The 288,358-nt window shown below is 39.6% G+C and overlaps 2 protein-coding genes across 10 annotated transcripts; both read left to right on the top strand.

The window, feature by feature from the left end:
* The first annotated feature begins 75,628 nt into the window (after positions 1-75,628).
* Positions 75,629-77,099, top strand: LOC132155504 (uncharacterized). The gene is made up of 2 exons (XM_059564299.1): positions 75,629-75,739; positions 76,259-77,099. The coding sequence occupies exon 2, from the start codon at positions 76,467-76,469 to the stop codon at positions 77,097-77,099; it is 633 nt and encodes a 210-aa protein (XP_059420282.1). The 5' UTR covers positions 75,629-75,739; positions 76,259-76,466.
* Positions 77,100-126,281: 49,182 nt separating this feature from the next.
* On the top strand, positions 126,282-275,243 carry LOC132155928 (semaphorin-6D-like). Of its 9 annotated transcripts, none has more exons than XM_059564708.1 (19): positions 126,282-126,302; positions 264,610-264,775; positions 265,836-265,947; positions 266,085-266,145; positions 266,383-266,445; positions 266,548-266,649; positions 266,779-266,869; positions 267,528-267,647; positions 267,919-268,007; positions 268,528-268,745; positions 268,832-268,963; positions 269,145-269,300; positions 269,792-269,965; positions 270,321-270,461; positions 270,650-270,727; positions 271,021-271,079; positions 271,411-271,467; positions 271,952-272,122; positions 273,060-275,243. In XM_059564708.1, exons 2-19 carry the CDS (start codon positions 264,661-264,663, stop codon positions 274,349-274,351), a joined length of 3,231 nt encoding a protein of 1,076 aa, XP_059420691.1. In that variant the 5' UTR covers positions 126,282-126,302; positions 264,610-264,660; the 3' UTR covers positions 274,352-275,243. The 9 variants fall into 9 exon arrangements, with proteins under 9 accessions (XP_059420691.1, XP_059420690.1, XP_059420692.1 ...); XM_059564707.1 differs by lacking the exon at positions 126,282-126,302 and adding an exon at positions 180,997-181,065; XM_059564709.1 differs by lacking the exon at positions 126,282-126,302 and adding an exon at positions 257,181-257,314 and having other exon boundaries at positions 271,952-272,110.
* Positions 275,244-288,358: the final 13,115 nt, after the last annotated feature.

Here is a 288,358-nt window from a genome sequence, read left to right as displayed (position 1 = left end):
AGAGGTGCGAAAACATGTGGAGGACAAAGTTCGATTCTTCCTCAACCAAAACTCCCACACTTCACAGGAAGACTGTGGAAAAGACATACAAATTATTATTATTATTTTTTTTTTAATGAAACAGATTTTATAACATTTGTTCAATGCATAAAACATCAACAGTGGAATCTTTACATTTTCTTTCTTACACAATTCAAACAGTCATAACTTTTCAGGAGTGAATACTGTCGCATGTGCATTTATGGATGCTGCATTATAATTTACTAAGTCTGATCTATATGACTCTCTTCTATAGAACACACACAGTAATAATTTATAGGATATTGTATTAATTCAATACAAATGCAGTACATTGTGATTCACATTAATGTTAAATAAAACAACCACTCGTTTACCATTTTTAAAGTGCTTTACTTAATTATTTTTGGGAAAAGTAATGTAACATGAAAGTAATGTTTCTATTAGAATTTAGCAGATTACTTATAAAATAATTCAAATACACACACACACACACACACGTATGTTTCTAATTAATGTGCATCTGAATGTGTGCTGTGAACACTCCTGTTAGAATCACTAAAACTTTAAGCTTAGTCTTTGAATACAATTTATGAGACAAAAGCTTAACAATAAATAAATGAATAAAAATGAACAAACTTCAGTTAGGATAAAAATATGAACTAGGATATGATAAAAATATTTAATCACTGAATGTGTCTGTTTATCAGATCTCATTCAGAATAAATGAAATCATATCACACAGGTCAGATTATATGATCTATAAATAAATTTGAATGCATTCTAATTATTATAGAAGTTGATGCTTTTTTGATGAAATTGCATTCCAAAACATGGTTCATCAATAAAAGGGCAAATGAAAAATACATGGGAAAGCGCAGACTTGACGAGTTTTGTTGACAGCCACTGAGGGTGTCTAAACGGCTGCATCTGGATCGGGCCTTTCACTCTACAATAGAGCATATGGACAGGCTCTGCAATTTTCCTGTCACTTTAAGAGCAGGTAAGTAATAGGTAATTGGGCACCCATTCATACTGCCTGCTCCCTCCTCAACTGAACTGTGGGCTTGTAAAGACCAGTGGAAAATAAAGTCAGGTTAAATATAGTAAGCTAAAATGCTTAAAGTGGCTCATGGATAATCAGCCAATGCTAACCTGCAGTAATTGCTTTCTGGGAGAGTCATTTTGCAGGGTAAAATCTATTTGAGAACCAGATATGTCTTTTTTTACAGGAAACGAGGAAAACACAGCACAGACATTAGCTGACTGCCTCTATAGAGGTGGCTGGATGATAAGAGCCTTTATCTAATTGTGCTGCTTTAACACACACATTAATCTAGTGTGTCAGATGGGGTGCGCTTGTACTGCACTAATAGAAAAGGGAATAACCACATTTATTTCAGTAATAAACCATTAGCATCCTGTGTCCAGGCCAGGGAAGGGAGTTAGCTAATGGGTTTGTCCACTTGCTGACTGTCATGTTCTTAATCTGAGTGGGGTCACTACTACAACTTTATGTAATACATAATACACTGGCATTTGGAGTATAATCTGTGGAATTCAGCATAATAGATATGAACATGGCTAAATATGTAAACATGTTAAATGGAGCTGAGATGACTACAATGCAATTGGTTAAATTAACTTAAATATAAAATTATATTAAATATATACAGTCAACATTAAATACATTTTTATTTCTTTTTTTTACTAATGTATATTCCAATGTATATATTCACATTGTCATAGATCGCACCTCTGTGGCTCTCTCCGATCACCAGAGGGGCACCATCACCCGAGTACTGAATCCTATGAACTTCATTTCCCATCGCCCCCTTACTTAGGTCTAATTACCTGCTCAGGTGTTTCCGCTTAGCTCCCCTATATAACTGCTTCGTTAACCTCACAAAGGAATTAGTTATAAATCAGATTTTTTTATAGGGTGGGATTCACTAACTATATGTTGTTTTAATGTACACACTGGAAACATTTATTACCAATCTTAACAAATCTGTCATGTGCAGAAAACAATAATTAAATACTTTTTATTCATTGCATCTTTTATCTTTCAAAACCCTTACATTGACACACAAAAGATCTTACATGTTTTTCCACTCAGAAACCAGCAACCTATAAATGAAAGTCTTATCTGTTTTTTTTTTATTGATGATAATGACGAAGATGACGATGACGATAATGATGATGATGACCAGGATTATGATGTTAAAAGCTCAATGTCCATGAAAGCTCAGGTCCAAGAATACAAATCCCAAATCTTCCCAGTGCCAACCTTAGTGTTAATACAAAATCACATTTGTGGTATAATTCAGCTTCAGGATCCACAGCAGTATGGGTGTAATCCAGTTTCAGGATCTGCAGCAGTAAGCCACATGGCCTCTAAACTCACTTCATATCGTTTCAGAAAAGGGTTCAAACAGGCATGTGTGACAGAAAGACAAAACCCACAAAATGTGAAGGCCTTCTACAAAAAATAAATAAATAATAATAATAATAATAATCACATTAAGAAAATAACTATTCATACATCCACCAGTCAACATAAGAAAAATAAACAATACTTACTTCCGATTGAGCATCAAACTCTCAGTTTCCCAATCAGGACTACTGATTGTTTGGATCCATAAGGCATGCTTACTCCTCCATAACAAATCTACTACTTCTACTCTCTACACCCATTTTATACCTGAGAGTATTACTTTGTTGCCCCCTCAAGGTGTGTAGTATAATTAAAATACCCAAAAAAAAACGTTAACAGGTTTGACTGTTACAGTACATATGCACACCCTAGCTTAAAGACTTGACATATCCATGACATGGTTTTAGATTTTGCACATGATAAGTATCTTTCATTTCAAGGCCAGTAAGCAAAGAAACAGAGTAAATGACGGGGCCTAAATATTTAATCATTCTGGCTGGTCCCTTCCACCTACCAGACAACTTAGCCATGAAACCCTCCTCTGCTCTGTACAACGGATGAGCGCATAACCAAACTACATCAACAACCTGATACTGATTTTGTTTGCAGATTCGCAGATTGTAATATCGCTGTTGTTTGTTTTGTGCTTTTTCTACATTCTCTTTTACCAGAAGGAGGAGGTGATGATGTCTGTCAAGCAGTGGCGTAGCCAGGGGAGGGGCCATGGGGGCACTGGCCCCTCCTGAAAACTGATTGGCCCCCCAGTGTGCCCCCACCCTTCTACTTGTCTGTCACTGACAAATTCAAATCATAATCTTTCAGTTTAGTAAATAACTCATGATTGCATCGCTATGCTTCTCAACGAGGACCAAGAATAGCGAGCTGCTGTTTTCAAACGAAAAAAAGCACACGGTAAGTTGATCTATTTTATGTAGCTTATGTTTTTCGATTAGCGAGTTGTTGCAGTGCAAGAAGTGTTTGGTACTAACGTTAACGTCTTTCGGTGTTAGACAGAACAGGTCCGAAGACGATGTTATCTCCTAGAGCAGACCAAGATGGGTCCGTGTATATTTTGGTCATTTGCACCACTAGCAAAGAATTCGCATGATTAATAAACTCTGCTGTCTGCCGCTTCTCTCCTGGTGAAAATGAACTGAGCTGCTTGTCGGTGCAGTACAGAAGGGATGAAAGGAGCGTTTCAGCGCCGCCCACACATTCAGACAAATATTAAAGCATTATCTAATTTTTTACCCACAAACAAAAATACGAAAAATCCAGCTAAATTTTCGTTTTCCGTTTCTTAAACAAAACGAAAAAACGAAAATCAATCCGTTTCTCATTTATCTTTATTTATTCTCATTTATTTTTAAATAGAAAATCACATGACCAAAATATACACGGACCAAGATGCTAATCATTATATTTACTATGTTCCTCTGATGCTGAATGTAAAAGGGGTTTACTGAGTTACGATTTTCTTATTTCTTGGCCGAACGCGCCGATATAGGCAACAACGCAATTTAAAGCAATGGTTGAAAAAAAGTATAATTGCAATTCTAATAAAGTCATTACTGAATCATGCAGTCGATTAGCGACTTTTTTCACTTAAGTGAACACATGCACATGCAAAAACATAGTTTTTTTTTACTGGTCAATTTTGAGATTTGGGGCTGTTTGACTTCTTTCAGACTTGTGGTGAGAAAAAAGTCCAAAATACACATATAGGTCTTCATTTTACTACACCTTTAGTCTATTTGCGTCTGTAGATTTCTCATAAATTCAGTTGGCGTTCTTAAATCACCATGGTGCTCCGCGATTGCTGTCTGCACCCTGGAAAGCTCTCTCTCTAGCTCTCTCTCCCGTATGTTCATCATATGTCCGCAAATATATGCAAAATTGTGCATATTTAATGAGATAATGCCTAATTTGCATAATTAGACAAACAAAATTGGCCCCTCTGTATTAATCGTGGCCCCTCTTGTGCCCCCCAGTTGCAAAAATCCTAGAATCGCCCCTGCTGTCAAGCACTGGATGATGGGACTATTTGGATCGGGCATCTTGTGGAGTTGAATTGTTCTTTCAACTGGACCATTTATGTTTCGACCTAAGGCAATCTGTGCTGGGGAACGGCCAGTACTCTCCTGCAAAGCAGTATTTACTGCAAACCGGAAGTCAGGCAACCTTTGGTCCCACTGTCGATGCTGTTCTTCTACATAAGACGCCATCATTGTCTTTTAGGTTTGGTTGATGTGTTCAGTGAGGTTGTCTTTTAGGTTTGGTTGATGTGTTCAGTGAGATTGGTTTGTGGATGGTAGGTGGCTGTGAGCTTTTGGACAACTCCCCATTTCTTGCATACTTGGCTAAGTAAATTAGAAGTAAACTGAGCCCCTCTGTCAGAAACAAGATAGGCAGGAGTGCCCCATCTTGTAAAAATCTCCTCTATCAAGATCTGGGCAATTTGTGGTGCCTTGGCCTGCCTCAATAGCGACAACTCCACCCATTTAGAGCAATAGTCGACCACGACCAAAAGGTGTTCATTCTGCCTCTTTGGAAATGGTTCCATGAGGTCGACTCCAATCATACGACCTGGTTCGACAAAGGTTGTGGATTGGAGGTAACCAGATAATTTGCTCGAAGATGGTTTGTATTGTTGGCAAGTGATACATTCTTTGCAATGCTTCTATACGTCAGATCTTACACTTGGCCAGTATACCATGTCTAGTAGTCTGAGTAGTGGTTTAAGTCTGCCCAAGTGTCCACTCAAAGGACTGTCATGAGCATAATGCAGAAATTATTTGCGTAAATCTGAGGGAATGAAGAGTTGTAGTTTCTGACGTATTTGTCTGTCTGGTGTGCTTCGGAACAAAAGACCATTTTCAATCATGTAATGTACACAAGTAATGTCTTGGGCCGTCTGTGATTTTACCTTTAAGACAAGCTCTTGAATTTCTGGGTTCTTTTGCTGTGCTGCTGAGATATTAGATATGTCCACTGGTAGGTTGGTTGGTAGGTTGCTGGACTTTGAAACTCTTACTACTGCAATAATGTCTGAGGGTAGTTGTTCTGGTGACCTGGATAATACTTCAGGCACTATGTTGCAATGGCCTTTACAATATTTGACTGTAAAGTCATAATCCTGCAACCGTATTGTCCAACAAGTTAATCACAATGAAGGCTTAGGATGTTGAAATACCCAAGTGAGTGTAGTGTGATCGGTAATGACCTCAAATGTCCTCCCTTCTAGATATGGTCTCCATTTTTCAACTGCCCAGATGACGGCTAATCACTCCTTTTCAGATACTGAATATGACTTCTCCGCTCCTCTCAGGAGCATCTTAAGATTATGTGACCCAGGTAAGTGATGCTGTGTCGCATGAAGTTACATTTTCCTAGGTTAAGTGTAATGAAATACCTGAGTGAGGTAGTTGATGTGTTCCTCTTCGTTTTTGGAGTACACGACTACATCATCTGTATATACCAGACAACACTTGCCTTTTAGGGCTCTCAACACTGTATCCATAAGTCTCTGAAATTAGGCTGCTGAGTTTTTGAGGCCAAAAGCTAAATGCAAGAATTCAAATAAGCCTGCTGATGTCACAAATGCTGTTTTCTGTACACTATCCTCTTCCATCTCAAGCCTCTTTTGAGATCCAGTGTACTGTACTGAAGATAGTTGCTCCATGGAAAGACTCCAATATTTCCTGGATTTGTTGCATGGGGTACGCATCAAGATGTTTTGGCATTTAAGCCTCTATAATCAATGCACAACCTGCAACTTCCATCCTTTTTGGGTACCACCATGACAGGAGATGCCCATGGTGAAACAGATGGTTGTATGATATTTTTATTCAACGGTTCCTGAATTTCATCATCAACAAATATCTGTTTCTCCATAGAAAGTCTGTTTGCCCTTTTTCTGACTGGCAGTTCATCAGTGGTTATAATTCGATGTTTGGCAATGCTAGAATGTCCAATCTCTTTTGAGTTTACAGTAGGCCATTCAATCAACAGATGTTCCAATTTTTCCTTGTATGGGGTGTGGTTTCTGCTTTACCTATTAGTCTTTGTATAGATTCAAACACTGTGTCATCAATGGGAAGTGTGGGTATGGCCAAGTAAAAATAGACTGATGAGGAAAAATCTTGCATCGCAAATGGGAAAAACTGGTTTGCTTCCCGGCTGTTTCCAGATGGTAAGCCATATTGGGCTTTACTGAAATCCAGCACAATCCCAGAATGCAACAAGAAATCCATTCCTAAAATGACTTGTACTGTTAAATCTCTGTCTTTCAATATAAACAGTGTCAAAATAAATGCTTACACCTGCATTTTACACTGCCATGTCACCTTTCCAATAGCTGCTTGCTTTTGCCCATTGGCCAACATATATGTTTGGCCCTTGCTTGGCTGACTTGGTTCACCCTGATTCAGTTGTTTCCAGACTGATTCTTGAATTAGAGACTACCTGAATTATGAACTACCTGTGTCTACCATGGCTGAAAAAAACCTATCATGTAAGATCATAGGTATATTGACCGTCTTAGTTACAGTTTGATGTTGCATTTCGATGGACCGCACCACTCGAGTGCTTGCAGGCATTTTTCTTTTTTGCTCTTCAGAATTTACTTGGTTCCAATATTTTTTGGCTTTATCAAAATCACATTCTATTTGTGTTCCAATTCTAACCAGCTTGCCAACCTTTGTCACAGTACCTCTTAACAAACTAGCCAGACGGGGATTGCAGTTACGTAATATGGCCAGTACAATGTCTTTTTCTGACATATTCTTACTCCATTTTAAACAAAGACCACAATATTGAAATGTGAAATCTCTTATGCTCTCCTCGGGCCCTTGCTTTCTCTCCACTAGCCATCTTGACGCCACATCTTCATAATCTTCGCTAAGAAAAGATTGTAGGAAGATATCCTTGAATTTCCCCCAACTCTTTACTTTCCTTCTCTCAGCTTGCCACCAGTCTTTAGCAGTTTCCTTAAGCACTGTATTAAAAGAAGCCAAGATTTCCTGATCACTCAGTGGTCTAACTGCAAAGTACTCCTCACAACATTCAATGAACAGAATAGGATCCTAATCTTGCTTATTACTGAAACAGGGAAATTCTAATTTGACTGGTGAATGGTAGGGCATTAACATAGTTTTCTCTTGACTTGTTAAAGAGCATTGCTGAACTTTATAGGTGTGACTTTGACTTTGCCCAGAATCATGAGCACCACAACAGATTTTAGATGTTACAGGCGTGGATATTGGAATTCGTGATTTGAACTTGGCTTCAAGCTGCACAACCCTTCTTTTCAGACAATTATTTATTTTATTATTATTTATTTTTTTGATTGATGATAACAACGAAGATGACGATGACCAGGATAATGATGTTAAAAATTCATTGACCACACTATAGAAATCAATGTCCATGAAAGCTCAGGTCCAAGAATACAAATCCCAAAGCTTCCCAGTGCCAACCTTAGTGTTGATACAATATCACATATGTGGTATAATTCAGCTTCAGGATCCACAGCAGTATGGGTGTAATCGAGTTCAAGACAAAACACACAAAATGTGAAGGCCTTCTACAAAAAAAATAAATAAAAAATAATAATAATCACATTAAGAAAATAGCTATTCATACATCCACCAGTCAACATAAGAAAAATAAACAATGCTTACTTCTGTTTGAGCATCAAACTCAGTTTCACAATCAGGACTATTGATTGTTTGGATCCGTAAGGCATGCTTACTCCTCCATTACAAATCTACTACTTCTACTCTCTACACCCATTTTATACCTGAGAGTATTACTCCTTGTTGTCCCCTCAAGGTGTGTAGTATAATTACAATCCCCCCCCCCCCCCAAAAAAAAAACATGTTAACAAATTTGACTGTTATAAACTGCTTCCGGACTCTTACATATTGCAAAGTCTTGTTTTGTGGGGAATCTTGTTTTTTTGGTATCTGACCTTGGACTGTTTATTGACTCCTGTTTTCTCATCTGCCACCTGCCCTAACCTCCACCTGGTAACCGTTTATGATTCTGTATATTCTGTGATATACCTGACGCTGGTGTTTGATATCTGCCTGTTTGACCGTCCACTAATAAATATACTGCAAATGGATCCGAACATCTCTGACTCTGCATCACAGAAGACTTTGCTGACACAAGATCCAGCAGCCCTGTATCGTCTCACCACCTAGATATCATCCCAAGCCTCAATGCTGGCCGCTCACCAGCAACAATTAATAAAGCTAACCACATTGACAGAGGAGTTGGTGATCTATGCAGGCACTCACCACACAGGCAGCTGCTTCAGCTCCTCTTGCTGCACCGCGATTATGAGCCCGCCCACTAGCAATTCCGCCCAATTCCAAAAAGTGTTTGAACAACCTGGCGAGGAGCCTTGCGAGCTTCTTCTTTCCCTACACCAAGGAGAATCCTCTGCTGCGGATTACACTTTTTCCTTCCGCACTCTTGCAGCACAAATGGTTTGGGAGGCGGATTTACAGGTGGAACTGGCATGTCGGGATGAGGGGAAGTCCTTAGATCAATTAATGGACCTTACCATTCGCATTGATAACCTAATGCGATCCCGGTGAGTTTCTCACATGGGCCGTACTGCCAAAACCCTTTGTTCATGTCAAGAATCTGAACCCATTAGGGGGTCAACTGGCAGGTTCTATACTCAGTGAAGACCAATACTTAACTGTCTAGATAAGCTGCCAGCTCAGGAAGTCTCTTTGTAGAGTCCTACTGTATGGTTATATAGGTGTCACAGTGTCTGGGTTGTGTTCCCTGGGTTTCCACTAGGTGTCCTCAGTTCCCACGGTGTTTATCATATTATCACTTCCTGTCTCCTTATTTGGTCACCTTCCTCCTTGTTTAGTTAATTGATTGTTCCCCACCTGTCTCCTGTTTCCCCATTATCCTTTTGTGTATTTATACCTGGGGTCTCATTTATAAAACTATGCGTAGGATCTTTACTAAAAGTTTACGTGCGCCCAAAAGCCAAAAATGGCGTACGCCAAAAAATATTCCGATTTATAAAACCGTGCGTACGCACACCTGTAAGCAATGTTCCCTTTATAAATCACAGATCACCCGCAGATGTGCGTACGTGAACCAGCCTCATATCCCGCCCTGTACACGCCCATTTTTAACCATAAATAGTCAATGCAAATCACCTCATGATTGCTGATCAGCATGTAAATGAGAGTGGAATCCCATATATACCTGGAAAACTGGCATGCGACCCGCCAATTAATTAATCCAAGAAAGTGAAAACGTGCATTTCTGTTAGCCTAATTTTAATAATGGCGACAGGTGAGAAAAGAGGAAAAAAACGTAATTTCTCAGATACTGAGATTGAAACACTTGTAGGGGAGGTGGAGGCTCGGAAAACTGTGTTATTTGGTGGCCACAGCAGTGGGGTCACTAATAAAAAGAAGCAGTGCGAGTGGCAAAGTATTGCTTCTGCCGTCAATTGTGTCAGTGGGACAGAACGGACAGTTGCAGAATTAAAGAAAAAATGGTCCGACCTGAAGGTATACAAATTTTTTTTTACCAACATATTACATTTGTGTTTTATTAGGCTATATACCTATATAAATAGCAATATTGATTTTCAAAAAGTTTTATTTACATGTGCTTACAGTATGCAAAATATGTGAAATAAAGATTCTCATTCATTCAAGGTGGAGGCAAAGAGAAAACTGTCCTCCCACCGCCAGAGCGTGGCTGCAACTGGTGGGGGCCCATGTACAGCTGATCTCACATCAGTGGACAGCAAAATCGCGGCTATAATTGGGGAGGTCAGCGTGTGTGGTATTGTGTCGGAAAAGGAGGGAGACACTGACGTGACTGAAACCACAGAGGAGCAAGGTTAAACCGATTTTTAATCATTAACGCTGTACATTTGAGTGTGTGGGGTGATAAATGGATAAATGTTGCCAATTGTTTGTCCTCCAGTCCTTCCGGAGTCTGAAGCTGTAAATGAACAGGAGGTTCAGGGTGAGGGGTTCTCAGATGCAGATGCACCGCGTTCGGCTCAAAGCAGTGCCCCTTCTGCGTCTGGCACGTCCAAAAGTGGTCGGGTACTCACTGACGCAGTCCTGCAGTTACAGCGAGAGACAATAAACGCTGTCAACAGGGTTGCAGATGAGCTACGGCAGATGAGAGAAGTGATGCAAGAAATTGCACAATCATTAAAAGATGCAGTTAAAACATGAACCTTGAGTTTTGTCTTTCTTTACAAACGCCGCATGACATCCTCACGGATTCTTGCACCTCGTTGATATCCCTCTTGTCGGCCAGGGGGCTGTGGCTCGGGGTCGTAATGCTGGGGTAGAGGGAGATCAGGAGGGAGAGGAATACCGTTTCTCAGTGCTATATTGTGCAAAACACCACACGCCCTGACAATCTTGCACACTTTTGCTGGATGGTATAAAAGTCTGCCACCCGAGGCATCCAGAGCACGCCATCTGCATTTCAGGATGCCGATGGCACGCTCCACAACTGCGCGGGCACGAGAGTGGACCTCGTTATAATGAGTTTCCTCTGCGCTCTGCGGGTTTAAAAATGGGGTGAAGAGCCAGCGTCTCAGGGGGTAGCCACTGTCGCCTGCAGGTTATAATTATATTAAAAACAAAATTGTTACAGTTTCTACTTTTTAATATTGTTAAACTCACCAAGAAGCCAGCCATCACGTACTGCGCCTGCATTTAGTCTGTTCCCTACACTGCTATGTGTCAAGATAAAGGAATCATGTGTTGAACCAGGCCAGCGTGCCACAATGTTTGTGAGGGTCATGTTGGAGTCACATATGATTTGCACATTAATAGAATGCACATGCTTTCTATTAACATAAGCAAATTCATTTTCAGATGGTGCCCTTATAGCAACATGAGTGCAGTCAATTGCGCCGATTACATTTGGGAAACCAGACATTGCTGCAAATTGCGTTTTAATTTCGGCCTGTTCTCGCACAGTGTAGGGGAACCTGATGTATCGACTAACCATATTAAGTATACCATTTAAAACGACAGATATTATGGCACTCAGGGACGGCTGTGATATACCAGACCTATAGGGTGAGATGATAGATTCCAATAGAATTATTTCATATACAAAAAGGTCTTAGAGACAAATTTGAGGATTACTTATAGTTTTTTTATATTATTAATTTACCTGTCTGCCAATTCCCGCTGGAAACAGCCGGTTGCCAAGAACCCCAGAGTGGTGAGGACTTGTATTTGGACTGGGATGGCATGGTTCCGGCGTGTTGCCCTCTCTAATACTGGACCCAATTCAGCACATAGATCCAAGAGCACAGCTCTAGGGAATCTAAATCGGCTTATTAGCCAGTCATCATCATGGGCCAGGAAATCATCATGGTCCCTGAAAACTCGTTCTCTCCTTATTCTGCCATTAGCGTAATCCTCCAACAGTGCCAGGAGTGCCATCATGAAGCATTACATACCCGGGTCACCGGAGAATTTATATGTTTCTAGCAAATAGACTGATCGTTAACACCTTGACAAAATCACTTAATTAATTTGTGGGCGAAAATTTAAGACGAAAATGTTATAGTGAACACATGCTTCTTGACGGTTTTGTAATGAACACCGTAATAGTTAGGACCGATGATGAGTAGCGATTGTGCTTCATGACTGTATTTGCAGACTTTGACATTTTATGATATAGGCTATGTACATTAAGGAAAATATTTCCTTTTTACACTGTGTTCTGCAGTTCTCTAATAAAAGGGTATTTCATGCTATTCTGTAGGCTATCACATGTATCGCGCCATGTCCTCCTGTGCTCCCGTTGTGGACAATGTGACTGTAAGGCAGCGCTGATTATTATTTTATTTTACTTTTAATACATTTTGAATTACGTTTGGATTTTACTAGATGTATATAGCCTAAAACAATCGGCACAAATAACACTGTTGGATTTAATCTTCATGATAATGTGGATATAACGTATGAAATGGAGTGAAAATTAAATGTCATTCATTCTTATAATCGTTCTTCTCACATTTATTTTCTACAATCTAACTTCAGTTCACGACCTCACCATCGGTGTCGCCAATTCCCTTTGTCTCCAGAATGTGCGTACGCACGGCTCAAAGTTTGCTTAAAGGTGCGCACATTCTCCCGTCAAGTTTGTTTTTTATAGATCACAACCTTTGCGTGGGAACTGGCGTACGTACGTTTCCAGCCCCGTTTTGTGCGTACGCACGCTTTATAAATGAGGCCCCAGGTCTGTCTGAGTCTTAGTCACGGAGTCCTTGTTTAATGTGATGTTAATTCATGTCCGTCATCTAGTCGTGCCCTTGCCTTGTCTTCTTGTCTTGTTTTTATGTTTTGGATTCTCTGGTTTTGACCCTGCCTGGACTGTTTACCCTTTGGATTTGCCCTTTAATAAAGTCACATACCTGCACTTGGATCTCTCCCGTGGTTCTTTGTAACACCGAACGTGACAATAGGTAATATTCCTTCTGTTGCGGTCCACCAGCGGCAGATAGCCCCCCGCTTTTGATCTGTTCACCCTGAGACACTCCAACATAACAGATAACAGCAGATAACTCGCTTTGATGTCTGCGGAGTAGGCAGCAATTGTTTGATATTTACTTTGTACAGTTATAGTACTAGCAACTTACATTGATATCTTTAATTATTACTGTATAGGTATAGGTGTATATAAATGTATGTATGAGTACATATAAAGGTTTTTATATATTTCTTGTATTTTATTTTATTATTATAATTTTTTTTTAATGTATAAGTGGATTATGGGTTTGGGGAAGGGGGGAGGTTGTTCAGTTAAGATCATAAAAAGAAAAGAATCTGAACAAAGGCACTTAATGTTTGTCTTTTGCAACTGATAAATAAAAGTTATAAAAAAAAATTAAAAAAAATAATCTGAACCCATGCAGATCGGCTACACTCGGCTCACACCCGAGGAGAGAGAAAGGAAATTACATAACTGCTTGTGCCTATACTGCGGACAATCAAGCCATGTGTGGTCGACCTGTCCTAACAGACCGACATCCCGAGACTCAGCTGCTGTGAGTTCCAATCCTTCAAGAAATCACCTTCAGCACAAGCACTCTGCACACCCATATCATTCAATTGTTCGCCACTGAATCACCACGACATCTCATAATCCTAGGTCTGCCCTGGCTCGCGAAGCACAAACCCACGATTTCATGGACTGATAAACAGATAATTCAATGGTCCAAAACCTGTCCACAGGAATGCCTGCATCCTCTCACTAGAATCACTAAGATCTCCACCTGCACGAGAATCCAGACCTCCTGTACGTACCTGCAGAATACCACGATCTTGCGCTAGCCTTCAGTGAAAGTAAGGCCACTCAGCTTCCTCCTCACAGACCCAGTGACTGTGTGATCTATCTCATAATGGGAGCTGTTCCCACAAGGGGAAGAATTTTTCCCCTCTCCCAACCTGAATCCGAAGCTATGAAATCATACATCGAGGAACAACTCTCAAAGGGATTTGTTACACCATCATCCTCCCCAGCTTCCGCAGGATTCTTCTTGGTGAAGAAGAAAGACGGTGGTCTGCATCCCTGTATCGATTATTGCAATCTTAACGATATCATGGTGAAGTTTTGCTATCCCTTGACATTAGTTCCAGACACTCTAGTACAGCTCTGCACAGCAAGATACTTCACCAAGTTGGACCTTCGCAATTCTTTTAACCTGATTCAGATAAAGGAGGGGGATGAGTGGAAAACAGCCTTCTCAACCACCACCGGGCATTATGAATATCTTGTGATGCCATTCAGGCTTGCCAACAGATCCTCAGTATTCCAGCCAGGCATTTGTGAATAAGGTATTCTGAGACATGCTAAACCAGAATCTCATTGTCTGCATTGATGATATTTTAATCTATTCTGAGACCTTCAAAGCCCACGTGTGGGATGTAAGAGAAGTACTTCAATGCCTTATTGACAACCAGTTATAATCAAAGATTCAGAAGTGTGAGTTACATCAAACACAAATTGCCTTCTTGGGCTACATTATCAGTGCAGAGGGGGTAACCATGGATAATGGCAAGGTGCAAGCAGTAAAGTACTGGCCACAGCCCACCAACATAAAGGAATTACAACGTTTCCTGGGTTTCGCTAACTTCTACAGACATTTATCCGAAACTTCAGCATCACGGCAGCGCCACTCACATCTCTACTGCACTCACATTTCACTGCTGGTTATATATGCAATATATAAATTTGTATGTGACAAATAAAAATCTTGAATTTTGAATCTTGAAAAGAGGAGACAGTGTCTAAACTGGTCATCCGAAAGTGTTACCGCATTCAAACAACTCAAGGAAAAATTCAATACATTGAAGTCCGGCCAAACTTTTCCTCTGTGACTACCATTCATGTAAACTCACCTCAGACGAATGAAAATCTGGTAGACAGAAAACTTTTGGCCAACTTTTGGTTGGAAGGAGCTTGATTGGTCTCCATGGTCCTGACAGATCACAGCCATTTAGAATACTTTAAAGCCGGCAAACGACTAAACCCCAGACAGGCTCAGTGGTCCCTCTTCTCTACCTGTTTCAACTTCAAAGTCACATATCGCCCAGGCTCAAAGAACTGCAAGGCCGACAATCTGTCTCATCAGTTAGATCATTCTTCTAATTCCCCCACGTCAGACATAGTACTTTCTGCTACTCTCATTCTAGCCCCGGTGCAGTGGGATATCATGACAAAGATTTCGGCAGCACAGAGGAGAGAACCATCACCGCCTGAATGCCCCCCAGGTCGCACATACGTGCCACAGTGCCTTCGCACACGGGTTTTACAATGGGTGCATAATACTCCCAGTGCAGGACATCCCGGGACCACTGCCACCACTCACCTCATGACGAATCATTTCTGGTGATCCACACTTCAGGCGGATGTGATCACCTTCGTTCACCAATGCACCACTTGCAATATTTCCAAATCAATCCCATCAAAAACCAGCCAGATTGCTTAAGCTGTTGATTCTCTCAAAACGTCCATGGTCCCATATTGCAATTGACTTTGTCACAGACCTGCCTTCCTCCCAGAACTACACTACCATTCTGTAATCGATCGATTTTCTAAAGTTTTCAAATTAAATCCCTTGGCCAAACTACCCACAGCTTTGCTTTTTAATACAACAGGTCTTCCAATTTTATGGTTTGCTTGAAGATATTGTCTTGGATCGGGGTCCTCAATTCACCTCCCGGGTTTGGCAGGCATTCTGTGGCCAGCTCAACATCAACATCAGTTTAACCTCCGTATATCACCCACAGGCTAACTGACAGGTTGAGAGACTCAGTCACTACCTCGCATGCTTTCGCATGACATCTGAACCAACATGACTGGAGTTATTTTCTCATGTGGGCATAATATGCCCAGAATTCCTTATGCCATCCCTCTACTGTCCTTACTCCATTCCAGTGTGTACTAGGATATCAACCCCCTCTGTTTCCCTGGTCTGGGGAGCCTACAGATGTCCCGGCCGTGAATGCCTGGTTACAAAGGAGTGAGGTGACATGGAACACTACTCATGTACACCTACAACGAGCAGTTTAAAGAGTCAGAGAACAGACTGATCATCATAGAAGAAGGGGACCTGAGTACACTTCTGGACAGTGGGTGTGGCTATCTTCCAGAGATCTTCATCTTCGACTTCCCAGCAAGAAGTTAAGTTCTAGGTCCGTGGGTACTTTTAAGATTATCAGAAAAATAACCCCGGTATCATATCATCTAGCATTGCCATCTACTTATCACATTTCTCCTACCTTTCATGTTTCTCTGCTCAAACCCGCCGGTCGTTCGAGAGGAGAGAGGGACCAGGATGAGGTCCCAGAGGAGAGCTCCCCTTCCATCATCATCAATGGCGAAGAAGCCTATCGAGTTCGGGAGATTCCCAACTCAAGACATTGAGGCAGGGAATTACAGTAATCAATCGACTGAGAGGGGTATGGTCCAGAGGAAAGATCCTGGGTGAGATCACAGGACATCCTGGATCCCTGAAAGGCCTGCCCCCAGACCCCGTGGAAGACCTCTGTGTCGTGCTGGTCCTTGCTTCATGAGCCGCTCACAGGGAGGGGGCTCTATCACAGATCAAGCCTCTGTGGCTCTCGCCGATCACAGGAGGGCACCATCAGCCTGATGGAGTACTGAATCCTATGAACTTCGTTTCCCATCGGCCCCGTACCTAGGTCTAATTACCTGCTCAGGTGTTTCCCCTTAGCTCCCCTATATAAACAGATTTCGGACTCATAACGCCAAGATATGTCTTTATATTGAGTTTATCTCACAGCCTGCATGGAAAACAAATATACGATGCAACCAGTCAGATTCACAGACAGAATTTTTTTTAGTGAATCAAAAACTTTGTGACCACTGTAACTCAAATCATGAACAAATGATTCTTATGAGCCAGTTATTTTTAGTGAACAAAAGCCATATTGTATGATCAGTGTAGCCCAAATCATGGACAAATGACACTCACGTTTCTTTTTAGTGAATCAAAACAATACAAGATAACCAGAGCAGCTTGATTCATGAACAAATTACTCTTATGATCCATTTGTTTTTAGTGAAGCAAAAAGATAACACACAACCAGTTTAGATTAATTAGTTGAACAAACATGATCTGGTTCTTTTTACTAAATCAAAATCATACAGCTTAATTTATGAACTAATGACTCTTTAGTTTCCTCAATAAAATAATATCTTATCCTTCATTTCTTTTGTCTCAGTGAATATTGTTTCACTTGAGAATACTGTTTGTCAGATTACAGTAGTGAAAGAGGTTGCAACCTGACCCATGCTGACTTTACCAATCAAATGCACAAGAGGAAGGAGAACTTGAACTACAAATGTTCTAATTCTGAGAGAATCTGAATGATTAACTGACACCTGTTCCTGATGCTCAGTGGTAGAGCATTGTGTTAACAGTGCAATACGTTGTGGGTTCAATCCCCAGGGAGCACACATACTGGTAAAAAAAAAATTAGCACTGTAGTTTTTTTTTAAAGTAGCTTTGGATAATAGAGTCTGCTAAATGCATACATGTAAATATAACACACACACCACCTCTTTCTCTCTCTCTCTCCCTCTCTCTCTCTCTCTATCTCTCTCTCTCTCTCTCTCTATATATATATATATATATATATATATACACATGACGACTCCCAGCCTAGAGAAATGAGCACACCTGGCAACGTGATGGTAGTAAATGGAGTGGAATATGGTATACTACCCGATGTCTGGCTTTCGGATAGTAGAGTGTTAGGTGTCAGAAAGGGAAAAGCTGATAAAAGATAAAGGACAAACTCATTGGTGCCAGAGGCGAGCGGACACTGTCGCACAGTGTTCACAGTTACCGGAGGGCTACAAATCACCAGCAACTAACAGTGGTGAATAGGGCAATTGGTGAACATTCTCATTAGTCTAAAAAAAAGCTTAAATTGAAGCCAAGCTGCTAAAACAACTTGTTTTGGAATATGTCACATGACATCATAGTGCAGTGAAAGCCCACCTCTGCAAAAGATCAAAGCCTACTATTACATCACTGCCTCTTTGGTTTGCCTTTCTTCTAATCCTAGCATTAGGAAAGAGTGGATGATCTTTCATACAGATTCAGATTGCATCAGTAAGAACCTTACAATTTCATTTGTTCACTTCATTTTACAGCGCATTTGTTTTTAAACAAGACACAGTTTGAAACAAGATTTTCAGAGAGATTGAAAATAAAATATTTTGCTGTGCCAACTATATAGGATATTGGAACAGTAATGTCACAACACGTGTGAATAACCGTGTTTTTATCTGGTCACTATTGCTTATTTTACAGATTAAGTACGAGTTGAAGTACAAGTGAAAGTGATGTGATGTGGACGAGAATGGTGACCCATACTCGGAATTAGGGCTCTATATTTATCCAATCCAAAGTGCACACAGAGCAGTGAACACACACATGGAGCAATGGACAACATTTATTTTTATTTTTTTGCTGTGGTTCCCGGGGAGCAGTTGGGGGTTCGGTGCCTTGCCATATATGCAGTCTGTCAAACAGACATGTACAATTTGAAACAGCATAATTTAACCTTTGTCAACTAAACAGCATAATTTAACCTGTCAACTATAACTGTAACTCCAAGTATCTGAACTTTATTTGCTACAACTAGGGTTGCCACCCGTCCCTTAAAATATGGAATCGTCCCGTATTTGAGAATAAAATAGCGCGTCCCGTTTTGAATCAATACGGGACGAGGTTTGTCCCGTATTTTCAGAGTTGTCTTCAATACAATGAGATCAATGCAATGCAGGATCTCATCATCCCACTGGCATTCTGTGAAGACTCGTCATATTCTGCCCCTGACTGGGTATTACTCGCTGCCATCGTTGGATTGATTGGTTTGTTTCAGGTTCACGGCCAATCAGAGTCAGAGGAGGGCGCCCCTCCCCCGCCTCCAGCGCTGAAACGAAAGCGGATGTGAACAAAGATGATGTGCAAATGATGATGAGTACAAAGTGTTAGCGATTTTTTTTATTACAGTTAAGGTGTACAGTCAGACACAAAAGGATTATTTTAATAAGAGGTAAGCGAGATATATTTAATAATACAAATAGAGTGCCTATGTGAAGCAAATAAACAACTTAACTAATTTAAATGATTGCATTCTTCAATAGGCTACTGTAGAATTAACAAAAGACTATATCAAATAGATTAACTTACCAATAATAATAAAAAAAATTGTGTGTTTTACATGAATTTAGAAATGTTTGTAGATCGGTTATTTATTATGTGGTTTCACTGTTTGGATGGTGTTATTGTCTGCAAACAATGACAAATATTTTATCCAAAATCTGTGTTCACGCCACCTTATATAATTACTAAAGTTCATTAGCAATTAATATTTTTATGAAAACATGTTTTAAGTTGTGATTTACCACCACTGGCACGTCATCGGACCTGTGGTCATCATGGGCCTCGAGGGGTGTCCCTCACAGGCATCCCTTATTTTTCTGTATTGAAGGTGGCAACCCTAGCTACAACCAATGAAATATTAAACATGTAAATGTTAACAACATAACAGCATAAACAGCTTTCTGTAGCATGTTCAGTCAAACACTAATATAATGTAATAAGCTAACTACCTCACAAATATGAAAAAAATAATGCAGATAATTAATTACCACACCGACTGTAGCATCTTTGGGATTTAAGGAGCAGGTTCGTAGAAACCGAGCATTCAGAAAAGGGGAATCAAAAACAAATTAAAAAATCTTAGTTTGTGTTCTACTGAAGAAACAAAGTCACCTACATCTTCGATGCCCTGGGGGTAAGCAGATAAACATAAAATTTTCATTTTTGGGTGTACTATCCCTTTAAGGCTTTATGATAGTTTGGCTCACTATACTAAAGGGGCCAAAACACAATAAAGTTCTGTAATACAAAACTCAACAGATTGTGCCCTGGAAATTGCGGAAATAAACAGGTTAAAAGTCAACCTCTCTGAAAGTCATTGAATAATTCACACACCGTTTGGAACAACATGAAGTTGACTAAATCATGACAGAATTTTCATATTTGGGTGAACAATTCCTTAAAGCATTTAACAGAGTCCGCCAAGAGGGACCACACTAACTTCTCTATTTACACAGGGTGGAAAGAAACTTCAGCAAGAAAAACACACACAAAAACAGACAAGTCTGAAAGAAAGCAGAAGAAAAGGGGAACAGTGCAAACTGAAAAACTCGCCCCCACCCCAGTGCCAAGGGATAGTGAACTCCATGAACAGAGAGAGTGCCTGTAGGGTCTGTTCGGCACAGTGCCAGATCTCACTCTGCTAATGGAGATCTGTCAGAGCCCAGAGGAGAAGCCCGAGAAGATGCTGATGAATAAGGGGGGCATGGATCACGGCGAGGGCTGGAGTCTTTGAGAATGGGGGCATTTGTGAGATACTGTAAAAAATGAAAAGAAGATAAAAGTATATGATAGATGATGCTCCCAGCCACCCTGCCAGTGTTCCCAGAGGCAGCAGGAGCTGCAGGCACCGTTAGTGCCAGGAGAAGACCCCACTGCAAGCACACATTATCATGAATCACTCTTCCTCATCGATGCCATCTGCTTCCCTCCTCCTCTTCCTCTTCACCATATCAATTTTCAACACAAATCATTCTCCGCAATCTGTCTGTTCCTCTGCAAGAGCCAAGGAAACATCTGAAAGGGTGAAAAATATGGAAACCTCAGCTGACAGAACCATGTCTGTTTGATGAAACACTGAGACAAAGAGGAAGCTCGTAGATCGGCACCGTCTCCGAGAAAAGCAAAGCTGGTGTGTCTCTGAGGCATCTGACGTGAGATGGAAAGAAAAGTGGCGTTAGCATATGCTGTGAGAGAACTTCCTCATCCATAACTCCCAGTGTGGTGAACAACAAAATGAGCAACCACCACAGAGCCATTCCCAACAGAAAGTGCTTCTAAAAACAGCTGAATAAAAGCATACTGTACAGCTCTGTATCCTCGGTGAAGAATTATATATATATATATATATATATATATGTGGCGGTTCGTGGCTCAATGTAAAATTCTGAATATTTGTGAAAATGGATCTCAATGGTTGCTTCCCCTTGGCCTTCTGAAAATGCCATAGGTCTCTATGCTACTAAAAACAATGCTATACCAATAGTGGTCCATCGGAAAAATGTATGTGGGGGAGGAGGAGTCATTATTATTATAAGGTAATGTTCAGTAGTCCTAAATAATTAGCTAAAAGCCAGGTATGTAGGCACTAGCCATAGAAAGGTATAGCATTCTCAGATTATGACCAATGAACTTCAGTCACATTTTCATGGACTGCTTGTTAGATAAGGATTTTTAAAATCTTCACATTTGCTCATGAATTATTGTGACTGGATTGTGTACATTTAAAGTAACCAATTTAAAAGAAAAAATTGCTCACAAATAAGGATAATCTAAAATGTACATAGAGTTTACTAAAAGTTGGGCAATACAATACATTTTCTGCAAAACAACTTAATATTCCTTATTTCATAGGGGTTCATTAATGTTTAATGCCAGAAGTGTCATGTTTTGGCAAAGACTGTCTACAGTATGGGAGGTGAATACTGCATGATAGCATTAGTATGCACACCTGACATACATAAAAAAGGTTCTAAATATATAAGGTTTTGTCCAAGTCAGAATCTCAAATATCTTTCACAGAGTGAGCAAGCCAATAATGCATTGTGGCAAACTCAAAGTAAAACAATCCAAGTCAAGAGAAATATAGAATACAAATTATATTTCACACATTTCATATAGGCCTACTACTATAGAAAGAATTGGTGTCAAAACCCAAAACACTTCCTTTTAACCTTAATTAAAGCTTATTTGCAGGTCTTTGCTAATATGGTAAATGGAGAAAATTAATTACTTTACCTCAGGGTGTGAGAGAGATAGAAATGGAGGAGCATGGGTGAAAGTGACAGGAGAACTGAGTGAGGGTGCAGATTGAGGAAGTGTTTCAAAAATCTGTTCTCACTGGGACAGCAGTTGTCATGAAATCTCTCAACCCTCCCTCTGTTAGAGCGCACACTTTAATTAGAGAATGCAGCAGGTTAATTAGCAGAAATGAATATGCCAGTGTGTGTGGATAAAGACTTACCTCATAAATCTTCTGTGGCATTGGCCAATGCCAGTGCTGTGCTCTGTGTGGCTCTGCCGGTATGTGCCACAACTGTGTGCCCAGAGGCCATATGGCCCGCCTTCACCCAGGTGACAGTCATGAAGTTGAGTCCTCCCCATAGGTCACAATTAATAGTTCAATATTGAGCTGCCTGCCTTTACACAGCTGAAAGAACCTCAAAGATGTAACGGATAATAAGCCTCATTTATTTATGTAATTAAAGGGTTAGTTCACACACACACAAAAAAAGAAAATTATTTACTCATTAATTACAAACCTGTAAGACCTTTGTTCATCTTTGGAGTACAAATTAGACAGCAAACCAACTACCATGTTCAAAGCCCAGAAGGACAGTAAGGACATTGTTAAATTAGTCTATGTGACATTGGTGGTTCAACATTACCTAATTACTACTTTATATCCGGAAAGAAAACAAACAGATTCATTCATAAAACTTCTCTTCTGTTTCAGTCAACCCACATTCACAAGAGTACCACAACGTATGTGTTTGGTGCTACTGATGCAGGAGCCAGCGTTGTGAAGTACAACCCAGATGCGCTGTGCCTTGTTTGCAATCAGAGGAATATACAAGCATGTGTCATGAATGAACATCAAAGACTGACATTAAAGAGAATAAATTGTTGAATCAAGTCTTTAATATTCTCGTAGCTTCATAAAATTAAGGTTGAACCACCAATGTCACATGAACTATTTTAAAGATGTCCTTACTACCTTTATGGGCCTTAAATGTAGTAGTTGCATTGTTGTCTCTGCAGGGCCAGAAAGGTCTCTGATTTAATCAAAAATATCTTAATTTGTGCTCCAAAGATGAACAAAAGTCTAACGTGTTTGTAACGGCATGAGGGTGAGTAATTAATGACATCATTTTCATTTTTTTGTGAACTAGTATTCCTTTAATTTGTTTAATTTCAATTCAACAGCATATAAACTGTCTATCAAAAAAAAAAAAGATCAAAGATTGTTGCAATCTAATGATGTCTGTACTGGCATCTTTATGAATCGTCAGAAGCTTCTTCTCTTTATTGCACAAGTTGTCCAATGCTTTTTAAGTAGTATGTTTGAAGTATGTTTAATTTATATTATAAAGTTTATGAGTTAAAATTTTAAATAATTTAAATAGGATTGTTTTAAAATAAAATCACATGCCTAAGATTTCTTTCTTTCTATCTATCTTTCTTGAATGAATGAAATGAAATTAAAAAGTTGCTATTGTACCCAAATTGTACATATTATAAATGTCCAAAACCCATAGTATTACCATGATAAATTTTGGTTAGTGTACAGAAAGATGGAATTTGGAGTAATGGCAGCCAAATCTTTCTCTCTACATCAGTAGATTTGGCGAGAAGCAAGTGGCCATAAAGGGCTTTGATAAAGTAGATTCATTACCCAATCTGAAGGGCAATCTGACAGTTATCTGCCAGAGAGAGAGAGATAACAGGATCGGACTGAGAGAGAGCAAGACAGAGAAACATCTTTGATGTGCTGGGGGCTTTATTCTCTCTCCCACAGTTGCTGAATCACACAACCAACGAAGCAATAGAAGGACAATATAGAGAAACTCTTATAAAACCTCTGAGCAGTATGCCCACAGTCATACAGTATCACACACACTGCCGGTTTGTCTGCCTGCCTCCTGCTTCTCTCCTTCTGCCTGCCTACCTTTTTTGCTTTGATCGATGTAACTCTCCACATGCTAATACTTTGATGCACTGGATAACTTTATTTCACAAAAAAAGGTAAAATAAATCAGTTTGGAAAACACATAGATGAGGGCAGAGTTATCACTGGAATCTAGGGTGATGTAGTGTAGTGTCTAGAAATCCTGTAGTGTCTGGACCATTAAAATATATGTTGAATCTATGTAAGGGCTAATTCATAATCCATAACAACTCTGTGCTCGTTCATGACACATCAGGTTGCTCCAGGGGTTAGTTACTTTTGTAATGAAAGTCATTTTTAATGAACCAAATAAATAAACTAGTTAACTAGATCTTTGTATAGGAAGATGTAAAGTGTGGGTTAGATGTTTATTGTCAGTTCTGTTTGATGTTGAGCAGTTTTAAAGCTCTCTCTTATTAAGACAGTCCTGAAGGCAATCTCTCTGGCAGTTCATTAAATCCAGTGTACAATAATTCCCTGGCCTATGCTAAAATGATTTACTGTGAAAACTGTACTTCATTAACATAACTACAGAAAGTAAAGGAGTAAGATGCAATCAGTTTTTCTTTTGTCTTTTCCTTTGACCTTTAAATCATTTTTCAAAATCAGAACTGCATTAAGCACATGATGGGCCTGTACAAATGAGCCTACATGTACAACCAAAAAGTCGAAACAGATAAAAATGCTAATGCAATTTCCACTTTACAAATGTTCGGCATATCTAAAAATATTTCACATTCATCCAGTATAATTGTCACATTTTCCATCTCTTCTATTGTTCCTGGAAGCAGCATTATAATGTGATTAGTGATTGTACGCAGAGCTCTACACTTCCGTAATCAATCAGCCACAGCTGCACATTGCAGTAATGTTCCCTGCATTCATTCATTATTCTTCTGCTCTAACAGACAGCAAAGAAATAACTTTGTAAAGAAATATAAAGAGCAAAATCGGACATCTGCTCTGAGCCCTTACAGCACAAATATTAACTTTGCATGGAGACACAATTTGCTTGCTCTGGACATTTGAGAGACATTTGAGATGCACCTGGCAAGACAGACTCCAAACATTAATCTGCACAATAAGTATTTTGTGTGTAAAACATTTGAAGATTTTGGATAGATTGCTTTTGGATAGAGTTTGTAGATGAATTTCAACTAATGGGCATCAAGAACATTACAATTATTTTCTATTGAACTGTCATCGTGTTGATGCAGAGAAAACAGATGTGCACAGTACCATTACAGAACAAATCGTAAATTAAGCTGATCACAAGTTCACACAGAGAAAACTGAGCTTGTGATGTAAAAGACAATGAGATAATGAGTTAATTCAGACAAACGGTTTAATCATGAGTTAATATAGACAAAAGGTTCAATCATAATTTGAAACGATTATGAACTAATACATACAGTCTGATCAAACTGTATGTACAGGACTTGATAGGACAGTCAAATCAACAGTTTAGTCAGGTCATTACTTGACAGAATAGTTTGCTCGTGAGTTTAAGATTTGAAAGATCAGTCTAATATTGAGTTCATACAGACAAAACAGTTTACTTAAGAGTTCATAGCATTACAGAATAGTCTGATCGTGACTTTATTTGGACAGACTAGTCCTGATCAAGAACTTGTGGAAACACAACAGAACTTTTAATGAGGTCAGGGCAGATGTATTCAGCTTGTCTCGTTTAATATCAGACAAACCACATACAGGGCCAGCTTCTGTCATTTGGCTCTAGCACAAGACTGTCTTCTGCTCCTTCCCCTTTTCATGCCACTTGCTTGTTCTAATATTTGCAGATGATTTTCCTCATGTTGTGTTGCAGCGGTAATATATGGCCTGTCTGTGGGTTTTATTATCATATTCTTCTGCTTTACAATCACTAAACTCCATCTGTTGAGCCTGCTGCAAGCATACCAAGCGTGAATGCCCATGTGTGTGCAGAATGCTGATAGAAGAGGCCAGTGGTGGACGAAGTACACAAATCAAGTACTTGAGTAAAAGTACAGATACATATAATAAAATATTACTCCAGTAAGAGTAAAAGTACTCCTTTTTCAATTTTACTCAAGTGAAAGTACAAAAGTACTCGATTTTTTATGTACTTAAGTAAAAAAGTACTGAAATTTTATATAGGCTACTTAATTAAATTTTATATTCGCACATATTTTTAATAATCCTACTGCTCAAAATACCTGGGATTTTTTCCAAAATAACTATATGGAGTCAAGATATATTTTTGTTGTTGATATGGACTACGCTGATGATAGTGATGTTAACTGTGAAAGCTTACACTGTGATGTACATGAGAGAAAACAGAGATGACCATCTGATTTTCACCAGTAAGAACGAAGTATTTTAAAGTTTGTTGTTTTACAGAAAATCACAGTTAGGACTATATATGACATGATAATAAGGCCTGAAGTTAGGAAGAACATTTTAAAGGAAAATATAATTATATTTTCATAATCAGCACCCCCCAGAAAAAAGGCCAGAAACTTTTGGAAACACGAAGACATTAAACATACGATTGCAATAATATATGGTTTTTCAAGTCATCTTCAGCAGGTGATAAATAAAGTATGAACAATGCAGTGCTAATTGACAAAAACATTTTGTAGTATATAAACAAATCATTATTATTTGTTATTGTCCAGCAGTTTTTAAGTTTAAAATTTAAGTTGCCTATTGTATCCACTACCATCAACAGTTTTTGAACAGTAAGCTTGTTATTATTTTTTAGTCTCTTCTGTTCACCAAGTCTGCATTTATTTGATCCAAAGTACAGCAAAACAGAAAAATTTTGAAATATTTTTACTAACCTATTTATATTAACTTTTTTATTTGGATATATTTCAAAATGTAATTTGTTGAAATTTCAAAGCTGAATTTTAAGCATCAATACTCCAGTCAGACAATCCTTCAGAAATAATAATAATAAAAAAGGATTCTTTGATGAATAGAAAGTTCAGAATAACAGCATTTATTTTGAAATAGAAATCTGGAATAATCTGAAATAGAAAATTATGTCTTTATCATCACTTTTGATCAATTTAAAGTGAAGTGACGTGACATACAGCCAAGTATGGTGACCTATACTCAGAATTCGTGCACTGTATTTAACCCATCCAAAGTTAACCCATCCAAAGCACACACACACACACCGAGAACACACACCCGGAGCAGTGGACACACACACACCGTGAACACACACCCGGAGCAGTGGGCATCATTTATGCTGCGGCGCCTGGGGAGCAGTTGGGGGTTCGGTGTCTTGCTCAAGAGAACCTTAGTCATGGTGTTGCCGGCCTGAGACTCGAAACCACAAAAAGAGTCCTTGCTAAGTAGAAGTGTTCATTTCTATAATTTATTTTCCAAAAAACAAAAATTATATTGACTGTAAGCTTTTGAATGATATATAGTGTACAATGTTGCAAAAGCTTTTTATTTCACATAAATGCTAATTTTTGGATCCTTATATTCATCAAAGAATACTGAAAAAAATACTCATGTTTTAAATATTGATAATCAGCAAATCAGAATGATTTCTGAAGGATGTGACACTAAAGACTGGAGTAATGATGCTGAAAATACAGCTTTGATCACAGGAATAAATTACAATTTAAAATACATTCAAATAGGGAAAAAAATTATTTTAAATATAAAAATATTTCACAATATTACTGTTTTTTGCTGTACTTTGGATCAAATAAATGCAGGCTTGGTGAGCAGAAGATACTTCTTTAAAAACATAAAAATATTACTGTTCAAAAACTGTTGATTGGTAAGCTATATAGATTAAAGAAATGTTATATAGGCTACACCCTCCCTTCTGAAAAGATGGCTACGCCCCTGGATTTTTTCCTTCTCAAACCTTGTCTGTGGTGTAAAAACACCCCTGGCCAAACAGGGTGCATCTCTTCCCACTTTGATAATTACTGTAGTTACCATGTAATCTATATATATATATATATATATATATATATATATATATATATATATAGGTGGTTGAATAAAAATATTTGGACATTATTTATAAAAATTACCTCAACTTAGCACCAGCAAGCTTGTTAGCTAGACAGTTAGCATCAGCTAACAATATTTACTTATTTTCAGTACGGTTATGAATAAACATTCATGTCTGTCTTCTCGTCTAGTTAATCCAAACAATATAACATTACTGTTGATAAACAATATAAAATCAGACGTCACATAGGGATGGTAGCATTTTAATAAAACTGTTAACATTACGGCAGCGGGGAATTTGAACGTGCATGAGTTATTGTATTTAATCTGTGTAATTTTAATGTTTGTTTTTTTATTTATTTATTTTATTTTATTTATTTTTCCTAAAATTGATGTGTCTGCATCGTCTGCACCTGGTCTGCACTCGAGTATTTCAGTGGGCTTAAATAGATCACTCTTTACAACGGATTTAGTTCCCAAACAACTGACAATTTTGACCTTAATATGATTTTCAGTTACAATAATTAATCCAAAATTTCGACATTAGTAACTTACTTTTAGCAACATCAGACGCACGCGCGCTCACAAGATCTCCCGGTTCTTACTTCTGTAGACTCGCACTAAACGGTTCATTTGAATCAGTGAGTGGTCGACTCCAGAACAGCTGCAATCCATAGACAGTAGGCTGCAATCGGATCATCCTAATTCGTAAACAAATCGTTTGGTGCGATTTGCGATCCGATTTAAGTTTATTTTGAAAAGACTCAGTTCGTTCATGATGAATCAAACACCGCTTCTGCGTGTCGGAGCATGTGATATATTATAGGGAGTAACGATATGTTTTATGAAATGTAGTGAAGCTAAAAGTACGATTTTATGCTTTGGAATGTAGTGAAGTAAAAAAAAAAGTTACTCAAAATAAAACTACTCCAGTAAAGTACAGATACTTGAAAAATTTACTTAAGTACAGTAACGAAGTAAAGCTACTTCGTTACTGTCCACCACTGGAAGAGGCCAGTGTCCTCCTGGATTGCTGGGAAGCCCTGTACAGTCATAAGGATACTTTAATTAATATTCGAACTGAGGTTTTGTAAGATGTGCATATGAGGATTGGCCTGCAGTATGTGGTCCAGGAAGTTGGAGTTTCCAGAACTGTACCTGTACAATCTGGGGCTGAATCTAAAAGCAGGTGGTTGCATGAAAATAAATAAATAAATTTTCACAGAGCCAACTCTACAGGGACAACATAATTTACTGTGGCAAATAAACTCAAATAAGTCAACACAACAGTAAGGGCAACATGATCTCTGAATGAAATTTCACCCCATTTTTGTTGTAGGAAAATTTTAGCTTTTATGTACAAATGCCTTTTATTATTTTACTCTTGACTCAGACTTTCAATCTATGAAAAGCCATCATTCATTTATGATTTACTACATTTAAATCTATGCCAATGTACAGCAAACAAAGTTTCAAATATACAAAAATTAAATATTTCAGTATTTTACTGTATGAAAGTGACATCAGTGTTTAAAAAGTTATGACTATCTCACAGTTGTGCCATCATTGGGGAGCATGTCTGATATGACAATATAAGATATGATGATAAATGAAGGTAAATATCACTTGTGAAGATACTATTTTTATTGTGCATCAATTCGCATCAAGTGGCAATGTCATAGTTAAATTAGATAGAAATATCTGAAAATGTTATTTAATTAATGTATAGACTGCAGAAAATGCTACCTGTTAAATTAGCCTTAGCAAGAATTTATATCTATCTATCTATATATATATATATATATATATATATATATATATATATATATATATATATATATATATATATATATATATATATATATATATATATATATACACTAGTGGTGTAACGGTACGTGTATTCGTACCCCACTAAACATTGGACGTCGGATAGACGTGCAGATCATGTCTATATTGGGTCCGTCGGTCCATGACCAATTCTGGACATCTATTCGACGTCCAAACTAGGTCCACTATTTGGACGTCCAACCATGACTCAACTTGGACGTCATATAGACGTTCAACATTGGACTTTTGAATTTTTTCGACGTCCAAACTAGGTCCACTATTTGGACGTCCAACCATGACCCAACTTGGACGTCATATTGACGTTCAACATTGGACCTTTGAACTGGGTAATTTTTTTCGACGTCCAAACTAGGTCCACTATTTGGACGTCCAACCATGACCCAACTTGGACAACATTGGACCTGAACTGGGTAATTTTTTGGACGTCAATGACAGGTGCAGGAAATTTACATGATTATTATAATCATTTTAATTTACAAATGAAGAGCTCTTTTCCAAAACGCGAGTTTGTCATGTCATTTTGCTGTGTAATGAACCTATTCACTGCTCCATCCACGTTTGTAAATCGCTATATTTAAAATGTAATATATTTTTGAAATATTTAAAATATTATATTTAAAATATTTTAAATGTACTGCAAGATGCTCGTGATCTTATGTTCCAAGCGCCGAACCTATTTTTAGCCTAAACGCGATAATCAGAAATTATCTCACTCTCTCACCCTCAAATCACTCGATCGATTGTTTGATTTAATAATTATTGTTCAACATTTAGACTGATAACTGGAAACGCATACAAGTCTGATGCTGTAGCTCAAACAGTAGAGCGTTGGCACGTGGAGCAGATGATCACGAGTTCGAGTCCCAGGTAAAGCAAGGTGTGTGTGTGTGTGTGTGTGTGTGTGTGTGTGTGTGCGCCGCTGTTTTCCGCGAGAGCACGGAGCGCGATTTATTGTAAACAAACTTTTGTGGATGGACGTCGAAAAATGACGTGCGGAAGACGTCGAAAAATGACGTGTGCCGCTGTTTTCCGCGAGAGCACTGAGCGCGATTTATTGTAAACAAACTTTTGTGGATGGACGTCGAAAAATGACGTGCGCCGCTGTTTTGTTTGAGAGCCCTGAGCGCGATTTATTGTAAACAAACTTTTGTGGATGGACGTCGAAAAATGACGTGCGGATGACGTCGAAAAAAGACGTCGCCTGGCGTTACAAAACAACCCCTTCAATGGACCAAATTTGGACATCCAAAAATTACATGAAAATGACGTCACTACGACGTCACATTGCGCAGTGGGACCGGACCGTTTCTGTACAGGGCTTTCGGTACGGTGCACGTGTGTACCGAATGACCGAATGCAATATTTTGTGCGCGATGGCGCAAGCGTCTCAGCTGCGTGGCATGTCCGTTTTGAATTAGGCTCCCATGTTAACAGGTTAGAGCTTGCAGACTGCCTGCGTGAGACGCGCTTCTCATGCGAGAAATAGAACCGACGCCCATTTTTCGCGCGACAGGCAAGCGTGTTGGAAGTGTTTCCAGGCAAAATAAAATAGGAAAATATGTTTATATGTCATTTTGTACACAAATACATACTAATTAATGACACTTTGATGTTTGAAAGTCTATAGGTTGACATAAATTCAGATATAAATGTAATTTAAAAAATAAATTAATAATTATCAATTTTCAAATATTGCACCTGTCAAACAGTCTATTTTGTCGTCAATACTGTTGACGGTGTCCTTTATCAGTAGGCTTTATATTTATGCTCAACATGAAGTATAGATATTGTTGTCATGAAGACAAGAGCCTGGTCTGTCGGCGGTCTCCCTGTCACCTACAGCAGCAGGCACGGCACGGTTCTGGTGAAGCAGGCCTACAAGCTGGGATTGGTAATGCTGCACTGTATTCATAGTTATTTATTTATATTTTTCATTATATTTTATTATATGATATTGGTTTGAGACTGAGAGTATTTTATTTAGTGGAGAACTTTGCAGCAGTATTTTATTTCTTATTCTTTTTTTCATTTTATATATATTAAAAAGTATAAAAAAAAGTGTATAGTAATAAACAACCTGCAGTTTAATGTTTGCATTTCTTTCCCTTACTGTACCGAAAATTAACCGAACCGTGACTTTAAAACCAAGGTACGTACCGAACCATGATTTTTGCGTACCGTTACACCCCTAATATATACTATCATTCACTTTTGTTTAACAAGGCCAAACGTGTCTAATATGTTTATAACATATGCTTTCTACATTTGTCCCCTCTCAAAGTTGCATGTTTGTAGTGTATACACAAGATAAGTATACACAAGATAAGTGTTTTATTTTTGTTACATAATATCATACTGTATGTCCATTAGAAGAGTGATGCATCCCATTGGCCCCTTAAGATCTTGTGAATTCCATGACATCACACACTTGCACTGTACACAGCTTTATAAATTGAGCTTATAAGTTATGTTGCACCAAAATTGCATGATCATCTGGAAAGTTTTGATGATTATAATGGAAGCATGCTAATTTTGTTGAATCACTTGCTTGCAGCATGAGAATGAGTGAAGGAAGATCATGTGTACATGTGTGGATGCTCCAGGTCTCCAACATCCCCTCTACAACATGGCTCTGATCAATGCAGTACTCCTCAGAGAGAGACAGATACAATAAAAAGTCAGCAGGCTATGCTAAATTGCTGCTGTTTGGATAGAGGGAGGAATAATCCTTATCTGTATGAATGCAAACGCAGACAGGTAAGCTGCTCGTTAGAAAGGGTGAGGAGCCAGGCAGCTAATTGATCTGATTTAATCTCATCACCATTTGATTGACCGGCTGTCGGGCATGTTTGTGCCTGCTGAATGCACAAAAGCGCAACAGATTTATCTTAGTCAACCTTCAAGTGTCTGTGAGTATGTATGTAGAGAGCAGGACCGTTTGTCTTAGTCAAGCAGAAAAGCACAAAGGCCGCTATCATGGGCCAGGATCACCACACCTTCATTGCAAAGAAAGAAAGAAAGAAAGAGAATAGGAAAGAATCAAAGTGAGAAAGGGTTTGACAAATGAATGTTTGAGAGTGGAAGGATGGACAGATAATGACCATGGGGTCTTGTCAGCTTTAACACTTCCTGAGTGGCAGGAACATCACTCCTAGTTTAAGCATAAAGGCTTTACACAGAGCACACATTTCCACTGTCAAGCCATATTAAAATCAGACTTTTTATTTTAATAATAACTTGCTTTGAAAATACTTAACATTTCAGCTTACATTATCATAATGTCATTAATGTTAGCCAAAAATGTTTCAACCATTCCTCTGCAACTGTCTGCTGCTAGCTACAACCACCATATGAAAATAGTACAGCAAACTTTGGGTTGATGTGAGTTTCAGCTGTTTACCTTCAAAACTCCCAAGACTAATCTAGTCGCAGCCATACTGGATTGGCATTTTGAACTTTAAAAAAGGAGGAATATCACAGTTGCTTCACTCCTGAATTCTTTAAAAATATTAGGAAACACAAAGTTGGGTTTGCTGATATTCTGCTTTTAGGCTGTGTGTCCACAAAAGTGTTTTAGCCAGCTTAAAAACGCAAGGCGCTCTGCTGAAAACACCTAGCTGTGAGCGCTTAAGAACTCTTCTGAGTTTTCAGTTGAGATGTTTTGGCTCCTACGATATGGAATATCTGCTAAAGTAATATGGCAGACACATCGCGAATGAAAGGCACATTGTGTGAAGGCACATTATTTTTCATAACAATATTGTGTTATTCCAGGAATTTCATCCAGTCTTTCAACAATATTAACTATTCAGTTGTTGGGTCATGGTACAAGCAGGATGTGACAGTTGGTCTGTGTGGTGTTAGTCCCACCCATCCTCCACTGTGATTAGCTAGCGGACTAAAAAAGTGACAGTGATGAGTGCTGTGTTTTCCCCAAAGTTAAATATTCCTTAACTTTCAGCGCTGAGAAACAAATGCCGGGCACGTAGCTATTAGTCCCTCATCACGCTTCTTCTGTTTTATAAAATGCGGTGGTCCCATTTAAATCAATAAAAAAAAAAAAAAAAACATGCTAACCTCTGGAAAAAAACTCTTTGGTGGACACTTGGCCTTATGGTTTAAATTGATGTAGAAACTTGCTCTGACCTTAAACTGTCCTTGACTGTCTTTGTAGCTAATATTACTACACTCTTACTTTTAAAGTAAGCACCATGTAGAAATGTAACCCTTTACGTTACCATATATTTCTCAAGTCTGTTGAAACATAAGTTCGGTTCTTTTGATCAAGCCCTGGCCAAGAATCTTTCATTTTTAAAGTATATTATCAGGAAAAGAATATGTATCATCCAGTGATGCAGAGATGTTTTTAGGTGAGACACATTTAACAAATTGTGTTACAACGTATACAGTGGATGTACACATCCCATGGATACTCTTCTTGCATCCAAACTTTTGTGCCATTATGGAACTGTCTTCTAAAGTTTCTAGTCAGGTTTGAGAATCTCATTAAAAGTACATCTGCAGTTGTGTTGGATGTTCCTCTGTTCCTCTGGTTTCTGATCTTTATGCGTATAGCCACCTGCTTCTAGAATTTATTGTCAGCCAACTCAGCCATCATTTCAGTAATCTTTTTTAAAACGTCACAAAAAGGCCGCTTCCTCTCAATAACTTCAGCTATGGGACAATTTGAGTTTAGCTGAGTTCTCATCTGTGTGTCTTTGAATTGCTAACCCCTGTCATGCAAGATATTGGACAGAAGATAGAACACCCACTAAAGCAATTCTTGCCACTGCCATATACTTTTGCTTACCTAAAGTAAGAGTGATATTAAAAGGATAGTTCACCGAAAATTTTTAATTCTGGCATCATTTACTTACCCTCATGTCTTTCTCAACCTGTATGAGTTGCTTTCTTATGTTGAACATAAGAGAAGATATTTTGAAGATGGCTGGGAATCAAACAGTTGGTGGTTGCCATTGACTTCCATAGTATTTTTTTTTTCCTACTACGGAAGTCAATGGCAAAAAACGATCGCTGTTTGATTACCAGCAATCATTAAAATATATTATTTTATGTTCAACATAAGAAAGCAACTCATACAGTTTGAGTAAATGACAGAATTTTAATTTTTGGGTGAAATATCCCTTTAATACCAGTTCTGCCAGCACTAAAAGCACTAATTGCAGCTTGGAGTAGATTCCATTTTTCATGATTATTGAGTCTTTTTAGTGTTTTTTTTTTAAATGACTAAAGTCATCTGCACAAAAGCATTACAGGATCCTTGGTTGTGTATAGCAGCTGGCCTTATATGTTTTCCTCCATTTGCCTTTCAACTGTACTGCCACTGTTGTTGCTATAAATTTAATGATTATCTATAACAGAAGATACACTTCTGTCAAAATTGCTACTTTTCATGACTTATAACTGTAAAGTGAACGGCTAGGCTGAATTATCAAAATAATTTTCTTAAATTTCCCTTTTACATTTGGTTCAATTTGAGTTTTCAGTTAAGTTTTGATTAACAGTCTCAAAGCATAACTAATACAAATTGACATTTGCATTACTTAACCAGTTCCATATGTATGACCTTACTGACATAGTAAACTTGCTTGGTACTCACCTGGTACAACATTACACTCATGATGTGGAGTGTTCAGGTATGAATCCCTTGTAACACGAGTCTTGATAAATTGTCACAGTTCGTAGGTCTGTGGATTCTTCCTTGTCTTTATGTGTGTGTGTGTGGCGGGGGCTGGGGTGTGTGTGGGTGTGAACACCAGCGTAGCTGGGCAACTCATTATTGCTGATTAGCGATTGGCCTCAGCTGGGCTTTATATTGAGTGTGTGTTTGTTCATTCACTGTCGGATTTTTGTTATTGTTACTCACTCTTGTTCCATGTCCCCTATCTCCTGTTTCTCCCACGTGCTGTGCTCCAGTGTTGCAGCTGTGTTTTGGACTACCTGTCATTGTGGATGAACTGCCTGTCGTTTGTGGATTTCCCCACTGTTGTGGATTAACTGCCTGTCATTTGTGGATCACTTTCTCACTGGACTTCTGTCTTGGATTTCATTCATCCACCCATTGTAGTCCCTGCACTTCCGAGTACACCATCAGCACCCACGACCTCCCTTGTTTCACTGCTGTTGTTCACGTTATCTTCCTTAATAAATATTGGTACACTTGCAACTGAATCACGAGTCATTTAGCCTGACATAAATAGCTCATAAATATATAAAAGCAAAGTTAAAATGGCATGGTTGCTTCAGCAAATGTGTTTTTATCCCAGATAAGCTTATGTTAACTCTAACTGTTAGGTTAAAGGTATTAGTGTTTAGGTTTAGGTTTAGTGTAGGTGGTTCAAACACGGTAGAACATTAACCTTTTAGCACCACTTATCAGACATTCCATTTCTGAACTGTCACAATACATGCAACAACCAAAGTAATTAAGTGTTGGCAAATTCACTTTCTTTTGTTTCAAATAATACTGAATGCCAATTAGCTCCACTTTTAGTGTTATGAAATGTGTGCAACAACCAAAATAATAACATTTTACATAATTGTCACCACCAGCATTTTTCTCAACTGAGCCTTAATTGGATATATCTGTAAATGCAAGTGTTTCTGAACATCATTTCATACCAGTTCCACTGAAAGTATGTCAACCTGAATAGATAGTATGTGCTGGAGTGTAAACCAAAATCTGAAATTATCTGCTGTGCCTGTTATTTTAGGATGAAAGTAACTGACCATATCAGGAGTGTTTGGAGAGGATTCTAATATCAAAAATCTTGGCAGGGTTTAGAGGGAATGAGAATAACCCACAGGCTCTGTGTGTGTGTGTGTGTGTGTGTGTGTGTGTGTGTGTGTGTGTGAGAGAGAGAGAGAGAGAGAGAGAGAGAGAGGGAGAGAGAAAGAGAGATTGTTTTTCTTCTTATTATACATGAAATCCATGAAGGGGCAGAAGTGTTTCTGCATGTGCTGTGTATTCCAGAAATCTCCAGAGCATTCTCCTCATCAACAAACATATGTGCACTGCTGTAAATAAACAACAAACAGTCCATAAACAACAGCACCAAACTACCCTTACTCCTGGATTTGCCAAAGGCTTGTGAGAGAAAAAACACAGATTTAATTATTTTCTTTTCATCTTAGAATGAATTTGAGTTTAATAAATAAGCTATTTGGTCTGTTAGATTTTTATGAAAGTGCTGCGCTTCTTTCTAGACAGCAGACTTTTCAGCATATACTACAGGAAACACACACATACACAAGTTCTTAGATCTCCCGGATATATGATCAACAAACACTGTGAGATCCTGACATGACAAATTTAGCTGCTTAACTTTAATAAAAACTCAAAAACTATCAGACAGAAAAGGACTCATCAGCACTGAGCATACATCAATTATTTTGAAACATTTCAGATAAGAAGATTAAAGCGATATGCCACAAAATTATTTATTACAGTGATTTTACAGTTCAATGCAAAATACATGTTCCTTATCTTGATTTCGAGTAAAAACATCTAAACCAGATCAACTCATTTGAGAAACAAAAATAATATAGATAATAAGGCTTGTTTTCAGAGAATATATTGTGAGATGCGTTTCGTTTCTTACCCAATAGGCAAACAGTGTTTTTTTTTTTTTTTTTTGTAATAAGCATAAACCTTAAGCAGAGATATGCTTAAAACAAAAATTATCTATTTGCATGACAGGAGGTGGACCCCCTTAAACATGGTAAATTCAGTACAATGCATGTCTTTTAGTTGATCATTGCTTTACTAAAACATTTCCAATGGAATTATTATAAAAGACAGCAATGTTCAATAAACATTTAATGACGTTTACTAACACAAGCATAACTGTTACGATTGCTCATACATAGGGATTTGAACAGTCATCTTAAGTATTACATTTCGTGCATAGGTCATCCCACAATTTTTTTTGTGCTACAGGCTTTAATGATAACCCAGTGAAACCTACTGAGGAAAGTTGTGCTATTACTCTTCTAAGCAAATAAATTGTACGGTGTATGATAATACAGGTAAAAAAATATGAAGTCTCTAGAAACCAGATTATCGAAGGCACTGTTTACACCTGATATTAACATCTGTTAATCCTCTTATTTCATCGTACTATACATAATTTGCAGGAGTGCTGAGTCCATTGCATGAACACTATTGAACTGAACTATTGAACTAAACAAACCAGCGCTACGCATATTGAAATGCAAATGAAGTCAACGCTCATCAGTCTTGATGCTTCCGTGAGCTACTCACCGTTAAAGCCCATTGTCATGGCTCGTAAGAACAGTCAAGGATTCAATAGCAAGTGAATACTGTTGTTTAGTTAATGACACAAAATAGAAATAGAGGTAGTGTAGGTCCAATAACAGCAGGCAGATGAATACCAGGCTCGGCAACGCAGAAGTCAGGGGGCAGAGGGCGAGCTGGAGACCAGAAACACGATCCTCAGGACAAGGCAGAAATCCATACGGAAACCAAGAACTGGAGCGAGGAGAAATGACAGTGAGTATCATGACCAGAGAACCTCCACAACCATCTGACAAAGACAAGATGAGGTGACAAACAATATATAGGACATTCTCATTAAAAAAAGCTGGCGCTGATAAGCTCATCAGCGGGAAAAACGAGCCACGCTGATGAGCCGCACCCATTCAACCCAAGCACACCCACATAGCGAAGGAGAGTCAATGAATCCATGAACCGTGACAGTACCCCCCCTCCTAGGAACGCCGCCTGGCGTTCCCAGACACTCTTACCTGTCGATTGTAATCATCGATAAGGGAGTGATCAAGGATGTCCCTAGCAGGAACCCAACTCCTTTTCCCCTGGGCCGTAACCTTCCCAGTCCACGAGGTACTGGAATCCACGTCCCCTCCGTCTCGAGTCCAGTATGCGACTAACTGAATATGTAACGTATGCGGGAGGCTTAGACCGATGGCGATCGGCTTTAGCCTTGGTGCGAGCCCCCACTTGGAATAGAGTCTCACGGGCTCCAGTCCATGTGCGGTGACACCTCTGGACGAAGGCGTGGGCGGAGGGGACCGCGACCAGATTCCAGACTTGGAAAAATTGGTGGCTGGTAACCTAAACTACATTCAAATGGAGATAGGCCCGTGGACGACACTGGTAATGTATTGTGAGTGTACTCCACCATTGAAAGTTGCTGACTCCCTGAGGAAGGATTCTTGGAGACCAAACATCGCAAAACACCCTCTCCAAATCTTGGTTGGCTTTCTTGGTTTGGGCATTACTCTGGGGGTGAAACCCTGGGGACAGACGGACAGTTGCTCCCAGTAATTTATGAAACTCTCGCCAAAATTTGGACACAAACTAGGGTTCTCTGTCAGAAACCACGTCCATCGGGATTCCATATAAGCGAAAAACGTGGTCTACAATGGTCAACACTGTCTCTTTGGCTGAGGGTAATTTGGGCAAGGGTATAAAATGAGGCGCCATCGAGAACCGGTCCACCATGGTCAAAACGACAGTGTTGCCCTGGGAGGGCGGGAGGGCGGAGATAAAATCTAGCGCTATGTGGGACCAGGGTCTCGAAGGGACAGGCAGCGGTTTAAGTAACCCATCTGGGGGTCGATTGGAAGTCTTACCAGTGGCACAAACCGAGCAAGCCAAAACAAAACTGTGAATGTCGCTGTGGCAGGGGGGGCGTGGTTTAGCGAAGTCTGCAGCGGGAGAGAGAATCAGGAGATGAGCGGTAAGTGAGTGGTTTGGGCGAAAATTATCATCACCTGTTTCTGGTTCTAGTAATTGGCGTGGAGAGAGTATAAAACGCCAGGAGAGTCGGAAGCAAGGGAGAGAGAGACGGACTGCTGACGCGAAGCCGGAAACGAAACCGGAAAGAGTAAATCGGAAGTGCCGGGACAACGTGCCAGAATAGAAGTCACCATTTGGTGTTTGCAAAGTTTAAGTTATTTTTCTGTTTAATAAATACGTCAGCAGTCCTGCCGACCCCTTTGTCCTCTTCCTTGCCCACACGAACTTACAACACTGGTGCCGAAACCCGGGAAGGAAGTAGGACCGCCGCCGCCGCCGCCATGCAAAGCCCGTCCTCCACGCCACTTGCGGACGTTATTGCTTCCCTCGCGGTCCTCCACCGCGAACAACACCAGGCCCTGCTGGACCTGAGGACTGATCAGGAAAGACGATTCCAGGCCATCGTTCAGGCCCAGCAGGAGGACCGCGAGAGGTTCCGGAGCTGGATAGGTCCCATCCACCCGGCCCTCCTCGTGTCCCGCCCAAGGGCACTTCGTGAGTCCCAGGGCCCCGCCCAGGGGGGCGGGGCTTGTGCCTGCCGGAGGGGACAGTGCTTCCGTTTCTCCGCTCTCTCCGCGCCAATTCTCCAATCCACTCCCTGCCACTGGGGCGGCGGGTAAGTCTGGGCTGGCCTGTTGGCGTTGCGGGGACCCGGAGCATTTCGTGGACAGGTGTCCATTGATGGAGGTGGGGACGATGATCCGGGTCCCGGACGTCCCACAGGTCACCCCCGGTCAGGCTGGCGAGTACCAAATACCTGTGAGTATCAAGGGGGGTACATATCCGGCCTTGGTGGATTCAGGATGTAACCAAACCTCAATCCATCAAAGCCTGATTCAACCGGGGGCATTGGATACAAGCCATGTGGTTAAGGTGCGGTGCGTACACGGGGATGTGGTGGAGTATCCGGTTGTCCCAATTATAATTCAATTCCGGGTACAAAAGCATAGTGTGGAGGTGGCGGTTAGTCCCCACCTCCGGCATCCGATAATCTTGGTAACGAATTGGCCCGCGTTTACGGTTTTATTGGGGTTCTATATGTGCGGATGCCTCTTGGGGAAATAAGGCGCGGAAGGAGACCGCGCGGGTAAAGGTGGGGGAAACTGAGCCAGGACCGCTGGGTTCTGCTTCAGGGGAACCGAACGAAATCGGGAGACTGATTCTCTCTGAGCGTGATGACTTTCCTCTGGAGCAGTCTCAGGATGAGACCCTAAAACATGCGTTTCAACAGGTCCGCGTTATCGATGGCCAGTCTCTCCAACCTGCCCTCCCGCTCTCCTATCCATATTTTGCCATTTTAAAAGACCGGTTGTATCGAGTGACCCAAGACGCTCGGACAAAATTTAATACAACCCAATTGTTAATTCCAAAGGGCCGCAGGGAAATGCTTTGCCACGCGGCTCATTCTAATCCTATGGCGGGCCATTTGGGACAGGCAGCAACACTAAATCGCCTCATGGCCCGTTTCTTTTGGCCGGGCATTCATGACAACGTGCGCAGGTGGTGCGCGTCTTGTTCGGAATGTCAGTTGGTAAACCCACCGGCCGCCCCAAAAGCGCCTTTGCGCCCTCTTCCCTTAATGCAGGTCCCCTTCGAGAGAATTGGTATGGACCTCATCGGGCCATTAGAGCGATCGGCACGAGGACATCGCTTTGCACTAGTCATAGTTGATTATGCAACACGATATCCTGAAGCGGTGGCCCTCCGCAACATTTCCGCTAAAAGTGTTGCGGATGCCCTTTTTCGTCTTATCTCCCGGGTGGGGATTCCAAAAGAAATCCTCACCGATCAGGGCACGGCGTTTATGTCACGTACGCTACGCGAACTGTACGGATTATTGGGCATTAAGTCGATTCGAACTAGCGTCTATCACCCACAAACCGACGGCCTGGTCGAACGATTTAATCGCACGCTTAAATCCATGATCTGGAAATTCGTTCAAGAAGACGCCAAGAATTGGGATAAGTGGCTAGAGCCCTTGTTATTCACTGTGCGAGAGGTCCCACAAGCCTCCACAGGGTTTTCCCCCTTCGAGCTTCTCTATGGACGCCAGCCTCGAGGGGTGCTGGATGTACTGAGAGAAACTTGGGAGGAGGGGCCATCTCAGGGCAAAAACGAAATTCAGTATGTGCTGGACTTGAGAACAAAACTCCACACATTGGGGCGGCTATCAATGGAGAATTTGTTACAAGCCCAGGACCGCCAGAGCCTGCTGTATAACAGGGGAACTAGGTTACGCAAATTTGCACCGGGAGAGAAAGTACTTGTATTACTCCCAACGTCGTGCTCCAAATTAATGGCTAAGTGGCAGGGACCGTTCGAGGTCGCACGACAGGTCTGAGATCTCGATTATGAGGTAATACGGTCCGATAGGAACGGGTCCCGTCAGATCTACCACCTCAATCTCCTTAAAAAATGGAATGAGGCGGAATCAGTGATGTTGGCAACGGTGATTGGCGGAGAGGATGATCTCGGGCCAGAGGAGAATATCAAACCACAATCCCTCGCCCTGGCTCCAGGTGGAGATCACCTCTCGCCGTCCCAACTCACTGATTTAACGAAATTGCAGGCAGAGTTTGCCGACGTCTTCTCGCCCCTACCGGGCCGTACTAACCTGATTCAGCACCATATCGAGACCGAGCCGGCGTGGTAGTTCGCAGCCGGCCGTATCGTTTACCTGAGCACAAGAAAAAAGTAGTTCAGGCTGAATTAGGCGCTATGCCTGACATTGGGGTAATAGAAGAATCTAATAGTAACTGGGCGAGCCCGATAGTTTTAGTTCCGAAAACGGACGGCTCAGTCCGTTTCTGTGTAGATTACCGCAAGGTGAATGCTGTGTCGAGGTGCTTGATCGGCTAGGCACGGCTCGCTTTTATTCGACATTGGACTTAACAAAGGGCTATTGGCAGATCCCCTTGTCTCCATTGTCCAGAGAAAAGACAGCTTTCACAATGCCGTTTGGATTACACCAATTTGTTACCCTTCCGTTTGGCTTGTTCGGGGCTCCAGCTACCTTTCAGCGCCTCATGGACAGGATCCTACGGCCCCATGCTGCGTATGCAGCTGCCTACCTAGATGATATCATTATATTTAATAATGATTGGCAGCGGCATATGCAGCATCTGAGGGCGGTCCTGAGGTCGCTGAGGGGAGCGGGGCTCACGGCCAACCCAAAGAAGTGTGCGATTGGGCGGGTGGAAGTACGGTATCTGGGCTTCCACTTGGGGCATGGGCAGGTGCGTCCCCAAATTGATAAGACAGCCGCTATTGCGACCTGCCCACGCCCCAAGACCAAAAAGGAGGTGAGGCAGTTCTTGGGGCTGGCGGGATATTATAGACGGTTTATTCCTAATTATTCAGACCTCACCAGCTCCCCGGCCTGAGTCGGGCGGTGGGGGTATGTGGCAGGGGGGGGGCGTGGTTTAGCGAAGTCTGCAGCGGAAGAGAGAATCAGGAGACGAGCGGTAAGTGTGTGGTTTGGCGAAAATTATCATCACCTGTTTCTGGTTCTAGTAATTGGCGTGGAGAGAGTATAAAACGCCAGGAGACCCCTTTGTCCTCTTCCTTGCCCACACAAACTTACAACAGTCGCGACCCATGCGTGGCCACCAGAATCATTGCTTGACCAAAAAACTAGTGCGATTAACTCCTGGATGACAAGACACGTTGGAACAATGCCCCCACTGAATGACTTCTGACCGTAATCTCTCCAGCACAAATTAGCGATTCGGTGGGCACCCGGGCGGAGGCATTACCCCTTTTAAGGCCGTCTTGATCTTTGATTCAACCTCCCATGTGAGTGTGGAGACAATTAGGGTCTCGGGTAAAATGGGCTCGGGAGTAGACAGACGCTTGGAATGGTTAAAAATACACAATAAAGAGTCAGGTTTGATGTTTTTGGAACCCGGGCGGTACAAGAGAGAAAAATAAAAATGACCGAAAAAAAGTGCCCACCGAGCCTGCCTGGAGTTCAATCTTTTGGCGGTTCTGATATATTCCAGGTTCTTGTGATCGGTCCAGACAATAAAAGGTACCCCCAAGCCCTCTAAACAGTGATGCCACTCCTCCAATGCTAACTTGACTGCCAAGAACTCTCTGTTACCAATGTCGTAGTTACATTCAGCAGGCGATAAACGACGGGACAAAAATGCGCAGGGATGAATCTTGTCGTCTGGGGGAGAACGCTGGGACAGCACTGCTCCTACCCTCACCTCTGATGCATCAACCTCCACCACGAACTGACGTAATGGATCAGGGGCTATAAGGATGGGGGCTGAAACGAAACGGCCTTTCAGTTTGGCAAACACAGCCTCAGCTGTGTCTGACCACCTGAATGCCATTCTGGGGGAGGTCAAGGCAGTCAGAGGTGCGGCTGAAGTTGAGAATAAAACACCGGTAGAAGTTGGCTAATCCCAGAAACCTTTGTAGGGCCTTACGAGAATCTGGGCTTGGCCACTCCACCACAGCCTTAATCTTCTCAGGGTCCATCCGTATTCCCTCAGATGAAATGATGTACCCTAGGAAAGGAACAGACTGTGCATGAAAAGCGCATTTCTCCGCCTTGACAAAAAAGCCCATTCTCTAGCAACCTCTGAAGCACTTGTCTGATGTGTTGAACGTGCTCCTGGAGAGACAAAAAAAATCAATATGTCACCCAGGTAAAAATATATGAACTGATCTACCATGTCTCTCAACACATCATTGACGAGTGCCTGGAAGACCGCTGGGGAGTTGGAAAGACCGAACGGGATAATCAAATATTCAAAGTGCCCCCTGGGGGTGTTGAACGCGGTCTTCCATTCATCCCCCTTCCTGATGCGAAACAAATGATATGCATTATGCACCTCTCGAAAGCTGAAGACATCAACGGCAAAGGATAAGAATTCTTTACCGTGATGCTATTCAACCCCAGGTAATCAATACAAGGTTGCAGAGAACCATCCTTCTTACCAACAAAAAAGAATCCCGCCCCCGCTGGAGAAGAGGAAGGGCGGATGAACTCCGTTGCTAGAGAATCAGAAATATATTTCTCCATAGCCTCCCTTTCTGAAGCAGAAAGTGAATACAACTTAAAGGGTTTAATCATGGAAAGCCTGCCCCACAGTATCCTCCATCCTTCCACCCGGCTTGGTCTTTTAAAGGAAAGGTAGAAATTAAATGGCCGGCTTCCCCACAGTAGAGACACAGACTTCTCGAGCGGCAATGTTCTCTCTCCTCCCGGGAGAGTCGAGCTCGACCTACCTGCATGGGTTCAGGATTGTTAGAGGGGCTGACGGGGTCAAACACGCGCCCCATCTCCTGCTCGAGTGCTTGGATTTGATTCTGCCACACCGCTGTTCCCCAAAGAGCCACGCGTCCAGACAGCAGCGTCATAACTAGTGCCACCTTACTTTCCTCGGAAGAAAATGTCATGGGCTGAAGAGAGAAGTAAATCGAACACTTGGTTAAAAAGGCTCTGCATAAATTCGGTTCACCCGAATACCTCTCAGGCGTGGGGATGTTGGGATGAAGTTGGGATTCTCCGGGGAAACAGGCTGGGGCAGTGCTGGCGCAGTGGGACCTCTCAGACGTTGTAATTGAGAGGTGAGCTCTTTCACCTGCGTTACCAGAGCCTGCATCGCCCGACCCGAGGCTCCGATCTGTTCATCCTGACGATCCATGCGGGCGTGGTTACCGGCAAACATCTGTTCGAAACTGGCTGCACTCGCTGAATCCATGGTCTGGTCAGATGGTTCTGTCATGGCTCGAAAGAACAGGATTCAATAGCATATAAAAACTGGTGTTTAATGACACAAAAAAGAAATAGAGGTAGTGTAGGTCCAATAACAGCAGGCAGATGAATACCAGGCTCGGCAACAAAGGACTCAGGGGGCAGACGGCGAGCTGGAGACCAGAAACACGATCCACAGAACGGAAACCAGGAACTGGAGCGAGGAGAAATGACGGTGAGTATCTTGACCAGAAAACCTCCACAACCATCTGACAAAGACAAGACGAGGTGACAAACAATATATAGGACATTCTCATTCAAAGCAGCTGGCGCTGATCAGCTCATCAGCGGGAAAATACAAGCCACGCTGATGAGCCACCCATTCAACCCATGCACACCCACATAGTGAGGGCGAGTCAATGAATCCATGAACCATGACACCCATCATATAAAGCAAACATATCTATTTAAAAGATTTGGATTAAACTTCTTGACTCATATGGATTCATTTTACAATGCCTGTATGACCTTTTTGGTCAACTCGACTTTACCTGGACTTTCAGTGGACATCTCACAGTTTTCATAAAAAATATATTAATCTGTTCAAAAATTTAAGTTATATGGGTTTTAAACACATGGGTAAATGTAAATGATGAAAGAGTTGGATTTTTTTTAAGTGCACTAGGTGCTGTAATTGATTTGAAATGTTTTGCTAATTTTACAACATTTTGCTAACCTCAACATGAACTCTCTGAGTGTATATTTGAATGGCCAACACACACAGGCTGTGTTCAGATACTTTTTTATTAGTATCTTTACAGAGCCTTTTGGGTTGCCATACAGGTGGGTATGCTTATTGGTCAGATAGAAGGAATATTTAAATAAATAAATTAATTAATTAATTAAATAAAATACTTACAGCAGCTTTAATTCTCCTTTTCCATTCAATCACATTGTTCACTGTTGGTCCACAATCTTAGTCTAAATCTTTGGACAGAACTCATAATAATCGTCATGGATGACCAAGTAGGAAAGCAGTGTGACCCCAACCTCATCTTTAATTGAGGCAAGACACTGGTAAGTGGCATGAAATTAACACATGAACGCAATTAAAGGCACACAGTGGAGAATTATACTAGAAATAGAATTACACCCACCACATTTATTACTAGAGGGGGCTGGGGGGACAACATCATTGTCCTCCACAGGAAACAAATGCTTTGCACATCCTGAGAGGCTCTGCAGAAAGATCATTATCCTCCTTCACTCATTTGTTAGCTCTTTCTTTCTTTCTGTCTCATATAGGGTGGTCGTGTGTTCATTAGTAGATGCTGTCAGTGTCCTAAGGAGTGAGAAATGAACTGAAAATGAGATCATGCACAGACAGTGCATTGCGCACACTCTCTCCCTTTCTCTGTTTCTGAGTGTGACATCCTCTTTTCTTAGCAATCACTGGAACAATACCAATCAGAAGGCAGAGCTGTCGGCTCTGACAGTCTCCCACTTAATTGTCTGTAATTAGCTGCTGAAGGAAGTTAGCAGCAGAACTCAAATTAGCATGCCTTATTGTTTAGCATGATCTGCAGAGGAGCGACCTTGCAAACGGAGGTGGACAAACATAGATGCGATAAGGTAAATTATGTGAATGTGTGTGTGGTGGCCTCTTCACACTAAGACAATTACTGGTGCGATAAATATTTTAATATGAATAAACGCCTGCTAATGCATCTTTTCAGACTGACACGAACATTCACATGTTGTCAACATGATTTTTCATTTACAGAGAAGGGTTTTAAACTCTTTTCTATTGCACTGCAAAGAAAAACAGCCAACCGGTTAGATTCTTGCTTTTGATGACATGCCCAGACCTTCTGCTTTTCCATAAATCCAAGACTTGGTGTCAGTCTGAAAACATATTTTGCCAAATCTAAACAGCTGTTTGGAAGCATTTAAATACTTCCTTTCTTCTCTGTGGCAAGCAAATGTCAGGAATGAAAAATTGTTTGCGCCACCTATTGTCAGATAGTAAGTTTCTGTTTTTATGCAGCACATCTGCCACTTTTACACATTGATCTGAGCATACAAAAGTGAAAATCAGACTGAATTTTAATGCTGAAGATTTTTGTTGGTGCAAACAAACATTTAGGTGAAGACTAGAAGGTAATTTAGGGCAATTTCATTAATTTATTGTTCTTGGATTATGAACATTTGCATTGTCTTATAAAGATTCACCATTGTGATGGTGGAGACTTTCCATTTGAAGTGGACTTCTTTGGTTATTTTTTATTCTATTTTAACTGAGCTAATCAAATTCAATGTTCTTTTTGCAGTTTTACATTTCATATCATTAATATATTATGTTTATGCTCTATTATTATGTTTTCATGAGGGCTGGTTGAATGTTCTATTTCCAATTTCAGGTTTTACTGTCCTTTTCTAAAATGTCAATTTGAGTATTTCACTGACAATATTGTACAAATTGTGTACAAGTTGCCAAACCATCATTGCACACACATAAAAGAGCAATAAAAGCATGCATGCCTGCATACATATAGTACATACTTACATAAAAGACGGTAATGTTAATTCAGTTCACTTTTTAAAGTGCATTAACAAAGTAAATGGGAGTTTTGAAATTAAGACACATTAAGACATAATATTGTTCTGAAATAAAATAGTGTCAGTGGCTGGTTTCTGAGGGAGTGTAATTCAAATATGAATTTGGCTGCTACAGATTCCTGACTACCCTCCCTGGAAACATTTTCATTTGATCTTTCTTTCTCTGTCTCATATAAAGATACTTCCCTAGGCAACTCATGTGCGTGGCTCTGGGCTACAGCATGAAATCACAAGTACATCTTTAATATCTTTTTTTGATTACTCAGAAGAGTCCTGTAGAAAATCCTCCATCTTCCTCTTTCCATTTTAAACAAATACATATTACTTTCTGTCTCAGTTTCTGCAGATTAATGTATTATGTGAGCTCTGTCCACATCAGAAGACCCGATACATCCTGTGAAACTCTATTACTGAATTCATCAAAAATTAAGCACAACATTAAGGAAGATTACTGCTGGACACTTGCCGTGTTTACCTCGAAGCAATAGAGTTTGTTTATAGAAGTCCGTCTCGCACCAAAACATTGACACAGTCCACCTCCTAAACCCAGTGATAGGTACAGTACAGACCAAAAGTTTGGACACACCTTCTCATTCAAAGAGTTTTCTTTATTCTATGACTATGAAAATTGTAGATTCGCACTGAAGGCATCAAAACTATGAATTAACACATGGAATTATATATGGAATTATATACATAACAAAAAAGTGTGAAACAACTGAAAATATGTCATATTCTAGGTTCTTCAAAAAAGACACCTTTTGCTTTGATTACTGCTTTGCATACTCTTGGCATTCTCTTGATGAGCTTCAAGAGGTAGTCACCTGAAATGGTCTTCCAACAGTCTTGAAGGAGTTCCCCGAGAGATGCTTAGCACTTGTTGGCCCTTTTGCCTTCTGTCTGCGGTCCAGCTCACCCCTAAACCATCTCGATTGGGTTCAGGTCCGGTGACTGTGGAGGCCAGGTCATCTGGTGCAGCACCCCATCACTCTCCTTCTTGGTCAAATAGCCCTTGATGCCTTCAGTGTGACTACAATTTTCATAGTCATGAAAATAAAGAAAACTCTTTGAATGAGAATGTGTGTCCAAACTTTTGGTCTGTACTGTATATGCAATAAAGTGTTCTCTTCTCTGCGATTTGTGCTCTGACAGAGATAGATACCGATGCTGAATTCTCATAAACCATTTGTGTGCTGAGGCAATCTGTCTCCCCACTGTAGTGAACACAGCTAATGCAGCTTTCACTGGGGAAAAGACATTTCCATATGCATGATGACAGTCCACAAGCTGAAATTAATAAAATGAATAATATTTTACATAATGAGGTGAAGGTCAAAAAACAGACCTTATCTTGTATTGGCCCCAAGGAGGCTTCGTTTCTTTTCTTTTTTTGCAGTGTGCAATATACAGTACTTGGCAAAATATGCAATTATTATGCATTATTAGTGTAAAGAATGATCTGTTAGTAATATTAGGCCATCCTTAAAAATATTTTGGTTTGCAGTAACAGTAATTAAAAAAAAAAAAATGGTCGGTAGGTCGGTCTATATTTTTTTTTCAAGTTTCAATGTAAAAAAAAAAGTAAATTTTTGTGATGGTGATGACGTCGGTATGAATTTAAACAAATTAGCATATTGTGACGTCACTGACTGGGTCTTCAACCCGTGCCTTCAGGGGCATCATTGCAAACCTCATTTTGATGCAGGCTCTATAGACCACAAACAAATGTAAATCTTTGTCAAAAACATGTTCATTGCATGAATTTCAGGTGAGAAAAAAAATAAGGTACTGTTTTACTTGCATCCACCGCTACGTATCAATGCAACCTACAAATGAGAGAACGTTTACTTTGCTTTCTTGGGTTGTCACTTTTGTGAAAAAAATCCTGTTTGATTTGAATGACGAGTGTTCGTTGAATCGATTGTAAAATCGATTTTGCATGTCTAAAGTTTTATACGGCAAATAATACCAAAAATAGGTAAATCCACAGACAACATGCAGGAGGAATGTAAAGATTCAATATATTGGTAAAGACCAATATTTCTGATGATTTATTGGCGTGAAGTTACGTGCAAAATGACAAACAGGAGTGCAACATTTTCGAAAAACAATAAGCAGAGTGGACTGCCATAATGCAAAACATTTACTGCAGGCTTCAACATGGCTGTGTTTACGATTAAATTTCAACAACAACAAAAAAATCGTATAGGCGATTTTCTTAGGCTATCAAAAAAAATATTTTTTCGAATATTCTTCAAAATGTAAAATAAAAATCCACATTCGAATGCGCATATGAATTGTAGGTGTGTGTTACGTTCCACATGTATTTGTGTGTTTCTTTGCTCTTTGTGTCTCCATTCAATCATTTTAGGTGGCGATTGTTTATTGGCTATGTGTCGTTATTGTGGACACGCGTCAGCAGTTGTTCCACCAATCCACTGCTGCGCTGCTGGAATTAAAAAAGCCCATTCATGAAAAGGAATACAGATTCTCGTCAGATCTCATCCGACTTGCACGCAAGGTGTTATGTTGAAACGACCACTGTTTAGGAATGTCTGTGAGCTTTTATTTAGTTCACGCGATTCGAGTAACACTCTTTTGAGGTATGAATTATTGTTAATGTTTTGAGATGCCTAGTTACATGATTTGAGAAACACTCCTGTAAGATCGTTAAAAAGGACGCTGCATTTGTTGTTAGTGTAACGTTAGCTGAGTTTTAAACAAGCGAGCAGTTGTTTATTACACTTTGAGCATTGAGTATTGTGTATTGAGTTAACTCTACCGATCGCGGAAGCGTACACCCAACACCAACGGGAGGTAGGATTCTCTTTGTTAATAAGGCGTGGAGTGTTCGCCATTAGTGTATGTTTGTTTTTAGTTAGTGCAGTTTGGTTAAGGCGGCGTATCCGTCGAAGAATTCGCTTTTGTTTCAACATTCTTTTTTTCTTTGTTAGTTAGTTTAGAGGGACGACTAAAATTAAGATATAACACTTATGTTTTGATTATTTCATTGCTTTGGCGACACTCGTTTTTTTTCTTTTACACTACTTTTTATTTTTGATTTTGTTGCTGATATTATCTTTCATTCCTTTGAGGAAGTTTATAAATAAACGTCTTAACGTTTTCAAAGTTTAAGTGATGTTTCTTGGTTGTTTTTCTTGCCTTAACTCATAGCAACAGTGTCTCACACCAATGTTGCGTAATCATCCCTTTTTTACAACTTTAAATACGTAACATTTTGGTGGCAGCGGTGGGATATTCCTTTAATGGGATATCTTTTTTTTTTTTGGGATGAGTTTTGTGAGCGCTGTTGCTTGTGTGCGGGTTGGAGCACCCTGGAAAGAGGTATTGCTGGAATTAAAGATTTTAGGAGGTTACTGTGGAGTCTAGCGTTTGTGGTGGTATGTTTAATCGGAATGGCTGATTTTGATCTGGATAGTTTTAAGAGCGCACCCACCGTTGAACAATTGGATAAGTGTAGGAAGGATGATTTATTGAGCATTGCTGAACATTTCCAAATTAGAGTTTCCAAACAGCAGCTTAAGCGTGAAATTAAAAACGTTGCGGTGCAGGAGTTGAAGAACTTAGGTGTGTTGAAATTGGCTGATAAATGGGAGGAGTCTCTGAGCTCTAAAGTTTGCCATTTGGGTGAGGAAGATGCGAAGGAGATCGATGAGGTGGAGGGTATTGAAGCCAAAGCAGCCTTGCCGCCCTCCGAACCTTTTTCTCCGGCTCTGACTGGGTCGGGAGATCAGTCGTGTTTCCGAGTACGTTTGGCAAAGGTCCAACGGGAAGAGCGTGAGAGGGCAGAGGATCGTAGAGCTCCGTTAGATCTGCAACTGCAACTACGCCGTTTGGAAATAGAGGTGTGGCCGTTGCTGCTGCAATGTAAGTTAACAGGAAAAGCTCAGGAGGTATGTGCTGCACTATCTTTGGAAGATAGTTTAGATTATGACATTATTAAAACTGCAATCTTGAGGGCTTATGAGCTCGTACCGGAGGCTTACAGGCAGCGATTTAGGAATCATAAGAAAGGTTCAAATCAGACGTTCGTTGAATTCGCTAGAGAAAAGAGTTTGTTGTTTGACAGGTGGTGCGCATCAAATAAAGTATCAGATTTTCAAGCTCTCCGTGAGTTGGTTCTGCTAGAGGAATTCAAAAGTTGTATTCCTGATCGTATTGTTGTCTATCTAAACGAGCAGAAGGTGACATCATTGTCACAGGCGTCTGTTTGTGCGGATGAGTTTGCGCTGACACACAAAAGTGTTTTTACTCCAGTTCGGACTGAGAAAGTTTTGTCGGTTCCTATTGTATTGAAAGATCAGTGGCGTTCGAAAAATGTTTCAAAAGCTAAGGAAGATAGAGTATGCTTTTAATGCCGTAAGCCAGGACACCTTATTGCAGACTGTTTAGCTTTAAAGCGCAAAGAGCAAGGTGTCAGTACTAAAAGGGGCGCGTTTGTGAAGACTGTCGATCGTACAGGCTATGAGAATTGTGATGTCTTGGATGTTAGTTATCAACCTTTCCTGATGGAAGGATTTGTGTCTGTTAATGAACAAGCTCTGGATCCAGTCAGAGTTACTATGTTACGTGATACAGGAGCGATGCAGTCTTTTATAGTAGCTGATACATTACTGTTCTCAGAACGAACATATTGTGGAAGTCATGTGTTAGTACGTGGTCTCGAAATGAGTACTATGAAGGTTCCTTTGCATCAAATTCATCTGAAGTCCGATTTGTTTTCAGGACTTGTGAAAGTTGGAGTGCGTGACAGTTTACCAGTGCATGGAGTGAATTTTATTCTCGGTAATGATATTGCAGGTGGTAAAATTTTGCCACTATTAGAGGTTTGTGATAAACCTGTTTTGTCTGATACTGCTGAAATGTCAGAGAAATTCCCTGAGGTTTTTCCTGTTTGTGCTGTGACGCGGGCACAGGCTCGTAAGTTTGCGGATGCCGATGATTTGTCCTCCACTTTCATGGTACCTATGTTGGTAGACAATGTTCTGTTGCCTGAGGCAGGTAAAGCCGATGACACTGTCATTGTTTTGAAATCAGATGATTTTAATTTAGAAGTCACCAATGTGAAAATTATCGCGGCCCAAAAAGATGATTTTTCTTTACGTAAATGTTTTTCTTCTGTCATTTCTTTGGAAGAGGCACGAAAGAGGAAAAACGCTTACTATATGCAGAATGGGTTGCTGATGCGTTGGTGGTGTGCTGACGTTGTGAATAACTTGGAGTGGGGTTTTGTGACCCAAATTGTCATTCCGACGTGTTATAGACACATAGTACTTTCGCTCGCTCATGATCATGATTTGTCTGGTCACTTAGGCATTAAGAAAACGTACCATCGAATCCTGAGACACTTCTTTTGGCCCAGAATGAAGGCTGATGTGGCCAAATTTTGTAGAACCTGTGAGACATGTCAATTCTCGGGTAAGCCAAACCAGGTGATTCCGCGCGCACCACTGGTCCCTATACCAGTGCTGGGAGAGCCTTTTGAGCATGTCATTGTAGATTGTGTTGGACCTTTACCCAAGTCAATATCTGGTAATCAATATTTGCTTACAATACTGTGTACAGCGACGCGTTTTCCCGAGGCAATCCCCCTGAGGAAGATTACGGCGCCGGTGATCAGCAGCGTGCTTGTAAAATTCTTTTCAATGTTTGGATTACCGAAGATTGTGCAGTCTGATCAAGGTACAAATTTTTTGTCAAAGATTTTTACACAAGTGTTAAAGACTTTGAATATTTCTCACAGAATTTCAAGTGCCTATCATCCTGAGTCTCAGTGATCTTTGGAATGGTTTCATCAGACCATGAAAGCGATGTTGCGTCGGTACTGTATGGATACAGGTAAAGACTGGGATGAGGGGGTACCGTTAATTTTGTTTGCTGCTAGAGAAGCAGTACAAGACAGTTTAGGATTTAGTCCTGCTGACCTTGTTTTTGGGCATACTGTGAGAGGTCCGTTGAAGATGCTCAAAGAAGATATTTTAGATCACCAATCCAGTGTTAAAACCATGGTGTTGGATTATGTGAGTAAATTTCGTGAGCGATTGCACAAGGCTTGTTCTATGGCACGACAGTCATTACTGGACGCTCAAGTGACTATGAAGAGTAAATATGACTGTAAAACTGTTCAACGTCATTTTAAGGAAGGAGATCAGGTGCTTGTTTTATTACCTGTCGTTGGTTCTGCTTTGTCTGCACGCTTTTCAGGTCCATATGAAGTGAGTAGAAAAATGAGCGACACCGATTATCTCATTCGCACTCCGGATCGCCGAAAGAAATCTCACGTATGGCATGTAAATATGCTGAAGGCATATCATGTTAGAATATCATTACCAGATGTTCTGAAAGTTAATGAGTCGAGTACATCCTGTGTTGCTGCGATTGCGTGCGACGCGTTTGATTCCACTGCTATGCAGGACAAGGAAGATGATGGAGTTTTAGTACGACACACATATCAGCAGTGCGCCAGCTTGAAGAATTCTGAGGTGCTGGCTGATTTAAATTCGCATTTGTCTCATCTGTCCGAGTCTCATAGAAATGATGTGAAAAAAATAATCAGTGACATTCCTTCGTTATTTCATGACGTTCCTTCTCGTACTACGGTTTTACAACATGACATTGACGTCAGAAATGCAGTTCCTATCAAGCAACATGCGTATCGAACAAATGTTTTTAAACGTTCTGTGATCAAGACCGAAGTTGAGTATTTATGTGAGCATGGTTTAGCGAAACAGAGTTTTAGTCCATGGAGCATACCGTGTTTGCTTGTGTCTAAGAGTGATGGATCCACTAGATTTTGCACGGATTATCGAAAGGTAAATTCCGTAACTGTTCCTGACTGTTTTCCACTACCTCGTATGGAGGACTGTGTGGACAACCTGGGGTCTGCTAAATTTGTCAGTAAATTAGATTTACTGAGAGGTTACTGGCAAGTGCCTTTAACATGACGTGCGTCCGATATTTCTGCCTTTGTGACCCAAGATGATTTTCTACAATATTGCGTAATGGCGTTCGGAATGCGTAACGCTCCAGCTACATTCCAAAGGCTTATTAACATCGTGCTTGCGGGTGTCCGAAACTGTAATGCATATTTAGATGATCTTGTGATTTATTCCCTTACTCGGTCTGCACATGTGTCAATGATAAGAGAGGTGTTTGAGCGCCTTGAGAGAGCTTCACTGACGTTAAACTTGGCGAAGTGTGAGTTTGGTCAAGCTACAGTTATGTACTTGGGCAAACAAGTGAGTCAAGGTCAAGTTAGACCGATAGAGGCAAAAGTGACTGCGATTATAGATTTTCCTGCTACGCGCAAGGAACTTCGTAGATTCTTAGGAATGGCCTGTTATTACCGGAGCTTCTGTAAGAATTTTTCGACTGTGGCCAATCCTTTGACGTCACTCCTTAGTCCTTCAAGCAATTTCCTGTGGAATGACGAATGTCAGAATGCTTTTGATAATGTAAAAGCTTTGTTGTGCAGTACGCCTGTTTTATCAGCTCCTGATGTTGAATGAACTTTCAAGCTCGAGATTGATGCTAGTTCTGTTGGTGCAGGGGCAGTGCTGGTGCAAGAAGACGTTTATGGTGTTGATCACCCAGTATGTTACTTCTCACGTAAATTCAATAAACATCAATTGAATTACTCTACGATAGAGAAAGAAACGTTAGCCTTATTATTGGCTTTGCAGTACTTTGATGTTTATGTGAGCTCAACCAATTTGCCAGTTATTGTGTTCACGGATCATAATCCTCTAGTGTTTTTAGGTCGTATGTACAACCAGAATCAAAGGCTGATGCATTGGTCTTTGATGGTACAAGGCTATAATTTAGTGATCAAACACAAAAAAGAAAAAGTGATCAAAGAAAAAGAATGTAATTGCAGATGCTTTGTCCAGAGTTTAAGCTGTGTTGCTCCTAAACATTCTGGAAGGATGAAAGAAAAAAAAAAAAAACATGTTCTTTTGTTCATGTTTGATTTTTTATTTTTATTTTTTGGAGGGAAGTGTTACGTTCCACGTGTATTTGTGTGTTTCTTTGCTCTTTGTGTCTTTTTAGGTGGCGATTGTTTATTGGCTATGTGTCGTTATTGTGGACACGCGTCAGCAGTTGTTCCACCAATCCACTGCTGCACTGCTGGAATTAAAAAGCCCATTCATGAGAAGGAAGACAGATTCTTGTCAGATCTCATCCGACTTGCACGCACAAAGATGTTATGTTGAAACGACCACTGTTTAGGAATGTCTGTGAGCTTATATTTAGTTCACGCGATTCGAGTAACACTATATTGAGGTATGGATTATTGTTAATGTTTTGAGATGCCTAGTTACGTGATTTGAGAAACACTCCTGTAAGATCGTTAAAAAGGACGCTGCATTTCTTGTTAGTGTAACGTTAGCTGATTTTTAAACAAGCGAGCAGTTGTTCATTACACTTAGAGCATTGAGTATTGTGTATTGAGTTAACTCTACCGATCGCGGAAGCGTACACCCAACACCAACGGGAGGTAGGATTCTCTCTGTTAATAAGGCGTGGAGTGTTCGCCATTAGTGTATGTTTGTTTTTAGTTAGTGCAGTTTGGTTAAGGCGGCGTATCCGTCGAAGAATTCGGTTTTGTTTCAACATTCTTTTTTTCTTTTGTTAGTTAGTTTAGTGGGACGACTAAAATTAAGATATAACACTTATGTTTTGATTATTTCATTGCTTTGGCGACACTCTTGTTTTTTTTTTTTTTTACACTACTTTTTATTTTTGATTTTGTTGCTGATATTATCTTTCATTCCTTTGAGGAAGTTTATAAATAAACGTCTTAACGTTTTCAACGTTTAAGTGATGTTTCTTGGTTGTTTTTCTTGCCTTAACTCATAGCAACAGTGTCTCACACCAATGTTGCATAATCATCTTTTAACTTTAAATAAGTAACAGTGTGCATTAAGGAAGCTGCCTTATGAGCCCCGGTACGTGTTCCATTCCATCTCGCCGCACGCACAGCTGTGTCTACACAACTTTCAAAGGCGGACGAGCTCGACACACAGGATCTGCTTTCTCATCTTTCACCTCGTGTACGCGCACGAGATGCGATGACAATGTATGTGTCATTGCATTATAAGGTAGAACATCAAAACTGAAACCAAGCCGTTCACACAGAACGCATATTTCGCGCATCTAATGTTTTTAAATGAAAAATTGTATCCTGTGTGACTGGTTTTCCGCCCTTTTTATTTATTTAACAATGCATGCATACATGATGCTGTTTTGTTTATAGTTCTTTAAGCAACTTAATTAATAATAATTGGTTCATAAACATTATTTTAAATATTATGTTTTTTTCACAGTCATGTATTCTAATGCTTTGAATAAACATGCAGTAATATTTTGCTCGATGCGCTATCTTGAGCCTCAGAAGAGAAGCAAAAAGCTTTTCTTCACCCTAACTGAAATTATGCATTTAAAATTCGAATACAATATTTAAGTAAAAAATTCGAATTTAGTTTTTTCAGCTATTTTGACAGACCTAGGCGATTCAAGCCCGAAACTGTATGAGACTGAATACCGGCTGAATTCACATTTCTGTTGTAAAAAGAGAAACATTGTGCAGAAGTATAATTTGCTGTTATGCGTGTTTGTCCGAAGCTGCAGTTGATGTCTGACGCCTGTTCAAAAAAAAAAAAAAAAACCTGGACGCACTCCGAGAAAAGGTCGTTAAAATAATTTTCGTTTTAGAAACTTGTGTTGGTTGATTCGTGCTTGATACGTGCAATAGATTTTCGAACATAAAGTGACAGTCACGGTTTTAGACTAGAGAGGAGAAGGGATGGGAAAAGATCTGGGCACAGTTTTTCCAGAACTTTGTGCCAAGTTAAAGCGGTGTCGAGCTGTTTTAATGAATTTTTTTAGATGTATTATGGTGCCCGAACCCTAATGACTTTGAACAGTGACCGCGAACATTTAGTTTACTGCAGCCGCAGCCATCATTACCAAGCGCGAACCGTTGATTCTGACAGTGAGTGAGAGTATGAGACGAAGCGAACGCACAGGCCACAGTGTGACATCCGTGTAAACACAGATGACATCGAGGGTTTTTTTTTTAATTAAAGAAGATAGCCTTCATTTGTATGTAGGCCAAGGCAATTTATATATTTACAATACTTACTTAAATATAATTAATATATTTATAATTTTAACTGCATTATAATTTTATTGCGTTTGTATTAGTTGTTTGAAGAGTAAAAAAATAATTGGCCGGTCTTAATGCAAATTTACAATCGGCAAGTCGGTCAGACTAAAAGCAAAAAAATAAATAAAATTGAGTCGGTGCTAAATTGACAGGGTCGGTCGGGTTACGGCAAACAAGAATATTTTTAAGGATGGCCTTATGTTTTTTTTATTATATATATATATATATATATATATATATATATATATATATATATATATATATATATATATATATATATATATATATATATATATATATTATACTGTGTACTTGACATACATTTCAATTGTGCTGTTTTCCCCAGTTTTCTCCCGTGTTTTACCATTCTTTCCCACTATCATCCCGGTTAAATATTTTTCCTGTATTTTTTAAACATTCTATAAAAATAAAAATAAAACATCCCTCTGGGCATATTTTATATGTTTGCTACATACGTTTCCGGTAAAACTCCCTTAATTTGTATGGGCCAAACCTCATTATATGAATAATCAAGACAACAAATTCCAAGGTTGTCCAACTGCCATATCTTGTATAAAACACATCTTTCTCATTTGATTGACACATACAAATTTCCACACATTTGTCGCCTCAACTTGGCAACCTACAGCCCAGTTATGGGTTGCACTTTATTTTTACAGTACGTGTACTTACATGTACTTATAGTGTACTTGCAGTGTATTTATCTAAGAAAGTTCTGGTAGTACAAGGTAACTACATGGGGTAGGGTTAGGTTTAGGGGTAGGTTCAGGGTTAGTACCTAGTTACTACATAAGGAACAGGACTGTAAAATAAAGTGCTACCCAGTTATGATATTGATTTGTGCTTAGGTAGTACTGTGGGAAGGAAACAATGATCACTGGTAGATGAAAGTTAAATATGAGTGCTGCGAGTTTCAAAGTCAGGTGTTGTGCTGCTTTGTTTACTGCGGTTACGGGGGAAATGGCTATATTCCTGGTGAAAAGCTCCACCTGCTGGCAGAGATTGAGTTTGCATTTTTCAATAAGCCCTTCTGCTCGACCCTTATTTTTTACACCGAAAACACGCAGTTGTAAATGTGATCTGGTGTATCGACAAGAAGATATATATATAATTGTTTGAAAATAATTGTTTAAGTTTTCCACCCACCAAAATGTTGACAGGTATGGTACTTGACTCGTTATTTGAACAAATGGTCAGAAGTTTCAAAATTTTGTGTCAAATTTGGATTTTATTGCTAAAATACATGCAGTTAGTAAAAATGTAGCGTAGCATTGTTTGAAATGTTTATTGTTAAATTCTACTGTGCATAATATTTTGCATACTAAAGTATATTTAAAAGAAAAAGCAAGATGTGAAAGAAAGATATTACATGCTTGTGTAGAGCAGTATGCTTGTATAATAAGCCGCATGCTAGTATTCCATTCCTAACATAAAGTTCAAAAAGGTCAACCTAAAAGGTTTTTATAACTAGTCAACTAAACACATCTTCTTCAAATCTTCAAGACACAAAGCTAAGCACATGCAGGGACAATCTTAAAAACATTTGCAGTTCAGTATTTAGTGACTATCATATACTGATTACGAAGGCACTGGCATCTAAAACTCACTGCCATGTCCAAACAGACTTGTCCATTTGTTTACCGTGGCAGTGAACATATGCAGTCTGACAGCTAATCCCAATGCTGAATGAACCCTGTCAAACACGCCACTAACATCAGCCAAGCAGGACACAGTCTCCAGAAGAGGGAGGGGGAGTAGAGGGGATAAAAAAGAATAAACAGACTCAAGACATCAGGACAGGTGTGGTCACAAGAAAAAAATGGAACAAAATTAATTAAAAAGAAATTAAGATATAGCTATGTTTGAAAAGGAATACCAGAATACGATGTACTGTATATCATACACCATACCATGAACTGCACTCTGTAGTTATGTTCTTATTCTATATTATTCTTCTATATTATTATATTATTATTCTTCTATATTATTAATATAAAAGAAGAAGAAGATGAAGAAACCCGTCTTTGGAAACACCACAATTACAAATAATTATACTTAATAAAATCTCTGGATGTTAAATCATCTCTGCATACAAAAATGCATGCCTAAAAATCCAAGTTAATTATTTTCTATGATTTTATTTGTTTATTTATTATTTATTTAATGCAAAGGAATTTATATTTGATTAACCCCTTAATTGTCACTCACATTTTTGAACATAGACTTTATAGTGCAAGATCCAAACTTAATTTTGTATAATTCATGAATGAAAATATTTTGTAACATGATATTGATGTACCATTTACATGGTAATGCAATGTCTGATTTTAAAATGGTTTTTAAAGATGGATTTTGAGATTTTAAAATTTTCAGTTGATATATAACTTCTGATGATTTCTAAAATGTGATAGAGAAAAAGGCAACAAAGAAATCTTTTTTTTAAACAAAGGTCAAAACTTCAGTTATAATTTAGAATTTTGAGGGTGCACTCTTGTCATAAATTAATCGATTACTTTTCCTATACATAATTGTTAACAAAAACATTGGTAAAATATATATTTGGGAGTCTTAGACCTTTCCAACGACATATAGTTTGTCAAGATTAGATTAGATTTAATTGTAATATAGTGAAGTAGATGTAGGCGTCCCACAGAGGGGACGGGTGACAGTTAACAGGATTAACAAATTATGTTATACATACATGTAATGTAAATACATTTCAATCAAAAAATTAAATTATAATGAATAAAATCTGTTTACAGTTGTCACTCATTCCATATCAGTATTCATTTTTATCTTTAACAAAAAATGTGAGTATATTGGACAATAAACAATTAAATGCAAAGAAGGGATTTTCACATGATGTTTTAATAAATAACGTATAAGGAGTGTAAAAGTAAAAAAATAAATATATATTGTAAATTTAAATGTTGAAATAAATATTGTACATCAGTTTTTAGCATATGTTTTTTAAGGCAGATATTGTGGCCATGTTTACACAGCTAATGTTTTGCCCGGACCTATGTATAACATTTTGCTAACTTACCCATTAAGTTATGGAAACATTATTTATTCGTTTTTTTTTTTTTTTTTTTTGTTATATGAATGTTAAGGGAACATTTGATTTATTTTACTTTGCAAATATTATGGGAATGTAAATTTTTCTCTGAAGATTCTAAAACAAGTGCTAAAAAAATACTGTAAACACCTGTAAAAAATCAAGATGGAATAATAATTTATACTAATACAGTACATTGGGGTGTATTTTTACAGGCTTGTTTTTTTTTTTTTTTTTTTTTAGATTGTGTATTTTCAGCAGCCTAATAAATTGAAAATTGCACCCAATGTAACTTCTAATTCAATACATTGTAAATAAATGTCAAGAACACTGCATTGTGGGAAACTGTACTCCTCCCAGGGTGTTTGGCTGTATACTGAACAATTTGCGGTTTGTCACCTGGATATTCTATAAATTCTATGAAAATGTACTGTACTGTACTGTAATGTACTGTATGCTGTACTCAATATATTGGATTCTGCAAATATAGCTTTGGTAGTATGCACTATGCAATTGCAAACATTCCCAGAGAGAGGATAAAAAGACAACAGGACAGTGGGTGGGGAATTTAGTGGAAAACAGAGAAAAAGAAGAGACATACAAGGGGAAGGGGATGAAAAGTAAACAGCAAGAAACATACAGATCAGAAAGGAGTGAATGCCTGGCTCAAGGTCAGAGTGTCATCCTGTTGTGGATATGTTTGCCAGAACACATTCTCCCAGGAGGCCAAAGGGGTGGACACAGGACCAGCAGGCAATGCTTGCAAGGTGTAGATAACAAACACACGGTCAGAACGGTTCACCTGCAAGACAGAAGGCTGAAGATTCTGGACCTGTTGTTCGGGGTCTCCTAGGTTAGTCTCGCTGGCCTTTCTGTGGATGTTGGTGTGTGTTATCTCAGAGATATCATCATCTCAGCACTAACAGTAGATCCCTGCCCTATATCTGAAGACTGGAACGTGGAACTATTGCGTGGAACTATTGCATGGAACTATTACGAGCCCAACACCCAGTAGAGGGCAAGGATGGAACCCATTAATCTGACGACAAACTGGAGAAACTGAGGTAAAGCAATGTGTCTGGCATTCATGAGGTATACAAAAAGAAACTCATCTTTTATTCAAGTGAGTTGAGGAGGTCAGAGGTAGATGACTCGCTTTCGGTGGTCAGCAGAACAAGGAAAAGTGTTGCTTATCTGTGAGGAAGACAGGGACTGTAGTAGTTTAAGTCTTTGGTTCTTTTAATTGTGATTGATGATTTTGGCTCACATTTAACAAAAACCCACCAAATCACTGTCTCAACAAATTAGAATATGGTGACATGCCAATCAGCTAATCAACTCAAAACACCTGCAAATGTTTCCTGAGCCTTCAAATGGTCTCTCAGTTTGGTTCATTAGGCTACACAATCATGTGGAAGACTGCTGATCTGACAGTTGTCCAGAAGACAATCATTGATATTGACCCTTCACAAACATTATTTGTCAAAGAAGCTGGCTGTTCACAGAGTGCTGTATCCAAGCATGTTAATAGAAAGTTGAGTGGAAGAAAAAAGTGTGGAAGAAAAAAAAAGATGCACAACCAACCGAGAGAAGCCTTATGAGGATTGTCAAGCAAAATGTATTCAAGAATTTGAGTGAACTTCACAAAGAATGGACTGAGGCTGGTGTCAAGGCATCAAGAACCACCACACAACTGGCTACAGTTGTCATATTCCTCTTGTTAAGCCACTCCTGAAACAAGAAATTTTTGAGCACTTCATGCTTCCTTCTGATGACCAGCTTTTTAAAGACGTTGATTTGATTTTCCAGCAGGATTTGGCACCTACACACACTGCCAAAAGCACCAAAAGTTGGTTAAATGACCATGGTGTTGGTCTGCTTGACTCAACAGACCTGAACCTCATGTAGAATCTATGGTGTATTGTCAAGAGGGAAATGAGAAACAAGAGACCAGATAATGCAGATGAGCTGAAGGCCACTGTCAAAGAAACCTGGGCTTCCATACCACCATAGTAGTGGCACAAACTGATCACCTCCATGCCACGCCGAATTGAGGCAGTAATTAAAGCAAAAGGAGTCCCTTCCAAGTATTGAGTACATGTACAGTAAATGAACATACTTTCCAGAAGGCCAACAATTCACTTAAAATCATCACAATTAAAAGAACCAAAGACTTAAACTACTTCAGTCTGTGTACACTGAATTTATTTAATAAACGTGTTTCACAATTTGAGTTAAATTGCTTAAATAAATTAACTTTTCCACAACATTCTAATTTATTAAGATGCACCTGTACACATCTTTGACCTACATTACAATACTAAATAGGCAGCTCACTGGGTTCTCTTAACATAGCTACTGAACAAATGTTTTATGGTTAAACTTCATCCATAAATGATACACAGAAACCTCAGCTGAGCCTTAAATGTGTGTTTTATTTATCTTTACAGTGTGCCTGTTTTTATATATCAGTTGTTTTTGTAACACTTCAAGCAGGAAGTTGACACCAGCAGTGGTTTGTCCTGAGGGGAGATTTCCTCTCTGTGGTTAATTCTTTCCCAGTGACACATTTTCCGTGATTAAGATGTTCCACTAAAAGTGTTCCACCCCAGAGGACACAAAGTGTTTCTGCTGGAGTGGAGCAGGCGAAACTGACAGAGGTCAATATAACATCTTCCACAGGTCTGTCGGAGGGTTTGTAGTAAGATACACAGCCCATCTACTCTGCTGAAATACACGAACACCTCTCGTAACGCAGGGTTCCAGGGACAGAAACTCACATGGCAGAGAATGGTTTGCTTTCTCATTGATTTTGTAATGATTCGGTGGAGAAGATAAAATGCGGAACACTGAAGTCATGTACAACAGTGTCGGGGTCCCTGTCCAATATTCCTAACTTGGGAATGATCAAATTAAATTGTATTTTAGGTTGTGATAATATATATATATATATATATATATATATATATATATATATATATGTATGTATTTATATATATATATATATATATATATATATATATATATATTAGGGGTGTAACGGTACATGTATTCGTACCGGACCGTTTCGGTACAGGGCTTTTGGTTCGGTGCACGTGTGTACCGAGTGACCGAATGCAATATTTTGTTTGCGGAACATAGGCACATTTTCGTGTTTCCAAACGAACATATTAAGTGGCGGAAGTCTCCGTGTTCAGCGCAAATCCCGCCCTGCAGCTTATTCTAAAAGGCTGGTAACACACTGGCTGCATGGCGTGAGCGTGCGTTTCTGCTGCGTGTCAGTTGCTTCGCATTTTCTGTGTCTTTACACACCAGAATCGTTCCTGACACGGCGCTGGCGCGCTGCTGCTGTAATATGACATAGAGGGAGGCCGCCGACAGACCAGGATCTTGTCTTCATGACAACAATATCTATACTTCATGTTGAGCATAAATATAAAGCCTACTGATAAAGGACACCGTCAACACTATTGACGGCAAAATAGACTATGTTTGACAGGTGCAATATGCCAGTGTGTCACCAGCCTAATGTTTTCAAAAGGCATCACGCGAGTGTGAACATCACTACAACTAGGAAAAAAATGATTGTAATTCAAACGCAGCTCCCGTCGGCATTTAAACAGACCTTTGCTCTTAATTATTCCGATCGGGCCAACGCAATAACGAAATTTGAGCAGGTCAAAAAACTGAAACTGTTGATGCTGCACTTTACACTTTGGAAAAGTTATATTTATTTTTTAAATATGAGCAGGCCTACAAGCTGGGATTGGTAATGCTGCACTGTAATCATAGTTATTTATTTATATTTTTCATTATATTTTATTATATGATATTGGTTTGAGACTGAGAGTATTTTATTTAGTGGAGAACTTTGCAGCAGTATTTTATTTCTTATTATTTTTTTATTTTATTATAAATTATATTTTATTATTTATTTTATTAAAAAGTATTTTAAAAAGTGTAAGCAAATTGTAAAAAAAAGTTTATAGTAATAAACAACCTGCAGTTAAATTTTTGCATTTCTTTCCCATATATATATATATATATATAATTGTTATTTAGATATATATTCCTTGTTGATGTTGCGGCTTTGTGCTGCTTAACCATGGTAAATCACTGTAATTCATAGACTCCTATGTCATTGCTTTAATTTAGATCTTCATTGCATAATTTCACATTATTAATCACACTGAGAACATGCAAGTAATAGAAACATAAATACTGTTAAAAAGTATAAATGTTTAGGATTTAATATAAGTTTGTGTTCTCAAATGGAAACGAGCTTATAACATAGCCTACTATGCAAAGCTTCTTGCAGTCCTCAGGGTAATGTACTAACAGCTTGCCTCTTTTCATGCATTAATTATTCCGCTTAATCATTAAACACATTTGATGTATGGCGATATTAAGTCTGTTCAAGTTAGAAATTATCAGAGTAATTATTCTACTGAGTAATGTGTTGTTTGATTTTAAATGAGGGAATATGTGGCTCATAGAGGTACACTGTTGCATTTGTGTTTATAATGTGGGTCAGATGCAATCATTATTTCTGAAGAACTGTAATAAATTCTAATGCATTCATTATACATCCACAAGAATGCTTTTCTTGAATAATAGTCATGAAAAGGTGAATAGGTGTCAGTCTCAGAAAGTGTCCATCTCCAGAGGGATTTTCTCCAGAGGTGCTTTTTAGTTGCAGTTGGTTGCTCTACCAGCTTTCCTCGAGGGATCCTGAGAGCACATCACTTTGTTCTGCTGACATCAGTATAAAAATAGATTCTAGAATAAAACATCCAATCTTAAATCACAGAAAGAAAGAAAGACATACTCTAACATTTTACCCTTTAAAGCTCCTTCTCTCCCCATATACATCTGTACACAGTCATCTTATTGACGGATTGTCAGGGATCACATGATCACTTTTGCATATAGTGCTTTTAAAGTTGAGTAGTGCATTTGGGAATTTCCATATTCAGACTCAATCTTCCAATCAGCATGTCCTTGGACTCACAGAGGACATAGCAGGACTCCATATTCAGCTGAGAGGACTTGTGCTATTTGCATAACCTGATCTAAATGTCATATGTCAGGACCCAGGATTCACATGGGAATTTTAAAGGATTTAATGGATTTATAATAATTGATAAATATGGTGATTTGGATATATATATGTGTGTGTGTGTGTGTGTGTGTGTGTGTGTGTGTGTGATTGTGTGACATCTCTTTCTCTCTAACAGTGCTGGACAAGCTACTCTGAAAATGCAATCAAATTTCTGATAACTGATTATTCATTTTAAGAGTAAGATTACTTTAATCAAAAGTAATTAGTAATTAGTTTCATTACCAGTTACGTAACTTTTTTCTCCTTGAAATTTATGAAATCTCAACATACACGTTTGAGATAAATTTTGGTTATTAAGGTGAGACACTGCAGGCAAAAACACTAAATTTTGAGATTTTGGGCTTTTTGGTTTCTCATAAAGTGCTTTTTCAAACTAATGGAAAACATCCAAAAGACACTGTTAAGTGTTTCTTTTATAGCACTATATCTGTTTGTGTCAATAGATTTCAATTACAATACACATTTTTAAAGGCCTTTTTCTCAAAATGAGTTTTTTCTCCAACACTGAGCCATAAATCTCCACTTCAGTAGCACTTACACACACCAAACTTTACATTTTTATTCCTGTCTATATTCTGGAGATTTTTACCAAGGAATTTGTTCATATATATTTTCCATGATAATATACAACATTTTATTCCCCCCAAAATTGAGAAAATATACTGTTTTCTGGCTGTTCAAAGTATTTTCTGAATTATGGAGTGACAAAAAAAGATACCCAGAATTCCCTCTGTAAAAACATTTGACTCTAATATTTTGTACTAGACATTTATGCAAATTAGCGCATATTTCATAATGCCTCAATTGCATATTTAAACATAACATTATTGAAAACTTGTAATACAAAAAAATGTTTGCAATAATCAAAATAATCAATCGACTGGGTCAGTAAGGTGATAACTATTAGTTTTTTTTTTTTACCCTATTCAGTGTCTCGTCTTAAAGCATCAACATTCACAGAACACTGTTATTTTTAACTAAAGTGGCTGCTGCTTGCATTGTTTGGCATAGCAGAATGCCAGCTGCATTTATAATCTTTAAAAGACATCTCAGTTAATCTCAGTCTTACAAAGCTCTGTTATAACACAATAAATATATGCATAATGAATATTTCATAATGTCTACAATTTGTGTATTATAATTATAGGATTCATGAGCGTGCAAATTCCCGCACTGCGTTCCTTAACGATGCAAACACATGTTTTAGCCTAAATAGAAACTCTGCATACGCTTGCACCTGTTAATCGTTTATATTTTATATAAGTACATGTTGCTTTTGTGCAATAGATGAATAACAATTTTTTTTTTTTTTTTTGATAATTTATATTTATATATTTCTATTTTCTGGGAGTCCCGTGAATCATTTTATTCTCCCACATCCAGCACACACAGAAGTCTATCAAGTCTTGTCCCGCGCTGCACTCTATTTCATCAGGTCTTGCGAGATCAGGTCTCTAATCCACTGGCACTTGACTTGACAGATACGTGAGATACATCCTTTTTACAATCTCTAGATTATAAAACACTGCATTCTATCAGCAATGAAACGTGGCAGTAACATATAGAGACCTCGGTTTGTAACTATACTCTTTAAAACTGTACTTTTTTGAAAAATATAATGTGTTAAATTACTCCGTTACTAAAAAAGTATTCAAATTACAGTAGCATGTTACTAAGTAATGCGTTACTGCCCAACACTGCTCTCTATATAGCGATTGTGAGAGCTTCATGTCATGTGGTATAGAATCCTGCATTGCTGAGGTTCATGTGATTCTGGATTTAATCAATACATATGTCATTACATTTCTGTTAAATTTGTATAGTATAAATTTTGACATGTTCAATGTTCCTGAAAGAAGCATTTTATTTATTAAGCGTTTTTGGGACAGTGCTTCCACTGCAGTATGACAAAGAAAGTTCTCTAGCTTATTTGCTCAGTGTTCATTTATCACATTATAATATTTTCATAATGGTCCTTACTGTATATTTGACATGTACACACATGATCTCCAAGTATTTAAACTTTTTCTATCAAAGTAGTTTGTTGGAGCACCCAGACCACCCTCCTAAGTTTGCTTAAGCAAAAGCAATAGCCACTGACAATTCTAAGGATGAGCTTCTGTGTTTTGAGCTTAAAAATGTATTTAATCAGCTTGTCTTTACCATTATGTAAGATCAAGTTAAAACATTTATGGCAATGTCATTGTGCCATTATTAATATGCTGTAGCTTCTACGGCAACGTGGAGGCTTGTTTAAACTACTCTACAGCATTCTCCAAAACAACACAACAGAAATAAACCTGTTTATTGGCTTCATGTTGAAAGTTTTGCACTAAGAAATAAGCATTTTGCAGAGAAGGAAATAGCAATTTAATTTTTGACTCATGGAATTTGTTTGCAAACTTAAGCCACAAGGACATTTACAGCTCACTTTCTTTTATTTATACACAATGGCACAAATATTGCAAGTTGTATTAAATACAAGAACTACAAGGTTTTCAGGTTTACAAAAAAAAAAAAATAATAATAATATATATATATATATATATATATATATATATATATATATATATATATATATATATATATATATATATATATATATATATATATAATTATTATTATTATTATTTTAATACTGAACAACTTTCTACAAACATCTACATAACAATAATATAAATTATTATGATTATTATGACTATTATTGTTGTTGTTGTTGTTGTTATATGATGCCTTTTACAATGTGCCGTCATTAACTGTTTTATTTAAATTGCTGAATGTAATAACACATATAATAAATAATTTAATATCTGTGAAATAACTGTGAAAATCTGCCCTTTATAGTATGAAAGCATGCCCTACTGTTGGGGAATCTGTAGGATTAAAGTCAGTGTAAGTTCATCTAGCTGTTTTTTAGTGCAGTATTGTTGGATATTTTCAGTATCTTATCTGGAGTCAAGACTTTTAAGGTCTAAAAACCAACTTTCAAAAATAAACTTACCCGTAGAAATTCACTGCTAACACAAGTCTCTTCTATTTTTATTTATGTATTTTTTTTTCTCTTAGAAACACTCATTGCATCAATCTGCTGATTTCTAAACAAACGTAAGAACACTTTAATCAATGATATAAGACTGCCATCAATGTTCAATGTCTGTTGGGTTGTAGAAAAAAAAAAGTAAAAAAAAATATTATGTTTGTACTTGGGCATTTTACCATACATAAAGAAATAAAAGATCTGTGGGCATGTCTGAAGTAGAAACTAAAGTTAGTTTTTTTTTTTTTTTTTTTTTTTACAGGTCTGGGCTTGAGTCCTGTATAGTCCTGGGCTCAACAGCCCCTGTTAACTTCTGCAGATAAATTAACGTTAAAACTAATCAGATGGTGATTTGGCTGGGTATTTCTTGGTAACACTGTCATGAATGAAGCACCAAGTCATTTGCTGAACCTGTTAAATTACAGTCCTACATGTGTGACTTGTTCTGATTTGAAAATTAAACACTTCTAAAAGATTAAGTGGCACTGCTGAAAGCTGGTGTTCATAGCTCAGATTTTGTCAGAACAATGTAAGGCAACTAAACAGACCTAAAATCATTTAAAGTCCAGCGAATTGGACCTATTTGTGGAAATGCTGTTTCCTGCAATCTATTCCGGCCCCAGAGCAGGTATAATTAATAGCCTGAGATATCGACCACTGCTCCAGCCCAAGACAAATAACCCCACATTTATCTCAAACCTATTTTACCTAATTAAAGCAACACCTCCATTGACTTTTACTCCTTGAACACTTTGAGTTTGACTGGGAAACTGTATTTATGAAAACTATAGAAAGCCTGGAAGAGATATGTTCAGTTAGGGACTAAGACAAAAGTAGATGTGAATTTTCAGGTCATGTTAGCTTATCCAGCTTCTCCCAAAAGAGTGTAGATTCATCATTATCATCTGCAGGTTTCATAAGTAATTATCATTACTTAAAATTAATATCCACCCTTAAACCCAACCCTAAACATAATCATGAAATGGGTGTAAGCAGATTTTATGAAAACTTTGAAGGAATGAAATTATAGAAATTCATACAAATTGGCAAAATTTGTTAAACGTATAGTTTAGAATTGTTATAAGATTGTGTTGGTCAGACTAATAAAAACGTATCCATTGACAGAAATAAGAGAAATGCCAATTATAAATCGTCATTTGATTAAAAAAAAGTAAAAGGCCTATTATAGTATTGTATAGGTCGTGGGTTCAGTGAAATAAAATACATACCTTGAAGTTGCTTTGGATAAAAGCATCTGCCAAATTTCCATAGACTATTTATTCAGGACTTTTTGTGGTCTGTTCTTATTTTTCTCAAAAAAAAAAAAAAAAAAAGAGAATAAAAGAACAGTCAAATCCCACAGTAAATCATTTACTTCCCCAGTAAATATTCTTGGAATGCTACACAGATGGTGAAGCTGTCTAACATTTAAACAGCCTCAGATTCTGACAAGGCAGCCTATTCCTGTTTGCAGTGTGTAATAAGCGGCATGTTTCGTGGCTTAACGTGGGCAGTAGTGAGTCACTCTGACAGAGGAGCACCGACAAAGGGAAATCATTATGCACTAAAAACAAGTGAGACCATAAGGAATGCATTTGAAGGACTGGGTGGGGGGGGGGGGGGGCGCAGCAGTGCTCACTACACCGAAAACACCAGCTGCAGCTGCCAGTGGCCCCTCTGAGCCCAGGAAGAGCTCCACTGCCTGGAATAGTTTTGACTGACAGATGGGTCAAGAAGACCCATGGTCAAATCACACTCTTCTCTCTTTCCAGTTTTTATACATCACTCGAAGACATCAAGGTGATGTGTATAATTTTTACTGTTAAAATAATTTCTCGTAATTCTATCTTAATATGTAGAGACAATAACAAATAACTTACAGCTCTTCTGGTGTTGGCTCAATCAATTCCACATTTGTTTGGCAGGACCAGGGCTATCCCTATCCCTCTAATAACCTTTTTTCAAACAGGTTTGCAGAACACATTTATTAGACAAACAGATTGTCCCGGCCAGGGCCATCTTTAGCTGACATGGGGCCTGGTGTGAGGTAGGGAGGTAAGGAGCATATTTTTTATGCATGCTTGAGGGGGCCCTGAGAGGGACCCCAGTACCAGTTCTAGATTATTTTTCCACCGAAACGTGAGCAAATGATAGAAGGATTTTCCTTTTGGCTTAACTATTCCTTTAATGTTGCAATTCTGCTTGATTACATTTGACTCGAAGTGTTTCAGAAAGCATCATGGAAAGGATTAGTGTCACAGAAGTAAGGAAAAAAAACATACATAGTATACAGTAAAAAAACAAAAACAACAACAAAAAATCTTATGTCATGAAAATTGTCTGGTAATGGATGTGCTTCAAAAGGTCAGCAGCAAATTAGGTCAAAGTTGAGACAATGTGGAAGATTGTGAAAAGGACTTTCTGAAGAAAGAGGAGATATTACATGTTTCAACCAAAAGCTAATCTCCTTTGATTATCACAATCAACCATCTCAGACGAATTTGCCAGACTGATGAAAAATACTGGGAAAAGAATAAGAATAAGAATAATATTTGGAATGGTTATAGAAGAACTAATGTTTGTTATAACATTCTAATAGATATGCTATAATAACCTGCTACAATGTAATAAGCATATTGGGCTCATACCTCCTTGTTCAATTTAAATGCCAGTTTATTAATCAGTGATGTAGATTATTACAGGCGCTAAATGTAATAATAATAATGCTAATGTAAATGTGCATTATGCAGACGCATTCATGTGTTTTAAACACTCATTGTTGTCATATATGATCTTGTAAACTATGATTATTTAATTTAAGAACAGACATATGAGAGAGAACATGAACCTTCCATTGTCTCATAAACAGTGATCCACACATACATATAGGGCATTACAATTGTAATTTCCCTACATACAAAACAACACAATGAAGCCATTAAAATGATTTCTCGCATGTTTTACTTTGATGGTTATTTTTTCACCAGTGGTCTGATCATTTATCTTTAGCTTAATTATTCTGCAGGAAGAGTATATATACACTCTTTCATTTCCAAAACCACATATAAGTGAACAATAAACAGAGAGGCCATGTGTGTATATGTGTTTCTGGAGTGCTACTTTGTGTTTTATCCCCCACCCCATTTACCCAGAGAAACACAAATTAAATAACAATGTTATCCTTCCTAACAGAATTAAAAAAAAAAAAATATATATACTCCACCAAGAAACCTGCAGGTGACTATTTCAATAAACAATTCCCCATGTTAATTCTTATTTTAATGTTGCACTTTCTGCATGTTTTTAATTTAATAAGTAAAGTAGAATGAATCACAGATATAAGAGAGATCAAAGAAGCTAGTTTTTAGGAATCCAGAAAGTGCTTTTGTCCTCTGTGATTTGCTGGAATGTGTGAACATTAAAAGAGAGAACATCCTTGTGAGATATTACAAACGCCCCTAGCTTTCTAGCTTTCTATAAAAACAGAAGCACCTTGATTGGCAGACAGGCAGAAGCATCTTCAGTGTGGCTTTATAGGTGCTCATGTTTCGAAAACTTTCCTATATCTGTTTGGTAATATAACTTTGATTGATAATGGAATTTCCGTGTTATTAATTTATTCCACTAAACTGAAGCACACTGATACCTCACAACATTAAGGTGCATGGTTGCCAGTATATTGCTGTATGTTTGCAGTTGAAAGGGTGCTCAAAATGTAACTTTCTACTAAATTTAATTAGTAGAATTTGCGATTTGGTAACACTTTATTTAGGGTCGCATAACTAGTTGCTTATTAGCATGCTTATAACTAGAATATTAGACATTTATTAGTACTAAGCACATGTTAATGCCTTATTCTACATCCCTAATTCTACCCAATACTTAAACTTAACAACTACCTTACTAACTATTAATAAGCAGTAAATTAGGAATTGCTTGAGAAAAATGTCATGGCTATTAGTGAATAAGTGTTCCCTATTCTAAAGTGTTACCAGAAAAAAAGAAAAAAGAAAATTTCAGTAAGTTAACAAATAGTAAAACAAAATCAACAATAAAACATGAATCAAGATATTAAATATAATTTAACTGAAAGAGAAAAAAAACACTGGCAAGGTAATTAGTACATATATATATATATATATATATATATATATATATATATATATATATATATATATATTAATGAGACTTAATGTCATAAACTGAGTCAGCAGATCTGATTACCAAGAAATCAAGAAAACTACTGGTCTCAGCACAGAGCCTTGAGGAACACCACAAGAAATGAATGAACAGGATGGCATATGAGCATGACTCTCCATTGAGGTCTACATATATTTATTTATACATGTAGTTTTATTTATAAACCATAATACAGCAGCCCTATTCTCCTCTTATGATCAGCGGAACCTCTGTGGAGAGGGTGATCTGCTTCAAGTACCTTGGTGTAAACATGACCGAGGACCTGACTTGGAGTACCCACATTCAGACACAGGTTAATAAAGCCAGGCAAAGACTGTATCATCTGCAACAGCTGGGGAAATTCAGGGTCTCAACAGCAATCCTGAAAACATTCTATTCAGGGCCATATAAAGTGTATTGACTCAGTGTATCTCAGTGTGGTATGGGACAGCTCCAGTCAAGACAGCAAAGCCCTGCAGAGAGTTGTGTGTTTAGCTGAGCGCATCTCAGGGTTTGCTCTCCCCTCTCTGCAGGACATCTACCTCAAACGGTGCAAAAGCAGAGCTGTTTCTCATTGCGTTTCTCATTGTTCTCCTAATAAATAAGATACTTGCATGTTGCTTCCTGTCTTTCATCCCTGACAGAATGATCTGACCACCACATGGAAGCAGCGAGTAACCTCTCTTCATCGCTGGAGGAATTCCTCAGTGCCAGTGTTCGATGGATGGATTCTCAGGAGAGGAATCTTTACGATACAGGTCACACTGTACAGGCATTGGTGGGGCAGGTGTCCAAGCTCACCCGCAACTACAACTTCTCTGAGTTGCCACTGTGCCGCCCACGCTGTCCGTTCCCTCCACACCACCAGAGAGCCCCTTCCAGCCGGAACCACGCCTTCCTGTTCCTGAACCATACTCTGGTGAGCTGAATTACTGCAGAGCTTTTCTAACACGATGCTCTATGAACTTTTCTCTTCAACCCAGGACATTCAAGCATTTGTATTGATGTTGCTGACTGGGAGAGCGGCATTATGGGGGGCGGCGGTGTGGGAGAACCAAGACCCATGCTGTGCCTCATTCCAGACGCTCGCCGCTGAGATGAACCAAGTGTTTGATCGGGCCGTCGCGAGGAGGGAGGCAGCCAGAATGCTTACAGACCTGCGACAAGGAGAGAGATCGGAGACATAAGTGGTCTCCACACTCACGTGGGAGGTCAAATCAAAGGTCAAGACGGCCTTAGAAAGGGCAACGCCTCTGGCCGGGTGCATTTGTTCCGGAGGGATTACGGTCCAACGTTATTCAGTGGGGGCATTGTTCCAATGTGGCTTGTCATCCAGGAGTTAACCGTACTAAGTTTTTGGTCAAGCAACGATTCTGGTGGACACTTATGGCTTGCGACGTTCAGTTTTGTTTTGGCTTGCTTGGTTTGTGCCCCTGGTAAGACTTCCTATCGACCCCCTGATGGGTTACTTCAACCGCTGCCAGTTCCTTAGAGACCCTGGTCCCATATTGCACTAGATTTTATTACCGCCCTCCCGCCGGAAAGACGTGATTTCCGACAGGGGACCCCAGTTTGTGTCCAATTTTTTTGTAATTTTTTGTCAAATTTTGTAGATTGCTGGGAGCGACTGTAAGTCTGTAATCAGGGTTTCATCCCTGGAGCGTCAAACCAAGAGAGCCAACCAAGATTTGGAAAGGGTGTTGCGATGTCTGGTCTCCAAGAATCCTTCCTCATGGAGCCAGCAACTGTCTATGGTGGAGTACGACCACAATACGTTACCTGTATCAGCGACGGGCCTATCTTCATATGAGTGTAGTTTAGGATACCAGCCACCAATATTTACCAGACTGGAATTCAAAGTCGCGGTCCCCTCCGTTCACGCCTTTGTCCAGAGGTGTCAGCGCACATGGACTAGAGCCCGCGAGACTCTACTCCAAGTGGGGGCGTGCACCAAGGCTAAAGCTGATCGCCACAAGCCTCCCGTATACGTAGTGGGTCAAAAAGTGTGGCTTTTTACCAAGAACATTCCTCTCTGTTCCTTTTCCAATAAGCTTGCTCCCAAATTCATAGGCCCGTTCACTGTCACCAAGATCATAAGTCCGGTTGTATAAAAGGCTCTGACGTTTTTGTGTGCCTGCCGCTTTAAGACTCTTCTTCGGTGGTTACGGGAGAGGAAGTGTGTAGCTAGTGTGTTGGCTATAGTGAGTTCGGGAAGTGTTCAAGTTCAGCAGCATAGTTCAGCCTACGTACCTGTGTTGTGTAGTTTCCTTAATCTGTTCTGAACGATCCAGCTTCCAATATTTATGTGTTGAGTTCATGGCGAAAAGTAAGTGGTCACTTCGTTGTGCTTGTGTTTCTATACTGTAGAATTACAATGCATTAACATGCCCAGCGTGATGAGTGAGCTGTATAGCGATAGAGCAATGTTTATGCTGTAAAATACTGTAGGAAATACTCATTTAACTGATGTGAGCTTTCTGATGTCTAAATTACGTAGTAACGTTTATAACATTGAATTAAGAAGAGTTAATATCGTGCTCAGGAGACCACGTGTGGACGCTGTTGTGCAGGAGTTTTTTTGGCCAGAGGATGTCGCCATTTCTCCTTCTGTAAACCCCTTTTTAATATAGTTTTATGTAAACTGGTCAGTGATATAGGAGGTGAAGCTATTATGTGAAGGAAGTAACATCCTCATTATGTCATTGTAGATTATGTTTAAAGGGACATAGCAATGTTTATTGATATATTTATGTTTGATGATCCTGATTTGTATTATTTGTGTGGATTTATTATTTACGTTGCATAGTAATAAGTACCTAATGGTGATGTATTTGTTTCTTATCAGACTATAATGACAATACTGGATATTGGAATGTTCTGATGAGTTCTGCTGGATCTCAATACAGTTACTCGAAGAAATTACATCTCCTCTTCTTCATTCCTGTGTCCTGACCGATACACCATCCTGTTTACTGGCTAAAACCCTTGATGAACTAGCCCTGCTAGAATACCTCATTAACATTGGTCCTTCGAGCCGGATAGCAGTATTCAGGATGGAGTCAGATGAACAGATGTATCCTGATGTGAGACCTAAACGTCAAATACGTCGACCTGTCAGACTTCAGGACTTTGAAGTGGACTATATGGGATATAGTCAACGAGATCTGCACCAATGGGGCCTCTCATCCCCTGCCTTGGATAGGAGGGCGTTCTTCACTCGGGAGGGTCCAGATCAGATGACCCCTTTCCAGACAGCCCACCCTCACTCTAGTGGCTTCCCTGGGAATGCTGCTCACCCTGAGATTCCTCAGCTAGCCCCAGACCACAGCCAGAGGAGGGATTTGGATGGGCTTATCCAGCCTGCGCGAACACCCTCATCCCATCAGAGCCCATATCTGGATTCTCGTTTCTCTGAGGAAATCAGAGATATTCGAGAGGAGAATACTAAACTGCTCCAAACACAACAGGCCTTTCAAATGGGCATAAAGGAACTCAATGAAGCACGGCGCGAGATGAAAGAGCTACTGGAGGTAGCCCGCTCCCTGAGAGCAGACCTGGCCCAGGTTAATAGCCCAGTTGCTCACACACCCTGCCCCAGCTCATGCACCTGTGATGCAATCAGCGACTGCCCGAACCTACCATCCTTTAGCAGCCACTGGAGCGGTACATGGCATGCCACCACCTAATCAGTTTATGTAGCCGCCAGGGAATGATCAAGTGTATCGAGGGCCCCAACCCACAATCCCAAAGTTCATTCACCCAGATCCCAGTGAATTTGCACGGCTTCGCATAGCTCTAGAAAACTTACTCCCATCTAATGCTTGTATCAAATACTTGTGGATCATTTAAAGCTGGAGGAAGCTAAGCTTATAGCTGATGCTTATCTAAACTCACCAACCCCCTATAGTGACACTATGTCAGCCCTCCATGACAAATTTGGTCAGCCTCATCAACTTGCCTTAAAGAAGATGGCAAGTGTTCTAGAAACCCCCGAAGTAAGGCGTGGTGATACTATGGCATTCCAGAAGTTCTCTCTCCAGATACAATCTTTAGTGGGCTTGTTGCGGTATCTGGGTCCTGAAGGGGAAATAGAACTCAACTGTGGCTCACATGTTGCTTGTCTGCTGAGTAAGCTCCATCCGGAACAGCGAGCTGATTTCCGTCGACATCAGTTCAAGCAGTTAGGGGCGACCCACACTCTACATGATTTGGCAGAATGGCTCCGTTATGAATCATGGTGTCAGGGCTTCGACAGTCAGGCTACTGGACGCAGCATAAAGGAAAGGCAGAATGTGAAGACTGATGGTCGTCCTGGAAGACAAACAGTGACCGTCCTACATGGAGCTGGTGAGTCAAGAGAGACAGCATCTTTGTACCACAAAGAGAGTCCAGCCAGCAAAGGGGCCAAGAGTAAAGCTTACTGTGCCTACTGTGAGAGTACTGAGCATTATCTTAGTCAATGCAGTGTGGTCACCAAACTCTCCAAAGACCAGCTTAGAGAGTGGATACGGGTTAACAAGCGGTGCTGGCACTGTGCACGAACTCACCAAGCCGCTCAGTGCACATTGAAGAAACCTTGCAACATCTGTCAGGGAAAACACCCTGTTAAAGAAGAGAGCTGCTTAACCAGCTCTGCGGCTGACTCGCTCTACCTGGACAGACGTGGAGCCGGGAATCGAGTCATGTTAAAGGTCGTCCCTGTGCTTGTACATTATGAGGACCGGACACTTGACACCTTTGCGATCCTCGATGATGGGTCAGAGAGGACCATGTTTTTGCCAGCAGCAGCTAAGTTTCTTGGCATAAAGGGCACTCCTGAAGCGCTTCCTTTGCATACAGTCCGACAGGACATCCAGATCCTCCATGGCCACACAGTGTCTTTCCGTGTCTCACCAGCTGCAAACCCTCACACCAGCTATAAGATCAATGGTGCCTTCACAGCTGGCCGCCTCAGCCTAGCACAGCACACTTACCCCATTGACCGTCTGAAGAGGAAATACAAATACCTAAGTGGCATTCCCCTACCTGCCTTAAGAGATGCTCAGCCTACACTCCTTGTAGGCTCCGACAACCCTCAGCTGATAACACCTGTTGAACCAGTCAGGCTTGGTCCACAAGCTGGCCCAGCCGCAGTCCGCACCAGGCTTGGGTGGACTCTTTAAGGCCCTACCCCATTCATGGGGCGGCCAATCCAACCTGCACAGTGTCTGTTTACTTAATCTATGCCACCAATGGATGAGCTTTACAAGCATGTTGAGAGGCTCTGGCAAGTAGACACTGTACCTTACCGACATGAAAGAGAGGTGACTCGGTCAAAGCAGGATCAGCAGGCTGTAGCATTGCTTGAAGCCAAGACGGTCCGTACTAATGTAGATGGAATTCTTAGGTACGCCACACCATTGCTGCGCCATCCAAGCATGCCACCTTTGCACTCGCCAAAGGAGTCAGTTATGCGCATGTTACGTAGTACTTAGAGGCGACTCTTAAAGGACCCTAAACTAGCAGATCCGTATAAGATGGAAATTCAGAAGCTCATCGAAACAGGTGCTTTGAGGGAAGTCACTGAGGAGACCTCTACCAAAGAAGGATGGTACATCTCACATCATCTCGTCAGCCACAACGGAAAGAACCGCCTGGACTTGATCTGCTCTCACCAGTACCTCGGGCAGCCCTGAACCAGTACCTGCTACCTGGCCCTACCCTTGGTGCCCCCTTGCTGGGAGTCTTATTGAGATTTCGTGAACATCCCATAGCGGTTAGTGGAGACATCAAGGGGATGTTTCATCAAGTCCGCCTCATCCCTGAAGATCGCCGCCTTCTAAGGTTCCTGTGGCGGGACATGAAGGTGGAAGAACCCCCAAGAACATTTGAGTGGCAAGTTTTGCCTTTCGGAACAACCTGTAGCCCGTGCTGTGCGACATACGCCCTGCAGCGCCATGTTGTTGACCACTGCCAGCCTGACGATGACCTGAGATTCTCGGTTGAGAACTGCTTTTACGTAGATAACTGCCTGCAGAACGTGGGTACGCCGGGTGAAGCTAAACTGCTGGTGGATCGCCTCAGGGATCTTCTGATTTCTGCAGGATTTGGGTTGCGTCAATGGGCTTGCAACAATCCAGGTGTCCTGAGTCATTTGCCTCAGGGGGCCAAATCTGAAAGCCTGGACCTGTGGCTGGCACAGGATAAGTCCAATCCTCTGGAGTCAACACTCTGTCTCAGCTGGAATTGGGCAACCGACTCCTTGGGCTACAAACATAGGCCTGTGTCCAACTCTGGTACCAAGGTACCAACTCTGAGGAACATTTACAGAGTTCTAGCTACTCAATATGATCCCTTGGGTTACATGTTACCTTTCTCCACCCGAGCGAAGCTCATCATCAGGCAGCTGTGGGATAAGAAGCGAGGTTGGGATGACTCGAACTTACCCGCCAAACTCCTGCAAGCCTGGTCCAGCTGGGAGGCTGAACTGGAGTCCTTACCTCTCCTCACATTTCCACGTGCATATGTTCCGGCGGACGCCAACCTTGAGGATGCTACCCGTGAGGTGCACATCTTAGCAGATGCGTCTGAGCAGGGTTATGGAGCTGTAGCTTTCATCCTTGCTCGTTCACGAGTAGCTCCAAGACGTCTGCATTCTATCCCACGCCTGGAGCTTTGTGGAGCTCTGGTTGCAGCGCAGCTGGCTCATGTCTTCGAGAGGGAACTAACCTTGACAGTGGCTCGAACTGTGTTGTGGTCAGACTCCACTACAGTCCTAACTTGGCTACACTCCCAGTCTTGCCGCTACAAGGTCTTCGTAGGCGCCAGAATAGCTGAGATACAGGAGTTAACAGAGAAGTGCACTTGGCGCTACGTGGACTACCCGAATAATCCTGCTGATGATCTGACGAGAGGGAAGACCCTGGAGGCCCTAATAGATCCCAACCGATGGTCTCAAGGACCTCCCTTCCTTCTCCAGAACCCAGCCACCTGGCCAGAAAGACCCAGCATTGAGCCATTTGAGGACAATGTGGAACTCCGGAAGACCACCTTCTGTGGAGTAACGATTACCTCACCAATGTCAATCAGAAGGGATGACAAGGTGTGCCAAACCTGGCAGGAGCTCAAAGATGCCACTGCTCTAGAAATCCTAGGACAAAACCCTTCAAGTTCACCACCTAATGCTGAAGAGTACCAACAGGCAGAGATGATTGTTCTCCAGCGAGCCCAACAACAGTCATTTCCAGAGGACTACAAACTCCTTGCAGCCGGGAAACCTGTCTCACCTGGGAGCCGATTACTCACCTTGGCTCCGGAGTTAGATAAATCCACGTACCTCATATGAGTAGGAGGTCGGCTACGACGTTTGGAAGGTCAAGATGACCTGACATTGCACCCTGTAGTTCTGGATGCCTCACACCCAGTTACACGCTTGCTTATCCAAAGGTTCGATAGCAACCTGCTCCATCCTGGTCTAGAGCGGGTCTTTGCAGAGATGCGGCGGTCATTCTGGATAATCCATGGAAGAGAGGCGATTTGCAGACATTGCTCATTGCTCGTCTCCGATTACATAAACCCGCCTCCCATTCCACTGGCGTGGATTGTTATGCCCATGTTACGTAGTACTGAGAGGCGACTCTTAAAGGACCCTAAACTAGCAGATCCGTATAAGATGGAAATTCAGAAGCTCATCGAAACAGGTGCTTTGAGGGAAGTCACTGAGGAGACCTCTACCAAAGAAGGATGGTACATCTCACATCATCTCGTCAGCCACAACGGAAAGAACCGCCTGGACTTGATCTGCTCTCACCAGTACCTCGGGCAGCCCTGAACCAGTACCTGCTACCTGGCCCTACCCTTGGTGCCCCCTTGCTGGGAGTCTTATTGAGATTTCGTGAACATCCCATAGCGGTTAGTGGAGACATCAAGGGGATGTTTCATCAAGTCCGCCTCATCCCTGAAGATCGCCGCCTTCTAAGGTTCCTGTGGCGGGACATGAAGGTGGAAGAACCCCCAAGAACATTTGAGTGGCAAGTTTTGCCTTTCGGAACAACCTGTAGCCCGTGCTGTGCGACATACGCCCTGCAGCGCCATGTTGTTGGCCACTGCCAGCCTGACGATGACCTGAGATTCTCGGTTGAGAACTGCTTTTACGTAGATAACTGCCTGCAGAACGTGGGTACGCCGGGTGAAGCTAAACTGCTGGTGGATCGCCTCAGGGATCTTCTGATTTCTGCAGGATTTGGGTTGCGTCAATGGGCTTGCAACAATCCAGGTGTCCTGAGTCATTTGCCTCAGGGGGCCAAATCTGAAAGCCTGGACCTGTGGCTGGCACAGGATAAGTCCAATCCTCTGGAGTCAACACTCTGTCTCAGCTGGAATTGGGCAACCGACTCCTTGGGCTACAAACATAGGCCTGTGTCCAACTCTGGTACCAAGGTACCAACTCTGAGGAACATTTACAGAGTTCTAGCTACTCAATATGATCCCTTGGGTTACATGTTACCTTTCTCCACCCGAGCGAAGCTCATCATCAGGCAGCTGTGGGATAAGAAGCGAGGTTGGGATGACTCGAACTTACCCGCCAAACTCCTGCAAGCCTGGTCCAGCTGGGAGGCTGAACTGGAGTCCTTACCTCTCCTCACATTTCCACGTGCATATGTTCCGGCGGACGCCAACCTTGAGGATGCTACCCGTGAGGTGCACATCTTAGCAGATGCGTCTGAGCAGGGTTATGGAGCTGTAGCTTTCATCCTTGCTCGTTCACGAGTAGCTCCAAGACGTCTGCATTCTATCCCACGCCTGGAGCTTTGTGGAGCTCTGGTTGCAGCGCAGCTGGCTCATGTCTTCGAGAGGGAACTAACCTTGACAGTGGCTCGAACTGTGTTGTGGTCAGACTCCACTACAGTCCTAACTTGGCTACACTCCCAGTCTTGCCGCTACAAGGTCTTCGTAGGCGCCAGAATAGCTGAGATACAGGAGTTAACAGAGAAGTGCACTTGGCGCTACGTGGACTACCCGAATAATCCTGCTGATGATCTGACGAGAGGGAAGACCCTGGAGGCCCTAATAGATCCCAACCGATGGTCTCAAGGACCTCCCTTCCTTCTCCAGAACCCAGCCACCTGGCCAGAAAGACCCAGCACTGAGCCATTTGAGGACAATGTGGAACTCCGGAAGACCACCTTCTGTGGAGTAACGATTACCTCACCAATGTCAATCAGAAGGGATGACAAGGTGTGCCAAACCTGGCAGGAGCTCAAAGATGCCACTGCTCTAGAAATCCTAGGACAAAACCCTTCAAGTTCACCACCTAATGCTGAAGAGTACCAACAGGCAGAGATGATTGTTCTCCAGCGAGCCCAACAACAGTCATTTCCAGAGGACTACAAACTCCTTGCAGCCGGGAAACCTGTCTCACCTGGGAGCCGATTACTCACCTTGGCTCCGGAGTTAGATAAATCCACGTACCTCATATGAGTAGGAGGTCGGCTACGACGTTTGGAAGGTCAAGATGACCTGACATTGCACCCTGTAGTTCTGGATGCCTCACACCCAGTTACACGCTTGCTTATCCAAAGGTTCGATAGCAACCTGCTCCATCCTGGTCTAGAGCGGGTCTTTGCAGAGATGCGGCGGTCATTCTGGATAATCCATGGAAGGGAGGCGATTTGCAGACATTGCTCATTGCTCGTCTCCGATTACATAAACCCGCCTCCCATTCCACTGGCGTGGATTGTTTTGGACCCATGTTTGTGAAGATGGGCAGACGCCAGGAGAAACACTCGGGGATAATATTTAAGTGTTTAACAACCAGGGCGGTACACTTGGATCTCCTCAGAAACATGGATGTGGATGCTTACTTGATGGCCCTGAGACGGTTCATCGCCAGAAGGGGGACACCTGCAGAGTTGTTGTCAGACCAGGGGACCAACTTCAGAGGAGGAGAACGGGAACTTAGAGAGGCTTTTGCCAGTATGGAGCCAACCTTGCGGAAACGACTCGCGCGTCAGAGGATTAAGTTTCAGTTTAACCCCCCAGCAACTCCACACTTTGGTGGAGTGTGGGAGAGAGAGGTCCGCTCCGTCAAGTCTGCACTTTACACCTGTGTGGGGGCACAACCTGTTCATGAAGATGTCCTTCTCACTGTTCTCCTGGAAGTTGAGGCAATCCTCAACTCTAAACCATTAGGTTATGTGAGCTGGTTAGTTGGGATGATTGGAGTGGAAGGTATCGAGTAAGGTAGGGTCCAGGATGTCGTTGCGTGGGACCCAGGAACGTTCCTCTGGACCGTATCCTTCCCAGTCCACTAGGTATTCCAGCTGCCCACCACGCCCCCGGGAGTCCAGGATGTCCTTGACTGTGCAGGCTGCGCCGTCATCTAGGAGGAGAGGAGGGGGGGTTTCGGCTTCGCCAGGTTCTGTGGAGGGAGAGACAGAAGGATGGTGAGGTTTAAGAAGGGAAACATGGAATGTGGGGTGAATCCGGTACTCAGGAGGTAGTTGGAGTTTGTATGTGTTGTACCGGATTGATCTGCTGGATGATGGTGAATGGGCCAATGAATCTGGGACTGAGCTTGTGGCAGGGTAGGCGCAGGCGGATGTCCCGGGTGGACAGCCAGACCTTCTGACCGGGTTGGTAATTCGGGGCCTCTGATCGGCGAAGGTCGGCTGTCATTCTCTGTCTGTGCAGTGCCTGTCGGAGTTGGTGATGTGCCGCATCCCAGACCCTCTCACTCTCCCGGAAACAGTAGTCGATGGCGGGGACATCCGAGGGTTCACCTGACCAGGGGAATAGAGGTGGTTGGTAGTAAAGGAGTGAGTCTTTTGGTGAGTTGACGGAGGGAGTTTTGTGCGTACTCGGCCCACCCCAGGAATTGGTTCCAGGAGTTCTGGTGGCCGTGACAGAAGGTACGGAGGAAGCGTCCAGTCTCCTGAACCTTCCTTTCCATCTGCCCGTTTGACTGAGGATGTTACCCGGAAGAGAGGCTGATGGCCACACCTAGGAGGGAGTGGAAGGCCTTCCATACCCGAGAGAAGAACTGGGGGCCTCGATCCGATACGATATCTTCTGGGATGCCGAAGTACCTGAAGACATGGTTGAATATTACTTCAGCCGTCTCCATGGCTGTGGGTAGACCCTTTAAAGGAAGAAGACGACAGGATATAGAAAATCTATCCACTATCAAAATCTATCCACTATGACTAGAATACAGGTATTGTTATCTGAAGGCGGGAGATCCGTAATGAAATCCACCCCTAGGTGTGACCACTGGTGATTGGGAACGGGCAGAGGATGGAGCTTGCCTGATGGAAGATGGCGAGGGCTTTTGGATATGGCACAGCTGGTACATCCATTCACGTGCCTCTTGACATCCGAGGCCATGTTGGGCCACCAGAAGGGTTCCTTCAGCAACGAGAGGGTTTCATTGACCCCCGGGTGACCAGTGCCAAGTGATGTATGAGTGGAGTGAATGAGTGGAGTGCGCCGTGTACTGGGGATATATTGGTGTCCCGGTGGGCAACCCTACGGGGTGTTGGTAGTTGGCTCGGTAGGAGGAAGAGTCTCAGAGGACCAGGTAATAGGAGAGACAATGATACTTTCAGGAATAATGGTTTCTGGAGTCTCAGGCTTTTCTTTGAGGGCGTATCATCTGGATACGGCATCGGCCTTTACGTTTTTCACCCCTGGGCGGTACGAGATGGTGAATTGGAAGTGGGTGAAGAATAATGCCCAGCGGGTTTGTCTAGGGTTGAGTCTTTTGGCTACTCGAAGATACTCTAGGTTCTTATGGTCAGTGAGGACCAGAAAGGGGTGTCTGGCTCCCTCTAGCCAGTGCCTCCATTCCTCCAAAGCTAGTTTGATGGCCAACAGCTCCCGATTGCCTATGTCGTAGTTAACCTCCGCCGGGTTGAGTTTCCGGGAGAAGAAGGCGCATGGATGGAGGCGGCTGGGATTACCCAGCTGCTGAGACAGGACCGCTCCCACTCCGGTGATTGAGGCATCAACTTCCACTACGAAGGGTCTATCGGGATCGGGATGGACCAGGAGTGGGGCGGTCGTAAAGGCCTTCTTCAGGGTTTGGAAGGCTTCAGTGGCGGCAGTAGTTCAGGAGAGAGACTTAGGTTTATTGCGGAGGAGACTGGTGAGAGGAGTGGTGATGGTACTGAAGTTGCGTATAAACTGTCTGTAGAAGTTGGCAAAGCCTAGGAATCGCTGTAACTCCTTGATGGTGGTTGGAGTGGGGCAATCCTTGATGGTGTTAACCTTCCCCTTGTCCATCCGGATGCCACTGCTACTGATGTTATAGCCAAGGAACTGCACTGAGGGCTGATGGAAGGAGCATTTTTCGGCCTTGAGGTAGAGCTGGTAGCCTCAGGCGTTGCAGGACCTCCGCAATGTGGCGTTAATGTTCTGCCAGGCTCCGGGAGTAGATGAGGAAGTCATCGATATAGACTAAGACGAACTTGTGGAGGAACTCCCGGAGCACCTCGTGGATGAAATCCTGGAATACGGAGGGGGCGTTAACAAGTCCATACGGCATTACACAATATTCGTAGTGGCCAGTAGGGGTGATGAAGGCGGTCTTCCACTCGTCCCCTCACGTATCCGCATGAGGTTATAGGCGCTGTGGAGGTCCAACTTGGTGAATACAGTGGCACCACGGAGATGTTCCAAAGCAGCTGGGACGAGGGGAAGTGGATATCTGAACTTCACAGTAATGTTATTGAGAGCCCGGTTATCTAGGGGATATATCCTTCCCTTTGGCACTGGTTCACCCAGCAGCAAATCTTTGCACAGTCCCACGGCCGGTGTGGAGGCAGCTTGGAGGCCCATTTGGGGCAGAAGACGTCACTGAAGGGGGCGTAGCAGTGAGGGATTGCGATGGACTGGTTTTCCACTGGGCTCTCAATGGATGTGGAATAGAGTGGAAGAGGTTCAGGGGAAGGTGTGACTGGAACTGGACAACCGGAGATACATGACTTGAAACAGGCCTCGCCTGAATAACGTCAGCGGTCGATTCCTCCAGAACCAGCAGATGGATTTCCTCGTGGCGGAGTAGTCTGGTTTGGAGGGATATGGGACCCACACTATGGCGCACACACCTCCTGCTCAGCGGCTTGCCGGTTATAGTGTGGACCTGGTAGGCTGCCGGCGTTGCCGTGGTAGGGAGCTTAAGCTGACGGCAGAGGGCGCCGGAGATGAAGTTGCCGGCTGACCCAGAATCGAGGAGGGTGGAAACTGGAAGAGACATGTCAGCGGCCCCGGGGCTGCACAGTAGAGGCACAGATTCTGGGCCAGCCGTCTTTGTCGCTCCGCCATAGTAAGGCGATAGGAGTCAAGAATCATGGGTTCGCTGGCTGGTTCTGGGGAGCTGACGGCCTCTGGTCGGCAGAGTAGTGTGGAAGAATACGCTTGGCCCTGTTGCTCTTCTAAGCACGACTGCATACGAGTGGCGAAGCGGATGGACAGCTGGATGAATCATTCAAGCCCGATGGTGTCCTCGTATGCAGCGAGATGCAACCGCACTCAAGGTTCCAATCCCTGATGGTAGGTAGTAAGCAAAGCCTGTTCATTCCATCCACTGGAGGCCGCTAGAGTCCTAAACTGAAGGGCATATTCATTGACAGACATTTTTCCCTGTTTTAGATTATAGAGCTTCTCACCAATGGAAGAGTCCCAAGCTGGTCTGCTGAAAACTTCACGGAAATGGTCGATGAAGCTAGAATAAGACTGGATAACTGGGTTATTTTGAGTCCATATAGAATCTGCCCACAGTAGTGCTTTACCTTGCAGCTGGGAAATAACAAAGGCTACCTTCGATCGCTCAGTGGGGTATAAGTGCGGTTGCATCTCCAGGACCAGCGAACATTGTAGGAGGAAACCGCTGCATTCCTCCACCGAACCAGAGTAGGGCGCCGGCCTGGCCATGGGACTGGCGTGAACGGAAGGAGAGGAAGTGTTGACATGGTCGGCGGAAGTGCTCGCTGGTGTTGGGGATGCAGGTGTAGCCATGAGTATTCTTCGGAGTGCATCAACCAGATCTTGAAAGGGGTCCGTGAGGCTCATGCTTGTGCCTGGCGGTGCAGGGTCTGGTCATCTGTTACGGATCACTCGGGAAGCTGAGGAGTAAAAGATAAAGATGTTTATTGGAACAGACACAAGCAGAGGAGCAGGTAGTGAGGGATGAGTGAATGGATGGATCCGTGCAAGCTGGGTGAAGACGTCTTGGAGTGAAGGTGAACCACACACACGCACACGGGGGATCTGGGTCTTCGGAGAATTGCTGGAGAGAGGTATGTAGAAAAGGAGTTACTCCTTAGAGTAAGCATACAGGAATGACCTTGTCGCGAACATGACCGGACCATGACTGAGTGCGTGTGTGGCTTTTATGGTGCTGAGGTGATTGGATGGTGATGCGGATCAGGTGGATGTGATTTAGAATTCCGGTGAGGTTTTGCGTCGTGATTGCATGGAGGTGGAACCTGGCGTGTTTGTAACAGGTTCGTCCTGCTCTACCTTTTGTCTCGTGACTCTGTTCCGGTTTTATGTTATGGATTATTCGTCATCGCTTGGATCCTTCATCTCTCTTCACCAACACACTCAACTCTTCACCGCCCTGTGCTGCCTTGAGGTCCCTGCGCCACCCACCGTCTACTGAAGCCTTTCTCATTGTTCTCCTAATAAATAAGTTACTTGCATTTTGCTTCCTGTCTGTCATCCCTGACACATAAACTCAAAACCAGCCTCTTAACATCCAGTTGTCTCCATTTAATATTCACTTAATCAGTAAGATATTCATCATTCTCTACCTCAAATTTACATACTGAGAGTGTCACAACCTGATTGCACAATTGCCTCTTGTACATTCCTGTGTTTCTTAATATTTAAGAATACAGAATACTTTCATGTACATTATTTTTTATTCTATATTTAATTCTTAAGTATACTTTTCATATTTTATTCTTAAATTTTTACTGTTTACTTTTATTTCATTTTTTCATACCTATATTTTTGTATATTTTCATCTGTGTTGTATTCTTTAATATTTGCACTGTCCATGGAGCGGACCTGACTAAGATATCTTCTTCTCAATATTGCATCACAAATCTGTGAATAAAGGACATGTGCATTTGTTTTGTACTGCATTATATTCTCATCCAAACATATGTGTTTGGGTTATATGAGATTTATGTAATTCTTTTTCAACAATTATCTTTCTTTTAATTCTCTCTTTCTCCCAATCATAGACACATGCAGGTATTAAAGTGGCAGTTTGAATTCTGTTCTGGTGCTTAGCTAGAGTGAGATTACAACACTTTATCTCCTTTCCCAGCACAGATGAGCTTTATGAGTTCATTATCATTTATGCAGGGCCTCGCAGCTGGAGCTCTCTGCGTTCTCCATCTCTTTTTCTCTGTTGTTTGTAGTTTCAGCTGTTTCCTCACTTTTGTCATTAGTGACATAACTTTTGTCACTGGTCTCTCAGTGGGCAGATAAACAGTTTTATTATTATTATTATTATTATTATTATTATTATTATTATTATTATTATTTAATTATATAATAATTGTATTTTTTTTTTTTTGGAGAAGCATTTCCTTGCTCATAGTCTGTATATGGGTCCACATGTGCAATGACAGTTTTGGATACCGGATCAAATAGAAACTGAACTGAAGTCTCTATAATGTAAACCGCACATAAAATATAACCTGGATTTGCTGCTGTTGACAGGGTGCATGAGTTTCACTATGAATCAGAAATTAAAATGGTGAAAGAGTGAGATTTGTGTATTCTTGTGAACCAAATGAATATCTCTTTGACTGTGAGTAAAACCATCTTACACACCACACAAATCCCATCCACATCCTTTCTACCCACCCCCTTCCCCCACTGCCTCAGGGCTCCTGATGCCTCACTCAATCTTAGGACCACAGAGAACAAATACAACCTCTCACACTTGGACTTCTTTAAAACCAGGTCAAAGGATCACGAGCTCGAAATGTTAGCATGCCAGCTGTACACATAGCTCTCCACATGTGCCTGACTGCTGACTGCATGGACATTTTCTTCATAGATCAGTGAGTATTTCAATCTTTCAGTGACATGTGCCAATAGCAACTGAGACTTAATACAAAACAAATCACAAATCTCAAATTACACTGCATGTAATAAAAGGGCATGTTGTTATTCTTTTGACCTTATGAATTTTCAGAGCTTTTCTTACAGATCCAAGCCCTATCAGTCCCTCGTGTCTCTGGTGAAGTGACTGAATATTTGTTATTTTCTCTGCTGTTTTAATGCAGCAGATCCACAAATCTCCAAAAGTGAAACAGTGTATTCGATTTGGTATGCAAATATAAAACAAATGTATAAAGATGATCTACACATTTTCAATAGTCTTCACTACTGAGCTGCGTTTTATGAGGTAAGATTCAATTCTAAATTATTTGAATCTGAAATTCTACCAGGTCTGAGGAGGGTAGTCAAATAAATGGAAAATTGCTGTTGCGACTTAATTAAGAATTAAGACAGCAAACAGAATGCAGAATTGTAATTATAATTCAAAAATAAATTATAAAAATATATAACATTATAAACATACCTAAGGGAGTAATTAATAAAATAAATAAATAAAAATAAATGTTTGAAATGCCACCTTAAAATATATTTTGTAATAATTCAGTTTTGGATGCACACACACACACGCACACATTTAAATTCATCTTTCTGTCATTTGCCATCCAGTAGTGTGAGATAAATTCTAATTCACACTCATAAATTTATAGTAAGCCAATTCTTATATTCACAGCAAGAGTGTATAAATGATGACAGTTTTATTTTAACCCTAAGTGTAGCCTTGGGTAAAGTAATAGAATAGATTCAAGTCATTGGAGGGTCGTTTCCTTATGACAATGTGTGATTCTGAAGGATCAGCAGACTCTTAACAAGTTTCAATCATGTTGTTCATTCATAATCTCCATCATAATTGGTTTGCTGTCCCAGTGTGACTATCTGTGATGATTAGCCATTAGCCGGAGAGAATGACAATCAAATCTGAGACCTTTTAAACCACAATATGACACAGTAGTTACACTACTTAATATTACCAAATGATATTCTAATACAAGATTAGTTTCCTAGAGCCATTTTTTATTTTATTTTTATTTATTTTTTGATTATCAGAATAAAGTGTGGTCAATACTGCAGCTGTAACCATCAGATATCTGACTGACCAAGCAGATGTTTGCAGTAGCTATTTGATATTTAGACATGGTTAAACTTGAAATCAGACAAAGCACAGAGTAAATTCTGCATTCAGTAACTGTTACAGTAACACCTGTAATTGTTAAAGTAGCCCTACAATGAAAGGACATTTTGCACACTGAGCATATACACAATAGAGTATAAAATATTTCATACATATTAGGACTGCAATTAATACATTGTGTATTATGTATATCATGGGTGCTATTATAGTATATAATAATATTTTTAGTTGGCTTTTATTTACTTATTAAAATTTTTTTAAAACGTTTTAGTTATTTTTTATGTGCTTTGAACATTTTTATTCGGTGTTTATTATTATTATCATTATTATTATGGTGTTTATTTCAGTTTATTTATTTTTTAGTTTTAATGTTTTTTATGTTTTTAGTTAGCAATTTTAACATTTCAACAAAGTTATTACAGTTAGTTGTCAGATATATTCAGATGTATTCATATATTCATATTTTATAAGCTTTATTTCAATTTACATGTCATACTTAAGTTTGGGGACCATTTTTATTATTTTTTATAACTTTTGCCTCAGTAAACGCTTAATTTACTGCTTATTAATAGTTAATAAGGTGGTTGTTAAGTTTACTGTAGGTAGGAGGCAGAATTAAGGGATCTAAAATATGGAAATACAGAATAAAGCATTATATCTGCTTTATCTTGGCCTAATGGTCAGAGAGTCGTGGGTTCGAGTATCGGTACCAGCTGGGATTGTAGGTGGGGGGAGTGAATATACAGCACTCTCTTCCACCTTCAATACCACCACTTAGGTGAAGCCCTTGAGCAAGGCACCAAACCCCCAACTGCTTCCTGGACGCCATATCAAAAATGGCTGTCCACTGCTTTTCTGTGTGTTCACAGTGTGGGTGTGCACTGGTTTGGGTGGTTTATGAGGACACAAATTTCTATAATGACATGGGTATAAACACGTGTATTATATGAAGGTGGTTTATGAGGACACTACCTGTATCCCCCTAAATCAAAAGGCTTTAAAATTATACTAAATGGTGTTTTTTTTTTTTTGCACAAATGCACAAAGAGGGGGAAAATACAGTTTGTACAGTATAAAAGCCATTATGCCTATAGAAAGTCTCCATAAACCACTAATACCAAAATAAATGCAGAGCACAAATTCCAAGTTATGGGTCACCATACTTGGCTATGTCACGTCACTTTCACATTCACTTTATAAGTACTAATAAACAGCCAATATTCTAGTAGTGTGCATGGTAATAAGAAACAAGTTAAAAGTGAAAACTGGTCCCTAATTTAAATTATTACTGAATGTTTTCAACAGTTTTTGTTAACAATAATAACCCTCCTGGAAAGCTAACATCATGCTTAGTTTTTAGCCTCTGTTATATTTTGTTATTTTTATTATGTTTTTATGTGTATAATATAACACTGTGCATAGTTGTGCGTAGAATTGTGTATTCTATAAATATTGTACATTGTGATCTTTTGTCAATACATGACTGCTATGTTTTTACATTTTTTTTTACTCTCCATTACACTAGTGTATATGGTTTAATGAAAATAAAGTGATCTGATTTGAGACTAAGAGCTGTTTTCCTCTTGGTATTTCCATCAACAAACAGTCAACCACAAATAGGCTCCAACCACCCAGAGGACAGTCTCAGGCTAACAACATTTGTGCCAGACACCCCACCAACTTATATATACAACACAATAAATGTCAAACTCAGATATTAATCACTACATTAAACCTCATCTCATTATTTAGTACAGCACGTGGGCAAATTCTAATCCACTCTAATGGATTTACAACCCCCTCTCACTGGAATATAGCCAGAACTCTAATCATTCAACATCTTCCCACAGATTAATCAACTTTATTGACCCAGGACAGATTTTGACCTGAGGGCCCCATCAACTGTTATCTGGTACCACAAATGTTTGGTAGGGTAACCATACAGGTTAAGTCAATGAAATCACAAAATAAAATGCAAACAAATTTAATGACACATTACCTACACTTCATGTCTTAATCTTATCATATATACAGTATATACTGTATATATTCAAACTGAAGACAAATGAGGGACTATATATATATATATATATATATATATATATATATATATAGCAGCTTACAGTTATACAGATTCATTTGTTACAGATAAAATAGTTGACATAAGACAGCATATTATACCTCCAAATTGTGATTGGTCTGACCCCTCTCTTTGTACTTCTACCTTTAATGAATTCCAGACAATCTCTCTTTTCAAGGTATTATTAAGCGGATAAAACCAACTACATGTCTGCAAGACACCATTCCCACACGGTTTTTGCTTCAGGTCTTTGATGTTGTTGGGTCCAGTATTTTAGCTATAACAAACAAGTTTCTTCTTACAGCGACTTGTCCCAAAATACCTAAACATGCAATTGTTAATGCAACAGTGTGTGGGCATTATAGGTTGTGCTCTTGACTGGTTTAAATTCTATATTGAAGACACAATGTTTTCTGTTTGTCTTGATGGTTTTTCTTCATCTAGCTCTATTTTGCATTTTGGAGTTCCTCAGGGCTCCATTTTGACCCCTGTTCTGTTCTCATTATATATGCTTCCTCTGGGGTCCATCCTTACCAAGCATGGGGTGTCATTTCATTTTTATACTGATGACACCCAAATCTACCTCCCCTTGAGGAAAAATTATAAAAGAGACTGAGGATCACTGAATACATGTTTTCCGGTATTAAGTCTTGGTTTTCTTCAAACTTTTTACACTTTTAAATGAGGGCAAAACAGAGTCATTTTGTTTGGGTCTTTTGTGATTTTGGAGATCTGGATTCCTACAGAAAACTGTCTGTGAAAAATTTGGGTGTTACTTTCGATTCTGCACTCAAGTTCGATAAACAGATAAATCCTGTAATTAAATCCAGTTTCTTCCAATTAAGATTGCTATCAAAAGCCAAAAGTTCCCTTTCGAAAGGGAACTCCATGCTGTGTCCTCTAGAGGGCACAATGCGAACTCTGTCAGTGTGGCCGGTGTCTGAAGCATAAATGAAATAACGAAGGTTAACTTGACATTGGCAGGTGGAAGCCTATGAGCAACTGCGGATATAAAAGGTCACCTGTAGAACACATCATCCTCTTTTTTGTCTTCAAGACTTGTGTACAAACCTCGCATGCGTTTGACTCATGAGCGAGAAGGATGCGCTCGTGTGGCATTCGCGGAACTATTTGAGTTTTTTGCAAGCATTTGCACAAGCGTGTTCACCTCTTGGGGGAAGTTGAACAAGCTTAATGCGCATTCGCGGTGGTTTCTGTTCTTACCAGATTCTTGAGGGAATTAAGTGTTTGAACAGACTGTGTACGGCTCTCGGAGGAGAGATAGCCATGCTGCGAGATGTGATTGCATTGAGAATGCTTGATTCTCTTTGAGAATTTAGCACCGGGGTGATCCGAAATGAGCGGGTGCCTGCGGTCGGTTACGAGTCATCCAAAAATATTTTTAATGATATTCGGGTCATGGTCGGTCGGGTCGTTTGAAATATAGATGCCAATTAAACCGTTGTAATTTATATAGTACTACACACAATTTTGAAATACATAGGCCTACACTTTATTGGCTGAATAACTTTTACCCTTTGTCCCACCTCACGCAAACTGAGCATCTGTGCCGCTTTTTCATTCGACCCTGCCTAATAAATACAAGGATATGTCCATAGGCGTACTGTTAACTTATGTCCAATAGTTCAGAGGAGAGCAATAAAAGCGTTAGTCGATAGGCTGAGTCGTACGTCAATCAAACTGTTGACTGGTGCACGAATGCCTTCTCAACAGCTGTCAACAATCTCAAATTGGAGAGCACGCGCACTGTTCGGTCAGGTAAAGTAGCTGTGGCTGCGAAAAAGAGAAGATGCACTTTTAGTAGTGAATGGACAGCAACATTCTCTTGGTTAAGACCTGTAGATGGTGAAGCAGAGAGAGATTTTTTGAATTTTATGCAAAAACAGTTTTTCTGTGGGACATGGTGGAGAATACGACATGAAGCTACATGGTGCATGTGAGTACCACAGAAAAAAAGCACATCATCAAGAAACATGCAAATCAGTGCAGTCGTTTTTCAATAAGCCAAATGACCCACAGGCTGACAAAGTTTCGGTAGCAGAAGTGACGAGCATTTATCTTGCCGTACATCACACACATTCATATTGCTCTACCGAGTGCAGTAACAAGTTAGCCCCAGTCATTTTTCCAGATTCTGAAATAGCTAAGAAAAAAGCTGTAGAAACTTTGGGTGATATTTTGGGTCAGGTAGCAGAGGAATGCTTTTTCTTACAGAATTCTTTTTAGTTTCTATTATTTTTTTTCAGAATTGGAACTGTGTATAATGTAGGTTACATTATTGTTGAAGGAGGCTCCTGACTTGGTTTAGCAAGTTTGAGTTGTTAGGCCCTTGGTGAGCCTCATCTGAGCCTCCTCATCCTCTCAGCCTGGGTACATGTATTAGGTTACCATGGTGTCTGCTATGCTGAGCACTCTGCCCCCTAGTGTGTAGGTTTCCTTTCATTTAAGAGAGTCATTCTGCTGAAGCCTCCGCTCTCCATAGCTCCGCTTGGACAATACTTTTAGTAGGTAGGCTCCTCTTCTTTTTGTGAGCCTCGCTAACTGTCTTTAGCGATGAGTGTAGTCAGGTCTCCTCTCATTCTAGAGAGTCATCAGGCTGAGGCCTCCATTCTTAAGAGCTTCTCTAAGAGGTTTGAGTGCTAGGCTTCCTCTCATTTGAGAGAGTCATCCTACTGAAGCCTTCAGTCTTCAGTGCTCCGTCATGGGCGGTGATACGAGTTTGTAGGCTCTTTCTTTGAGCCTCGCTAACTACCCTCTGGCGCTGAGTGTAGCTAAGTCTCATGTCGCTTTATAGATTTGTTATGCTGAGACCTCCACTCTTAAGAGCTCCCCTACCAGGGTTGAACATGGTAGGTTTACTCATTTAGAGAGTCATTCTGCTGAAGCCTCTGCTCCCCAAAGCTGATTCTTAGGAAGTTAAGTTCACACGCTAAGCATCAGTGTACTTCCTGAAATCCACAAAGTGGTAAGTGTGCACATGAACACTTTACACACTTTCTAAAATCCACACAAGTGGCAAGTGTGCATGCTAGCACCTTTGGCCACTTTCTAAAATCCACATAAGTGGTCAGTGCGCACGCAATACTCTGCACACTGTCTGAAATCCTGTACGGTAAGGGTTACAAGTTTACATGTTACAAGTTGGTTAGATCCTGGTACCTTGGGCTCAACTCAACCAGTGTGTCCTTACTAACACACTTTGAAGCATTGCTCCCGTCAGCATGGAGGGTTATGGTTAGCAGGGTGCTCCTGTTGAGTTCCTCTTTGTTAGGAGAGTCATTCTGCTAAAGCCTCTGCTTTCCAGAGCTCCGCTAGACAGTACTAAAGAATGTAGGCTCCTTTTTTATGAGCCATGCTGACTGTCTTTAGCGCTGAGTGTTGTCAATCCTCCTCTCGGTTTAAAGAGTCATTATGCTAAGGCCTCCACTCTTACGAGCTCCCCTACCAGCATGTTACGCATCCTCTAGTTTCAGAAAGTCATCCTGCTGAAGCCTCCACTCCCCAGAGCCCCGCCTAGGTAGTAATGTGAGTAGTAAGGTCTTTTTATTTGAGCCTCGCTACCTGCCTCTGGTATTGAGTGTAGCTAGGCTTCCTCTTGGTTTAGAGAGTCGTTATGCTAAGACCTCCACTCTCAGAGCTCCAGACTCTGGTGGGTGAGTTAGTCTATTATGATTGGAGCTTGAGCCTGCCGTAAAACGTTAGCGGTTTCGCTAGCAGGGAGGCTGTTCCTTAAGTCCTGACTTGGGGAAACAGTTACATGGGCACTTATCCCTCAGCATGGTGGCGTTGGTATTCTGCTCCCATAGCACCCTCTAGAGGATGCAGCGTGGAGTTCCTTTTCAAAAGGGAACGTCTCAAGTTACGCATGTAACCATGGTTCCCTGAGAATAGGGAACGAGACGCTGCATCTCTGTGCCTAGCTTCTGTATCATACCTGTGTCTCCTCAGGGAAAAAAGTGCCCTTTTATATCCACAGTCACTCATTTGCTCACGTCATAGGCTTCCGCTTACCAATGTCAAGTTCATTGTTGTTATTTCATTCATGCTTCAGACATCGGCCACGCTGACAGATTGCCATAGCGCCCTCTAGAGGATGCAGGGGTCTGCATGTAGCCTATTCTCAGGGAACCATGGTTACATGCGTAACCTGAGACATTTTTAATCGTTTTAAGGGCTCGAGAAAGTGATCCATGCCTTTGTGTAATCATGGCTTGATTATTGTAATTCCCATATAAAGGGAATTACAATAATAGGCTTATGACACTTCTTATAATAAGGAATAAGGATCTGTCACCTATCAGTGTTTGTTGTGGATTTTCTCCTCTTTAGGGTCTTTTGAACAGACAGAAGTAAAAAAAAACACCTAGGTGAAGATACAAAATATTAATACATTGTATATATATTTTACAGGTAAACAAGTGAAAAAAAAAACTGTGCGACAGGTAACGTAAGCTATATACGCTGAGTTTCAGTTAATTTTTGTGTCATCCTTAATTTGTTCACAGAAAGTAAACTTAAATAAGGAACTAAGGAAACAGTTGAAGTGGGAATATTTGGATTTGTTTTTAAATGAGAGAGGTAGGATCCACTAGTACAAAGCTCCGTTTCGCAAACAGTTTGGTGCACAAGCCTTTAAATATAGCTCTCAAATCTGTGAGAGATGCAGACATTCACAGATATATGTGTTTTTGGACGCTTAATCCACTGTGTGGAAACTGACTTTTTAAAATCACTGATACGAATAAAAACGATCACAACTAACTGTCTGAAAAATCCACAAGAAGTTACAAACCAGTCTCTGCAAAAAAACATAAACACACATAATAAATGCATGTAGAATATGCACACATACACCTGTGTACTTTGAAACTGTAGTTTTGTGAATATTACAGTGAAAGACTGTATTACAAATCAATTTTGACATTAACCCTATAAATCCTAATGGATTATATTGATACACAAATTTTGAAAGCCTCTAAATTATTATCTTGATCCTTTATTATCAAATTACCATTCATTTTTTGATTTAACATCTCAAGATGAACACTTTCTGGACTGAAGCAACTTAGGTTTTTTTATTTGACTATCTTCATTACATCATCTTTTATAAAAATCATTTTAAAAAGTGGGCATCAAATGATGAAGCTTTTTGTGTCCTCCTAAAGAATGATTTCCGTATTCTCCTATATCATACTATATGTGGCATAAATATATAAAATATAATTAGTTATATATATATATATATATATATATATATATATATATATATATATAAGGAGCATACATACATATGTATATATATATATATATATATATATATATATATATATATATATATATATATATATATATATATATATATACATACATACATACATATGTATATATATATATATATATATATATATACACAGTACAGACCAAATGTTTGGACACACCTTCTCATTCAAAGAGTTTTCTTTATTTTCATGACTATGAAAATTGTAGAGTAACACTGAAGGCATCAAGGGCTATTTGACCAAGAAGGAGAGTGATGGGGTGCTGCACCAGATGACCTGGCCTCCACAGTCACCGGACCTGAACCCAATCGAGATGGTTTAGGGGTGAGCTGGACCGCAGACAGAAGGCAAAAGGGCCAACAAGTGCTCAGCATCTCTCGGGGAACTCCTTCAAGACTGTTGGAAGACCATTTCAGGTGACTACCTCTTGAAGCTCATCAAGAGAATGCCAAGAGTGTGCAAAGCAGTAATCAAAGCAAATGGTGGCTACTTTGAAGAACCTAGAATATGACATATTTTCAGTTGTTTCACACTTTTTTGTTATGTATATAATTCCATATATAATTCCACATGTGTTAATTCATAGTTTTGATGCCTTCAGTGCGAATCTACAATTTTCATAGTCATGAAAATAAAGAAAACTCTTTGAATGATAAGGTGTGTCCAAACTTTTGGTCTGTACTGTACATACATACATACATTTTTTTATTTATTAATATGAATATTATTTATGTATTTATTTAGTTCAAAGGTTTATTAAACCATGACATATTTAATTAAGATATTTTTAGACTATGATTTCATATGTCCAGATTTACAGGGTTAAATATGTTGAATCTAGCTGACTACACTAGCTTTTCTTTATTCTATATTTAAACATTTTATTACTGAAAATATGTTAACATACATTGTAAAAAAATAAAAAATAAAAAAAAATCCCATAAAAAATGGTAAATGACTAATTACGGCTGCCAAACAAAAAATTTAAATTTAAAGTCAAATATCATAATTGAACATATTTTTAATTTAACAAATTTTTCATTTTAAATTGTTCTTTCTTTCTTTCTTTCTTTGTTTGTTTTTTACAGCGTATTGGGAAAAGAAAAAGAGATGTCAAATAAAAGGATAACTACTACTAGATAAAAAAAATATATGGTAAGAACTAAGAAGAAACTGTAGAAGAGCATACTCTATATATTCACCCATCTGTGCCTCAGCTCACTCGGTTAAGACTGAGTGCTGATTCATTGTGACAAACTATCAGTCCAGCATTTTGTCATGCTACTTGTTTGGAAAAGGCAACTTTGTTCCTGAAAAAATAGACTATTTTGTAAACTGCAGAGTTAATTTCACGCTATTGAAAAATACAGATCCCTTAGCAGCATCAAATTTATTTATTTATTTATGAACATTTATTAGAGGATAATGCAGGTAGTTACTCTCCTACAGCGAAACACACACACATACACACTCTCACACATAGAAAAATGAATGTGCATAAACACACGCAGCTAAATATTTTGCTCCGGTTTCATTAGCTGGTCTATTTTTCCAGTGTGTCTTTTCTGATTTGATATAGTCAGTCTACAGAGGGGTAATAGGGTCACAGGGTGAGTGTGTGCAACTGAATTAAACAAACTGTCATTCGTGTTATATCATCCTTGACCTGTGCACAAGCTTTATTGACGTTCACCTCTACACCTGACGCATTTGATTTACACCTTCACAGTAGCCTGTGAAAAAGCACCTATCTTAACATGTGCTGATACTGCTATGACAGAATTGATCTGACCCAGAATAACCTTCTCTCCAGTGTCTCTATGAGTCATACAGAAACAGCATACACATATCTGCACATTTAGCATATTTGCCACAACATGAGCTTGACGAAATTAATGTCTGTGCTGACTATATTGGTTAATGACCCCTGACTCTGTCATTTGGACACATGCATTTTTGTTTTACATCGTTTTAGTTTGGCTTGAGAGAGAGAGAGAGAGAGAGAGAGAGAGAGACTTTGACTTTTAGGTCTTCTTTAATGATTCAATAAAAATGTAAGAGACCTATTTTAAAAATGTAATAATTCTCACATACATATTTTTTCACAAACATATACACATAGAGGGGAAAAGGAGAGAAAAAAAATAAAAAAAATAAAATAATTAAATACCTTCCCCTTGACACTTAAATATAAAATAGCAAGCAATCATCAACATCAACATCACAAATACAGTGGTTTACAGCCCATTTACCTTTAAACACCTTCATATCATTGACCAGTTTGTAATACGCAAACTCAATTTTAATGCAAGATTTTAACAACCCTTTTAAAATCGACACAACATCAGTTGACCCAGAATCAATCAAAACATGCTTTCTTGATAGCCATATAGCCAATTTTGTCGACCAAAAAGAAAATTAATCAGAACATGTACTTCCCTCCTAATTCAACTATACTTTGGTCCATAGATGAAAAGTGCCTGAGTAAATACTTCCCCTAATGTATGAACCCACTCTTTTAAAATACAAAACAAAGGTTGAAACCTTTCACAGTTTAAAAACAAGTGATAAACAGTTTCCTGCTCTCTACAAAAAGGACAGCCTACTTCTACCTCTGGATCAAGGTGTACTCTGTGTCTGTTTGTAGCTATAATCCCATGTACTATTCTCCACTGAAGGTCCCCAAACCTTTTCTCAATGGGTGGTTTGTACAGGGACCTCCAGCAGCCTTTAGGGGAGGCACCTGGCCTCAGAACCTCCAGCCGTTTGGATTCGCTGACACTCTTCAGTGTGTTAAGATGCCACACTTTCACACACATATTGTACATCGCTTTCTTATCAGCATCACCAAAGCAGGCAAGTTGAGGTGTCTTAAATGTCAATAAGCAGCCTTCCTTTTCTTGCCATTCAGTGTCAGTCAGTGATGAGAAAAACAACTCTGGAAAGGCACAATTGTCTGCTTCTTCATCAGAAGTTTCCATTGCCAGTCTAAATTCCTGAGGCAGAAACTCTAAAATCCGAGTCAACATGTTTTGTGCCAGCCTGACTGATTTTATTCCCAGTTTCAGAGCTAGATTTTCAGGGCTAATCCAAGTCTCTTTGTCTTTTAAGTGACCAATCTTTGTCATGTTTGCAGCCCACATAGCTTTTCTGAAAGTGTCCGATTTAAAAACATCAGAGTCCAAAGCAGAATTGAAAAACAGTGGTTCCTCTTTCAGCCATAAATTGTTTGTGCTATCTGGGTTCCGTGACAAATTAAAAAGTGACCATGACTTTAAAACTGATCTATAAAAGAGGCTAAGTCCACTTAAATCCAGTCTGTTAATGTCCATCAAGAACAAGTGGTGGTCCAAACCCATGTTTCCAGCTCTTCTTAAGAGGGCACAGGTTACTTCAGCCCAGCACACATCCACTCCATAGAGCAGTCTTTGCACCGTCTGCATTCTGAAGGTCCTGAGTCTCGCTCTGATGTCAATCAACCCCTGGCCTCCTTCTTGTCTAGGTAGATACAGCACCGCCGCCTTCAACCAGTGCTGACCTGACCAGAAAAAATCCACTAGTCGCTGTTGTATTCCTCGCACTAGATCCTCAGGAGGCTCAAGTATTATCATTCGGTGCCAAAGTGAAGAAGCAACCAAGTTGTTACATACCAGAACCCTCCCTCTATAGGACAACTGGGGGAGCAACCAATTCCAGCGAGACAACTTTGCACACACTTTCTCCAAGAGGCCTTCCCAGTTTTTCTTCTTAAACTCTTCTGTCCTTAAAAACACTCCTAAATACTTTAACCCTGCTCTTCCCCATTGCAACCCACCAGGAAGCATCAGACTTTTAAGAAACCTGCCACACCACTTTTTCCCCAATTAACTACTGCTGATGAAGCTTTCCCATAATACTCTAAAGCCTGTTTAAGCACCTGAATGTCACTCTGGTCTCTGATTATAACTGTAATATCATCAGCATATGCAGAGAGTTTAATAGAACAGTTTGTGGTGTTGATCTGTAGGCCCATTAACTCTCCTCTCAATTTGCACAAAAAGGGTTCAACTACAATGCTGTACAGTTGACCTGACAGTGGACAACCCTGTCTAATTCCTCTTTTCACATTTATAGGGACACTTAACCCACGACCCATTTTTATCATACATGTCGCTTCCGTATATAAGAGTTTAATCCTTGAGATGAACTTTTCCCCAAAACCAAAAGCTTTGAGGCTGTCAAACAGAAACCTATGATCAACCCTGTCAAACGCCTTTTCCTGATCCAGGGACAACAGGCCCATATTGGCATCTTTACTATAAGCATAATCAAAAACATCCCTAATTAAGTGAAGATTATCCATGATTGACCTATTTTTAACACATTATGACTGATCTTTGTGTACAATTTCATACAACACATTATTTAATCTATTTGCTAGAACCTTGGAAAAAAAATTATATTCTGTACACAAAATTGCTACAGGTCTCCAGTTCTTTTTTTGGGAGCAATGATAAAATGGCACGTTGACAGCTAGTTGAAAGAATACCTTCACTGCAGCATTTCTGAAGCACCTTAAAGTAATCATCTCCAATTATTGTCCAAAAGGTTTTGTAAAACTCAGCTGGTAGTCCATCCAAACCAGGGCTCTTGCCTGAAGAGAGCGCCTTAACAGCCAGAGATACCTCCTCAAAAGAGATTTCAGTCTCTAAAAGCTTTTTATGATCTTCAGATAAAACAGGTAAGTCTTTTAGCAGCTCTCTTCTACAATGTTCATCAGAGATTTCAGCTGCGTACAAATTAGAATAGAAGTCAACAGCAAGCTTTCTCATTTCCTGTGGGTCCGAGGTAACATTTCCATTACTGTCCTTCAGCGAAAGCATAAATTTCTGCTGACCCACTTTACACTCTAGATTAAAAAAATAATTAGGAGCATCCACATCCTTCAGAGTTAAATATCGGCTTCTTATAAGAGCTCCTTTGACCCTTTCATCCAGAATTGAGCTTAAATGGTTTTTCTTTTCAATCCACCGTTCTTTTAACTGAACATCATAATTTACAGTCATATTCATTTCAATATTAACAATCTCTGTTTCCAGCCACTTTAATGTATTTTTTAAACATACAGAGGAATAAGCAGAGTACTTCTGAGAGAAATCTCTTATGTGCACTTTACCAACTTCCCACCACTGTATAATACTTTCAAAGAGACTCTTTTCTGCTTGCCATGTTTCCCAAAAAACCTTAAAAGCTTCACAAAACTCTTTATCTTCTAACATTTTTGTATTAAAATGCCAGTAGCAGCTCTTATGTGTGCTTTTAGACAGGGTAAAACCAACCCTAATAAGTTTGTGATCAGAAAGTATATTAGGAATAATTTCTGTACCAACAATTCTATTTTTCAGGTTAGAAGATATATAAAACCGGACCAAACGAGCTGCAGAAATCATATCATTACAGACCTTCACCCATGTATATTGTTTTATGGAAGGATTGTGTTCTCTCCATACATCTGAGAGGCTCAGCTTCTTAATTACCCCAGCTAAAGAGGAGGCTGACTGTGCATGAGGTTCTTCCCCATTCCTATAAAACGTAAAATCAAGAGTGCAGTTCCAGTCACCCCCTACAACAATAAACACGTCTTCATTTTCTTCTTTAACCATATTTTCAAACTTCTTGAAAAGTAAACTCCTTTCTGCTCCAACATTAGGAGCATAAATATTTACAAACAAGAATTTAAAATTATTAATTTCAGCTTTAACAATTAAAAACCTTCCTGGCTCTACTTCATTTTTTAATAACACTTTAACATTTACAGACGGAAACAAAAGAATAGCCACACCAGCACTTAAATTAGTCCCATGACTGAGAACATATTCTCCTTTCCACCATAAACCCCACTCAACTTCATTACTACAAGTACTATAAGTTTCTTGTAGAAATGTAACACTCAAATCTTTCAAACTAATGTTTTCTGATAAAACCTTATTCTTTTTCCCATCCCTCATCCCATTGACATTAAGAGAACCCACCCTTAAGATCTCCATAAGAAAAAAGGGGAAAAAGAAAAAAACAGATCAGATTGAAAAAGAAATGTTCAGTCATTGAAGTTACTTAGATTTTCCCCTCGCTTTTCCCGTCCTTCTTCCTGATCTAACAACAGTTAAGAATTTTTTAAGACGAAATCATTTTTGTTGTGACATTTCATCATAGCTACTTTCTTTCCTAAACCACATTACTGAAGCAATAAACTTTTCAGCATCCGGGAAGTAATCTCTTATTTCAACACCCGGTTTTCCTTTTGTCTTATCGAGAAAAGAATTGATCTGCTCCAATGGATACAGATCTTTCCCAACCTCCTTAGACGAATCAGGCCAATGCTCTTCATCTCTCATCCCATCATCAGTATACTGTGATAAACTCTCAGTCTCATCAGTCAAATTTTCCTCAGAACCAAATTTCTGTACAGTATCATCTTCATCAGAATCACTCTGATCATTTTCATCACCAATACTCACAGCTTTATCAGGTAATGTTACTTGATTACTTCCAGATTGCTCCACACAGCCAGCATTAACAACAGAATCACTCACCTCCTGCTGCCCATTCACCTCCTCTGTAGCTCCTCTATCGTTCTCCTCAACTCTCTCAGATTCGGTGTTTACTTCAGGCTCGATGTCGTTTTCATCACGAGATGTAGAAGTGTGCTGTTCATCTCTACGTGGACACGTGAAGTGTTTGTGGCCCAAATCACCGCAAATAAAACACTTCAAACTCTCAGTGCTCGCGTACACCATGAAAGAATTCTCTCCGTGAGTAACACGGAACGAAACTTCCAAAGTCCGCTCCGGCGAGTTCAGAAACACGTAGACATGTCGTCTAAAAGAAAGAACATGTTTTAAAGCAGCGTCTTTACACCCGAGGGGGACCGCTTTTACGGGGCTTGCGATCTTACCAAATCTCACTAGCTCTTTCACAATAGCTTTATTAGAAATGAATGGCGGAATGTTAGAAACAGTTACTTTAGTTGCCGGGGCGGACAGCGGGGTGACCGGAACATAAGTTTCCTTTACCCATATTCCACTCACAGTCAGCTCATTTATGAGTAATTCAGATTTTAAGAACACGACAACCGCTTTGTTCATCCGGGAAGCAGAGATTATGTTTTCAAAACCAATATTCTGACCGATAATTAAAAGCAATTCCTCCACTGTCACCCCGGTCTCAGGTACACACCTGCAGCCGTTACGAAGTGACAGAGTCGGCGTTCCCTGCGCGTGAGCAGCCGCCATCTCGGCGACCACACACCGCGCACACACAAACATTAAAAAACTTCTCTTCCTACACTGAACCCGAGGGGAAAAGAGGAAAGAAGAGAACAAAAATAAAAATAAAAAACACTGAAAGATTGTTCACAATCACTCTCAGCAACGCTCTCAAACACGTGCTCAGCTCCCCACAACTACCCAGCATGCACCAGAGAGAGAGAGAGAGAGAGAGAGAGAGAGAGAGTTTGTTTTTATTTAATGTACAGTTATTCATTATTCATGTAACGTACAATGCTTTGGCAATACAGTGCAAGTCATTCCAATAAAGCTCATTTGAATTAAGAGAGAGAGAGAGAGAGAGAGAGAGTGCTGGGTTAGTAGTATTGTCTTTCAATTTTATTGGCCACACCCAACTCTTAACTCTTAGGATGTTAAGTTTATAGTCTTTAAACCCAGAAGAACATTTGCATTATCGAGCCATGGATTCCCTGGAGAATTTGCTACTGATCAATAAAAACTACAAATAAGCCTCCAAGGTTACATGCCTGATGAAATCATAGTTCTTATTATATTCGATACAGTTTTGCAGTACATCCCAACAGGATTATTCTTGGAATTTGCAGTCTTATTTATAATTTATCATATGTTATTAAATAAGGACATCACAATTACCATATTATGTAAGATTAGATGTACAACAGTCATAGTAGTCACTAATAGCCATAGTACAATAATGACAGAAAAAAAATAATTCTGACAGCAAAAGTAGATTTAGTATTCAGGAAAAACATAAACAGAAACAGATTTAACTATAAATTAAAACAATACACATTCCTTACTTTGTTAATTAAATATGCTGATCCTTATAAAAGATGAACATGTACAGATCCACATCCACTGTAATACTGACAGTTAAATATTTATGACATTCCACTTACTTAAATATGGGGGGGGGGGGTCTAAAGTCGCAAAAATTGTTAGAAAATATTTGCTGTATATTAGAAAATTTTCATTAATAATAATATATATAGATTTTATATAGAATAAGTAATTAGATTTTTATATTTAACATTCAGGAATTGAAGTGGAGTTTATAAGACATTCTTATTCAGTTCAACCCTAATAAAGGGCGAGGAAGCGGAAAGTCCATTAAAAAAAAAAAAGTAGGGACCTTGTACCTTCTGCCGAATCACAAGGCAGCATTGTATTAAGCAGGGCTCAAATTGAGGTGGGATTTGGAGGAGGGGGATGGGGGGGGGGGGGGTGGCATTCCCTTTCTTGAAAAGACACAAAGCAGTTAAAACAACCATCCCCCCTTTACATCCCCTTTAGATGTTGTGTTTTATGTAAAAAAAATATATATAAAATTAAAATTATGCATATTAAAATTATCTACATATAATAATTTAGGAACTAAATTACAGTGACTGGTCAATCAAAACTCAGTATTCTAACAAGGTGTGCACAAGCTCACGCATGTTTTCATTATTTTCCATAGAAAATGGTTCAAGCACAACTTTTGACATTCTTTAAAAAGAAGACAACAGAAGGTATATTTCCTTGATTCAAGTTTAAAGACATCTCCCTGACATAACATTACTGTGCTGTATGTGTGACTTGTGTACAGTTCGGGTATGCAAACCCAAGTTCAGTAAATAGTGTTCACATTATTAAAACGAACCAAACTCTGACATCAAATGAAACTGGCTGTGCAACAAAAATTATTGCAGATATTTGTTTGTTTTGACTACTGTGACGAGTGGGGCGGGGCCGACAGCCGTGGGAACTAAAGAGGCTGGTGGAGTGATTGGAAATCAGCGACACCTGCGACACTCACCGGTCTTGAGTCCCACGGAGAAGATGGAAAGGTATAAAATGGGAGCGACAACAGTGAAGGACGAGAGAGGACCGGGCCTGGGTTTTATTTTGTTTTTGGTTTTGTTTATTTTATTATTAAAAGTCTTTTTGATTGTCCGCCAGTTCCCGCCTCCTTCTTCCCACGAAAGAACTGCGTTACAACTACTTTGGTTTAAATTGTGTGTGTCTTACCCTGGTAAATACATGCTGAAAGTGGCGCTTGGTTTTGCCTTTGCCTATCGCGCGACTGCCCAGTTTCGATCTGCTAAATAGTGAGGCGTGGCCAGCTGACTTCAATCCCAGGTAATCAGGCAAATACAAAAGCGTTAGGTTTCACCGCGGCAGCGGTCGCGGCAGCCCTCGTGTGAGCCCTCCTCGTGTGAAGACCGATGAGTGTAAAGACAATCGACTCTACCTGCGGGACTCCACCGAGCAGGGACACCGACAGGGTGAGAGTATTGCTGACACTTGAGTATTGCTTTTATCCTCTTTCTTTACTTTTTGTATACCTTGTTCTCAAATATCTCTTACACTTGTAGGCACTATGTGCTTTCAGATCTCTACTATCACTACTTACACTCGGAGAGCACGCTGTGTACGTCGCAGGAAGGCCTGTCTGACTAACCTACTGCCTGTCCCTCTGACCTCTACTACTACGCTCTCTATTCCAGTTGGTCTCTGGAACTGCCAATCTGCAGTTAACAAAGCAGACTTCATTTCTTCTATTGCTACTCATTCTGGTCTCAACCTCATGGCACTGACAGAGACTTGGATCAAACCTGAAGATCCTGCCACCCCTGCAGCCCTCTCCACTAATTTCACTTGTTCCCACACTCCCCGTACCACTGGGAGAGGTGGAGGTACGGGTCTCCTTATATCAAAAGAATGGAAATTTGATCTTCAGCCATCACCTACAGGTACTGGTTGATTTGAATCACATGCCATTACTGTAACCCACCCTGTTAAAATCCACTTTGTGGTCATTTATCGACCCCCTGGTCAATTGGGAAACTTCTTGGAGGAGTTGGATGTGCTGCTATCAAACTTTCCTGAAGATCATACTCCTCTGGTACTGCTTGGTGACTTCAACATCCACCTAGATAAGCCCCAGGCTGCTGACTTCAAAACTCTGCTCACCTCATTTGATCTCAAGCTAGTATCTACTACAGCGACTCAGGCAACCAACTGGACCTCATCTACACACGCTGTTGCTCTGTGGACAACTCTTCAGTTGCTCCACTGCACACCTCAGACCACTTCCTCATTACTGCTAACCTAGCACTTACTCCTGAAGTTCCTCACACTCCAACGCAGGTCACCTTTCGACGGAACCTATGCTCACTCTCTCCATCTCGCCTATCTTCTGTGGTTTCATCCTCGCTTCCTGCACACTCTCAGTTTTCTGCTCTGGACACGAACAGCGCTACGGACACTCTTTGCTCCACTTTAACATCTTGCTTGGACAACTTTTGCCCACTGTTGTCTAGACCAGCACGCACCGCCCCATCTGCCCCCTGGCTGTCAGAGGTTCTCCGTGAACATCGCTCTAAACTCAGGGCTGCAGAGAGGAAATGGCAGAAATCAAGAAACTCTACCGACCTCAGTGTGTATCAGTCTCTCCTCTCTTCCTTCTCTGCCAATGTCTTCATGGCCAAAACATCCTACTACCACAACAAAATTAACAACTGTTGTGATGCTCGGACACTCTTCAAGACTTTCTCTTCTCTTCTTAATCTGCCACCACCACCTCCTCCATCGACTTTTACAGCGGACGACTTTGCAGCTTTCTTCACAAATAAGACAAGATCCATCAGTGACCAATTCTCCACACGGCAGACTGAGGACAACTCACAATGACCGACGCACACTCTTTCTCCTCCTTCTCCCCACTGTCAGAGATGGACGTCTCCAAACTTCTCCTGTCCAATCATCCTACTACTTGTCCACTTGATCCAATCCCCACTCACCTCCTTCAAGCGATCTCTTCTTCAGTCATACCTTTCGCTTACCCACATTATCAACTCCTCTCTTCACTCTGGAACATTTCCCTCAGCATTCAAGCAGGCTCGGGTAAGCCCACTGCTCAAGAAACCATCTCTAAATCCAGCGCTTCTTGAAAACTACAGACCGGTATCCCTTCTTTCATTCATTGCAAAGACACTTGAGCGAGCTGTGTTCAACCAGCTTTCTATGTTCCTTGTACAGAACAACCTCCTGGACAGCAACCAATCTGGCTTCAAAAGTGGCCACTCAACTGAGACTGCTCTGCTCTCGGTTACTGAAGCCCTGCGACTAGCAAGAGCAGCTTCAAAATCCTCGGTACTCATCTTACTGGACCTGTCTGCTGCTTTTGACACTGTTAATCACCAGATTCTCCTGTCCACCCTCAGAAAGATGGGCATCTCTGGAACTGCACTCCTGTGGGTTAAGTCCTACCTCTCTGACAGATCCTTCAGTGTGTCTTGGAGGGGTGATGTTTCAAAGTCACACCACCTTGCTACTGGGGTTCCTCAAGGCTCAGTACTTGGACCACTTCTCTTCTCCATCTACATGACATCATAAGGATCTGTCATTCAGAAGCATGGCTTTTCTTATCACTGCTATGCTGATGACACCCAACTCTACTTCTCATTCCAGCCAGATGACCCGAAAGTAGCTGCTCGCATTTCAGCCTGTCTGAGTGACATTTCTAGCTGGATGAATACCATCACCTTCAGCTTAACCTTACGAAGACAGAACTCCTGGTGATTCCAGCTAACCCATTGCTTCATCACAACTTCTCTATACAGCTGGGCTCATCAACCATTACTCCTTCTAGGACAGCCAGAAACCTAGGAGTTGTGATGGATCATCAGTTTAGCTTCACAGACCACATTGCTGCAACGACCCGGTCCTGCAGGTTTGCCTTATACAACATTAGGAAGATTAGACCCTTCCTGTCAGAGCAAGCAACCCAACTTCTTGTCCAAGCTCTTGTTCTCTCCAGACTGGACTATTGTAATGCTCTCCTGGCGGGCCTTCCTGCATGTACTGTCAAGCCTCTGCAGTTGATCCAGAATGCAGCAGCGAGGGTTGTCTTCAATGAGCCGAAAAAAGCTCACGTTACTCCTCTCCTCATCAGGTTACACTGGCTACCAGTAGCCGCTCGCATCAAATTCAAGGTACTGATGCTTGCCTACAAGACGACCACTGGCATGGCACCAACTTACCTAAGCTCACTGGTTAAATCTTATGTGCCCTCCAGAAGTTTGCGCTCTGCAAGTGAACGACGCCGTGTGGTGCCATCCCAAAGAAGTTCAAAATCACTTTCACTGACCTTTTCCTGGACTGTGCCCAGTTGGTGGAATGACCTCCCAATCTCAATTCGTACAGCTGAGTCTTTACTCATTTTCAAGAAACATCTAAAGACTCATCTTTTTCGCCTGCACTTAACCAACTAACACTAGCACTTTTCCTTTTCTTGTCTTTTCATTTATAATAAAAAAAATTAAAAAAAAAACACCTGCCAATGTGTTCTATACTAGACTAATTGAGACTTGTCATGGCACTTGTATACTGTAGTTGTTCTCTTGTTGACCTGACTGCTTCTATTGTTCTCATTTGTAAGTCGCTTTGGATAAAAGCGTCTGCTAAATGATTAAATGTAAATGTAAATGTACTTTACACATTTTATAAGCTTTCATTACTTCTCAGCTAGTAAAAATACCACCATATGTGCACACATACAACAAGCACAGTTATCCCACCACATACGGTAGCATTGCTTTGGATGTAAGTTAGTAAGTTCACTCACAAAATGTACCTCATAAAAGCAGTCCAATCAGGTTGTGACCTTATCCTCAAGCCTTCTGTTTTGTATCTTTAGGTTTGGTGTTAAAAATAAGAGGGTGAATGCTAAGCAAACTAGAACTAAGTATAATTTTCTTTTTAGGTCTGGGCCAAAAGAACCTAGAAATCTAAGCTACAAGTGTACACTCCCAAAACTTTTTCCACTATAAAGAACCATTTGTACAATGTAAAGTTTCCATGGGTGTTAAAGGTTCTTCATGGAGCCACTGATGCCAAAAAAGAACCTTAATTTTTAAGAGTGTATGTATGTGTGCTATGCATTTTGTGGTATTTAGAGGATTGCGTTATAAGATTAGCAACATGTCAACATCAAACTATATTGACATTAATTGTTAGTCGAGTCTCCTATATGCTTTAATTTCTGAGCACTGTCTGTATGACGCACAGCGTTGCTTTCTATTTAGAGCATTTCTAGACAGCACGGAAGCTCACTAGGGTTTGGGACAATTCCATTGGGTGTTAATGCTAAGACTATGAAGGTTGTAGTGTGTGTGCATACTGATAAAAACAATATGATTATGCATGCATTTGAAATGTCATAGAATCTATTGTTTTCAGATTTATTCATCTCTCGTCTCTAACCGAGAGCCAAAAAAAATAAAAAAATAAACAGAACCATGTCCAGGGTGCCAAAATGGATTGTTCACATATGCTAAATACTCTCTCTGTCATGAGAGAACAATAATTTATTTAGCAAGCACACTCATACCTTTGATGGCTTTATTAGCAGGAATAGCCCCTCCCAGTGTGGCGAAGACTACCTAAAAGGGGGAGGGGATTCATTGACGTCTACTTGACCTGGCAAATTCACATATTCATGAAGAAATCTGAATAAAGCTGAGCATTCTGACAAACAAACACACAGACATAAGCGCAACAGCTCAGCATGGGGTCTATGATAGACACAGAAGCCTCTTGTTTCACTGTTACAGTGGGAAATATTTTCCTATTTTATTGTTTTGTTGTTTCACAGGTGGTAGGAGAAAACAAGCTAATGGTTTATTTTTATGGGCCATCAACAGCAGCGGATTTCCTGTTCAGAGTATAAAACTTGATCAGCGGATATAGTGCTCACAGAAATAGATTATTTCTAAGCATCTGTATTTGCAGCCATATGATAATGCAAAGTCATGCGCTTATAAGAATTTTGATCATTTCACACTGCAGATTATGGCAATCTGATGACTTCTGTACACTAAGGGTTTGAGATGTTAATTACAGTTTTTCTCAATCGATTTGGTACATTTCTCCAAACTCAGGTAACAGCTGACAGTTAACACAGCAAACTAAACACATTCTTATGCTGGCGAAACCATTAAGTATTCACTGCACAATGAAACACAGCATTTTATTCTAGTAATGAATTTAATTTAATTTAAAATTCAATATTTACATCAAAACTAAAAGTGTGTTCTCTGTTGATTTTTATAACAAATTTAGCTGAAAATACATAAAGAAATAAATGAAAATACATGTTTTTCATTAAGTTCTTTAATGAGGAGTTCAGGTGTATAACAATAAGTTGTCACCCCCCCCACACACACAAATATATATATTATGAAAACAAGTACATAGGTAAATAAAAAACAAAGTGATAAATGTACTGCATTTATTGAATCAGTTATTTTATTCATCATGCCTCTCAATCACATCTGGCCAGAGAATTTCATCAACGTCACAGAAAATATTTTCACGAGTCATGCATCGTGGAAAAAAATGCCTTGAATGCTGCATCCATCCTTGACATGCTTGTGCCCCAATATCTCCACTGTCAGGGTTTGGCAAGGGAGAACCCAGATGCAGAATTAACAGGGGAAACAGTTTATTAACAAGTGTGAAACACAGATGATGCGCTAAGACAGTCCACAATAGGGCAGGGCTCACGACAGGAGAACAGGCGGATCAGAAGGAGATGGCTCCAGACTCTGTGGCAAAAGGAGACCTTGTAGCAACTCAAGTAGGAAGGGCCTGACCCGGTTGAAGGAACCCCTTGTAGCGCCCCAATGTCTGTCAGGTCAGAAGAACCAGCGACCAGGGAGGATTCAGGAAGCAGGGCAGGAACCAACACAGACACAAAGACAAAACAGGGGTGACAAGAATTTGACAGATAAAAGTAAACTTGCAAACCAATGCCTAGGCAGAAAAGAAAACTAAAAAGGAAAAACAAAAAGTAATACTAGAAATAACTGGAATTAACTGAAAACAAAAGGATAACAATTGGAAAAAGCTAGGAATAATTAACTAGAACTACAAACCAAAATAAAGAAAACAGCAACCTTGCTGAAAACTAGAAAGAAAAATAAAAAAGGTGGGAAAAACCCCAAAAGGTTAAAGAACAAAAACACTAAACTACAAAGACTAGAACTAGACTACACATGGGAACAAATGAAAACTAAAAAGGAACCAAATAAGATGCAAAATACTGATTAAAGAGTTCTAACAAGACTAAATATCCAAGCTAGAGACTGTACACAAGGCACACACAAAAACGAACCAGCAAGGACCAGAGGGAAATGAGCACAATATAAAGGGAACAGAGCACACAAGGATCAGGTGAACAATCAGACAGACAAAGGACTAAACAAGGGGGCGTGGTGATTAGAAACAAGGAGGCAGGACAAGGGGAGCACACGGCCAACATAAACAAAGACACAACCATGTGCTCAGGCACAAAATGAACAGAGACACATTAAACAAAGATAGGACAGACAAGACTGTCAGGGCAGGATCCTGACATCCACAGGCCTCTTCCATCGCTTGAAGAAGACTTACTTGGTTGTAAGGGTTTCGATCATGTACTTTCCATCTCCAAGAGGAGAATTCCTCAATTGGATTCAGGAAAGGAGAATATGGTGGAAGAAACACCATCCTGAATTGTGGGTGATTCTCAAACCACTCTCGCACTAGTGCTGAATGGTGGAATTGGACATCATCCCAAACAACTACAAAATTCCGCACCATTTGCTCCTGATCACCTTGCGGAAGGAGGATTTCATTGAGGAGGTTTAAAAAAAAAAAAGACAGCATTGTGTCCCACAACATAAGTTGTAGAAATTGCTGCACAGAGAGTGATGTTGCCTCCTCGTTGTCCAGGGACATCGACTGGACCACCATGTCAACAATGGCATGTTCTTGTTCAACTGAAAAAAGTCTTGTTCGTCCACCTGAATGTTCTCGAAATTCAATTCTGAAAAAGGTTTGGACAAGCAGGAACATTTACTGTAGAGATCTAGACCTATGTCAAACAAGACTACATGGACTCTCATTGTAAAAGTAGAATGATATAGTTACTTACTGGTTTTCCCTCTTTAATGTACGGAAAATTGAAGCCACCGTGGATCTGTTTATATTGGGTTGAACTCTCTGGCCAGCTTCTCTCAGTGAGAGACCATGATTTATGACATGGTCAATAAGTGTGGCTCTGATTTCATTTGAAACACGCGTGTACCCTACCCTCATTCTACCTATCCTCCCTCCTCTTACACCTTTGGCCTTTTCCTTTTTGCCCTCCTGTTCCTCCCTGTCCACCTCGTCTTATATTTTCTCTTTCCACTATACCATTGCCCTCCAATCTATCCATCTCTTCAATCTCTTCTCCTCTTCCTACATCCTCAGCTCTTCTCGCTCTTCCTCCTACATCTTCAGCTCTTCTTTCTCTTTCTCTATCTCCTCTTCCTCTTTTCCCTCTACCCTGGCCACCACCTCTCACTCTTAACCCTCTTCTGTTCCCACTGCTCATACTTCTTTTTTGTCTTACTATATCTCCTCATTTGTCTTCTTTATTCTTCTTCTCTTCCCCTTTTGTAGTTTTTGTAATTACATAAGACAGCTGTGTGAACAATTAGGAAATTGGCTTTTTCTGTGTTGAGTGGATAACTAACTCATCAGATAACAAGTTGGCGTTAATTGAAGACACAAGGTGTGCAACTGACTATTTTACAGTTCACAGAGTTTTGTTTGTTGTGTTTTGAAAATGGTACAAAAATGCTTGTGATCTTTGTGAAGAACAGTGAAAAAGTTACAAATGTTTTTCCTGATATATTAAAGATTTGGTTGGCTGTATGAACTGCTGTGATAAAATTAGGGATTTTTGTGCACAGTGTTTTGAGAAAATTATGCTTTTGATTTGTATGAAATGAAGGAGAATTTACTATCTGTTTAGAACTATTACTGTCACGGCAGGGATCCAATGAGGCACGGAGATAGAACCAATTGCAGGTAAGTCATTTATTAAAGGGTAATCCAAAGGGGTAAACAGTCCAGGCAGGGTCAAAACCAGAATATCAAACATAAACAAGACACGAAGACAAGGCAAAGCAAGGCAAGAAGCGACGGACATGAATAACTATAGGACATTAAACAAGGACTCCGTAACACAGACTCAGACAGACCGGGTATAAATACACAGAAGGATAATGAGGGAACAGGAGACAGGTGGGGAACAATCAATACTAACAAGGAGGAAGGTGACCAAATAAGGGAACAGGAAGTGATAAGGTGACAGACACTGTGAGAAAGGGGGACATCTAGTGGAAACCCAGGGACACAACCCAGACACTGTGACAGTACCCCCCCTCTACGGAGCGGCTCCCAGACGCTCCACGACAGACACAAAACAGAGACCAGGAGGGAGGCGGACAGGTGGAGGCTCAGGGGGAGGGACGGAGGGCCAGAAAAGAAAAACATGGGGAACAGGCACTAGAATGTAAACACAACACAGAAAGACCAGGAGGGAGGAGGACAGGAGGAGGTTCAGGGGGAGGGACGGAGGGCCAGACTAACAGAAAGGAACAGGGACAGACGTTAACACAAAAACCAAAGGAAAAAAACAACATGAAGCCCACCAGGGCGGAGCAGAAGACCACCACACCTTTGTGGTCAAGGCCAGAGCCCTCCAGGGCGGAGCGGAAGACCACCACAACCGTGTAGTCAGGGCAAGCGCCCCCCAGGGCGGAGCAGAAGACCACCATGTCCGTGTGGTCAGAGCAGAAGCCCCCCAGGGCGGAGCAGAGGACCACCACGTCCTCGTGGTCGACGCCAGAGTCCCCCAGGGCGGAGCGGAAGACCACCACAACCGTGTAGTCAGGGCAAGCGCCCCCCAGGGCGGAGCAGAAGACCACCACAGCCATGTGGTCAGGACCAGAGCCCCCCAAGGCGGAGCAGACCTCCGTGCGGCTGGATCAATGGGACAACAAAACTCTGGTAATCCCCTGGTGTCCTTACTGGACTCCAGAAGATTGGTGCTGGCCTGACACTGCTCATGAAGATCATTTGTGACTTGCATCTGCTCATGAAGATCAATGGTGACTTGACTCAGTCCTTGAAGACCACCGGTGACTTGACTCAGTCCTTGAAGACCACCGGTGACTTGACTCAGTCCTTGAAGACCACCGGTGACTTGACTCAGTCCTTGAAGACCACCGGTGACTTGACTCAGTCCTTGAAGACCACCGGTGACTTGACTCAGTCCTTGAAGACCACCGGTGACTTGACTCAGTCCTTGAAGACCACCGGTGACTTGACTCAGTCCTTGAAGACCACCGGTGACTTGACTCAGTCCTTGAAGACCACCGGTGACTTGACTCAGTCCTTGAAGACCACCTGTGACTTGACTCAGTCCTTGAAGACCACCGGTGACTTGACTCAGTCCTTGAAGACCACCGGTGACTTGACTCAGTCCTTGAAGACCACCGGTGACTTGACTCAGTCCTTGAAGATCACCGGTGACTTGACTCAGTCCTTGAAGATCACCGGTGACTTGACTTGACTCTGAAAGGTCAACGGTGACCAGCCTAGTCTCTGGAGGATCCGTGGTGACTAGCCCTGACTCAGGAGGATCAGCGGTGACTAGCCCTGACTCTGGAGGATCAGCGGTGACTAGCCCTGACTCTGAAAGGTCAACGGTGACCAGCCTAGTCTCTGGAGGATCCGTGGTGACTAGCCCTGACTCTGGAGGATCAGCGGTGACTAGCCCTGACTCTGGAGGATCAGCGGTGACTAGCCCTGACTCTGGAGGATCAGCGGTGACTAGCCCTGACTCTGGAGGATCAGCGGTGACTAGCCCTGACTCTGGAGGATCAGCGGTGACTAGCCCTGACTCTGGAGGATCAGCGGTGACTAGCCCTGACTCTGGAGGATCAGCGGTGACTAGCCCTGACTCTGGAGAGTTCACTGGCACCTGACTCGATTCCGGAGGGTCAATTGGCACCTGACTCGTCTCCGGAGGGTCAACTGGCACCTGACTCGACTCCGGAGGGTCAACTGGCACCTGACTCGACTCCGGAGGGTCAACTGGCACCTGACTCGACTCCGGAGGGTCAACTGGCACCTGACTCGACTCCGGAGGGTCAACTGGAACCTGACTAGACTCCGGAGGGTCAACTGAGACTCTCATCCTGTGCAACGGCGCTGGGCAAGCAGCCATCTTGGGCCATGACTCTGGACAGGCGGCCCTCTTGTACTGTGGTGCTGGGCTGGCGGCCATCTTGTACTGTGGCGCTGAACCGGTGGCCAATTTGGGCATTGGCGCTGGGCTGGCGGCCATCCTGTACTGTGGCGCTGGACCGGTGGCCAATCTGGGCATTGGCGCTGGGTTAGAAGCCATCTTGTGCTGTGGCGCTTGGCTGACGGCCATCTTGTGCTGTGGCGCTAGGCTGACGGCCATCTGGTGCTGTGGCGCTAGGCTGACGGCCATCTTGGGTTGTGGAGCTGAACCGGTGGCCAATTTGGGCATTGGCGCTGGGCTGGCGGCCATCTTGGGCTGTGGTGCTGGAACGGTGGCCAATTTGGGCATTGGCGCTGGGTTAGCGGCCATCTTATGCTGTGGCGCTTGGCTGTTAGCCATCCTGGGCAGTGGTGCTGGACTGGTGGCCATCTTGGGTTGTGGCGCTTGGCTGGTTGCCATCCTGGGCAGTGGTGCTGGGCTGACGACCACCCCGCCGGAAGAGACCGAAGTGGCTGGGTCATCCCACCGAAGCCGATGCTGCAGGTAGCGCACGAATTCCCAGAATTCCAGTGTCTCTAACTGCGCCATCTCCTCATGAGACACTGGATCATCCAGCCCGCCATTGAAATAGTCCTTGAGGGCCGCATCGTTGTAGCCCATGCCCTCGGCCAGGGACCAGAACACCTGAGCCAGGGCACCCACTTCATTGCCCTCTTGGCGGAGGGCGATCAACCGAAGGTACTTGGTTCGCCGCTCCGCCATCTTGGCTGGGGAACGGAAAAATGACATACCGCTGGTTCCTAGTGTGACGGAGTCCTTCTGTCACGGCAGGGATCCAATGAGGCACGGAGATAGAACCAATTGCAGGTAAGTCATTTATTAAAGGGTAATCCAAAGGGGTAAACAGTCCAGGCAGGGTCAAAACCAGAATATCAAACATAAACAAGACACGAAGACAAGGCAAAGCAAGGCAAGAAGCGACGGACATGAATAACTATAGGACATTAAACAAGGACTCCGTAACACAGACTCAGACAGACCGGGTATAAATACACAGAAGGATAATGAGGGAACAGGAGACAGGTGGGGAACAATCAATACTAACAAGGAGGAAGGTGACCAAATAAGGGAACAGGAAGTGATAAGGTGACAGACACTGTGAGAAAGGGGGACATCTAGTGGAAACCCAGGGACACAACCCAGACACTGTGACAATTACAAAGTGTACTGATCACTGTGTTAACTGTTTTGAGAGCTGTTACCTGAGTTTGGAGAAATGTACCAAATCGATTGAGAAAAACTGTAATTAAAGTAATTGTTAGTTTATTCTGTTTCAGGTTTTACACACAAAATCAAAATTCTCATAATATCCATTTAACACAGCATGCCAGATTATTTTATTATTATTTATTTATTTGATTGTTTGTTTGACTGATATTCAGATAAATCTTCACGTAAATCCACGTTGCTTGAGGTCCAGTGTAAAGTTTCCACAGTCAGTGATGGTTTGGGGTGCCATGTCATCTGCTGGTGTTAGTCCACTGTGTTTTCTGAGGTCCAAGGTCAACGCAGCCACATACCAGGAAGTTTTAGAGCACTTCATGCTTCCTGCTGCTGACCAACTTTATGGAGATGCAGATTTCATTTTCCAACAGGACAGCACCTGCACACAGCACCAAAGCTACCAGTACCTGGTTTAAGGATCATGGTATCCCTGTTCCTAATTGGCCAGCAAACTCGCCTGACCTTTACCCCATAGAAGATCTATGGTTTATTGTGAAGAGGGAGATGCGATATGCCAGACCCAACAATGCAGAAGAGCTGAAGGCCATTATCAGAGCAACCTGGGCTCTCATAACACCTGAGCAGTGCCACAAACTGATCGACTCCATGTCACTCCACATTGCTGCAGTAATTCAGGCAAAAGGAGAACCAACTAAGTATTTAGTGCTGTACATGCTCATACTTTTTATGTTCATACTTTTAAGTTGGCCAAGATTTCTAAAAATCCTTTCTTTGTATTGGTCTTAAGTAATATTCTAATTTTCTGTAAATCTGTATGGCTTATCTCATATTAATATGCACAGGAGAACTTCGCAAGACAAATTTCTGTCTAATTTAAAATGTATGCATTCAAACATGAATTTGTTCTTAACCTTGTTCTAATCTTATAGAAGTTGGAGTATTTTATATGATAGCAACAATGTGCCTGAGGTTAGTCATTTGCATAAAACACACCCAAACCATCTCCATACCAAATATGTCTGTACAACATTTTTTACACCGTTTGTCACTCTCAATAAACACACATTGCTTTCTAAAATAATTCCTTTGACCTGAAGTACAGTATGCTCAACAATATCCTTAAACAATGTCAAGTGTGACATTCTCAGAAACTGTTAAAATACAATAAACACATTTTATGCAGACCCAGATTACAGATCTCTCATTAACAAGCTTAACATATGCATAGCTGCATTGTTATATGAAGAGACCTTGCAGCTCAAGTTACAGTATAATGCATTTTTCTTACACTTTAATTGAAATGAAAGATCTATGTATACAATTTTCTCTTAACACAATTATAAGGCCAAGAGTATGATTTTTATTGTAATTTTATTTAAAAAAAATTGTAAATGTGTTTTCAGTTGTCACTTAATTTTTTATATATATCTCCAATCCCTACCCCAAAACCTAACCCTACCCATAATTTATTCCTAAAATCAGTGTGAAATGATAGCTGATTGATAAGGGTGTAGAAGCACCTAACCCTGATCGTAAGCAGGTAAACAGATATTTCCAGAAAAGTTATCATCAATTCTGATTGTTTAATTGGAATGTTGTTCCAGTAACTTGTTGTACTTGGTGAAATCATGGTCACCGTGTTCTTACAGTGTTATCAGGTCATGTGTGACAGGATCTCATACAGGTAGTGTTTGCGTGCGCAGAGAGCATCAGACCTGGATAATAGGCATTTTTGTGACAAGTGGGAACATGTTTGTGGTTCAAGTACAGTGATGCAGTTAGCTGAGCCATTCAGTTTACACAAGCTTACAATGCAGCCGAAGAGGAAAAAGTGCTAGTGTGTGTGTGTGCACGAGAGAGAGATATGGAGAGGAAGGTGTTAGGTCAGAAAATCTACACATGTAGTACACAGATGTGAATGCATTGCAAGTGTGCAGTCCCACTGTATGTCAAGGATGTCCTTGCGTTACTGTAGCCACAGCAAATGTCAGTACTCACTGGGCGCTAGAAAAATTATTGACAATGTCTGTGACCCCAGATCGGCTTGAAAAGCATAGTTTTGTTCCACACATGGTCCATAACCGGCCCGAATCTCAGCCAGTTAATCAGCCTTAACTGGCTATGAACTGGGCCAAAACAGGTTTTATTATTGGTGCCAATTCTCAGCCTTAAGTAAACCAGAATCCCCAAATCTGAGCCTTATATTGAGAGTGAGGAGTTGTCGTCATAGTACAGAGCCCCTCCCCTCGAAATCACGGTATCTCAGCCTCTCCATGTTGGCAGGATTCTGGTGGCAAAACATGATTGTTTACGTGTGTTTTTAACTCGGTAGTAGAGGAGGTTCTCGCAATTCTGCACTTTTTTACCATGCCTGGAAGTCACTGCTGTTAAAAACTGCTCTAATACCTCACACGATACATATGGAAAACATAGGAACAATGGAATACAGTTTTTTAGGTTACACCAAGCGCAAAACAGCTGTATTTTTTGAAGAAGCTCTCAGGCATCCAAAATATCGACCCATACGAGCTCCCTGCAGTGGAATGACACAGAGACCTGGACCATTTACCTCTGTGCACATAGTATATTGACATTGTGAATTATATTGTTTTTGGTGTAAGTTACTACACAATGCAGGAGTTTAAAAGTCTTTGGAAAGTTACGAGACTTTCTGCTGTGGCTGGGTGAAGGACTTGGCCATCTACAAGCCTCCAGGTGGTGAAAACAGCATTGTACTGGCCAAGCTAAGTTTCTTTCTTTTGTGTTGGGTGTCGGGGGCTGCAAAGTGGACAAACCAGTTCTGGGTTGGCTAGGGTAGTTAAATGTGTGATTGCAAGATGTCAATGTCCTGGTTAGATTAAGCCATTAACAGTGTGAATGCAAGGTGACTTACACCAAAAACAAGATAATTCACAATGTCCATATATGTGCATGGAGGTAAATGCTCCGGGCCTCTGTGCCATTCCGCTGCAGGGATCTCGTATGGGTCGATATTTTGGATGCCTGAGAGCTTCTCCGAATACAACTGTTTTGCGCTTGTTGTGAGCTTGTTCCTGTAAGGTCCCTTTTCTTTCGCCTTATCTTTTTGCATTGCTTTACCTTCTTCCTTTTCTTTCTCATATTCGTAGATCCGTCTCTGTTATGCCGAAATAATAAATACACAAAAATTAAAGAGCTCTGGAATGTTTAGTCATGCCTCTGTGAAGTTCTGAAGGTGTTGCCCCTGGCAACCGATAGCGTATTCCACCGCCATGGCCGACCGGCTCAGACCCCACCCAAATCAACCCAAATTGGCATATGACTCCTCACTCTCAATAGCCCAGACCCAACCCAGACAGCAAGCAGTTTCGCCCCAGATCTGGCCCACGTGGATTTCACACGGGCCAGATGTGGGCCGGATCTGGGCCAACACTATGTTGTTGTCTGGGAATACAGAATCTTAATTTACATTTACATTTTAATTTACTTATTTTACATTATTGCATTTTTACTATAATCACTGTTATTCATTTTGTGATATGCCTTGGAAACCCAGACAGTAATATAGTGTTGGCCCAGATCCGGCCCATGTAAAATCCATGCGGGTCAGATGTGGGCCTGATCTGGGCTGACACTGCTTGCTGTCTGGGAATGTAGGCACAAACTATGCCAATAAAGTGCATTAAACTGAATAAAAAAAAATCTGAATTAAAACCCACAAATCATGTAACTGTGCTATAATTTTTTCTTAAAAAGAACAAATAAACCAATAAAGAGTGAGTGTGTATAAAGTATACAGTCTATAAGAGAAACGTAACAGATAGCCACATGTAACTTAATCATAAGAATTTATTGCAGATGTGTCAAAGAGCAGTACCACAGAAATCCAAATGACGATGCATTGCAGTTTCAGTCCTCTCTGGCAGAATGTAAAAGTAGTGTGAGGAGAAGGGCATAATTTAAGTTGTTAAACGTTGAAAATACCGATTCACTCCGTCAAGGCATGCGTTTCTCATTAAAAGCACGTATCTCCAGAAACACGGCATGTCGCAATCTATGATGAAACCGGCGAGCACCAATGAGCATTTGATATCGCTGCTGTAAAACTTGTTGTAAAACTTCTTAATGCCAAATTTTTAAATTGTTACTATAGCTACAGAGGAAGGAGATACATATCGCCGATGTATGCGGTTTGAATTTGGATCTGTTCCTCACACCAAACATCACATGGATACAGAGCATTTAAATAAAAATAAAATACTTTCATGACCATTTTATTTAATGCCCCCACTCTCTATTATAGATGCGTGTGTGCCCCATGGTAAACCAAATAAACATTACATGATACTGGTTAAATTCTCTCTCTCTCTCTCTCTTTTCATGTAAGGAGCCTAAGATTATTTGTACCAAGAATAATAATATAAAATTTTATTAAATAATTAAGTGCAGTGTAATGCAGTTAAATGATTTGCTTGATTTTGAAATGATTATTTATTTACTATGTTTTGACTTGCCATTTCAAAGATTATTTTTAAACAATAATACACTTCATTAAAATGTATGTGATCATTTAACCATTATCATGCAATATTGTATTTACCTTGTTTATCATGGGTCACATAATATGCTGCCAGATCTTAGCCTGATTTGGCCACATATCATTGCACTGATCTGGGCCACACCCCTCCCAGCAACAATCGGCCTGGATATTGTTTGCCAGATCCACGCCGTGCCATCATTGCCACACATGGCCCAGCTCTGGCTGAAAGGAAGGGTACAGTAGGCCAGCAGTGCCAGCTTGAGGCCACATTTGTTATGTGGGTAGTGATTAATAAAATTGCACGAGACACGAGACAGTGTTACCGCGACTATCAAGCGCGGCTCAACAGTGTTTATTGTCCCACCAGCAGCAGTATGGTGCATCAAAACTATAGGTGAAAAGTACATGGATGACTTACAACTTCCTGTGAGATTCTGAAGTGTGCATCTCATGTTCTCATGTAAGTCATTAGGAGACATGAATCTGAATGAAACAATGCATGAAAAACTAAATAGTCATAGTTTTAGACTAGGTTTGATTTTATTCTTTATACATAGAATTGCATAGACTTACAGCAGAATCTGATTCACAGACCCATATAATAAATTAGGTCAAAGGTCTTCAACCCTGCTAATGGAGATCTGTCCTACTGTCCAAAAAGATTATGTCCAGCCTACTTCACCATACCTGCCTGTGATTTTCAAGTGATCCTGAACATATTGATAAGCTAGTTCAGGTGTGTTTAGCCATGTTTCCACCCCTGGAACTTTAGCCACGTTTCCACCCCTGGAACTTTACCCAGGAACTAGGGACTTTGGGCTGGTACTTGGTGTGTTTCCACCACAGGAACCAGGAACCAAATAAAGTTCAGGGTAAAAAAAATGCCCCTCAGAAAGTCCCTGCTGGCGAGGTAGTACTTTTTCAAAGTTCCTGAACTTTTGGGGGCGGGACATGGGCGCTAAACATGCTGAATGGTTGAGTTCACGCAGCATTGTGATTTCAATCACCATTTATTCTGATAATTTTCTGAATATTACTGTTATTGTGTCACGAAATGTAATTTTAAAAGTATTTCAGGCGATAATGTAGTTGTTTAAAAGTCAAATCTGTGGTTTATTTACAATTAGCGGGAGCTCAGTGCTCATGTATCCGCCTAGAGCCGTCTCTACTCGGCTAGTCCTTCTGATATGTGCCGCTGGCTCTGATGTCCCTTTAGTGTTTAACAACAAAATTCTATTTGTTTTGGGTTAATCTAACAGGTTTGATTAACTAAAATGAAAAAAAAAGGCAATTGATATAATATTTTGTTTCATTGTAATGGCTGTATATATACACATTTCCCTGAACTAAGTACATTTCTGCAGCTATTATTATTTTTAAATAAAAATGAAAGGAGGCACTGGTATTTGATATCTTATTTCGTTTTATTGTAAATATACAGTGAGGAAAATTGCAGTAGCCAAGGCGAGCTGACTGATGTTATAGAATTACCAGATTTACATTGCAAAGTTTGAACTACTGAGGATGCTAATCCAAAATCAGTGTACTTTGTATTAAGAAACGCGCGCAGACCTACATCACCAGACTATTTGCCGAATCTTTCCGGTACTTCAGACTGCGGTGGAAACACAGAAAGCAACAGGTCTTGGGGGAAATAGTTCCTGGGGGAAAAGTTCCTGGTACAATTGTTCCTGGTAATTTCGGTGGAAACACAGCATTTGTCAAGGGGGTAGAGCTAAACTCTGCAGGACAGTGGGTCTTCCAGGAGCAAGGCTGAAAACCTCTGCATGATATGCAATATGTTTATGCAATGTCCTACACAAGTGATGTCCAACCCTGTTTCTGGAGGACCACCTTCCAGCTGAGTTTAGTTCCAGTCACACCTGAAAGAGCTAATTAAGGTCTTCAGGATTACTAGAAACTTCCAGACAGGTGTGCTAGAGTTACACTCTGCAGGATGATGGCCCTCCAGGAGCAGGATTGAACACCCCTGGCCTAACATCTCCTAATGACCCATGCCAGACTGAACAGAAGATTTCTCTCCCATGCTGACCTTTACTGACCTTTCAGGACTGCCTATCTTCCTGTGCAGAGAAGCCAGTGTGTGCTCTCAAAAGCCATCGGGAAAAGGGGGATGGGTCACAACGAGTGTGCAAGAGTGTGCACATTAATCCGAGACAGCACCCTCAGGGCCGTCTGCGTTTTCAGTCTGGTCGCCTGCCCATGCCACAAGTATCGACTGAGTGTTTGATTGTCTTCAAACTGTCAGCGTGGGGCTTATTGGGTTTCACAGCTCAAGAATAGCCTAAAGACAAGAGCTGCGCTTTCATTCTCTCAGATCTCTCCATGTGGCAAAGTCTGAATGCTAATTTCACACCTGGACTCATTACGTTCCTCTCATAATTCTCTGATTATTAAAAGTGCCAAATTCAGAACAGCACCAATTATGCCGCCACAAACTCCATTCAGAAATTTTCACAACACTTTATCCTGCTTTGCCACGGCACTCAAATAAAAGAACTTGAAGTAATGCTTTCCTCAAGGGAAATGAGAAAGAAATCAAATTGTCTGTGTCGGCTAATAACTTCGATATACAGTATATCGCCACACTCTATTGATTCATATCCTGCCACGCGTGGCTGTTATTGTGAGGAACAAATATAGTGCAAAGGGATCAAGTGATCAATTAGCCTCACATTATTCCTTTTGTCTGCCACAGCTGAGAAGTCTTATCAACCATAAGCACACAACTTCCCCTCTGGCTGTTGTCCTAAACCTGCTTCCAGAACCTGGCTTGATGAAAACCACTTCTCGAGTCTTTGCAGGGTGCTTGTGTGTGTGCGCGCGCTTTGAGCTCAACTCCCAAGAGTTTAACAGACAAGGGTGTGTGTGTGTGTGTGTGTGTGTGTGTGTGTGTGTGGCATTCACTCTCTCTGTGCTCACAGCTTGCACACACACACTCCGTCTCCGCATCAGCTGTGTGGATGACAGAGAGAGCAGTGTGCATGCGGACCACTGTCTCTCAGTCTGAGCGTGTGACAGTCCAGCTTGTGGTCCATATCTTCCTGCGCCTGTCCTGCAGAAACCCGACAGAACGTAAGTCCCCGGTGTCTTTCGATGCTTTTGTTTCAGCTGTTTGTGTGTGAGAGACACTTCAGGCATCCCTGTTCCCTCTCAGTTCTTCCTTCTGCTCTTTAAAAGTCTGTCTAGACGTGTGTTTGGTGTATAATAGCAGATGTTTCAGGTTTTGATTTTGGGGGGCTGGTTTTATGGAAAACTATGGGGGGTGACAGTTATCTGCCACTCTCTGTGAGTCGCTTCCGGAAAAGCAATGAGATCCGCTGAAGGTTTGTATGTATGGGCTCTTTGTTCTGGTGTGATGTAAGCACGTGTTTACAGGACCAGCTCAATTGCACAACTGAGAAAATGAATGAATCTACAAATATGAGTTATACTCTGTCTGTTTAAAAGACTACACTGCACAAAATCCTTTCTTAATCAATATTTATTTATTTTTTTAAACAAGATTAATTTACTTAAGTAGCTTAACAGTATGATACAATATTAAATTTTTCAGAGAATATATATTCTATTAAGTTTATTTTTCCTTCCCTGCTGGATTTTTTCTTGTTAGTATAGTATAAACCTAATTAAATAATAATTCAAGTTAGATTCATTCTGCATGGGAGAGGAAGTAATTAGCTTTTATAACTTGTATGCGGTTTGTAAGAGGTTTAGCCTCTTCGTGGTAATGTTTCTGTGTAATAGACAAAGCCGAATAATGCTAAATGTTAAATAATTAATAAGACTCATGAAGCCCCAGCGTGTGTTTGAGACTCTAGCTGCAAGGATGCGCTTTAAAACTCCAAACTGGACCCAGCATGCCAACCATGCCCTCATCTCAGCAGCAATTACTGAATTAAAGGTGAAATGTAGTGGGAAATATTTCACTATCAAATCATTTCTGCTCATTAGTAAATCTGGGTGGAGAGGCTGATGTAACTTCTGTCTCTCTTAATTTCCATCATTGTGCTTAATAGGTTTGGCCAGATTGTTTTGTGTTGGCAAACCAATAACATAGCAAGAACAAGAAAATAATAAAAGTAGAACAAGAAGAATAGGGATAAATAAAAGAACTTGAAGTAAAGTAAAAATTGATACAGATTCCGTCATTACTCACCTTCTTGTCTTTCCAAACTCATATGCTGTTAGTTTTTCAGTGACAACAAAAGGATGATTTTCTTAAATTTTTTCAATCTTATGGGAAAGATTGGAAGTTGTGGCCTAATGGTTAGAGAGTCAGACTCGGAATCGAAGGGTTGTGAGTTCGAGTCTCGGGCCAGCAGGAATTGTGGGTGGGGGACTGCATGTACAGTTCTCTCTCCACCTTCAATACCACGACTTAGGTGCCCTTGAGCAAGGCATTGAACCCCCAACTGCTCCCCGGGCGCCGCAGCATAAATGGCTGCCCACTGCTCCGGGTGTGTGTTCACAGTGTGTGTGTTATCACCGCTCTGTGTGTGTGCACTTCGGATGGGTTAAATGCAGAGCACGAATTCTGAGTATGGGTCACCATACTTGGCTGAAATCTATCTATCTACATTCTAAAAAATGCTGGGTCCCACACTCTTACATAGACATTCAGTGCAGCCCTATAAGCTGGTTAGGGTTCGGAAATGTGCTAAAATCTGTTAGCATTACCAAGTCTCCCAACACTTTAACAGGTGCTCTGTCTCCATTGTTGTTCTGTTCCTTGGCTTGTTGAGTTTTCTCTTGTTTCCTCCATTCAGTGTCACATGAGATCTATTATGTGTGTATGTGCATATTGTGTATGTATGTGTGTGTGTGTGTGTGTGTCTTTGTTTTGTTGCCAGGGCTTGGCTGAAGTAGGCATCATCCATATTGCCCATGAGCAGAGACCCCAGACAACCACATTCACATGTGATGAATAAAACATGATACTGAGATTGTGCTTGGGCTGAGTGTAGCCGTGCAACTCTGTTGACCTATTTCAGAAAGCCAGCGACAGGTTCCAACTAATTTGGATCAATTTAAACACATATAAAAGTGTCACGTCAGTATCTACAGAGGCTGAGTGAATCAGCAAATCCAGAATGATGCACCTTGGGTCCCTAGACTCCCCCAGCTAAGGGAAATATAAAGCAGGAACACGTTCAAAGGAAGCCAATGTTTATTCCCTTGGTATTTCTCTCTTTCTCTCTCACTCTATTCTTTACCTCTCTGCTGTTGTTGAGAGCATGTGCAGATTTGTGGAACATACACTTCTTTTGCCGTTCTTCCCTGTGTGAATTTTAAGCCACAAACCGAGGAGGAAAATAGTCATAATTGTGCTCTCTAGAAGAAGGAGTTTCATTTATGCAGAAATTACAATTCATCTACAACACAAATGCACCATAAAGAAAACAAGATGACTGTTTACTTGTGTGTGGAAGGTAAAGTTCCTGACCCACTCAGTTTGGCCCTGGTTGGCTCTGAGCGATTAGCATACGCAATTGCTTTGGCAGTATTTGATTTTTAGTAGGTTCTAAAGCCTACACGCTTTCTGTGAACAGAAAGGAATCTTCCTGCTTTTTTTACTTTGCCATATCCTCTTCATCTCTCTCTTTCACAGCTTGTTTTGTTTGTCTGCAGGGACTTGTATGTACATATTCCAGATTCACACTATCTAATGTTTTGTTTGCCCCCTTATGTACGATTTCTCTTGGTGGAGGTGGGTTGATTCACCTCTCCACCGTAGGCAAGTGCCCTTTCTCTTTTCGTCTGCCAAATATCTTCTCACCCACCACCAAACTGAACCCATGCAAACCCCTCACTTCCTCCTGAAAGCCGCCCTGAGGTACGAGGGTGTTTAAATAAATAAGGTAACAAGACCATTGCATCAAACCTAGTCTCGCAAAGCCAGGCATTTGAAAATCGACATAACATCAGGCTTACTTTTCAGCTTAGTATATAACAGTGGTTCCTCTGCATATTTTGCATGTCTTGTTGATCGTTCAACTCATCAGCTTGTTAGTAGAGAGTTCATGGCCTGAAATAATTTGTGTCAGATGAGGGAGACATCCAAAATGTGTACTGTTCCCCTTCAGAACCAGGGTGGGGAACTGCTGGTATACTACACCATAAGTTATCAGTTAGCATTCCTGTTTATCTAATGGCAATTGCCATCCTAGCACAGGTTGTCCTGGAGGTATATCATTTGTAATGTGCCATCTTTCCAACCTTTAACCTACTCTCTTGGATTTTCAAGCAATCCTGAAGAACTTTATTAGTTTACCAGCACCCCCCATTATGGGACTCAAAACTTAAAGTGCCCTGCCTAATTTAAAATTGTAACAGTTCCTTACTTCAGTGTGCTACACACATAATTTTGGTGTTTGTGGAAAGAAAACTCTTTGGGCTGTACTTTTTATCAACCAGAGTTGATAATTATCAAAAATATTTTATAAGTTATAGACACTGAACTTTTTTACCACACTTATTTTTTTTATTATTATTTTATATAAAAATACACAAAATCAGTCCTGGAGCAATCTAGAAAAGTGATGGGTTGAAAGTCAAATGTCTCAAATGTTTATATTTCAAATCTGAAGAAGATGCCATGAAAAATGAGATTCCTGCAACCATTTTTCTGAGACTGTCTAGTTCCCCCCCTCCACCAACTATTTAGTCCCCCACAAAATATTTACTGTATTGAATAAACTGTATAAACTGTATTGAAGGGTTCTACAAACTATTTTAGTCATTAAACATACCAATGCATTTTTTTTTTCAATTATAAAACAATAGACAAAACTTAGACATCATGTAAGTGATTTATTTGAGCGCTAGAAAGATACAATAAGAATAATTTCAGTAAGAAAAAAAAATACGAAAAATGAAAAAAAAAATTAACTTTGTAGGCCAATTATAGAACATCCTGAGATTGCTAGAAATGTAGCATTTACAATGCATTCTGGTTATATAGTCAATTATCACGTGTTGATGTGCTGATGGTCAGTTATAGAGATGGTAATCATAGAGATGCTCCATAAAGTCAATATATCACACTCTATTCATATAGATGGAGTTCACATTGATAGCCTTGATTACACAGTAATAGCAAGCTGATTTGCACTCATACAGATGGTAATCAGGCACATTCAACATAAAACACACTCACACATATATAAAATTTTTTGAAAAATAAAAAAAAATAAAGAAAAAGGTGATCGCTAAGTTCTGCCTCCATCAGATGACAGGTGCAGTCACAGCACGTCATGAGCATAGACTGTATAAAAACACCCATAGGTTTCTGAAGTGAATTTTTGAAACCAAAAGTGGGCGGAGCTGGCCATCGCCATCTTGGCAGCACGTCACCACGTGTCACTCCGGACTAATCAAAAATAGGCAAAAAGGCAGGAGCTGGTTGCTGAAGCCACGCCAACCTAGTGCGATGCAGGTGACAGCAGAGGCAATCCACCTGTCACTCTAGTGGCCACACCCTTAATTATGCAGAAATTTAAGGCTTAATATAATTAAAAAGGATGAGTTATATAAAAAAATCACCCACTCACAGTTGTCATTAGGGGTAAAATTAGCTATATAGACCAAAATAATTTTGTGCACCAGGCTGTAAACAGTTTTTTTTTTTTTTTTTTTTTGCTGTAAAGTTGGGCATTTTAACATGGGGAGTCTATGGGACTGACTCCCTTTTGCAGCCAGCCTCCAGCGGCCAGTCGATGAATTGCAGTTTTAGTCGCTTCCTTATTGCAGTGGTGGAGCTAGACTTTTAAAAAAGGGGTGGCAAGGTATTATTTTGGGGGGGTCAATATACAAAAAGTTTAAATTACACTAAAAATAAATTATTTTCCACAAAATGTATACAGATTAAATTAAAGTTGTTTATTTTCCATAATGTACACAATTATATATGTATAAAGTATACAGCAAAAATAGAACAAGTATTCAAAGTGCTCCTTGGACTAATCAAGTCCAGTAGTAAACTAAAACCGAGGTAAACTTGGACCTGTCAAAACAAGGCAGGACAAGGCAATTGTACACATTCAAATATGTACCACAAGAATAATAATAGAACAACAATACAAAAAAAACATAGAGCCCTTTAACACTGACTCTAATGATAAACTTCAAAAGTTGTACCAGGTATGACCTGCATCTACCCAGTGGTATGGCACCACCAAGTTCACAAAAACAAACATTCAGAACTGCATAAGTTCTGGTGAGATGAAGCAAAATGTTTTACAAAGTCCTCCATATTAATGGAATATACCCTCCTTGACTCAACACTGAGTATGCCCAGGTGACTTAATCTATCATCTGCCATTGTTGTCCTGAGGTGGGTTTTTATTAATTTAAGGGCAGAGAAACTTATTTCGCAGGATGCAGTGCTAACTGGAATCACAACCGAAATTTTACTAAGCCTAAAAAGTTCATGGAAAACCTCTTTGTAAAGTTCCAAAAAACCCACAAACTCAATTAGAGAAGCTGGTCTCTCTCCACTTTTCTCCCTTCTTAAAATAATCTGTCTCGTTTGATGAAGCTCATGCTTAAGGTATTCTAAATCTGACTCTAATGTTTTCCCCAAAGCAAGCAGGGGTTCCTCTTTTAAGAATGATGGGCTTTTGGGGTCAAGAGACTGCACTCCTTCCATTATCTCACAGTTCTTTTCAGAAAAACGCCTATCTATTTCCGCTATAAGACAGTCAAGTACCTGATAGAAAATACTTTTATTGAACTCTTCATTGTTTGCAAACTCAGAGTGCCTCTGTCCAACAGTACTCATTACAAGTGAATTCAGAAATTTCAAATTGGTCTTTGGTCGTCTCTTGTTTTGTGCTTCTGTGCTAATGTTGCAGTGGTGCACAAGTTCTTCAGTCTCCTTCCATAATTCACCAAATGTACAGTCACTTCTGTAGCTTTTTAATGTGTCTGTAAGGGAGCCAACTAGATCTATTGCTCTAACCAGATCAAGACTTCTGGATTGGAGCATGTCAGACAGGATTTTCACATCCCCAAACACTTTACAAAAAGTAACCAAAAGTCCTATAAACTGTAGGTCAATTTGAGCCAAAAGACCCTTTGCTTCTATTTTCCTATCTCCACTATTCTTCTCAAGTGAAATGTCTTGCAAGAGCCTCAAAACTGCTGGAAGCCTGTCTCTCATAGTCCTACATGCCATGTACCGGCAAGCCCACCTGACATCTGAAAGTCGCTGAAGTTCCCTAGGTTTTTCATTTGGGTACATTTCTTTTTGAACATCAAGCCACTTACAGCAGAGCCAGACACAAACCTATAAATACTCTGCAGAAGAGCAAAAAACTCCTCAGCTTCAGGCACTGACTTTACCGCATCAACAAGAACAAGGTTCAGACAATGAGCACTACAATGCACATAAAATGCAAACCTGGCATTGCTTTTAATCTGTGCAGACACACCAGAATGTTTCCCGCTCATTACTGATGCACCATCATAGCCTTGGCCAACAAGGTTGTTTCTGTAGTCAAGCCCATGCCTCTCCAAACATCCAACTATCATTTTGGTTAGACCTTCTGCATCCAAGCTTTCTGCTGACTGAAAGTGCAAGAAGCTTTCGTGTACAGCACCGCTGTAATAGTATCGCAGCACTAAAGACATTTGTTCTTTTTTTTGCAAGTCTTTTGTTCCATCTGCCAATACACTGAACACTTCGCTTTCTTTTACTTCTGCAACAATTTGCTTCTGCACCATATCTGCTAAAACCTGAAGCATCTCATTTTGGATTTGGTGGCTAGTGTACTTAGCATTGCCCTGTTATGCAAGTCTTTCATCAATAAAGGGGTCATGCTTTGCAACGAGATTAAAAATGGCTAAGAAATTGCCTTCATTCTCAGACTCACCACCCTCCCTGTGGCCCCTCTGTGCAATGTTTTGAGTAGCAGTTACCTCAGCAATTGTCTTGATGTAATTTTTAATTTTCTCAACTAACTGTTTTCTATTCTCATTTAAGGCATCAAATATTGATTTCTCACTTTCCCTGCTTCTTTTGTATTCTGCCCAAGCATACATTGCATTTGCATGTTGGTCTGATCTTAAGTGACGTTTAAAACCAGAATCTTTAAATAATGCCTTTTTCCAGTTGGAAAACCCACATTCTGATCTAAAGGAAGATTCCGTGGAACCTGGGAGGCAAAAGTGGCTGCAGGCAAAGCCGTAACTCGCATTTTGACTAACAGAATACTCTAGCCATGGATTGTCCTTATACCAAAAGCTGTTGAATGACCATGTAAATTTTCCAAATGGGGTTCGTGGAAACCTGGCGAGACATGGCTGAACAGGTTCTTCATCCTTCGATCTTGAGATGTCTTTAAGTAAAAATAAAATTAAATAAATAAACAGACACTTTTTATTATACTAGATCAAGAAGTGAACAACACTAGTCTAGATCATGGCTATTATACTGTTAATGTTTTTGTACATGGCTAATGTACCTACAACTTGGTCCTTTTGGTGCACATGTGATGCTTGAGCTGGGTGTGGGGAGTTCAGTGCATTGTTCTTCTTTTTCTATTAGGACTGGCTCGCCGTCTTCCTCATCACTGGTAGAAATAACCATCTCACTCTGGTCTTCTTCTGAAATTGAATGAATTAGAAAATTATCATTGAATATTATACCATAATACTTTGCACAAAAATTATCACACAATCTGAATTTAAGACACAATTTACTGCCTCTGCTCACTGCTCTGACCTGCTGGTGATACACTGGGTTCTTGTGTGTCATCATCTTTCTCTTCTTGACTTCCCTGTCCATCACCTACATATGGTTCACTACAACAGCTGACACTGGGACTGGGATCTGTTTGGCCCTGATCTGCACCTGACTTTTGCTTCTTTAGAAAGAAGTTGGTGATATCGCTTTTTCTCTTCATTCTGCTGTCCCTATTCAAAGGAAAGCTTGGTTACACACCTCATGAAGAAACCAAAATTTGGAACAATTTGCTTGTTATTAATTACCATGAGTACACCGTTACTAATAATACAAATACTAAAGTAATACATTACGACAAAATCTGAGTATATTGAGGTCTAGCCTATTTGACAACACAAGGAAAATTGCTTAAAGACGTCTAGACATGTTATGTTAAGTGCTAATAAATTGTATGTCTACACAAAGTTACTTCAGTACATCTCTACAGTCACATCTACTATCAGGGATGCAAACACATGTATGGTCAAAAAAGAGAGAGGTTATTGAAGCCCTCGCCCCGTGGCAAATATCCAGATACTTACATAATTGTGATGAATTTAATCCTTTGTAAGTTATAATTTTGCATTGTAAGATTACAGTTAACACCTTTAAATATTACATAACTGTATTATGTATTTTTATTAAACTTAGTGAGTGTATAAATGAGCAGCAAAAAAGAATTCTTGAAAAAATCTGCACAGTAACTTTATAAAATCTAAACATGTTAATAAAAACAAATAAATATTAGTATATAGTTTATTTATATAGCCTACACTACACATAAATAATATACAATTAAATTATGCTTATTTTAAATGTATTGTGTAGGCTAGGTATAAAAAATATAGGCTTTTAATAATCTTTCAGTGCGCAAAACCATGATAATATGAAACGCTTCAAAACAGAGCGCACAAAGCGCGTATGCGCATCGCGGGTGCAGAATGATGTGCTCAAAGCAAAATGGGGTCACAGTGTGCTGCGCTGCACAAGTGTGCATTTAGAAGTTCACGGCACAAAGTGAAAAAATGTTGAGCGCACAAATCCTAGTTTATATCTGTCCAACACTATTGATCATTCCAGTTTTTTTTTTAATTACAGTTGTTGTGCGTTTGATGCCGATTCATAGTCCTTGTGATGTGTGTGATCTAACTTAGCAGGCACAAGGTAGTGAGTCGTTAAAACAGCAACAAATATGAAATACAAATACACACAATAAAGCCATTTTATGCAAATCCACAGCCTTTTATCTTCAGATCAAGCATTATAATGTGTATATATATTATATTGGACAGAGTTTTACCATGTATCCTGCTGTAACCGGACGAGGCGCGCGTGCTGTTTGAATACTTAATGGAGAATGATTGACAGCCGAAGAGGAGGGAAAACGAGTTTCCGTAAACTTTAATTTAATGATGTAAATAGACTTCTGTCCCTCACATTAAGCTATGGAATGGCTCAGATGACTTTGTGAAATTATAATCAGACCCTCTCAGACCCAAGTCACCCAAACTGACCTGAAAAAGCGCGCTGTTTGCATCCCTGTACTATCTCCACGGTGGTTTTATTAAGATTAGTTCAATATGCTGCATTACACGTGCCAATATGAATAAGCCTACCTAATGTCTGTGATTGTTCGACTTTATGATGAACTTGAGGTTATAAAATGTCATGTTGTGTGATTCAAAAAATATATATTTATCAATGCATAAAAAAATACCTTTTACCTAAATATATTTAGAAAGTCAACACACATTTCCTTTTCTATGTGCTTCCCCAAGTCGGGGGAATGTTCTTTAGAATAATTCGCAGACGCTTGATAAATATGGGCCAAGTTTGACATTTTCTTGCTGTTTCTCCCTCAGTTCTTGCTCTCTTATGGTGTTTAGGCATCAGTGGGTGTGATTTGATGAGATTAGCTTTTGTTAGTGCAGGTGTAAAACATGCTTTAGGTAGAGATGGGAATAGAACAGACAAATGCATTTTGATACCAAGACATTTTAAATAATTTTGTCATGATGTTAACTTTACATACAGAAAAGCCAAAGATATAGACCTTTTCTTCTCTTTCTGTCAGTTCTGATATATGCTTTGCTGATAGGAGTTCATCCTCTTTGATGTTCAACAAATCATGAAAGAGAAACAAATACTTCTTCTGTTCTGTTGTGTGTCTAAGAGCCCTAAATGTGCAATGTTCCATCAGATATGTAGCTTCAGAAATGACTTTAAGACCACACGCAGTTCACAGTCCATGAAAACCTGATGGTGTGGAACAGAGTAGGCAGGACGGTCATTTCAACCGCTAGATGAACGTCCAATCTAAGAGGTCATTTTACCATTATACTCCTCGGGGTCAAAATAAAATACAACCATATATTCTCCCACAAAATGGGTTTGAGTGTGTGTGTGTGCTTGTGAATGTTTAGCCACATCTGCATTTGTGAAGCAAACAAATGTTGACAGCAAAAAACAATTATCCTACAATGCAGAATTAGCCCACAGCTAAATGGCATTACCTCAGAACACAAGAGTGTTAGCCCACAACACAGTGGAATTAACCCACACTATAACTTAATATTTTCAACTAAATAAAATTTTAAGTTCAATGAAAAATTGTGTATCACCTCACCATGCTAAAAGAAACAGTTACTAATTTTGTCAGATCATTCTGTGGGGGATGAAATGTATAGTTTACTTTTTAACAGAAAAATATATTTCAACTCGTATACCTCAAACTGAGGTATCTCAACTTTCAGTTCAGTATTTTAATTTGCTTTATCTTGATAAATAAAACCACATTGTATAGACAGAAAAAAGCATAATGTATTCAGCAAAAGAGGTAGAGACAAAGTCATTTTTAATCAACTAAGCTCACTCTGTGGCCATCTTGGAAACACTCCGGTCAGCTCTCTTCTTGTCATGCAACTACAGCGCTTATCTACTTAAATGAGGGCACAGCAAAATCTCCAGTGTTTGCCAAGTTTGTTTCAATTTCACCGAGGTAGTATAGCTTAAATTAGCTAGGCTCATTTAAGGTGGGCGTACATGGTGCGATTTTTGCTGTCGTACGAGTTCGCATGTGATTTTTTTCAATCGTGTGGAAATCGTGTATGCTCGTATGGTCGCGGCTTGTATCATTTGCGAGGAATTACGAGCCGAGCAGAGTGGCTTACGAGCACTTCCCGACCTCCCGATCATTTTTAAACATGTCTAAAAAGTTAGTGAGCTATCAGTTTGAATTCGTGACGTGTGCGGTTGAATGAGCAGATTTGTTCATCTATCTGAATTTGACCAATCACGAACTAGGAAAACCACAGAAGAAGAAAGACGAAGATGGCAGCGCCACGGCGAATGTGGACTATTGACCAAGAGCATAAACTCGCTGAACTCTGACAGGAACAGCGAGCGCTGTATGATGTTTCTAGCAATGTGTAACGTTACCATGCTTTTTAATTCTCACTATCTCTCGCTCTCTCTCTCACACATGCATATGTAGTTTACAGGGACTCTCCATAGACGTAACGGTTTTCTATACTGTATATTCTATCCCCATACACTACCTCTATCCATCACGGAAAAATGCATTTTTAAAATTTCAAGTAAACACTGTTTAGTATTTTTTTAATCCATTTGGTTTACAAGGGCACAGGAATTGTCCTTATAAACCATGTTTAGGTACATTGTAATACATATGTCAGATATTTATAAACCATATACAAGAACACACATACTAGGGTGACGAGACGTCCAGGTTTCCTGTTGTTGTAAAAGAACTTGTATGTGTAGGAAACAGTCACGGCTCATATCAATATTTTATATGCAGTTATGAGAGAGGGAAAGCAGTTATATTAGGCGTGTTCGACTTGAAGCAGCACTGCACAGCATGATCACTTGTATGACATCAAAGTACCGCAAGAGCGATTCGAATGTATTGGATCCGTGTGCTCTCTTATCATTCTGGCGTTACTTTAATGTCATACAGTGATCCTTCTGTGCAGTGGTGCTTCAATTCGAACGCGTCTATCAACTTCATGCAATTGCTTCGGAAATCGACAGGTCATAAAATCATGTCGAATATCACCTCGTCCATACGATTTTCAGAAAAACTCACTGGTGACGTGTGCGTGGACATACGATCTTCCGACCATCCGAGTTCGCACCGTGTATGCCCACCTTTAACCAAGCTCAAAACACACATTCTTTTTTTCTTCAAGTTAACACACTTACATTCTGGGGCACAGAAGAAGAAGAAAACACTTAAATAGTGCCTTTGAGTTTGATTTTCTCTAGTAATGTATGTCTTCAAAACCTAAGACTTGTTTCAAATCATTAAAATATGTTCACAAAAATAGGCAAAGTGTGTGGTTTATGCACCGCTAGGGGCACCAGACTGAATTCTCATCGGCCAGTGTTCAACAAACAGGCAGTTCGACCATTTGTTGAGCCAAATTTTGGACTGGCATAGGAAAAACATTTTAGCATATACAAATTACATAGAGCAGGCTTCATCTCTTTGTCAAAAATATAACACTGTAGCTGTATACAATTCTACGAGAATTCATACCTGCCGGAAAAGGCCTTTTTTCATAATTTCAGTGTGAGCTGAGCTGTTTGTCATTTGTGTCACTGAACATTGCTCTTACATGCTGTTTTATTAGCTGTAAACCAAAAAAACTGTGGATTTGGGCAAATGCTTAAAGTGGGGGGGGGGGGGGGGGATTTCTACAGAAACTCAGTGGGGGATTTGATTTACTGAGCCACATAGTACCATCTGGAGACGGGCAAGCTTCCCCCAATACGAAGTAGCTACATTATCCCACCCACTGACAAACATGCACATGCAATTTACCCTGATAGGCTTAGATAGTATAACATGAAACAATGCAACATGATATACTGCATGTATAACAAGATATATGCATACAAACAGAATTTCACATACAATTAAAGAAGTAAAATGAGATAGAAATACATATAGAAGCATGCCAAACCATTTTAAAGAACATAAAGAACAAAGCAGGTTTCAACAACACAAAAAGCAAAGCTTTAATTAAGCATAATGTTAATTAGTGTTGGTGTGGTGGAACACTTGTTCTGTCTGATTGTCAGCTAATTAATCTCTAGAGAAAACACACTGAACTCAGAGAGAAAGATTAAAATCCAGAGACCAGCATGACCAGCAGCCTGAGAGAGATTTCTAATGAATGAGAGGTAAAAAAAAATTGTAAATGTCTAACGTTAAAAGACCTGTGGCAAGCAACCATATGCATACTAAGCAAATGGCTAACAACTCAGGCAATTAAATTCCACCTCCAATATTCCCAGCCAATCCCATTCGGTGTCTCCCAGTGATTCCCAAATGGGGTCCAAACCTTTCTAAGATGGAGTCTGTTTACCCTGATAACAAGATCTAAACCCTTGGGGGCATTGACCGCTGTCTTCAAGAGTCAAGTGTGTGTGTGTTCATGATTCTCTGGATTTCTCCTTTATAAACACATATTCTGTTAACTATGAGTGATATTTTATAACCTCTTTCTGAAATATAAATCTTTTATGGAAGAAGATTCCATTGCAGTCGTCACAAGTGTACAGCCTTAGGAGAGAAACATCATTTACGTAAGGACACAAAAGCAGATATGAATGGCTAGCTAGCACATTAAAAGTGTGCATGCTACAGTATGTATGTTCTAATGTTACTGTGGCCATAACAGACCAGGGTACTCAAGGGGATGATGAGGTTACCTTCAAACACCTGTGGCATTACACCAGAGGTGTTGTTTTTCAAGTAACTTGAAAACTTGTTTTAAAATCTACATTTGCTAACAAGATTCATTTCATCTTGTTGCTCTACTATGACAGTAGTTGACCTGAAGAGAAAACTATCATAGAAGCAGATAGAGTTTACAGTTATGCAGGCTACACACTCCATTTTCACCAACCAAAGAGTCAGTGTCTGGCTGGTTAGCATTGTCCCATTAACACTTGATGGTAGGTCCAATAACTACAGACGATCAATGACTCTGCAGATCAGCATAGTCACTACTGAAGGTTCTGGCACTGTGGGGAAGTTTTTTTTTTTTTTTTTTTTTTGTAGGTGCCATCAGCCAATCAGCTAATCAGCTTTATCATGACATAGTTTTCCTGCAGCTCCAGAGTTATTATTCACATGGCAGATTTAAAATTGGGTATTTCTGGGGCATGCCACTAAGATGAATAAGAATGTTAACAGGTATCTCAGACCTCCTGGTGGCAACACTGAGAATATAACATGTATTCGTGTTGAGTTGTGAATTGACTTTTGACATATTTCAAAACGCAACGATGTGTGAAATTGAGCTCTCATAGCTAGAAGCTCCTGTGTCCACATACTTGTGTAGAGTATGTTTTCAGGCCTCTCTGTATGTGTGTATCTGCAAGTAGACATATACATATATATTGTCGCTGTCGGGCGGAATCCTCGTATCTCCAAAATCATTATTTTTCAGGAAATTAAAAAAACAGCATATTTTTGAGTTATTCAACATTGTATTGTTAAAGTTGGTATCATACCTTATATTGCTATCATATACTGTTGTGTACCAACATTAACACAACAGTTCCCTAAAATCATGTTTTATCAGAGATATGATTTTTATGACTTGGGAGCAGGGAGATACGAGTTTACGCCATCATTGATAAGAATGATGCCAGCAGTGTTCTTTAGAGTCTGCGCTCACTTTGAACCTTTTGACAAGAGACAAGGCTTTACGAGCTAATCAAAGCTAATGAATTTGGTTACGTACATCGTCCCAAACTCTATTTTAAATGTTAGAGCTATGAGTGATGCAATACCAAAATAAAACGATAAACTGACTACGCTGTCTAATAGGCGGAAATTAAACTGCACGCAAAATTGGTGGTCGCGTTGAAGGTTTTGGCAAGAGAAAAGGCTTCAATAGTTAACAAAAGCTAATGACTGTGGTTACATCCATCTTCCTAAACTCTATTTTAAAGGTTTGAGAGCTATAAATTATGCAATACAAAAAAACAATGAGCTGATTAAGATGTCTAATAGGCGTTAATTTGCATAATCTGCTCGTACAACTTACCTTCAAGGTTCATTATTTTTACCTTCAAGGCTATTGTATCCAAAGAGGCTTACTTGGCGCTAGTAGACAGACTTTTTTTCTCCAGTAAATAAAAACCTTGCTACTTGGGGTGTTTTACATGGTGTTTTACATGCACAGTGCCAAGAGAGGCATAGTCTATAAGTAGGCCTAACAGTTGAACTTAAAGTCAGTAAAATAATAATAAAAACAATAATTTAATGGTGGTTTCCAAAACATCCAATTTTATTCAAATATTATATTAGATATATTTTAAAACTTCAATGCACATGCATAATAAGCTTAGTATGAAGTAGATATTTGAAATACATCAATAACTGATATCATAATGTAACACAGATAACATTGCCATCATATTGACTGTGTTAATACTGCATCCTATATTAAGCTAGTGTAGCAAATTGTCGTAAAATCTGTTTAAGTCTTTTGGTATGACTTCCTTCAGGTCTTGGAGCTGTTTGAATTTCTGCTCTTTGATCTTCAGGTGGTCTGAATAAAGGCCACATCTGACAGAGTTCCTCTAAGGACACAGACAATGTTGCTGCAAAAAAAATAAAATGAATAAAAGTCAGATGATCGTTTCTCTAAATTATACGGCAGGTTTACGTTTGATAAAGAGGCAAGAAGCCAGCTAGCTTGCATAAAGTGATGAACATGGCAAATGCAGCTACTTGTTGAACATGACGGCATGCCTTGACATTGTAAGATACAATCCTGTTTTATCTGCAATGCACAGGGTTTAGTCTGCATTGCAGTGGATTGTCTTGCGCTAAGTTCAGATCCTCAGATGAGCGCCAGAAATAGTAGTGGTCAAGATTTTTTTTTAAGCCCTACGAAAATCACGTTAGCTATCTCACCAAACATTACAACAAAACCAATGCATAGTGGCTAACTAAGTCAACAGCATGCTATTTTTGTGCACTGAATGAATTATCCTCGTCAGAAACAAAACCATGGAAGATTTCAGTCAACAAGATAGCTACCGTCCAATGCTAGGCCTAGCAGAAAGAAAAATCTAATCCTCCGAAACTATACATGAACTTTAAGTCTTAATATACACTTAATATACTCCTCTGAGTAGCTGCGAGCGCTGTGTCTCCTTCTTGTGTGACAGTGTCAGCGTTAAGGCACAGTACTGCCACCTGGGAGCTCAACCAGGTACTGGCACTTGAGTATTTACATGTGGTGTTATCATAAGAGAACTGTTCATTTTAAATATTGCGGTTATTGCTAATACCGGTATATCATCACACACTAAATTAACACGATATCTATAATTGTTGATTTGAATATCATGGTTATCGGCAATACCGGTTTAGTAGCGCCGATTTAAAGTCAGGCACGTCGGCGGGCAGCCCCGTGTTATTGGTGCGTGGAAAGTGCTGCTGTGAAGGACCCCAAGCCAAAACTTTTGGAAGATTCAACAACAGTCCTGGGAGATAAAGGTAGTCAGTAGTGATGGCAAAATGAGGCTTCCTGAACCACTGAACCCTCGCAGGCCATTGCTTCACCAAAAGGTTACTTACTCAAAGCTTCATTCATTATTGTTCACTAGTGACACCTAGCTACTGTGCAAAGAAATAGCAGACCAATAAAAAAAATACTGAATCAATGACCTGAGCAGACATTTGTCCATTGCCTGGGTTATGGAAGCATATGGGTAGCATTATTCAATTTGGAATGTAATATGCAAAATGACAATGCAATATGTAAAATGACAATGCATTTCTGTATTTACATTTACATTTTCCAATACATTTGTGCAACGTTTGGTGCAAAATGAAAATGAAAATTAAATTACATAATTTTCATTTGCCATTTCATACACCAGTTTTAATATGTAAAATGAATACTAATTTTAACACTTTATAAGTTGCAAAATTAAAATGAAAATGTATTACAGAAATGATTGGTATGTCTAACATGTTCAAGCAAAAACTGTGGCAAAAGGATCATTTAAATGCTATTTTTCTTAAATGCATTAACACTCACAGTCAAGACACTTACGATTGCATTTTCATTCAGTGTCCCGCAATGAATGTAGCAAAATTCAATGTGCACATTGAAAATGCATTCCAAACCGATCACGTCTCTGCCCCCTCGCGCCATGTCAATCACTGCGTGAAACAAGGCGGGGCTTGCAGAAGGTCAAGAGACTCAAATCTCAAGAAGAGGATTCTAGTGAGAGAACATGGACAAGACAGTTGGCCCGTGTATGTTTTGATAATTTCGGTTTATGGCTTCAATATTTCATTCGCACTTGTGGGCGGAGCTGAAACGCTGCTTTCATCTGATTGGTCGAATCTCTCCAGCTTCAGCTCGGTCTTTTCATTCTTTCAGACAGAACAAGAGTCGGTGCGAGTGAAGCACTGTAATGTCTGAAACCACCGCTCACTGTGTAATTAGAATAATATTTGAATCAGATGTAGCTGGGCACATAATTCGTGCTGCTGCGACTTGCAAGAGACCCTGTTAAATTATTTCTAGGTTGTATACTGTATTGTATAATTGTCCCACTGATAAAAACAGTGCAAATAGTTCTGTCTCATTGGATAACAGTGAAGTGGAACCAAGAAAAAACATTACTGTCTAGAGCCGCGAGAGGGCGCTCTGGGGTAGGCTACAGGAGCACTGAGCAGCATAGAGCTGATTTTACTATTTTTATTTAGAAATGTAACTATATAAATTTTTACAATTATTTATTAATGTCACACACACATATACCTAGTGCCTTATGACTTAAAATATGAGAGTGGTAAATGATACAGACATGGAACTGTTCAGTCTATTATTGATTTTTATTTCCACTTCACTTTTATCCAAAGAGAGAGAACTATTTGCACTGTATTTATCAGTGGGACAATATTCATACAATACTACAACCTAGAAATAATTTGCAGGTCGCAGCAGCACGAATTATGCATCCAGCTTCATCTGATTCAAATATTATGCTAATTAAGAGTGAGTGTAGTTTCAGAAATTACATTGCTTCACTCGCACTGACTCTTATTCTGCCTGAAAGAATGAAAAGACCAAGCTGAAACTGGAGCGATTCGACCAATCAGATGAAAGCAGCGTTTCAGCTCCGCCCACAAGTGCGAATGAAAAATTGAAGCCATAAACCGAAATTATCAAAACGTACACGGACCAACGGTCTTGTCCATGTTCTCTCACTTGAATGCTCTTCTTGAGATTTGAGTCTCTTGACCTTCTGCAAGCCCCGCCTTGTTCACGCAGTGATTGACATGGCGCGAGGGGGCGGAGACGTGATCGGCTCGGAATGCATTTTCAATGTGCACATTGAATTTTGCTACATTCATTGCGGGACACTGAATGAAAATGCAATCGTAAGTGTCTTGACTGTGAGTGTTAATGCATTTAAGAAAAATAGCATTTTAATGATCATTTTGCCACAGTTTTTGCTTGAATATGTTATACATATCTTATCATTTCTGTAATACATTTTCATTTTCATTTTGCAACTTATAAAGCGTTACAATTAGTATTCATTTTACATATTAAAAATGGTGTATGAAATGGCAAATGAAAATTATGTAATTTAATTTTCATTTTCATTTTGCACCAAACGTTGCACAAATGTATTGGAAAATGTAAATGTAAATACAGAAATGCATTGTCATTTTACATATTGCATTGTCATTTTGAATATTACATCCCAAATTGAATAATGCTACCCATATGCTTCCATACTGGGTATCAAATAAAATATGTTTCTCTCTCTGTCTGAATTTACTTGTGCAGAGACAACTGTTACACACAGTCCATTCATTATTCATAAATTGTTTGGATAGTGACAGTAGGAACAACAAAAGTGAGACTGTGTTGAGTGTAGTTCTAATGGTGGAGGGAGTGTAATAACGCAAATTGCAACAGAAAAGTGTGGGGATGGGAAAGGTTAAGAATTGTTTCTGGTGTGTTTTGTGCATTAAACTGTTTTAACTAACTAGTTTTAGTGCAGTGATGTGCTTATGGGACTATGGATTTAGAGGAACAAACTGCAACACTGCAGTTTGGGGTGGGTGAAGGAAGGATCACACATTCTTTTTATGGAGGAACAGAATTTTTCAAGTGTGTTGGGGCTTAGACTTTGGACAGAACCTCTCCAGCCTCGGAAAAGATCCTTTCGCATGGAACAGAGGAATGTCAGTGCCAGCTGGTATAAATGAGGATACAGATGTTTATGTTGAGCCCAATATACTAGTGGATCCTCAGATCTTGTGAGATTCACTTTGGATAAATATTGATTTGATTTGATTGATAAAGATTGTTAGTAGTCTGTGCATGCTCGTGCAGTGCTCTATAATGCCTGAGCATGGAGGAGGTGTTATTGTTGTATGTCAGCTCCTTTAGGCACAGCAAGCATTTCACCTAGAAACATAAACGTATAGACATGAAATATAATACAGCCTTATAGTGAGTATTATTATTAGATCAGGACAGTAAAGCAATAATAATACACACCCACCATTTAAAAAAACTCCCAGACAGGGGAGGATTTCCTCTTTCTTGCTGGCTCCATTACAAGGAAAAAGGAAGAGTTCACAAAAAGCAAACAAATCCAAAAGGGCAATCCAAATCAAAAAGCAGTCCAGTCCAAATCCAAAAAACCAAAGCAATCCAAAAAATCTTATCTAATTAATATAACAATACTATAGTATAACTACTTTAATTAATAATAACAATATACTATAACTAATATAACCTGATATAATCTAATAATATATTGCCCTAACACATATATGACACAATAACGATGACGACACAACTATCTAACTCTAAACTCTGACTCTCTGACTCTCTGACTCTACTACAACTGATTCTGACAACACCCACAAGGTGGCGTGAGTTTCGAACCCCCTTTATCCGGAACCGACACGCAGACCGAACCGATGACGTGTCCACACAAACCGAGGCCTCGTTTTTCATCAGTCAAGTTGATGTTGGCAGCTCTAACAGTCAAGTTGAAGTTGGCAGCTCTAACAAACACTGCAGCTTGACGTTACCAAAGGAAACTGTCTCTGACGTTACTCCGCCCCGCTCACAGACAGCACCACGCTGGGAGAGACAGCTGTCCTGGAGCTGCCCAGAATGATGAATGACATTTGTTCGGAAGCATGGTTTGATGCAGACAATAACCAGTTTTCCATCCAACTGATTTGTATTTAGGGATGTCAATATTAGATTATTTCCATGATCGATTGTCGTTTAAATTAACGATCAATTAATAACCTTAATGCTGCAAAATGCGTCTGCAGCGGTATTATTATTATGTGCAAAAGCCACTTTGAAAAAAAGCTTTCTCAAACGAATTAAAGGGGTTTTAATCTGAATAAAATGCTAGTAGCAGGACTGTAAAATGAATATATGTGATTGTGATCATTTGATAAAATGAAGAGAGCGCGTCATACGTTGAAGATCATTTTACTTTGTTGACTGTTTCCCATCAAGGAGACCGCTGAATGCGTCTCTTTTAATTGTTTCTTGGTGCTCGTTGTTGTATTTTAAAACGCAACTGCAATGTTTTCAAATGACACTATAGTAGTGGGGCAACGGATCATCATTGATCCGTGATCCGTTCTGAACAATATCTTCGGTTCGGCACACACCTGACCCGCGGATTGATTTATGAAAAAAAAAAAAGTTGCCCATGTTCAGTCCACACTCAGTGGTCATGGCGAGCGGAGGAACGGAGGAGCTTGAACGCCCCGCGCATTTTTGCTTCCCTGTCAGATATAATGATGAAGGAAAGAGGTTAGAGTGAAAACATTGTGCTAGATCTTTATGAACAGAAGAAAAAAGTTGTGGATGAACTATCCCGTTGATCCCGAGCATCCTCTGTTGCGCTCACGACAGAAAGGTGGACGTCCAGGGGGACGGAGAGCTCTGTGACGATAACTGCTCACCATCACAGCAGACTGGAAGATGAGAAGTCGGGCTATTATGTTAAAAAGAAGATATTATGCCATGTGCACTTTAAGTTGATTTCATATATTTTAATTTAATAATTTAATGTTAATAAAAAAAGACAAAACGTATGTTTATTTGTCTTGGCCTTTTTTTTTTTTTTTTTTGCTGATCCGAAAAATGATCCGATCCAAATGAGGACGAGCGAGTGCGGGTTTGACGAGATGTATTTGGAGGTTATTGCTCACATCTCGTTCTGCACATATCCAAATGTTTCCATATTCGCAATGTATCTGAATGTTAAACTATAATATTTTTTATTTTTTTAATGTAAACTACATGGAAAAGATCATCCTCTTCTAACGCATTCTCATCCCAAGGCGTCATATACTGACACTCTTGACATTTCGTCAACATCCTACGCATATGGCACCCTCTAGCGTCATTATGAGACACAGATTATGGGTTAAGGTTAGGGTTAGGGTTAGACCGCTAGGAGGCGCCTTCTGGCCCATTTTTATCTGCTTCTAATATTGACGCTAGAGGGTGCCATGTGCGTAGGATGTTGACGAAATGTCAAGAGTGTCAGTATATGACGCCTTGGGATGAGAACGGTCTGCCTCTTCACATGAGCGAAATCATCCTTGGCATAACAGCAGAGAGGACCAGTATACTATGGTCTATTTAAACTTACCAGTGTAACCTTTTAAATGTTTGGTTGACTGTACTTTATTTTAATAATGAACAGACTGCGATGTAAGTTTGAAATTAGAATGCACTTTAGATGTTCTGTGTCATTTATACCAAACACAAATGTTGCTGGTTGCTAGTATGTTTGCAGCACTACTGTTATTTATTTTTTATATATTTTTTCAGTTTAATTGATTTTTATTTCTTAAATTGTATTTATTTAAATGTATATTTAAGTTCACATATATGTTCCAACAAATTTGAAAAATTCTACTTGATAAATGCTCTATGATTGACTCCACTTATTATTCGTGTGACATTTTAGCATGTAAATGAAGGGGAAAACTTCAAGATATCGGCCCTAAAAATTGGCAGCACAGATCGGCCATCGGCTGACCCTGACCTCTAAACATCGGCATCAGCTATAGAAAAACCCATATCGGTCAATCTCTACTGCGAAGCTCCCGCGGTGTGAAGAAGAGGTGAAGTTACGAGACTTCTCAGACAGGTGAAGTGTCCAATGGAGTTACGAGATTTGCTCTCAAGCTATTTTTAAGACTTTAGATTGGTTAATAATTTGTAAAATTAACATACCCACGTGGGGACTGACCAATAGCATGGATTTGTGAAAAAATATTAAATTTACAAAATTTGGACATAGGAAGGAGTCCGCCCGACAGCGATGATATAAACAATGTACAACTCAACCAAAGAAAGCAGAGAGAAAAATATGGAAAAAATAGTAGAAAGAAGGATTATGTGGGGTTAGTAGTTGTGTTGACCTTCAGTTACTTCAGTACTTTGTGTCTGAACTTGCTTTTTTTTTTTTTTTTTTTTTTTTTTTAAGTAGCTCCATCAGAGAACACTAGTCAACTGCCCAGTGGCACAGTGAAGTACCCATCTGCATCGTTTAATTTAACACATTTCTGGTTCAAGTGTTTACTTCCTTTGACATAAAGTCAGCATAGACATATTTTTTTCCATTAAAGATTCAACACCTCCATTACATAAACTGCTTTTGACCTTAACACCTCTTTTCTGCCATCCACACTTGAGAACTTCATAGATCATTCTGAAAACAAAGTGGCCATCATTTGTTACTCCAACACTTCTGACACTGTCCATCATCTGGTCCTGTGTCCCACTCTTCTGCAAATTAGGTTCCTGTCGTCCACTCTGCTGCCAACCCTGTCTGTGAATAATTTGGATGAGGAAGTACTCCAGTTTCTCATTAAAAATTGCGCAACCATTGGTCTTGATGTCAGACTATATCCCCTAAGACCCACACCAAGACAAGACACTCTTGGGAAGATTATAGAGCACATTATTTAATAGGAGGCCCTCACAATTGATTTTTTTGTTGTTGTTGTTTTTTTGTTTAATGGGCATTTTGCTTATGTAAGCTACAATTTTGACTTGTTGATAAGAGATGATCTAATACAGGGATAGCCAACCCTTCTCGTTGATGGCTATCTTCCTGCAGACTTCAGTTCCAACAACACTCCAACTCACCTGCCTGTTATTTACAATTAATACTGAAAACCTTGATTATCTGGTTGGAGCTAAACTCTGCAGAATGGTAGCCATCCATGAGCAGGGTTAAGCCTAGTTTAGACTACACAACTTTAAAAGTCAGCAAATTGGAGTGGTGTTTAGACTGCATGACTTGCTGTCTGTCTTGAAGTCTTTGTGGCATTCACAGTACATGATACTATGTAAATGATCCACTACACGAGCTGACAACAACTCAGTGGCCCAATTAATTCTGTCAGGAAAACACACTCAAAGCACAAGTGTAACAGGATATAATGTGAAACGTGTGAAACAGTTGCTTATTTGAAAATGGATGTTGGGAAGAAATTAGCGCTGCAAACTGTTTGTGTGATGATCTAATTTGAAAAACTTTTTTTCCATTACTTGTGTCCACACTTTTGGACACAAGCAGCCATGTTGCTGCCGCTGTTTTTCTTCCAGTGACCTCAACCCATGCATTATTCTCTTTGGCTGTAACTCGTTGCTACACCTGACACCACAGGTTGCTAATTCGGCTGACAGGTTCAGATATTTAGCATGCTACATATTTGTCTGGCATCGACGATGTGTTGGCTTGCAAATCGAACTTAAATCAGGCTTAAAATAATGTAGTGTGAACTTGACATTAGTTACTGCTTATCTAATGTGTAGGCTCCCCCTTAAGATCCCCTTAAATGGTTTATCCCAAGACCTACTGCTTCATACTCAAGTTGTTGGCAAGTGATCAGGGTAAGATGGGCAAGATTTTCTCACCAGGGTATTAAGGTGATTTAATGTGGCCTCTTAATATAAACCACCCTGTATAAGCCCTTCTATACACTCTCATCAGTATTTTCTTGTCACCTAGCTAGGCCAAATTTCATAGCCTGGTTTCTCAGCTATAAAAATGGTCAAAACACCAGGCTCGCAACATTAAAATCAAGCCTCACTTCAGGATTCACCTACTCTACTCTACTCTACTCACCTCACACAGGGATTATTGTCTTTTTATAGCAGTATTTCAATCAGAAAAACAGTTTGACCCATTTACAATGTCCTAGTAACAATGTTAGTACATTTAAGATTTAGAGTAAATGAATGAATGTCTTCAGCTCTGGTCTATTTAAAGGCTGGCGGTCATAAGTGTTTTTGGGTGTGTCCAGTGGGAGGGTTCAGGGTTGGGATGTGACCGCCTGGCACAGCCAGTTTTGGTGTCTTGGAGCCAAAGACAAAAATACGCACACATATCCACACCCAAGAGAACTAACCTGAACAAACAGCTATAGTTATTCACTCTAGTCTCTCACCAGACAGAGATTTGAAAAAGCAAATAATTAAATGCAGAATTTACCCACATTTCTTCAGGGGACACAAGCAGCTCGCTTAAGCAAAGGTTACACCATTCTTCTGCAGGAACATTGTGCCACTGAGGATATATTTAGAAAGTGAAATATTGAACTCTTATGAAGTTTTGTTTGTTTCTACGTCTTATGAGTTTGGATGGTTGGTTTCTGAGAGGAGGAAGTCAGAATACTGAGAGGCCAAATCAGGTCAGATCTGATCAACATGACGGAACATATCCCCGGGGTCAGACTTCACAGACACACACAAATCACAAATCACATAGTAATCTACTAAATCTACAACTCAAAATTGGTATATACCTGTGTGTATGTATTTTCCTATTTAATGCTGTTCAGTTGCTTTGTCACTATTTGTACTGTTAAAAGCGCTATATAAATAAAGGTGACTTGGCTTGACTATCTGAGAGTGATAGATTAGGTGTGTTTGTGTCAAATCTATTTGCATTATTTTGGCAAGAAGATTATGAGAAGTGTTGAGCATTTATAGGGCGCTTGTTAAAGAGTAACTGAACCCTAAACCAACTTATTTTAGTTACTGATCTATAAGAATGGGGCTTTATTAGTGCTGTTCATTGATTCGAGTAACTTTTTTGACATTTGAGTATAAAGTGTTTTAATTCTACAATATATGGTGTAAAAACGTGTGAGTGCTGCCCTCTTCAGGTTGAACGGTGGCTACTGCAGTTGATTTTTCCTATTGGATGTTGCGGTGGCAAGTGACGTAAGCGGTGGCAGGTGACGTAAGCAGTTTCCAGCTCACCACGCCCCTTGGTACGAGCTACCACGCCCTTGGCAGTATAAAACCATCAAAATCACTGTAGTGAGTCAGGAGTTGGAATTGCGAGTATTGGTAACGACCAGAATAGACTATTATAGCATCTTTCAGCATAGCAATTATATAGTTATTTAGATCTTCAAGTTAGCGTAGATTTATCTGTATTTAGTACAGTAGTCAGGATGGTACGGAGGTGTGTTGCTAGTTGCGACAGCACTGCTGGACTGCATAGTTTACCAGCAGATTTTAAAATTAAACGCCAGTGGTTGCATGCACTTGGCCTGGAAGACCGCAAGTTCCCGCCTAGAGCTCGAGTGTGCAAACTGCATTTTACACGGGATTGCTTCTCCAACGCAATGGAGGTGGAAATGGGCTTCTCCACACAGCTCGCGCTGAAAAGCGATGCGGTGAGGGAGTTAAGACCGCAGTTTGAGCCAGCGGCTCGAATTGATATGAACAGACACCTCGACACCCTCCACTTCAGGTGAAAGTGGGGGAGAAAAGTCCTCTACTTCAAATGATCTCTCTGTTGCAAAGCTACTTGCGTCATTACAGTCACTCTCCATTTTAGCGTCTCTGACAGCAGCTGTCAATCAATCCGTCACTGCGGGTCTCAGGATGACGCCGCACTCGCTCAGCCCTGCCCTAGGTTCATCCCCTCTATCTCCGCTGTGATCTGCCCACTTTTCAGCATTTTTCAAATATTGTCAGTGGGTGGAGTCAGGCTCTGAGCAGGGGTTTAGTTACACTTTAAGTGTTTTTTATTTATTCAACAGTACTGCTTTAAACAATGTATTGTTTTCTGTTTTGGATTAATCACTTTTGCTTTGATTCCTCTTATTTGTAATACCGAAGTAAATAAATAGTAAGTCAATTTTTATATTAATATATAAGTATATGTTAATATTAACCCTCTGGAGTCTAAGGGTATTTTTGGGGCCTGGAGAAGTTTTGTCATGCCCTGACATTTGTGCTTTTTTCAGTTTCTTATAAATATCTAAATGGGTAAAGTCTAATATCTCTGTTATCAGCACAAACTGGGCTATAATAATATGTGAAATGCATGTATGTACATGATTGTATTTTTGAGAAAAAAAAATTTATGCGTGGTTAGTGAAAAACTAAAAATGTTAAATCACTTGCATAAGGCCATAAAACACATAAAGAACAATGGTTCCCGGGATTTTTGAGAACTGGAGCTTGTAGCCTAGAATTTTTCTTTCTAAATTATGTGAAAATCAACTTGTTTACTCACTCACAGAAAACAATATATTCATTTAAATTTTCTAAGACACTTTTTGTTGGTAAAAGTCATATGCGAGTAGGCGTCAACTATCATGAATATCATTGTGATTTACACCTGAGAAGACAAAGGCCTGCATAATGAGCCTCTCAGTCATCTGTGCCACTGAGAGGGAAGAGTTACAAGAAAGAATGTGAGAACAAAATAAATCTATATAATTTTATCTTCGTAGTTTATTTAGAATATATTTAATTATCCCACAACATACTTTAATATCCACTTGGGGGAGCAGATAAACAGTTTATCAGGACTTTCAAACAAATTTTTTTGCATCATTACTCCAGTCACACAATCCTTCAGAAATCCTTTTGACAATCTTATTTTCTACAAAAAAACATTTATTGTTGTTATTATTATCATTATTATTATTATTAATGTTGAAAAGAGCTGAGAATATTTTTTAGTTTTTTTAGGGGGAATAAATTGAAAGAACAGCATTGTTTTTACATTTGTTACAGTTATTTATTTGTTACATTTATATTATTTACATCAAGCTTTTGAATGGTAAAGTATTGTATATATTGTTATTGAAACTTCATAATGTTTCACTTGATTATATATTTAGTCAGGAATTATAGTTTGGAAAAAGTCTTTGGAAAAAGTCTAGTAAAATGTTTACACTATATTTGAAAATTAGTACAAGTATATAAATAAATAAAAAGAGACTTACTCATGTTTATGATCTCTGCTGAATAAAGTGCTTCATTCTTTTTTTCCTGAGGAATCCATTTCTCAAATCCTCAACCACATCACATCTTTTTGGTGTGAATTATGTCTAATTCCTCTCATCGCAAAGCAAACAGTAAAATAAAAGAACTTGAAGAACAGTCTGCCTGCTTTTTCTTCTGTTATGGGCGTATTCAAGCCGCGCGCTTCAGTTTGAATCTGAATAGCGCGTTCAGCGCGGGGGCGTGGTCACATTAGATATAATGAAGGGAGACGTGAAAAACAGACATTGCGTTGTTTTCATATGGATTACTTTATCACAGAATACCTGTTTTCGGCGGCACTTGTTTAGTTTAAAAGTAGACATGGCAAGCTTTCTATAGATATCTCTCTCATGTCTCTTCGTTGAGTATTCAATTCACTTCATTTTAATGACGTGTTTGTAAATGAAGATCAGCGATCTGCAGACAGCACACCTTGTTTGTTATCTTTATTTTACAAGTGCACAAAGTTTTGTTGTTATTATGTCTGTATCCAAAAAAAAGTAGACCCTTTACAGATTCGATTGATGTATTGCTCTTATCTGTACGATTAAAACTGAAAGTGTAATTTAAGTTCTTTTCGGGGTTATCAGGAGAAAATGACTCAAAACGCATATCCGCGTTAATCGACTCCAGAGGGTTAATATGTAAATTATATAAATATAAAGCTATTTCATGAAAATCGTATGTAACCCTCGTTCCCTGAAGGAGGGAACGGAGACGTTACGAATGGGATCTCGCCCAAGAGCCCAATCACCTTCGAGTGGTACAAAACAAGCCAATGGTACACAAAGTAACTTGGTCTGCGGGATTTGCATCGCGAGCTCCGCCCCGCAGAGCAGGTATATAAGGAGCAACGCGAGCAACTCGCATTCAAGTCTTCGCTGAGGAGCCGAGCCAGTGACACGGCCGTTCAGTGGAACAGCGATGTGGCAAGGGGACGTAATGTCTCCGTTCCCTCTTTCAGGGAACGAGGGTTACAAATGTAACCAAGACGTTCCCTTTCAGTCAGTCACGTTCAACGTTACGAATGGGGTCCCTTACAAAACGCCACATGGCTGTCTTCCAGCGACCCGTGTGAGTGATAGCACCCTGTCGTGAGGCCAGCACGAGTGAGGGCCTATAGCCTACACAGAATACACTTGGTAGCATATTCCAGCTGGACGTATGCTAGGAGCTGCCTGCCCGTGGGAGGACTTACAGAAACCAAGGTGGTGATACATAAGAACTCCGAGGTACCTAGCCCGCAGGGTGGAAGTTACAACGACAGAGCTGGCAAGGGGCTTGCCAAGGGAAAGAAACATGCTGCGGAGAGACTTACTGTGGACATACACACGTGGGATTAACCAGAAAAGGGGAATCACAACACATGGAGGCACCTAGTCCCACACAGGGCTGACCAAAGGGCATGTACGCAAGTGTTGGACATCAACAGTGCTGGAGGAACCCAGGGTTCTGACTGAGGAACTCACCTGAAGGGAATAGCGCACGCATCCAGTCCGCGGAGTGGAATGGCGCAGCAAGCAGATTGACACCGAGCAGGTCCTTACTCGCCCGAAGGGGCGAGTACCTGGGAGGACACGGGCTCTACACAGAGATGATAAAATCTCACGAATGTGTTAGGTGTCGCCCAGCCCGCAGCTCTTCAGATGTCTGCTAGCGAGGCACCATGCGCCAGCGCCCAAGAGGAAGCTACACTCCTAGTTGAGTGAGCTCTCACCCCTAGGGGGCATGGCAGGTCTTGAGCCTGATAAGCCAGGACAATAGCATCCACTATCCAGTTGGATAACCTCTGCTTGGAGACAGCCTTTCCCTTCTGCTGGCCTCCGTAACAGACATAGAGCTGGTCTGAGGTCCTAAGGCACTGAGTTCTGTCCACGTAGTTGCGGAGCGCACGTACTGGACAGAGCAGCGCCAGGGCTGGGTCTTCCTCCTCCAGGGGCAGCGCTTGCAAGTTCAAAACCTGATCCCTAAAAGGAGTGGTGGGAACTTTGGGCATGTACCCAGGCCGGCGTCTTAAGATAACGTGAGAGTTAGCCGTCCTGAATTCCAGGCACACTTCGTCAACTGAAAATGCCTGCAGGTCCCTGACCCTCTTCACCGAAGCCAAAGCCGTCAGGTGTGCAGTTTTCAAAGATAAAAACTTTAGCTCAACTGAGAGCAAGGGTCCGAAGGGAGCCCTCTGCAGTGCCGATAGAACCACTGCGAGGTCCCAAGAGGGGACTTGCTGATGGCGAGGCGGATTGAGCCTCCTTGCTCCTCTCAGGAACCTGATGATCAGATCGTGTCTCCCCAGAGACTTACCTCACTGGGGGAAACGCATACTTGCGCAGGCCCAGCGGCCAGCTGTGTGCCAGGGCGTCCGTGCCGAGGGTGTCCTCGGTCAGGGAGTAAAACAACTGGTAGTAGGAATTTTCTGGAGAGTCAAACAGGTCTATCTGAGCATCTCCGAAGTGTTCCCAAATCAGCTGAACCGACTGGGGGTGGAGTCTCCATTCCCCGGGGCGAGACTACTGCCGTGAGAGCTCGTCGGCTGCACGATTGAGCCTGCCCAGAATCTGAATGGCATGTTGCCATGCCCATCTCGGGATTCGGTCGTGAAGCCAGTGCTGAAGCGGTCTCATATGGAGTAACCCGAGTGGTATGACCGCCGCTGCGGACGCCATATGCCCCAGTAGCCTATGAAACCTTTTCAGTGGAACCACTCTCTTGCCCTCGAATTGTCTCAGGCAATTCAGCAGTGACTGCACGCGCACGTTCATAAGCCGCGCGAACATGGCGACCGAGTCTATTTCTATACCAAGAAAAGAGATCCTCTGCACAGGGGAGAGCTTGCTCTTTTCCCAGTTGACCTGAAGACCCAGTCGGGCGAGGTGTCTGAGCACCAGATTCCTGTGCTCGCACAACCGCTCTCGAGAGTGAGCTAGGATCAGCCAGTCATCGAGGTAGTTGAGGATACGGACACCTTGTTCCCTGAGAGGAGCCAGGGCTCCCTCCGCGACCTTCGTAAAGACGCCGGGAGACAGGGCCAATCCGAATGGGAGAATCTTGTACTGATATGCCTGCCCCTCGAAAGCAAACCGAAGAAACGGTCTGTGTCAAGGAAGAATGGAGAAGACATGAAAATACGCGTCCTTCAGGTCGATCGCTGCAAGGGTCGCGACCTCCGCACGCATGACAGGGGCATCTTTGCCCACCATCGTCATGCGGACACCCCGAAACCTGGGGGGATGCCGGGCAAACTGATCGCGTAGCCGAGCCTAAGCGTCCGGATGAGCCAGCGGGAAGGCCTGGGGAGCTCTAGCCAGGCTCCCAGAAACCGAACCAGCGGGGTCAAGGGGACTACAGGTGTACCCAAGGTGGGGCAGCGTGGTGGAGCAGACAGCCCCGGCATGGGAGGCATAGCGTCCCTTAGCGGGGGCGGAGTGCAGGCACTCGTCTGACTCCAAGTAGCAAAGAGGGCATGAGAAGGCGAAGCGTTCTCGAGCCGGCTTTGCATGGAAACTGGCAAGGGGAGAGGAGAACGAGAGTGGCGAGGAAGCACGTCGCCAACTGTCGTTCGTGGCCTCTTGGGACCCGGAGGTAGAGGAAACAGCTCTCTCAACAGAAAGGATTCTCCCCCTGCCCTCCTCCGGGGGACGGAGTGGTCCTGCTACCATCTCCTGATGAGCTGATGTCTCCAACTCCGGGTCGCCCGTCTCAGGAACGCCGCTTGGCCTGGCGTTTGGCAGGCTTAGGGGCAGAGACGGGTTGCGCCGCCCTTCTGCGGCCATCTCCTTGCTGCGGCCGGGGTGAAGGCTGCTGCTGTGGCCGAGCAGGAGTGGAGGAGGCTGCAGGGGGGCGCCCTTGGCGACGTGCAGGCTGAGGCGGCTGCGCCAGCGGCGGGATGGAGGCAGCAGTGGGCCACTGGGGCAGGATGTATCTGATGGCCTCAGACTGCTTCTGGGCGGCAGAGAACTGCTGGGCAAAGCTCTCTAACGTGTTGCCGAAGAGGCCATCTTGGGAGACCGGGGAGTTGAGGAGCTGAGCCCGATCAGACTCCCTCATGTCTGCCAGGTTCAGCCATAGGTGGCACTCCTGGACCACCAAAGTGGACATCACCTGACCCAAGGAGCGCGCAGTGACCTTCGACACCCGGAGAGCGAGGTCGGTAGCAGTGCGCGCCTCCTGCAAAACCCCTGGGTCAGCACTGCCCTCATGCAACTGCCGGAGCAGCTTGGCCTGATAGACCTGAAGTGAGGCCATGGCATGCAGGGCAGAAGTGGCCTGGCCCACAGCTCTGTAAGCCTTGGCTACAAGCGTGGATGAGAACTTACAGGCCTTGGAGGGCAGCTTGGGACCACCACGCCAAGCAGAGGCGCTCTGTGGACACAGTTGCATCGCAACAGAACGCTCCACCGGGGGAATCCCAGCATACCCCTTGGCCGCCCCGCCATCGAGGGCAGTGAAGGCGGAGGAAGTACCAGAACGGTTTCGGGCAGTTAAAGGTGCCTTCCATGAACTGTTTACTTCCTGGTGCACTTCCGGGAAGAAAGGAACCAGAGGGGGGTGCTGGCGTTCCGCATGAGCAGCCCCCAGGAACCAATCATACAGCCTCGAGCGCTCTGGACAGGGTGGAGGATTAAACTCAAGCCGATGCTCTCCGCTGCCCGGGAAAGCACGGCCGTCAGCTCGGGATCGGACTCGGACAACGCTGGCACTCCCGAGGGAGGCAACGCAGCCGAATCCTCATCTCCCGAGGACTCAAGCCTACCTTCTGATGCGGCGATCGACATATGGTCCTCTTCGCGAGCCCCGAATGAGATGTCAGGAGCCTGAGAGGGTCCAGCAAACTCATCCAGAAACTCAACCGACTGCGGCATATGTGAGGGGGGTGTGGCCCGAGGAGGTTGGCTCATCGGAGAAGCCCACACAGTAACCCCTAGATCACCCTGGCCACCAGCCGAGGTAGCCCTCTTACAAGAGGCAGAGGGGACTCTGTACCTTTTAAGGTAATTGAGTCTCGATCTCAACGCCGAGATGGTCATGTCCCCGCAATGAGAACATGAGCCATCCACGAACGCAGTCTCAGCATGCTGGAAGCCCAGCCACATGATACAGCGATCGTGACCGTCACGAGGAGCGATGTATCGACCGCACCCAGAAATCGCATACGGGCGAAATGACATCTTTAAAAAGACGTACACTGGCCCGTATCTCTTTCGTGAAAGAAATTTGCTCTTTCAGAGGTGTTGAAGCGCTCAGGGGAACGCAGGAGCTGTCGCAGGAAACCCAGACGAACCGCTGAATCGCGCCGTCACACCAACACCAGCTCTTGCTTGTAGCACTCCGGTGATAGCAGCAAGCGATGTGCTCGGCTCCGAAGCGAAAGCTTGAATGCGAGTTGCTTGCATTGCTCCTTATATACCCGCTCTGCAGGGCGGAGCTCGCGATGCAAATCCCGCAGACCAAGGTACTTTGTGTACCATTGGCTTGTTTTGTACCACTCGAAGGTTATTGGGCTCTCGGGCGAGATCCCATTCGTAACGTTGAACGTGACCGACTGAAAGGGAACTAGATGACACGTGTCCATAGATTCTAGCTCAATCTGATATAGTCTTGATTGTTCACACGGCACAGCTAAGGTGAGTGTGATTTCACCAAGTACAACAATGTTCCTGGATCGACTTACTTGTTGATCCTGGAACAACATTCCAATCAACCAATCAGAATTGAGATATAACCTTTCAGAGATATAATCTGTTTTAGGCTTACAATCAGGGTTAGGTGCTTCTTCACTGATTTTAGGAATAAATTATAGGTAGGGTTAGGTTTAGGGGTTAGGGTTGGTTTAGGTCTATATTTTTGGACAATACTTAAAACTTAGCTAGTGATTGCTGTAGAAGTTGCAGCATGCTTCAGAAACCCTTCACCTTCTCCAGCTCCACCTGTATAGATCTGCAATGGGGTAATTTAATGTATGTTTCATATGGGGGTTATTTCATATATGTTATATGTGCAACAGCAGTATTTCTTACAAGCTTACAGCAGCATGTCTATGGATGCATAGGCAGTAGAAAGTCTTGGTAGTTGCTCTTGTCAATTTTTATTTATTTATTTATTTCACAAAAGCAAACCTTTACATTTGGAACAGTAGAATATTGCTTCAATCAAAAATGATTTTCATTGACAAATATCAATGAAAAATCTTGAATGCTTGAAAGTGTGACACAAAGTGATAGCCTCTGAGTCAGTTCTTCAACGGGATGAGGGACAGATGTTAGCACATACACATTAGGTCTGTCAGGTGTGTTACAAATGTGTGTGACCTTAGACTATAATTCCAGGTAATTGCCATGTTTGCACCAAATCCTCCTGACCTGGACTAACACTGATGCTCAGTTGACTCACACACACTCCCACACAAGTGCTGCAGTGTGCCCTGTTATCCAGAGGAGATGACAGAAGCTATAATTACATTAGTGCATTAAGTACATCTAATCACTTCCATAGTACTCAAGCTGCCTGGAGGATACAGCAGCCAGACTGTGTATGTGTGAGCCTCACTCTCTTAGTTATGTTTTCCCTAACTGTCTGTCACAAACCATTATGGCTGACTGACCACATATTTGACTGCAGGACCATACAGGTAAACTCATATATACAGACACCCACACAGCCAGTTAAAACCTCCCGGAAAAGACATTAGCCTTTTCAGATGAACAGAGTGCATATTCTTATGTTAGATAGAGTATTTAAAGGATTAATCATCGGTTACTCACCCTCTTGTCATTCCAAACCTGTAAGATTTTTTTTTTCTCCACTGGAGTCAGTCACATGGCTTTTAACTGCCCCGTGGTTTAACATAGATCAATTTCATATTTCTACAAAATGAGTTTAACCTGGTTAGGGCTTATCTATTAAAAAATGGGAAGGAAAATGTTGGCACTGAGAATTAAAAAACCCATAAAATATCTGTCATATAAAGATGATGACAGTATTTTTTAAAGAATTAGTGTATTAATTCAACTTTTTTGAAGTTCTTCTAAAGACTTGGTTTGAAGTTCTTGTTTTTGTCTCCTTATAAAGATGTAGAGAACTTATATGTAGGTACTGCATTGTCAAAATGAAAAGACCTTTAAGAAATACATGAAACTATTTAGTCCCTTCTCATCATTATTCCCCAGGGCCATGTGACTGCACATATGTACACATATCCTCAACATTTAATATCGCAGTTTCCTAAATATGGGAACACTTTATTTTAAGGACTTATTATCGCTATTATTTAGTTGCTTATTAGTATTCATATTAATAGTGTTTGGGCTGTTTATTAGTAATTATAAGCACATATGGTCCCACTTTATATTAAATGGACTTTATGTACTTACATTTAAATTAATCATTTGGTACAATGCACATGTTTTACATTATACATATATTTGAAAAATATCTGCATGTAATTTTATCTGTAATTATTTTCTGTAATTACATTTATAATAACACTGCTGACTGTAACACTACGCTAGCAGAGGGAGCACTCACCTGAGTTTTGACTGTGAGCTCTTTTTCTGCAGCTACTTCCTGTTTGGCAACCATATTAACCTGGCCACCACATTGCATCTTGCGAAGTATTGCCAGGTTACCCTGCCTTATCAAGCATTTGTTTCACTGTCTAGTTCTCCTGTGTATGACCGTTTTTTCTGTTTCTCTTGACTACTTTTTTGGATTGCACTTTTGCCTGTTTGGACTGCCTTCTTGTGTTTCGACCTCACCGCTTGCCTTTACTGACACTGAGTTTGGATTTGTGGAACTGTTTAATAAACACTGCATATGGATTCTACTTCGGCTTCCACCTTAATTCCATTACAGAATACTTTGCCTACAATGAATCCAGATGAGGTTTCTCAGCTCCAAGCAGCTTTCGCTTATCAGAGAGAGTCGTTGAAAAATTACCAGCAACAACTCAACAAACTCCAATCTGCAAACGACCATTTAACCCACTACATTTGTTCACTTCCTTCGCCCTCCACGTTAACGGTAAGGCTGGCATTGCCAGATAAGTTTGATGGTTCGGCAGGATAATGTTGTGGGTTTATTCGTCAAGTTCGTATCTAAGTGGAAAGCAGTTTTGTTTTCTGAGGAAAGTAAATGCAAGTTCTTAATGTCTTTGATATCTGGGAAAGCAATTGATTGGGCTTCATCGGTTTTGGAGATGGATTCACGCTTTTGATCGTCTTTTGAGTATCTGTTACAACAAGTTAGGGAAGTATTTGAATATCATGCTGGGGGCAAGGATATTTCTACGCAGTTGCTTCACATGTCACAAGGGAACCACACCACTGCAGATTTCGCCATTGAATTTAGAACTATTGCTGCTCAAAGTGGATGGAATGATGTGTCTAAGGGAGGTGTTGCAAGACAAACTGCACCTGCTCAGTTACAGATTGGATTGTTCCACAGAGAAATAATTTATTTCTATATCATTAATTCACCCCAATATGAAATCATCCTAGGATACCCCTGGCTATCCACTCATGATCCTGAATTATCCTGGAATTAGGGAGAACTGACTCACTGGTCTGAATTTTGCCTCAAACATAGCATGCTCGTCAATATGCCTCAACCATATATCGCAACATCTGCTGAAGGTCCGGTTTCTGCAAATTGATCCACAATGCTTTCAAGTGGCCAGCAATAAATAGATAACAGAATAATTGAAAGCTTGTTAAATTTGTGCACAGTCTAAGACCCCAAAGGAACTTCCATCTGGTCTGCTGCAGCCACCACCTATTCCTCAACATCCATGGTCCCATCTGTCAATTGACTTTGTGACTGATCTACCCCCCTCCGAAGATTTCACAACAATTCTGGTCCTCATTGACAGATTCTCCAAGTCTTGCTGCCTTATTCCCCTCAAGGGTTAATCCACTGCCATGGAGACAGCTCAAGCGTTATTTTATCAGGTCTTCCGAATCTATGGTTTACCCTAAGACATTGTCTCTGATGGAGGAATTCAATTCACTTCCCTGGTATGGAAAACCTTTTGTTTACAATTGGACATTAACGTATAGGGATATCATCCTCAGTCAAATGGTCAAGTCGAGAGATTGAACCAGGAGATCGGTAGATACTTGAGATCTTACTGCAGCTAGGAACAAAACCAGTAGGAGGAATTCCTACCATGGGCGGAATACGCTCAAAACACTTTCAATGTGTGCTTGGATATCAACCCCCTTTGTTCCCGAGGTCTGGTGATCCCTCATCTGTTCCAGCAGTTGATGACTGGATACTTAGTAGTGAAAGTCGTGGGGGGAAGTCGTGGCCTAATGGTTAGAGAGTCGGACTCGCAATCGAAGGGTTGTGAGTTCGAGTCTCGGGCTGGCAGGAGTTGTGGGCGGGGGGATGCATTTACAGTGCTCTCTCCACCCTCAATACCACGACTTAGGTGCCCTTGAGCAAGGCATCGAACCCCCAACTGCTCCCCGGGCGCCACAGCATAAAAAATGGCTGCCCACTGCTCCGGGTGTGTGTGTGTGTGTGTGTGTTCACTGCTCTGTGTGTGCACTTTGGATGGGTTAAATGCAGAGCACAAATTCTGAATATGGGTCACCATACTTGGCTGAATGTCACTTCACTTTAGAAAGGGTGTGGGACAGTGCTCATGTGTCACGGTTGGTAAACCGTGATCTCTGGGTTTTGCTCTTTGTGGGTGAAGTCTGTGTGTTACGCGTCAGCACTGATTAGTTTGTAGGGGCGTCTCCATTAATTGTCATCAGCAACAGCTGTCACTCATTAATCATCCCTATATATTGGCTTGTCTAGTGTCTTGTGTTCGTGAGAGCATTGTTTCATGTTTGTAACCTATGCTTTGCTTTCTTTTGTGTTTCTGCGTTGGATGTCCGTCTCTCCCCGGAACCCCGTCCACTCTACGCAACCCACCACCAAGCAACACCACTTACCTTGGGCTCGCTTCCCCGCAGTTCCTGTGTCACCCTCTCCTGCTGCCAACTCACCTCCGCCTTCCGGATTCGTCATTCCTCACCACCATCTTGGACTGTGCATTCCTGCCAGCGTTATTTGTGTCTCAGTTTTGTATTGTCTCATTGTCTTCATTAAATCTCATTAATCTCGCACTTGCTTCCTGCCACTCCTTCACCCAGTCGTTACATCATGTTCATCTTCAAAAGCTGTACAAGTACAAAAACTCCAGGCCAACCGAAGAAGGCACCCACATCCTCCCTACCAAATGTTCTGTAACACCATGCCAGCAGAGGGAGCTCTCACCTGAGTTTTGACTGAGAGCTTTTCTTCTGCAGCTACTTCCTGTTTGGCAACCATATTAACCTGGCCCACCACATTGCATCTTTGTGAAGTATTGTCCAGCCTTACCAAGTGTTTGTTTCACTGTCTAGTTCTCCTGTGTATAACCGTTTTCTGTTTCTCTTGACTACTCTTTTGGATTGCACTTTTGCCAGTTTGCCTGTTCGGACTGCCTTCTTGTGTATCGTCCTCACCACTTGCCTTTACTGACACTGAGTTTGGATTTGTGGACCCTGCATATGGATTCTACTTCTGTTTCTGCCATTCAACTGACCCATCTCTTACACTTTAACCCACCCTTAAACCTACCCATACCACTAAATATGTCCCCAACCTTACTTGTTTCCCACCTTAGCAGCAGAAGTGTTAGCAGCAGAAGTGTTTTGCAATAAAATATGAACACAATAAGTACATTGTACTTATTATTATTATTATTATTATTATTAATATTGATGGCGCAAACACAACCTTCTGAGGCACTACATGACCAGGGGTGCGTTCTCCGATAACGTTGTCTCTTAGCGCGCTACGAATACTCAAAAGGTACACCTTAACTACAGGTATACCTTTGCTACGTGTGTTCTCCGAACTATACCTTAGGATGTTGCTTAAGGTAAACCTTCTTAAGTTCGACCTTAGCAGTTGCTGTCCATGGTGGAGGTGCAGAATAGTTTGATATCGACGCCTCGATGATCGATTGTGCGCTCTTTCCTTCACAGCGGTATAGGTAAAGTATTGAGAAAAAAATGTTCTTTATAAAGAAGCGTTTTAGAAATAGTACAAACTGCATTTATCGAGGCTTATTGAAATAAGTACATGCAGAAATAAATATGAGTATGTGTTTATAATTTAGCAAGTGTACAATCCCAAACCCTCACGGCCATAAGTGTGTTAATGTTCTCCACAACGTATGCTGATTATCCACCAGCCGTATCACATTATTGGCGTAAATCGCTCATTTGTGTAATTGGATGATTTCCACAATAAAAGCGCAAACATGAGAGACATACCGACATTCACTATGTCGGGGAAAAAAGTCAGCAAAAAGAGATCGCCCAGCCACACTGAGGTCTTACTCAGCCCATATCCATCCCCAACAACCTCCAGAAAACTCCCCACGGCATAAAAACGAAGAGCCGCCAGCAGCTGAATTTCGGGGCTGAGGGGGTAGCTCCGTCGAGTTTGTCTTGACAAATCTGGGCCAACAAGATGCAAGAGCTGCAGAATTTGCTCCCGTGGCAGGCAAATTTTTTTTACAATGGTCTCTTCTGACATGGTAGTCAGTGGACTAAAATGTTCTCTTATAAAGTAGTTGACATACACTAACTGGCTCCGCGGACGCCGCCATCTTTGATTTAAAACAAGTACTCGCTGTCTCGCTGCCATAGCTATAAAGTTTGTGTAAACTCATCTTTCTTTATATAGACTCCTAAGCCTTTTCTGTCAAATGGTTCGCCAGCTGATGTGCCTTAGCATAGTAATTAAAAAAGCTAACAACCATTAGTGTATGGAAACTTTATTAATGAAAACACTTCCATACACTGGGTGTAGGCTATAACAACTTAAGTATTTTATGTGTATAATTTTAAAGTAAAGTAAAAATGTAATTTTAATACTAAATCAGATTTTATATTAAATGTTCATATAAAATTTTCTATGTGTAATTAAACTGCGATGTAAAAAATCTTTTTGCGTAGTAGTGGCCACTAGCAGTATGAACCGTCAGCAGCGATAAGGTATAGCTAAGAGCGCTCCAGACCAACCTTACGAACGCATGACTTACAGAAGGTATACTTAACTAAGAAGGTTTCGGAAACCACGTATTAACGATAAGGTACTACTTAAGGTACAACTTAAGAACGACGTAGCGTTAAGGTAGTTTCGGAGAACGCACCCCAGTGCCTGAAAAGGTTTATGGATTATCTACCTGTGCTTTCTGAAAACTTTTTTGGATTATTATTTGATTCTGGATATTGTGTTTCAGCTGCTAATCTTCCTTCCACATTATTGATTGTATTCAACTAATGGGAGCAATATTACTCACTATCTACATGCAACCAAGCACAAGACCATCAGAAACACACATCGAAAAGGATGAAAGACAAAAATTCTATCTAACCAGAACTTTGGGTGATATTTCTGCACCTGACATCAATCAAAAACTTGCAAGAAGAAAACATTTGTGTAACTGTATATGCACACGCCATACTTACACAAGTCTAATGAAGTTAAGATGCCCAAAAGCAACTGTATGAATGAGTCATTATTGTCTATTTCTGGAAATCCATAGTGGAGATCAAAGCTGACTAGCAGAGTGGGTCCAGGCTGCATTAATCCACATGTATAATGCATGTCACAATGTCTGGATGTGCTGGTTAGCATATGGGCATAATGAGATGGTGGATCCCCAGAACAGCAGGAGACATTAAAGATAAGTTTCTCTCAGGGACAATGAAAGCTCCGCTCACAGCAAGACTAACTACAGATGTGCAAAGCTTGTCCACAGTCGTACTAATCTTGATCCAAGCTTACAAATACAAAACATCTATGACTGAAAGAATCATACACAAGGTAACCAAGCCTTCAAAGACACCAGACAATAGAACACAACAGCGATCATCCGCCTTTTCAATGACCTTGGTTCCACTTACTTTTCCCCATTTGTTTTCTCCATTATTTTCATTGTTGTTTTCAATATAGAGTTATGAGATGAATCAGAACTTTACAAACACAGAAAAATAATTTAATAATATAAAAAGACAGAAGATTCTCCCCAAAATGGAAATTCTGCAATTGTTTTCTCTCTTTTATTTCATTCCAAACATGTATGCCTTTCTTCTGTATAATATACATATCAGTATAATTTGATGAGCATCTTATTCTTAAGTAGCCCTTAATGTCGATCGTGGATCAAATCGATCCACCATTGCAAACAGCTAATATATTAGTGCTGTATAGTGCATTTGAGGTATTCTGTTTTCCTCTGTGCATAACTGACATGTCACAGGTATATTTTTCATCTGTAAATGTTAGAAAGGCATGCAAATATATCAATTTTGCTGTCAGGAGTGGGTGAGGCTTACACGAGTGAATGAGCACTTTTGTGTTTTAAATGCTTTAATGCTTTAAAGAGCAATTTTAGATGGTAATCTTTTAATGTTCTACTAATAACCATAGAATGTACTGTACAGCTGTCATAAAACCCGAGAGAAAGGATGCATGGCTAGAAACTGCTGATCAACTGAAGTTGCAACTGAAGTTGTTAAAATGTTTTCATCTTTAAAAAAAAAAAGAAAAAGAAAAAAAAAACATTTTTGGGCACAATACATTAAATATAGTTGGTTGTTGCCTACTAATAATAAAGTCAACTCATTGTAGCCTATATGAAAGAGTCAGTGGTAATATCAATGCGTTCATATTGGTCAGTGTTAGAGGAGTGTTTTTCGGTGCCTTGCTCAAGGGCACCTCAGTCATGATATTGAAGATGGAGAGAGCACTGTATATTCACCCCCCATCCCCCCCCCCCCCCCCCCCCACCCCCAAAGTCACTTACCATTAGGCCACGGCTTCCCCACTTGTTGTAATATGGATAGTAATTCCTTTGTTTATGTTTCATTTCTCCAGGGACAGTTGTTGTTTGTATCCGTTATGGAATAGCTTACTCCCAAAAAACATCATCTTTGTAGTAGAAAGCAACATGGTTTTGTAACATACAGTGTCATAAACAGAATGAGACCATCCACTAAAAAAAGGGAGTGGGGGTGGGGGACTACACATAGTCTCACAAAAATGGTTGCAGGAATCTAATTTTCCATGGTGTCTTCTCCAGATTACAATATAAACTCATGAGACATATGACTTTCAAACCATTAATTGTTTGGATTGCTCCAGGAATTATTTCATGTATTTTTATAAGGAAAAAAAAAAATAAGTGTGGTAAAAAAATCATGGCACTTAAGTGTCTACAACTTTGAGCATTATCAACGCTGGATGATGAATAGTAAAGCCCAACGGGTCTTCTTTCCAAAGACACTCAACTTGTGTGTGTAGCACAATGAAATCTGAACATTTCCAGCTGTCAGTCCCAAAATGGGAGGTGCAGGTTAACAGGTTAAACATGACATTTTAAAAATCCCACTGATGTGTGGCATCTACAGAACTACAAAATACACTTAACAACTTTAGATCTCATAGTAAATTGCTTAAATGATTGATACTTTAACATTAAAAGTGAAAAAAAGAAAGATTTTACATCTGAAACATAACTGTTGTGTTCTGTACCTTCTATGAAAAAACAGGCCCTGTCCTTCATGGCCCTGATTGTGAACTGATCATACACATGCAAAAAATCCATCACTAATCAAACGTATAAGAGAGAACGAAACCTACAATAGTGGTTAACGTGCTATCTCTGGAATCTCTCTAAGAATCTCTGATGCTCTATGGCATGACACAAATTCAAATCTGGCTAGTCATATGATGAATAAAAATGGTGAAAGATGGAACATGGAATGAGCCTGGTGGAGCTAGTGGACTGTTGGGCCGCAGCAGAGAGAAGGGAAATAGTAGCCATGTTGGAGCTGTTGGAGCTGTTGGAACAACGGGCCGAGGCAGAGTTTAGGGTTAGAGGCTGGAGGTGGAGTCAAGGGATACTCCAGCTACAGCAACGCCCACGCTGCACTGATAGTGGGCTGATGGTGAGCAGATTGGCTGCCAGATGACAGAGGAGGAGGAGGAGGCAGGATTGGGTGGTAGGGTGGGCATTTGTGAGCCTCTGGGCTTTCTTGACTGAACTCAGGAACATGACCCCTCTCTGGGCTTAACTCATAAACGGGAGCCCTCTCTGGGCTCGACATGGAAACTAGAGACCTCTCTGGGTTGGACTTGGGAACCAGAGCACTCTCTGGGCAGGACATGGAAACTGAAGCCTTCTCTGGGCTAAACGTGGGAACAAGAGTGATAGAGGGCTCCGCAGCAGGAGGGAGGAAAGGGGACAGGTCAGTATACAAATCAATTAAGTCTCTTTCCACCTTTCCTTTACCCAGTTCCTTAGACAGCTCACCCTCAGTCAAGGCACAGGGGGCTCCTCTCCTCTCCATGCTCTCACTGTCCATGATGTTCTCCCAAAAGGTGAGCTCTATAGCTGGCTCTTGCACCTGGTCTGACGTCACAGGCTTTGGCTCCAGGGCGATCCTCAGAACTGTTGAAGATGGTGGACTGGGCACTGGGTCGGGAGTGGATCTCCTGGGAACGGACGGGGAATTTAGAACTATTTCTTGCCAGTGTCAACACGACAAGGGTGGCAAAGTCCTCTCTAGGGCCATCTTGACGACGGTGCTGTGTGCACAGTGTTCAAACTGGTGTCATAGAACGCACAGTGCTTTGTCCGGGTAGCTGGTGAGGTTAGCGAGGACCAAGAACAGTCTGGTATGGCCCTCAAGAGATCTATCCCCCTATTCCAGCAGAAAGAGGAAGTATTCTGGGCAGGCAAGGGGATTCATTAGGAGCTATGGAAACAAAAAAAAACACTGAATGGAAAATGGAAATAAAACAGAGGGGAAAACATACAGAATTTGTTGTTTTGGTTGGGTCTTCTGTTACGATATGCTGCCGGAAGGAACAAAAGAGCCATGGATAAACAAAACTGTCATTTATTAAATCCAACACACAGGGGTAATCCACACTTAGAAGGGAAGGAAGTTGTACACATGTACACATCTGGTCCATAATCCTGAAAACATAATCCTTATTCAACTCAGTTGTGGTCATTTCCTGAAGCATCAATCCTAGGTTATGTTAAGCTATGTTATGAACTAAGTTATGTTTGGCTAAGCTATGTTATGTTAATATTTGTTATTCAGGCATATGATTGGATTTATTATCATATGATGCATGAACATTTACTCATTGGTGTATTTTATTTGTTCAAAATTGAATGTTTATCATTAACTGTGTACATCTAACTGGGTGTTGCCAGGTTTTTGTGACATCAATTTCATTTTGTTAAAATCATATGTTTCCAAGTTTCTGCATTGAAAGTCTGACTTGAAAAAACTGTGTAGTGCAGCTTTTATTACAAACAACATTTCAGAAATTATTTGCACACATTGGGGGAAAAAATAATAGCCCCAGGCCTTCTCTATATCCAGCTAATGCCAACAAAATGTCAACATTAATTTTAAATGGCACCAAAAGATCTGGACTTTTGCAACTGTTACTTTAAAGACACTGAAAGGATTTTATTATTATTATTATTATTATTATTATTATTATTATTATTATATTATTATTTTTAATTATTTTGTTTGTGGAAAATCAATAATGATAAAATTAAATGTTATAACTTCCCAGTTTCTCACCACTAAGTGTTGATTTCTGGCTCAACCAATGGGATATTATTTTAATTATTATAATATTTTAAATTAATATTAAACAGAAAAAAAAACTAAAAAAATTGTTAGCTTAAAGATAGATGATGTAACTTTAAATGACAAAAAAAGGCCTTTTTATTTGTTGACAGTAGAACAGTCATGATGTCATTCTCTTGCAGTAATTAGACACATGGATTCCTTGCATTCTTGACTCACTCCAAAAATAAATAAATAAATAAATACATTCTAAAACTAAGTTTGTTTCTGCCCATGTGCAAGGATGACAGCATGCAGGTTGTGGCTGCATGAGCAAGACACATGACAATGAGCAATAAATAGATCTGTCCAAGTATTGTCGACTTCCTTAGGAAAACGTTATAAAGCTTATCAGCTTATCTCATGAATCTTAATCTTGTGACATAACATCTGATCAGCAGTCTTATGTGTCTTGTTGAAAAGCAATTAAATGAGCACTGGCCATAGCATAACTACTGCTATGTTTGTTCAGTCTGCTGCCAGTGGGTACTGCCTGACAGCTGTTTGTGACCGGATAAAAACATTTTTACACTGTGACAAGCTCTTAAAATATAATGATTACTTCCATAAAAGTGTAGGGGTGGGGGAACTTCCAGCTTACCATGATAACAAAGAAAAATGACATCTGAGGAAGCAAAATGTCAACACTACCATTAGCTTTTTAGGTTCATTTTTCAACAAATACGTCTTCTAGCAAACAAATTGCATAAATTGAATCTATGTTGTGTTAATATTTGTTTTTCTGGTATATGATTGGATTTATTATCATATGATGTATGAACGTTTACTCATTGGTGCATTTTATTTGTTCAAAAGTGAATGTATATCATTAACTGTGTACATCTTAACTGGGTGTTGCCATGTTTGTGACGTCAGTTTCATCATATGTTCGCATGATGTCAAATCATATGTTTCCAAGTTTCTGCATTAAACGTCTGACTTGTAGTGTTCCATGAAACTTTTCCAGGTAGAAATTATAATATTCTGAAATTCTGAGTAATGACTTCAACATAACAATTGCTATGGACCAGCTTGTGTGAATTTGTAAAGGGACTAAGTTATGCTCTTTCAGTAAGCAGTGTGAGAACAGCGAGGGACCTACAGGCCTGAATAATCACTTTCTTGGCACATAGTACCTCAGCGCTGCTAAATTACCAATTACAGTCAACAACTTCAATCCATTCCCCAAGAATTCACAGCACTTACAGAGTAGAAGCCTGGCTTTAAATAATGAATTCATTTAGCTTATGCTTGAGAATTTTGTGTGGTAATAAAAATATTAAGACACCGTATAAATATTTTCATATAAGGCTTGTTGGCTTATCTATGTTTGTATTTGTTTGTGGAAAATCAATAATGATAAAATTAAATGTTATAATTTCCCAGTTCCTCACCACTAAGTGTTGATTTCTGGCTCAACCAATGGGATACATTTGGAATGGTGCTACTTGTTACTACGTTTAAGTAAAGTCTAAAAAGGTTTACATATAAACTATGCAGCACATAAAATATGTAGCACAAAAGCAGTGAAATCTATATGAATTGAAAATTGAACTGCTTCTCACTAGGGTCCTGATAACCCTGGCAGTGTTTAAATGCGATAATGACCGACTGACTGGGTCAAAAAGTCAATTATACAGTTAAGCGCTCTTAATACAAAAGTATCTGAGTGCACTCTGAAACAACTGACCAATCAGAATCAAGTATTCAAGAGAGCAGTGTACTAAGTAGAGTCACAATAGTGAGTTGTGTGTGTCTGAGTGTTGAGTCTATGTTAGTTGTTGTTTGTTACGTGTGTTGAGTGTCTTTGGAGCACTGGTTAATGAGGCCGTGCAGTGGATAATGGAGTCGGCCTGCTGTTGTTCTGCTGTTGTAAGAGCTGAGTCCGACCCCGTCCCGCCTTACATCTCCTATCCTTTCATCAACAGGAATGCCTGCATTTGCTAAACGAGAGTCTGATTAGTTCCTACAGACTGAGAGAGTTTCTTCATCGCTCTGTTCTCCTCTCTCTCTGAGCCGCTCCATTCTGTCTGTCACCGCTTTTGTTAACTTGTGGGAAACAGAGTTCTCTAAGCCTTTATTCAGAACAGAGCTGGAAACCAATCAAACAGAGAGAGGGGGGGGGGGGGGTCACTAGTCTGATGACTGGCATGTGAAACTGTAAATTGCAGAGTCTCCAGGCATATTAGAACCAGGAGGAAAAACCAATCATCTCCATAATATTTCAATTGTTTCCCCTAGATCTAATCTAAAAGCAAATTGAGACTTTTGCTTAAGTTTCCTAAGAGTAAGACGAAGCAATCTCACATGAGTCAGAAAAGTTTTTAACAATGGTGAGTTTCATCTGCCTGGCTTCCATGACCAAATCTCTTCTTATCATTATTCATTTTATAACTCTGTTCTCTTTCTTTATGCACACAGCCATTTGCTTCCATTTTAATTCCTACAAAAGAAATTTAAGGAGGAACATCTGAGAAAAAGTTGACACTTGATTGAAGCAAAACAGAAAAAAATAATATATATATATATATGATGAGGAGAGCTAAACTATGAAAGATCAACCTACTGTATAATGTATAAGGAAATTCGGTCACACTTTATTTTATGGTCCAACTCTCGCTATTAACAAACCATTAACTAACTGAACTGATAACTAAATTAACTAATTTTGCCTCAATAAACTCCCAATTTGCTGCTTATTAAAAGTTAGTAAGGTAATTGTTAAGTTTAGGTTTGGGGTAAGATTAGGAATGTAGAATAAGTGCTTTATAAGTACTAATAAACAACCTATATGTTAGTAATACAAATGCTAATAAGCAACTAGGTAATATTGAGAATTGGTCACTAAAATAAAGTGTTACCGGAAATTCTATACAAGCTCTTCCACATTGTTTTGTAATTATTAAATATGTACAAAGTAGGGGTTCACAGATAAAGACCTATACATATGGTTTCGCCACCCTTTTTCCGATACGCATTTGTACCATAATTAATCTAAGTTCTAACAAATGATATAAATGATATGTTTTGCCGAACAAACAAAACTTCAAATACACATTTGGAGTAACAACTTTTACTACTGCACAGCACAGGCTGTATATATATATATATATATATAAATATATATATATATATATATATATATATATATATATATATATATATATATATATATATATATATATATATATATATATATGTGTCAACCTGTATATATACAGCCTGTGCTGTGCAGTACTATATATATATATATATATATATGCAGTAATATATATATATTATATTAGGGCTGTCACGATAATCGATATTCGATTTTTCATATCACGGTTATTGTGGCCATAAGAATTCACAATATCGATATATCGTGATATCTATAGAAACCTTGGAGGGGAAAAGATAAGTCAAATGATTTTTCTTTTTCACCCAACAAACATAAGATTGATACTGATAAATGCAGGGCACAAGACTCTGGCTTTCCGTGTCTTCTTTGCAGCTCCTATAAAATAACCAGAGAGAAAATACTGTCAAGTTCAACAGTATGATGAATAAATATTAATGGTAACACTTTACAATAAGATGTCATTTATTAACAATAATGTATTAACATGAATGAACAACGAACAATACATTACACAATTTATTAATCTTTGTTAATGTTACTAAAAATGGAGTAATTGTTCATGTAAGTTCACAGTGCATTCATGTTTACAAACACGACTTGCGATTTTAATAATTCATTAGTAAATGCTGAAATTAACATGAACTAAGATTAATAAATGCTGGAAATATTGTTTATTATTAATGTTTTTTATATATGTTAACTAATGTAATTAACTAATGTTAACTAATGAACCTAATTGAAGAATGACCGCAGATGAGGCATTCAGTGCATGGCACTGCAACCAACTTAACATTTTATAGAGTTTAATGCAGCAAGATCAGTTTTAATTGTGTAACTGTTAATAGATTTGAACAAAGAAATAAAGTGTGACTACGCACAGGCCGTATTGATTGCAAATACAAAAACTAGACGAGTAAAGAAAATGCGTTACTTATTAAAATAATCACCCTTTAATCAAATATATGAACACCGAAAACTGCTGTTAACAGGTTAATATAACGTTTCCCATTCTAGGACCAGTAAAATTATGGCAACTTACTCTGATGAACACGGCTCTCCTCTGAGTAGCTGCGAGCGCTGTGTCTCCTTCTTGTGTGACAGTGTCAGCGTTAAGGCACAGTACTGCCACCTGGGAGCTCAACCAGGTACTGGCACTGGAGTATTTACATGTGGTGTTATCATAAGAGAACTGTTCATTTTAAATATTGAGGTTATTGCTAATACCGGTATATCATCACACACTAAATTAACACGATATCTATAATTGTTGCTTTGAATATCATGGTTATCGCCAATACCGGTATATCGCGACACCCCTAATATATATATATATATATATATATATATATATAGTTTTTTGTTCCATGGGTTTGGAAGGACATGATGTTGGATAAATGATGCCATTTTTGGGGAAACTGTCCCTTTAAGTCGGAGCGGCTCCAATCAATATTTTTTGTGAGGTAAAACTAAAGGGAAATAAGGAATATACCATGGCAAACAAATCACCCCATACTGTATGTACATGCAAAAAAAATGAGTAAAAAGTTGTGTCAATGGATGAAAGCACTGATGTGTAATATGTGTATGATATGAATGCCTGATCTCTCTTAACGCCTGTACTCTCATTCTTTTGTCCTTTACATTCAAACTATCATGTCCACAGCAGAGAAATGATGCCAGGGTCCAGTAGAGGGTCACAGCTGTGTCCTCTCATCAAATTACCCTCCAAACAAGAAAAAAGACCCCTCTGATGGGAGCCAAACCACCCCATATTCAATAGCTCAGAGTGTTTGTGCTGTGTTTAGTTAAACTCAGCCTCCTCTGTCATAAACCATGCTTTCATAAAGTTCAGCTTGAGCCTGTATGTGATTGTGAAGAATCTGGAGTCCAGCATCCAGCACGCAACAGAGCTCTTAGGGCTGTTTGCGGCTGGTACTCACTTTAGCTGGCACAGAGGATGTAACAGCCTGGCACGGCTGCTCTCTTCTCTCTCTCTTGGGCCATATCCGGCAGAACGCCAGCCTGTGCTAGTGAGGCCACTTGTCTTTTCATAGAAAAGAAGGTTCTCTATCTTCTCCATCATCTGGCAGGGTCAGGCCTCAAAGAGAGAACAATGGCTACATACATCCAACCACAGAAAGCAAACATAGACCGTGCCGGGCAGAGGACACACTTACAAACCATCCCTCATCCAGCTCTATGTGTATGCGCAAGTCCAGCCTGGTGCGGTTGTTGGGATGCCAAAGGTTTGGATTTTCCCAGGATTGCCATGTGGTTCAGTGTGAGAGTTTGTGGGCAGGAAGGAATCTGCCCTCTTTCAGTGGCACTCAAAAGAAAACTGTGAAATCAGCTCTGAACTGCAGCGGAGGACAAACAGAAGAGCAGAGGAGACAAACCTGACCCAACTTACTGGAGGCTTTTCAGAGCTCTTTGCAGTGGAGAATGACATCACTCTCCCAAAGAGCGAACACAAAGACACAGAAAAAAAAAATACACAATATCAAACAGCATTACAACCTGAACACACACACTGAATTTAGACCTAATCCTGGCTTCCTGTAGTGCAGATGCTTCAAACAAGTTTCCAAAGTTATTCTGCACATCCTCATGAACAGCCTGGAGAACTCCTCTGAAGAAATTCTTCCCTCTTTCGGTTGCCATGCAACAGAAGGTGCCATTAGTGAGAGGAAATATGGGTTTCTACTGTGGTGCCGTATTTATACACAATGGGCTTTACATGGTAATCCAAAACACTTTAAATAATACCAATGTACTACCAATGTACTACCATACAAAAAGCATGGCAATACCAGTTTTCATCCTGAATAACACTGCCTGAACAATTTATGCATATGGAAACATTTCCCATGATACTGAATGTTTGCTTTATGCATCATACAGTACTTCAAAGCACTTAAGAGGATACCATGGAAAACGTTTTGTCCTTGCAAAACTCATCGCAACCTTCCTGTCGCAAAAAAAAAAAAAGTCTATGGTGTAATCTCTAAAAATAGATCAATCATTTTTTAAAATCATGTAGATATTTCTAGTGATGGGAAACCGAGGCTTTCTGAACTGTTTGAGGCTTTCGTGATTTCAAAATTGTGCTGAAAAACGGTTCAATACTCAAACTTTTAACACAGTGCGCATTAGTGATATCTGGTGGTCAGACTTGGTTCCTCCACAAAATCTAATAAAACATCGTGGAGCAAAGGATGGTTTGAAAAGGTTTTTAATCGGTGCCAACTTGTGTCATGCGTAGTCCGGTCAACAGATTTACATATTGATCAATAATAAAGTTTGTGATTAAAATTAATAATTGACATAGTAGCAAAAAAATTTTGGGTGAGCTGTTCAGGGTCTCTGAGACCCCAGGGTGCACGTGATTTCACAAAGTACAACATGTTCCTGGATCAACATCCTTGTTGATCCTGGAACAACATTCCAATCAACCAATCAGAATTGAGAAAATATCTGTTTTAGGCTTACAACCAGAATTAGGTGCTTCTACACCCTTGTTAATCAGCTATCATTTCACACTGATTTTAGTAATAAATTATGGGTAGGGTTAGGTTTATGGGTAGGAATTGGGTTAAGTCTATTTCTTGGATAATAATGTTGATCCAGGATCAGCAGAAGATGCTGATCCAGGAACATGTTGATCCTTGTTGAACATGCTGACGGCGACCGAGACCCCAGCTATAGAACATGATAAAATGCCATAGAGGTGTGACATGCATTTAGTTTCTGTCTGATGCTGAGGTTATTCTAAACTATTCTACTGAATCCTAAATAAGTGTACACACACACAATCAAGTCAATATAAAGTCAAACACAAGAGACATGTGAAGCGTCGTTTTTTTTTCAAACCAGAAAACCACAATTCTCAGACTTTCAAAAAAAATCCTCTCCTTAGTCAAAATCTTGCTGCTCCTCTGCTTGCTCAACTCTAACTGCACTACAATCCCTTAACTGTGCTTTAAGAGTGGCAAAGCTCATTTTTAGGGTGCCAGTTGCCTCCTCATGCCACCCTTGTCAACACGCCCCTGGGTTGTTTTGATAGATGGCTCTCAGAGTGTTACTTTATGGTTGTTATGGTGGTTTTTAGCACATTGTTATGCGATTATTATGGCATTATTAGGTTGGTTGCTTGGTTGTGGGCAGTTCCCACATGATTGCTTAGTGGTCAAGGTCAAGAGTTTCCACCCCCAAGTCTAAATGATATTCTGGTGTCTAGATATGACTCTATTTCTTCCTTCAATTTAAGTCTATGGGATTTTTACAGCTGTTGTATGGTCTGTCAGGCTAAAATTGCACTCCTCTCCTGAACAAGCTGCACAATTTGAGTTATTATTTACTTCTGTAGCACAAATGGTGCGAGACTAGTTATGTGCCAAAAGTTTAATACTTACTATTTGGTTTTGTTCAAATCCATAATCCTCTCAGTATAAGCAACAGTAATAGTGATACTGTCTAGCAAGCACCACTAGAAAATGCAAAAAGGTTGGAATATTAAGTTACTGGCTGTCAGATTAAACAATCGGTTTGATATGATGTAGCCAACGGTCAAAGATGACACATACAGAAATATAAAAGCAGCAAACACCAGCAGTTCAGTAATGGATACCAAAAAGCTTCAGGCAACCAGATTATCTATCCAACAGTTTCCTTAAAAGGGCTCCTACTCAACACACTTCTGAAGTAAACTAAACTGGTGCTTTCTCCATGTGCTGCACCACACACATACACACACACACACACACACACCCACACACACACACACACACACACACACACACAAACACACTAACAGACACACATTCTCTCTCTCTAATGTCAAACAAACAGAGCGGTAATCAATCCTGCCAGTGTGAAAGCAGACGTCTTTCTCAGATCAGCTCTTCTGCTACACTGCTAACTCTAAATTATGGCTTTGACTTCAGAGCCCAGCATGAAACCTTCCCTCTAAAACCCACTCTCGTGCTGTCTGATGAGATAAACACCACAATAGTACTTGAAATCAATGCAAACCAGCCTTTGTGCTTTATTTCAAGTCAACATGAAATCAAAATAAACCCTTTTTATTTGCTTAATAGGCATTCCTAATTCCGAGTTCATGATTAATCTGTGGACATTATGCCAAAAAATAAAAAATTTAATAAAAACCTTGCTCCACTTTAGAAACAACTTTTCTTTTTGGCTGATATCACAACATCTACCCTAAAACCACTTTGCTTTTTCTTTCATATATCCTCCTCTTTTCACATTCCAATCAGCTCCCGCCCACCATTAAAATAACAAAGTCTGAATGCGAGATATAAATTCATTAGGAACTTTTTTTGTTTGTTTGTTTTGTTTTTGAATTTTAAAGGCTTTTATTTTGAAAGTGTGATGTGTGCAAAGCCGCGTCTGATCATTATGTTCTTTTTCTGTTATGAGGCTAAACTGTCCATATTTATCAACACATACACTTTTTCAATTCAAGTTTATTTGTATAGCGCTTTTTACAATACAAATCATTACAAAGCAACTTTACAGAAAATTATGTTTCTACAATATTTAGTAATAGCTTATAACTGGTGACTGTCAGTTTGTGGTCTTACTCTGTGGTCTCTGAGGTCTTACAACCCGAATTCCGGAAAAGTTGGGACGTTTTTTAAATTTTAATAAAATGAAAACTGAAAGACTTTCAAATCCCATGAGCCAATATTTTATTCACAATAGAACATAGATAACATAGCAAATGTTTAAACTGAGAAAGTTTACAATTTTATGCACAAAATGAGCTCATTTCAATTTTGATTTCTGCTACAGGTCTCAAAATAGTTGGGACGGGGCATGTTTACCATGGTGTAGCATCTCCTTTTCTTTTCAAAACAGTTTGAAGACGTCTGGGCATTGAGGCTATGAGTTGCTGGAGTTTTGATGTTGGAATTTGGTCCCATTCTTGCCTTATATAGATTTCCAGCTGCTGAAGAGTTGGTGGTCGTCTTTGACGTATTTTTCGTTTAATGATGCGCCAAATGTTCTCTATAGGTGAAAGATCTGGACTGCAGGCAGGCCAGGTTAGCACCCGGACTCTTCTACGACGAAGCCATGCTGTTGTTATAGCTGCAGTATGTGGTTTTGCATTGTCCTGCTGAAATAAACAAGGCCTTCCCTGAAATAGACGTTGTTTGGAGGGAAGCATATGTTGCTCTAAAACCTTTATATACCTTTCAGCATTCACAGAGCCTTCCAAAACATGCAAGCTGCCCATACCGTATGCACTTATGCACCCCCATACCATCAGAGATGCTGGCTTTTGAACTGAACGCTGATAACATGCTGGAAGGTCTCCCTCCTCTTTAGCCCAGAGGACACGGCGTCCGTGATTTCCAACAAGAATGTCAAATTTGGACTCGTCTGACCATAAAACACTATTCCACTTTGAAATAGTCCATTTTAAATGAGCCTTGGCCCACAGGACACGACGGCGCTTCTGGACCATGTTCACATATGGCTTCCTTTTTGCATGATAGAGCTTTAGTTGGCATCTGCTGATGGCACGGCGGATTGTGTTTACCGACAGTGGTTTCTGAAAGTATTCCTGGGCCCATTTAGTAATGTCATTGACAAAATCATGCCGATGAGTGATGCAGTGTCGTCTGAGAGCCCGAAGACCACGGGCATCCAATAAAGGTCTCCGGCCTTGTCCCTTACGCACAGAGATTTCTCCAGTTTCTCTGAATCTTTTGATGATGTTATGCACTGTAGATGATGAGATTTGCAAAGCCTTTGCAATTTGACGTTGAGGAACATTGTTTTTAAAGTTTTCCACAATTTTTTTACGCAGTCTTTCACAGATTGGAGAGCCTCTGCCCATCTTTACTTCTGAGAGACTCTGCTTCTCTAAGACAAAGCTTTTATAGCTAATCATGTTACAGACCTGATATCAATTAACTTAATTAATCACTAGATGTTCTCCCAGCTGAATCTTTTCAAAACTGCTTGCTTTTTTAGCCATTTGTTGCCCCCGTGCCAACTTTTTTGAGACCTGTAGCAGGCATTAAATTTTAAATGAGCTAATTAAGTGGATAAAAGTGTAAAATTTCTCAGTTTAAACATTTGCTACGTCATCTATGTTCTATTGTGAATAAAATATTGGCTCATGTGATTTGAAATTCCTTTAGTTTTCATTTTATTAAAATTTAAAAAACGTCCCAACTTTTCCGGAATTCGGGTTGTACTTAATTTATTTTTAGTGTGAATGTGGGAAGCGTTCATGGTTCAGAGAATGTGCCAGAGTGTGTTTGTGTGAAACAGTTAAACTCATCAGTCCACTATTTTCCTTCTCTGAAATGTATTTGGACTGATCAGAGGATAGGAACACTTTAAGTTAGTTCATCTTGTGTTTTTCTCTCTGTGGGTCTTATCTGCGGGACTGTACTCGAGCTGAAGGCATTAAGAAGCTTTACGCTCCACACAGTCTGACCGCAAAAGGTCAGTTTTGCAAATTGGGTTCATTAATCTTTAATAGTACAGCAACTCCACAGAACCTCTTCATCCATGCCTGTAGATTAAAATGAATCACATGCTCAGAAAGATTAGTCTGTTGGGAAACTTTATTGGGTGAGATGAAACTATCCAGAGAGTCTGGAACCTTTGGGCTTACTGATAGAGAGGAAAACAAAATAAAAACACCTGACTGACATTGTTATTTTGATTGGACAGAGAGAGGGAGTGGGGTGATCGGAAAAGGTCAATCAACTGTAGTTATAGCCCTGTTTTTCTTCAGATGGACTGTTTGACAGCTGTTGTCTCTTTTCTGGACAGGACTGTGAAAACTGACATTTCTAACAGCCATGTCCTCCTTCATGCCCCACTGAATGAGATGAAATATCATCTGCTGCTGTTTCTAAAGGTAAGACAGCAGCCAGTTCTCTCAAACATGGATAGACACAATAATGAAGCATTCTCCAGAATAAACACACCCAGAGGAAAATGTAATCGCTCAGTGGTTGGTCTTTCGTAGCTCATGGATTAAATGGAGTTCTCATGTATATATCACTGAGTTACTAAATGAGACTTTGCCTAATATATTTATCTTACAGTTCGTTAGGAAAAATAAAAACAGGCTGAAATAAGACAAATTGTTGGCATTAAGCTTCACTGAGGCCAAGATGAGCAACCAGGCATTCTCGTTTCCACTCTTCTATAATGTGCTTTCACTTTTTCATATGTAGAGTTGCCATTCAGTTTTTCAATTTCATTTTTACAATTTTTACATTATAAGCTTGTAACTTAGCAAACTACTGATTCAACATTGTTTCTCCTAAACCGGTGATGAGCTAAATCATGATCATAATGCTTGCTCCATGATCTCATCTGGGTCAGAGCCTGATGACATAGATTCATCCTGCAATTTCTTCAATGATAAGCAGTTCTACACCAGATGGGGTTACCTGTTCTTTCAACCACAATGATAGACTTATTAAAAATTCATGACTCATAAAAACTCATCAATCCCCTGTGTCTCTCTGCCCAGCCTTTCTTCCAAAAAAAAAAAAAAAAATATATATATATATATATATATATATATATATATATATATATATATATATATATATATGAAGCAATGCCAACAAGCAGACCAAGAAGCTAATATATATATATATATATATATATATATATATATATATATTTATTTATATTTATACTGTATAGACAGAGAGAGAGAGAGAGAGAGAGAGAGGTGCATCTCAATAAATTAGAATGTCATGGAAAAGTTCATTTATTAAATTCAGTTCACACAGACTGAAGTAGTTTAAGTCTTTGGTTCTTTTAATTGTGATGATTTTGGCTCACATATAACAAAAACCCACCAATTCACAATCTCTACAAATTGGAATACTTCATAAGAGTGGCCTTCAGCTCATCTGATTTTTTTGGTCTCCTGTTTCTCATTTTCCTCTTGACAATACCCAATTCAGGTCTGGTGAGTTTGCTGGCCAGTCAAGCACACCAACACCATGGTCATTTAAACAACCTTTGGTGCTTTTGGCAGTGTGAGCAGGTGCCAAATCCTGCTGGAAAATCAAATCAGCATCTTCAAAAAGCTGTCAAGCTTGAAGTGCTCCAGCATTTCTTGGTAAACGAGTGCAGTGACTTTGGTTTTAAAAAAAAAACACAATGGACCAACACCAGCAGATGACATTGCACCCCAAATCATCACAGACTGTGGAAACTTAACGTTGGACTTCAAGCAACTTGGGCTATGAGCTTCTCCACCCTTCCTCCAGACTTTAGGACCTTGGTTTCCAAATGAAATACAAAACTTGCTCTCATCTGAAAAGAAGACTTTGGACCACTGGGCAACAGTCCAGTTCTTCTTCTCCTTATCCTAGGTAAGACGCTTCTGACGTTGTCTGTGGTTCAGCAAATTCCTTGACGTGTGTGTGTGTGTGTGTGTGTGTGTGTGTGTGGTGGCTCTTGATGCCTTGATCCCAGCCTCAGTCCATTCCTTGTGAAATTCACTCAAATTCTTGAATCGATTTTGCTTGACAATGCTCATAAGGCTGTGGTTCTCTCGGCTTGTTGTGCATCTTTTACTTCCACACTTTTTCCTTCTACTCAACTTTCTGTTAGCATGCTTGGATACAGCACTCTGTGAACAGCAAGCTTCTTTAGCAATGCATGTTTGTGGCTTAACCTCCATGTATTCTGGACAACTGTCATATCAACAGTCTTCCCCATGAATGTGTAGCCTAATGAACCGAACCTTTGCAGGTGTTTTGAGTTGATTAGCTGATTGGCATGTCACTATATTCTAAATTGTTGAGATAGTGAATTGGTTGGTTTTTGTTAAATGTGAGCCTAATCATCAAAATTAAAATAACCAAAGACTTCAGTCTGTGCGCATTGAATTTATATAACACAATTTGTTTCACAATTTGAGTTGAATTACTGAAATAAATGAACTTTCCACAACATTTGAATTTATTGAGATACACCTATATATATATATATATATATATATATATATATATATATATGAGATCCATGTTCCTGGAGAGTTTAGCTCCAAATACACTTGAACAAGCTAATCAAGGTCTTTAGGGCTTTGCAAAAGATCTTTTGGGCCAGAGTTGCCCAGTTTAGACCAAACAAACCAAAAGTTCTGCATGTTGGTCTAAATTGAAATGGGTTTTAAGTGAGAGCACCATTGCAGAAGTCCTGCGTGTTTAAACCCTGATCGGAACTGTCAAATGCAGAACAACTGCAGGCTGTCAGGCAGCTGCAGCTTCATATTTAATAACACATCTGCTCAGAGCACTAGTCATCACCAATCACAGACACATTTGAGACACTTCACAGGGTGTTGATACTGATACAGAATGAGCAATTATGGAAAACATTTATCGGTCATCAGCAAACCTCCTGAACAGACCCTACAATCTGAAATCTTTCTATAGTCTGAAAGTGAGAGTGCTGAATTGATACTTGCATGGATTTTATATGCAGTCAGCTCTGCCAAATACAGCTGTCCACTTCCCCACCCACCAGCTCAAATTTTAGATTTTACATCCCATTTCTAGCTGCATTAATGATGCCTTCATTATGGCCAATAACAATGGAGCATTAATGGCAAATTTGGTTCTCTGAGCAGAACCAAATAGAGTTAGCACAAACCTGACATGAACTCACTCGGCAGTGAATCCTGACAGCACTTGAAGGTCCTACAGTTCACTGAAGCAGTGCAGATGGTGGCCAGAGCAGCTAATTTTAACCTTTATTGCCTCTGCAGTCACAAAGTACTGGACTATATGCCCTCCTTTGGCTCAAAGTCTCTAATGATGAAATTTTGCAAGCTGTGAGTTTTGTCTGATGTGCTGCCTTGAAGTCCTACAAAGGTGTGTGTACTAAGGTAATTATTAATAATAATAATAATAATAATAATAATAATAATAATCGATGTCGATATAAATTTATTAATCTTATTTATTTAGATATATTAAAGAGATATTATGCATCAAAGTTAAGACTCTGCCACGCCCCCCTAAAATGGCTCGTTTAAACACGCCCCCACATGTCTATGTACCTTTGTGGAAATATTTGCGTAAATCCACCCAAATGTTCACACAAAGAAAGAGGGTTTTGTTTCAGTAACCGCAGTTAGTGTTGAAAAAGCCATGTCAGGAAGATGCTTTGTGTACAGTATATAGGCGAAAGCAAAAGCACTGTATTTGACCTTCCGAAAATAGATTTAGGAATCTTTAAGATTACAACAGAACAGCAACTCACTTTATGGATGACCGTTTCGTGAACCTAGGAGAGGAGATAATTCTGACTTTGCTACGACAATCTGGTGCTTTGTAAGTATGTTTTGTTATTAGCTTAAGTACTTGCTATTGAATGTTCAATTGTTTAGTTTTGCGCATCGTGTGTGTATGTGCGCGTCACCGTGATTTTGCCAAGTAAGACATGTTCCTGGATCAACATCTTCTGATGATCCCGGATCAACATTATTGTCCAAAAATTTAGACTAGACCCATTCCCTAGTCCTAAACCTAACCCTACCCTACCCAATTTTTTTCCTAAAATCAGTGGGAAATGATAGCTGATTAACAAGGGTGTAGAACAGGGATAGGCAACTCCGGTCCTGGAGGGCCACTATCCTGCAGAGTTTAGCTTCAGCCCTCATAAAAACTCACCTACCTGTATCTATCTATTAATCCCGAAAACACTGATTGCCTTGTTCAGGCGTGTTTAATTAGGGTTGGAGCTAAACTCTGCTGGACAGTGCCCCTCCAGGACCGGAGTTGCCTATCCCTGGTGTAGAAGCACCTAACCCCTAATAGTAAGCCTAGAACAGATATTTTCTGAAAAGTTATATTTCAATTCTGATTGGTTGATTGGCATGTTGTTCCAGGATCAACAAGGATGTTGTGTGAGAGAAAGAGAGAGAAGGAGAGAGACAGGGTCACAGTGGAGTCAGCTGTCTTAAATGTCCATGGCTTGTGTACTGCAAACACATATGAGCTTCATCACTGTGTCTGTCACGCCACTCTGTTCCCCTTTCGGCTTGAACTGATGTTAAAACTAAGGACGTTAATAACTGTCTTTACATTTATTTTAAAAGATGAAGCTCACGATTATGGAAAGGGGCGTTTCATTTCCAGTGTTGGGAAGGTTACTTTGGAAATGTAATAGGTTACAGATTACAAGTTACCATATTTAAAATGTAATAGTAGTGTAACTTTTTCAATTACTTTATTAAAGTAATGTAACTAATTACTTTTGATTACTTTTTGATTACTTTTCAAAATCTCCAATAAATGTTTATTTGCAACTGTTAATCATCTTCAAACATTTACACCATTCAGGTTTAACCTTACAGCAGTGCTCAATACTGTCAGACTTTTACAATCCTTCATCACTTGAATTAAGATGATCAAATTTGAACACATGTCTGCATGTCTGCTTCATTAATTTCCACATGGGGCGGACTGGGATAAAATTTCAGACCGGGAAATCTCAAACTCATACAAACAAATTCATGGACAACACTATTTTTTGTATGGACCTGATATAAAAAAAGATTTAAATCTTTAGTTTGGGGACATGCAAAATAATTAAAAGTTCTCTCCTGAACTTCACCTTCACTTCATTTCTTTTTTCTTTTCAGTCTCTTTATTTTGCCCTGTTATCCATCTACCTCATGACTTTAACACTCAAGATTTAACAAAACTATACTTTCTAAATTGCCTACATGTCAAATTGAGTGCATCACTACAATATAAAATCCTAATACTGAACATGAGTCATGTTTTTCCCTCACAAAAATTAACTGCTTTTATTACGTAAAAGTACAGTAACCATGTTTTTTTTAATTATTATTATTGCAAATGGATTACCATTTGTATTTATTTTTAAATAAATAAATATGTAAATTTGTGGCATGGTTTAACAACAGTAACCTTTGTCTCTGAATTTATAGCAAATATTAAAACTTTGCATATGCTTTGATTCAAGTGTACTTTTGATATATTTGTCCAAAATGTGGCATATTCCGTCCGTGTTAGGCAATAGCAATCCCGTTTTTATGACTGGATTCTACTAACCAGACTATGTTTCTGCATCGCGGAAATTATAGGGCCGTACGTCTCAGAATAGTCAGTTCAATTTGGGAAAGAAATCAATTACATCTGTATGTGGATGTGTGTAAATATTCAAATGTAATCCCCACTGTAATCTTTAAAATTTTCAGAAGTAACTGTAATTTAATTACTCATTTTTTCTTAGTAACTGTAACTGATTACAGTTACATTTATTTTGTAATTAAATTACGTAATTAAGTTACATGTAACTAGTTACTCCCCAACACTGTTCATTTCTGATGAGTGCTTGTGATGTTAGGCCAATCACAGTGCACTGGGTCAGTTGGCCAATCAGTGCAGACTGTGCTTGTCGGAAGGAGTGACTTTGTAGAAAATGATGCGTTTGAGAGAGGCGGGGCATAGAGGACCTACAATAATGTACAGTATTTGAAAAATAATGTTTTTTGAGCATGTCAACATATTCTGTTACACTAAATATACAAAATAATAATCTTTAAAAAAGCATCAAATTACCCCTTTAATTTATTTCAAATTATCTTAATTTATTAAAAATGCCAGCCATACATATGAAAGATTATATACATCTCTTCTATGACATGCATGTCTTCATAAAAAAAAATAAAAAATAAAAATATGGGTGCCATAATCAGTCTCAAATGTTGGGGTGATACAAATATCCTGATATATGAAGTATGAAGTTCTTGAAATACGTATATTAAGTGATCTTGTATTTTTTTTTTCTTTGAAAGAAAGAAAGATAAATACTTTAACAAAACTGCTTCACTGTTAATTAATATGTAAATCTTTTGTCCGCCAAATCATGTTGTGAAGCTAACATGCATACATATGCATAAAAAATACAAAATAGAAACTTATGTCACTTATGTCATGTTATGGCCATATAGGCTTTTAAAATATCATATAATTTGACCTTTTCATGACAAGGTAAGGTTTTTAAAACCCAGGTCTATCAAATCAGAAAGTCAGGGCTTAAAGACAATCTCAGAATTTTTATTTTTATTTATTTTTTATTTTTTTGTAAAACTAGAAATGATGACTCTAGTGTCCGTGTGCACTCATCTCACAAATAAGATCATTCCAATATGACTTGAACACAGCAATACCTCCATCAGTTCTGCAAAGTTGAATAAAAAATGACAGGTCAGGCCAGATTACAGGGTTCAGAACTGAGCAGTGGTTATGAACTGCTTCGTTACTCAGTTGGCAGTTGTTGTTTTTTTAAGAAAACAAGCAGCAAATTAATAGGGTGCAAGTCTTTTTTTTATTATATAATAGAATTAGACTAGAGAGTGAAAGAGTTATAGGGTTAAATAAAGATGCAAGAGATGTGTTTTTGGCTGATTCTCGAAGATGGCTAAGGACTCAGCTGCTGGGATTGAGTTATGTCTGAAGTAATGAATTTAGGTAAAGCGGTACAGAGCCACATCAATGCCTTTAATTTTATGCGAGCAGCTATTGGTAGCCAGTGGAAATTGATAAACAGAGGTGTGATGTGCATTCGTTTTGGTTCATTCAAAATTAATATTGCTGCCGCGTTCTGAATTAATTGTAAAGGTTTGATAGAACTGGCTGGAAGACCTGCCAAGAGTCCAGCCCGGACAGAACAAGAGCTTGAATGAGGAGTTGTGAAGCATGTTCTGAAAGAAAGGGCCTGATCTTCTTGATGTTGAATAAAGCAAATCTGCAGGACCGGACAGTTTTAGCAATGTCTGAGAAAGTCAGCTGATCACCAATCATAACTCCAAGGTTTCTGGCCGTTTTTGAAGGAGTTATGGTTGATGTGCCTAACTGGATGTTGAAATTGTGATGAAACGATGGGTTTGCAGGAACACACGTAGTTCTGTCTGACAAGGTTGAGTTGAAGGTGATGGTCCTTCATCCAGAAAGAAATGTCTCTTAGACAAGTTGAGATGTGAGCATATGGTTGGATCATCAGGATGGAATTAGAGGTAGAGTTGAGTGTCATCAACATAGCAGTGATATGAAAAGCCATGTTTCTGAATGAACCTAATGAGGCCATGTAGACAGAGAAGAGAAGTGATCCAAGAACTGAGCCCTGAGGCACCCCAGAAGTTAGATGTTGCAAGTTGGACACCTCACCTCTCCAAGATACTTTGAAGGACCTATCTGATAGGTAAGGCTCAAACCACTGGAGTGCGGTTCCTAAGATGCCCTTTGCCAATAGGGTCGACAGGAGGATCTGGTGGTTAACCGTGTCAAAAGCAGTGGACAGATCAAGATCTTAGGGTTTCAACAACTGAGCGCAAGACAGTCTCATTTGAATGTCCACTTCTGAAACCAGATAGGTTGCCGTTCAAGGAGGTTGTTCTATGGGAGAAAGGCAGAGACTTGGTTAAACACAGCTCATTCAAGTGTTTTTGCAATGAAAGGAAGAAGGGAAAACTGGTCTGTAGTTCTCTAAAAGAGATGGGTTGAGGGTGGGTTTCTTAAGTAGACTGGATATACAAGCCTGTCTAAATGTTGAGGGAAAAACACCAGTGTGGAGGGATATGTACCACTGCAGGAGAAATGGCTTGAAGGATATGAGATGGAATAGGATCAAGTGGACAAGTAGTAAGATGATTAGAAAGGATGAGTTTGGAGACTTTTGCCTCAGAGAGTGAAGAGAAGGATGTAGTCAGCTATAAGAGTTGATGCAGAAGGGGGAGGAGGAGGACAAAGGAGCGAGGAAAATGTTTTAAAGAGCATGTAAGCGTTTGACGAAATGTTAATTTTGTTATGGTACTATGTCCTTTTAGCAGTGGAGACATTAGCAGAGAAGGAAGAGAGGAGTGAATGATACACATTAAGGTCAGTAGTACTTTTGGATTTGCACCACACCTTTTCAGCAGCTCTAAGCTTAGAACGATGTTCGCGGAGAACATCAGATAACCAAGAGGCAGAAGGGGTGGTACGGGCTGGCCTGGAAGACAAGGGGCAAACAGTGTCTAAACAAGATGTAAGAGTGGAACAGAAAGTATCAGTAGCACTGTTAGCATCAAAAGATGCCTAGGGGTTGATAAACAACTACAAAAAGGATTTTAAGAGTGTAGGTAATATTAACTGAATGAGATTCAAAGGAGCTGTTGATAACTTAAAGGATTAAATTTCCAATCATTAGAGAGAAGCAGACCAGTACCTCCACCTCTTCCAGTCAGACGGGAGGAGTGGGAAAAACATACAACCCGAATTCCGGAAAAGTTGGGACGTTTTTTAAATTTTAATAAAATGAAAACTAAAGGAATTTCAAATCACATGAGCCAATATTTTATTCACAATAGAACATAGATAACGTAGCAAATGTTTAAACTGAGAAATTTTACACTTTTATCCACTTAATTAGCTCATTTAAAATTTAATGCCTGCTACAGGTCTCAAAAAAGTTGGCACGGGGGCAACAAATGGCTAAAAAAAGCAAGCAGTTTTGAAAAGATTCAGCTGGGAGAACATCTAGTGATTAATTGAGTTAATTGATATCAGGTCTGTAACATGATTAGCTATAAAAGCTTTGTCTTAGAGAAGCAGAGTCTCTCAGAAGTAAAGATGGGCAGAGGCTCTCCAATCTGTGAAAGACTGCGTAAAAAAATTGTGGAAAACTTTAAAAACAATGTTCCTCAACGTCAAATTGCAAAGGCTTTGCAAATCTCATCATCTACAGTGCATAACATCATCAAAAGATTCAGAGAAACTGGAGAAATCTCTGTGCGTAAGGGACAAGGCCGGAGACCTTTATTGGATGCCCGTGGTCTTCGGGCTCTCAGACGACACTTTTTTTTTATTATTATACCTTTATTTAACCAGGAGGTCCCATTGAGATTCAGAATCTCTTTTACAAGAGAGACCTGGCCAAGGTAGCAGCCAAAGCACACAAAATGCATACATAAACACCAAATTACATTTTCACGTACAAAGAAGAAGTACAAAATGTTAAAAATAAAAATATAAAAAAAACACAATGAGACTCTCAAGAAAAACAAGAACATGTCTCCATCACAACACTCTTTACAGTAGTTTTAAATTCATTTATGGACATAAGGGTTTCTAACTTTAGCTCTTTTTGTAGATTATTCCACCCCCAAGGTGCTAAATAAGAAAAAGCAGTTTTTCCCAATTCGGTTTTAACTCGTGGCACCTTAAAAAGCAACCACTTTGAGGAGCGTAGCTGATAGGTACCAGAGCAAACAGAGAGGAGGTTACAGAGGTACAGTGGAAATTTGCCAAGTATAGCTTTATAAATAAAGATATACCAGTGCTGTTGTCTATGAATTTTAAGTGATGTCCAACCAACTAAATCATAAAGAATGCAGTGATGGGTAAGGGACTTTGTATTTGTTATAAATCGAAGTGATGCATGGTAAACTGAATCAACATGACGCAGGATGGAAAAAGCAGCATGCATGTACAATATATCTCCATAATCAATTACAGGCAGAAAAGTAGCTTCCACAAGTTTCTTCTTAGCACTAAAAGTAAAGCAAGATTTATTTCTGTAATAGAAGCCGAGCTTAACTTTAAGTTTCTTAACTAAAGCAGTAATATGTTCATTGAAGGAAAGCTTATCATCTATCCATATCCCCAAGTACTTGTATGAAGACACTCTCTCAATTGAGTTCCCATCTAATGAAAAAAGGCTACAATTGTCGAGTAGCTGTGCTCTAGCTTTAGAGAAGACCATAAACTTTGTTTTCTGTGTATTTAAAACCAGTTTTAAACTCAATAATGTGTATTGCAGTGTCTGAAATGCAGTCTGAAGTTCCTGCACTGCTACTGAAATGGTGGAAGCCTGGGTGTAAACCACTGTATCATCAGCATATAAATGTAATTTGGCTTGAATATCTCTATCCAAATCATTTATAAAAATTGAAAACAAAATGGGTCCTAAGATTGATCCTTGAGGGACACCTTTAGTTATTTCAAGAAAATCAGATTTACATCCTTCAGCATAAACACACTGAGTACGATCTACCAAATAATTCTGGAACCATGCAACAGCCTTCTCACTTAAACCAACTGAACGTAGTTTGGACAATAACAATCCATGATCAACTGAATCAAATGCCTTAGACAGATCAACAAATAATGCAGCAGAATGTTGCTTCTTATCTAAGGCCCCGATAATATCATTTATCACTAATGTAGCAGCAGTGATAGTGCTATGGCCACTTCTGAACCCTGACTGAAAATTATTTAAAATATTTTTGTCAGTCAAATACTGTTTTAACTGTACATTAACAAATGATTCCAAGATCTTTGACAAAACAGAAAGTTTTGATATTGGACGGTAATTATTCAATTCTGATGGGTCTCCACCTTTATGTAAAGGGAGAACATAGGCTGCTTTCCAGCTTTTAGGAATGGAGTTAGAAAGAAGACTCAAATTAAAAATATGCGCTATGGGCTCAGCAATAATATCAGCTGCCACTTTTAACAGAAAGGGATCCAGATTATCTGTACCTGCTGACTTTTTGTGATCAATATCTCTGAGGGCTTTTTGAACTTCTGAAACTGAAATCGGTTTAAAATTAAACAATTCCCGATTTTCATTTTCAGATGCTGACATGGCAGGACATGGGACAGATTTATTTGCCGTTTGATTAAATATGAATCCAGCCTGAATAAAGTGTTTATTAAACTGATTGACTATGACTGCTTTGTCTTTTACTTCATCTGACCCAATAAGAATCTGTTCTGGAAGGTTTGAGGTCACACGTGCACCCGACAAAGATTTAATTGATTTCCAAAACTTTAAAGGATTGTTTAAGTTTTCTGTGGTTGACTGCAAATAAAACTCAGATTTGGACTTTCTAATCATCAAAGTACACTTGTTTCTTACAGTTCTAAATGCAGTCCAATCAGCAGAAGAGTCGGAAAATCTGGCTTGTGCCCACATTTTATTTCTTAAACATATTAGCTCTGATAGGCTGTCTGAAAACCAATGATTGTCCTTACCACTGATCCTAAACTTTTTGAATGGTACATATTTATTTACAATGGAAATAAAATTTGAATGAAAAAAATCCCATGCCATTTCAGCATCCGAAAACAAAGACACCCTGTTGAGTTCACTATGATACAGATCATGCAAAAAAGCCTGTTGTTCAAAACTTTTCAAATGTCTTTTTAGGAGTATGCGTGGTTTTACCTTTGGGATTTTTGTATTTCTTACACAAGCGACTGCACAATGGTCACTGACGTCATTGCAAAATACGGCAGTAGAGGTGTATTTATGAACTGAGTTTGTTACGATTAGATCTAGGAGAGTAGATTTTATTTCTGCTTTGGGATTTATTCTTGTCGGTTCATTAATAAGTTGCACTAAATTTAAGTCATTACATAAGTCTTTAAAACAATCAGAGTTCCCAGACAGCCAGTCCCAATTCATATCACCCATAAGAATAAATTCAGAGTCATTAATTTCATGTAATATTTCAGATATAGATTGGAAAGCATCCTTTGAAGCAGATGGAGGTCTATAGCACCCAACTACTGTAATATCAGCGTCTTTTGAAATATTCACTTTCACAGTCAGAATTTCAAATTGTTTAGCTTTAGTTAATGACAGGGTTACCGAGCTTATAAACTTGGATTTCACATATATGGCAACCCCACCTCCTTTGCCAACCCGATCAGTTCTATAAACTTTAAAACCTTCAATAGAAATAAGTTCATCAGATACAGATTTTTTAAGCCAGGTTTCAGAGATAACAATGATATCAGCATTGGTTGTATTAGCCCATATCTTAATCATATCCATTTTAGGGACTAGACTTCTAACGTTTAAATGTATAAAACCAAGGCCATGTCTGCTTTTGAAATCAGAAGGAGTGGCTAAGCATTGCAAAGTATTAAGAAGACCAAGAACAGGACCAGGATTGGGCTGAACATTACCAGATAACATCAATAAAAGCATAATCAAACAACGTAGTTTTTGTTTAGCTGGGTAATATTTATCATTACCACTGACCTCTATGAACTGAGAAAAAGAGAAATCTGAGACAGTAAAATGATCATTTAACAACATTAAGTTCTGGAGATACAGGGTGTTATTAATTTGTGAACAATTTGTTTTGTTACACAGTTTGATTTTCTGGCGGTACATCTCATAATGGCTTGTAGATGAAATTGAGAAATGACCATAATTTAACTGTATCAGTATACTACTTCTCATTTTGGGCATATTAAATTCATCTAGTATAGGGCTGGACTGTAAAAGTATGAATAGTATAAACAAATGCATGATGTCAAGTTACCAGGTTTAGTTGAATACAGCCTTAACAGGGGTGAACAGTAGCTTGGAGTCAAAAAGTCAGGGCTATGGAATGGAGGCTAACAGGGAGGCTTCCAGGTAGCAGCAGGGTATCCAGAAGGTGGCTAGCAAGTGAAGCTAGCAGCAGTGCATCCAGGTGGTAGCTAGCAATGGCAGCTAGCAGCAAGGCATCCAGGTAGAAGATAGCAAGGGCAGCTAGCAGCAGGGCATCCAGGTAGTAGCTAGCAAGGGCAGCCAGCAGCAGGGCATCCAGGTGGTAGCTACAAGCAACAGGCTAGCAACATAACATCCAGGTGATGGCAAGCAGGCAAAACCACCAGCAGCAGGCTTTGAAGCAAGGCTACCAGCAGCAGGCTACGAAGCAAGGCTACCAACAGCAGGCCAGTAGCAGGGTAGCAACAGGGCCTCCAACAGGCGGCTAGCAAGCAGGACTACTGACAGCAGGCTAGCAGCAGTAATTCCAGCAGCAAGCTAGCAATATATCATGCAGGTAGTGACTAGCTGCAGGGCTAGCTGCAGCAGGTTAAAAAGCAGGACTACCTGTAGCTGGCTGCTAGCAGGGCATCCAGGTGGTAGCTAGCAAGCAGGGCTATCAGGTGGTCAATGTCCAGGTTTTAAGTTCAAAATTCAGCCTTATCCACCATTAAAATGATCCCAGTATGGAAGAGAATGTCCTGTTTCTCGAGAGTATACTCATTTGAGTTTAAAAGACATAAAACATCATAGAAAAAAAGTAAAATCTTGAGATCTCAAACACGGAGATCCACACATAGGTGTGGCTCGGCTGCCATCTTGGCACTGCATCACTCATCGGCATGATTGTGTCAATGACATTACTAAATGGGCCCAGGAATACTTTCAGAAACCACTGTCGGTAAACACAATCCGCCGTGCCATCAGCAGATGCCAACTAAAGCTCTATCATGCAAAAAGGAAGCCATATGTGAACATGGTCCAGAAGCGCCGTCGTGTCCTGTGGGACAAGGCTCATTTAAAATGGACTATTTCAAAGTGGAATAGTGTTTTATGGTCAGACGAGTCCAAATTTGACATTCTTGTTGGAAATCACGGACGCCGTGTCCTCCGGGCTAAAGAGGAGGGAGACCTTCCAGCATGTTATCAGCGTTCAGTTCAAAAGCCAGCATCTCTGATGGTATGGGGGTGCATAAGTGCATACGGTATGGGCAGCTTGCATGTTTTGGAAGGCTCTGTGAATGCTGAAAGGTATATAAAGTTTTTAGAGCAACATATGCTTCCCTCCAAACAACGTCTATTTCAGGGAAGGCCTTGTTTATTTCAGCAGGACAATGCAAAACCACATACTGCAGCTATAACAACAGCATGGCTTTGTCGTAGAAGAGTCCGGGTGCTAACCTGGCCTGCCTGCAGTCCAGATCTTTCACCTATAGAGAACATTTGGCGCATCATTAAACGAAAAATACGTCAAAGACGACCACGAACTCTTCAGCAGCTGGAAATCTATATAAGGCAAGAATGGGACCAAATTCCAACAGCAAAACTCCAGCAACTCATAGCCTCAATGCCCAGACGTCTTCAAACTGTTTTGAAAAGAAAAGGAGATGCTACACCATGGTAAACATGCCCCGTCCCAACTATTTTGAGACCTGTAGCAGAAATCAAAATTGAAATGAGCTCATTTTGTGCATAAAATTGTAAACTTTCTCAGTTTAAACATTTGCTATGTTATCTATGTTCTATTGTGAATTAAATATTGGCTCATGTGATTTGAAAGTCTTTTAGTTTTCATTTGATTAAAATTTAAAAAACGTCCCAACTTTTCCGGAATTCGGGTTGTATATTATTGGGGAGTGCTGCAGGTGTAGCAATGTCTTCTGGTTTGATCCAGGTCTCTGTTAGGGCCATGAGATTTGGCTTTGGATGACTAATAATAGATGTAATGAAATCAGCCTTGTTTACAGCAGACTGGCAATTCCAGAGAACAATAGAAAAAAAAGTAGTGTATTAGCAGACATAGGCAAAGTCTGCAGGTTGTTAGTATTGCGCTGCCTACAGTGTGTGATGCATGGTTTGCGAGTGGTAGTGATAGTAGGGATCTGGAAACACGTAGTAAGAATTGGTTATAAAAACACAAAAGTGAAACAAGTAGTAGGAAAAAGGATGAATCAAAAAGATACATATATTCCTTGCTGGTCTCCCTGCCCAGTGGAGTTGCATGGCAGAGTCAGTGGTCTTTACACTCTTCGGTCTTCACACGAGGAGGGCTTAACAGAAGGGCTGCTGCGACCGCTGCCACGGTATACTAACCTTTTTTTACCCGTCGGACAAAATGGAAATTGAATTCAACTGAATACACTTTACTGTTTATCACAACAAAGATCTATTTAAGCACACAACACTGATAATGTATGCAATAGAGTATGAGTCCAAATGCAGCACATCTCAACACATAGAGATAAAGCTTTATTTAACAGAGATTTTGTGTCCAGAGATACTCAGAGATTACAATCAACTCTACCTCAGACCCAGATTTACAGTTCTGCTCTTAGCGAGGCACCCAAACCAGACACCCATATTAAACTTGAAGACAAAAGGACAATAACCTTGCAAATCCAATTTAGGTTTAAACAAAAACAGTAAACCAAGAAGAACCATTATCATTTAAACTTTAGTTTGAACTCTGAACTCAATAATTCAACTCAATACACTGAGTCCAAAGTTCTCTGGGAGATATTTTATTACTCTAAATTTCACCAAATGTCTAAGGCCTTTAGTAAATCCACATTATGCCACTTATCCATTAAAATTAATTTATTTTAGCATGACCGCAGCCACACAGAGATCCCTGTGGGTGTGTGAACAGTGAGTGTGTTGGGGTGATCAGGGGTCAGCGGAAATTTCCTGGCTATGACTGCAGACAGACCCCTGCTGATGTTTTGAGCACTAAACAGCCCTCAGAATGCTCTTTAGGGTTAGTCATCGGTGTCGTTTCAGTAGCAGGAGAGCTATTAAGACCCTCTGAGGAGGGGGGGTTATACACACAAATGCTTACCAATATTATTAGAAGCATTATTAAATTTTATTTAAAAATATATATATTTAAACACAAATTTAATCAAACAATAATTAAATTATATATATATATATATATATATATATATATTATTAATATTTTATTTTTATTTTTTGTAGTCACTGAAAATGTTTAATTTAATTTAATGTAAATGGCAATCATTCGACATTTAATGCGAATGGCAGTAGAGTGTACAACAGAATATAAAGTGACTCTTTGAATTAATATAATATTAATTATATGAGGTGACATTCACCCAGTAATCCTGACTGATTTGCTCATAAACAGACATTGGTAAGAAGGTGTTAGCCATCCCTTACGAAAGGAAAATATATTTACCAATATATTTCTTAAAATATATTGTGATATATTGTAATACATTATTTTCCCTTTTTATTTTCTAATATATTATATATTTGAATACATTTAATAATATATATTAATGATACATATATTATATAATATATTGCAAAATATACAAATGATTGCCGCTTTCAATATATTGCAATATATTGGAAAAAATAAATATATATAAGAATATATGCCTAATATATTACATGATATTTTCCAATATACTTCAATATATTTTTGTTTCATAACGGATGGCAGGATTACCGCTTACTGTTTGTTTAGTCCTTCATCAATGTAACTGTTAGGTTTAGAAGTCGTTATTTTACATAATCAGCTACAAATAGAGAGACAAACTGGGTAATTTCTGAAAGTCTGACATATAAGACTTTAATATAAGACTGGACTTTAGTGCAAGTACAGGCTTGCACTAAGGGCTTCAATTTTCCTTTTTACTTCAACATTTTTACTTAACAAAACATTATATTTTTTAGTAACATTTTTGTAAAAATAATATAGTTGTACATGTTTATATTTTTCATTAAACATAGAAAAAAAGCTATCATTTAACTCCATGTATTTATAGAAAACAATTCCTTATGTTGCAAAACATTACTGATTTGTGTATCATTTACCAGTTGCAGCTTAGTGGCATATCTAAATCAGCAGAAACCTACCACTATGTTCTACACACCACAGACAATAAAATAAGTTTGCAAGACTTAAAATATTTGAACATTATCAAAAGATTTAAGATCAACCAGTGACAGTTCCATCAAACTGGGCTAAAGACTTTAAAGGGTTACCCCACCCCAAAATGAAAATGTTGTCATTAATCATTAATCACCCCCATGTCGTTAAACAAACCACTACAACCTCTGTTCATCTTCAGAACACAATTTAAGATATTATGAAATCCTGGAGGCTTGAGACTGTCTCATAAACTGCCAAGTAAATAACAGTGTCAAAGTCTATAAAAGGTATGAAAAGTCGTTGTCAGAAAACTCCATCTGCCATCAGATGTGCAATCTGGGTTATATGAAGTGTCAGGAACACTTTTTGTAAGTGAAGTAAACAGTATATCTTAATATATCCATAATATATTTAACCACTTTCACAGTGAATGTTGGACCTGAAAAATTGCCGGAACATTGCTTGATTGCCTTCTGTGTGAACACAAACAAGTCCCAGGATCGATCCCGGGTTGGGGACATAGTAACATTGCCGGGTTCAGTACCGGAACGAGTTCTGAGTGAACAAAAGCCAGAACAAATGCCGTGTCGTAGTGATAGCAGCTTTTACCGGGTGTTTTGAAGGCAGATCAATGTTCGTGACAAAAATATATGTGCAGACTGTACTGAAGCAGAGATCAGGTAGTTACTCACTATCCACACTGAAGCTGAGCTCGTTCACCAGTTTAAAGGAACTTTAACGTGCTTAGCGTTTTCGACATTATACGTCACATCCTGATGTCACGTGTCAGTACATGACCTTTATGGGTTGTGTGTGAATGCACGCACATATTCTGGGAAATCACTGGCAGTGCGAAAGGGGCAAAATCTAGCAACCCGGGAACAATTGCCGGGACACATTACCTGTGTATTTTGCGGGATCGCAGTGTGAAAGGGGCTTTAAATTGTGTTCCGAAGAAGAACGAAGCTTTAACAGGATGGGAACGATAACATTTTCATTTTAGGGTTGAGTATCCTTTTAATGTGTGGCAGGTATGATTTCTGAAGTATTATTTTAACCTTGTTTCCTAATGTAATGGTGTCTTGTACATGGACTGCTATAAAAGTGTGAGAAAAGATTCAGTGTGGTCAGGTTTGTTTCAGGTTATGATTGTGTCGATTGTGTCACCACAGTTCATTATGCATACGTATGAATGCAATGAATGAGACATCCACTGAGGTGAATCTAAAGTGCTACCTTATTTTGCTGACATGTGTGTGTGTGCGTGCATGCGCTGAGGTCAAGTGATGTCATACCTTAATTTGAATAATGAAATGGAGGACATGACAAAGGACACAAGTGGACTGACTCACCTTCTGTTGTTTGACATATGTTGAGATGTTTTTGAAGCCCTTTAGCGTCCACGTGGAAAGGTGTGTCTGAACTGATCAAACGTGGATAAATGGACAGTGACACAAAAATTAATCCTGTGCTGCTTTGATCAGATCACGCTGACAGCACAGATAAATGAGATGAACTTCATCCTTTGAACTGAACCTCACACATACCCCACCACTAATCACTATACCACACACAAACATGTCACACACAAATACCATCTGTTTCTTTAAAGGCTTCATACCAATCATTATTTTGTAAGATTTTAGGTTTTTACCATAGTGTTTTTTTATGCAAAGCAAGATTTTCGGCATCAGAGTTTGGTTCCTTTATTTCAGGGTTGTCCAGTCCTTCTGCCACCTTTCTGCGGATTTTAGTTCCAAAACATTGATAAAACATTTAAACGACTTAGCTTTAAGTGATTTTCTGAACTTAGGTGCACTGTCATTTTCTCTGTCTTTAAGAACTGAAAACTTTAGGGCTTTTTAAACTTCAGCAAGGTTTTGTCAAACCAACATATTTAAAATATGTCTTCACAAACGTTGATTTTCTATTGAAAAAGATTTAGCGTTTTTTTTTTTTAATCCAGTTCTATGTCCTTACATAAAAATTGTGACAACCACCTATAGCACAGGTGGTAAAGAGAAAGACACATGAATAATCAAAGTTTATCACAAGTAGCCCTTCCACATATTGAGGTACATATTCAATATAATAGTGTTTAGCTAGTGATTTTTGCTACTATACCTTCATAAAGATCTGCAGAGAAGGTGCTACACACAGCCAGGGACGGCACATGTAACACTTATCATTAGTTCCTCTGACATATAATAGTATCTGTTCTACACCTTACTTTGGCTGAGTGGGCCAAAAGTTTCTGAATACTGAATAGAAGCTATTAATGCATAAATTTGGCTGCTCGTGTTCATGTGTTTGAATGTATTATTCTTCCTGATGTCAGTATGTTCCTAAATGAGATTTACATTTTTCACATTTTTTTTTTTTAGTTTAGTTTCAGTGCATGGTCTTTTTTCATCCAGAGAAGTTTTGAGTTCAGTAACTTCTACTATGTCTACACATACAATGAACTCTTATGCACTTTTATTTTAAAACATCAAGGAAAATCTCTCACTCTTTTTTTTAATCCCCCTCCCCCAAATACCTGGCCCACACCCACCATCTGTAATTACAAACATCCTGTATCATGTGTCATTGAGGGGAATTATGGGTAGGCTAATTGTATCAGTTTCTCTGTTAGAGCAGGACACAGTGCAGAGCATGTTTTGGCTATGATGATGGATACTGGAGCCCTATGCATTAGCCCCAATGAGACACAAGCAGAAACAAACGCTCATCCCTCCTTCCTGCCCTCGGTCACTTTCTCTCTCACTCTCTACTCTCATCCATTAGTGCTGTGGCCTTCCCGCTATAAACAACAAAACGCTTTTATCCAATGCTGAACCATCCCAGGCTGTTTAATCATAGAGCAGTTCACTGCTTTTATAAGTGCTGTGGTCAGGCAAAGGGAGAGTGAGAGTTTCCCTTATATAAATGTTTCTGGTTTCTGTGAGTTGGAGTGTCAGTGTTTGAAACTGTGGTGGATAGGCAGAGCTCACATGAATCAGTCTGTCAGAAAATATTACACAGCCCACTGGAGGACAGCACTATCAGCAGCCCTTCACTAACATTATCTATCAATGCATATTAAAATATAAAATGTGTGAATATTTGGTTGCTCTTTCTTGTAAACTAATCAGCAAAAATATATATTAAATATATTTCCATGCATCTTTTAACTGAAGAAAGAAAGAAAAAGAAAGAAAGAAAGAAAGAAAGAAAGAAAGAAAGAAAGAAAGAAAGAAAGAAAGAAAGAAAGAAAGAAAGAAAGAAAGAAAAATGTGATACCTCATGATACCACCACTTCACATGGACTCATTGTGACAGAAATAAATGAACCTGATTACTTGATTAAGTTTTGAGGGAAATCATTACATAATTACTTTGAGGTGATGCATTTACTCCTATTCTTTGATTATATTGAACTTGTTCAGGTTTAAAGTGTACTCATCACTCTTTCAAGCATAGATTCATTTGCTTTAAAACACAAACCAAAGGACAGAAAAAGAGAAAGTAAGAGCAGAGGGGGTTGTATGGAGTATTAAATATCTTATCTGAGGTGTTTTGGACGGTGCAGTTTGGTGAGAGAGCTCAGCTAAACTCTTGGCTCCAGCTAAGCTTATGAGACTGCAGTCAAAGAGTTTTACAGATCCACGTCAGACTCTGACCTACAACTTACAGAGGTGAAATGTGGCTTGGAAGGCTCTAAAAACAAGCTCTAGAAGGATTTGCTGGTGGGATCCAGATGAAACACTAGTGGGAAAATACACAATATAAACCTAAAACAATAAAAGTATACCATAGCAGTAAGCTCAGGACCTGAGAAAAAAAAAAGAAAAAGTTTAAACTTGGTTAGCTAAATTGCTCTGAACCAAGGAGGTCTGTAATACCTACAGTATCTATTATAAACTAAAATTATTGCCAATCACATCTAAGTGGCAGCTGACCAATTATTCAGGAGTCTGAATTATTATCCTAACTGTTATGTTAAAGCTTGCAGAGAAGTAAAAATAAGTCCATTTCATGCTTTTTTAAACTCATTCAGACTCCTTTATCTACCTAACCCAGTGTTTCCGTACCACTGTGCCATGACACACTAGTGTGCTGTGACAGGCTGTCAGGTGATAATTTGGTGACAATGGTCATCCTTATGTCTATTTGTGGGTTTTACTAATGTTTAATCAATGAAAAGCATTCAAAAGAGGATCCATTGGATCCTCAAACTGTCAGCGAAACCTCGTAACTCCATCTACCATTAGATCATGATATGTATCTCTGTTTGTTTTCAATACAAGGCTAAATAAAGAACTGATGTTTGAATAAGTGTAGGGTTTTCTTTACTCAAGAAACACTATGTCTATAAAGGCTAATGTTTTATTTTTTTTTTTTTTATTTGTGTGTGTGTGTGTGTGTGTGTGTGTGTGTGTGTGTGTGTGTGTGTGTGTGTGTGTGTTCGAAGAGCGCAGAAGAGTTAGCATGTGTTGTCTAAGTGTAGCCAATATACTTTTGTACGTTTTAAATATTCTGTGCATAGCGGCTTAACATTTATACCATGAGATTTTGGCCAAATGTATTTAACAACAAGAAAATTTGAGCATATTGTGGTCATTCGCTGGTCAGCAACCTTGTAACTCAATTTGAGTGCAACTGTCTGGTCATATATAAACAATCTGACAATGCAGTGTTTAATTATAAATAATAATTAACTGACGTTACCTGTGACACGGCAGAAAAAAAGTTGGGAAACACTGGCCTAACCTATTCCTAGACTGCTTTTATACCAACCAAACAAATTGAACTCTGATGTCAAACAGATTCAAATCAACACTAGAACCTCTAGTGTGAAAGTACCGAGTTACCTGTCAGCCCACACTGCATCTTACATTTACATTTTCATTTATTCATTTGGCAGATGCTTTTATCCAAAGCATTTTACAGTTGAGTAATGCGTACAGCAAGATGGCAATAAACACGAGAAGTGCCCATTATACAATGTCTGAGTCATCATTCAAAATAGTAAAAAGCTAAGACTAGAGGATAATAAGAGAGCAGAAAAAGGGAAGGCATATATTTAATATATATATTTATATATATATATATATATATATATATATATATATATATATATATATATATATATATATATATATATTTATATATATATATATATATATATATATATATATATAATGCTCAAGAAAGAGATTTCAAGAGAGTTTTCATTTGTTTCTTGAAGATTGTGAGGGATTTGGCTGTTCAGATGTGGTTAGGTAAGTCATTCCACCAACAGGGTACTGTGAATGAAAACGCCCTTGAGAGGGATTTTGGGCTGCTTTGCCATGGGACCATGAGCAGATGCTCATTTACCGATTGCAGGCTTCTAGATGCATAGGAGAGAGCTAAGGTAGGAGGGTATGGACCCTGTGGCAGTTCTGTAGGTAAGCACCAATGTCTTGAACTTGATGCAAGCCACAACTGGAAGCCAGTGCAGAGAGATGAGAAGCGGTATGACATAGGCTCTCTTGGGCTCATTGAAAACAACATATGCTGCTGCATTCTGACATACTGCTGCATTCTTCTGTTTAGAGGGAGTCATGCTCGCCTGAAGCGACAAATGCTATTTTCAGCCATCATCATTATCTGTTCTGTGATAAATCTGGAGTTTATAGACACACTTCCTGAGTGACAGTATGAGTCTTTCCCCTATCAACCTCACACCACGACCAACAACTGCCCTCTACACTAGCTAAAGCCTATAAATTTATCTAGCAGCTAATAAAGGTCTATGTGTGTGTGTGTTTCATAATTTCATCCAAACAACATAATGGAAGCCATAAGCAGATGGCTTTATTGCCATTTGTCTCTCAGATATCACCATAAACACTAACTGCTGGCACAGTAATCAGAATTAAACAGCATTGTCATTTCATATATACACAGACACTCACACGTGAATGCAGATGCGGGAAACAATAATGACAGCTTTATATGTTATAAAGAAGTTAACATACTCTAGCCTGAAGTGGTGTCACATTCATAGCGGATTCATTTAGAGACACAGCACTGAATAAATGTGCTGTATTACACACAAGCCTCTTCATGTTTTTATCTGTTGCTTGATAGAAATCTGTGCAATTATATCGGTTTAACCCATCAGATCTGTGTTTATTAACAACTTCTCAGTCTATTCATACACTTGCATAGTTAAATGATTCATATCCACCCAGGAACATTGTGTTCAAAGGCTCGTTAGGATTCTGCTTCTAAAAAAAAGGTGTTTATTAATTTCGGATGAGTGACCTTGATTGCTAAAATGTGTGACAAGAAGAGATTTTCAATTATAACAAAATCTGGAGCCAGATATGGAGAGTGTCAAATAGACAGCAACATTGTTTTAATTAATGTTTCACAAGCCTGATCACAGCTAGAGACAGAAAGATTTCTAAGACTTTGTCATGGAAAACACACCTGTTCTGAAGGATGAAATTTATTTTATCTTGTGCTGCAGTCACCTCTTGTCAGAAACATCAATAGTTGAAATTAAATCAAGACTATCAAAATCTGTTCCAGTGTTGGGTGCAAAGATGAGGTTGTCGAATGTTGACGCTGACTCGTCATCTCCACGTGCATTTAATAGAAATGCACCTTTTCATATGGACCACAACATTAAAGAATATAAAAACAAATCAATTGGGTGAGTTTTCCTTATATTTATTTTATTATTCATATAAAATAATAATAATAACCTATTTTGGTTATATTTATATATTTATATTAATTGCAGCCACCGTGTTGTTCAACGTATAAAAGCTGCCATTTCTGTTGCATATGAGATACATCAAATGGCAACTTGTTTGAACTGCACAGTGCTTCGAGTGCCTGGTTTATACTGGTTTATACGAGCGTGAAGGTGCACTCAACACAAATGAATGGTTTGAATGTTAACCATTTTTATTTCCATATAGGCTAACTATAAACAATGATAAAAGTTCATCAGCATGCACTGATTAATAGCATGTTGTAGCAAAAAAACCTTCCTCCTGATAAAGTTAGTTGCAAAAGAGCGGCCAGTGGGAAGAATGAGTCACCCTGTCAATGATGATCTAGCACCCGCTCTGCACCTGCATTCAAAATTATCTGCTGCCACCCCTGGCCCCTGGAAAATTACGTTTTTCCAACTCTAAATCCAGTCCCCAGGTAAATTAGGTTATTAAATAAATAAAAAAAATAGCAAAACGAGTTGCAAAGTGTCCCCTCGACTTTTTCAACTTTTAAGCAAAGTTACGCCACTGCATGTTTACAATAAACAACATTTTTGGATTGAACTATTTTTTAGAGTTTACAAAAAAAAAAATGTTTTATAAGAGAAGTCACTGACATTTTGCGTGGGTGGGATACAGCTTACGGAATTTCTTATTATTGGCTCATGATGGTTATGCTTTCTCACATTGTAAGTAATACAGACCCTCGTATCTCCCAATAATAAGTCAATCTCTGCTAGAATCTTCCAGGCAGGTGTATTGAGGCAAGTTGGAGCTAAACCTAGGACCGAGTTAGGTGACCCCGTTGTAGATCATTAAACCATTAAGCTGCCTCAGAAGCATGTCCAAAATCAGCTTTGTGAGGTGTTTTCATTCGCAAATGCTGCTTTCAAAGTCATTGTCTGTCAATATTATGCTCCCTTCTAAATACCAAATTCTAAGGCAACATCACATGTCGTTCACATAATCCCAGAATGCACTGCATTGAGCTAAGTGAATAAATTCATCCAAGATGGAAGACGAGCCCACTCAAGACTATATTTGTCTTCTTTCCATCATACTGTGTTAGTGCAAGTTCATAGCATTTTTATAGAATAGTTTTTCAGTTGAAATCAGTTGTGAATCACTAGTGTTCAAAATTCACACTCTATTACGTGCAGGTTCATTTTTTTTTAACTAATTGGATTTAACTAAAGGCAACATTTGCCCAGGTCGTTGTTCTACATTCAGAAATTGAAAAAAAAACAGAACAACAAAAGCGAAATACCAGAGACTACAAGAACAACAGACACCCATACTGACAAGTCCATGTGCGAGGGTTAAGAGATACACACAACTCTAGTTTAGATAAGTACAAATATATCTTATTGGTCATAACTTCTGGAGAGAAATTGCCTGCTGGACATAGATGGAATTCTCAAATGGAGCTTACTTTTAAAGACTACACAATCAGCAGTAGGCATTTGCTAGCATACATGTAAAAAAACATCTACTTTGGGCTTTAGAAGTCAGTTGACAGCAAGATTTAAAACCAAGCTACAACAGCCGGGCAAGCCATTGTGTTAACAATTCAATGATTCAACCACCCTCATACAATAACATCATTGTGGTTGGAGCCTCATTTCACATGGTCAGTAAGTCAGGTCAAGGTCAGAGGTCATGAGTCAGGTGAAATCTGCAGCACCTGCAACTCAGCACAACTCATAATAGAGAGCAGAGATCAACAAAACACACTCAAGTACAGACAAAACAACACACAAGCAAATAATGCACACGTTATATCTGTTTTAGTCAAATGTTCATGTGTTCCTAAGAAAGAACTACATGAAGTGTCTAAACAGCAGTCAATTTTGCCTTATCAAGGAAACAAGACTCTCCCAGTTCCCAAACAGTAACACACAGACACACACATACACACAACCCCTACAACATGTCACACTTGCTGTGTACCTGTGTGCTGAGTGTGGTGAAGAGGACTGTCACTGACCTCTGATGGTTTAAAAGCTGGCCTATCTGCTTAGCTCTGATTGGAGATAATCAGAACATGTTTGAGAGGAACGCATGTTTATGATTTACTGCAGAACTTCAATTGTACAGCATAGATATTAATCTGATCTTAAATCCTTGTCATTGCTAATTTACACTTGATTCTATCAGCACTCCAAGCTCCCGGAAGAAAGAGAAATGACCGTTTTCAAAGCAGGTCTGCTGTTCTCTGTAAAGCAGATCACATAGTAGAATAAAAACATTAAAGCAAGGTGAACGATAATGGAATATGTTTCACATATAGTTCTGACACTTCAAAATTTTCTCCATTAATACTTCTAAAATGAGTAGCCTGCATATTATGGTGCCGGTAGTCCAACCACTATTTTAATTGTGTTATGAAGAACCATGCCTGGAAATTTAACAGAAGTCGCAATCCTCTGGAACTCAGATGTGGTCAAATTGCTCTTTTGTGATTGAATGTGACAAGACAAGAAACATTAACATTTTCAGCATATTAGACCTAAGATGACAAATAAACGTGTGCATGATGTGAATTAATTTAATGAACTAGAAAACCGTAAAACACTGTGTTGTTGCCAGACACGGATTACGGAAAATCACCTAAATGCAGATGATTCCAAACTCATTCAACTAAATCAAATGAACACACTGTAAAGTAAACCTTAACAGAATATTTTCATGTTTTTCTCAAAACAATTTGCGAAAATCCATATTTCCTCAGAGTTTTGTCATACACAAAGTAGTCTACACATTATCTGGCAACATGCATTAAATGCTTTGATTTTAGGACAACAATCTGAGCATGAATTTCATCTAAAACTAAAGTTCACTGGTTGTGTTTGGTTGCTTCAGAGAAAAATAGGGGAATGTTTAAGTATACTCAATTCACCTCACTGTTGCACGTCAATGGCTTAACAATGCTTGAGTGGTGTGGCCATTATCAGAATTAACTCATCAACAAAGAAAATGGCTCTCTTATGATAACTTAAATGCCAGTGTTTACAAGTTTTTTGTAGGAAATCAGCCTACAAATTACTTTGATTCTGCACATCAAACTGAGTAGTATTTTAACATTGAAATATTAACTGTTATGACGCCTGATGGGAAAAGCAGCACACCAATATTTCAAATCAGGTCAGATTAGAGGTCTGTTTCCCAATGTGAGTTTTTCATGTATAATATTTTTATTTTTATTCATTTATTTTTTCTTTTTCTTCTTCCATTAATTAACCAGGTTTGGTATTATTGAGAATGATAATAATATTTCCAAATGTAGAATTCGGTAATATATGGTTATGGTTTTAATTTTAATTTTATTTAGTTTTGACTTTCCTTCGGTGTTCAGTCACAGCCTTATAAAATATGTGTGTCTAGGTCTAACTGTAACTAAATATATGAATATGTCAGGAACAATTTCAGTCCATTTTCCATCCATTTCCTGCTTGGAGCAAAGTTTGTACTGTTTCTGGAACTTGCACATAGACTTTGTCATTTGCACCCACACACTGAACAGAAAAGCCCTTTCTCTTGCTAACTTACTTGGAGAGGAAATAATAAATGATTCAGAGATTCCAACAATTGATGGATTTTGTTTTAAATATCATAAGGAATACAATTTTAATGTATACATAAATAAATGATTTTGATGTTCAATAAAAATACATTCTAATCTTCAAAACTCAAAACCTCCCTACAAAATCCTAAAAAAAATGTTTTAAGGCTAATTAAGAACATAAAATCTTGAAAACATTGAAAACAAATTCAGTGTATGCTGATGGCAAAAAGAGGTCAGTTATTAAATCATTTGCGTAATTCTGGAATCACATGACAAGTTTTTCATTTATTTGTGTGTGTGTGTGTGTGTGTGTGTGTCACCTGTGTGAAAATATGGCATTTAAGAGCCTGTTCAAAACTCGGACTAAGTCTCTCTCTCTCTCTCTCTCTCTCTGTCTCTCTCTCTCTCTCTCTCTCTCTCACTCACCTCACCTCACCTCACACTACAAGCCTCTAGTGGACCAGCACATAGTAAAGGCTCCACCTACACTCACAACTCCAATGAGATTCACTCAGGGATGAGATTCAGCCTTGCCATGAGCGGGAAATACCACAATGCTTTGCTGCAGATGAGCGGGTGTTTCATCAAAAAAGAGGGGCAACTTAAATGGAACCAATTATTGAACTATTAAGGCTTTATATGCACATATTCTATGATATAAAATAATATGGAGCTCATATTCAAGAAAAAATGTATTGGCCCAAATTGAGCAAAAATATGCATTTTGGTAAAGTTGTTTATATTTCTATGGCCAGAATGTAATATGACATTCTGATGTATAATATAATGCATTATAATAATTCAGAGATGTAAACATTCCTCAAAAGTCTGATGGATGATATTTGATACATTTTAACATGATTGTCTTTTCTAAAATTCTGTCTGTATAATCTCGGTATAAGCTGCTTTAGTCAAGTAAGTGTTCATCTTAAAATATTTTTTAACAATATAAAACATATTCTTATATTTACTTTATGAAAATCAGTGAAGATTTCACAGAAAAAGGGCATGCGTACCACGACCTGAAGGTTGACATTTTTAGAATGATACTAAAGGACTTTTACTTGTATATCAAACATGATAAAGTAGGGTTTATAGCGTTAAATAATTCACCCAAAAATTCTGCTGTCAATAAATAATTCTCATATGACTCCAAACCTGTATGACTTGTTTTCTTCCATGTAACACTATATTTGAAAGGATATTTAGACAGTTAATCTATATACAAAGCTCTCATGTGGTTTCAGAAATGTATTTGAACTACTTTTTTATACTTTTATTGAGCTGGACAGCCCTTTTATTATATAGAATAGTGCAGCTAAGAAAATTTAGCTAAAATTTCATTTTGTTTTCCACAGAATAAAGATTACAGGTTAAGAATGATAGATGACAGATTAATATTATGGTCACACAAGAAGTAACTCTGTTCCCCTGTTCTGAAAGTCACTGTACAGCATCTGATGTTCTATCAGACACAATAAGTGCCCTCATAGTGTGGTGGAGTGGCAATCATAGTGCTTCCTGTGGATTAGGCTATATATACAGTGTCCGTGTAATCTGATGGCTGCCTGTGAGAGTGGCCACAGCAGCGTGCAGAGTGCAGTAGAGCTTTTGTCTAAATGAATAGAGCATCGTGTGTTTCTTCAGTGGTTCTCTGGAGGAAAACAATAGTGTGATTTTGATTTGAACAGCAGAAAGCATAGAATAGCCGCTGTTCCACTCTTGGGCCAGTGCTTTAAAGCGGGGGCAGGGCTAATAGCCTCAGACCTGTAGCACTGAGACCAAAATAGCACTACATTTCCGCTGTCGGGCCAGAAGCTCCACTGCGCTTTGCTAAAACCTGCCCTTTACACACCTCTCAGGAACAACGTCATGCAACCCCATCATTTCACCAAAAAAAGAAGTTATCAGAAAACTAATAAGAAATAAGTCACTGGAACTAGCGTGATCACAAAATGAACATGACAAAAGCGGCTGTTTGTTTGCATGCTTTGTTAAATATTTAAATCCAAAAGCATCAATGTTTTACTATAATAATTGATACATTGATCACAATGAATTAATTTATCAGGATTGAAAATGAGTCACACAGAAATAAAGCGTTAGGAACATAGCCTGCTTATTCAGTCGAGTCTGTTTCTGTTTATTTGTAGTCACAGTAGCCTATATTCATCACATTTAAAGAATGATCATTTCTATATTTTTATAGAAGCTCCCGAACAAAATCTATTATTAGATTTTTATGAGATAGGCTATGCGGTGCGAAACTCTCGACCGAGACTGACAGATAAAATATGTTACTAAAAAAATACATGATTGTGATAGAGAATAAGAAACTGACGTCTGATTTCTTCAAGCAGTCGCATTTACCATGTATTGTAACGTTAATGCCTAGCGTGTCTTTTGCATCACCAGGGGCGCCCCCAAGGGGTGGCCACGGCCACCACTGAATAAACTTTGGCCACCCCTGTGTCCATCCCTAGGATGATTTTCAGTGTGTAACCTACTATAAATTTAAATGCACAATGTAAATTCGTAATAGTTTAAGAAGTGGGGGAAAAAATAAATAAAAATGCAGCACATGCTGCAGCCACCAAAAAAGATCGCAGATTGGCAGCACCGGAGTAGTCCTCCCCCCCCTCGCCCTCCCCCGTCCAAACAAATCACAGAGTGTGCACATACGTCTAGATGGTCTAGACTGGTTCGCATACGCATTTGTAGTGCGTTCTTTCACTGGAAATTTTCAATTATCACATTTTTTAAGATATGGGGCAGAAAATTTATAGACCTATATAGTTTATATAATTCCATATAGTTATTATCACACGAAGAGTTACATTTTTCTCTAAAAGTCAGCATAATTACAAGTGTGACATTGCTTTTATAAAACAGTTCAAACAAAAATCATTTCAAACACAGCCACTGTTTTGCGTCTCTGAGCAACATGACAGTGATTTGTTCCTGAATAAATCAACCGTTTAAATGATTCGGTTCAATCGCAATGACTCACTTATTAACAGTGACTCACTGCCACCTACTGCTGGTTTTAATTTCATATTTACGGTACCTTCTTATTTTTTTAATAATTTCGAACATCAGTTTTCAATGTTTTATTTTTAAAATGTCAGAACATTATTTATTAATTTATAACTGCAGGCTAAAGTTACCATGTCCCACTGAGCTGCATTAAACAGTGTGTAAAAACATCTCAATGGCACTTCAGATGCAGCTTCTGTTTTCTCTGCATTGCAAAGATAATTTTGGTGATACTGATTGCATTTGCTTGGTAACAGCCCAAATGCAAGTATTTGACCTAAAAGATGGTGCACACTTCTAGAAAAAATGGCGTAAAGGTAAAAATAAAAAATTCAGGAGTCATCTGTCAGCACAATTAGAAATAAGATATCAGCACAATTAAAGTGACATTATTGTCTATTTATCGTTATCAATAAAATCCCAGAAATACCAGGGATACCATTTTTTTTGTCAATATTGGAAACCCTTAATTATTTTCTCTTTATTTTGGTGTGCCACCCCAAGATTTACTGTGGCCTCATCTGGCCACCCCTGTTAAAATTTTCTGGGGGCGCCACTGTGCATCACTTAAATATTTCTGACTTGTATGCTGATTATAATCCACATCGGATCAAGTTATTTCAAACACTCGCTGCTGACTGAAAGTGAGTTTTGAGCTCAACTTATTTTAAAAGTATTTAATGCTGGTCTTATAGGTGTTAGCTTTATGAAATGATCCGGGGCGCTGACACTTTTCAGATGCGAAGAAACTCCACCTTTGTTCATAACCACTCCTCTAGCCCCAGCTTGCCCGCTTTGGCCCAAGGTTTTCGTTGGGCCAAAAAAACACGGACCATTGGCCCATGTGGAAGCACCGACGAGGCACAATCGGGCATCAAAAGTGACAGAGGGAACGCGACTAGCCCTGGCACGCACTAGCATGCCAACTTTTGGCCCGACAGTGGAAAAGCGGGTAATGATGAGTCACAAGCACACTCTCACATCACACAAGTTTACAAACATGCACATGCACTCACACACAAGTATAAATATATATTAAGGTCCTAGTCTGTTCAGTCTGTGTTTGTCGGGTCTACAAGTCAGTACGTGTGTCTTCCTCCTGTGTTCCATGTTGGATTCACTCCTGTGTTGGATTAATAATGACTCTCTCGATTATTCTCGACTCAGTGTTCCTTCTGGCAGCGTAGCGTGACAGTGTCTAGAGTGTGTGGAATGGTGCACTGTGATTGGTTGAGTGGCAATCTTGCAAAAAAAAGGAGACTGACGTTTGTTGTGGTTTTGGAAAAAAAAGGGAGAAAACATGACCTAATAACTCTGTGAATATCACATTTTGAGTAAAATTAAAAATTGACTTTTAAATACCAACCAGATACAAAACTAATTTTGGCGGAAACTCAATAAAAAAAAAGGCATTTATCACCTTTTTTGGAATGAAACTCTTCGTATATATATATATATAGTCAAAAGCTGACAATCACTTTAGTTTAGCGTGAGTTCCCCTACTAAATTATATTTTTTAAAGCTGTCTATATTACACAATAATGTCTTTTTTACACCATTTTTATGCGTTGTTGGTTATTATGAAAGGATTCTCGAATATGTGAGCAAACAAAAACAGAGATTTTTTTTGTTTTGTGAGGGGAAAGGGACGTTTCTCAATGTTTTTTATAAAAATAAATAATGATATGCACAGATAAATAAATCAAGAGAGCATTTTAGGATCATATTGAGATCTGAGACTATTGATTGCAGACTTGGAAAATCTGAGCACATTTGAGATATTGAGATCACTTGTGAGCATAGCAAATGTATGTATACGGGGTGGAAAATTATATTAAAGTTGTTGAATCCTTGTTGAAAGAGATAATTAAAGGTGTATTTTCAAACAAACATTAACAGGCAACATCTATTTATGTATTTATTTATTTATTACATTTTTATGCTTTTAGAAGCGCAAAGCTAATCTTGCCAATTAATCTTACCTAATTAAACTGCAAAAATGTTATTGAAATGTCACTTCTCTGATTAATCTGATCTCTTCTGGTAAAAAAGAAAGAGTAAAAGTTAATAATGAACAACTTTTTTCTCTTTTCTTTGCTATGAGACAGCAGCGTATGATTGAAAACTAGAGCAGAACATGTCACCTTGCCTCCAAATACTCATCACAGTAAAATGAATCGCTGGTGGCTATGCTGTTTATCTCTTTCATTCAGAGCACTGGCAGCTGCAAAACACAAACATTTCAACAACATGGAATGGTAAATGGACTGCATTTATATAGCTCTTTCAACAGACCACATGGCCATCAAAAGTGCTTTAAAATTTGCCTCACATTCAACCATTCACACACCAACTGCGGTGTCAGCCATTCAAGGCACCATCCAGCTCGTCGGGAGCAGCTGGGGTAAGGTGTCTTGCTCAAGGACACCTCGACACTTGGTCAGGTGGAGCCGGGGATTGAACCACCAACCTTCCGGTTTGTAGACAACCTACATGAACCACTGAGCCACTGCCGCCCCCGGATCAACATTATTGATTGGATACTGAAACACACCCTCCCAATTTATAAAAGTACCATGAAACGACATTCACAACCTGTTTAACTTCTGTAATGTCATGTTTTTCTGAGAAAAACAGAACATTCAGTGGAGAATTGTGTAGAATGGCATAAAAATGAGATTTGATTAGATCATGAATGTTAGGGTATAAAATAATTGGCTAATATTATTTTGTTCTTTCCTCACATCTTTGTGCTAGATTCAAGCCTTCCTGAGAATTTTAATTCCTAACAAATCATAGCTATGTTGTAATGTGCATGCAATTTCATGTGTCTCTTTTTTCACTCAATGACAAGCACAGGAAGCTTTTTTGTATGCTGGTGCAAGCAAATGAAGAGCAGACAGTGTGTTTTAGTGTGTGTTTAACTGATGCTTTATGTTTAAGTCACACAAACCTGTCGCATCATAAACCTTACTTTACTGCAGGCTTTGTTGCCATTCTTTATTGACGACACACAAAATGCGCAAAAAACTAATCAAACAGTCAACATTCATGATTGCTTATTATGACCAGTTCCAATTTGCTTAATGTCTTGAACTTGGAAAGACAGCGCTCAAACAAAATCCCACTGGTAATTATACCATTGTGTTATGTTCGCACATCTCATAAATGTGATTATTCCAACATGACTCGAAGACAGCACTGGGGATGTCAACATAAAAGGAAAAGTCATTTTAGAGGCAGAGAAAGTCAGTACATTGTGAAGGGGAAATTATGAAAAACTTTAGAAAAACATGCATTGATGAATTGTGCACAACAGTCAAATGACATTTATTCACAAAGTAAAAAGGTCAGTTTTTAGACCATGTTGACTTTAATATGTGCATTAGTGTTTGATATGTGCAGACATGATCTATTAAACAGCTGCTAAAATCTGTGGCAGGTGTTAATAAGCACAGCGAAAACTCTGTTTGCACAAACATTCACATGCCATCAATGAGATAACAGCATCCAGCAGATAATGAAAGTAACTGTTTACAGCCACTGTATGCAGCCTGAAGTCATTAGTGTGGAATGCACCAATACGACCCTAATTAGCACACAGGTGTCAGGGAAACAGAGCAGCAACACAGAGTCAGAAATCATCCCCGTTCTCACACACACACACAGAGTTTTTCCTCAATAAATATTTAGCTGGAGGACAGAAGGGTACATTGCAAGGGTACAGAGTGACACTGCAAGTCTCTAAGTCTAGTTCATATTGGTGACATTAATTTTGCAGCTAAAAAATGACAAAACAATACGTCTGTGCCTGTGGTCAATAATTTTACTTTAGTCAGAAATAACTAACTAAAACAAGCTAAACTGTTGGCATCCGTGACAAAACACAGCCAATTGGAACAGTTTCTCTGCAGTTCACACCACAGCTGAGGACCGTAAAACTAAGAGCACACACATCGTTCCATGACTTCATTGATGTTTTACTAGAGGGTATGCTCTTTATGGTTTTCCTTGTGGAAATTGAGGAATTTGTCATGTAATATTTGATTCTAAATGCTCTCTCTTAGACAGCAATTAGATCAAACAGACAGCAAATTGAGACTTTTGCTTAAGTATAAAGAATAGACTAAGAAGAAAAGCCTTGTCATTTCATATTTATCCTCTAGAGTTTCAAAAACAATCTAAAAAATGTTCAGATTTGCCAAGATAACAAAGTCAGCCATTAAAAATGAGAGATCACAATATGATTTTTTTTTTTATTATTATTCATTTGATATCTCTATACTCCTGCGGTAGGACAGCAGTTTATTTATCTTTGAAGAAACCTTTGAATTAAAGTTGAGAAACGTGACAGAATCATGTTTCCTGGGCTAAGAAAAAAAATATATATATTTGAACCAAAAATATTCCAATGGGAAAAACACAGTATTTCCTAGGAATATAAGTCAAACAAAACAAATTTCGAACGAGAGAGGTACATTAAAGTAAAGTTGATTAGTATAACATATTTTTCATATGCCATTAATTTCTGACTTGATGTTTATAATAAGTGTTGTTTATAATTAATATGATAATGTAGTTTTTAATAAAATATTCAATCCTACAACCTTAAACCTCTGGCAAATCCAGTTAATTATTTCAAAGCTTAGTTTTTTTTTTTTTTTTTTACACAAATTGCAGCTTCTGAATTTGGTCATTCAACTTGACATTTTAAATTTTCAGTGTCTCATCTAGATTGTAAGTTGACTGAACTAGAATATTTGCCCACTCAACCTAAAAAAAAGGCATCTGTTCCGGATGCCTCTTGGACGGTTTCCTGGGAAGGTGTTCCGGGCACGTCCCACCCGGAGGAGGCCCCGGCGAAGACCGAGGACACGCTGGAAGGAATTTGTCTCTCGGTTGGCCTGGGAACGCCTCGATATTCCCCTGGAAGAGCTGGAGGAAGTGTCTAGGGAGAGGGAAGTCTGGGCGTCTCTGCTTAGACTGCTGCCCCCGCGACCCGGCCCCGGATAAGCGGAAGAAGATGGTTTTTAGATATATTTTTATATCGCAATAATTTCACCAGCAATCTTCTTCGCATTAATGTAGAAGCAACAGAAAGACTTTAATTGTTTTGTGGCATGACTTAAGGCAAGTATAGATAACAATAGTACTACTGATTTTTTTCTTTTTTTTTCAATAATATTTAACCACTGACTATAGCCATTCAACTTTACAGTGTAATTGAAAGCTATCAATTTTAACATTTATTAGACAAAAAAAAAACTTATAATTTAAGTGAACTTAAAACAATCTTCACATAAACACATTATAATACATTTCATATTTAGCTACCTTCTGCAAGTCCATAAACAGAAATTGAATAAAGTTATCACACTAGATTCTAAATTTAATATAGATGAATATCCACGTCTCTGCTCCACCTCCCTGAAGAACAGCCGCAACTGTCAAGGAGGAAGTAATATTAGGCTTGATTCTATTGAACTTAACAATCATGAATCCCTTTACCTGGTTCAGAACCTTATACAATACTTCTGAAACCCTCTCTACGATCTTATATGGACCTTTATAACATCTTTGTAGTTTGGAATTTAACATCAAATTGGTGTTTTTGCTTCTCGGAGGCCTTCATTTGAGGTTACATAATTGCCTCCACCACATTTGAAAGGCTATCTGCCCCACTTGAGACATACTGAACAGGGGTCTGGAAACTTTTTTTGTGCACCCACAACAAACATCACATCAACAACAAAGACTGTTTGCCAACCAAACAATATCCAATAAGGCATAAACCTTGTACTAGAATGCACACTATACTTCCATATGCCATCTTAACATAAGGTAACAGAGTGTCCCAATTCTGTTGATTCTTGTCTACAAAGAGGACCAACATAGCAAGAAAGGTTAAATTAAATTGTTAAATTAACCCATCGGACTGAGGGTGGTATGGTGACGTTCTTGTTCTATGTATACTCTCCAATCTGCACAATTCCTTAAAGAGACATGACTCAAAATTCCTTCCTAGAACATTGTGTTAGCAGCGCAAGGTTGTGGGTTTGATTCCCAGGGAACACATGTAAGGTAAAAAATGTTAGTCTGAATGCACTGTAAGTCGTTTTTGGATAAAAAAAAATTTAATTTAACTTAAATTTAAATCTGTAGAATACTTGATTCTGATTGGTCAGTCGTGATATTCCAAGGTATCTTATTCCTTGATGACAACCGGTAAAAAAGCCAATAACACAGGTTTGTCCGGGTAAGTCGGTGCTATATCCTTGAACGGTTTTTCTTGGAGGAAGATTTGTGTTTGGGTTAGGGGTGTCCCCGACTAAGGATTTTCATAGTCGAATCGGAATTTTAGAATCTTACCAACATTCGACTGATAGTCGAATCATATGTTTGGGGGCATGGCAAAATACATTAACAAGAGTCAAGTCAGACATTCGACTAACATTATCACTGATGTTAACAGGGAAAATGTGTAACGAACACCTTGCAGATATAAATGGGGTAAATAAGTTTTTATGTTTTGATTAACAGATAGTAAATAATGTTTTATGTTTTGATTAACAGATAGCTAACACTTTACGTCGGCGAAACCATAACAATTAACTAATTTTGTTTTATACAATATTGTAATATACAATAGCTCTCATTAAAACTTTAGTCTAAAACATTAGCAGTTAATGTTCTGCATTTCTGTTTTGAGCTGCGCGCTGAAGATGACCAGTAGAGTGACACATTTGATAGCAAGTTTTTAATCAATGGGATTCAACTCATATTTTCATGTAGAATACGCTTCATTATTTATACAACATAATGTTAATATTAAGACTTAATGGCTATTTGCAAAAAGGGCCCAAATGCACATAAACATAGTGGACACGTTCTTCATGAAACAATGTGCAGAAACACGCCAGCTAAACTCTAAAAATTCATAGCGTTTTATTATAATGGTCTTCTCATTATAATAGTATCTATATAACAGTCTCAGTCATAGTTATTAATATTCTGCATTGTAGTTTTACCTGCTCGCGCTGTGCGCTGAAGAGATATCACCGTAGTAGCCAACTACTATGAAGCGCTTGACTCAAAACCAAATGCATCTTATATCAGGTAAATTATATATTCACGATATATATATATATATATACACCGACTGAAATGTTTTTAAATCACTTTTCCCCTTCCTGTTCGAAAAAATCCAGTCTCTGCCTGTGTCAGTTTGAGTCTTGGTAAAGTTTTAAATCCCTGCTGCCAAGATGCTCCTCTGTCAGTTACAGATTATGGAAAGTGAAACATAAATCTATAGGGGTGGTTGGATTTATTCACGCACTTTAAAATATTAATTTGAAGCTTCCCTCTTTTCAGATTCTTACAGCTTTATCATAATGGGCTGTATATTAACGTATTGGGATAAATCCGGTAGTTCTATGTGAAATCAGACATTTAAACTCCCCCATATATATTCATACAAACACAGCTGCTGCCATTTTGTGACGATTGTTTTTAGATCTTATATGGATTATAAGATAACTAACAAACTGGTAAGTTTCAGTTTTGTCTTAAATCAATATCTTTTATCGCTTTAATTATTTATGTGGTGAAATGTTGTCTAATAAGTGGTATTACTGCACCGTATCCCTTAAATATCCATCTAGTTATTTGAACTCGCTAGCAACTGCTTTCTTTCCGGAAGTTTCGCATTCAAATATTTTACATCAAATCAATATTTTGTGTCTAAATATTTACTTTTGTGGCAAGCAACCGTGTAATACATTATCCCTTACATTAAGTTTATTTAACTCATAATATTAAGGCAACCATGTAAACTTTTATGATAATTGTTATAGCAAACTGTATGTAGTTGAGTAAACTTAAATTTGAAAGTTCACTTAATCCTCTTGATTACTTGAATTAGTTGATATAATATTTAATCCAAAGTTATAACAACAAACCAACATTGTTGAAAAAAATTATATTTAATTCTTAGAATAAAATATTAGTTGAAACAACAAAATCACTGTCTTTATAATAACTGAAATTCTTACTTAAAAATTTTAAGGCAACCAGGTTACATACTTTTTTAAACCAACAAACATTTTTTTTACAATGTAGTTATTGGAAACGTTCATTGTAGCTGCCTGGGAACATCTAAACTTCTAATAGTGCAAACATTCACCCCATGTCCAGGAAACTGATTGAAGCTGCCAGATTTAACTCATCCAGGTGGATGCTGCACACTGGTGGTGGATGAGGAGATACCCCCAGACTATGTAAAGCGCTTTGAGTGCCTAGAAAAGCGCTATATAAATGTAATGAATTATTATTATTATTATGCAGATTTTTGAATGCAGTACACATCGGACATTCTGTGGACGATCTGAGATTATTGTTCAACAGCTGCAGTCGAAAGACCCATTACTGAGCAGTAAATACACATCACACACACATAGCCCCTTGTGATAAGATGCTAAAATTAAGCTGATTAGTGTTTGCACTGGCCCTACAACACCGGCCCCCATCGGCCCTCAGGAACCTCACCCACATCTCCCTCCCACTTCTGCCTGCAGTTCGATAAGATGAAGAGAAAATGAGCTTATCAAAAATAATGGACTGTCTTAAACAAAGTCAACACAGAGGGCGATAGGACAGGATGTTCAGAGAGAAAGAAAGAGGGCACATAGGGTACCATGCAGCTTACGAATATTGGTTTTCCTTGCCTTGGCAAGGAGAAACTGATGAGATGCAAGAGGACAAACACACGTAATCAATGCAGCAAGCGAGATACAACGTGTGCGAGAGGAATATTAGCAGAGTAGGTTCAGCCTGCAGGCGCTCGAATGCACCCATTACAGTCCAACCAGAAGGAAATATGGGTGTGACATGCCAAGAAACACACTAAACAGAGTGTTAAAAAAATCAAATATCCCCTTGCACACTGATGCAATGAACATTGGCAATAGTTGCAAACATTCAGTAGTATAGAACGAGCCTGCTCCATGCTATGGCAGCCATCCACGTCTGGACCAAACCAGCATGATGGTGTTCTCAGGGCAGGGCTGTGTAATGAATAATTAACAAGCAGAGTTTGGCACCTTTTGGGAGAGAGAGTGAGTGAGGGGAGGTTGGGACTTCCTTTATACGGCCATGTGTGTACTAGAGGCAATGGACACCAGTAGGTCAACCCTCATATTACACAGTATACTGGCCAAAGACAGATGGATGAGAGAGAGAGAGAGCGAGAGAGAGAGAAGGAGAGAGGTAAATGAGTTACAGTAGTGACAGATGGTTTGTACATACTTTCTATCATAAATTAATAAAAATAATTTGACAAACCATTAACTGTACTGAGCAATTACAGCCATTTAACATAATTAAGGATAATAACAATTTTGTAATCCAAGCCCAAGCCAAAGATCAAGACTAAGACCCAGTCAATAAACCAGTTTGTTCATTATAACGGACTAAATTTAAGAAAATATTTAATTTACTTTAGCTTTTATCTTAAACACAGCCATAAAGCACACTTGTATTGTATGTTATCAAATAATAATAATAATAATAATAATAAGTCCATGTATATTTTACATTTGAATTAATTAGCCTATGTAAAGATTAAATACAATTTGGATTAAAAATTAAACATGGTTAATGTTATTAAAAATCCTGTATAAAAATCACAGGTGAGATCTTGTTCAAGTCAACAGGCAATGCTGGATACTCATTATGAAAAATATATAGGGATTTGTGATGTCAGCCCACAAATGAATGTTGTGTCAGAGGGCAAACAAGTTAAAAGTGTCCCCAGCCTTTTACAGATTTTTCTACTGAAAAAAAGCAAGATATTCTATTGTCTCCTCTAATTTCCGAAGAGAGAAAAACCTATCAAAGAACACTCTGATTTACCAAGACACCAGTGTTTGCAATCAAATGTCAGAGATCTCAAAAAAATCTCTCTCTCTCACTCTTTCTCTCTCTCTCTCTCTTTTTGTAAGCCTCCAAAATTATTTTAGGAGGAACGTCTGAGACGTGACACCTGGGATGGTTCCCCCTAAAAGTTCACTTACCCTCATGTCATTTCAAACCTGTATGACTTTCTTTCTTTTTAAACATTTTTTTCAGACCACTGATTTGCATTGACAAATGGTCTGCAGAAGAAAGCCATACAGGTTTGAAACAAAATGAGGGTGAGTAAATAATTTTTTTGGAAAAGATGAACAATCATTTTAAGTAGCATATACCTTTAATTCTCAATTAATTATATTTCATTTTGAAAGAACTCAATTATATTTAATTCTGAAAGAATAGGAAAATTTTGCTCTGGGTATGACAATTTAGTACAGTATGAATTACAAATTTCTAAACCTTTACTGCAAGAAGTTTACAGCTCTGAGGAATTATAGATTTTTCTTTTAGCAAAATCTTTGTTTTTTTCTTTAATTAACTGCTCTCAAAACGGACCTATCATTCCTTCAATGATATGGCGTGTAGTCGATGTATAGTTATTACTAGGCCTATATATACAATTTTAGCTTTTAAAAAGGAAAAACAAACAAGCCAAAAAGGTCAAAGATAATTATTCTGGATTTATTTGGCTTGATCTATTCCCCAGCTGTGGTAAATCTCCATTTTGGCACATTACTGAGAGTTAAGTCTTTCTGTTTAAGTCAAATGGAAGTATCAAAGCTGACGCTTCTAACCAGAGAACTCAGGGCAAAGACAAGCAAAGGCTGGGTCGGTTTCCCGCCCACTCTCTTGTTGTTTCCGAATCCAGGCCTACTCATTGTGTTTGAGCGGCATTTGCTGCGTATTCACATACAAAATTCAGAATCATGGGAAGGGGTTATTGGGGCGGTCAGAGAAACTTTCGGAAGTTGTAAAGCTCCTTCAGAACCTTCACAAAACAACGTTTTTCCCCTCTAAATTTGGCACCCAGGGCTCGTCTTTCTGCCTGTGCCCCCGAGGCTGATCCCAGAGCAGAGCTGAAAGAACGCATTGAGTGGGTGAGGGGCCCTTAGCGGCCATCTCGGGATCAGTCTGACAGGGTCAGGAGCAAAACTTCCCCCTCTCCTCGCCACGCTAGATGCTAGAAGTTACACAAAAGCTGGGATGGACAATATCGAAACACTCCTACGGATTTCCTAAACTGCGTCTTGGTTGTTTATAGAATAGAATGGAACAATGCCTTTCATAATAATTTGTTTATTATGTTGTCTTGAGTAAGACAACATGATGATAATTTATTTAAACTTAAAATGAAAAATTAAAATTTTTCTGAAACTTAAATTTTGGACTCTAACTCCTAGAGTTGTAAAGGTACATCCACCACACAGGTGCTTTCCTAAAATAGACAATCAAAACTCCTGAAAATCCCCTACATTAATGGAATTTTAAATGAGTCAGTACTGTTCAAAAAAAGGCATTTAATCTGCTTTAAGGCTACAATACACTCCACAACTTTTGAACAGATTTTAAAACACTAGGCGACATAAACTTGCCGACTTTGTAAATGGTTACAAAGGAAAAACTGGACAACATGCATTAAACGACAGTGGATCATACACTACCAGACTTCCAAGTCATTCCAAACACAATAAACTTACATAAAAACATATATATATATTTGCTTTGAGAAACATTACAAACGAAAACATTATGTGTTCTAAAAATCAGCTCAAAATATCAAACATGTTTGATACTCTCCAACTGGATGGAATCTGAAGTTTGAAGATCTGATTCTGTGCCTATATCATACACTAAGCTGCAGACAGACTTGGACTTTTGGCAACTAGTGTCAATTCACCCAGGCTGTAATTAGGGAGAAAACCTGCACAAAAGTCATTCATGTATTCGAACCTATAAGCACCACCAAAATAAATAAAAAAATTATGTTTTCTTCTAGTCCATTACTGCTATATTTGAGGCCAATCTATATGCTAGTCTATATGATGTCTGCATTTAAAACTTACTTTCTTTTCAGGAAAAATCTGAAAAACAATATTGTTGATTCATCTGAAGAACAGTATACATTTCCCCATTCCAATATAATAGTCTTTAGAATGGAAACATTCATTCAAGTTATAACTACCACCTGCTTCTGACAAGCAGAAGTATGTAACAAATAATGATTCATGGCTTTGAAGTAAACTAAAGTCTGATTCATGGAGTCTTTAAAAATGCCTTGTCATTTAGAACATAAATGTCTCTAGATTATTTTCGGACAGAAAATTCTTAGGCAGAAACTTCTAGAGCCTAAACTGTGCAGCCAAATGCTAATAGCAAAACTTATGTAACACCGAGATTGACGTTTGTTCATTCATTTACAGGCACTCTGAGAGCGTTTGCCTGCAGTTTCGGTGAGTACTTATTCATACATCTTTTTTCTTTGCCGTTTCATAAGTGACACAATATGCCGCTAATGTCTCATCAAACGCGCTAAGCGTTCCAGTCGCTTTGAAACTCGACAGGAGCCCACACAGTTTCTCCCTGTAGTGCTGGCCTGCTTTCAGAGCCAAACCATCCTCATTCAAGTACTCTCCCACTTCCTCTCTCTCTGCACGAACAGCAGAAATCCCTTTTTGTCTTTCGCTCAAAGTGTATTAGCCTGAAAGCTACTGGGACGTGAAGACAAACCATGATTCCTCTGCCCTGCTCCTCTCTCTGTCCCCCACTTGGGACAGAAAGCTTCGCCTCATACTAACAGCTAGCATGATTTATAATTCTGTCGGCACCTGCTATCTCCCCTAACACTCAATAATATGTCCCGCTTGCTGCACCGCCCTGGCCAGGCTAAACGACTGACAGTAAAACAGCACTGCTGGGACAGACAAGCCAAAACCCGTCATGTCCTCTACTCTTTTAATTAACAACCATGGCTCTCAATTACAAACACACACATACCCACTGCTTTACTGTCAATAGATCAAACACACATTCTTTCACATTATCTGCTGCAGAGGCATTGCAACAAAGACTTTGAAGACACTGTTTATTGTGTCGATTTCCTATCGAATAGTGATTTTGTTTTTCCAAACCAGTTAAGTACAAACCCCATCCTACCACCGACTCCATTTGCAACACCTACAAAATGCTAACATAAACTCTAACCATAATGTTAGTATAGATTTGGTAGCATATCCGTATAGTTATCATGGATGTTTGGCACAATCGGATACAAACGTGTCTTTTCTGAGCTGTGAACTGAATCCAATAAGTCTGAACTCTTGTTGACAGATTGAGTGATGGGGATGGGGTTTGGGCTTTACTAGTTAGAGGGGAAAAATCATGCATCAGTTATAAACATGACTGGTTATTTGTTAGTTGGTGGCAGGTGATGTTTGGCACTGGGACATCAGTATAGGGAGCTCACTAAGAAATAATTGTGCCAGCTTATTTGCATGTGCTGTCAATATTTTTAACACCTGTTCTGCAAAAGGAATCAGATATGAATTGTATAAAAACACAAACAGCCCCCAAAATAGTGCTAAACACACACAAAAAAACTAATTTGCATAGAAAGGTTATTTGAATTATGTACATAGAAATATGAAAATGTTATTTATGCATGATGCAGCACTATACTAATGTAAATAGAGTTAAAATAAATTAAATTTCTGCACATTTTTTTTACCACTCAATAAAGTGGTTTACCTTGAATTCACTCCATTGTCTATATATTATGTCGGGACATTTTTGGCTTTAGAACATGCATACGCATTCAGAGAAACAGATACAATTTTTTAAGCATGATTTGAACATTTCTGTCAAATTTTTAAAATGCGTTGATTGTGTAGTGAAATTTGAAGTGATTACGTGTTTCTGTAGACAAAAACAATAGGCAATGTAGACAATGCAATAAGATTTCCAATATGTTTTTGGATGATTGCAGAAAATTTGCTCTGTGATCAACTTTCTTCTTATGAATTTAAAGGCCTAAATATAATCGGCAGAAGAAAGAGATAACTAAAGGCTATTAACCTTTTGAGCGGTACGGTCCCACACATGGGATTCTTATTTCCGTGCCCCTGGGAGTATGGTCCCACATATGGGATTTAGAACATTTGGTGACGTCACATAACTGCCAAATTCAAACTGTGTTTTTCCGCGCGTTGGCTGGTGCTTAGACAGAGAGCGACATTATATTATCACAACTATGCAGTGTTCTTGACCACATAATGCATATTCTAGGTTTCAGACATTTAAATAAACGTACATACTAGTAAAACAATACATTTAGAGTTTGAAAACTACACGCATATGTCTATGGATGCAACAATAACAATCCATTCAAAATTAATTTGCAGATGTTTTTTTTATTCATATCAAATACACATAGTGTAAGTAACTACAAAGTTTACTCTATTCTTCACCCAGTTCACCCGCCACTTATTACTTGTATTTTGGGAGAAACATTTTGTGAATTCACATGCTGTAAATCTGACTGACAGGACTCTGCACTGCAGCGCGAACAAACATGGCGGCGCCCATCTCACATTACAAATCACGATCAAGATCATTTAGAAAGGTTATTAAATGACAAAACACACTCATTTACACATATTTATGAATCGGAATATCAGATTGTTCATGACATGGTAGGCAAGCTTGTGAATATTTTAAATAAAAAAGGAAAAACGAAATAAAAGCGACCCATCTGTCATACAGTGTTATTGTAGACGCTGTGTATCACGTGATAAGCCTGATGCATTGCCATGGACATAATAAGGGGAACATTCTAAAATAATGGTCGTTTTAAAAAAACTCACTATGGGGGGACTGCTAGAATATTTTAAACTCACCATTGAAAATGTTATTTAATTACCTTTGGACAACTTTCAGTTTTAATTTTTTTCCTAAAAGATTGACTTACAATAGTTTTGTAAGAGTGCAGTTGTAGGGTGCTTTCACATCTCTAGTTTGGTTCATTTTGTCCCTGGCCATAATCTAGTACATTGTTTGTATACACCATAATATGCAAACAATACATTTCTATAATGAAGTGCAGATGCGGCTTGAAAACAACGTTCTAATGCACTGCAAACGGCGAGCGGGCATCGCTCGTAACTTCAAGCGGAGGTGTGCATTAATTCTTCTTAACTCTGACATGCTCATGGTTATCAGACCAAATTTCCATGAGGCTCCACACCTCCTTGCTACTCAAAGTTTGTCCACGAGCTGCCATGCTAAAGTGCAAACTGTCAACAAACACTTCCTCATCCCATAATGCACAGCGCAGCTGACTACGGCAGCTGGTTTAGTCCAAAAATGATCAGTACTTTTTGCAGTTGGGTCGGTTCGAGGTCAGATCACGTTCTCACCACAAACGAATCACTCCAGAGTTCGTTTGAAAGCGTACCGAGACCACCTCTTTGCGCACCCGAGTGCGATTGCTGCTTTCACACCTGCCCAAACGAACTGCACCAAAGGGAGAAACGAACTCTGGTAAGATTCAACCGAACTAAATGAGGCAGGTGTGAAAGCACCCATAAACACATTGAGGCTGTGAAGAGCTGAATATTGAGTAAGTGTGATGACATTTAATTTCTCTGACAATGTAGTCCAATTTATCCACGTTAGCAACTGCCTTTTTTAAGTCAGGTAGAAGAAACAAGGGGGTATCACTGATGTATTGTATGTTGCAGAATAAAAAATTTAATTCATCCTGAGATTGTGTTAACCACATACCTTATTTCAGGAAAACAAAAAACTCATAAAAAAAGTGTTAAAATGTTAACTTGTTGCTGGGTTTCGGTTTTAAAGAAAATGTATCGCTGCAGCACTCTATGTGAATCTTTCTTTTTACATTCAAATAGACAGGAGTTATACTTGTGTTCATATTGCCTACGAAATATCCATCCAGGGCATTTCCAAGATGGCCTCTATATGCTGATATGCCTTAAAGCAACACTGACTGAATGAGCACATTAGTGGCCACTGCCTTTCAACAGACCGCATAGCACAGAACATTAGCAGCACTGAATAATGTTATGTCACCCAAATAATATTCATGAGAATATTCTCGCTCTCTCTCTCTCTCTCTCTCTCTCTCTCTCTCTTTCTCTCTCTCTTTCTCTCTCTCTCTTTCTCTCTGAATGCTCCAGGGTGAACATTCTGAGATATGTGAGCCAAAATAATATAACATTCATTGTAAATATTAACTATTATATATTAGACAGTCTGGCCAGTGTCCCCAGTCCAGCATTAATCATCATTCATCTATCAAATGGAGTTATGAATGAATGATCAATACTGACACAGGTGCCAGATCTTATTTACCACAGAGAGAGAGAGGCAGGGAAAAATAAAGGAGCTTCTTTGTTCAGACAGAAGCACAATATGTCTGCTCGCTAAAGTCTCTGACTGCTGTAATGTTTATTCTGATAGGAGTGACCAGACAGGGATTCTTCATCAAAGAAACCCATTGATCAAGAAGAATCAGATGAAAAAGTCTATTCACTTTCCTTTGATATCTAATAACAATTGTTAAAAGAAAAAGAAAAATCATATTACAGATTTTTTTTCTACCCACCCAGGCTTTCATTAAAAAGTAAAAAATAAATAAATAAATAAAAATAAAATAATAACAATAAAAACTAAAATGCAGGATGCTAAACTTAAGGTGTATTTTCTCTCACTCTCACTTTTTAGGAGAATTCATGTTTTGTTTTTCATTGCAATTAATAATTAATAAACATAAAAATGTCCACGTTTCCTGTGAAATACTTATTGCTGTAATAATAATAATAATAATAATAATAGTTGTTGTTATTATTATTATCTGAAATTTACCCGTATATGCATGTGTATCTCCCTACATATCTGATATTTATCTAAGGTGATATAAAAGGTTCTGTCAATGTACAGCCACTACACTACATCCACACACACACACACACACACACACACACACACACACACACACACTGAATCATATACAGTAATAACAGCTTTGAATAACTGCACTCAGGGAAGTGAATAAATGAGTGACAGATATTTCTCATTGCTAACGTTCAGTGAATCTTCACCATAATAGGTTTAGGACAAGGTTTAAAATAAAGGTTTGGGACGCATTTCTTAAAGTAACATATTAACACATCTATTTCCAGTACTGCTTGCTTATGACTTAACAAGCTAGGATGAAGTCTAAAACAGATCATCCAGCTGTCCTGCATCCAGCATACCTTTAAGATGATTTTGAGGACTGATGTCATGAGGGACTTATAGAGAAGGCAGAATTGGTTGCTGTTGTCCCATTGTGTGAGGTGCAAATCTTTTATCTTTTAACAAAAACTTTTAATCTAAGGTGAACTACAATACCCCAAATTATAGACAGTCCCACTAAAGAAGTGCTTTAATAAAAGTCTAGATACAAAGAATGAAATGTATTGTCAGTTGCTTTAAACCAATATGAGTTCATTCATGAAACACAAACATATTTTACGGAATGTCAAGCGTTTTATTTTTTATAACGGGGACTTGCAAACATAAAGTGAAGTACAGTCCATATGATTATATTGTAAGTCTTAAAAACATTCAATAGCTTTTTGTGGGGAACAAAGTGACATTTAAGTTATTCTGTGAAATTTTTGGTCTTACTTTATATTTAGTGGCCTTAACTATTATGTACTAACATCAAAAAATAAATGTGTAAATAAGTGCAATGTACTTATTGTGTTCATATTATTTTGCAAAAGAATTTAGGTGCTATTGAAGTGCGATATGGGTAATGTTATGGATAGGTTTTGGTGGTATGGGTATTGGTGGGTTAAGGTGTAAGGGATGGGTCAACAGTGTAATTATAAATGTAATTACAGAAATTAATTGCAGATGTAATTACTTGCAGGTATTTTTTAAAATATAATTACACAACCTGTCCTCCAACCAATACGTTCATATAGGTCGTTTGTCCAAATCCCTGAAATACGACCCATCAGAGCGTATACTACAATTGTGCCCCTATCGGCAAAAGGTCATTTTCATATTAATGTTTTGTACTCTTTTATTTGCCCTCTGGTTTGTGTTTCGTGTAGCTCAGTTGGTAGATTATTGCGTTATACCTTGATATGTAATCATGCTATCATGGGTTCGATCCCAGGGAACGGATGTGCACGAAAATATATATGCTCAATAAATCCTAATTTAGCATGATTTCTATGAGGGTTAGGTTTAGGGGTGGGGTTAGGTGTGGTCATTCGAACGAATAAGCCACCTAGTAAAATATGTAGGAAATAATGTGAGATCGGTGTAAAAAGCCCACGCATTTCATTTAAATAAACGTGAGTTTTGATTGGTAATGACGTGATACGTCATTTCATGACGACAGACGCAACGCGATACTGTCATTATTTTTACGCCCGCTAGAGGGCGCTTAACTTTAAAATGTAAATATAGGTCGTAATAAGGTGCTTGCACAAACGACCTATATGGTCATTTTTTGTTGGAGGACAGGCTCTAATTACAATGTAAAACTATGGAGTCAAAATAGGGCCACATATACTTGCAAAAGGATTTAAGAATTGCAAAAGAAAATTAAGTATTGCAAGAAAAAATGCAAATGCATACAATGTTAATGGTAATCACATTGAGTAAACAAAACAATACTAATTTTAACAAATAAAAGGAAACGATCCACTTGCAAAACCTGTAATCCACCCGCTTGCCTCTGCTCAGCAATCCTTGATCCATCTGTTGCAGTTTAAGTCTCCAGCTGATGATGTAGCTTCGAGGGAGGCCTGCTCAGGCCTGTTGTATATGGCCCTTGACTCCACCTCCATGTCAAAACAAGCAGAAACGTGAAATGCAAAGGGAAAAAAATGGTATCGCAAGCTAACACTTGACTGAAACGCAAAATAAACGCACCACTGCAAATAAATTAGGAGCTTTGGCCATGGAAAATATGTATTGTAAAATTATTGCTTTTATCCATTTATATTTATTTCAGGTATATGTGGCCCTGTTCTGACTCCATAAAAAAATCATAAATGTACACAATAAGTGCATTGTACCAAATTATTAATTTAAATGTAAGAACATAGTAGTTAGTGCCACTTAATATAAAGCGGGACAGTTTTTTTTTTTTCTTTTTTTTTTTTTACTGCAGTTCTGAAATATCATTCATTTTAAATATGCAGAATCCAAAGGATAATCCAAGAACCACTGAGATTTGAGAACACCAGCAAAGGGAACAGTTTCAGGTGAATAAGAATGTGCTTTTTGTACATAACCATTACCATTTTTCTTACCATTATAAATATATAATAACAATTGTATTATTATTTGTATTATTATCAACGGTTAATGCAACTTACCTATAATCTCCATAACTAGTCCCTATGTCACCTTGTTATTGAACTTTGCAGAACCATTAAGCAACTATCATCACAATATTTTGCCAAACACCATGATCACAAAAGGAAACTAAAGTGTGCAGTGCATAAAAGCAACACACACATCCGCATCTAAAATCTGGCTATTAAACCTTAACATTTTATAAGTGATGTTATATAAGGACAACAGACTACTAAAAAAGCTGGCTCTTTCAGCCTGACCTCATATTTAGGGCAGTGAAAATTCAAAAGATAAAAGGTGGGCATATTTTTTTTAAGCATTTATACAACTGCTTGGTGCGCATAAATCCATTAACTTTTCAACTGTTGCCCTAAAGTAGGGCATCAGCTCCCTTTTACTGACTTGATGAGGATCGAAACATCACTGCATATTTTTAACTAGCTATAGGGCCTTGCACACCGCTTTAGTTCCAGAACAAAATGTACAGTACTAAAGTACTGGGAAAGGGTTGCAATCGCACCGACAGTGTGTACTAGGAAGTGACGGAAGCCGGTCGACAGCCATGTCATTTGTGCATGGCATTCAGCAACGTTAACAACAGGAGGATGGAGAACGCTGTGATCGGATCTGTGGTTTTGTTGTGTCTCACGGGTTTCACAATAATGGACATGGAATGTCGAGGTATACGTAAAGTGTTTAAAAGAACGGAAAGGAGGACTAAGAATCTCCAACGACTTGCACTTCAGCGTCCGTCTATCTATCTCTGTTCATCATACTTGCGAGATATGTTGACACAATGTTTACTGTACATTTAAACTGCGTTTTAAATCACGGTGGGTGAGGGCGTTTTCGAATGCATCTGGCCAAACAATGTATGCTTACGTCACGGTAGTTCCAGTTGAGCTGGTTAGACGCTGCTCCAGAGAAGGAGCTAATTTGGTTCTCGAAAAAGGCAGTCTGGGACTAAAATTACACCTAGTTCCAGTGGTGTGAAAATGCCCAAAAGTGGGTAGTTCCACAATTAGTTCTGGTACTATGAAAAGGTTCCGGTGGTGTGAAACGCCTTAATGTCTCTTCTTTGGTTCAGGGCTTCATAAGTAAAGCCAAGCAGGAAAACAATGGTGGATGAAAATCTACTGCAGCTGTGTGTCCGTTTGTGTGATTATGACCTTTCTCTGTTTGCAGGATAATTCCCCTTTTTTGCCCTGCGCTCAGCTGGGCCCCAATATTGCAAACAAACAGAGTGGGCGCTCTGGGGGGATTTACCTAATGTAGAAACACTATCTTTCATCTCTCAGACTGCATGTTAAGGCTTGCATCTGTGGTGCTGGCCACTCAATGGGCTCAGCCACACAATCGAACTGGCCCAGTAGAGCTAGATCTCTCTCCTTATTAGCAGGCTTGACAACACACCGTGGACGGAACGGAGGGGATTAGACAGCACTCCAGAGAGGAAAGACAGAAGCATTCAGTCCGGACCGCCCGTATATGTGTGTAGAACAGCTCTCAGCGGATTTTAAAGAAGGATATCAGCAGTGCCAGACTGGCTGTGACTCAAACTTGAGAAATAAAAAGAGATTGATCTGGCGGTGAGAGTCTTTGATAGAGATGCCCTTACAGGAAGGTTTTGGGTTCAAGATCTAGCAACAACATTTGTGGCATAATGGCACATCACAAATAAAATATTTGAACTCAGTCATGAGTTGTTGTTTTTTTTTATGAATTCAGAACTTATAGTATTAACAGTGCCTTGCCAATGTATTTATACCCCTTCATTTGTTTCATGTTTTGTTATGTTGCTGCCTTATGTTAAACTACTTTACTTTTTTTTTTAATTCACAACTATCTACACTCCACACACCATAATGACAAAGCAAAAACAGAACTGTCAAAACTTCATTAATTTATTTAAAAAAAAAAAGAAAAACTGATATAAGTACATTGCACAAGTGTTCATAACCTTATTAACTCAGTACTTAGTTGAAGCACCTTTACAGCCTTAAGTCTTTTTGGTAAGATGCGACCAACTTTATTATCTGCCATTATTCTCCTCACCTCTTCACCTCTTAAGTTCTGTCAGGATGAATATGGGCGGATGCACATTTTCTCAGCCTCAGTCCCCACCTCTGAAAAACAGCCACACAGCATGAGGCTGCTACCAGCACACATTTTTTTATTTTGCTAATTTCAAATGTGTTTTCATGTGTCTTCAGTGAGGAGAGGATTGAGTTTGGCCACACTGCAATAAAGACCAGTGTTGCAGTGATGTTTGTCCTTCTGTAGGTTTATCCTATCTGCAATCCAGTTTTTAAGCTTTATAGTTCTTTTGACCTCCGGGCTTGGTTTATGCTCTAATATGCATTTTCAGCTGTCAAACTTTTTATCAAGAGGTGTGTGCCTTTTCAAATCATATCCATTCAATTGAATTTGCCACGGGTTAACTACACTCGAAGTGAAGTAACATCTAGAAGCGATATGAATGCTTCTGAGCTAAATTTCAACTGTCCCAGATAAGGGTATGTATACTTATGCAATGGAATCATTTAAGTTTTTTTTTTTTTTTATTTTATTTTTTTTACAAATTTGTTAAAAATGTTAAAAAATCTTTTTTTTTCATTGCCATTATGGTGTATGGAGTGTAGATTGATGTGGGAAAAAAAACAAAAAAACATTTAAAGCATTTTAACATAAGGCAGCAACATAAGGCACTGTAGGGCCATGATTTACTGTGAATATACCGTATACAGTAAGTGACATTGTGTATCATGTTTGTAGATAGATGGGATTTTAGGCAAAAGACTAAATTGTTTTATTGCTAAAACAAAGCACAAAAAAAAATAGTGATGTGCTATGACCCCAGAATATTTTGTTGTATGAACGTAGTGCTCATGAAAGCATGGAAAACATAAATGAACATCAGACAAATATGAAACTTATCCGTGTATCATCTTTCATGTAATCACCTGAAACTGAAAGATGTCCAGTAAACTGCGTATTTTTTAAGTACAATTTTCAAGTATTTTAACTTTATCAGAATTTTTTTAGTATTATTTTGAGAAAGTTAAACTTCACAACATTCCAAAGTAAAATATTCAAATTTTTGACTTGGTACGTCAAATTTTCACATTTTAAGTCATAATTTAGAATTTTTTGATGTCATCATTTTTAGTTTTTATGTCATAACTATGACTTATGTATGTCAAAAAAAACATTATCATGAATAATATCATGAATTATTCTCCTCATTTATGAATTCAGAACTTATAGTATTAACAGTGCCTTGCCAATGTATTTATACCCCTTCATATGTCATAATTGTGACTTTTTAAAGCATGTTTTTTTTTCCTTTTGTTGTTTTTTTTGTGTGGAGGAAACGGGTTTCTATTGATTTCACAAACCAATAAATAAATAAATAAATGTTCAACCTCATTCTTTATTGAAACTGAAGAAATCAAAACCTACTCCAAGATTCTTGAACAAAATGTTTCTTTTTAATTTACCTGTTAAATCACTTTGCTAATTTATTGATTAATTCACAAATGGGACTGATATAAATCAACAACTCACTGATTCAATGATCTGGTCAGAAAGAATCTCCAGTTAACAATTCGTATAATTGTTCATTTCCATTTAAAATATGGGCACAAAACTCATGCCATAAAAAGTTACTAACTTCAATATCAGGTATTGATCATTTTAAATAAAATACAATTATAATAATCAAGTCATGGCTGTCCATTGTTTGTAAAAACTTCTATGAAAACCCAAATTGTTTAAGCCCACATTTGTGTCACTTTATGGATGGGGTAGGCTATAAAGTTATAAAATGAGGTTCAAATAATAAAGAAAAGAAAAGAAAAGAAAAGAAAAGAAAAGAAAAGAAAAGAAAAGAAAAGAAAAGAAAAGAAACGAAAAGAAACTGTGACGCTCAAAATGTGTTTCTTCGTTAATTAAAACTATTTAATATAATGGAGCAGTTCACATGTTGTTGGGGCTGCAAAATAATACAATTAATTTGGGAGCTGTTACTATATTGTGCATTTTAACATGGCTGAAATACATTATTGACAAATAAATGTCCAGGACCAAGATTATTCATTTTATAAGAAACTTTGAAATGTGCACTGTTTTCAATGCTATACATGTTACCCAATGGAGTTGCTTTATCATCTTGTCTGGGTGTAACAACAAAGTTATATCCAATATTTCAATTCATGTCATGACCATATACATGGTAAAAGCCAGTAATTGTCACATATAATGCACAAAGGTATAAGACCATGAGATCTCACATTGAAAAAACACAAGAATGTTTAAGAAAACTTTTCATCTTAAATTCCACATTTTTATAAGAAAGAATTTAAGGCTACGCATTTCTGCTTTTAAACCTTAAACAAGATGGGCCCATTTACTTCCATTACTGCAACTGTGAAATATTATTATTATTTTTTTTTTTTTTATGTATCATTATTTTCTGTGATAATCGGCATTATGCCATACATGTTGTTAATAGAGCTTAACTTGTGTTGAACCTGGAACATTACTTTTTTAAGGCTGGCTTATGTCCAGTGTGTTGATCCTGGACATAGAGCTGAAGGTCATTGCTGAGAGTTACACACAAACAGTTTTGATAGCAGTGTGGGAGCAATCCTCCTTTGCGATAGTAGATAACCCATGGTTTTCCTCAAGGAGCTGACAGCTTTACCTTGAGAGACAATGGACACATGTACAGACCCGTCTGCAGGAGGCATGTGGTAGGATGAGAGGGTGGAGTATTTGTCTTTGCTGACTCCATCTGTTCAGTGTTAAGACTGACACAGGCATATGTAGGCAGACTGAACCAGAACGATACTTCACATGGCAAAAACAGCTTCATCACGCCGTGTGTCACAGTGAAAATGAGTCACTCTTCCTCTAGATGTGGAATTCTGGTGAAACGAAGGGAATTTCCCCCTCAACACACACACACACAAACTTTAATCATTTGAGAGAAGATGTTTTTAGACATGTTTTTTGTTAAAGTGCTCTTTTTGAGTATTTTCTTGAGGTATTGAAGTGCAATACCTGCTTCATCTCTTGAGCTAGATTGGATTTACTCCATCTAAAACAGGTGATCAATATTAGGGACTGTTGTGTGAATGAGAGAACTCTCAAAATATCACAACGACTCAGGAGATATGCAATATGAACTTTACCAAAGGCAAACAAAGCCAAAAGAAAATGTTCATTTTAGATTATATTGACATTAAACTCTTGACAATCAGCAGCGGGTAAGAGTTGGACCACTAATGATCGTGACGGGTTCCAATCCCAGACAGGTGATTCATGAACAGGCAAATTACTGTAATCATTATTGGGTCATTCACCGCAGGAAGTACTGCAAGAGTCAGTATACTGTAAGCCACTTTGGGAAAGATAGCGTACAAAAAAAAGAAAAGACTAATACTGTTGATGATACAACATGTGTAAAACATCCTACAGCTTTTGCATGAAAAAAACTCTTCATAAGCTTTGTTCTAAAATCAAGTGAGCTGATTTCTAATGCAGCATCATAAATGTAACCTCCTAAGTGATTGTCTTTGATTTGGGCAACAGTTCAACAAGCCACTCACAATCACAACTCACAATTAATTCTAGTTTGATGTTAGCATGTTGCTAAGCTAATACTCAAGCATAGAAATATAGAACATACACATATTTGTTAAAATAGCTCATTGTCTCATTACATTTAGTTTTTTTTTTTTTTTATATAGTTCATTAGAACTTTTTTTTTTTTCACTTTTACTCAATTTACATTTCATAGATCCAGAGTATCACATCTTTTTGGGTAGGATCATCCAAGGCCCTGTTACACTTGCTTTTCATCAGTCTGATCTAGGGCTGGGCGATATGGCCAAATAATAATAATAATAATAATAATAATAATAATAATAACTGTCACAATTTTATTCACGTTTTTGAATTCTTTACACTTTTCCAGTAATTTTGTCCTTAACAAATGTATATCTCAATAGAAAAAAAAATATTAGTTTCTATTAGTTCTAATGAGTGATATTGTTTCAGATCTTGAAACAGGTTTGTGTTGCATAACTTTGATGACGTGTATCTTCAGCACACTTGGCAGTGCTGGCTGCAATATTAATAGTACTTTAGAAATGCACATTTGACATTAGCTCGAGTTGACAGTAGTGGTAGCCTGAGTTAGAATGCAGATCTAAATTTATGTTCATTATCAAAAACAGTAAGATCTGTACAAATTTTAACAATCTCATTTCTATATGGTGAAATTTAGTTCTATTTTTATTTTATTTTTTATTTTATTCTGACTGTTTGAGTTTTATTAAAGCTAACCAGTGGTCTTCCATAGTTGCATACATTTAGGTCATGATAACCACAGTTAAAGCCATATCTATATTGCCTCAATACCATGGTGAAGTGTATCTATATGGTTTCTTGATATTTGTATGAAAAACAGTAGTCTAAATGCAACTAGTATAAATGCACACACACTATAGCTGAATCACAAATATAATGTAATTATATTCCATTACTCCTTTAATAATATGTCTAAATTAAAATAAATATTATAATAAAATTCAATATTAATATCCCACATTTCTGCCACAATATCATGGTGCAGTGTTAGGCTAATACATGAAGGCAATGCATGACTGTCTCATTGTGCACAGTGTTTCACCTATTTGTTTCATCTGGCTTTAAACTACTTTAAATAACAGAGTAATTTGTGTTCTTCACTGAATCCAAGTGCTTCACACCAGTGGCATGGTGCAAAATCATTATGTGAGCATTATGGGATGTGCTTTGAGAAAGCCAACAATGCCATTTTGTGCCAAAAATACAGATTACGATAGAAATCACTTTTACACTTTGTATAATTTCCAGTTGCTTCCTTTCTGCCTCACAATTTCTCCCTCGTTATGGCTTCATTTATTTAATAACATCCATACAGCCCAAGTGACATCAGTAGAAAAAATATATATATATTATTTACATTAAAGATTACAAAGACAAAAAAAAACTTTTTGTAATGTTTAGAACACATTGTCTATGAAAGATGCTCACCCTGTTTTGAAACAGATCTACAGTATAAGACATGGGTGTAAATTCCCATGTCTTCCCTTTTAAGCACTATAGGGTGTATAAGTGATACTGTGGTTTACCATTGGGAACATACATTTCAGGTCTTTTGATACATGAATGTTTGAACTTGCATCTAATTTTGGAGCCATTACAAGTTAAACCAGCAGACGACTGTTTCTAGCTGTAGGTCTATTCACCTAGCAACCAGATGTCCCTGGCAAAGAGAAGACCTTTTTTTTTACACTCTGACCTCTTACAAAACAAAACATATTTAACCTTCACCTCCTACAAACACACAGAAAGAAGGACAGTTCTGCTGCTGAGGGGAGGAAATGCTATAGTGAACAAATACGGTTGTGTGAATGCTACTGGGGCACATTCCCATACAGAGCCATGTGAGTGCCAGCAGGCCAGTGTTCAGAATTGGGTGAGGAGGGGGGGCTAGGGTCTTTGCAAACAGTCCATAAAGAGACCCTGCCACCCTCCCATTCATATGCTAATGAGAGTCACTTTGTATGGGGGTTAAAAAACTCTCAGGGGTCTGAACAATGTCGATTTAAACCCACAATAGAGCCTCAATTCTCTCGAGAAAAACCCACAATGCTCTCTCTCTCTGTCCCTCTCGCGCTGATAAAGAGATCAGTATGGATGTGTGGGTGTCAGGGTGCATTAGGCACTGACAGAGTGTGATGTACAGAGATCATAATTCACTCACACACGCACGCACACACACACACACACACACACACACACACTTCCTGAAAGTGGTATTGATCATCGGTTCAGAACTCCAGCCCCCCCACCTTTTATTTGTTTTTTTACATTTTCTGTGCAGTTTCTGGCAAAATTATGAAGAACAGATTGAAATGTGGTAAAATGGAGCTGCGTGTACTGCACTGCACATTGGTACCTGAATAAAAAGTGCCAAGGAGCGCAAAATCTGATGGCCCACTGTGTGAGAAAAATATTATGGATTAGGGCTGAAACGATTCCTCGAGTAACTCGAATACAAAAAATGATCGAGGCAAATTTCTCTGCCTCGAAGCCTCTTTTAATTTATTTTAAATCTCACGTCAGGTTCTTTCGCAATGATTTTTTTTAATGTGACAACGCGTTTACGTCACCCACAAAGCGGAAGGAGACACATTCGCTGCGTCCGAAGTCGCATACTGCAAGGAGTCAGCAGTGTTTTGATTTGAGGGCGCAGGAAAACGCCATTGCAAGATAGAGCTGGCATACCACAACTATGATTTCCGCAATGCAGAAAACGCGGAGGGAATTGCGGAATCCAGTCATAAAAACGGATTTTACAGATTAACGCGGAATGGCACGGAATTTGCCAAATTTTGAATGAATTAATCAAAAATAGGTCATTGCATTTACATCAAATCACGATATGGACTAATATCTGTAAATATTAAGCCGGAACAGTCTATTTAAATATGAATCCTGCATGTTCTGCATGTCTGTGTTAATGAATGGAGCAGAAGCGCGTCTTCATTCATTAAAACACATGGAAGCGTGCGTGACGCTCGCGGTAATTTCATCGTCTGCTGTTTCACTAAATAAGGACGTGAACACATGAACAACATCTCCAGAACTGCACTGACAGTCACTTCATGAGCATTTGACCGTTTGATTTGAGTAAAACTAGCGTCATATATCACATCATAGACTGTAGTATCACATACACAAAACTGTAAAAGGTACGTCAACCCGTCAAAATAAAAGTCCGGTTTTTTTAAGTTTAATCACAACATTTCTTCCATGTTTTATTTTTAATAGTAAATCCCCTTTGTTTACCAAAAAGTTAAGTTTGCTTAATTTTTAATAATTAAAAAAATAAATTAAATTAATGTTTTATGTGTTTAATGTGCATCTCAGAAAATGCTTTATTTTAAACCCCAACTGAATGGCACTTAATCTGTCAATTTTATTGTCATTATTCACAATACAAGTGCAGACAGAAAAACAATGGGTAATAATTAAATGTTTATTTTTGATGTATGCATTGCTTTTTATGCATTTAAAAAGTAACATTTTTTTTTAAAAGGAAACTTAGTTGTTCATTTTAAGAGACCCAGGAGTCTTATTTTCTCTTGCATAATTAATATTGCACTTTAATTAAGCTAAAACACATTGTATTCGATTACTCGATTAATCGATGGAATTTTTGGTAGAATACTCGATTACTAAAATATTCGATAGCTACAGCCCTATAATGGATGATAACAGAAAAACTTAATTAGCTAAAACTTAGCTTTTATATTGTCACAATGTACTGAAGCCAAATTCAGTACATTATTAAAATTATATCTGAAACATAGACATTTTATTATTTTGAGCGCATTTATATCCTCTGTTAATGTTAATTAAATATATTGACTTATTAATTGAATATAAACATAGACAATTATATTTGCATGAACTAAACACTGCTATGTGTGGGTAAGCGTGATTTCACCACGTACAACATGTTCCTGGATCAACATCCTTGTTGATCCTGGAACAACATTCCAATCAACCAATCAGAATTCAGATATAACTTTTCAGTAAATATCTGTTTTAGGCTTAAAATCAGGGTTAGGTGCTTCTACACCCTTCTTAATCAGCTATAATTTCCCACCGATTTTAGGAATAAATTATAGGTAGGATTAGGTTTAGGGGTAGGGATTGGGTTAAATCTATATTTTTAATAATAATTTTGATCCAGGATCAACAAAAGATGTTGATCCAAGAACATGTCGTACTTGGCGAAATCACGGCGACCGCTGTGTGTTTCCAAAGCAGCAGTATAGCTATACTTGGAAACTGTACAATACAGAATATGCCAAATTAATAACATAATAACAAGAACAAAATCTCAATAAGAATTCAAATAAAAATAATATGCTGACATGATTAAGAATATTTAGGAATAGTAATAATAGTAAGTATAGGTTTGTGTGAAAAGCAGAGACATCATAGATTTTTCATATGGTGGAAGGAACAGACAGATTGTGCTGAAATACAGCAGTCCCTCTTCTCTTTGTAGGCTAGGGAGTTATTTTAGTAAGTAAGAAAGTACTTTATATCTATAGCACCTTTCTAGAGCACGTCTCAAATTGTTTTTACATCCACAATAAAAGAGAATATTTTGGAACACACAAACACACACACACACACAAAACAACAACAACAACAAGTTTAAACAAGTTAGATTTGAGTTCTGTCTGTTCAGTTTTGTTAAAGGACTTTTCAGAGACCTCTTTAAGCATTTGGCATTCAGTCAAGAATGTCTCTCCGACAAACACATACACCTGCTGCTCTTTCAGATTATGCTAAACTCTGTGTGAGTGGGAGAAAGCAGAAGTCAGGTTATTCCACTTATTTAGATTGGTTACATTTACATTTTACATGTAAATATATATTTTTTTATTATTTATCCAAACAATGATTCATCGTAAAGAGAGGTGCTAACCAGGGGCGTCACTAGGCCCTTTTTAGGGGGGCTTCAGCCCCCCTAAACTTCTGCCCAGCCCCCCTAAAAAAATATTTGATTAATACATTTTTTATCGCTTCAGTAAAAAAATTCATTTGAAACGGCGGCGAGCTGCGTCAAGTTTCGGCTCCTCCCCTTATCTGAGTCTGCTTGGAGTTAGCGCATTTTTCAATCTTCAGTGGTGCCGAGCAGAGTGAACATCAGAGAGTACAAGGTGTGTCGTGAGTGCATTTATTGATAGATTGCTATGATATTACATCTGCATCGGTGCAGTTCTTTGTCATAAATGCATTGCAGTTTACATAATGTAATGTTACTGGAGCATTGGGAGCAACACGGGACGGTTCGGTTTCTCATCCAATACCAATACGTTTCGCTGCGTTCACCTTCAGCCCTATCACACAGTGTGATAGTTGTTTTTTATTCCTACAAAAATTAAGCGATTAACACCCATGAAAACATACTTTAGAAAACGATCATGATTTATTTTATTTATTTACTTTTTAAACTTTAAAACATATTATTTTGTATTTTGGCATTACATTATGCTGCCATGCACAGAAATGATTAAAGACACACATCATTATCTGAAAGCACTAGATGGCCCAGAGAGAGAACATCATTATTATTTTTTAGTTTTTTTGTTTTGTATTAATAAATATAGTTTTGTATTAAGTAATAATGAATCAGGAGGAGTGTACATACATATATTAGAGTAAGAGTAAAAGGGATTTGTGATTTTCTTTTAAGTACTTGATTTATAGAAGTGGCAAATTGATAATTCATGTTGTTATTTTTAATAAATAGAAATAAATATAGAACAGATTAATCATATTGCCAATAGACAGTTACATTAATACATGTTTAGCTGGTTAGTTAAATGATTTGAAATTAAATAGATTTTCACGGGGTGACTTGGTGAATAACCAACCGTATTGTTGATTACAAAGGCTAAAAAGCTTAAAAAATAAAATAATTTATATTTCATTGTTGATGGACTTAGTTACCTAGCTTTTCCTGGTAGCTTTGTCTGAGAAAATGATTCATAAATCAACCTATCAGTTGACCCTATGTTTACTTTCTTCACTGACAGACAAAAATAAAAAGCCTATATCAGTCAAAGCTCAGCTTTACGAGGGAAAAGACAGAGCAAGATAAAAACCAAGAGAAAAAGAGTGTGATGCTGATGAGGTGAGAAAAAAAACAGCTGCCCGCACATGGTTTTAAAGCTATTGTCATCCAATTTTTTTGGCCTTCAAAACATCTTAAAATGCACATATGTAGATCAGAGAAATCAAAATTTTCTTGGGGGAGCATGCCCCCGAACCCCCATAAATACCTCACATTCGGTACCTCAGTGATTATAAAACTGTGCCATATGCATGTTACTGGATGAATGAATGAAACTAGTTAATAATGAGCATTAGAGCATAAACTAATTTTTTTTTTTTTTTTTTTTTTACATCATACCCTCATTGGGGGCTGAGCCCCCCTAAAATGAAAATCCTAGAATCGCCCCTGGTGCTAACAATACAAAGTACAGTCAGAATCCAGGTTCAAGCACCTCAGTATCTTAATTAAGTGCATTTCCAAAACAGCAATGCAATAAAACAAAGAACAAGATTTGTTAAGACAATTTCATAATGCAATTATTTTATAAGTTTGGTGATTTATTTTGAATTTATAGTATCTAATTCATACAAAAATGTTTGATTTTTGAAAACAAACTAAGCATGAAGACAATTTATCAAGATATTCTTGCTTCTTTCTTTTTTTCACCCCTCTCAGATTTTCAGATTGTTCACCTGGAAAAAACAAATGATCCTATAATGTTATGTGTCTCCTCTAGAGGTTCAAATGAGATCTCAACAGTGTTTCTAAAATTCTGTAAGCAATAGTGACAAAGTCATAAGAATATTTATCAATGAATGAGCTGAACTGTGCTGTCCATAGCTATTCCTGTAGTTCAAACAGTAGAGCATGGTGCTAAAAAAAAGTTCCTCTTCAGGAACTCGAGCTGCGTCGAAAGCGCCTTGGGAAACGCGTTCAGCGTACGCGACTCTGAATATCGTGTGTAATCAGTCCAATGGAAGGGCGTGACGTCACCGACGTGGTGACGTAAGCGACCAGGAAGCCACAAAAGCACGTGCCACGCAGCTGGCGTCAGCTTCGCGTCTTTCAGCAAGCGCTCTGTGTGTGAATGTCATTTGTCCGTCTTGTGAGTCTTATTTACTGTTGTCTGTCCAGTTAAAAGAGCTCCTAGACATGCCAAAAAGCAAGGCGAAAGTTAAGCACTCTGATGGCGATTCCAAATCGCGTTATAGGCTGTGTGTTCCTCCCTGCCCGAGATATATAACGGGTGGGGATACACACAACCTGTGCGTGGTTTGCCTGGGTTCGAAGCACGCTGAGTCGGCTCTCGAGGGGGCCGACTGCCCGCACTGCGAGCGAATGTCGGTGCGGCTGCTTCGTTCCCGGAGGGCCCTCTTTGAGGAGGGGGCCTTCGCCAGCGTTCCCCGCGGTGCTGGTCCTGCTTCTGCCGAGGCAGAACGGCGGCTGCACTCGTGGGGTTCGCAAGTCGATCTGGTGGAGGGAATGGAGACGGGCCAGTCCCTATCTCCTTCCACTTCTGCCAGATCCGGCACCCAATCCCTAGAGTCGGAAGCACGCACAGCGGTTCCTTCCAATCAGGGTGAGGGATCGACGCTCCGCCTCTCTTCCTCCGAGGAGGTCGATGTGGAGTCGCTCGATAGGGATTCGCCACCCCACTCGCTACAGTATGAGGAGCTCTTAGAGGTGGTTACTCGCGCGGTGGCGAAATTAAGCATCGATTGGCCCGCCGAAAAGAGAGGCACTTATGGTTGAGGGCCCGGGGTTTCAGAGGGCAGCCTCCGCTGGGGTAGAACGGCACACACCGCAGTCCACGGTGCCCCTCCCACCTCAGTGCCCTCTGGGGGTCGTTCTGCCAACCCTGCCAGTGCTCCAGGGCTCCAGGGCGCAGCGGCCCCGGGCGAGCATCACTCTCAGTATCCTCCGCCCGTGCGCGTAGCGGGGTTGGGACGCTCGCCGCCCCTGCGGGGGTCTCTTACACCAGAGGTCAATCTCAAGAGACTGATTCCCTTAGTAGATTATTTAGCAGTGTGGAAACTACTGCCAAATGTATCTCATTGGGTCCTGCATATAGTAGAAAAAGGCTACCGCATTCAGTTCGGCTCCGTGCCGCCTATATTCAACGGGGTCGTTCACACGATAGTGGGCCCCAGGCAGGGTCTGGTTATGGAACAGGAAGTGAAACCCCTATTAGAGAAGGGGGCCATCGAGGTGGTCCCTCCTCAGGACAGGGAGTCCGGATTTTACAGCCGGTATTTCATAGTTCCAAAGAAGGATGGGGGGCTGCGTCCGATTATAGACTTGAGGGTCTTAAATCGTTCAGTTATGAGACTGAAGTTCAGAATGCTCACAATCAAGCATGTTGTAGCTCAGATCAGGTCCGAGGACTGGTTTGTCACGATAGATCTCAAAGACGCATATTTTCATATCTCCATCCTTCCACAACACAGGAAGTTTCTGAGGTTCGCTTTCGGGGGCGAAGCCTACCAATATCGAGTACTTCCCTTTGGCCTCGCACTCTCACCCCGCACGTTCACAAAGTGTGTAGATGCGGCTCTAGCCCCCCTGCGCATGCAGGGCATCCGCATTCTCAATTATATCGACGATTGGTTGATCTTAGCTCAGTCAGAGCAGATTGCGGTTCGACATCGAGATGTCGTTCTCGCACATATGGGGGAGCTGGGTTTGAGACTGAACGCCAAGAAGAGTGTACTTTCTCCGGTTCAGAGAACCACCTATCTAGGCGTAGTATGGGATTCGACCACGATGCCGGCACGATTGTCCCCTGCTCGTATCGAGTCGATCCTCATCTCAGTCAAGAGAGTCAGAGAAGGCCAGTCACTCACTGTCAAACAATTTCAGAGATTGTTGGGTCTGATGGCAGCTGCGTCCAACGTGATACCTCTTGGCCTGCTGTACATGAGACCCCTACAGTGGTGGCTCAAGACCAAGGGATTTTCCCCGAGGGGCAATCCGCTTCACACTATCAAGGTCACGCGGCGCTGCCTCCGTGCCTTAGACATGTGGAAGAAACCTTGGTTCTTGAATCAGGGCCCGGTGCTGGGAGCTCCTTGTCGCCGTGTGACACTAGCGACGGACGCGTCCCTCACCGGCTGGGGTGCGGTCATGAGTGGCCACCCTGCCCGTGGTCTGTGGAGCGATCGCCATCTAACATGGCATATCAATTGTCTAGAAATGCTAGCAGTTTATCGTGCACTGAAGCACTTCCTCCCAGACCTGAGAGGTCACCATGTGTTGGTGCGCACCGACAACACATCAGTGGTCTCTTACATCAACCACCAGGGAGGTCTGCGTTCGCGCCCTTTGTACAAGCTGGCGCACCAGATCCTGGTGTGGTCCCAGAGCAAATACCCCCGGCACCCCTGCCGGCGCTTGCTGGTACTCGAAGCTGACGCCAGCTGCGTGGCACGTGCTTTTGTGGCTTCCTGGTCGCTTACGTCACCACGACGGTGACGTCACGCCCTTCCATTGGACTGATTACACATGATATTCAGAGTCGCGTACGCTGAACGCGTTCCCCAAGGCGCTTTCGACGCAGCGTCTCGTTCCCTCGAGGAACCAGGGTTACATACGTAACCTAGACACGTTTTTTTACATGTAATGTAGATTGTGTGTAATCAGCAAAGTACATGCAAACTGTCTATGCATTGCCTTATTTTTCTAAACACATATTCTGTAGTCTTGGATATGCATATGTGTCCTGAATTTTTTGCACTGATTATTTTGTTTCAAAGTTGAAAATGGAACAGATGAGATGGTACAACAACAAACTACTGGAGACCACAACACCAGCACTGACAAGCTGGTTTAGCGATAACCCTCTGCTCTAGTTTATATAAGTACATTTCAGTCATAATTTCTGGACAAATAATGCAGACAGTGGACAAGGATGAAACTTTCTAGTGCATTTACCACACACGTAGTTCCTTTGTGAACAGCAGAATTAAAAAAAAGAAAAACGGTTTTCATGTTTACTGAAAGCACTGAAGTTTAATGCCAAATGGACTTGGATCCATGCAAAAGCTTTAATGTGAAAACGCCCATAACATTTCTCCCCCCGCTCCCCTACAGGTGTGTTATAGTTATATCAGGTGTAAACATGTCTCTCTCACACCCATACAGACAGATACACACACACACACACACACACATGCATTGATAATGTTACAGAATCTCAGATAAAAGATTAATTTATTTTTTGTCGAAAAATGTCAAATGCAGCACAGTAGCTAATGCTAACATTCCTAACTATCATTCTCGCTGTTACCATAGCCATTTTCACAATCTCACAACATGATAACACAGATACACGCAAGTGTTAAAGTGACCTCTTTCTCTGTAATTCCACTCCAAACCCCAGATAAAAGCTGTAGCTGGCAAACATTCAGCATGCAACCCAAAAATAGCTTGGAATAACAAGCTTGATTTACAAACGACTTACAAAATATGGATCACACATGTCAGCTGAGGAGCGCGTGCGTGTTTGCAGCGCTGAAATGTTAAAGTTAATCACACAGAGGCTAATGAGGTCAGAGCAATGAACGTTTCCCCAGCAGCTTACAGCTGTATAAAACACACACTGAACAGGCGTAATATTCGCTCTCCAAGAGTCTGACACTGTCTGGCCCGCTTGCTTTAGTCAGTCAGGCCACTGAGACACGAGGAAAGAAAAAACATATTTATCTAAATTGTCCCCATCTCCACGGCAGCAGAAACCACAGCTTTTCAGATCCACGGCCTATTCATACAAGTGACTTGCAAACCCTGATACACACACTTTGGCCATTTGTGACACAACACAACCCAAGCTGTATTTCCTGTAGTAAAACTTTCTAGAGGCAGTTCAGAGTTATTCTTTCCAGTAAAGATTTTTACATACTCGGGTGGAGCTGACACTCTCATTAGTGGCTAGTTGATCTAGTAGAAGATGGTTTGTGTGGCGAGTGGGGCGGGGCCGAGGGACGTGGGAACAAGGAGTGAGGCCGGCAATGATTGGGCAAATCAGTGGCACCTGCGGCCCACTGCCGCTCTCGAGTCCCACGTAGGAGATGGAACGATATAAAACTGGAGCGACGACAGTGAAGGAGGAGAGAGGACCAGGCCTGGGCTTTTAGTTGTGTTGTGTTTTGGTTTTTATTTGAGTGCACCAGTCGTCCGTGAGGGGCTGGTGCGCTGTTTTGTGTTTATTTTGTATTATTAAGATGTTATTTGATTGTCCGCCGGTTCCCGCCTCCTTCTTCCCGATGACTAGGAAGTCTTTTATCATTACAGTGGTGCCGAAACCCGGGAGAAGGAGGGACGCGCTGCTGAAGATCCCTCGTCGCTGTGGGGAATCCGCGGTGCCACAGAGCAGGCGAGGAGGATGCCGCCATGGATGCTCGAGGCGGTGGGCTGGAGCGAGTTGCCGGGGACGGGCGATCTCGCTGCCAACCGCCCGCTATATGAAGGGTTCGCCAGAGAGCCGGAGCCTGCTGCCGTCCGCCTGAACGGGGAGGAGCAGGGAACGGGGGACTCCTACCGGCTGCCCAAAACCGGAGGAGCCGTCGCCGTCCACCGGGCGGCGGAGGAGTGTCGTGCCGTCCGCCGAGGGCTGTCCAGTGCCACCGCCAGGCACCGCGGAGGAGATCGCCTAGCCGGTGGAGGGCCGAGCAGCAGTGCGTCTGGGAACCGGAATTTTTTTTTTCCTCTCTCGTCTCTGTCGCTCCTCCTTCCATCTCCTTTTCTCTATCGCCTCGTCTGTCCTACCCCCAGGTTCCCGCAGGTCCCCGTGAGCGGTCCCCTCCCGGAGGGAGGGGGGGGGTAGAGCGCAGTCTCGTGGGTACCCCCCGGCCTGCGACAGTGAAGGAGGAGAGAGGACCAGGCCTGGGCTTTTAGTTGTGTTGTGTTTTGGTTTTTATTTGAGTGCACCAGTCGTCCGTGAGGGGCTGGTGCGCTGTTTTGTGTTTATTTTGTATTATTAAAATGTTATTTGATTGTCCGCCGGTTGCCGCCTCCTTCTTCCCGATGACTAGGAAGTCTTTTATCATTACAGTTTGGTTAATGAATGGTTGCTAAGGTTAGGGATGTAGGTGAAGCTAAATAACTTATTCAGAAAGGCACAAATAATAACTTCAAAACACATAATAGAAATAAATTGTTAGAAGCAGTCCATTCTTTGATTAAATTATATTTGAATGATTATATGATATTTCAGTTGTTATGAATCAAGCTGTCCTTTGAAATAAATCTGTGAGATGTTTTTTGTTTTTCATTCACCATATGCAAAAGTTTGTCTGCTGGGGAAAAGAAAATAAAATAAAAAAGCTTAAACCACCCTAAGCTGTAGCTGATTTTTAGCTGGTCTTCCAGACTAATTGGTGTCCAGCTGGTTTTAGCTGGTTGGTAAGCTGGTCTACCAGCCTAACCAGCCTGAACAGCTAAAGATGTGGTCAATACCCCTCTAAAACCAGCTATGACCAGGCTGGGAAGACAATATAATCAAAGAAAAGTGATGTTAAAAAGTGACCTTAAAGCCATGCTATTTGAGGTTTTCTTGATGTTCATGGCACAGAGAGGGTCGCAGACCTGAACAAACCCTTCATTTTAAGTTTTAATCTTTGTTCTACACTATGTGACACTAATACTAGTGATCCGTTCCTCAAAATATGCCAGTAATGCAATGGTGTGAACTGAACTTGTTGACTTTCTCCTTGTCTCTGTGTCAAAGGAAATGTGAGTAAAAGAGACAATGCTACGAGAGGTAAATGACCCCTGGAACATCTTTCTGTCTCATTCTTTCAGCAGTTTAATATTCATCACTTCTCTTCAGCTCTGCCCTCACAGGCGTCCCACCGCCCAGACCGCCCCAAATCCCCTCACAAATCCACACTTCAACATTACCTCATTTACAAAAGCAAAGTCAAGACAAAAGAGCACGTCTCCGAGCAGCGTCGCCTTTAACATGCAGGACGCAGCCACTGAGGCGACAGAGAGGGACTGTTATGAGCTCTTTCACCTCTGAGAATGTTTCTTTAATGATTCTATTCTGTTTCCATGTTATGTCTTTGCTTCCTTCATTATGTTAATAATTTCTTCACCTCGAGACAATATATTTGCAAACAGTATCGCGCCAGAGCAAGCAGAGAGGTTTTAGCCTAAAAATTAACCTTGAAAAACCAGCTCTCTCTTTATCGCATATTGCACCCATACGCAGTGATTTATGACCTTGAGAGAACTTGTTTCTAAAATCCTATTACATATAATGTGAAGTCCGAGCTCTCCACAAACCTCTGTGTAACACAGATTTATTCAGTAATTTAAAGGCAATTCTCTCCAATCAGGGTTTATAGCTCATCATTACCAAACAGGCTACTTAAACGAAGGTGTATTCTCACACATACACACAGCAAATGTGTGACATATGTTACTGTTCCTGCCCTGCAGGGGATGTACAAACCTTCTGATGAGTCTATCAGCAGGACCCCTGTCGCTGTCTCCAATTCTTAAAGGAGCAGTTGAATGAAAATTCTGTCATGATTTACTGACCTTCATGTTGTTCCAAATGTGTTTCTTCTGTGGAATACAAATGTTTTTTTTTTTGTTTGTTTTTTCATAACAAAAGTAGTGTGTGACCAAGGGCTGTCAATCTCCACAAAACCACTATAAAAGTATTTACATAGTCCATATGAGTCATGCATTATATTTTAATCCTTACAAAGTTATGCTATAGCTGTAAGTGAAAAACAGGCTAAAATTAAGTAATATAATGTAAACACACCATAAATGAGTACACCCACTCTGAAACTTGAAAAATTGAAGACATGTTAGGTCTCTTTAGGGATATAATGTTCCAGCAAGTCTGCTTAATTAATTACCAAAGAACCAAGTGGAAATTATTATAGGAAAATATGATTTTCTTATCAAATTAATAAAAATGCAAAAATGAATAAACCCTCCTGAAAGTTATTAAATAAATCTAAATAAAAAATCTGGTGTACGTTTAATGCAGTTTTTGTTCAACAGGTAAGTACGTAGAACCAATTCTTTTTATTTTTTATTATTATTCATGTATTTATTTTTTAGCCAGAAAAAGATCAGAAGAAATACCAACCTAGAAAAAGCTATGAAAAGAGTGGATAAGCAAAATAAACTCATTTAGCCTTTTCCAAGGCCCATTTTTACAAAAAGTAGCCCTCTGGGAATCCATAATCTTGAATAAAAAGTCAATCATTTCGGATCTTACGGCATCCAAAATGTTTTGGTGTTGCTAGAGGAGGAGTGCAGAGAGAAGTGGCTGTTTCCACAATGAAGTTTGGTGGTAGTAAAGCTCTTATATAGGAATAGATGAGTGCTGAACGTAAGAGGGAGCTATGCTTTGTCAATGCTATCATGAATTTACACACCACTGTGTGATGTGATGTGATTCAAAAAAATTTAAACCCTCTCCTCATTTCCTGCATTTTTTCAACATGACAATGACTGCATGGATTCTCCCAAGGTGAAAATCCTTCAGTGGAAAAGTGTTTCATCCAGTATTATCACCTGTGGGGAAACTGTGGAGATTAGTTGAGCAACACTCTCTATTATGAGGGAGTTTAAAATGTATTGAGTTATTACGTCTCATCTCTGCATTAGAGGTATTGATCACCCAAAAATGTCAAATCTGTCATTACAGATCTGTATGAATTGTAACACAGAAGAAAATACTGAATCAACAGTAGACCACTTAGATTTTATTGAAAACAAAAATGCTTAAAAATATATAGATCTGCATACCATAGGCGCCGATTTATGTTTTTCTCCGTGGGTGCTCAAGGGCGCACGCCATTTAAAAAATAAAAAAATAGACTATAGCTAATGTGTGGCGCTCACTTCTCACCTAGTGTGTCTATACAATATGTACAGTGTATATCGCGATATACTGACCTGCGTTCTCTTCCCTCTGTACTACCAGCTGTTACTCAAGTTCTCATAGCGAACGAATAACATAGACAACACATCAAGATCAAAGCACATAGCTTATTATCTGAGAGGGCACTTGTGGTAGATGTCGATATATCAATATTAATAGGTTTGGCATTTTTTATAACAAATCTGTCCATTTTAGTCTGATTAATGATTAGTGATTACGGAAAGCAGTAAATGATTACATACTCGCACGGCACTGTATAGTGGGGGATGGGACGTTTTCAGAAACGCTGTGATTGTTGGATAGGATATGGAACATGCATGCGACTGGTTATGTCACTGTCACTGACAACAACATAACCAATCACAGTGTGGCAGACGCTTCATAGCGCCAACTGCAATGTTTAATTTTAAATAAATGTAGCCTACTGGCAGTCTGGCACTGGCACACGTGGGTGCTCATTTTCCGTGGGTGCTCTGTATTTTCCGTGGGTGCTCGAGCCCCGGAGCACCCACGGTATCGGCGCCTATGCTGCATACAACAGATCAATAACCTATTCAATAGTGTCCTATCCAATAAATGCACTCCAGTTTAAACAGACAAAAATATCAGTGTTTAAAATGATTAATTGTCATTCTTTTCAATACAAACACTCCCACTTTCTATGCAAATTAGATTTAGATGGAATAGCTCACTAGAGATCAAAATTTTTAGATTTATAATGATTTAATAATGTTATTATTAAATCATTATACTTTACTTTTTTATTACTTTCATGTAATTCCAAACCTTTATAAATCTTTTTCTTCTGTGAAACAAAACAAAATATATGTATACACACACACACACACACACACACACACACCTCATACTTTGGCAAAAATAATAGCCAGGCCAATTCACTGCAAATACAGCTCTGGAAATTACAATGATATTCAGACTTTTTAAGTGAGACTGAAGTGTACATTTAAGTCACTGTATATCTCATCTATGTGTTTTATCTTCATATGCTCCTGTATATCTGTTCTGTGAGAGGAAGTAGTGAGCAGATGATGGGGGAATGTTTTCTGTATTTCAAATATAATGACATCAAGGGTGTGTCTGTGTTACTTTACTGTAGATGCGTGGGCATATTTTATTTGCTTTGCTTGTAGCAAGCAGTAACCAGCCTTGATTAACTTTAGGCTCATTGACACACATGCAAACTCATACTTGCAGTTCTGCTCTGCACACCAGATCCACTTCAATCTGCAACAAGCCTCAACAAGCTTTCACAGTACCAGTTGATGCAGCTAAAGTCTGCTGTTAGGGTATGAAAGTGTGTGACAGTGTTTACGCATATGCTTCTTGTGCTTGTGTTGTGCAAGTGTGTGTGAGTGTGTTACTGTTGAAATAGACTAAAATGTGAGCTGGTCTGAATTCGACCCTCAGTCATACAGTAAGGAAGTCATGTGAGACCCACAAAAGGACAATGAAAAAAAACCTCATTTGTAAGAAAGTTTAAATGAATAGTAGGAATTAAAAAAAAAACACACTTTAATATATGTAAATATATTTCCAAAATCTCAAAGGTATTGAAAAAAATATATATAATAATTTTTTAATACATATTTTTATAACACACACAAACACACATACGCACATATATATATATATATTTATTTTATTTTTTTTGTTACATATTTTCTCTTTACAGCTCTTTACAATATACAGTATTTATCATATAGTTTAATTATAATTTGGCCAGTAAAATCATTATGGGGGACTGTCAACATCTAAAAAAAAAAAAATAAATCACCATAAAATTGATGGCTGTCTAATATACAATCAGGTTTGAATTGTATTTGTATACGAATTATATACGAATTGTATTTAAAATGCACAGCATAAATGAGTACACCCCATCTGAACATAAGATGTATTTTCTTAATGACCACTAATACAACTCATGGAAAGATTGCTCCTTTGAAATCTATTAAACATATACTTAATAAAAAGAGAAATATGTGTCATAAATAATTGTAAAATAAGTTAATTAACCAATTTGGTTATTAAGGATTGCAGAAATGAGTACACCCTAGATTTAAGGAGGTCATCATCTAGGAGTAAAACCAGACAAATGTGACAATTTGTCATGAATTTTGACACTTTGTGCCAAGAAGGGTCAGAGTAGTATACAAATTAAGGACTAGAATATTATATTTTTTGCTGTTTAGGAAATACAGATTAAGTCCCAGAATTTCAAACAGAAATACTTAACATTCTTAATATAAATGAACCTGTAACATCACAGTACAAAAAAAAAAAAAAGAAGATCTGATTCTGATGTGGTATTATGAGTGTCAGTCAGGAACGGTGTACTGATGTGGACTAATAGCTCAATGTCTAATTAGTTTCAGTCTCTGATCTGAAGGAACAACAGACATGTGTCCTTCAGCAAACAACAGGTTATGAGCGTTGAGCAGAACATCCCCAGCACAGAACCAGATAAGAGCAGCTTAGGTGAACGGGAAGATGTCACCAAAAGACAGCTGGAATGAGAGAGAATATATGACATTTTCCAGGAGAATGAGATCCTAGAATCTCTAAAAAATGAAAATTATTTTGCACATAAAATTCATGGCAGTGAGTCAATAAATAATGAGTGCGGATGTCATTTCCTGTCCTCAGTCTGTTGGTTCGCACGGACGCTGACATATCCCTCTGGAAATTACCTACGGCAGCGACTATGAATATGATTATGTCTCTCTGAGCCACGCTGATAGCTCAGTGCATTCATAATTAATGTAAGTGTCAACAAAAATCTCCAGTTCTTGTACCATAGTCTTAAACCATATACACATCCTGTCTGCAGCTTCCTGTTGGGATTTTAACACAAGTTCTGAGGACAACTGTGTTAGTAGAAACTGAAGAAACAAACAGGACCTTTTAATGTTTAAGGGGATCTGACTGTTTGGAGGATGTCTTCAGGGACAGTGCACTTTCAGAGGGTGGTTGACCGTAGTTACAGCTCAATGACCCAGAACCATGACACTTTACATCATGTGTAATCAGAACAAAAACACTCATCCTTATTTTTGTTGGCCCATATTCATGTTGTAAGATAAAAACTGCTGCCAACACTGGACCTCTCACTGAGACAGACATTTCCATCTATCTATCTATCTATCTATCTATCTATCTATCTATCTATCTATCTATCTATCTATCTATCTATCTATCTATCTATCTATCTATCTATCTATCTATCTATCTGTCTGCCTGTCTATCTGCCTTTGTAATATTATCTACCTACCTATCTATCTATCTATCTATCTATCTATCTATCTATCTATCTATCTATCTATCTATCTATCTATCTATCTATCTATCTATCTATCTATCTATCTATCTATCTGTCGTTTTTACAGTAATGTAGGCACACACATTAACTGTTTAAATAAATTATAAATGTATACTTTATCACATCTGCTCTCTAAATACTTTCTAGGAAGTGACTATCCAAAGAAAGAAAGAATCTAGGACTCTTCGTCTGCAGATGAGTGTAATTATGGACTGTTTATTGTGCTCAGCTGTGTGAAGTGTTTTGAAGGTTTTTATGCCAGAGCAGTTGGTCTCAGAAGCAGGAGGGGTCGGGCTTGTCGAAGCCTGGTTAAGTCTCTCAGAACGATGAACATTAAATCGCTGAATCATAATGTTCAACACAAATAACACACCCTCTATGCACGCGATTTCACCAACAGGTTGTGACAAAAAATGATTTCCCATGAAGGAAGTGGAGTACAGGTTTATACGATTAGGCATAAACAAATCTGTCCTTTCTGCCAATGAACTATACTAATATTTATTCAAAATCAATTATCTGCAGCATTTAATTTGTGTACTAATGGACATTTCCCTTGGAAATATGAAACTGGCCAAATAAATTATACTAAACAGTATCGCACAGAATTCAGCATGACATTATGACAAAGCGAGTTATGCAGTCTGGGTGTCAAGCAGTCGGACTCAAAGGCTCCAGTCCCTCACACACACACACACACACACTGCCCGATTAAGAGCGTGTCTGTGGCATGATGCTGGTCTGGGCTCCATTTGTCACACGAGTGTTGCACTTCCACAGCCTTGTCTCCCTGTGTGTGTCTCTCTGTACCATCTGTGGGGGCCGGACGGTACTAAATCTGGCTGAGCGGTGAGACTGGATGGGCTGCAGAGGTCTGCTGGCTAACCCTTCACCCTACACCCCCTTCAAAGCTCTCAAGAGGCTGTGAGTGCCCACCACTGCCCCTCTGCCGTCAATCTCACACATACAGTAGACAATGGAAGACCAGTAGCAAGTAGTTTAGAAGTCGTTCTGCCTTCCTGCTGAACATTCAAATGTTAACGAGCAGTACTGTGGGTGATAATGGAGAGGTGTGTGTCACCAGTGTGTGTGTGAGTGTTATGCATGTATGTAATTGTAAAAATGTATGGGGCAAGGGTCAGGTGTTATCGCTGCCTCAACCTCTGGACTCCCGAGGAAGACTATTAAGCCTCTGCATGCATTTTATCTGGCTATTACAGTTTAAGGAAATAAAAACATTTTAAAAAGCTGTTTTTATTTTATTTTTATTTTTTATGTTGGATGTATATATTCATTATTTGATTAGCATGAACATGCAGTATTGAAGGTTAGGCCCATATGAAAGAAAATCACTGTTGGAGATTTTGTCTTTTGACCTCAGCATACGTCTCTTGCTAATGGTTCCCTTTAGAAAAAGTCCCAAATGTGTAACCTCTGGAGTTTCTGAAAAAGTTCTAAGTAGTCATAAAACTATGCTCAGATTTGCCAAGATAGCAGTCTGTGATCACAATTCAAATATCTCATTATGAACATCCAATTTAGGCTATAGCTCTATTATTACTATATTTCAACAACTGATTATTAATATCACACTTAATGAATTTTGGTAGCAACATCTGGGATAAAGTTGAAACAAAGTGTAACTGAGATCTTGATTATGTCTCATAAGTTAATAAAAGAATAACCTCTGAATAACAAAAAAAAAAATCCTTTGGGAGGTCTTAGGATATAAAACTTTCACTTTTCAGTTTCCTCTACCCGCTCTATTGCCCTGACATGTCTTCACCTGTGCTGATGAGTTTATTAACAGCGGCCTCAACTAGGTCAGTGGAACAAATTCTGTACCTAGTGTGTCTGTCCTGTTACCTGCAGGATATGTTGGAATTCTAAGTTGGTTCTCCACTCTTATATCTGCATTTAATGTTCTAATCAATATCTACTCCAGTTGCAGTGAAGAGGGATTTAGCAACTGCTGAGAGCAGAGATAATATTGACTTTTAGATGCGTATGTGCATTTCACAGCAACATTTATGCATGTAAAAAAACACAATACAACATACTGTTGATGGCAATGTCTCTGCACAACTGCCAAATCCTCTTAACACTCTCCGATGTTCTTTGTTTGACTATCAACTCATATGAGTTAATGTTCACACTCATACACAATACAGGGCAAAGTGAATCTGTAACTAATTCATACAGCAGCATGTTAATATTTAATTGATCACCGTACAATTTCGAAATATACCACATAAAGCAAGCTTGAATTTTATTTGTGCTGCGTATGTGAACAATAAACTTTCAAAACTTTGATCACAGCTGCATTTCATGAACAAATTAAGAGAATGTTTTCTATGCATGACTTCCATTACTGAAAATGGTTCTGAAAGGTTGATGGTGAGAATGCATGGGAGCACAGTGTCAAAATAAATTCTCTTGGCTCCTTCCCTTTTTCGCCTCAAGCTGAAAGTTAAGATTTCCTTCCAAAGAGCCGTTCTGAGGAGTGTGGTTCGTTGTCCTCCTTTCCCAAAACAGTTCTGTGGAAAAGATTTAACAAGCAGCTTACTGCTGGGGGAAGGGATTTGGAAAAGAGGGGGGCCCTCAGGGTCACCAAGATGTTAGGGCCTCGGGCATGTACACACACACAAGAGATCCAAAACGCTTTATTTGTGTTAAAAGGTGTTTACATCGCAAAAGCATTAATAATATTATATACATATCTTTATATGCATAAATAAATGCATACTCATATACAGACAATAAAGGTCTCACACTCTGGCAGGAGAAAGAAAAAAAAACAGCAGAGCAAGGGAAAAGCAGCCAAAAACCACTACTAGCGCTGGAGTGGATAGAGTGAATATAGAGAGAGGGAGAGGGATAGAGAGAGTGAATGGGGAGGGATCAGTTTCTAGGGTAGGCTGTGGTTGGCTCTTCTGATGGAAGGACTCGGGATGGATCGAGTTACACCATTTGCCGTGCATTAGTTTGTTTTCCCCCGCTCGGAACGCAGAGAGACACTTCAAGCTTGACTCAGAGTTGTTGCGATCCAAATCACGTAAAGAGAATCACGGATTCAGATGAGGTGAGTTGATTTAAAAGAGAAAATGCAGAAAAACATAATAATGATGGGGGAAAGGAAAAGAAACAACAAGAAAAAGATTTCCAAAACATCAGAAGTACTCTAGTTCTATTTGTGCAGTGCAAAAATAGAACTGGAGCTATTTTTATCACCCTGTTACCCGTTCACACAGATTCGGATTGTTTATTATCGGAGTGACGCACGCGCGTAAAGTTCTTCATTCTGAAGAGTAGATCTCGAGGTAATAACTTACTTGGTTTTATTTGGTTTGGGTTGTATTGGTTTGGTGAATGACGGGGGGGATGGTACTAGAGGAGAGGGAGGGTCCTGGTGCCATCTGATCGGTGAGCTTTTGAAGATCACAAAGCTTTATCCAGAAGAGGAGCTGGACGAGACCCACGGGCTCCGGGAATTGTTTTGCGTGGTTCGGATAAAACAAACACAGAAGGATCTTCTGGATTTATGGACCGAGATGCACACATGCTTATCTGATCTCACTGGATTTAATAGCGTAAAACACTTTGGAATATAACGCGGAGAGTGTCGTAGTCTACATGCTCGTTTGGAGAACATTCAGGTAGGATTTCTGTTTTCCTTCTCACACTTTGTTGCCACAGATTTCGGAGTAAGTGGAGTTGGCTATATTGCAGTTCTACAAGTTAAAATTTAACTTCTGCATTTAGACTGTTAAATCAAAACGGCTGGAAGCGATTGGATAAAAGTAACTGATTTTATTTGGCATTATTAATGAGAGTAACAGTGCCAAATATCCTGCTGATACAGTACATTTATTCGATTAAAGGGAAATTATTGTATTGTTTGATATTATTATAATATGAAATAAAAATATAAATTAGCCTACAAAAACGGAATTTAAAAAACTCAGTATTGGAAAACACACAGAGCTGAAACAGCTGATTCAAGTCTTTGATTCCTCAATTGTATCGTTTCTATTCTTGAATATAATAAACGGGATAGATGGCACCAGGGTCAGAAATTAACCTTACTTAGGCTAAAATGTGACAGATATTCATGATATTGGGGCAAAATGCTGTCCCAATGAATTCCCCTGTTTGTACCCAACAAGTGAAAGGTAAATAATAGAAATACACGTTCAGTTGGCTAATTCATTTGAAATAAAGTCTATTTGGCATTGGGTGACATGATTGTGTAAAAAAAAAAAAACTCATAAAGGTCATAAATGCCCCTGAAAATCACTTCCAGTTAATTTCTGACAGTGGGTGGAACCGATATATCACCATAATGCACTTCAGACCCCCAAGCCCCCCCCACCCCCCTCCCCCCCCCCCCCCGTCCCGTAATGATGAAGGATAAGGGAGCCAAGTTCGCATAGTAGGCTACGAGGAAGATTTAGAGCCTTACATTTATCTAACCTTTGCCTGGGAGTTGCATCATATAATTCAAACTGATACAATCTCATGAGAAACAGAACAATAATAATATCTCTACTGCCTGTTTAGAATATTCGAGGTAGAGGGAGGGAGAGAGATAGCGTTGCTGTTGTTGTGTAAAGTGGGTATGGAGCCCATGGTCATGCATTAACACAATCAATTTCCCAGCAGAAGCTATTAACGACCCAACACTCCTCTGTTGTCTTTATGCTTTTTACTTCAACTCAAGAGATTCGTCATGCCTCGGCTCCAGCTTGAACGCCTTGATTCACATGCCCTTTTCATAGACGGGGTTCCGAGTGGAGAAGGTTTAGTTTGAAGATGCTTTATGCTGTTCATCTGGGCTGAATCGATCATAGATAAACTATTGAGTAACATCCGAGACGCGGTGTAGCCTAATATATACGCACGTTACAAATTAAATTAAATACGTTTTTATGTGAGTGAAAACCGTCAGAAGAATGAATGAACTATGTGAATGATTAGTTTGTCCGAAAAGATTGCAAAAGAATCTTGTTTGTTTGTTTTTTTGTTTTTCTGTGTAAGGTTTTTGAGGCAAAACACTACTGAGGTAAATGTTGAGAGCAAAACATGAAGTAGGGGGAGACTGAAGATTGAGATCATAAATAATTAATTTATTGCAGTGTCTTATAACTTCATATAGGCCTACCATATGTTGTAAGACTAAGAAAACATACGTTAAAGTTCTGTACATATTTTGTAGATCAAACTTAATTTTCTTTCAAAAAAATAATTATGCCATAACCTTTATCCACCAATTATATTTTAAACATGGTAATTTACCACGTTAAACAAACATTTAAACTATTAAAATATTTTTTTATTCAAAACCAGCAAGCGATAAATGTAGAACAAATACATAAAACATAAGCTAACAACTAAAACATGGCTATGTTTGTGCTGAGCTTTTGTCTAGGTTGTGAGAACCGTCTGTCCCCACAAGGACAGTAAAACCTGAAATCACCTGCGAAGCAGCCAATGTTCCCCATGAGAAAACAGCTTAATAAACAAACTAAATATTGTCTTAATTAAAATGCAAGAAAGCAGTTTTGTGAGGGTTAGGTTTAAGGGTCAGGGAGAAAAAAAATACATTTGCTCAATAGAAAACCAAGCCAATATCAAAGGAAAATCTCCACAATGAAAAAAGAAAGGAAAAAAAAGACATGTGTGGATACACTGTATATCCATTAATTAGTCTTATGACTTCTACTGTGACCTCAGAAGGGTGCTGGTCAGGTATGATAGTGCACCCCATAGCTCTTTTCCAACCATTTCTTGTTGTTTGACCATATGGAAGTTAATGGGATATGCGGTTTTCCCAAAATATGCTTTTGTTTATTTGTCCTACATGAATGTGTGACGTGTAAACTGAGTTTAAAAGATTCATCTTTTAAAAATACTATAAATGCAAACCACAAGAGTGCATTGCCCCCCTGCAATTCCTATTATCTCTGCTGAACCCTCTTTCAGAGAGCGGCAGATAACATCTACCTCTACTGAAACTTCACCATGAAGCAGATTCAGCACTTTTCATGTGTTTGTGAATAAAGTCAGTCACAACAGCTGGCAACATTGTGTCCACTAAGCCCACGCCAGTCCTGCTGTCTTGTGTTCATCCTCGGTCAGGCCTGAGTAACTGATTTAACCTTCAAAGCATGGAGGTCTCTTCACTGGCCGGGATTGAAAGGACCTTGTGGTCTCTGTTGTTCCCTTAACACACACACACACCTGCAGGAGATGACTTTGGGAGAGTGGGGGTGGGGAATAAGGCTGCACAGGTGGGGCGGTGACCCGTCTTACAGCTGTGGAGTAACAAGTTGTGATCTGTCTGTAAACAACTGTGATTTCAATGCTTTTGTGTGGGAAAGCTCTAATCTCAGCATGAGTCTTTCTAGCCCCTTTCACACTGCATGTTGGTCCAGGAATCCGGATCGCCTTCTGTGTGAACACAAACACGTCCCAGAATTGATTCCTGGATCAATCCCAGGTTGGGGACCTAGTAACATTGCTGGGTTCATTCCAGGAACGAGCTCTGTGTAAACAAAAGCCAGAACCAATGCTGTAAAGGGTGTGTCGTAGTGATGATGCACGTCTTCGTGCGACTCTTTTACTGGTTGTTTTGAAGGCAGATCAATGTTCATGATGAAAAAAAAATGTGCAAACTGTAATGAAGCAGATCAGTTAACTCCTCAGTTAACTCCTCACTATCCGCGTTGAAGCTGATGTCGTTCGCCAGCTTAAATGAAAGTTAACGTGCCTAGCGTTTTCTACTCGTGCATTACACGTCACACCCTAAAGACCACAAATTAGTTTTGTTTTATATAATGCAGAAACTTGGGAATGTTACTCGGCAATCATAAATTATTGAACTCTGATTTGTGTTGTGCTTAGAAAATACCTTTAATTACTAGTTCTAAACTAAAAAATGGCTGGCACATATCCCTTCTCTGCATTGTCACATTTTCCCATATTTCTTCTTGTGCTCTTATGTGTAATTAATGTTTATATAAAAACCTTTCATGAGCACTGATAGCTGCTTGTATATATCTACCGTGGTATAGCAAATATTTCAGCAGCTGGCATATTTCTGCTGTTGTGTGGTATATATGATCATACTGACCAACCCTATTTTAGAGCTTCTGTTGATATATTCTTTCACTTTCCCTTTCAGTGTCAGGCCTCAGGCAGACCTGCAGGGTTCATGTTAAACTAAAGCAAAGTGATTGTGAGATGCCATTCCTCACTTAAGTGACATTATTCTCTCCTGAATCAGGATGCATGAAACTAACCTTAGCACATCAGCTACACCGATTTCTTCCATTGGGGAGCATTTATTTCATAAGGTTAACTGAAGCCACATAGCGTCACTGACTGGCTTTGTTTTTTTGGCCTTCACTGTCACATTTCCTGCAGCTGGACTCCCGCGGGCGGGCGCTGGGTGGATCTGCTGCAGGCAATCTTACTGGAACGACCTGCCAACTCAAGCATCGTGCCAGCATCCCGGGAAACGCAGCCAAAAACATCAACGAGTGTGTGATTGCGTCGCGCGGAGAGAGGCTGTAATGAGAATAGCCGGGGAGCAGCTAAACACTAACAGGTTGCGTGACTAGTCAACTCTCTCCACGCAGTGCCTGTCCAGGCTCATACACCGGAGGGCAAGAATGGAATACCAAACCAAGACATTCAATTGAAAACATGTTGCGCTCGATGTATATTGAAAAGAAATTCAAGACGGCTGACCTTTGTATGTCCTTTGTTTGTGTTTTGCATTAGGTTTCCCTCGCTCTCTTTGCCCAAGTCTGGTGTTTTCCGTGCACTGGAATTGTTGTTATTGTAGTGTGTCTGCGTAACTCCCTGTGGTGTTTCTATGAAAAATGATTAGTGTTTGTGAGGGATTTCTGTCATTGACAATGAGTATGTTCCAGGGTGCTGGAAATATCCTTCTTTATTTCTTGAATCAATATCCAGGCGGAGGAAATGAAACGGCGCTGTGAAGCTGTGATTAGACTCTCTGTGCTGTATTAAACTGGGGCTCCTCTTGTACACATCGCTTAATCCATTCAGTGTTTCCCGAACCCTTCCGAGAGCACCATGCTGCTGATGTGTGCACTTCTGTGGCTACAGAGGATGCACTTGGGAAAACAAATGCATTTGGAACTCGGTTATGATAGACACATTTTTTGACACCTTGGCCTTTGACTTTCACTGATTGTCCAAACATTACAGCTTTTAATCACTCAAGCTCACAACTTCATCTTCATTTTTGTCTCGCCTCGTTCTCCTTTTCTAATCTTGTTTTCATTTTGATCATTCTCAATTCTCATATTGATTCTCTTCTCATCTCATATTGTCTCTCATGGTTGTTTCATCTCATCCAGTGTGTTTTCCTCATCTTGTTTGTTCTCTTTTCTTTACATACTTTTCCATGTGGTATCCATTTTTAACCTTGTCATTTTTCTTCTCTTCTTTTTTTTGGAATCATCTGTTCTGGTTTTTATTTTTGTCACTCATGCCTGTCTTATATGTTTTTCCTTGTGTCTCCTTGCTTAAATTCTTTGCCTAATCTTGTCTTTTCTTCACTTTTGGTCTCATCTTGTCTCTCCTTTTCTTCTCATCTCATTCTTCTCTAATGTAATCTGGTGTATCCTTCTCATAGTATCTTTAGTTATAACAATAATTTGTCTTGTCTCAGCTTCTCTTGTATCTTTTTCTCATCTTGTCCCTTCTTTTCTTGTATCATATGTTTTATTTTCATCTAGTGTCTCAATCCCTGTCTCATGTCCTCTCCTTGCCTCACTTTTCTTCAATTCTTGCCTTGTTTTGTCACATTTCTTCTCATCTAGTCTCTCTTTCTCTTGGCTCTGGTCTTGTCCTGCCTCTCTTTTTCTTATATTCTCCTCTTATTCATTTTGTTTCCGGTCTCATCTTGCACTTATCTCACTTATCTCATCTCATCTGGTTTGTCCTTCTTGTCTATACTATTTTTTGTCTCGCCTCAGCTCCTCTTGTCTTCTTCTTCTAATCTCAATGATTGCTTTTCTCATCTTTTCTTTCCTTTTTTCACTTCTTTCTCATATGTTCAATTCTCATCTCCTTTTCTCAGCTCTTCTCCTTGCTTCAGTTCTTGCCTTGTCTTCTCTCTTGTCTTCTCATCTTTTCTCTTCTTTTCATCTTATCTTGTCGTTCTTGCTTGTCTCAGCACCTCTTCTTTCCTTTTTCTCATCTTTTATTTTCTTTTCTCACCACGTCTCATCTTGCCTTTTTCCCTTTATTTTCTTGTCTTCTGTTATAAGCTTGTCTTTTGTCTCCCTTTTCATAACGTTGTCTTCTCATCTCATATAAAAAAATTAAAAAAATTGCCAGAGAAAGAGTCATTTCTATTGATCCGATCAAAGCATGATAGCCCAGAATCCCTTGTAGTCAGTCTGTTGAAATGAAGATCCAATATGGCAACAGATGAGCAGACAATCTCCTTTTCCTTGAAGGACTGTGGATCGTATTTCTGTTGGAGAATTTCCCCAGGCCACATCCCATTCAGCTGATTAATTGAGAACTGATCAATCAACAGCTAATCAATAATGGCAGGGTGGTACAGGCAGCATATGCATAGTACAGCATGGTAGCAGGTGTGCAGGGCTGCTAATTGCAAAAATGTCAATACTGTATGCAAGTATGTGTGGCGGGACGCACTCAGGAAGTGGTTGAGGCCTGACTCACTCACTTTCTATCCTTCCGCCAAGCTGTTTGTTGTCTCCATGTAAATTGCTTATATCCGTTCGGGCTTTGCTGGCATGAATAATTTGTAGCTTTATAAATATTTGACTTTACACTGCTCATCAATATGCACAGATGATTGTCTCTCCAGGAGAAGACCCCAACCACAGCACACAGACCTCTGAAAATCTCCCTGTTTGAATGTCCATTTGGAGACTTCTGTGCCAGGCACAGCAAACACACTCCCCATTATAGTCCGCAATCCAAACACACGCCTGCACACTTAATAGTACACAAATTACATCCTTAAATACAGTGTACATGTTAAAGTGTGTATCAGAGCTAGCTGACAGCACAACGTTTGCATTTTTGGTGTCTTAAGCTCTCGCTTTCCACCCCCTCTCTGTCTGTTTTTTGACCTTCCTCTCGTGGACAGATTTTCAATCATGGGTATTGGCTGCCAAATACACATGCACATACGCACACACTCTAAATGATCTGTTGGGAGTGAACCTACTCGCATACACACAAAAAAACAGACGTCCTAATCTACATAGCAAATCCTGACAGAGGTCATGCACAAAAACACAAGAGAAAACAGTTATGAATAGTGGCTGATGGTGTTGACTGTGGCATTTGTGTATGTTGCAGGTAACATCTACATAAGTGCAGTACAGGAGGTGTGTGACCTCTGTGCCAGCAATGGGGTGGCGAGAACTGACGATTGACCTGCTGCTACTGCTGCTTTTGGTGTCCCATCTGGAGGCTGTGAGCTTTCCTGAGGACAACATCCCTTTAGATGTTGTGGACCGACACTGTAAGAACCAGCAGACACCACACTGTTTATGAATTGCCACCATCTGCATGAGATCTTTATCAAGTTCTTTAAAACACACACACACACATACACGCACACACAGGTCTTTCTTCAACTAGAGGCACCTTTGGAACTGCAGGCTTTTAGAAAGTAAACTGTTGTAAAGCACACATTTTTCTACACTCTTACTTGTGCATCACATTTCCCATAAGCAGTGGCTTGTGGATATACCTACAACATTTTTTGTTTTCAAAGGAAAAAAGGAGTCACAAAAATAGCCATAATTTCTGCATAATTTAACAAAATTACTCTTGGACAGACAACAATATTCTATGATATATGGTAATATTCTACAATTAAATTGATGTGTATCCATGTTTTTTCTTGTACAAATATTTTCTTGTTTTAGGTCTCTATTTTATCCTAAACCTTTTCTTCATTGACACTTTTGACTAACACTAACTTAAAAATAAACTTTAGTAGCTAAATTATTTGCGCTGGAAATGACACCACAAATGAAAGGAAATATAGAATATTTTGAGAATATTTAAATATTGAAATGGCTTGTTTAATTATTGTTATAATACACAACATTATAATAAAAATAATATGATATTTATAATGGATTTTTATAGTTCAGTATTGAAAGTCTGGGTTTGGGACTAAATTTAAACCAATAAAAAGTCATTTTCAAAGTAATTCGAAAGGTTACAAAAATAAATTTTGGTAAAGCATGGAAAGAACTTATGAAGTAATAATTTAAGGACATGAAAGTGCCTGTATTTTGTTAAAGAAACAGTCATCCACATTCTTTGGAAGAAGACATACACAAATAGAGTCGCTGCATTAGTGCTGTTGTGCTCTGCAGTGAGAAAACACTCCAGCATGCTGACAGTGCATTCGCTGGACGTCAATGCAGGACCTTCTGGTGTAATATTCATTACTTTAGCCAAGTCGTTCTTCAGGGTAGTTTAACATGCAATTGCCACAGCCGATCAATATCAACATCGATCTCTGTTGACATTAATACTGAATAACGGCGTATCTGTTTGTTCTACAGATGCACGACAGTACCCCGTGTTCCATGGACGCCCCTCTGGCAACGAATCTCAGCACAGACTGGACTTTCAGCTGATGACCAAGATTCATGATACGCTTTTCATTGCGGGCAGGTAAGTCAGCACAGGATGTGGAAGTGAGATCTTCGACCTTTTGACCTGTTCAGACAGTTCAGATGAGCTGGTCGATGACCAGTAGAAATATGAGTAGAAATTTGTGTGTAAACTAATTCTCTCTCTCTCTCTGGCAGGGACCAGGTATATTTAGTGAGTCTGAGAGAGTCCTACAGGAACGAGATTATTCCATACAGGGTGGGTTCACAGTAAATTATTTTATGACCAAAGTGCTCTTGTCTCTTGCGAGGCGTGACAAGTAATAAAAACTCTGGTTAATCAAAGTTCCAATTCCAGTCATGGCAGCGCTTTTTGTAAATCGCTAGGTTTCTGTTTCTGTCTTTCTGTCCCTGCCCATGGTGTAGTACATTGTTAATGTTTAAGAGTGTGCGGGTGGGAAGCTGTGTCTAATGGTACTGGTGTGTGATGTCACAGAAGCTGACGTGGCGGTCGGGGCAGGCGGACAGGGAGACGTGTGCCATGAAGGGAAAGCACAGAGTGAGTCCTCCTCCTTCTTTTACATAAATCACTTGTCACTGGTTCTGTAGTATTTACAGCACTGAAGCAACCATAAATCTCACTGTCTTGACTTTCTCTCAGGACGAGTGCCATAACTTCATTAAAGTCCTGGTTCCAAGAAACGATGATCTTGTGTTCATCTGCGGAACAAATGGTTTCAACCCCATGTGCCGTTACTACAGGGTAAGTCAACTGTCTGTATGTTGATTTCCTCTCATAAGTGATTGGTTAATATGAATGGGAGCAGTTTTACAGTATAATGAAGATAAGGACTCTGGATCTCTATATTTTCTTTTTCTCTCTCTTATTTAGTTGGATAACTTGGAGTTTGATGGGGAAGAGATCAGCGGTTTGGCCCGATGCCCGTTTGATGCAAAGCAGACAAACGTTGCCCTGTTTGCTGGTATGAGAGCTGTCAGGATAATGAGGAGGATGATGAATAACTTTGCCATGATTTTTAAAGGTTTTGGATCAAAGTAATGCTCCAATGAGAGCCAAGACTGATGTTGAACATAAATCAGAAGCCACGAGAACTTTATGTCAGCTCTTTTAGTATAGGCTACAGACAGGAACAGCACAACCTGATGACAATTAGTACACTTTGATATCACACGTGCATCTGAATGAGTCTGTACAGGCCACACACCGAAAAAAAAAAAACCTTCTAGTTCTAGTATTTCTAGTTCAAATATTGACATTTTTTATTGTTTAAGCATTAGACTCACTGAATTTAATTTAAAACAAGAAACTGTATTCATTATTATTATTATTATTTTGACAGCAGAATTCTTTTTTTTTCAGTAACTGAACATATAAAAGAGCGGGTGCAATGAAGTAAAATTTTTATATCTTGTTCATTCTATATTGCATCTAAAAATGACCAGATTGTTTTTTGTTTTGGTCTAAATAGACCTTTCCTCTGAGATTTGTTTTAATTTTCCGTTTTGTTCTTGGTGCAAATAGGTCTTAAGTGTTGAATTCCAAGTACATTGCTTGAGTTGTATGTAATTAGTGCGTAGTGAAGCTGAAGTGTGTTTTAAGCTCACATATTTATGTCATAGATGGTAAACTGTACTCAGCGACAGTGGCAGACTTCCTGGCCAGCGATGCTGTGATTTATCGCAGCATGGGAGACGGTTTTGCCCTTCGCACCATCAAGTATGACTCCAAGTGGTTAAAAGGTACAGAAACTCTTGCTTGTCTGCTTAATGTACATGCTAGTCTGCATTTTATGCTAACCTTGTTGAACCCAGTACACATCTGATCTATAACCTGTAACCATACCTTAAAAAAGTCAATGGGGGAGGACAGAAAATGGTGGTTGTTGATGTAAAATCCAGCTTCCTGTTGCACAAACTAGGTCAACACTCAGCCATTCCAACAAAAGCGCATAAAAATTTAACTTGAGGTCAGCGGCAGGGATGCTAATGCTTCTCTCTCTTTCTCTTCCAGAGCCACATTTTCTCCACGCCGTGGACTATGGGGATTTTGTCTACTTCTTTTTCAGAGAAATCGCAGCCGAGCACAACAACTTGGGAAAGGTATGACACGCAATGTAATGTACAATGCTAACACTGCTACAAATGTTCACAAAACACACACAAAAAGTAATGCACCATGGTATTAGTGATGGTATCAGATGGTAATACCATGGCCTCTGAACTGTAATAATGTAGTTCTGATTTGTATGTAAATGTAGTATTCATAGGCATTTATTTAGAGATGAATGTTTGTTCCAGAGGGTCAATATATCATCCATTGCCTCAGGATTTGCTTTAAATTGGCCCATATAATGACTTCTGTATTCCACAGACTAATTAATATTTAAGTTTAGTTAATATAGTACTCAACACCTGCATTGAGAGCAGGTTTTACAGTAGTGAATTATTAAGATGGTTACATGGTGCTAATTCAAGCCCTCTAGCACACTGCAGTTTTGTTCTAAAAGAAAAAAAAAGATGTTTCTTGCGTATATTTAGATTCAACTTAGCCGCTGGGGAGATAGATCTATTATTTAGAGAGTGATGCTGAGTTTCTCCCGCTATTTTTCTCTCACTGCAGGCAGTTTACTCCAGAGTGGCTCGGATCTGTAAAAATGACATGGGAGGGTCTCAGCGGGTGCTGGAAAAACACTGGACAACTTTTGTTAAGGCTCGCCTGAACTGTTCCGTTCCCGGAGAATCGTTTTTCTACTTTGACGTTCTTCAGGCTATTACGGACATCATCGACATTAATGGGGTGCCTTCTGTGGTTGGAGTTTTCACCACCCAGTTGAACAGGTAAAGCTTGTCACAATCCTTTCCACAAAATCTTCACATGGAAACAGGCTTAATAGCGCTAATGTCACTGTTTCTGACTTGTTCAGTATCCCTGGCTCTGCGGTGTGTGCGTTCTCCATGGCGGACATTGAGAAAGCATTCCATGGCCGTTTCAAAGAGCAAAAGACAGCAGATTCAGTGTGGACGCCATTTCCAGAGGAGAAGTTGCCAAAGCCCAGGTTGGTGAACGCACTAGTGCATGACAGCCAATCATTGCGACATAAAATTAACACGTGATAATTGGATACGCTGCATATTTAACCTGTGTGCACAGTGGCCATATGGAGGCGGGTATAGATTTACAGGCATGGGGCACATGGATCTTTGCCCTCTTTGCCTCAACTTTTCTTTTCTTTTCAGACCCGGCTGCTGTGCGGGACATGGTTCAGCAGAGTCTTACAAAACCTCCATCGAGTTTCCAGATGAGACCCTTCAGTTCATCAAGTCACACCCACTCATGGACTCCTCAGTCCCCTCAATTGGAGACGAACCGTGGTTCACCAAAACAAGAGTCAGGTACGGGCACAGTGCCACCATTCAGCCCAGTCTGAAAAACCTTGGTCTGACACTCTCGCAGGATTTGCTGCAATCAAGACTACTGGCTTTGACAGGAAAAGCCACCAGCTCTATTTGATTTAACTCAAATGGTTATATTTCATAATCAGAAAAAAAATGTTGCTATCCATCAGAAAAAAATCTAATACTAGCACAGATTTGTACATAAAAACATAATTACAATACAACACACTGAATAGTTTGCCATCTTGACCCAATGTCAGCTGTTAAATGAATATTGAGTAAACATTTTAACCTTCCCAGCAAAGAGCGTTAGTTTCACATTCTAAACAACTGGCACACCTAATTTAACTAGTTCAGGTCTTGATAGATGTGTCACGTTTCAACATGTTTTGTCCTGTGTCAGCTTAAGTTAAGTTGTTGTAAATTAGGCGTCTCCTTGCAACTGAATATCGGCCCTGTACTCAACTGTTTTTCCTTTGTCTTTGTAGGTACAGGCTCACGGCACTCGCCGTTGATAACACTGCAGGACCCCAGAAGAATTACACAGTGGTTTTCATTGGCTCTGAGGCAGGCATCGTCCTAAAAGTTCTGGCTAAGACGTCCCCACTGTCTTTAAATGACAGCATCCTACTAGAGGAGATTGATGTTTTCAACCAAGCCAAGTATGTTTTCATCCTATAATTACCTCATGATTAGTTTTTAGACACATTCTCATTGACTTAAAATTTTGGGAAACTTATTTGTAAACAACAAATTTATGAAGTAGTCTTAGCTATTTACCCATAAATGAGTCCCAAATTGTGACCTGAATGAAAGTTTTGGATCCTTTGAGATGAGATTAGATCTGATTATTGTGAAAGCGAAATGTCCTCACTTTCATTCGTCAGTGTGTGTGTGTGTGTGTTTTGTTTTCCTTCTGCTGAATTGTGACCGAAGAAAACAGTGACTGACGGATAGATCCGATAACATGTGATTTATCTGTTTTTCATCATCTCCCTCCCTCTGTTTTTTTCCCAGGTGTTTATCCAGCAATGAGGACGATCGGCGAATTCTGTCTTTCCATCTAGATAAAGACACCCACACACTCTATGTGGCCTTTTCCAGCTGTGTGGTCAGAATACCACTCAGCCGCTGTGAACGACACAGTTCCTGCCAAAAGTGAGTCCTGAACGCAACACTGTTTATAGAGGCAGCAAAATCTTTTTTTTTTCTTTTTGGCGTATCCAATTCAAATAAGTTTCAATTTTATAGTCTGAACAGCACAAAACCTCATTAACCATTGTGTAGTGAAGCGTGTTCTTTTTCCATATTGTGTTGGTATAAACAATATTTTTGGTGTGTTGCAGGTCTTGTATTGCATCTAGAGACCCGTACTGTGGCTGGATGACACATGGAGCTTGTGAGCGCATTCCTGCAGCTGTGCAGTAAGTCAATCACGAAAATATTCAGATTTACCTAGAAAATGTATAGGATATACTGAGAACACTAAACTGAATAATTGTCACTGCAACCGATTTCCTAAAATTCTTTCTTCTTTTCACTTAACAGTTCTCATTTCCAATTTTCTTCATGAAACATATATTTTTTTAGTTTTGATGCCTGCTGTTTTTATTTTTATTTTTGAAACAGGCAAAACAGTATATGTTAATGATGATGCCCAGAACTTGTATCCTTAGTACAAACTCATTATCTTATTACTCTTTTTCCTGTTTTGTAGAACTGGTTATGAGCAAGATGTTGAATACGGAAACACAGCTCACCTCGGCGACTGTCATGGTGAGCTCATCAACACATGCCCCTTTTCAGAAACATTAGATAGAAGTTGTGACGTCAATAACCCCCTCACACTCTCAGCTGACTGAAATTAACACATATCACACGAACATCATATTAATTCCTTTGACAATTAAACACTCACATATTTACACATACATTGTGTAGGGCTTAACATTACAGAAAGTGAAAGCGATACAGCGTAAACCAGAGGAAAACAAACACTTTTTTTTATTCTTTTGTATTTTAGTGAAAACTATTTTAGCTTTTTTATAATTTCAGACTTTTATTTTTGTTATTTTATGCTGATTTCCTGTTCCTTTAATTCTTTTAGAATTTTTGGCCACTACATCAGCGCCAGATTTCAAATCATATGGCGACCCAACCTCTGGTTAGTTTCCTGTACTGCACTGAATTCATTCCTTGAGTTCATCTTTCTCCCTTTTTTTCTCCTCTACTGCTGCACCTACACTTATTCCTGTGCTTTTCATCATATCATCACCATTATCATTGAGAGGCACCTGATCTCTCAGCACCAGCTTTTCTATCATTTCATTTATTCATTCTTTCGTTCTTGCATGGATATATGCTGTCTCCACTTTATCATCTCCCTGGACTATATTGTCATCTCCTCATTCTATTAGAGATAATCTTCATCCTTTCCCTCCTTTCAGGCTGAAATTTTCCTTACCTGAGACTCTGCACAGCCATTACATCCCTGTAATGGTTCATAACATCAGAGTCCATCTCTAAAGATTTACCTCAAAGAATCCTATAAACTGACGTATGACGTCCTGTCAGTATGCACTAATCCCAATCATTACGTTGTGCCTATCATGGGCTCAGATTCAGATACAGTTTGTTTGTTGCTACAGACATGGAGTTGCCATCATCGTCAGTCACAGTGCCCGTGACCTCTGAACCCATACAATCACCCCAAACCATCCCCACTCAGAAACCCCAACTCTTTGGCTCACGGAAATTTGAGTTCCACGATGACCCAGCCACTTCACGTTCTGTTGAGCATATACCAGGTGTGCTGGAGGGTAAGGCCTTGACCAGTGCGCTTTGCGCTGCTGCATGGAATTCTGGGTAATAGCTGCTATTAGTGCTGCTAGTCTACTAAGAGAGTGCATACATCTCTGATAGCAGCCCATTCCTTACCAGAATGGCATGATAAGCAATACTGCAGTCAGTCACACTACATTAACAAAGTAGGGATGCAAGTGCTCTTGAAAACTTTCAGGTCAGCACAATGCCTTGTTTTCTTGAAGTGTATTGAGATGATGCAGGCAGCTATACTTAGATTCCATCAGCATATAAAGCTTTTTATTATTATTTTCCCTACTTTTAAAAGTCTTTTATTTTACTGTGATTTGTCTTCCACATTTAACTTTATTTTATATATATTTTAGTTTAATGCATTTTCTATGACATTTTTTGTTCAGTCTGTCTTAAATGGCTACATATTTATCTTCTTCCATCCTTTTCTTTCTTTGCCAATGGTTTTTGGTTTTAGGAAATCTTCCAAAGGCCTTGCCACTAAGCAACACTTTTAAGCACCTCTCGAGCAACATTATTCACCAACTAACTCTTTCGAATATATGCAGACACTAACAACACTCACCCCTGGGTACTAAACAAAGACAGCGGGCTTAATTCTCTTTGGGAAACTCTTGTGTAAAGCAACAACATACTAACTCACTTAATACTGCAACCCATGTGCAATAAAATGTTCCACCCCACCTCTTTACTAATTTGCCTCCTTTACTAATATAGATATAAAGGATATCTCATTGTATTTTCTGAATTTCTTGCTTGGTATATTTCTTTAATAACTTCTAAAATGCTGGAAATAACAGTTGTATGCTTTTGATTCACACCAAATTGTGGTGGGGCGGGGACTTTTTGCTTAAAGAGAGAGTTGTTCAGTGATCAACGGTGAGAGTGTGTTAACATGGTATTTGGCTATCTGTGTTGCAGGTGTATGGGAAATACAAGCAGGTGAATCTAACCAGATGGTGCATATGAATATCCTTGTCTCCTGTGTGTTAGCTGCATTCCTGCTCGGTGCATTCATCGCAGGCATGGTGGTTTACTGCTATAGAGATGCTTTCCTTCGCACTCCACGCAAGATCCAAAAAGATGCAGAGTCAGCACAGTCGTGCACTGATTCCACTGGCAGTTTTGCCAAGCTCAATGGTCTGTTTGACAGTCCTGTGAAAGAGTACCAACCCAATATGGATACTCCCAAACTTTACACCAACCTGTTGAGCAACGGGAGGGAGGTACCAACCACCGGAGACACTAAGGCAATGCTCTTGAGTGGGCAACCACCAGAACTAGCAGCACTGCCTACACCAGAGTCCACACCAGTGCTGCAACAAAAGAGTCTTCAGCCAATTAAGAACCAATGGGAGAGAGCTCATGGAAAGATAAGTGGCTGCCGCAAAGATAGGCCAACCACAATCCAACAGTACCTTCCTTCCAGTCCCCCACCCCATTCCACTGTCAACAACCCCCACATCCCCAGTGCCGTGGTACTGCCCAATGCCACACATGAGAACAGGGAATCCTTTAGTACTCCTGAAGGGTCTCAAGCAGAAAAGAAGATCCAGAATAGCGATCAACATGGTTCCAGATCTGGCCGTAAAGACCAGCGGTGTAATGTGGATGCCAGGAACACACTGAATGACCTCTTGAAGCACCTGAATGAGAACCACCCCAAAGCTATTATGGTGGAGATGCCCAAATCCCGACAGCACCTAATGCTGGAACCCATTGTAAGCCCAACGGAGATTCCACCCAAAGTCCCAAGCCGAGAGGCCTCCTTGTACTCTCCATCTTCCTCTTTAACCAGGAATAGCCCAACCAAGAGACTGGATGTGCCAACTACACCAACGTCGCCCACAGGGCAGATGGGCACTCTCGAGAGACAGCGGTATCAACGCAGTTCATCCCAGCGACACTCCATTTCCTCACCACCCAAAGGGCTGCACTCACCTGGTGGGGCCATAGTGTCCCGGCAACCTAGTTTGAACAGAGGTGGGTACATGCCCCCAACTCCTACCCCACCCACTAGACTAGACTCTCACGGGGTACCAATGGCTATGACACCTTCCATATCCCGGCAGAGCAGCTACAGTGGTCATGGGTCTTTACCACGAACATCCATCAAACATACAGCATCGTTAAAGCCAGATGTGCCACCCATATCCAATGGCTTTGCACCACAGACTGCACAAATGAGGGCAGTGAACAAGTATAGCTACTGAAATGCTTAGCCGAATCTTACTCGTGCATCATTGGACGGTGGGAGTAAAAGTGTTCGGTCCGCAGAGATATGGTGTGCCAGTCACTGTTTCCTATGAAGGGAAATTAATTGGATGCCAGAGCTTCTGTTTTGGGGTAGTTGTGCTATTTCTCTATGATGTTGTCCTGTCATGCTTGAGTGGCAGGTGACAGATTCTGATCTTCAAGGCGGCAGGGACGCCTGAGGTCACAGGTCTCAGCTGACGTGCAGCATAAAGCAGCTGCGTAGTTGCTGCAGCGATCGGGCAGCGTAAGCTCCCAATGCACTGTTCTCCCCATCAATGTGAACTGTATTTGTTAGACTGTTTGGAAAATGATATTCTTGCTTGGAAATCTCTCCAGAAGAAAGACAGAGTGAAAGGGACATGTTGCGTGTCTCTGTTTGATTAGTCCCTGGGGCTAACCAGTGTGCATTCATTGACCATGTGTTTGTTTTCTGAACAAGCTTGAGTCATCGCTGTCATAAAATAAATTACATTTTTGGTGCATTAACATCAGATGTGTTTGGACACAGAAGTCCAGACATTAATTAATCATTTATGCGTGCAAAAGAAATGTCCAGGGCTCCTGCTTGGACTACTGATTTAAAAACTCACAGTGTAAAAGTGCCCTCAACATTTGTGCTGCTAAGTGTAGACGATGACAATGTTTAACAGACTACAGTGTGGCATTCCATGCAGCAGTTCTGTGTGTCAAGCTTTTAAACCCACAGGCTCAGCACAGGATCACGCTGGCCAAATGTACAAAATTATTTTTGGTCATTTTTAGTTTCAGTAAATCACTGGGAATCCTGTAATCCCATAAAGTCAACTTTCAACTATGATATACGGAAGATCATTTATTAAGCTCTCTCCTGTCTTACATGCCAAGCACTGCTGTTGGGTCTATGAAGTCTCCTTTTACGTTCTTAAATATTCCTTGCAGTTCACACTATTTCAAAGAGCTTGCTTTTTAGTTCCTGGGCAAAGCATTACATAAAACTGCAAACAGCACATTCCTTACTACAAACCACTTTTCAACTCTGTGGCAAAACCCAACCTCAGCTCCATACTAGACCCTATCTGAGAGTTACGCTTCACTTTGCTTGTTTAAAAGAGGCCTCAATTGCATACTCACTATAAGTGTACAATTACTACAGTACCTACCAGTGTGTCTTGCAAAGTCGTGCCAGTGATAGCTTCATTGTGAATATACAACTATTCAAGTATGGATATTTTCAAGGCAAGTTTACCTGGATCAGTGTATTTGTGTGCCTTATTAAAGTAATGAGAGTGCAGTTTGATTTTCAACATTTCACTATCATCAAATAAATCATTTTGGTTGGATATGAGCAGAGATGCAACCCAGGGGTAAAATTTTAGTAAATGGTCACTGGAAAATCCATACCGACTGACCAGTAATCTGAATATTTGGAGTGGGGGCAGGTGCATTCCCTCAATATTTGCAGTGGTTACTGCCCTGGATGGGAAGACCATGATATGGCTGGACCTTCAGAATGGTTTTCTTTTAAAGAAATAAATAATAATAAAAAAAAAAATTAGGAAAAGAAAAAGATTATAATTACTAAGCCATTTTCTTATGCATTTCTGGAAGGTGCTAATTTGCGATGATGAGATGCCATGTAATGAATGTATTATAAATCTAAAATGTATATCACCTGACTCTCAGCTCACCATATTTCACAACATTTAATGGGGTCAAATCAAGATATGAGTGTTTTTAGAGAGGGTCATCTGCAATTAGATACTCAATGTTTGTTTGAAATTACTTGGGAATGTCAGTATATTGAGGGGAAACTTGCCTGTTCAAGCCCAAAGCTTCATGTTTGTTTACATGTTCTGATTGTATTAAAGCAGCTAAGAGGAGACTGGTGCATCATCACCTGCTAAAGTTAAGTTTTATTAAAGAAGAGAGAGTAGATCCTGTGCTCTGGTTCAGGTTGTCCTATGTTGAGCTGCCTTGTATATTGCAATATAAATCTGCAATCTGACTTCAAGCCTTTACTGTTCAGTCACCACTCTATGTGCAAAGAAACCAGACTGGTCTAGGTCTACCTTTTATTTTTAATACTGTGCAAAAATTGGCAGTTGGAATACAGCTTTTCTTTTCTTGAATATTTTCATGTGTAGATATTGTAAAGCTGTACTGTGAAATTGTAAATAATTACAGTCATTGTTTAAGAATATTTTTGTTGACTTTTTTAACACTGCATGTATAGTTGAAATAAAAAATTACTGCACAGAAAAAAAAGTTTTTTAGTTCTTCATACACAATCCTTCTGTATGCTGGATCTGTGGGCTGAAACTCAAGAGCTGCATGCATTTTTATCGCCTTCACTGATGAGAGATTTAGCACGTACTTTATTTTTAGACCCTTGTTTAGAATTCTTGTTGGAGAATAAGCCATTCCACATCTCATTGGGAAATCCTCCAAAGTCATTTGTAAGCTGAACACCCAACATCTGCTCCACTGCCTCAGACTACAGCCACAAACACATAAGCTCACACACACACACACAAGCTCACACACACACACACAGAAAGAAACTGATAGCACCAGGTATCCAAGATCGTATTAGAGACTTCTCTTGAGTTTTCAGTAGCGGCCAATCTTTTGAATCTTTAGGTCAGTCACATCTGGGCTGGTATCTTCAAGAATTTACCACAGAGTGGCTTTTTTGTGTGCCTTCATTGGATAGGACAGAACAGATCAAACAGGAAAGCATAGGGAAGGAAACAGGATCAGCAAAGGACCTCAAGATGAGAATTGAACTTGGGTCACCAGCTAAAGTAGTGAAAAAGTTGTCTCATCTGAATCAGAAGACAAATATGCCTAGATCACGCACTGTTTATAAGCAAAAATGGTCCAAAAAAGATCTAAACAAATATGTTGGTTGATTTTGATGTGAGGGGACAACAGGAGATCAGCCTTTTTCACTGGAAGATGAATTATTATGGATAACATATGGTATCTTGACCGGAACTACAGCTTAAAGTTAAAATGACTTAATTTGTTTCTTACAAACATGCAGATGTTAATTTTACAAGATGTTAACTGATGAACTGAAGTTGTGGGGGTTACTTCTGGATTATTGTGATGTTTCTATCAGCTGTTTGGACTCCCATTCTGTTGGCACCCATTCACTGCAGAGCATCCATTGGTGAGCAAATGATGTAATGTTAAATTTCACCAAATCTGTTCCAATGAAGATTGGATTCCATGAGGGTGGCTACATTTTCAGCAAATGAGCAATTTTTAGGTTAACTGTTCTTTATAAAATTCCAGAGAAATAGCTAGAAAGCCATATCAAACTGTAGCTGATTCTGGGCAAGAACTGCAGTTTTGTGCAGTTACAGTTTGGGAATGTGGACAGTGTGGTCTAAGGCTAAGATTATACATCCTCCAAGCATGCTAAAACCGTCTCAGGGAATCTGCATCTCTAAATTCATCAACTTCAAAGCAATACTGTGAAAAATGTGCATACTGTAAAGAGACTAGTCAATATATCATTAGCTAACTGGTTTTGGATGACCAGCTAACAGCTAATAGATTATATAGCGTAAAATCTAAACACTTCTCTAATCTGCAGCCACGTAGCTGCTTTTCAAAGTATTGAATTTCGTAAGTATTTTAATATTTTAGAGGAGAGCACTAAAATAATAGGTTAAATGGTGAGAAATCACAGCTATTCACTGTAAAGGGGGTTTGCGTGAACTGTAATTACATCAGCCAGCGGGGAAATATTTCAAAAAGCACTGCCATCTCGCTTACGCACACACACACACACACAGTCCTCAGGCTTATGGGCTTTGATTCATGGTGTTGTCATTGTACCTGAAGACCAAGCATTGGTTAATGGAGTCTGACCAAACACTCCAGACACATACACACATAAAAGTCATTTCTCACCATTTAACATGAACACAAAAGCACCTTGAGTTAGACAGTCATCATTTTCACCTCAAATTTAAGACTTTGAACCCACACAAACAAGCTCAGGGATGTGAGGAGGGAACAATAGATACTTAGTACCAGAACATCCCCGATCTCACAGCTTTAAATGTGAGCTATTCATAATGCAGTTGTCACATTAACCCACTCCTTTCCTCTTTCTGAGTCACTAATAATCTGTGTGAGGACCCCAAATCTCAAATAAATGTTAAAATGTCTGTAGCCCAATACTGTTGGAGAAAAAGAGTCAAGGTTTTGCTTGGTTGCGTTAACCCTGTCTGCCTCTGCTGGTAGATGCTGTAGCTACACCATCTGGCTGCAATGAGTATTTTTTGATAAGTACTCTGATGCAATAAAAACTAAATTGTCTTTTGACATCACACTCTGGATATTGACTAAAATAGTTTGCAACTGTGTGTGTATTTGTGGCTTGTGATTGGCTCAAAACAAGTAGGATACAGAACTGAAAACCCACAAAGATGGCAGATTTCAAATCATACTTTCAAGGCTGCTTGGCCAGCCAAGCAACTATCATTGAAACGACCATGCTAACAGACAACTTGTATCAAATATTATTTAGACTTTCTTAGTTAACTAATTTATGAGTCTGTTTGATTTATTCAAGTATTTGAATAAGTAAGTATTTGAGTCATTAGTTCCTAAATTGGTTTGACTGTGCTGCAAGTTTAGGCTATAATTTTAAACTCTATTGGATGTGAACAAAACTTTAAATGAATTGAGCTGGATGATGCCACTATTTTCATCTGTAGAGCTACTTCATAGCTGAATAAGATTTGTTTCATAACATTTTGCAACATTTGCCCTGCTATTGAACAGAACTGAATTACTTAAGTTGAATAATGATACTGTTGCCTTTTGTAGAGCTGTATATAACTGTGTAACAATAAAATCTCCATATTCATCGGAAAGAAGGAGGCGGGAACCGGCGGACAATCAAATAAAGACTTTAATAACAAAAGAAATACAAAACAGCGCAACAGCCCCTCGCGGACGACTGTCGCGCACAAATAAGAAGCAAACACAAACTAAAACCCAGGCCTGGTCCTCTCCCGTCCTTCACTGTCGTCGCTCCAGTTTTATATCCTTCCATCTCCTCCGTGGGACTCGAGACCGGTGGGTTGAACAGGTGTCGCTCATCTCCAATCACTCCACCAGCCTCGCTCCTGGCCCCTCGGCTCTCGGCCCCGCCCCACTCATCACAAACTGAATTAAACATGCTTCATAATTTATGAACAGAGTTCTAAACTAAACTGAAACAACACTGAACTGACCTGAAATGAATAGTAGTTATTTAGTTAATTGGCAGATGCACACGTCCTAGAACCATTAATAAAACCAAATGCCTTCACCCTGTATTTAAGATAAAAAAGGGTTTCTTGATCATAGCACAGGTAGATACACACTACGGGTAATCGCACATTCCTCCTAGATAAATGTTCTAATCCTCTGTGAGGAGTTTATCCAAGGGAAGAGTGTTTGGACATGCAATTTCACTGATGTGACCCCTGACTGAAACCTCAACCAATCAATGTCCCAGTCAACACAGTGCTCCATGCATTAAAAGCCAAATGCAGGCTTGAGGGGATTTAAATGGGCCTAATTTGAGACATCTGATGTGAGACAGACATCAGATGGCTGTTTGTGAGTCAATGCTGTCCTGTCTTTGTTAGCACAAGAGGCTCTTCATTTGTTTTTAGCAGGCATTCTAGAAGAATCACACCCTTTTAGAAAATATCTCTCTCTCTCTCTCTCTCTCTCTCTCTCATACACACACACACATACTAGGGTCACTACATTTCCTCACACATAGCTGTGGCAAATTCCCAGAGAGGCCCAGCTCTAGAAAGCCACATTTATATTCAGCCTCCATCCCCGCTCGCTTTTTCACTGTTACAGTCTCTCTCTTTGGAGCGAGGCGTTCCACATCCTTTGCATTCACACATTCCTGGGTGTTTGCTGCTCTCAGATGCTCTTGTGTGTTTGAACATCCCCATAATGTTATACAGGGCAACTGGGATCCCTGGGATCTGATATTCTGAAAAGCAGACGAATGGAGAGAAGAGATAGGGTTTGCCTTTACAAATACAAACTGCTCTAAAGGAACCCAAGGTCACCAAATTACTGTAAAAATAATTGAATTATTGTTACTGAGCTATATTGAGCCTAGGGGATATTTTTCAATGTTTCCAAAAAGGTTGAGAATTGAAAATGGTTCTTATTCAAAACTGTGGCATTTAAAAACAGCAACAATAAAAAAATAAAAAATTAAAATGTGACCAATGATTTGCACAGTTTTTTTTCTGTTAGTGGTTCTGAATGTAATTCCAAATCATATTTTTTGCCAAAATGAAGAAAATGAAGCATTTTTAAGACATTAAAAACATTAAGAAATTATATTATCAGATTAATTTCACGAGGAACCCTGTCATCATTGTCTCCCGGCCCCTTCCGTGGTTCCAAACCCATAAGACTTTGGCTACTTCTCAATGACGAGAGGTTTCTTTCCCTATATTGAAAGTCCAGGTAATAAAAACTTAAAATTTCCAAAAAAATAAAATTTATGAATCAAACAGTTTAATCTAAATATATTTTCTTGCAAATTCTGATTATTGCAATTTTGCTATTAAAAGACGTGTTCTCTTCTCTACTGTGATGCAATCTATCTAGCTCAGCAGCATAGGCATAAATTGAACAAGTTTGAATTAAATTTACAAGCATAATTGTAATAATGGTACCTGAATAAAAAATCAAAAGTTCATCCTTTTGAAAATTTGTATATTTGTAAATTTGAGATGTTACTCCACTCTTCCAAGACACTTGAAAGTTCCTGGACATTACTGGAGGGACACATGGTTACATGTTGTTTGACACTGCAAAAACATGCAAAAGCTGTCCTTCCTGTTTCCCTGTAGCATTGTCTTATAAGTCTTACATTGCAGACATTATAGTTTATTGCTCCGGCCACATCTGCAATCCTCGTGTCTCCCTTCATGCTCTACTAGAAAATACTTTTTTCCAACGAGAAGTATTTTAATGCACCTAACATTCAATTCATGAACACACACTCAAAGAATAAAAAGCACATATATTCGCTACAAGGATATTTTAGTAATTTCAGTAGATTATTAGGATATACTGCATACTGTATGTTCAAGGTATAGGCTCTAACATTCAGTTCTGCTTTTTAAACCAATTTTTCACAGCCCAGACAAAAAAAAAAAAAACACTTTCCCCTGAACTAAAGCATCTCTTGTCATTTCAATTTAATCTATCAACATGCTCAGCTCCAGCTTTTGAAGGAATAGCCACCTGTCATTATTCCAAACTTGCATGACTTTCTTGCTTCTGTGGAACACGGAATGTAATATATATATATATATATACTGTACAGGCAATGGGGATCAGGGTTATCAGGCTCCAAGAAAAAGCCCCATAAAGTACTTAATGTTTGGAATTGCATGAGGGTAAGTGATGACAGACTTATTCATTTTAATTTCAAATGTTTACTTTAACATTTTTTATGATTGATTATAACACTGTGATGTGTGATGCTAAAGACACATTAACTCAGCATTTCACACTGGTGTTGCAAGGCTGCAGACTGAAAGTGATGCTGATGTCTGAACACATTTTTTTTGGAGGTTTTTAAATATCATTAAAAAATTTGCAGATAAAATTGTGACTGGTGTCAGCAAGCATCAAAAAGATCAAAGTGAAGTCACACTTGACCTGTTCTATTCACTTTCATCCATATGCATACAAACACAGAAGAGTGTAAACTACTCCTTTAAACAGTAAAAAACATTTGACCAATAGATGATTTATTTAGAATTAATTATAACACTACAATAAGTTTAATTAGTTATTATTAGTTAACTGTATTACTTAAAGTGAACTTTTTTACTTCAGAAATTTACTAATACATTATTAAAGTCAAAAGGTTTTTTTTTTTTTTTTTACATTAGTTGTTAAATGCACTGTGAACTAACATGGACAAAAATGAATAACTGTATTTTCATAAGTGACATTAACAATGTTTAACAAATGACTCCTTATTGTAAAATGATACCCATTTAACTATGACATTTCAGCACTCAAACATATGCGTGAACTCATAATTGTTTACCTAAAACTGGATGTTGTAGGTGTTTTTTTTCCAGAAAACGTGTTTTTTTTTTTTAACATTATTACATTAATACTGAATCAGAGTTTGACTGAGAAGCAGGTGACTTTTCAGGCTCAGTGTTGTGTTAAAGTTAGGTTTCAGATGGATAATTAAAGCAACTAAAGTAATACAGCTAAGAACATACTCTTTTTCTTTTCAATACTGTTTTTTAATATTATTACTAAATTTCAAAAGCAGCATAAATTAAATCAGGACTTTATCAGCTCCAGAAAATGAGGCGCTGAGATAACTTTGACACCCTTGCTTTAAGCCAACACATCATTCAAATGAAGTGTGTATTAAAAGCACACAAGTTTACACTATATAAACTCACTCTTGCTAAGCTGTGTTGATGGATTGTGTGTGTTGGTCTGCACAAGTAAAAATGCTTATACTTCACTTCTTAAAGAGAATCAAAAGGAGCTCTAAAGACATACGTAATTGTGGCACGCACTCACCTGGGCCTGTCCCTGAGGCAAAGCGTGTGTTAGTGCATGTGCGTGCTTTCGGGAGGAGGGTCACGGAAAAACCCAACAACAAAAAGCCAGACAACACAAGAACACCTGATCACTGTCATAACACGCTACTCCCATCCCATCCCAATACACAAACACGGCATTAAAAACACATTCACTGCAGAACAAAGGGCTTGCGTGTATGATAACATCTACAGACCAATAAACTCTTACAGCATCAGCGTCCTCCGCACACCGTGTTTAGTCACTGAACGTATACATTAATAATCATGTATACATGAATACATTTCCATATATAGTTCTTATTTTTTTTACATGATACAATATATGCATATATATTGATAAGAATACATGTGATGAAAACAAAAAGTGTAATATATAGTTTTACTGAATTATGAGATTATATAAGGTTGAACACATATAAAAAAAAAAAACGTTTTATCTCACTGTATTGTTTGCATAGTTACGCATTTCATGTATGGAAATATGCATGATGATGTGAAGAAAATCTTATTTACCAAGATTGTTTTTTTTAAATATATATATAGGTAATTGGATGTCTTGTTAAAATCATGGCAACATGGTGAGTGGAAAATGACATTTTTAATTTAACAGATTGAGAAAATAAATAAACAAACAAATAAATCCTCATTATTTTGATTATATATTATATAGAAGTGTATTATTGAATACATTATGATTAAAATAATATATATCTAGTAGAAATATATAATCACTTTTTTCAATATATGAAAAGTGACAATTGCTTATGCATGTATTCAATACATTGCAACATATTAACACATTATATTATTCTGTATTTTTCAATAAACATTAAATAATTTAATAGATTGATCATGTCATAAATTGATCATATCATATATAAGGAAATATTCTTTCTGACATATGAAATAAAGTTTAATGTATTTTTACATTTTTATTCATTTCTTAAAAAAAAAAAAAAGATAATTGTCACGCTGCAGGAAAGAATTTAAGCAGAAAAAAATTTTAAGGTTTGTAAAAATGTGACCTGCTTGTCTGAGATTTTCTTTTCTCCAACTCTCCTGACTGTGGTAAAAGCTTTATTCTCCATTTCTGAGAAGAAGGGGCACTTCAGATTCTGTGTTATGTGTGTCTTAGGAGTGGGGGGGGGGGTGGGGGGGATGCACCAATCCACATTAGAGTGCCAATCTAATCAACTATGGCCTGCTATTTATAAAAAGTTAAAGAATTAAATATGTTAAATATGGTTCACACTCTGCTTCATTTATGCTTGATTAAACAACATTTAACATGCTGTTTGTTGATCAGCAACATCACAGCTGCATATTACCTACACTGCTGAGTGTGAGACAAATGGAAATAAAAGAATAAATGCATATTTTAGTAATGAGCATTGCGGTTAGAGTTTTCTAACTCAGTGCACATTATTATAGACACACTGTGTATCTGTAACCCACCCAATTAATTGAGGTTGTGTTCCGATGTATTTTTTATGTATAATTCTTTTTGTTTTGATTCTAAATTTTCTTGCCTGATGCATGAAATGTTCAGACATATTTTTTTTATTATTTTATTTTATTTATTATTTTGTTTTCACTGGTTGATGAAAATAAATGCGTTGCGTCGATGGGTGCTGACGTCACATATGCGTCAGCTCATTGAAGAGAGAGTTGTGAGCCACATGTGTGGTTATCATTAATCTAAACCATCGTTGTCAATATTTTCCTAAATGGATGTCTGAACTGTTTTATTGCATCAGGTAAGTCAAAATTGTTTCATATTTTGATAAATAATGTTTAAGTTGGTGTTTGTTCATATAAGAAAATGTGGATGGTTAATGCTGTTCGTAATCGAGTGTAAAGTGTGCCATAGACCACATGTGAAATGTTATGCTGTAGAAGTATGCTTGTTAAAACTTGTTTGCACATTTGTGTAACGGGAATAGTGTTTTGAGTTGAAAAGTTATAACTAAAAAATTGACGGGTGCTGACGTCACATATGCGTCAGCTCATTGAAGAGAGAGTTGTGAGCCACATGTGTGGTTCTCATTAATCTAAACCATCGTTGTCAATATTTTCCTAAATGGATGTCTGAACTGTTTTATTGCATCAGTGTGGATTGTTTCAACGCTCCGTGACTGTGTTGGATTCGCGCAGTGCGGGAGAACCGCGCTGGATTTCACTGTGGAGGAATTGCGTCATCAGGGACTCTGCCTTCACGAGGAAAAAGAAAGATTTGTTCATCGTTCATTCCTGCAAAGAATCGTAGGAGGCATTCATTCACACACAAACTGAACTGAGTCAACTTCATTCACACAAACGGAACTGAGTCAACTTCATTCACACAAACGGAACTGAGTCAATTACATTCACACAAACTGATTGATTATTTGTTTATTCCTTTTATTTTATTTCTATTATTTTGTTTTCTTTGATTGTCATTTATGAATGATATATTTTGTTCTCAAATGGGGATTTGAAAATGTGAAAAAAGTATTCTCAGGGGATGTGTGAATTGAATTGAAAGTGAAAGAAAAGATTACATTGAATACAGTTACTGTTCAGTGAACTTATTGTTTCGTTCATTTTATTATTATTCATTAATTGATTCTCTTCCATATTTTATTTTATTTACCGGTGTATATATACATTTTTTTTATTTTATCCAGTTAGTACTGTAGGCAACTATTTAAACAAGTGCAGACACACATTTAAGATTATTAAAAAAATATATATATATATTGTTTTGTTGCGTTAATGCAACGTGTGAGACCCCGAACCCGGGACTCCAAATATTAATATAAGTTGTGATTTATTTGTATTTGGTGAGCTCAGACCCGGTAGATATTTTTTTTCCTCCTTTGTTTTTTTTTTTTTGTGGTGTTAAGTCCTACTGATGGGTTACATCCAAGACTAGAGAGAGAGAAAAAAAATTTGGCGCCCAACGTGGGGCTGCGCTTGTTTGACAAAATCGTGTTTTAGTCCTAACTGTTCTGAATATTTTATACAGTATTTGTTTTCTGTAATTTTTTTTATTTTCCTTTCTTTTCTCTGACAATGGACTTGTGCAAGCAGTGTAATTTTGATCCTGAAAGATCTGTTATACTTACAAAAGTAGATCCAAATACTACTCTCGTGGAAGTGAGGAGATGTTTCGATCATCTTGATGAGGTGAAGAAAATAGAGTGGTTAGGTGACAGATTCTCAGGAGAGCTTCTTTGTGAATTTCAGGAGGTTACTACCCCTTTAATCGTCGAAGAAGAATATTTGAATGCAGATGGCCAAAATTTATGGGGTGTTTTGCCACTAGAGGGTAGACAGATCGAAGATATGAAGCCTCACTCTAGCTCTCCAACATCAATACAGAGTGAATATTCAGGTCAAATCTTGGATAATATGGCTGATCAGCTGTTGGTGCAAATAGAGAGTTTAGCACAACTTCACTGTGTAAATGTAAATGATCTAAGCCAGCAGGTTGCGACTAGGCTTGCACACAAAGTTGATGGTGCTGATAGGGGCCCTTCCACTTCAACCCCTGCTCCAAGAAAGTTTGGTAATGTAAAGCCAGTATCAACGCCTACTGTAGTCGCCAGCTCGGTCCCAAAAGTGTCTTTTGCGATTCGAGCTGATTCACCTCCTGTGGAGAGGAACGCAACTGCGCATGAAACTCCTATCACTTTCACTATACCTCAGGACGTACAGCGTGTAGTGGTGGAACATGTGGTGAAACATGACTCCGATTACCAGGGACATGTTCCCTCACCCCCCAAGTTAAGAATGTTTTCCGGACATTGCCCCAAGCATAATGGGGAAGTTGATTTCATCACGTGGAAATTGTATGCTAGGCAGTTACTCTCAGACACTTCTCTGATGGAGAGGCATAAGAGAAGGCATATTTTGGATAGTCTCCTTCCCCCTGCTCTTAATGTTGCCCTAGGAGTAGGTACAAATGCGCCACCAGAAACGTATGTGCAGGAGCTAGAAAAAGCTTATGGTAGTGTCACTGGTGGAGATGAGCTATACATCCAGTTTATTGAAACGCACCAAAACCGAGGTGAGAAGCCCTCTGACTATTTGAGGCGACTCCATTCCCTGATGCAGGAGGTGGTTGAAAAGAGAGGAGTGGTTGGCAAACATTCTGACACTTTGCTTCTCAAGCAGTTCATCAGAGGGTGCTGGGATGAAGTCCTGATAACACAGTTGCGTCTTAAAGATTTGCTATCAGATTCTTTACAGCCTGACTTGAGCTATTCCAGCTTGCTTTTCAAACTGAGGTCTTTTGAGCATGAGAAACAGCTTAAAGAGAAACGTATGAATCTCCATTTATGCATGCCTCCTGTAAGAGCGCAGAGCCAGGTGCATATTACTGCCGATCAGGGATTTGCAGCAAACACTGAGGAAGCACAAGCCAATCGGGCATTGTCAGAACGCATTAAAGAGCTTGAAGCTGAGGTGGCTAAAGCAAAGGCACAGAAGCCAGTTTCAGTGAAGAAGCTGCCATATGACCAACACCAGTCAATTGTGCCTAACAAGAAAATGGGCAAAGAAGGGAAATCACGCCCTGTGCCTCAAACTCAAGCTAAGTCACTGGCCATGAGTGGGTTTTGTTATCGCTGTGGCGAGGATTCTCATTATTTGCAACAGTGCACTAATCCAGTGAATGCCGCCTTGGTGCAGAGACATGAGCAAAGGAGTTTTCCAAATAAAGTGACAACACCCACTGCTCATTTAAACATGGAGTAGCCTCTGTTGTGGAACGAACAGAGGCTGGAGTTGTAAAAGGTTCCATAGAAAACATAAACCAGGTTCCTAGGGGCTTAGTTGGAGAACCTTGGGAAAGTAAGGTTTGGGTTGACGGAATTGAGTGTTGCTGTCTAATTGACACTGGGTCCCAGGTGACTTGTGTAGCTGAATCTTTCTACAAGCAGTATTTACAGCGTAGAGGTCTTACCCCCATGGTAGAATTACTCCGGGTTGAGGGGGCTGCAGGGCAATTAGTCCCTTATCTTGGATACATTGAAATAGATGTGCAATTTCCCAAGTCTGCTTGTGGGACAGATGCAGTGGTTGCCGTACTAGCGCTGGTATGTCCAGATCAAACCTACAATGCTCGTTTGCCCTTGTTAGTGGGTACAAATGTTCTCCGTCAGCTTGTACAAGATTGTAAAATGCTGCAGGGAAAAGAATGCCTACTGCAAATGCCCATTAGCACAAACTGGATGGCTGCTTATCGTAATTGTGACGCTACTTCGACACCTTGTAAAGAGGCACAGTGCCTCACCCCAGTTAGACTGTCGGGGAAGAAATCTGTAACGATCAGTAAAGGGGAGAAGTGTGAAGTGACTGGGGTGTATC

The sequence above is a fragment of the Carassius carassius genome, chromosome 13 (genome assembly GCF_963082965.1).
Source record: "Carassius carassius chromosome 13, fCarCar2.1, whole genome shotgun sequence".
Classification (NCBI taxonomy): Eukaryota; Metazoa; Chordata; class Actinopteri; order Cypriniformes; family Cyprinidae; genus Carassius; species Carassius carassius.
The sequence above is the reverse complement of the archived record's forward strand: the minus strand, read 5'-3'. Positions and strand labels throughout refer to the sequence as shown.

Coding starts and splice junctions, on each gene's coding strand:
- LOC132155504 (XM_059564299.1), top strand. CDS start 76,467: ATGGAGTCAGATGAACAGATGTATCCTGATGTGAGACCTAAACGTCAA.
- LOC132155928 (XM_059564708.1), top strand. CDS start 264,661: ATGGGGTGGCGAGAACTGACGATTGACCTGCTGCTACTGCTGCTTTTG. Junction 270,462..270,649: donor CGACACAGTTCCTGCCAAAA/GTGAGTCCTGAA, acceptor GGTGTGTTGCAG/GTCTTGTATTGCATCTAGAG. Junction 270,728..271,020: donor CGCATTCCTGCAGCTGTGCA/GTAAGTCAATCA, acceptor CCTGTTTTGTAG/AACTGGTTATGAGCAAGATG.